Here is a 268171-nt window from a genome sequence, read left to right as displayed (position 1 = left end):
TTCTTTGCCGCATAAAGTAATTAGGTGCCTATATTTAAATGATGAGAATGTAGCAACACAACAGAATCAGACAGTGATTGAAAAAAAAACTTGACTTTTCATCTTTTAATTTTTTAACCTTGGTAAATAATAATAATAATAATAATAATAATAATAATAATAATCTTTTAAAGTCCACTTCAAATTTTATTAAGTTCAACCGAAAATGGAAATTCTTTTTGCCCAATCGATCGTGAGCCTGGCAGCCACTGAGCAGCGCCAGACCGACGTTGCTCTATCTCTATGTAAGGGTGGATACAAAATAATTAATGAACTTAATAAAAAACGTGGCAATAACTGGTATGTAGGCTTGGTATGTATTACCAAGGAATATGTGAGGCATAAACAGGTGAATTTATGTAGTAAATGTTAGTTCATTATCTGAACCTATAATCATTCAGATAAAGTATAACATGTATTCTATGTATGAGAGTTGTCATGTTTTTATTCTATTTATTTTGAAGACACCAAGTGCTGTGTATTTTTATGGACATGTATTGAGAGATTTCAGGTTGATTGAATCAGATATTTTCATATAGTTGTGCACCTGATATATCATATTCATCTATGCATGTTATTTTCCGTAATGACTATCCATGGTATACAACATACTTACATCGATTACAGTATCGATTAGTGATTAAAATGGTCTTTGAATTGACATTGAATTGAATTGACATTTATTTCCATCATCATGACAATATATACAAAGATAAAAAATTTCATAACAGGTAACAATATCAAAATTACATATAAATTAACATAACAGCATTAAAAATATGAAGAAAATATTAAGGTAAATATGTTGCAACTCTTCATAGATCATCGAAACTACCCATAATGCACTATCCATGTATACGAATGTACAAGTTGACTTGTTGTCTTGTTACACTGTTTAAGACATAATTAATTTCCATAGAAGTCCATTCATGTGTATCAAGAAGTAAAGTGGACATTCCTTTCGAAGGGAAGTGATTGAGATGAAGAGGTAAGAATAGAAAGAATGAATCGTCTGTTTGGAGCCAGAAGGGCGGTAACTCTGTTATACTATATGAGATAATGCCCTTCTGGCTAGCTCCAAACATATGTAACGTGAGAATAAGGAGAGTGAAGAAGAAAAAGACAATGAAAGAGAAACAACTTTGAAATCACCTAACTACTTTTTACATGTATGTATATCATCTGATAGAAAATGTTGGAAATGAAGGAATGACTAGATAGAAATGGTATTATTTTGTCTAAAGATATGACTTACAAAGGTACATTGAAGTTGGAGACATAAAGACCTACAGTCAAATATAGCTAAGTTGTTTGTTGAACCACCATTAAAACGTATTGTAGTGTTGTGACATTTTAACTGCAATGAAATTCTGATTATACATATTGTATATGTATGTTTTAAGTGATCTAACAACGAAAGAGTTATTTTTAAAAATCTCAATATTTTACTCATTGGTTTTATCCCCCCCAAATATGTTATTTGGATACAGTCTATTGGCCACTAGGTACTTACTGTCAAAAGAAAGAGTTTATGGTTAAGGCAGTTAATGTATTTCATTGTGTATAAATCAATTGATGCTGAGGTTTACTAAGCATGGTGTGCTGATATATATACATTTTAAACGGTAATGTAAAGTTGTCGGTATTGTAGTCAGGTTTTAACGCATTAATTACAAATTTTAAAAAATTGAGAACTTATTGGATTTTCACTTGACAATACGCCAAGAGACTATTGAACAGATTTTTGTCCAAACCAACATACTTTTAATAGAATTCCTATTGTAGTGATGTTAATACTGCAGAATTAACAAAGTTTACTATAATATATTATTGATGCAAAGTTAGAGTCTTGCAGTGGTGATAAACCACAGATTTGGAATGTTGATTGAGCCTAGACACCCATGATAAAGATATCAATGTTGTATACATGCTGAGTGAGATGCTTACCCCTTCAAATAATACAGGACTTTTTGTAAAGTCACAGATTTTGATTTACTGATGCCAGAAGCCAGGATGTATTGAAGGCAACAAAACGTTAAATATATTTCCAAAGGAAACTTCTCTCACATGAAACTAGAATTTAAAAGAATCCTTGCCAATTTATCTATCTTCAGACCAATACTGGACCTACTCTCCATGTTGTCTTGAGAGTGTGGTGGTAATATGCATGTTTCAAGGGGTGATGATTTACTTTGAGTGGTTAACATTTCTATTACAGACATTTCACCATTTTCTTTGTTTTAAAACAAAGTCTGTATCAAACTACATTTTAAGATAAAAAGATGTTATTTTTGTGCATTTGATGAACACAATAAAAAAAAATTAAACATGAATTACTTTCTGTACTCTATTTCGAGTTTCTTTCTAATATTTTGTTTTAAGTGCATTATATGGAAGTTTGACAATTGTGAAGAAGAGAATTGAGAGAAATATTAGATGTTTTTATTCATAACTGAGAATACAAGGTATTCATAATACCTCAACCTCCTACGAATCTCGGCTGTTAGGTGCTGAGAAAGGTTTAGAACAGGTTGTGTCCTCGTTTCTTGATAGATTTTTCCCAGGTATTCAATGGAGGTGTATCATAGACAACGAGATTTGTTTTAATGGTTCCGGCCAGAACAATACTTTTCTAATACTTTGAGTCACAAGAATGACTTTTAAAATGTATTGAAATTATCCATGACAATAAAAATCATTATGTAACTGTAAACACTTTCTATATTAAACTGAATAACTCTTTCTCTCTTTTTCTTTTTCTGTCGTTTCTCAATCTTCCTCATTCATTTCACCACTGTCTGTCTTTCTCTTTCGTTAATTCATTAATTTCAAAAATATAAGGAGAGTGGTAGCTTCTCAAGGTGATCTCGTGATGCTGCTAAATGATTTGTTTTTGAAAAAAACCTATAAAATGATTTATTAACGATTACTGATAAGGATTTTAACGTTCATGCAAAAGTTTTACATTGGTTTGACTGTCTAATCTCATGACTGATTAAATGTTTCTAGGATAACGGTTCTACTCACCTTGAAATTCCCGGGAGCAGAACATTTTGACATTTTCTGAGACAGTCTTGCACTATCAATAGAGAAGCATGGTCTTTGAAAATTCATCCATCTGACCAAAATTGAGAAAGAAAATATTGTAGATATATTGTTTTTTCTAGACTCCATGTTATTATATCAAACCTATTCTGAAGGGTGAATTTTTTATTTGCAACTATGATAATAATGTTTAATTTTGAATAGGTTAACTTAATATGCCATTATTAGTTTTAGGGTCAAAGAGGAATTTTTTTCACAAATCTATACGATAATGTATAAGGCTTAATTGAAGAAAGAAATATCCGCTACACGTTTGCATGTTCCTTAAAATATTTCTTGTTATGGACTAATTGAAGTAAGTAAAACAGTGAAAAGCCGGAATACATGCATTACCTAGCTTATATGGGGTTGGTGACCGTTGTTAGAGACACTAATCCTTTCTCATTACGGACAGTTTTGTTTTTGGGCATGCCTTTTGCCTTATATTTCTTGTCATCATCCTCGCTCACTTTCCTGGCCACTTCCCCGTTCATACCAATTAGCCCAATCGGAGTGAGAAGTGATGAAGTCTTTCTGCCAGCGATACTGGGCCTTCATAGGAGAAAGGCTGCGGGGTCGGGTCTAGATTTGAGTCTTCTAATTCGTCCAAAAAATCATTCTTTGGTGTGTTATTCCAGTTGACTGTAAACGAAGTCATTGTTCATACCAATGTGAATGGTCCGTTCAACAAGAATTGAACAAAATAAAATGTCTTCCCAGTGAAAAAGAATGGGGACAGATAATTCGTCAAATAGAAGATCGCCAGAAGATTACTATGAATTGAATAGAGCATCTGCTAGCAGCAAACCTTAACCAAACATTGAGAACAAGTTTGTGTTGATAATGCCTGCTGATGTTACATCGCGTTTCGGATAGTTACAAGTGTACGCGCATATGTTTACGTCATAATGCGTTTTATTTGCGCGTATGACCACGCCATAATCCCACAAACACACAAAGGCGCCAGTAGCGGGGGGGGGGGGGGGGGGGGCTGATTGATTGATTGATTGATTGATTTTTATTCGACAAGCTTCCAACATACAACAATATACAATAATAACAGATTTTAAAAAAGTCAGCTTGAACAGGATAACCCACGAAAGCTCGAGAGCTTATTTCCAGTGGGGTCCCTTACAGACATGTATAAATTAATAAGTTAAAATAGTAATATTTACAGACAGATAAGACAATTAAAAGAACTACTTCTTTGGCTAGAAGTGGAGGCCGAGGAGGACAGACATTCCATAAAAAGGGCTGGGAGTAAAGGGTCCCCTTGGAAGACATAAAACGTAGACATCATTCTACCCAGTTCAAACTACATCTTCTCAGTATTACTGCCCTATTACCCCTTATTTGAATATACAATCCACAAATTATCCTTAATATGGAGGAAAGGGTTTATCCCACTGGCTTCGGTGCAGCATTTTGGTTGGGGTAATAAACTTGCCCACTAAATTAATATGGGTGCCATCCCTACTGTTTCGAAACGCTGGCGGGCGATCGATGGCTGGATTGGCATTGAATAGGCAGGGATTCACATTATTTGAAAAATAGGATTATGAACAAAGTACATTAATTCGAAATTTGAAAAACTATGATAACAAGAATTACAGAGAAAATTGAAATTGAGAATTTAAAAAAAATCAAGGACTGTTATTAAGAACAAATATTGAAACTTCTGATAAATAATGGAAAGGGCAGTAGGATGGGGTAAATTATACCGTCTTGAAAAGGATTATTTACCGAACTCCTTGTCTGTTATGGATTGATATAGTCAATGACCTTTTGTGTTTACTCCATCTACTTATTATTGACAATATCTTGCCACAATGCGCTTTCATTCAAATAATTCGTAATCTACTTAATCTCTTGCTAAACGGTTTAATCGGTAATTATAATCCAAAATAAACTATCATCAATACCACAATATATTTTTATAGGGCTATTAGTATTGTTACTATGAAAGAGATTAGAGAATATAAACACAATCTGATTATAGGTCTGTTTTTGTATATAACTGAATAGTCATGTGATTTAACCCTTGGTACCTACGTGACTTCAACACGAGTAGGCATCTATTCTTAAACTTATTTCTGTTTGTACTTCGCATATTATTTTAAGTCACGAGTGCAATACTGTTTTGCGTCCAGTATTTCAAATATTTGCACGAGCACTGAGCGATGTTGATTTAGATTTTTCAACAAAAAAATAAGACGCCCTACGTAGCCTTGTGGGTTATGAAGTACAAACACGTTTCTCGAGATTTTCATAGCTATAGTTCTGGGTCACCATAAAGACTGGAGTAATACACACGACTTGCTCACATTTGACAGACAGCTTGTTCAGAGGAATACTCTTCGCAGTTCACTTTGTGCTATCCTACTTCGTCAGTTTCTTACACTTTCTTTCTTTTTGGGGCAGCCTTGTAAATGCAGATGAAGTCAATATGATGAAAACAGTGATTTTAATGGGGTTATTACTCACTTGCAGCTGCCTTGCACAAAACTACGAATTTGCAAGTAAGTATTAAACATGAATACTATATCTTGTTATTTGTTTTTGTTATGTTTGGCAATCTATTGATAAACCTTTGCTGGTTAGAGTAATTAAGTCCCGTTCACGTATGACGTCACTGTGCCTGATGTCTGAAAGTGTCTTAAGTCACGATTGATTGAAGGAGTTAGAGTTTATTGTATGTTTTGTTTTGTTACGAGGCCTTGTTGTACTCATTATTATTATCATTATTTGTATTATTATCATAATATTTAACGACTAGCTTATGTGCTATTATCTGGCCCCTTCTAGTTTTACCAACCAATAGTTTCTCTTCTTGTATTATGTAAACACATTGTACGAAATGTATTACTGTATTGATGTTGATAAATAAATTCAAACAATCAAATTACATTTTCTTGAAAACTGATATTACTATACATGAATTTTCATGGTATCCGATCGAAACCAGCATTAATATCAGACGGCAAAGAGGCACTTAAATGGACGGTCCAATTAAGGTGGTGTTTCGCAAAGATCCTACTTTGAACTTATCTCTATTAAAGTCGGACTTAACAATGATGGGAAACCGTTAGCATCTTTAAAAATATTTTGTAAAAGTTATTTAAAAGGCAAATTAATATTGATCCAAATTATCCATATTTTCTATTATCAACAAGATTTCATGATCTTGATGTGTAATTAATCAAAAGACTAAAGTACTTGTATTTTTTAACTTTTGAATATGTTTTATTTTAAGGCTACAAATGGCTCTCCATAATTTTGAAGTCCAACTTAGAGTTAAGTTCGACTTAGGATCTTTGTGAAACACCCCCCTGATGTTGCAAATGTAAAAGACTTCGCCTCAGATGAAGCATATTTCTATTTGATTGTTTACTCATCATGACGTATTTGATAAAATGCATTGGAATTTAAAGATTATTAATTTGCTGCTTGGACATCACAATTTCTGCGTGAGACAGATGATACAATTAACGGCAGTGGCGGATCCGGGGGGGGGGGGGCCGGCCCCCACCCCCTTGAGATAAAAAATCATGTAAAAGCACGTGATTTTTACCTGTTTGGGGGGGGTGCAAATTTTTAAATTTTCGAGGACGAAAAAAAAAATGTGCTCACTATTCCCCCCTCTCCTCCCCCCCCCCCCCCCCCCTGAGCGACTTTTCGGCCGGCGCGATTTTCAAATTTCGGAGCAAAAAAAAAAAAAAAATAGTGCTCACTACTCCCCCCCCCCCCCCCCCCCCCCCCCCCCCCCCCCCCCCCCCCCACTAAGCGACTTTTCGGCCGGCCCGATTTTTACATTTTCGGAAGCAAAAAAAAAAAAAAAAAGTTGGGCCCCCTCCCCTAAGAAATCCTGGATCCGCGCCTGATTAACGGAGTCATTCCCATTCAATATTTTACTTTTAACTTGGAAGATAAAAACGAAGACAAGCGGAAAGTCCATTTTCCTGGCATCATCTAACTTTTATTCATTCTGACTTATGATACAGCGTTCATGCATTCTTAAAGATCGAATTAACTTAATATGATATTATACTAACTTTTCGCTACATTTTTATTTAATTTACAAATTCGGAAACTCTAGTCCAGTTTGATTGAAATAAAATCATAGGAGCAACGCACTGAGCATAATTTGATTTCGTCCCCGCCCATTAAGCTGTACTATGGAGCCCCAAATTATGTAATCATATTCAGATAATAATAATACTATAGAGCATTCATAATGCACTAACTAACGTTCTCAAAGTTTAAAAGATATTTGAGAACATGGAAACAATTAGTAAAGCAAAAAAAGTAGATCTACTGGAAAGACATTTTGATATTTAATCTAATTATAAAACCAGACATTTGAAGGGAGAGTCCACCCTGAGGATGGGTTTACTCCGCCTTTACTAGGCCATACACATTCTCAGGGTGGACTTCCCCTTCATTGCAACCGGGGCTAGACTCGATAAGCTTCGCTTTTTCTAGCCCCATCTACATTACTCACCTTTTTATGTTTTAATGTTGATGTTTGTTAACTGATGTAGATTTTCATTGTTCTTTTATGCTTATGTATCTGTTTTTCATTTGCTCTATGTGTCAAATGTATAAAATGTATTTTCTTACCTTGTATATTCTTCTGGTTTTTTAATGTGGAAAATAAATGAAATGAAAAGAAGAGTTTCGATGGTATGTTTAAAGCAGTCTGCAACTGAAATATTGTTAATAGATTGTGTCAACTGATGTGCGCATAATATGACCGACCACCACCCCTCCCGTACGATTTCTTAGTATATATTAGGAACAAAAAGCAATTTTACATTGAATGATCTGGGAGGATTAAAAGGCATCAACAAATCAACATTGTACTCTGGGGCAGATCAATCCTTACAGGGAAAAAAAGCAATAATAATTCAAACACGATGCGGAATTTAACAGGTAACCAATGATAAGAGAACAAAACTGGAGTGAGCAGTACATCTGCTTAGGGTAACATAAAGGCTGCTGAGTTCTGTAATTTATTTAAGTGTGAACGTTCTGATTGTGCATAGTAGCGAAAAAGGGGCATAACCAAAGACCAGCCGAATTGGTAAAACAATTTCGGAACTTTAAACTATATTGAGTCGTCTCAAAACAAATTTACAAATAATGAGAATGGGAGATAATCATCGATGATACTTGAGTCGCCGAACTTTTTTTAGCAAGTTAATATTGACTTAATGTTAAATTTGATTTCTTCCCTTTTCCAGGTGTTTTACAAGCATTGACCGAGGCTAGCGGCTTACCTGCTATTCAATATCTGGTACAGAATCCGCCCACTGAGGTTAGTTATGTTTTTTCGAAGAGTCATAATGTTTGTTTTTTTAAATATCCGCTTACTCCCTAAGAAACAAAAATAAAATCAACGAACAAAAGCAAAACACTTACTTATATAATAGTTGTGTGGTAAATGATACGTATACATCGTATACCTCATTTGTTAAACCATGTTTTGGAGCGAATGCTGCGAACGCTTTCAATGTGATATAAATGATTGAAATCTTCTACTAGCTGATTCAAGATTCCAAGATTCATTAAACATTTATTTACTTTCTGATGGTGAAAAAGAAATTGAAATGAAATATGTATTACAAATTTAGTAAATGAGATTCGCGAAAGCATGAGTCTTGTAATGGAGTCGCCATTACGATTCAAACATACATAATTATACATATAACAATAATTCTATCTACATATACATTACATTATAAATATACTCTACGTAAGATAATATGTAATGACAGTAGCACATTTTTGCATATTCTTTTTTAAATTTCTTTTATTTTCCAGGAGTCTGGTCCTTGCTTGAATGATCTACAAACTTATTTATCGGATCTATCAGTCGGTGCAAGATATGCAAGGAAGTGTAAGCTTGAAAATGTCTCCTTCGTTTAATTTGGTATAGTTTTATGGCTGAGGAAAAAAATATACATATTATAATTGGCCTAGTGCTTTAGTTTTAAAATGAGTAGAACAAATTGTGTTATGAAAAGGAGGTCCGTTATTTGTAGTATTTTACCTTTCTATGCATAATTGGAAATGGATGGATGAAATAGATTCAATCATGATTAAACACATGGGGCCCCTATGACTACGATGAGCCCTGATAGCCTTGAATATGTTTTGACTAAACCACAGGCACGTAGCCAGAGTTTGATGTTTGGGGGGGGGGGGCCCATTGATCGACGTCCTGGGGAGGGGTCTAAAAAAGTTCAGCCGATCTTGGGTTTTTTTTTTTTTGGGGGGGGGCACGTTCTAAACCACACTCAGAAGGGCATTTACTATTATCCTGTTAATACTAGTAAGAGACATAGACCTACAATCATGTCCTTTTCTAATCCTTAAAAACCGGCACAAATATTTCTTGATATAGTATGAACAATTGAAATGTAAATATCAAATCCAGAAAATATATCAATGTAAATTTATATTTTGAAACAGTTGCAACCTCGTTCGGTGACTTTCCAGACGAGAGTGTGGAATTTACGTGGAATGCGTATGACTATGGAGTCATGGAACAATGCTTAGATGTGAACAAGGGTGATGCAGATGACTCGCCATTTAATACTCATTACTGTATGGCAATGACTATGATAGCCACGGTAAGAATGACCCGCTATAGTGCTCATTACTGTATGGCGATGACTATGATAGTCACGGTAAGAATGACTCGGTTAGTGCTCATTACTATATGGCAATGACTATGATGGTCACGGTAATGCCTAGGTCACATATAAACCGGGCCCCGTACGATTTTCCCTACCCGGCGGCTTGCCGTAGATTTAGAGACCGTACGGGAACCGTCCGATTTTCATTTCTACGGCATGTGTGGTCACATATTATGCGGCGCCCGGGAGGTGCCCGGAGAAAATTGGTCGAGTGAAATGCAAGGCGCCCGTAAGGGTGCCGGCAGGGTGCCGGCAAGGTGCCGGCAGGGTGCCGACTGGTAACCTTACGGGCTCCGTCCGATGAGCAGGTGTACCGATGGCTCCCGGAAGGTGCCCTGCCGGGGCCCGGCCGGGGTCCTCAAGGCGCCAGGCCGGGTGCCGTGCGGTGCACTGAACTACAGAGTGAGTCAGAAGAAATGTCCCACTTTTTAAAAGTTGTATTGTCTGAAGTATGAATATTTAATCATGGGTTTCATGATATATCTTGATAGAGTTATCCTCCCAGTACATTTAAGTACCATTTTCATTTGAATCCCTGCATGCATCACTGAATATCAGACACTGCCAGATCTCACTTGCGCCAAGTTACTTGGTGAGGAATAAAACAATGCATTGGACAAAGACAGTCAGACACGTGCACACACCAACACGCACACACACAACACACACACAACACACACGGTGACAATTATTTCATAATTGCCCCTTTTCTGATTGAGCATTGATTTTTATCAAGATCGCTGAATGTTTAAGTGGCATAACCCTAAAGTAAAAATCTTTCCCTTTTAAACACATTCACTACCACGATCATGTCATCATTGTCATCATCTTAATCTTCATCGTCATCATCATCATCATCATCACCATCATCATCATCTAGCACAACATCCGCCAATACGCACCAAGAGGACAGCGGCCACTCAACTTTTCGTACGATAAGAAGAATTCCCGACAAAAAGTAACAGTTTTGGTAGGCCTTGTCGGGAATGGAATGCTCATTTGTGGACGTGTGCCTGTGCATGTTCGTATATAATTATATATTATATATATATTATATATATATATATATGTGTGTGGTGGGGGGGGGGGGTGCGTGTATTTGTGTGTTTTTGTCTGTCTGGCTGATTGGATAATTGAACAAAATGGCTGTCTTTGTTCAAAACATTATTTTGTTCCTCACCTAGCAACTTGGCACAAGTGAGATCTGTCAGTCTTGTAAAGATTGTCTGATGTTCAGTCATGCATGCAGAAATTCAAATGAAAATGGTACCTAAATGTACTGGGAGGATAACTCTATCAAGACATATATCATAAAACTCATCATTAAATATTCATACTTCAAACAATACAACTTTTAAAAAGTGGGACATTTTTTCTGACTCACTCTGTATGTGTCCTCTGGTATCCGTACCTCCTGTATTTAAATCTGCGTTGTACATTTCGAGATGCCGCCGTGAGGGACCCGCACGGGCAATATTCATTTTAAATGGCCCCAGGACGGCAGACGCCTGTTGTTGTGCATATCACCCGGGGCTCTTGAGGGGCCCGTGAGGGCGCCGTAGGGTACACGTACGGAACCCTTGAGCACCGCAAGGCGCCCGTAAATATTTTTTATTAAAATTGAAGAAAAAATTCGTAAGGGGCCCGTCCGGGCACTGTCCGGAGCCCGCACGGGACCCGTAAGGTGCCTCACGGGCCCTTTACGGGTTTTCTACGGGCTAACGGTCAGTTAAAAACGCCGGGAGAATTGGGAGCAGCCAACTCAGCACCACGGGGCCCGTACGGCTTAGAAAACTGTCCCGGCGCCCGTAGGAACTTGTCGGCAGCCGGCCGGACACCGGCCGAAAATTCCCAAAATGTCTGTTTTTACTCGCCGTACGGGCCCCGGAGTGTATATGTGAAAGCCCCATAACTGTATGGTGATGACTATGCTAGTCACGGTAAGAATGACTCGCTAGTTTATCAATTACTGTATGGCTATGACTATGATATTCACAGAAGATTGAAATCGTGTATTGTGTGTGTGCATGTGCGTGTGCGGGCACGCATGGGTGTGTTCGAAATACTGTAGTCAGTGCCCCAACCACAAGTTTGTTTTCAAACTTCTTCAGGGGCTCCTAACCCCGTTTTTTTTAAATATTTTCATTAATTATTGTAAATGCATTTTTATGGTTCAATAAATTGAAATTGAATTGAAGTATCATTCATTTCAATCGATCATTTTCATTTTTGTCCATCTATTAGTTGGAGGTTCATATCGGGACATGTTGGCCTTCATCTTGTGACACGCAGGATATACAAGCCATCTCTACTCAATGTAAGTTCATTTTAGATAAATGCATTTATATTGTATTCCTCAGAGTTAACTTTGGAAGTTTCTTTGGCACATGTTCGTAAATAATGATACTTATAATGATAATAATAATGATGATAATAGTAATTAAAATAACTGTGATTTTCAAGTAAAGCCTAATCAGCGTCAATTATCTGAGGGCCCTGCAATACCAACTAACCTTTTTACACCTGGATGGAGAGTGACACATGTGGATTCGTGTCTTGCCAAAAAGACGTTAGTGCCGGCCTGGGATCCGAACCCTCAATCTTTGGATTGAGAGTGAATAAACCGTACTGTACCACGAAAACTCCACAAAACTCATTATTACTCGTTTACTATATTACTACAAAACAATAATATTGATCGTAGCATATCATGATAAGGTATTATTATCGATGGAAAATAATTAGAAACACGAAATTAAGTTAAATATAGGTATACACGTACAAAACAATAAATACCTATATTTTGAACACGTTTAGGAATATCATGATGGCTATCGCTTTTTTTTTTCCTTTTTAACACTTTATTTACATATCAATTTTTTTCTATCTATTCAAATACCTTTCTTTTCATGTGCCTCCGCTCCTTTCCCTCGGTCTCATTTCAATCCTTGCTCTTCCATTCCATTTCATTCTCTCTTTTCCACCTCCACTCTCTCTCTCTCCCTAATACATCCCCACTCTCTATTTCTCTCCTTTTTCATATACTCTCTTTTCCATTCCCTTCTCCGATCTTTAACAAGCACCAACTCTTCCTCCCTCACCTTTGTCACTGCTCCCCCTTTCCGCCGCTCTTTCTCGTTCTCTTAAAAAAAAATGCAAAACTCTCAATCTTTTTAGAATTAAGTGTAAACAATTTCTGTAAAATAAGTATAATAATCAGTATTAATAGCAAGGGCAACTTCGACACTTTTGTAGAGTAAATTTGTTACACTCTCTTCGTTTTTTTAATTTTTTTATTACTCTGATTGTACCATGCCGTCCCCCAAAAAAATATACATGGCTGCCGAATAAAAAAATATATAATTCTGGGAGAAATTTGTATATGTATGGCTCATAAACTCAACTTTCATATGACACCAAAAAGTCCGAAAATAATTCATGCTTGGGTGAGCACTGCTCACTTCTGTAAAGGGTATGAAAATTAGGTTGCGCAGAAATTAGCCTTCCAATTTGTGAGAGGTAATCCTTTGGAGCTTACATAATAGTATGATAGTATGTTTTAGTATTTTTTATTTATTTTTTATTATTTTTTTTGTTGGTTTTTTTTTTGTTGGTTTTTTTGGGTTTTTTTTTTTTTGGGGGGGGGGTTTTCTTTTGTTTGTTCTTGTTTCTTTTTCCTGTCTGTGTGTGTTTTAGTTGTAGGCTTTCATGTGAGGAATCCCTCTTTTCCGCCTATCCCAAGTGCTCTCATAAAATGCAATTGTTATTTGTTATCACTATCTTTTTTTTATCATTCCATTCTGTATTTGTTTGTGTTATATGTTTTCATGAAGAGTGTTGAATAAACTTTGAATTGATTTTGACACCCCCTCTCTACCTCCTTTCTTTGGACCCCCTCAGTGTCCTTAGTCCTTCTAAACAGCACTGATCCCGAACTAACCTTCGTTTGTCTAGCTCGGCCCCCATGGGATGCAGACGCTATCGCTGTTCTGTAAGTATGATATATTCAAACAGTTTTATATCGATTATAATTGTAATTGCAACATTAATGATTGATGTTAATATTAATTCCAAAGTTTTATGTCTGTTCACTATCTGTCTATTCATTCCTTCATCTAAAATAATGTCCTTGTTATTGTGTTATTGCAGCTGTTCAAATTATAAAGTATATAAAACTATAATTTAGAACTCATATTTTACTATTTTTTAATTACAGGACGTTCTTCTGCGTAGTTGCTGCTTTGGTGTTAGTAGCAACTATATACGATCTCTATATACGAAAACATTGCATCTCTTCAGAATCCACACGAGGTCCTCCGAAGGCAATGATCACAACGACGGAGTTAATGGTTTGGTCAATGAGAAATACATTCCTTCAGATGAAGACAACCCGTCAACGAATGATGTGAGTATGAAATATTGATGAGCAGTTGCAAACTTACCACTTTGCGACTGTTCTGTGAAGGTACTATGTCAACACTTTAGTTGACGAGGGTAATGGAGTACAGTGTACATATATTGGAGTATATTTTGTAATCAAGTTAGGATTCATGAATATCCAGTACTTTGGGATTTAATTGTAATTATGTACGTGAAAAGTTCAGTTCCAAATCGTATTCCAAATCGTATTCCAAAATGTAATAAAAATAAATTTACAGGCAGTGATAGTGCACAATCTGCAAGAAATACTTCACAGTGTGGCTGAATATATTTAATTAAAGAATATAAGCAGAGGCTCCGTGGTATAGTGGAAACGTCCTCGGACTGTGGATCACATGGTTCGAGTTCCCCTGCGGCAGTAATGTTCTTGCCACTCTCCAAGCTAGAAGTTAAGACCGGTAGGAAGGAACTCATTTAAAACACCGAAAACGGTACCACTTCGCTTGGTTGATATGTGCACTATAAAAATATCCGATATTATATTATATAACCCTATATAATGATGACCTTTTACAGGATGAGTGGAGAGGTGAGATGCCGCCCAAAGAAGCGTACCCGGGTACCATGGCAGGCAAGGCTTTCGAAAGTATGATGATGACATCAATACAACAATCGACTGAAACACAGATAGAAGAGAAGCAGACAGACAAGAAACTCGGTAAATCCTCCAGTCTTCTTGAGGTCAGATTTTTATGATTGAAAAGCAAAGTGATTTTGGTTTCTTCTTTTTATTCCCTTTCTGTAGACGGAAATGTTTACATCTGTACATCCGAATTTTTCAATATCTAGCAACTAGCATGAACGGTTGATCCAAACACTTGAGCTCTCCTCTCCTGTTACGTATATGTCGGCATTCTCAGAGCCAAGAAAGGGATTATGTTTTTCTATGATATCATTTCAAACTGAAAAAAATGGCATAAAAAGATAAAAGCTCATAATTATTTATAACTTCCTAAGGCTCAACCTTTTATTTAAAGAAAACCCAACTTGATGAAATACACTATCTGAGTCTTTCTCTCTTTCTGTGTATATATATATATATCTCCTCTCTCTCTCTCTCTCTGTAAATATTCTATACCTTCTGCTTTGATTTACTATCTTCTTTTCTTATTTTGTCTACAATTAATTCTACAGGTATATTTGACGGTGTATTGATGTCGTTCTCTGCTGCTACTAATCTTCGATTTATATTGAGTGCCAAGCCATCTCGATCTAATCTGGGTGTTCTTAATGGACTGCGTGTTATTAGTATGTTCTGGATTATCTTGTTACACTGTAATCTTTTCCTTTTTGGATCAAAGAAGTTAGGTAAGTTATATTTCTAGTTATTAATATGCCCTCAAGAAATACATTCACAAGGTCTGAACTATTATTTGAAATAAATTTTAGAACATAGACGCATGAATCTTATTTGTTAAAAGAAATATTGTTCATAATAGCTAGACTTTCTAGTAGAAGTCGTAACATCAACAAGCCCTTCACTAATCAAGCAATTACAAACTCGAGGAAAAATAACGAATAACAAAGCATCAGGAGTTTTGTTTACAGATAATTTAATTACCACTTTAGTTTCAGATCTAAAACTTATTAATCCTTTTCAAATGCTCATGTAATCAAACTGACAAACTCTAAGGTCTCTTGGAATTTCCTAGAGGGCCGGACTCCATCTTGTACGCCTAGATGATCTGCACATACCATGTCAAATTTCAATTCATAAACTAGAAAGTACTTATACTTTGACGAGACTTGTTACAATGAAGGAACAGTATTTTTAATTTCATTTTATTTATTTATGTTACATATACATTTAAAAAAAAGTACAAGTTATTTTGTGTGTGATAACATTACACATCATAAATAACATAAAGATAAGTGGTCAATATAGAGTACTGATTTAACTGAGAGAAGTATGATGGGACCTACATGAAAGCAAGCTTGTAAAGCTGTAGGACCCAGTATTGATGAATGCATCATTCGCTTGGGATTATTTTCTTTTTTCACAAAATAGCATACCCCCAGAATCAGACTCAATCAATAACCTATTTACAAAGGAGTATAGAGGAAAATTCATATGGGTTAAATATTCATTCTGTCTTGTGTCAATTTCCAATTGTCATCTCTGTCACAGAACGTCAAATCTGCTGTTAATTGCAAACGTTCATTATGCTTCACACAGTTATCTCATGATTTACATGAAATATATTTGAATTGCAGATAATTATTACACCATTCTTAACACGTCAAACAAGTTTCCTAGGATGGTCATTCATTATGCAACATTCGGAGTAGATACATTCTTCGTTATCGGGTGAGTTACTCTCTTTCAATAATCGTATATCCCTAAACAGTTGTCGTGAGATTGTACAAAATGAAGTGGTTATTTTAAAAACTTTAGGATTTCCAACAAGTTGTCAGCTTGCTTCTGCTAATTCTTTGCAATACTTTGACGAAAGACTGAAACTGTTAAACCGTTCTTTTAACTTTCTGTTTCATTGAATTTCCTTTAGGCATATCTTATTTATCTAAAATTGATTTGAATTGAATGAACCCTTTGTGTAATTTGGGTACACACACGACTACTTCCTTATCTGATCGAAAACTGACCACGTATGGCATGTGCTTTTGGTTGCTCCTGTTAACTAGTAGTTTAAGATGATGGACATGTAGTCTTTTCTTGTCCCCTCTAACACTTATGATACTTAAGTTTACGTACGGGCATGGTGGCTCAGTGGTTAGAGCGCCCGCCTCATAAACGGGAGGTCGTGGGTTCGAACCCCGGCCGAGTCATACCAAAGACTTATTATAACAATGGGACATTCTGCCTTCTAGCTAGGCGCTCAGCATATTAGATTGGAGAAGGGTAGTAATAACATATTATGTTATGCAGGGCCCGCTGGAAAAGCAGTTGCATAACTGAAATGGCTACCCTGGGTAAATAAAACGTTATTATTATTATTCTGAGCTGCCCGGGGGTTAAAATTAAACTGTATTAGAATCTTATTGTAGACCATTCTCTTGTATGGTTTTCCAGTTGTAAATGGGGTCAACAAACCGCAAAAACTAATCAAAGTTGGCCCCGTTCAAGAAATCAATCATTTAGAACAATCATTGAATCACAAAGAAGCAATTTTGGTTTTATCAAATAAATTTGTATAGGCCTACACAGAATAATTGTGTGTATACACTTTATTATGTACATATTTACATAATCTGATTAAAATATGTTTCAAAAATCGATTTATATTATACGATGTTTTACTATGAGTGCATTAATTATTATAACATGTTTTTGAAATTAATTTTTTTCGAGAAGATATCCTTTACAATTTTGTAGTCTTGTTCATTTATACAGAATAACGCTGATTTTATTGATGTTTTTTAATTTGTATAGAGGGCTGCTAGTTACATACACCACACTGATGAAGCTGGGTAAATCCAAAGGAAAGATGAATTGGCTCATGTTTTATTTTCATCGTTACTGGCGCCTTACCCCTGCACTGTTAGGAGCCATGGCACTCTGGATCTCCTTAGGAACACATCTAGCCGGGCAGGGTAGTATGATAGAGATATTCTATGGATATGTTGAACACTGGTGTAAGCAACATTGGTGGACATACCCGCTTTATATCAACAATCTCTATCCATTCCCTGGTAACAATAACGAATCGGTAAGGGAATCTTAATGGGTCAGTGGCATACGCGTGAAATTTTCAAGGGGGGGGGGGGTTAAAATTGGATTGCTTCATTAATGTGACCCCGCGAAATATTTTTTTTTTCTTGACGGGGGGGGGGGGGGGGGGGGGGGGGGGGGGGGGGGGAGGGGGTTAGTGTTTATATATCTCCGTATGTTAATCGACTGTATCTTTTACTTTCGTTGCCTGATATTATTGTATGTATTTTTTACACCTATTGAAAGAACAATTCCTTCAATTTCTATTGTTTATTACTTTTGATTTATGTAATGAAGTTGAATGTGAAATATGATATAAAACTAAACTGAAACTGACACTGAATGGTAATTATACTGGGAAAGTCACAAATGCCCTAATAAGACCAATGTTTTTTTTTTTTAAAGGAAACAGGTTAGTCGGTCCAGGCGTCATACGTCATGTCTTTATTTTATAAACATATGACAGGAAGGATATACCAAGCCCTAGTCGGGGATGATACAGCATAACATATCGTCGACTTCCTTTCAAATCTAAAAATTAGAAAAGACTTGGGATTCCCTATTTTCAAGAAATTTATTGTAGATTTCCAACATTTGATTTTTGTTTAAATTGGATCTTATTATGGTGAAGGAGTTTTATGACATTACATAATTGTGTACTTTGGATACTACATATCTATTTTGTTCTATTACAAATATGATAATAATAATAATATATTGTTTTATCAATTCAATGTTTGAAAAAATGTACATCTTTATTTAAATAATAATTATTACCATTTGCTCTTACTAATGAAAGCAATTGTTCGTAAAACAATTTGTTTGACATTTTTTGTTACTGTTTTTATTTTATAATTATTTCATAATTATTTAATATTTATTTATTATGTTATCAGATTTTATTTTATTTTTAATTATATAAGATGTTTACATTGATAACTCTATTGATTATCGATTCGGTCATCTACAAACCAAACACAATTTATACCTAGCACTCTGTTTATGAAAAATGCCTCTGAATTCAATATCAAAACGATCAAAATAATCTCTTCTACTGATCGTTTTATCTTTCTAGTGCATGGGATGGGCCTGGTATTTGGCATGTGATATGCAGTTCTACTTCATCAGTCCTATCATCATCATAATCCTTTACAGGTAAACTAGCTCTCAAGTATTTCTGCTCATTACGGAGTATTTTTCATGGCCTAATGTTTGAAAACATACCTCTAGATTATAATGGTTAGGATGTAGTCATATTGAAAACATACCTCTAGATTATAATGGTTAGGATGTAGTCATATTGAAAACATACCTCTAGATTATAATGGGTAGGATGTAGTCATATTGAAAACATACCTCTAGATTATAATGGGTAGGATGTAGTCATATTGAAAACATACCTCTAGATTATAATGGTTAGGATGTAGTCATATTGAAAACATACCTCTAAATTATAATGGTTAGGATGTAGTCATATATGAAAACATACCTAATTATAATGGTTAGGATGTAGTCATATTGAAAGCATACCTCTAGATTATAATGGGTAGGATGTAGTCATATTGAAAACATACCTCTAGATTATAATGGGTAGGATGTAGTCATATTGAAAACACCTCTAGATTATAATGGGTAGGATGTAGTCATATTGAAAACATACCTCTAGATTATAATGGTTAGGATGTAGTCATATTTAGTTCTGAAGTGTATAGTTAACCGTGCTCACAGTTATTAAATTTCACAATATTGGCAGACTGACATAGAACCCCTTCGGCGATCTCCAGAAATCTTTAATATATGCCAAAGAATATAGGCTGCATCCACTTATTCTAAAAGAGAATTCCAGGCCACTTAAAACAGTAGTAATGCATGAGCTACCTTGGAAATCCCTTGAACGTAGATGCGGTCATCCTGCGGTCAGCCAGGAGGGTCAAATCTGACTGACATGAGCGCTATACAAGAACCCACTATTATAATTTTTATTATCTTGACTTCAGTTTTACCGATCGCATTCACGTATTGTTAACGTTTATGGCGGTCTCGGTGTGTTCTCACAGCATTCTCATTTTTCGAATAATCAGCGTGTAAAAAGCTTGCAGCACGATGACTTGCAATAAACCAACTCAAAGCCACTTTCAATACCGTATGGGTGTCGATCCCGGGGGGATGGGGGGAACTGAATTCAGACAAGGATTAAGAGTCGAGAATAGTACAACGAATCGTTTTCTTTCTTTAATAATCTAATGAAACGTCAAAGCTTCCGCGCTTTGCGCGGGAGGGGGAGGGGGGGGGACTGAATTCAGACAAGGATTAAGAGTCGAGAATGGTACATCGAGTCGTCTTCTTTCTTTAATAATCTAATGAAACGTCAGAGCTTCTGCGCTACGCGCGGAGGAAGGGGAACTTGATTTTATAAACAAGGATTTAGTGTCGAGAACGGTCCAACGAATCGTCTTCTTTCTTTAATAATCTAATGAAACATCAAAGCTTCCGCGCTTTGCGTGGGGTAAAACTAAATTCAGACAAGGATTAAGAGTCGAGAATGGTATATCGAAACTTCTTCTTTCTTTAATAATCTAATGAAACGTCAGAGCTTCCGCGCTACGCGCGGAGGAAGGGGAACTGAATTCAGACAAGGATTAAGAGTCGAGAATGGAACTACGAATTGTTTTCTTTCTTTAATATTCTAATAAAACGCCAAAGCTTCCGCGCTTTGCACAGGAGCGTGGAAACTGAACTCAGACAAGGATTTAGAGTCGAGAACGGTACAACGAATCGTCTTTTTTCTTTAATAATCTAATGAAACGTCAAAGCTTCCGCGCTTCCCGGAGGGAGGGGAACTCCCCCTCCCTGCACCCAACCTCCTAGGGAGCGTGCTTCGCGTGCTCACTACCGCCCACCCACAATAAAATCCTGGCTACGCGCTTGGGAGGGGTGCAACCTGCCACACGCTTCTACCTCTTGGCTGCTTTGATGCATTGCCGAAAATATTTTGGCACCTATCATACCCCCCAACCACGGATACAAATCGACACCCTTGCGTATAGTATTTCCTCTTTAAAAGAAAATCATGTCTCCACTACGTATTATGTCAGTGTCATTTTTTTAAATATTACAATTTCAATACCAGACGTGTATGGCTACTGAAATCGCTCAGGTTTTATGCTAAAACTATTTACCGTTGTGCTTCACCGAGAGACTGTGGAGACCATATTCGTCTTTTTTGTATATTATGATTCTTCTTTGAGTTCCAATATCGATATTTTTTAATATGTTTGCATACTACACTTGTTTTGACCACCATGTAAAAAGCATTTTAAACTTCATAAGGATGAGATGCAGACGAGCGATGGTAGATTGGTGTTTTCCCCTCTAAACCTCATTAAAAGAGAAGGAAAAGGAAAGATATATTAGATGAATAAAATGTTTACCATTATGATATAAGAATAGGAAGAAGATAAAGAGAACGAATTACATCATCATTACATTGTCATATAAAGGAGATATTTTCGCAGACAGATAAATCAAGGCTCGTTTAGACGGAACTGAATATGAGAGAAGGAGAGAGAGTATGTGTACCATTAAAGCTTTATGATATTGATGTATATGAAGGATGATATAACACCATGTTTGATAAAACATAATTTCATGCGTATCAATTTCTACAAATCTTCAATCGTTTCTAGAAAGAGGAATGTCGGTATCGGTCTCATCTTGGGCTTGACAACAGCATCGATCGCCTCGGCCGTTGGAATCAGTTGGTATTACGGAATCAACCCGGTCGGACCGTAAGCATTCACATATACATTCATTTTTTTAAATAGATTTTATCATTTGATGATTATACCCCCTTATCAATATCAAGATTTATGTTAGTAATAAGTTAAACATACATGGCAGCAACTAAACACATCACCCCTTATATTTCCGATATCACCTACTTTACAATCTAATCATAATTTTTAGCAGCGATGTCTTTGTGTGAGGTTTCGTTAAAACTGATAGTCATATGTGCATGTGCCAAAATTGTTATTTCAGTAACTTTAATCATCGTCTTGGAGGAGAGAGTTTGGATGTAACCTACACCAAGCCATACACACGAATCCAATCATACCTGGTTGGTATGTTTGTAGGATATCTTCTCTACAGGACTGTAGATCGAAAGATCAAGATTCCTTTGGTAAGAACAAAACTTTATTCCAACTGTCCTCAAACCTGGCTTATTAGACCGTCTGAACTCAAGGCATCATTTCCATAGCGCAATTCAAGACAGTGACGCAAAGCCAATCCGAGGTGGGTGCGTGTGTGTGTGTGTGTGTGCGAACGTGCGCGCGCGTTTGTATGTGTGACATTGTGTGAAGGGGCGAATGCAGTCAAGCGCTGAGATTTATCGTGCGAGCACACACGGGACTCTAATGGAGATGGATGTGACACTTTAAGGATAGAATTTTAAAACATTTTGGGTCAAAACTACTTTTGGTATTTGAATAGATCTAGCATTTTAAGCAGAAACTTTTCACCATTATAAAAGTCGCCTATATTAACTTTATCAAATCTTGTACTAACTGGCTAACTTTCATTTTCACTGAAAAGTAGGGGCATTTTTAAGGCCATACCCCCTCCTTGAAATGTGTGTGTGTGTGGGGGGGGGGGTGTATACCCCCACCCCGTGATTCTATGACATTCATGCCTGCTAATGCACAGAACCGCCCCATGCAAACACAGTGTCCTGCCACTTCATTGACGCAATGGTGTCATTGCCTGGCGGAGGTTTGTAAATCGGTTGACGGTGTAGCAAATAATTTAATATACGTAAATCAATTAGTGAAATGAACTCAACTATGTTTGTTTTTTAATGTTCAGTTCCATTTTTATTTTTTATAAAGTGGAAAATAAACTTTGAATGAACTCGAAAATCATAGTTGGTCGCTTTTTTGTGTGATGAATCATTTTGAGTTGGAATTTATAAGCGCAGTGATTGGACAGCTCGTGTGTAGTCAGCCTTAGAGATGTCGGTTGGTGTAAAACTGTAAACCGATGTGGCTCTTTGACCAATGTATTTTTGTTTTAACCCAGTCTGATCCTCTTTAGTTTCTTTCAATCGCATGCTAAAGTCCTACCTAAGAAAGTGTACCCAAGAAGTTGTGAATTAAAGATTCAAACGCAAACTGACTCTTCTTCCGATCATGTTTTCGTATTCTGAACTTGCGCTCAATGTCTTAACCCTAATAAGGCCGGGGGGGGGGGGGGCATTATGGCCCCCCTCCACGATTTGTCTGATTGTTCGAGAACGCATATGGATGGCGCCCCGCTGCTCGCTGACTTTTTTCTTTAGAGTCTTGCGCATCTTTTAAAACAATTTTTTTTTTAATCGGACCTACAGTTACAAGGTCACGTGACCTTTTGTCTTTGCATGTCAGCCCGAAAATCGCTCAATTTCGTGATTTGTGTACAAAACATATGGGAAAGTCATTTTTCCTAAAAATAGATCAAACATTGGTTATTGGGTCTTGTTTGATGTTAAGGTGGTTGTTTTGCTAGTCAAAATAGTTAAATTGTAGTTAGAAATGAAATAAAACAACAAAAACAATGAAATACATAAGTTAAAAAAACAATGAAATACATAAGAAATTATCAAAACAACAGAAAACATAAGGAATAAGCTGGCTCTTCCAATTTTGTTTGACGTATAATTATTCCAAATGGTCTAATGAATATATGTAGAGAAAAAGAATGCTTAAATACGAATAATATATGATTTATGGGTAAAAATGTGATTTTTATGACCTTATTTGCATAAATTACCATAAATATGCAAATGAGTACATTTTTCAAAAAATTGAAATTATCATAGTATTCTATACACTTCACTTGACATACGTGCAAATTTTCGCGGAGATCGGCCTTTTCACGGCCGAGATCTTAAGGGGGAGGGGCCATAATGCCCCCCTCCCCCCCCCCCCGACCGTAGTAAGACCTCAAATAGCCCGGCCTTTTTAGGGTTAATGGAGTTAAATTTTGCACGCTTTCGTGTAAGTGTGATCTACATCATCATGTATCGTCTTAAAATATATATGCCGTTAATCCGGAGTTATATATTCATATATTCCTCTCAAGTACAGCCAATAAATGCTTTAATGACCCTTTTTCTGCGCTACCTTCTTAATGATGGTCTTTATTTTGTTCCAGATATTGGTGATGTTAGGCTGGTTGACTGCCTTTGTTCTCGGGATAGCGTGTGTATACTGTCTATATGGTGTACGGAAGGATCCAGCTAATGATTTAGAGCAGTACCAAGCCGTTCTCTGGGAGGGTCTCTCAAGGTTCGCTTGGGCTATCTCCATCGCATGGATATGCTTCACATGTATCAAGGGATATGGAGGTAAATAGTTTTTTTTTATGCCATGTTTTATATGTCTGCTAGATCCAAGTAAAGAATGAATCATATTGATTGTAACAGATTAAATCATGTGAAATTAGCTTCTTGGTGTAATTTGATAGAGAAGAAAGGGTAATTTATAAACATGTATGGATTTCAATGAGTAAAAAAATATGAAATTGCTACAAGGCTAGATATAGATCTAGATCCGCTTTAAACAATTGCCAATTGTACATGTTAGAACCAACTGTAAGCGTAAGCCGGAATTTTGTATATAAATGTTTACTAGCGCCCTGTGATAATAACTTCCTAATACCAAATAAAGCTGAGCTCATGTTCTTTTTCCATTGGTACATGACTGAAAATGACATAATACATTAACTAAACATGGCTATGCAATCTCATGTCTTAATACCGCGTAGAGCCCTAGAAGATAGATCGATTGTATACCAGAAAATGAAATAGAGGGCAAATTTAAAGTTAGTCAACAAGAAACAGATGTAGATAGTGTTAACGAGATGACACCCCTTTAGGGGGAAATACGACTTGATGGTGATGATTTTAATGATGCTGATGATTACGATGATGATGGTGATGATCATGATGAAAATGATGATGGTAATGATGATGATGGTAATGATGATGATGATGCTGATGATGCTGATGATCGTAATGATGATGATGGTTGTGATGATGATGGTAATGATGATGATGATGCTGATGATGCTGATGATCGTAATGATGATGATGGTTGTGATGATGACGATGATGGTGCTGAACATTGCGTAATACAAAGCTCTGTATGTTGTTTCTTTGTAGGCGTTATCAACTCATTTCTCAGCTGGAACTTCTGGATTCCAATGGGGCGTCTCACATACTGTACCTATCTCATACATCCACTGGTTATCTATAACGTACTGATGAGCGGTAAAGCTCTCTTCCATTTCGGCATTATCTCTTTCGTGAGTATTCTTGAAAGAAAGACATCGAGCGAAAGTAAGAGAGGACAGAAAGAAAGAAAGAGAGAGATCGAGAGATAGAGAGAGAAAGACAGTTGTAGAAAGGGTGAGAATTGTGTGTGTGTGGGGGGGGGGGTGGAGAGCAGAGAGTAAGAGAGAAAAGGGTGCTCATAGACAAGGAAAGAATGCGGAATAAGGCGACAGGTACAAATTTAGGATTCTTCATAATATATTATCCTTCCCTTATGATTAAACATATTATTTATATTCAAGAAATGGTGAAAAATACGCCAAATGCCGTTTAAAAAGCATTTCAATTTAATTTGACAAAATTTTGTTTAAATCATAGTTTCATTTAGCATGTGAGTCATACTAAACGTCAATGACGACGAGAATTTTCGTTAATTATTTTGACATTGATGGACATAGTTTATACATCTACGAAAGGATAGTCAAAGATCAAAAGTCAATTAATGTTTCCGAAGTATTTTACATTACATTTTGTTCTTTTTTTCAGAGCTTCTACTTTGTTGGAAGTGTGGTGTTTTGTTACCTTGCTGCACTCATACTATCTCTGTTGATGGAAGTTCCGGCTGCTGGTCTCGAGAAAGTCTTGTTTAGTCGGGCTTGATGTCAAACTCTGATATGATATACCAGTTATGGCTTCTATCTTTAATAGAACTTGAACATCAAGGCAAGCAATTGTCGATGTCATTCTTATAATAACGGATTGATCGATTGATTGGTTGATATTATTTAGTCGTGACTTGTAAAGGGCACATATGATTCGTGATATAAACATAACAAAAATAATACATTTATGAATTGACATGGATGATTTACGAATTCAAAGCTCATTTCAAATATAATCCAAAATCTTGATGTCCCAACAATCGAAATTATTTTGTTCTATTAAACAATTATGTAAAAGAAGTGAGTAAAATTTATAACACCCATCTTTAAATCTTGATGAACTGTGCACCAACATGCTAACATAAGTAAGAAAAATGATGTTCTTATGTAACATTCGCCAATCTAAAGATATTTTCTTTGATGATCATAACTTATTTCATTTGTTTATCTTTTAGGCCTATCAATATAGTCTTAAAAAACTTAAGTGTTTTTAGCTTATTTTCTATATATTGTTGTGTTATGGTTGTAAATTTGTCACTGTTATATTACTTTTGTTTATATGTCATGATTATGTTGCTTTTTATCAACGCGGCCCTGATGGAAACCAGTCTGCAAACTGTTTCGGGCTTTTACCGTGTATAACAAAAATAAACTCAACTAAACTCAACTCAACTCAACTCTCAGCAAGGTATAGTTTTCCATGAAAATAGCAATTCAGCTCGTATTGTCCTTATTACTATTCTTTAGTCTGTACCTCAGTCTCTTCTCTTTCCTTGTCATATTTAACCTGTTGTACATGTTTATTTTGTGATGTTATCTATACCCTTTTTTCTTTGATCTTTCTCCTACAGCAGTGATTAAAGAACCAATATTTCATCGTTTATGAATATTTTGTATACCGGTAGTTTACAACATGCAAACACTTCCTGTTGTGTCCCTTTATCAATGGAACGTTTTCGTTTGTATATATCTTAATACTGAAATACTGAATCAATTGTCCAATATATTTAATATAGTATGTGTACATTATGACCGATGAATGGTGTGGCAACATTATGATAATATTAGTAAATTGTTAAATTCTAATGTTTTAAATGTAAAAATAAATGATTGATGTGATAACAAATAAGTGTCAAATGGGTTGTAATTTTAAGCTCAATAAAAAGAATCCATAATTCTTTTCCCTATCCATTTTTTTAAATCCCACCTCCAAACTTGCAATAATTATTCTATCATATTTTAAACCTGTAAGTTTATTTACAAAACTTTTAGATCACTTGAAAACTTGTTTTGACTCTCTACAGTGCATGGTTAATTTCAATAAAATTTCCTTTGAAGCTCTGTAGATGAAAGTATATTCGCTTGGAATAATTTAGATAAACTAGTATGGATACCCCCCCCCCCCCCGCCCCCTGACGAAATATGCGCTCTGTATCTGATTGATGTGGAAAAGCAATAACGTAGATAACCACTGGTAAGTGAAATATACATGAGGTATTTACTGCTGCGGGGTTTACCTTACGCCGACTAACAAGAAGACCCAGTCTGATGATGGTTAATGATTTGTAGTGGTTTGTGTTTTGCGGGAAAGAGAGGTGAAAAGAAGAGGAAGAGGAAGAGGACGCACACGCTAAACAAATTAAGTATACACAGAGTTACAGAAAGAGTGTTACAGAGAATGTAGTAAAAAAACAGAAATATCAAGAAGAAAGTGTGAGAATGATTAATGATGGTGATGATGAATGAAGTCAGTGATTTTAGTGAACATTGTGAGAGACCACATTAATATAGAGCTGTGTTGTTAAGATAAGGTGACTATATGGACATAGAAGGAAGGTTTCACTAACGCTAACTAATCCACTTCATCCTGTTTTGGTAGCAGTCATAGGTGCTTGCGTGGGCACAAATTTTCCGGATATCAATTTTCATTTAAAAAAAAAATCCTTTTATTATCCCATTATTGTCATGTGCCTGCATTAAAGGCATCGTTTAACAATGTTAAATCAGTTTCTGTAATATGGTGTAATATTAAAGCCCAAAAAATTGCGCTTCAAAATAATCAAGATGTACCTCAAAAGAGTAAAAATCTTTGAGTGACCAGTTTTACAATACCCGTTTTTCCCAATAGACTGTAGTGTTATGAAAACCGTTAGGAAAACGCAAAATTTGGTTTCGATTAATCATAAATATCTTGATAATCAGAAAGGCGATCGGCTTGTAAAAGTCATGGAGTTCCTAACTGATCTAAAGGTTTATAATTACGATTGCAGCATGAGCTAAATCCAGAATTTTGTTTCAGAATCTTAGACGAAGTTACCGGATCCGTTAAAAACGAAACAGATTCATCATATGACCGGAAATTTTGGTGGTTGGGAATTTGTTGTTTTTGAGAAAAAAATGGAAAGGGAAATGAAGTAATAAATACTGATTACATTCAGAATCTAAACACAAAGGAACAACACTAATGCATCAAAGACACAGAACTGCGCATTGAGTTATGCTAATTAAGATTCTCACAGTAGATATCACGTGACGAGCTGTGGACCAATCATACATTTGTATCTGTAAAAGCTATCTCATAAATACCTATTCTAATATACATTGGCCGAAGATGTTCTATCAGATGTTTAGGTTTTCAAATCAACGTATTGATCATTGATTACGGGGCGAGTCTGCTGATAACACACGCTGATCCTTCTTTGAGGTAGGATTAACAATGGATTCAGAGTGATTCCTTGTGACTTGTTTTTAATCTTATAATTTCTGTTTTCCTCTTTTTGCTGTGCCTTCAAATACTCTCTTTATAGTTATACCACGTCTTATTCTTATTCTTTTGTCTTTTTCAATCTGTCAGAAATCTATTTTTCTCTTGTTTTTGTTCCGCCATTTCTCCTCTTTGTATTAAAAAAAAAAATACTGTATCGATCTCTCACTTTTTGTCATACTTTGTAGTGGATCATTTCTATTCTTTCTTGCTTCCCTCCCCCCTAACACATTAATTATTGCTTGATGTATATGTAAGTAAAATCATATACCCTATTCATATTCATATACGATGTAATTAACTTCTTAATCTGAACTTCTCACTTTGCATGCCGTGTCAATTCCTGTAATTTTCCAATTACTGTAATTTATTTCTGTCGTACGTCATGTCTCAAACAGTCTTTTTTATGAATGCAGTCATGATGAAGTAACCTGTAATTTATTTGTAATGATCTTCTGGCCTTGATGAATTTTATTTAGGCTCCTAATGGCTTTTCTTCTTACAGTACATCGAACTGTTATTGTTGTTTTTTTGTTTTTGTTTATTAAGAATATCCTTTTACCAAATAAATTTTGGTCTGAAGCACATGTCATGTATACAAATTATACAAAATGGTACAGCGTATTTAGAACGGATTTCATTTTCCAAACCTTGTCTGATGCATGTCTGAGCATAAAGATCAGCAAGAGAGATTGGATGAAAATCGAATGTACTAACGGGGCGGATCCAGGATTGTCAAAATAGGGCGGGGGTGGCAGGACGGATTGCTTTTCTCGGGTTCGGTTTTGGATTTCCAGAAATGTTGGGGCTCTTGTTTTATGATCACAGGGTCCCCTTGTTTTTTAAATTGAATACCCTCGAAATTTCGGATGTTATTACCCTTCTTTTTTTTAGAGGCTCGGAGGCCCAACCTCATGCTACGTGGAGTTCAGAAAAGCGTTATACGATAATGGTTGAGTCAGATGTTTAAATTAATGGTCACTGAAATATCAAGTATCATTACTGTGAATAATAAAATAGACTTAAAATATAAACATTCTGTCTTTCAATACAGGTTAACAAGGCTAAAAACCTAATTCTCGATGGCGAAAAGTAGACGGATATCCACTATAGTGATGGGTCTATTTGCAATGACGAACCTTCGTCATTGCCTTGTTTTCGTTCACATTCTGCCCCATTAATATTCTCCTCCTCCTTTTCCTTGTTTTCCTTATCGTCCGGAAATCACATTCGTTTTGCACATAGTGTTTGTTATTCCTAGTTAGGTGCCTTCATCATGTCCATTTCCTTTCAAATTCCGTAGGCATCATCTCTAGCATCTCATCCAGGTCACCTACTGTTTCGTTTTCTGGAATCACTCATGCGTAAACGTCCAGGCGCCATTTTGTCCTTTTCTGGTCCATTTTAAGGCCTTTCTATCTTCCTTCCTATCTCCACTATCCTAGATCCTACAAACTTCTAACAAATTCCTCTAGATAGTCTAAGAGATGTTCTTTCATCTGCGACGTATAACTTGCCCTTCAAAATGCCATCTTCATACTCGAAATTCAAATCTAAAACCGACTCCGTCAAAAATCTCTCAAGTTCTTGAAAAATGGACCCCTAAATAATCTAAAACTGCCATAACTTTCTCATATAAATTCCGTTTTGTATTTAAATCTCACAGTATCTTTATCTCATAATTGCACATAGCCATGCCAAATTTCACGCTCCAATGGCTTTGCACAACATAAATAGCGCCCTCTAAAGTTCTGGGAATTGGCTTTCTGTCTGTGGCCGTATCTCCATAATGGCTTGGCAAACCCGTACCCTTTTTTGGATTTAGATACTTGAAGATATGCCCTTTCCAGCCATATACAAAATTATATACCCTATCACTGACCAAATTTGCGAAAATTGCCCTCCAAATTCGCCATTTTCAAGAAAATTCCGAAATAACTTCAACTTGCTCTAAAATGGCGATCTTTATACCTACGTCGTTGAAACTTGGCAGACACATGTATCCATATACGTGACAACTGTCTGCTAAATTTGGGAAATTTTAATAACGTCGGCGCAAAGTTATCGCCAAAAATGATGAATTTGCTATGCATTACGTAATAGCGCCTTTAATGCGTGCAGTACATTGCGTGCAGATGACAATGGTGTCAAACTGACCGCAATGAAGTGCCCTTTCGAATGATACCAAGTATGGTATATGTTTACACAGAAAATTGTGAGTAAATCGCATTTGAACAAGGGTCACTATACGAATTCCGCCCGATTATAACACTGATCGGCCATGACGTCATTTTTTTCAGACTACTTTTCGCCCCCTAAACATCCTTTTTTTTCTTTGAAAATTTGCAATGACATTCCGAGATGAAATACGCAGGGCACCTCGTAGCCTGATTTTTGAAATTGGTCAAGGGGGCCATTTAAGACGCCATTTTGTCCTTTAAATCTATTTTACATCACATGTTTCGATAGGATTATCATAGAAAAAAAGAGAGTAGTTTACAATAACGACCATGAAATTCTCTTTCCAATGATACCATATACGGCCCATAAAGAGACATAAAGAGAGAGAGAAAAAACAATTTAACTCCGGTCATAATACAGATCCTCTACGTTTTCCGCCCATGCATTACACGCATTGTCTATGGGGCAAATCGGGTTCACGCTTTTGACCCCTAGAACGATCTTGATTGCAATGACGAACGTGCAACTAATCCCATTTGTTTTTGCACGCAGTGCTTGCGAGCCCTTTCTAGGTTGTTTCCCCTATCCCAATTTCTTTCAAACATCGTAGGCATAGTCACTACCATCCCATCAAGGTCACTATTGAGGCCTTTCTTTCGCCCTACCTGTCTCCAATATTACAGAAGCTAAAGACTTCGTACAAATTGCTCTGGATAGTCCGAGAGAAGCTCTTTCGTTCGACACGTAGAAACACGGCGTCATTGCACGCACATCGTTGTGACACGATTGCATTTCTAGTTCTATTTATACTTGTCACGTCGAATATTGTATGGTGTGGAACAACGCAACAACACAAAGAATCGTCAGAAGAAAAGAATCTAGTTGTAGAGAAGAGTTCACCGTGTATCCATCAACTAGCCCCTGTAGCTGGGACAGTCGACAACATAGTTAATTCAATAAAAAATAGGTCGAAGGACTATGTAAGCCTTGTCCGTTTCAACATCAGCTTCGATACGGGTGATGAAATACAACACAACCAAATTCTTTGGAATTGGGGGCTTGGCAGAAGAGGAAGATTCATACTCTCTCTCCCTTATGACTACTACCTGTTGTCATTTGCTACACTTCAGTTCGGAATCTATTCGGTCTCAATTACTCTGAACAGTAGTATTTTGGACACCGGGTCCTTCTCAGACATCTGCTTGCTAAACACTTTGTTCAATTTATCAAGACAAGTAAGATCAGAAGTAGAAACCCCTTATCTAAGTGATATCAAAGATGACGTCATATGCCGAGAAATGGAAGAATCTAACCCATTTAAAACAAAACACATCCCAGGATACGGTATATTTCAATTGCAAGCAAGCACTTACTACAAATGTTGGAATAACCGTGCCAACCCGGAGGCTGATATCCATTGTTTCACTGTAAAACTAGCATTTTGTGTCACGTTTCCATTTATTTTCTTGGCTGTTGCCTACAAACTGTGGTGTATCTATGCAGGAGCCTCTAACCACCAGAAAGGTGAAAAGGAGAGTGTAAACATCTTACAGATAAACTTGATCCCTGATTTATTTGGTCCATACTCGCTCTTTGTTTACGCGATCCTTATCTTTCTTTCATATCTTGTTATTATCCTCTGGCCGGTCTGGCATGTCATAACAAGTGACGAATTCAAGAATCGTAGCATCCAGCGTAAAGAAGACTTCTGGAGACTTATTGGTTCAGATGTTATTCTAGCAAATATCTTATACCTATTAGGGCTATTAGTTTTATATGTGTACATATCCCGGTTCGATAATGATGGCCGTGTATTTGAGAAACCATACAACTGGGCAAGTAAGAGAAGAAGGATTGTTTGTTATGCCGTGGTGTTCATCCTTTGTTTCTTGCACTTATCTGCAACGATTATCTTATTTGTGGAATTTACTTTATACACTGTGATAGGAATCATCATAAATTTTAATGACGTGAACCCTGTATGGATCAACATCATTATTGTTGTGCTTGTGATAATCGTGATCATTAGAAAATTCTTTGACAAATACCAGGCCCTCTATAACAATATTTATTCCATTGGTAGAAAAGTCGACGAAGAGAATACCTTCCCAAATAAAATATTCGAGCAACCCCAAATCTTGAAAATGGAGCTTCGCAGAGGCAGAGGCAATTCAGGATTAAGTCAAACCTACTAAAAGATATCGTAAAAAGGAGACTCCCTCTCTCTGGTCATCTTTTCAACGTAATCAAACATATCATAATCGGACTTGTGTCTATTAGTGGTGCCGCCCTGATTGCTTACACCATTGGCCAACATGTCCAGTATGTGATCACAACAGTCTCACTTTTATTTGGAGCCACAAGTTTCTTGAAGGGGAATCCCCTGGCAGCAGGTGAAAAAGCGAAAAACAGAGCTCAACATGAATTCATACAACTTAAAGCAGACCTCACACATTATGCTGAGATAGGTCAGTATCTATATTCATTGATTTTAAAAACTAACGTTATTTTCATTATTGCAAAGTTGAAACTTTGATTCGACAAGGTTATAAAAATTCAATGCTTGGAAACATTCGAAGTAATGATTATTATAAATTACAAAACGCTTAAATACAGTTCCGACATAGCACCTGAAGAGCTCTCCGAACGCTGCTGAGATGTGTGAGATCACAGTATGGACATGATTTGCACAAGCAGACGATGTCCCATGACATCTCACACATTTTCAGTGCCTTTGTTTTCATCTTCTCTTGAGTTCTTTCTCTTACTTCACTACCGTCAGGCTAAATGTATAATTTATTGCCTCACTTTAAGCCCCGCGCATGTTTTTATTTTTATGACAAATGCAGCGATACAAAAATAAAGGAATCTGTCGCTTGGAAACAAAATAAGACGCCATTGTATATTCAGTTGCACACACCGCGGTATGTTCGGCGTGTCAAGAGGGAACAAATGCCGTCCTTAATATCATTCCGGGGGTTTTTCAATGTGAAAGTCTGGTTTCTTTGATTGATAATTAATCCCTATCTTGTGTATTTACAAGCAAACAATTTTATAGTTATCAGAATCGAGTCAGATCCCCTGTTGAATGGTTGACATACCATTACATTAATATACACTAAACTCATTATAATTTGACAAATAATAGCTTTGCGATTATGTTCATTCTTTATGGGATGTCGTCTGCTTGGGCAGTATTGGTCCATACAGTGACGTCATTAAAACATCGTTATTTTTTCAGCGAATCTCTCGTATATCCCAGCTGCTATGGAGGTGGTTGTATTTGTATTTTTTAAAAATCACATGATAATGTAGTTGACCTGTGGAAATTAAATTAGGTGGTTGCGGTTTGTGCGTGCGTGTGTGTGCGTGTGCGCGCGCGCGTGTTTTTTTGTGTGTGTTTGTGTGTGTAACTTTGTGCGTTTCATTATTATTTTTATTTAGATTTAGTAATACTGCTCCTTAAATATATCTCAAATTTCATATTCACAGGTGAATTTCCTCAGCCAGAAGCTTCGTATTGGCGGTCTTCAAGCTGCTTTTCAAATGCTACGGAACGGTATCAGGATGAGGAATACGAGATACTGGAAGGATCTACTGACTCCCACTCACTGCACAGTGGCTGATACAAAGTCCCGCTACAGAAGGTGCTACATGGGTGTAATGTTTGAGTTACATATATTGCAGCACATGCGTCTGCTCAGCACTCCAGGTGGAAAAGTTGCTCCAAATTGGACTAATACATGCAAAGGTGACATCTCATCTGTAAACATTTGATACATCAACAAGATGCTCCTCACCGTAATTCATCTCTGCATCTTCGTTGAAGCACTCTAGAGGACGATGGATGACGAAACGCCATACCAGAAAAAAGAGAAATCAAATCAGTTTTTGTAATCATTCAATATTCTTCTACTCTCTTTTTTCTAGTCATTTTTTATTTGTCTTCTTCTTTTAAAGACATAGGCCCTTAATCTTAATGAACTTGGATTTTAAGGGGAACCTGTCTGCAGTCGAACAGATTACTAAGTGCCTCTAGCATACTCACTGCATAGTTCGGGCAGAGGTTAGATGCCCCTTCTATTTCAAGTTGGGGCAAAACGATGCCCTTATGGCCCTCACAAGACAAAAAAAATATGTTTACATGTGATTATAGCTTTGCTGTAAGATGATGAAATTGTGTTGCTTTCTCATGCTCTGGAATGCGCAGTTTTGAATCAAGGATTCGAATATTTCAGGGCGTCTGAAGACCTCCTTCGGTACATATCGGTACAGTTTTTGATACTTGATTTTAAGAGAGTTTGGTGCATGGGATGGCATCGTACCGACTATGGGATCTGTTTCACCGTTAAATATCCCTTAAGCAGCATTTAATGTTTTAATACACAGACCATGAATCATTTTGAAGTATAGGTCCATTTGTCTTTTTTCTTTTGTACTCAACGTACCTTTTTCGGTCATTTTCAGAATATATGAAAAGTATATCAGATCCGATACTGAAATGAGTTTATTTGCACTTTTGAAAGGTAACAAAATTACCTTTGATATTTCATACTCACGTATTTATACACGTGTCAATATAGTCCAACAGGGTTATATATTTATCCATTAAACTAGCTTTGTTTATATTTAAACAAAGATAGCGATTGCATATTTTTATTCACAATTCAAACATTCAATGTTGACTGTGGAACACGCCAATCTTTTAAATATATATTTGCATTTACCTTTGTACCTTGTCCTCGTCATTTCTCTCGTTAAACACGTTAAAACAAAAATACACGTACTAAAGTTTTAAGATGGGCTTACCATAACAAGCCACGCTTTTCGATAAGCCCCTCATTTTCTTTCATATGTCACATAGAAGAGTCTAACCTTCAAAAATATTCAAACTGTCAAATGTGTTTAGTTGTCAATAATGTATCAATACTATCGCAATATCTATAATATTGTTTCCTGATATGATATCTGCCGTGGTCTTATATGTTAATTTTCTGCAACCATTTGAGTAAGTGAAAAAATAAAATATGTTCATGTATATATTCAGTTGACATGTTAAGACATGACCTGTTCAACATTAGTTTACACATTTGTATTATGTTCATTTCTTCTATTTAAAGGTAACTAATTCAGTAATGTACAAACTACTGCAATGTTTATAATATTGTTTCCAGATATGATATATGCTCCATTTTTTCTATCTTTTCTCCTGCTTACATCCAAAGAAATATATGTATATGTTGTCATGTATATACTCAGTTGACATGTTTAGACATGACCTGTTTAACTTAAATGTACACACTTTTATTGGTTTTTTATTTTCTAAGTAAACTAACAACGCAAACGATGCTAACGTGTAAAATCGAAATATCAAGTTAGTAATTTACTGTTGTTCAAATGATGCCCAGCTCCCGTATCAGGACAATTACCCCCTGGGCAATCACCCCCCGGAAAGTTACCCCCCGGAAAACTACCCCCCAAGGACAATTACCCCCCGGAGAATTACCCCCCGGAGAATTACCCCCCGAGGACAATAACCCCCTAAGGACAATTACCCCCCGGAAAATTACCCCCCGGAGAATTACCCCCCGAGGACAATTACCCCCCCCCCCAAGGACAATTACCCCCCCGGATAATTACCCCCCGGAGAATTACCCCCCGAGGACAATTACTCCCCGAGGACAATTACCCCCCCAAGGACAATTACCCCCCCGGAAAATTACCCCCCCCCGGAGAATTACCCCCCGAGGACAACTACCCCCGATGACAACATTAAATTTAGGATGCTTCACAACATATAATCTTTCCCTTATGATTAAACATATTATTTATATTCAAGTAATGGCGAATATACGCCAAATGCCGTTTAAAAAGCACTTAAATTTAATGTGTTTAATTTGTTTAAATCAAATCATTTAGCATATCAATGACGACGAAATTTCTCTTTAATTCTTTTCATCAATGGACATAGTATACATCTACGAATGGATAGTCAAAGAGTAAAAGTCAATTAATGTAAGTTTCCGAATTATTTTACATAACATTTGTTCTTTTTTTCAGAGCTTCTACTTTGTTGGAAGTGTGGTGTTTGGTTACCTTGCTGCACTCATACTATCTCTGTTGATGGAAGTATCGGTTGCTGGTCTCGAGAAAGTCTTGTTTGGTCGGGCTTGATATCCAATTCTGATATGATATACCAGTTATGGTTTATATCTTTAATAGAACTTGAACATCAAGGCAAGCAATTGTCGATGTCAATCTTATAATAACGGATTGATCGATTGATTGGTTGATTTCATTTGATCGTGACGTGTAAAGTGTACATATTATTCGTGAAATATACCTGAGAAATAGAATACATAAATGAACTGACATGGATGACTTGTTAACATTGTTCAGATGAGAGAAAATGGTGCTAAGGTAGTGACGTTAATGCTAAATGTACAATTAAAGATCATCTGAAAGTTTGAGTAAAAACAGACCATTAATAACGCTAAAAATTGGGAAACCTGATCTGATCGATTCCAGAATTCTCCCAACTATATTATTATATTTTAATTAAATTTAAGGTGAATGAAAATCGTCACAAAGCAATGAATTGGCTCTATATACCATTCCAAACATTTAAGAATTGAAATATTTTTAAAAGCCTGCTTTATGTCTTATTTTCATGGAAAAACGGTCGGGAAAATTCAAAAAATTCAAAAAAAGAAAACCATAAATATGTGTGTGGTTTGAGAATTTTTCAGGATTTTGTGCATGTTAGAGGATTAGTACGATAGAAGAAATATAATAAGTAACATTTCATACAAAATCACGCTTTTTTTTCATCAACCTTCAACAATGTTAACGAGTCACTTTAAGAAAGCGAGTAAATAGCTTATTTCCAATAAAATCCAAAATCTTGATGTCCCTAAAATCGAAATATTTTGTTCTATTAAACAATTATGTAAAAAAGTGAGTAAAATCTTTAACAACCATCCTAAAATCTTGATGAACTTTCCACCAACATGCTAACATAGGTCCAGAAAAATGTTCTTATGTAAAATTCGCCAATCCAAAGATATTGTCTTTGATGATCATAACTTATTTCAATTGTTTATCTGTTAGGCCTATCAATATAGTCTTAATTAACTTAAGTGTTTTTAGCTTATTTTCTATATATTGTTGTGTTATGGTTGTAAATTTGTCACTGTTATATTACTTTTTTTTTTATATGTCATGATTATGTTGCTTTTTATCAACGCGGCCCTGATGGAAACCAGTCTGCAAACTGTTTCGGGCTTTTACCGTGTATAAATAAAATGAAATGAAATAAACTCAACTCAACTCAACTCTCAGCAAGGTATAGTTTCCCATGAAAATAGCAATTCAGCTCGTATTGTCCTTATTACTTTTCTTTAGACTGTACCTCAGTCTTTTCTATTTCCTTGTCATATTCAACCTGTTGTACATGCATATGTATATTTTGTGATGTTATCTATACCCTTTTTTCCTAGATCTTTCTCCTCTCTCTCTTTCTCAAAGTGCCATATCGTTTGACTTTGGCGATCATGCTGTTCCACAACCCTCGGCTCCTATCCTTCTGTATTAGTACCACTCCCAGTCCGTTCAAGTGGAAATTCAAAGAAAATCACAAACATGTCAACTAACGTATCACTAGAAACTGGTAAGCTAACAGATGGCCATCGTACAAGTTTTAGGCCAACTACATATCGGATGATTTATAAAAATACAAATACAACCACCTCCATAGCATCTGGGATATACGAGAGATTCGCCAGAAAAATAACGATGTTTAATGACGTCACTTAATGGACCAATACTGCCCAAGCAGACGACATCCCATAAAGAATGAACATAATTGCAAAGCTATTATTCATCAAATTATAATGAGTTTAGTGTCTCTCTCTCTCTCTCTAAGTGCCATATCGTTTGACTTTGGCGATCATGCTGTTCCACAACCTTCGGCTCCTAGCATTCTGTATTAGTACCACTCCCAGTTCTTTCACTCCTCTCTCTTCAAATAATTTCTGCAGACTGTCCATCCAAACATGGACCTATTACGGATGGACATTCATCGTTTTCTTAACGAATTCATTGTGATTGTCTCCGTCAATGTCGTCTCAATAACATTCCGTAAATGTTTCTTCACTTTGATCTCATCATTGTCACCGCCAAAAAGCCGGGACAGAAGCAAGATAGTGATTTTACACATGTTAATCTACATGCGCAGAAGATAATTACTTGCCTAAATCATGGAAAATAGATGTGCAGTTCTGGCTTATAATCGGAAATTGTTATTCCGTGTACTGTATTTTATTTTGAAAAACATGTTGATATGCTAGATAGAGTTTATAGTTGAATTGGTTGTGATTTAAAATCCCGTTTTCCCCTATTTCCTTATAATATTCCAGAGTAACAACGCACAGGGCTGATACAGATCATGGCCTTCTAATTGTTTTATAAGGTCATAGGTGTGTGCGAAAGTTTGCGAATCAGTAATAATACATTTCATATCACCAAAAAATCGTCTGCTTTTCAACTTTGTTGCTCCCCATTGGGATGCTTTCATTTAAGACACACTCTTACAGAGCACACCATCCAAACAAAACCCAAGAGAGGGAAACTGCTCCTTTGTCAATGACCGAAAATGCTTACGCAGTCGTTATTGTTAAAACAGCTGAATGCTCTCATTAAGATGCACATAATCAGAAGGCGGCGACTATCATTGGATCTAAGAAAGAATCACGTTGAATGTCCATCCGTAATAGGTCCATGATCCAAAGTATCCTCCTTCTTCCCCTACTCCTTCTTCCCACAATTTTCCCTGTCAAAGCAAGATTCTCTAGGCCTTCTTTACATATAATGTGACCCATGAACTTCAACTGCCTAATCAACATCTCACGTATCATTTTCCTTTGCACTCCAGCTCGTGTAAGAACTTCCTCATTACTAACTTTGTCAGTCCAGGGGATTTTCATCATTCTTCTTAAAAACACATTTCGCAACTTTCCAAACATTTTTTAGTATCAGAAGCTAAAGTCTATGTTTCATTACCATACATAAGTACTGGGTAGATGTAACAATTCAATACTCTTATTCTGGTCCTCAAACCCATTGTTCGATTTGTCAGAATTTTGCCTAACTTTGAAAATGCAGATTTAGCGAGAGCTATCCTTCTCTTGATCTGTCTCACATCTGGCATCCTCGGTAATCATGCTGCCGAGGTAGTTAAATGAGGAGACTTGTTTAATAATCTGTTCTTTCAGTTTCAAGTTACATTTTGGGCTGCTCTTCTGGGATACCACCAGGCACTTTTTCTTGGTATAGTTGATCTCTAGTCCCATTCTCTCACTTTCTTTTACAACTACATTCAGGACAGTGGCGTAATGAGCAAAAACGTTTGGGGGGGCTGACAAAAAAAAAATCCGAATCACCCCCACTCTAACATGCAGACCCCGCTGAACGTTTCTCAAAGTGGGGTCTAGGGGCGAAGCCCCTCAAGCTCAAGGGGTATGGGCATCAGTGGCGGATCCAGGAATTCCTTACCGGGGGGGGGCACAAAATGGCATGGGGTGATATCCATGTAAAACGATGAAGCGACAGAACGAGGCTTTAACAGCGAGGGAGCGGAGCGACCAAGCAGGGGGTGGGTCTGGGAGGGTTCTGGCCCCCTCCCAGAGTAAGAAGCATTTGCAATTTTAGAACCAAATTAGACGCATTTTCAGGCACTTCCTGGAGTAATATGATGTAAGATTGCTTTCTCCTACCCCTCCAAAGAGTAGGGATCTTTTGCAATTCGGAGAACCACATTTGGCGCATTAATGTCCACCGGCACTTCATGGAAAAAAGAGGCCTTCCGATTGGTAAGAAGTTAGAGAAAAGTGATCTGTCACGTCATGAGACGTTGAATAAATTATGCTTTGATGCCGCACAATGCACAAAGACGGTGGTCCGGTACTTCACCAGTAGTACTTGCAAAAATTATCTCGAGTGTATAAACTGTGTCGTTATCAGGGGCGTCGCTAGATCTTTTTCAGTGGGGGAGGGGGGGGGGGGGGTAGAGGCCGCTGATTACCGACAAAACGAGCCACCAATATTATTACCGACAAATATAAAAATGCCAATGTCCAAATGTCTACAAATTTAACCCTATAAACCCGGAGCCAGGAACTAAGTTAATTTTCAGTTTTTTCCCCTCCCGCGCGAAGCGCGGAAGCTTTGACACTTCATTAAATTATTAGAAAAAGAAGACGATCCGTTGTACTGTTCTCGACTCTTAAAGCTTGTTTCGCCCCTCCCGCGCAATACGCGGAAGCTAAGACGTTTCATTTAATTATTAGAGAAAGAAGACGATTCATTGTACCGGTCCCGACTCTTAATCCTTGTCTGAATTCAGTTCCCCCCTTCCCGCGCTATGCGCGGAAGCTTTGACGTTTCAATACATTATTACTCTTAATCCTTGTCTGAATTCATTTTTGCTCATCCCGCGTGAAGCGCTGAAGCTTTCACGTGTCATTAAATTATTAGAGAAAGAAGACGATTCGTTGTATCGTGTTCTTGTCTAAATTAAGTTTTTCCTCCGTCCCGCGCAAAGCCTGGAAGCCTTGACACTTTATTAAACTATTATAGAAAGATTACGATTCATTGTACCGGTCTCGACTCTTAATCCTTGTCTGAATTCAGTCCACCTCCCCCGCCCGCGCGAAATGTGGAAGCTTTGACGTTTCAATAAATTATTACTATTAGTCCTTGTCTGAATTCATTTTCGCCGGTCCCGCGCGTTTTATTGTGTCTTTGTCTGAATTCAGTTCCCCCCCCCCCCCCACGCGAAGCGCGGAAGCTTTTTCGTTTCATTTAATTGCAATGACGAACCTTCGTCATTGCCTTGTTTTCGTTCACATTCTGCCCCATTAATATTCTCCTCCTTAGTAGTGTTTTCCTTATCGTCCACAAATCCCATTCGTTTTGCACATAGTGTTTGTTATTCCTAGTTAGGTGCTTTCATCATGTCCTTTTCATTTCAAATTTCATAGGCATAGTCTCTAGCATCTCATCAAGGTCACCTACTTTTTCGATTTTCGAAATCACTCATGCATAACCGTCCAGGCGCCATTTTGTCCGTTTCTGGTCCATTTTAAGGCCTTTCTATCTTCCTTCCTATCTCCACTATCCTAGATCCTACACATTTCTAACAAATTCCTCTCGATAGTCTAAGAGATGTCCTTTCGTCTGCGACGTATATCTTGCCCTTCGAAACGCCATCTTCATACTCAAAATTCAAATCTGAAACCGTCTCCGTCAACAATCTCTCAAATTCTTGAAAAAATGACCCCTAAATAATCTAAAACTGCCATAACTTTCTCATATAAATTCCGTTTTGTATTTAAATCACACAGTATCTTTATCTCATAATTGCACATAGCCATGCGAAATTTCACGCTCTAACAGCTTTGCAAAACATAAATAGCGCCCTCTAAAGTTCTGGGAATTGGCTTTCTTTCTATGGCCGTATCTCCATTATGGCTCGGCAAATCCGTACCCTTTTTTGGATTTAGATACTTGAAGATATGCCCTTTCCAGCCATATACAAAATTATATAGCCTTACACTGACTGACTTTGAGAAAAATGCCCTCCAAATTCGCCATTTTCAAGAAAATTCCAAAATTACTTAAACTTGCTCTAAAATGGCGATCTTTATACCTACATCAATGAAACTTGGCACAAATATGTATCCATATACGTAACAACTGTCTGTCAAGTTTAATAAATTGTAATGCCCTCGTTGCAAAGTTATCGTCAAAAATGATGAATTTACTATGCATTACGTAATAGCGCGTTTAATGCGTGCAATACATTGCGCGGAAATAACAATGGTGTCAAACTGACCGCAATGGAGTGCCCTTTCGCATGATACCAAGTATAGTAAATGTTCACACAGAAAATTGTGAGTAAATCGCATTTGAACAAAGGTCACTATACGAATTCCGCCGAGTTTCCGCCCGAATCTAACACGTATCGACTATGACGTCATTTTTTCAGACTGCTTTTCGCCCCTCAAACGTCCCTTTTTTTCCTTAAAAATTTGCAGTGACATGCCGAGTTCCAATACGCAGGGCACCTCTTGGCCGGAGTTTTGAAATTGGTCAAGGGGCCATTTAAGACGCCATTTTGTCCTATAAATCTATTTTACATCACGTGTTTCGATAGGATTATCATAGAAAAAAAGAGAGTGGTTTACAATAACAACCATGAAATTCTCTTTCTAATGATACCAAATACGGCCCATAAAGAGACGTGAAAAGAGAGAGAAAAAAACAATCTAAATCCGGTCATAATACAGATCCTGTACGTTTTCCGCCCATGCATTACACGCATTGTCTATGGGGCATATCGGGTTCAGGCTTTTGGCCCCCAGAACGATCTTGATTGCAATGACGAACATGCACCAAATCCCGTTGGTTTTTGCACGCAGTGCTTGCGAGCCCTTTCTAGGTTCTTTCCCCTATCCCAATTTCTTTCAAACTCCGTAGGCATAGTCACTACTATCCCATCAAGGTCACTGTTGAGGCCTTTCTTTCGCCCTACCTATCTCCAATATCACAGAAGCTACAGACTTCGTACAAATTGCTCTGGATAGTCCGAGAGTAGCTCTTTCGTTTGACACGTAGAAACATGGCGTCATTGCACGCACATCGTTGTGACACGATTGCATTTCTAGTTATTACTCTTAATCCTATGTCTGAAATCATTTTCGCGTTTCATTAAATTTATAGAGAAAGAAGACGATTTATTGTAGCCTACTGTTGAACCGTTCTCGACTCTTAATCCTTGTCTGAATTCCGTCCCCCCCCCCTTTCGCGCAAAGCGCGGAAGCTTTGACGTTTCAATAAATTATTACTATTAGTCCTTATCTGAATTCATTTTCGCCGGTCCCGCGCGAAACGCGCGGAAGCTTTCAAGTTTCATTAAATTATTAGAGAAAGAAGACGAATCGTTTTATTGTGTCTTTGTCTGAATTCAGTTCCCCCCCCCCCTCCCACGCGAAGCGCGGAAGCTTTTTCGTTTCATTTTATTATTACTCTTAATCCTATGTCTGAAATCATTTCGCGTTTCATTAATTATTAGAGAAAGATTAAGACGATTCGTTGTACCGTTCTCGACTCTTAATCCTAGTCTGAAATTAGTTGCCCCTCCCGCGCGAAGCGCGGAAGCTTTGCCGTTTCATTTAATTATTAGAGAAAGAAGACGATTCGTTGTACCGTTCTCTACTCTTAATCTTGTCTGAATTCAATTTCCCCCAATGGGCCCCTTAACGGTATATGTGCAGTGTTACATGATGTAAGTATAGAACGCTCGTTCGCAAATCTGTGCATTCTCAGCCCGAGTGGTGGGTAGCATGTTATCTCCCGGCAGTGCTTTGCACAGTAGCTTCTGGAAAGGAATTAGTGTTACTGTTAGTGGCCACTATAAGGCCCTTAGTGACTATAAAAAAAACATATGCTCTTCCTGGCTATTTGGGAATAGGTCAGTTTGCAAGAAATTATGGAGAAACTAGCATTTTGTTGAAAATCATGTGATATCACGAACATTTATACATTACTTGTGAAAATAAGTCATGGTTCAATTTTAGCCCAAGCCCAAGCCAAGCCACCCCCCCCCCACCAGTACGCCAGTGATTCAGGAGTCTCTGGAGATCTTTCTCTGATTCAGAAAATAAAACAGTGTCATCAGCATATATAATATTTGTGATTGAATGGCCACCCAATTGTATCCCATTTTCATCTTCTAATTCTCTTTGAATGATTTCACTATACATATTGAACAGGTCTGGTGACATAACACAACCCTGTCTGACTCCCCGTCTGATGTTAATATATTCACTACACTCTCCTTCTACCCTGATGCATGCAAACTGATTCCAATATAGACTTTGTAGCAGTCTTAGATCTTTCCTATATATATTAAGATTTTTCAGCTCTTCAAAAAGTTCTGAATGTTTTACTTTATCAAAAGCCTTTGAATAGTCAATAAAACACATGTACACATCCTTTTGCATTTCGACAGCTCTCTCCGTTATATTTCTAACCACAAATCTTGCATTTCTTGTGCCCGCATCCTTTACAAAACCAAATTGTTCCCTTCCGACCATCTTGCTCTCAAAAACAAAATCCTCAAAATAATCTTAGTGATATGGCAAATAAGGCTGATTGTCATAGTGCTCACAATCCACGGCTCCTGGTTTCTTTGGGAGATTAATGAAAATGGATCTGCCCAATTCATCTGGAAATGTTCCGTCATCATATATTTTGTTGAGTTTGGTGTATATAAATGTAATGGTATTTCAAACCATTCAAAAGGGGATATGACCCGATTATGATAACTAAAATCTTTTGCTTGTAAATACCAGGATTAACAATCAAAGAAACCAGACTTTCAAATTGAAAACCCCCCGGAATGATATTAAGGACTGCATTTGTTCCCTTTGTCTTAACAGGAGGGGGTAAATGTCGTCCGGACGGCGTCTGTTCGCACCGTGACTTTATTTTCCAATTAAGACGGGGTTTCATTTGACAACGCCCCCTATCGTCAGAGTCCAGCAGCCTATAAACATGTTAGCCTATGGACTTTTACAACAACAAAATCGTTAAAAATTCATTTTTTTTGTTTAAACGAAAAGCACATCCACCCCGACGTACGTTATCACTAGCTCTTTCATTGGAACCCTCATGTCCCATTGACTTTTGAAAGTTTACCCACCGCAATTTGGTCAAAATAGGTCGCCAGCTCGCCATTGCCTAAACACATGTGCAACAAGTCAAACTTTGGACGCAATTTGCCACTCGATTGTAAGGTTATAAGTCAAGTACGCGAAGGATAACAAGCATGAATTATCATAGATCAGTTCTGATTTGTTCATTATGTCCATTTCAGCCAACCCCCCACCGTAATTTTTCCATTTAGTATAGGCAAGCATTTTCCCGAGGTAGGCAAAAACATGAATATTCATGAACACCATGGACTATTCGATTATTAACAAAGCGGTGCAATTGTGCACCACATCAAACTCCCCTACTTTCAGTCAAGTATTTCATTGTATTATGTAGTCTGGCAGGTTTATTTTACTAACTGTTTAATTATCAGATATCAATGATAGTTTAAAGATATGGAAGAGGTTCTTGTATTTTATATTTAGCAAAGCAATCTCACATACAAAATCACTATCAAGTGTCGTCTGATCCGCCGATTGCCGTCTGCTACGTTCAAGGCACATTTATCTGTGGACTGTGATGTACACAGTTTACTGGCCATTGTAGATTCATGATTAGCCATCTGTCATGTATTAGTCTTTAATTGTTGACACACATACAATTACCACCAGGCGCGGATCCAGGGGGGGGGGCCGAGCGGGCCTTGGCCCCCCCCCCCCCGCAAAAAAAAAAAAAAAAAGAGAGAGAAGAAAGGAAAAGAAGCGAAAGGGAAAGAGGAGAGAAAGGGAAAGAAAGAAGAGGAAGAAGAAAAGAAAAGGGGGAAGAAGGAGATCGGGGGGGGGGGCGCGAAAGGGCCTTGCCTCCCAGGCTGTTGACCCCCCCCCCCCCCCCAAATCAAAAAAATAAGAGAGAAGGAAGGAAAGGGAAAGAAAAAAAGGAAAAGAGGAGATACTGGCGTACTTATAAGGGGGGGGGGGGCTTGGGGGAAGACAAATTCAAACATGGTTTATTTCTAATTCTACAACGGTGGATTACAAATAATGCTGAAATGACATCTTTCCGAGATTTTTCCTCACTTTTTAGTAAATTATACGTTAACTTTGTATGTGTTTGTTGGAAAATGACAAATTCCAAAATTTACAGCCAGGCAAGAAATATGATTCTTGAGATTCCTACATGTCAGGGTCCGAGGTAAGGCGGGGATCGGGAGCCCCGAGCATCCCCCCCCCCCCACTTTTTTGAAAAAGTATATTAAAGAGAAATAGAATAAAATGACAGCAAGAAAGAAAGAATAGTTAACTGCTAGTGTTAAAAAATAATGAGGCATCAAAATATGCTCATCTGACCGTGATTAATGCCTAAAACCCCTAAGCTTCCGGGGGCTCTGCCCCCTGGATTCCACCTGGGGCCCTACGGCGGGCCCTTAGATGCTCATCTGACGGTAATTTAATGCCTAAAACCCCTGATTTTTGGGGGCCCCGCCCCCTGGACCCCACGCTAAATAGTGACCTGCCAGTGTCACAAAAAAATAAGGTATACAAAAAAAATGCTCATCTGACCTTAATTAAAAGCCTAAAATCCCTGAGCTTCCGGTGCCGGCTCCGCCGCCTCGACCCCACCAGGGGCCCTAAGACGGGCCCCTAAATGCTTATCTGACCGTAATTTATTGCCATAAACCCCTGAGCTTGCGGGGTTAGACAAGGTATCAAAATGTGTTTATCTGACCGCAGGCGCGTAGCCAGGGGGGGGGGGGGGTGGGCGGTCCCCCAAATCAGAAGAGGACGTAGGAAGAAAAAGGAGCAGACAAAGAACATCTTTGAAATTCAGACAAGGATTAAGAGTATAGAGAACGGTACAACGCATCGTCTTCTTTCTCTAATAATTTAATGAAACGTCAAAGCGTCGCGCAGGAGGGGAGGGGGGGGGGGGCTGAATTTAGACAAGGATTAAGAATCGAGAACGGTACAACGAATCGTCTTCTTTCTCTCATAATCTTATGAAACGCCAAAGCTTCTGCGCGGGGGAACCTTAATTCAGACGAGGATTCAGAGGCGAGAACGGTAATACGAATCTTTAATGATTTAATGAAACGTAAAAGCTTCCGCGCTTCGCGCGGGATGGAGGGGGATCGAATTCCGATGAGGATTATTTTCGAGAACGGTACAACGAATCGTCTTCTTTCTTTAATGATTTAATGAACATTTAAAGCTTCCGCGCTTCGCGCGAGAGGGGGGAACCTGAATCCAGACGAGGATTAAGAGTCGAGAACTGTAAAACGAATCGTCTTCTTTCTTTAATAGTTTAATGAAACGTCAAAGCTTCCGCGCTTCGCGCAGGAGGGGGAGGGGGGGGGGAGACTGAATTTAGACAAGGATTAAGAGTCGAGAACGGTACAACGAATCGTCTTCTTTCTCTAATGATTTAATGAATTGTGAAAGCTTCCACGCTTCGCGCGGAAGGGGGAAAACTGAATTCAGACGAGGATTAAGAGTCGAGAACTGTATAACGAATCGGCTTCTTTCTCTAATGATTTAAGGAAATTTAAAAGCTTACGCGCTTCACGCGGGAGGGGGAGGGGAACCTAAATTCAGACGAGGATTAAGAGTCGAGAACTCGACAACGAATCGTCTTCTTTCTCTAATAATTTAATAAATCGTAAAAATTTTCCGCGCTTTGCGCGGGAGGGGAAAAACTGAATTCAGACGAGAATTATTTTCGAGAATGGTACAACGAATCGTCTTCTTTCTCTAATGATTTATAAGGGAATTTAAAAGCTTATGCGCTTCGCGCGGGAGGGGGGGGGGAGAATCTAAATTCAGACGAGGATTATTTTCGAAAACGGTACAACGAATCGTCTTCTTTCTCTAATGATTTAAGGAAATTTAAAAGCTTACGCGCTTCGCGCAGGAGGGGGGGGGGGTAACCTAAATTCTGACGAGGTTTAAGAGTCGAGAACTCGACAACGAATCCTCTTCTTCCTCTAATAATTTAATGAATCGTAAAATTTTCCGCGCTTTGCGCGGGAGGGGAAAAACTAACTTCAGACGAGAATTATTTTCGAGAATGTTACAACGAATCGTCTTCTTTCTCTAATAATTTAATGAAACGTCAAAGCTTCCGCGTTTCGGGGAGGAGGGAGGGGGAAAATCGCCCCTCCCTGCACCGACCCCCCCCCCCCCCGCATTACGTCACTGTTGGTCACCATTACGTACCAATATTTGGCTCGCATAATTTCAAATTTGGGCCCCCCCCTAAGAAATCCTGGATCCGCGCCTGATTACCACTCACATGAACACTCTCACTTCCCCTCCCCAACACCATTTCCGCACATCCGGTTCACACATCATACCCAATGGCATATACACCCTGCAACATAGTGGAACATTCTAGTTTGGTAGTGACGGCGAACTAGCTACGTTTGTGCTGGCGAAAATGTGACAACCGGAGCAATATGTATGATAAGATTACTTGGGCAGCAAAAATAAAAAACAGAATATAACATTAAGTCAGGAAAACGGAGAGGAGAAACATGAAGAATAGAAGTAAAAGAGGAAATTGTAGAAAATGCATGTACATCAAAAAATATATATTGCATAACATGTATTTTTTAAAGAGCCATTAAGACAATATACGAATTTAAAAATAGAAAAGAACATATTCTTTTCATAACATTGTTGAAGTTTGATATTGCAAGTATTTGTGTTATTGCTTAGAAAAATGATATAATAAAAAAAAAAACGCTTTTTAGTATCAGATGCTAAAGTCCATGTTTCACTATCATACAACAGTGATTAAAGAACCAACATTCCACCGTGTTATGAATATTTTGTATACCGGTAGTTTACAACATGCAAACACTTCCAGTTGTGTTCCTTTATCAATGAAACGTTTTCGTTTGTATATATCTCACTACTGAAATACTGAAATAATTGTCCAATATATTAAACATATTATGTGTAAATCATAAAATGCTGAATGGTGTGGTTACATTGTGATAATATTAGTAAATTGTTAAATTGTAATGTTTTAAACGTGAAAATAAATGAGTGATATGATTAAAAAATAACTGTCAAATGGGTTTTAATTCTAAGCTAATTAAAAAGAATCCTTAATTCTTCTCCCAATCCGATTTATTCAATCCCACCTCCAAACTTGATATAATTATTCTATAATATTTTAAACCTGTAGGTTTAATTACACCTTTAAATCACCTAGTGAAATTTGAAAACCTGTTTTTACTCTCTACAGTGCATGGTCAATTTCAATAAAATGTGCTTTAATGCTCTGTAGATAAAAGCTTATTTTACTCGGAATAATTTAGATAAATTAGTATGGATAGCCCCCCCCCCCCCCGAGGAAATATGCGCTCCGTATCTGATCAATATGGCAAAGCAATAATAACTAATGGTGTAAGTAAAATATACATGAGGTATTTACTGCTGCAGGGATTAACTTACGCCGACTAGCAAAACCCTGTCTGAACATGGCTAATGATAGTGGTTTGTGTTTTGCGGGAAAGAGAGGTGAAAAAGAAGAGGAAGAGGATGCATACGCTAAACAAATTGAAGTATACACAGAGCTACAAAAAGAGTGTTACAGAGAATGTAGTAAAAAAAGAAACATCAAGAGTCAAGTGTAGGCATGATTAATGATGGTGACGATGAACGAAGTCGGTGATTTTAGTGAACAGTATGAGAGGCCACATTAAAATAGATCTGTGTTGTTAAAGATACTATGTCCCTTTTGCAGCCAACATCAAATTCTGTAGAACTTTGCAGGAATTCATGTATGTCCTATCTGTGAAATTTAAACATTAGCAGTGACCATATATTCAAATTATGCAAGGAAACCCGTTTGCTTGCTACACTTCACCGTCAGACACTATTGAGTGACTCACTGGCTTTTTTCTTCTTTGGTAATAACATACATAAAATGAGCTGCAAAGGGTACATGACAAATGTCTACATCAATAACGCACTTCTTGTAATGGCCAAAATTAACCTGATTGACTCTTTGCGCAACATAAAACGTACGATCATTCGGTACAATGGTCTGAAAATCAGACTATTACTTACTGGCTCTATAGCTCTTAAGTCGAATCGACAACTAATGGTCGTTATCTTCCCACTTAAAGACATTTTCAAGCCCCCTTTTTTAGGGAAGTTCTAAATTAGTATTATCTTTCAAATGCCGTTGGAATTTAACCTTTTTAATTTTGGGCCTGCAACATGGACATAGTACCTTTAAGATAAGGTGACTATGGACATAGAATGAAGATTTCACTAACGCTCACTAGGCCACCTTTACTCTAAAACATTATGGTAGCTATTATAGGTGCTTGCATGGGCACACATTTTTCCGGATATCAACTTTCATTTAAAAAAAAAAATCTTTAATTTTTATTTGCTTTTCAGCTGGTATTGTATATTATTTTTATTTCCATGTGCCTGCGTTAAAATGAAACAGATTCATCATATGACCGGAAATATTTGTTGGTGGAGAATTTGTTGTTTTGGATAAATATCTGCAAAGGGAAATGAAGTGAAACATAGTGATTATCTTCAGAATCTACACACAAAGGAACAACACTAAAGCATCGAAGGCACTCTAAACTACAATTCAAATTAACTGAGACCTTCGCATTGATTAATGCTAATTACAATTCTCACAGTAGATATCACGTGACGAGCTGTAGACCAATCATGCATTTGTATCTGTAAAAGCTATGTCATAAATACCTATTCTAATATACATTGGGCGTTGATGTTCTATCAGATGTTAATGTGCAGCCAACATCAAATTCTGTAGAACTTTGCAGGAATACATGTATGTCCTATCTGTGAAATTTAAACGTTAGCAGTGACCTAATATTCAAATTATGCAAGGAAACCCGTTTACTTGCTACACTTCACCGTCAGACACTATTGAGTGACTGACTGGCTTTTGTCTTCGTTGGTAATAACATACATAAAATGAGCTGTAAATGGTACATGACAAAGGTCTACATCAATAACGCACTTCTTGTAATAGCCAAAATTAAACTGATTGACTCTTCGGCGCAGCAAAAAAAAACGTACGATCATTCGGTACAATGGTCTAAAAATCAGACTATTACTTACTGGCTCTATAGCTCTTAAGTCGAATCGACAACTAATAGTCGTTATTTTCCCACTTAAAGACATTTTCAAGCCCCCCCTTTTTTTTTAGGGAAGTTCTAAATTAGTATTATCTTTCAAATGCCGTTGGAATTTAACCTTTTCATTTTTGGGCCTGCAAAATGGACATAGTACCTTTAAGATAAGGTGACTATGGACATAGAATGAAGATTTCACTAACGCTAACTAGGCCACCTTCACCCTAAAACATTATGGTAGCTATCATAGGTGCTTGCATGGGCACACATTTTTCCGGATATGAACTTTCATTTAAAAAAAAAAAATCCTTTAATTTTTATTTGCTTTTCAGCTGGTACTGTATGATTATTTTTATTTCCATGTGCCTGCGTTAAAATGAAACAGATTCATCATATGACCGGAAATATTTGTTGGTGAAGAATTTGTTGTTTTTGAGAAATATCTGAAAAGGTAAATAAAGTGAAACATGCTGATTACATTCAGAATCTACACACAAAGGAGCAACACTCATGCATCGAAGGCACTCTAAAATACAATTCAAATTAACTGAGAACTTCGCATTGATTCATGCTAATTACGATTCTCACAGTAGATATCACGTGACGAGCTGTGGACCAATCATACATTTGTATCTGTAAAAGCTATGTCATAAATACCTATTCTAATATACATCGGCCGATGATTTTCTATCAAATGTCAATGTTTTCGAATCAACATATCGATCATTGATCACGGGGCGAGTCTGCTGATAACACACGCTGATCTTCCTTCTTTGAGGTAGGATTAACAATGGATTTAGAGGGATTCGTTGTGACTTGTTTTTAATCTTATAATTCTGTTTTCCTCTATTTGCCGTGCCTTCAAATACTCTCTTCATAGTTATACAGTGTCTTATTCTTGTTTTTTTGTCTTTTTCAACCACTGTATCTGTCAGAAATCTATTTTCTCTTGTATTTGTTCCGCCATTTCTCCTCTTTGTATTAAACAAAAAGTCTGTATCTATCTCTCACTTTTTGTCATATACTTTGCAGTAGATCATTTCCTTTCTTTCTTGCTCCCCCCCCCCCATTTCACATTAATTATTGCTTGATGTATATGTATGTAAAATCATATACCCTATATTCATATACGATGTAATTAACTTCTTAATCTGAACTTCTCACATTGCATGCCGTGTCAATTCCTGTAATTTTCCAATTACTGTAATTTATTTCTGTCGTACGTCATGTCTCAAATAGTTTAAAAAACAAGTTTTATAATTTTTGGTTGACCAGTCTTTTTTATGAATACAGTCATGATGAAGTAACCTGTAATTTGTTGTAATGATCTTAAAGGGATCGTTTAACATTGTTAAATGTGAGATACACGGCCCTACGTGTTATCAGTGTCTGTGATATGGTGTAATATTGAAGCCCTAAAAAAACCGCGCTTCAAAATGATCAAAAAGTGCCTCAAAAATGTTAAAATCCTTTGAGTGACCGGTTTTACCATACTCGTTTTCCCCAATAGACTGTAGTGTTATGAAAACCGTCAGGCGAACGGTTTTCAAAATTTGTAATTCCAATCATAAATATCTTGATAATCAGACAGGCGATCGGCTGGTAAAAGTCATGGGGTTCCTGACTGACCTAAAGGTTTATAATTATCATTGCATCATGAGCTAAATCCAGGATTTTGTTTCAGAATCTGAGACAAAGTTACCGGATCCCTTTAAGGCCTTGATGAATTCTATTTAGGCTCCTAGTGGCTTTTCTTCTTACAGTACATCGAACTGTTATTGGTGTTTTTTGTTTTTGTTTATTAAGAATATCATTTTACCAAATAAAGTTTGGTCTGAAGCACATGTCATGTATATACATTATATAAAAAGGTACAGCGTATTTAGAACGGATTTCATTTTTCAAATCTGGTCTGATGCATGTCCGAGCATAAAGATCAGCAAGGGAGATTGGATTAAAATCTAATGTACTAACGGGGCGGATCCAGGATTGTCAGAAATAGGGCGGGGGTGGCAGGACGGATTGCTTTTCACGGGTTCGGTTTTGGATTTCCAGAAATGTTAGGGCTCTTGTTTTATGATCCCAGGGCCCCCTTGTTTTTTAAATTGAATACCCTCGTAATTTCGGATGGTATTACCCTTCTTTTTTTTAGAGGCTCGGAGGCCCAACCTCATGCTACGTGGAGTTCAGAAAAGCCTTATACGATAATGGTTGAATCAGATGTTTAAATTTAATTTGGTTACTGGTATATCAAGTATCGTTCATGTGAATAATAAAATGGACTTAGACTATAAACATTATGTCTTTTAATACAGGTTAACAAGGGTAGCAACCTAATTCTCGATGGCGAAAAGTAGACGGATATCCACTATAGTGATGGGTCTATTTCTATTTATTCTTGTCACCTCGAATATTGTGTGGTGTGGAACAACGCAACAACACAAAGAATCGTCAGAAGAAAAAAATCTAGTTGTAGATAAGATCGATTCACCGTGTATCCATCCACTAGCCCTTGTAGCTGGGACAGTCGACAACATAGTTAATTCAATAAAAAATAGGTCGAAGGACTTTGTAAGCCTTGTCCGTTTCATCATCAACTTCGATACGGGCGATGGAGTACAACAACAAATTCGTTGGAATTGGGGGCTTGGCAGAAGAGGAAGATTCATGCTCTCTCTTCCTTATGACTACTACCCGTTGTCATTTGCTACACTACGGTTCGGAATCTATTCAGTCTCAATTACTCTGAACAGTAGTATTTTGGACAACGGGTCCTTCTCAGACATCTGCTTGGTAAATACTTTGTTCAATTTATCAAGACAAGTAAGATCAGAAGTAGAAACTCCTTATCTAAGTGATTTCAAAGATGACGTCATATGCCGAGAAATGGAAGAATCTGACCCATTTAAAATAAAACCCATCCCAGGATACGGTATATTTCAAATGCAAGCAAGCATCTACTACAAATGTTGGAACAACCGTGCCAACCCGGAGGCTGATATCCATTGTTTCGGTGTAAAACTAGCATTTTGTGTCACGTTTACATTTATCTTCTTGGCTGTTGCCTACAAACTGTGGTGTATCTATGCAGGAGCCTCTAACCAGCAAGGTGAAGAGGAGAGTGTAAACATCTTACAGATAAACTTGATCCCTGAATTATTTGGTCCATACTCGCTCTTTGTTTATGCGATCCTTATCTTTCTTTCATATCTTGTTATTATCTTCTGGCTGGCCTTAAGAACCTGGCATGTCATAACACGTGACGAATACAAGAATCGTAGCAACCAGCGTAAAGAAGACTTCTGGAGAGTTTTTGGTTCAGATGTTATTCTAGCAAATATCTTATACCTATTAGGACTATTAGTTTTATATATTTACATATCCCGGTTCAATGGCCGTGTACTGGAGAAACCATACAACTGGGCAAGTAAGAAGAGAAGGATTGTTTGTTATGCCGTGGTGTTCATCCTTTGTTTCTTCCACTTATCTGCAACGATTATCTTGTTTGTGGAATTTATTCTATACACTGTGATAGGAATCATCATAAATTTTAATGACGTGGACCCTATATGGATCAACATCATAATTGTTGTGCTTGTGATAATCGTGATCATTAGAAAATTCTTTGACAAATACCAGGCCCTCTATAACAATATTTATTCCATTGGTAGAAAAGTCGACGAAGAGAATACCTTCCCAAATAAAATCTTTGAGCAATCCCAAAATCATGATCATGGAGCTTTGCAGAGGCAATTCAAGATTAAGTCAAGTCTTCTAAAAGATATTTTAAAAAGGAGACTCCCTCTTTCTGGTCATCTTTTCAACGCAATCAAACATATCATAATCGGACTTGTGTCTATCGGTGGGGCCGCCCTGATTGTTTACACCATTGGCCGACATGTCGAGTATGTGATCACAACAGTCTCACTTTTATTTGGAGCCGCAAGTTTATTGAAAGGGAATCACCTGGCAGCAGGTGAAAAGGAGAAGAACAGAGCTCAAGATGAATTCATACAACTGGAAGCAGACCTCATACAATATGCTAACACAGGTCAGTATCTTAAAAATATGAAGACGTATTATCCAATGCTGACGAGGCTTCATTGATACTCTATATAGAGATCTAATAGTCGATCATGTAATACCTGACCCGACAATGAAGTCCCTCAATATTAAAATCGTTAATATCATATCATATATCTTAAATTTTATTGGCTGGCCTAATTGTTCCAGATGTTATGTAGTAGTTGTGATATCAGTCAACGATTTGATTCATACGTCATCTGCATATAGTACGGCATATTATCCATAGCTGTATATGAATATATTATACGACTATATACATCTTCATATGATTTCAATATATTTATATATACACACGCACACACACACACACACACACACACCTTTTTTCCCAATATTCATTTTTGTATTGATTCCAAACAATACAAATCAATCTTACAAATAAAATACAGTTGTTTTTCCTTGACATGAATTAAAAACATTTTCATTTGAAAGATTATACGATTGATGAAAACAAAAATGAAATCAGTTGTAACATAAAACAAATAACCCCATCAAACCAAACACACTACTACCCCCCCTTCCCCACCATGCACACACACACGCACACACACACACGCACGCACGCACACACATACATGTCGTCCTTGTTTTCACGAAGTGACGGTAGCGAGGAAATCGTAATGCAAAGTGAATGCAATTTTTTTTTCACTACCGTCACTTCGTGAAAACAGCGACGATGTATGCATTATTCTTGTAAATATTCTGATCACCCACAAGCATAGTCATCCCTGAGGAAAGGGGAGACCCACGAAAATGTGGAAATAAAATTACATGGTTGCATGAAGTGTTTTTCTTCATAGCGCGCTCTCCCCCCCCCCCCCCCCTTCTCTCTCTCTCTCTCCCGCTCTCTCTTTCTCCCCCTCTCTCTCTCTCTCGTTCTCTCTATATTGATGTGGGTTATGCGCGCGCGCGTGTGTGTGTGTGTGTGTATGTGTGTGCGTTACATAATTATTTTACTTCAAATTTAGTGATACTGTTGCTGAATTATCTCAAATTTCATATTCACAGGTGAAATTCCTCCACCAGAAGCTTCGCATTGGAGGTCTTTCTTTACACGTGTATCAAGTCGCTTTTCAAATGCTCCGCAACGGTATCAGGATGATGAATACGAGATTTTGGAAGGATCTACTGACTCCCACTGACATCATAGTGTCTGATACAACGCCCTGCTGAAGAGGGTGCTGCATGGGTGTAATGTTTGAGTTACATAATATTGCAAGACAGCCGTCAACTCAGCAGCTCAGGTGAAAAAAGTCGCTCCAAAGTGGACTAATACATGCCAAGGTGACATCTAATCTGTAAACATTTGATACATCAACAAGAGGATCCTCAGCGTATCAGATCGGGATACTGAAATGACTTTATTTTCACTTTTGAAATGTAAAAAAATTACCTTTGATATTTCATACTCACGTTTTAATACACGTGTAAATATAGTTCAACAGGGTTATATATTTATCCATTAAACCAGCTTTGTTTATATTTGAACAAAGAAAGCGATTGCATATTTTTTCACAATTCAAACATTCAATGTTGACTGTGGGACACACGAATCTTTTAAATATATATTTTCATTTACCCTTGTACCTTGTCCTCGACATTTCTCTCGTAAAACATTTTAAAACAAAAACACACGTACTAAAGTTTATTAAGATGGGCTTACCATAACAAGCCACGCTTTTCGATAAGCCCCTCATTTTCACATGTCACATAGAAAAAGTCTTACCTTCAACGATATTCAAACTGTCAGAGTTGTCAATAATGTATCAATACTACAGCAATATCTATAATATTGTTTCCTGATATCATATCTGACATGGTCTTATACTGTTAGTTTTCATACATTCGAGCCCGTGAATTTTTTTGTTTACATTTATATACTCAGTTGAAATTTTCAGACATGACTTGTTCAACATTATGTTACATAATTTCTTCTAAGTAAACTAAGTCAGTAGTGTATCAAAACTTCATTGTTTATTATATTGTTTCCAGATATATACAATATCGTCCATTTTCTTCTATTGTTAGTTTTCTGCATACTTTCGAGCATGTAAAGGGAAAAAAAATTACACGTATATACTCAGTTGACATGTTCAGACGTGACCATTTCAGTTTACACACTTTTATAGGTTCATCAGTATCTTCTAAGTACTAGGTCAGTAAAATATGTATCAAATCTACTGCAATGTTTATAATACTGTTTCCAGATATAACATTTGTAACATATTGTAACAAGTTAATATTTTGTTTGTTAACATAAATATCATATAAATCAATTTACAATGCAATGTATATAGCAAAACAGAAGGAAAATTATACACAGCAGAAACACTCTGTTTTCTTCTTGTAATAACGTGACACATAATGCATATATACAGCAAATAATATAAAGTACCCCAATACATCCGAAGATTTAGATATATATAACCTAATATTGCAACTTTATGAATAAATTATAACTCATGCAATACAAAATACAAAATAAATGGCGTAGTAGTACTTGTACATATATGTATCACGTTTGCTGTTGGAATGCTTTGATGTCAACATAGGGCCAATTAAAGGAGAACGGTTGAATTTTATTTGAAAGGTAATATTTTACTTTACCCTACAAATTTACATGATTCAATTTTTGATCAAAAGACTGCATGTGGTCAACGTTCCGATTTAAGGTGAAGACGGCAAAATTTGCCATAATGGTTTCTACTTGTACGTGCTATCTCCTATTAAGTTTGTGTTATATTTCCGTCATAGATAGTCTTCACGTTTCAGACCTTCTATTGCACGTGTTATACGAATGGAGGATGGCATTTTTGTTTAAAGAGCAAGTCCACTCCAAAATAACATATTTTCAATAGAAGCAGACAAATCAGACAAACTAATCAAAAAAAAGTTTGAGCAAAATCGGATAACTATTAAGTAAGTTATGAATTTTTAATGACATGACTTTGAAAATCACAAAGACAAATTGGAAACTCACACATGAGTCTGTGACGCCATTGCCCCACTGTCCACTAATTGTTTTCTTCATATTGATAATAGAAATTTCCCACTCTCATTTCCTCACGCTAGCATCTAAGTTAATAATGATATGATTTTGTGTGGATGCAATAATATTTTTATTTCTTCAGTTCAATCATGAAAAATGTGAATTTGTATAAACTATTAATATACAATCAATGATTATAAAAAAAAAAAACAATAGGAAGAAAATTGTATAAATTCTTCAAAGTTTATACAAGATTTTGTGAAAAGTCATGCACGCAATATGATACAAATTATATAAGCTGGGCAAAAGTATGGGGAAATCAAGTTTTGCGGGATAAAAAGGGAAATTATTGGGATAGAAATATATAAAGCAATAGATAAATAGTGAGGCAATGACGTCACAAACTGATAACCAAATTCTGTAGTGAATTACATTGTGCCATAGTTTTTCATACTTCTAAAAAATGTAATAACTTCCTTATTAGTTTTCCGATTTTACTCAATATTTTTTGCCTCTGATTTTCCTGATTAAAAAAAATCTATTAAAAGCAAATTATTTTTGGAATGCACTTAGCTTTTGAGGTCTGAATTTCTCTCTGACTCTGTTTTATTACGTGATTGGCCGCGTAGTGTAGCAAATCTCATAATGAGTGTGGCCTTTCAACATTCTCTCTATTTGTCTCTCGATCTGTCGATCTCACGTCCACACAACTCTATTCCTCCTCTCTTTTTGTTTTCGCCGACATATAAACATCTGACCACAAGTCCTCTGGTTAGGATTAACTCTCCTTCTACTCGTTATCCTTTTCACCGACCCACCCAAGCCACCGTCAAAACATGATACTTGGTTGGGTCGTAAATTTAAACATCCAGTCCAGCTTTTTCGTCTCATGGTGAACAAGGTATCAAAATGCTTGGAAAAATGTGTCAAATATGATGACAGAAAAAAAATGATGATTCTATTTTGTGTAATTGTTTTACGTGCGAAAACGCGCGCGCACGCACGTGTGCGCGATTTTTTGTAAAATGCTTAAAATGGCCTTAAACGTACGCAAAATTATTTTGAGACTATTTTGAGCATTTTAAAATTTCGCACGCGCACTGACGCGCGGACATACGCGCACGCGCGCTTTTTTTGACCTGAAATTGACCGGACGGATATTGACCTTGATCATGATAAATATGAACGAGAAATACCTTTTGGTTATGAAGATATGATCATGTGTTGATTATCCGAAAATTTTACAAAATGGCGCCTAGATGACGTCATCAGTGAAGGTCAATTTTAAAAACGTTATTGTGCTTTGTACATATGCCTATACATATGTGTGCTAAATTTCAAGGCATTTGATTGAGCCATTTTCAAGTAATCGTGCTTACAAAAAAGTGGTTCGAAATAGGAAAAATAAATAAAGGCAATTCTAACGAAATTATGAGGTGGTCTGTACGTTATACAGCCCACCTGATAAAGGCAATTCTAACGAAAATATAAGGTGGTCCGTACGATATACAGCCCACCTGATAAAACTCTTGACGACATCAATAGGTGATACGTAGACTTCGTACGTATCACCTAATAAAAATGGCCAAGTCTGACTGGTAACACAGAATCATAATGACAAAGAGATATTTATCCCCAAATTCCAATTTTCATCTAGGTACTTATTACTCCAATCTATAAACTTGACTGCTAACATAACCAATGAACAATATATTGTTCACATCATATTTTTGAAATAAAAACAGTTAGTTCTGCAGTTAATTTCATAAAATCTGTTGTCAACATCTTTCCATGTATATACATGTAACTATATGTATGTATATGTATATGTTCACTAGAAGATGCCCTATTCTAATCTACATTGTACACATATACACACACACACACAACCAGACAGACACCCACAAACATGCATTCATAAAAATATACACATTCCCATAGAGAATATAAATACATATGTATTTGAGCAGAGTTGATGTGGTAGTAGTACCCGTTCCATTGCTCTACTGGCCAGTGGTCACTCTGAAGTTGATATTTTTTAACGCTTTGAACGGACAGATTCAACGTTTGTCACAGACATTTTACCTAAGGTATAGTAGCAAAAGGAAGGCTCATCTATCAAACAAAACTCTGTGGCCCGAATTCACAAAGGAGGTTTGTCGACAAACCTTGGTTTTTGTGCGTCATATGACGCGTTTCGACGCGTTTTTACAAACCAGGTTTTTTAGAAAACGCGTAAAACGCGTCATGACGTACGAAAACCAAGGTTTGTCGACAAACCTCCTTTATGAATTCGGGCCAATAAGGCTGTGGTTCACCGTTGTGACCACAAAATAATAATATTAGGGACTTTTAGATTCGCATGAAGACAATGGGGATTGCTACGGTCGACGTCCTTTTAATGCACTGCCTTGAATGGACGTCACACGTATCAGTCCACGTAAATCTAAAAGTCCCTATTATGCCGTTCTTGAACAGCGCAGATCACATTATGATATAACATCGCTTCCAAAGGACTTTGGATATTATTTCTCTGGCATTAGCTCCGGCGACCATGGCACTCAGTCCATTCAAGGAATGACTCCTATCCTGTATACTACACCTGGGTCGAGTTTAGCGAATGCAGAGTAATGCCTTGCCAAAGGACATTAGTGCCACAGCGGGATTCAAACCTAGTACCATGTGATCCACAGTCCTGTGACTTATCCGCTCGACCACAACAAAATATATGCACTAGAATAAGATCTGTACATTTAGATAGATGTACATTGTATATGTAAATTCTTACAGACTGAGGTTCTGCATGTTCATTATGAATGAATTTATGAGAATTCTAAGGGTATTTGATACTTTGAGTCGTTTGCGTTTTTTCTGACCCTGCATTCCTACAGGATGGGCATTTTTTATTTATTTATTTATTTATTTATTTAAAATGGTTTATTTCATTACAAAACATTCGCGGCCCGAGAGTCGAATTGCAGTTTCTTTTACAAAGTATACATCAGTGGCAAAGTAAAATTACACATAAAACATTATGCATGGTAACATTATGGTAGTAACATTGCAATTTTCTGTACATATAATATATAATTGTGCTTCTACGACACCTGCTCCGGCTACAATTCCTCAGCGGCAATTCAGTACATTAATCAAACTCCCAATCCCTAGCCCGGTTAAGAAACCTACACCGCACCCAACCCAACACCAAGCACAAACCCAGCTCAAAACCCATTTGAATAAAGCTTAATTTATCCACCTCTCCATGCCCAACCCCCCCCCCCCCCCCCCCCCCCAAAAAAAAGTGCATTTCCTTGGCTATGCATCATTAGAAGATATTCTAGAAAGAAAGAAAAAAAAGGTAAAATTTCTCCCTTAAAAAACAAACAAATAGATAAATTGTTTCCTGCCACTCTGCATCAAGAGAGAGAATGGGCCTCAGAAAGAAACAGATGTTGAATTTATTCCTAAATATTAACATTTTTGTTTGGTTGGTTACATTTGTGTTTCCGCAATTCTGCAGGTGAGAAAGAGGTTGATTTTATACCCTACCGGTATTCGTTTGGCCCTCTATTTGAATATATCCCTAAAAATAAAAAAAACTTAGAGGATGGACCTCTGAAAGATTAGGAGGAAGGTCATACATGTAGTTCCTTTTGCATTTCATCCATCAAGCGAGACCCATGCCCACCCCCGATCTTCATAAAGATTGGACCTATGCTATGCCTGCAACGAGTTGAATTTGTCCTACGTAGAAATGTGTTGCCATGGTTACGCATCCCTACAGGATGGGTCTCTGAAAGAATAGGAGGACGGTCATGGTTGCTGTGGTCAGTCCGCTCCGGCGAACTTCTGGTGTCTCTAGGATGCAGGTCAATTCCCATTCTCGTTGATCCATCTCCATTAGGATTGGGTCCCAGACAGTAGTCACCGACTTCAGTAAATCATTCGATTAGGTTGGTCACCAAAAGCTTCTAAAGAAGATGGAATACTATGGTGTGAGAGGCCACATATTGACTGGATATCCAGTTTTCTCTCCAACCGTAAGTAGCAAGTTGTCCTCGATTGTCATACGTCATCCACGGTAGAGGTCCAGTCAGGCATGCCTCAAGGGTGAGTATTCGGACCCTGCCTCTTCCTTTTCTACAAAAATCACTTACTAAACCAACTTTCAATGAAAGTCAGACTCTTCGCCGATGACACAAGAGGATGCAGAATTGCTACAACAGGATCTGGATCAGCTTTGTGGGTGGTCAAGCAAGTGAGTGATGGCACTAAATACAAAGAAATGCCAGGTCATAACTGTCTCGAGGAAGAAGATCAAGCATATACAGTAGGCTTGCGGGTGCACCATGTGAGAGAGAGAGGGGGATTGAGGAGTCCTGAAAAGGACTCTCGGTAATCTTTCCTGAGGGTGTGTAGTCCTGAAAAGGTCTGTTGGTGTAGTCTTGAAAAAGACTGTTGGTTATCTTTCTTAGCTTATAGTTCTTAGGAGAACTATAGCGCTTGGAAAGGATGGGTGGCGGGAGTGGCTCGACATTTCGAACAGGTTGACTATCCGTCGCCACTCCTGACTTTCACATCCACCACTACATCCAACCTCGAGATCTCGAAAAGAAAAGCATCCTTCTATGCACGTCGCATTCGCAAGCTGAAAGAGTCTGATCCCGCTAAATGGCATAGGCATATCCGAGACATGGCAGGATTCGCTAATCAACCCCTGTCCATGCCATCATCCTTTGGCCAAAATGAAATGCAGCAGGCCACGAATATCAATGAACACTTCTCAGCCATTTGCAATGAGCTCCCCTCGTTGGATACTTCTTGTCTTCCAGCCTACCTGCCAACTAGGTCACCAGTCCCAACTTTGCATCAGCAAGATGTATACAAGATCTTGAAGGGATTGAACATATCCAAATCTACACTAAAGAGTGATCTGCCAGTGAAAATCATAAAAGAGTTTGCACTGTATCTATCTGATCCTCTATCAATCGTCTTCAATGAGATCCTCCTATCTGGTAGCTATCCGCAGTCATGGAAGCGTGCAGTTGTCACACCAATCCCGAAAAAGCAACCTGTTGAAGAAATGACTGATCTGAGGCCAATTTCTATTACCGCAATTTTTTCTCGTGTAATGGAATCATTTCTCTCCAAGTGGATTTTCCGTGATCTGGTTCGCGTTATTGATGTACGACAGTTCGGCAACGTTCCTGGTAGCTCTACTACACATTACTTAGCTAGCCTTATCGACACCATCATGAAGGGCACTGATAAACAAAGGACCTGCGAAGGAATAAGTCTCAACTGAGAGTAGACGAGGACAATAATATTGGTCCAACTCATTCGCAATTTAATTTGAATTTGATTACTGAGGATTTTGTATTGAAACAGATTGATAATCTGAGTATAGATAAAGCAACTGGTGAAGATCACATCAGCTGTAAACTTTTAAAGATGACGAAGAATGTTATCGCAGAGTCTCTTTGTGATATCATTAACAAATCCCTGTCTACAGGAGTTGTTCCACGTGAATGGAAAAAGGCTCGGGTAGTACCAATATTCAAATCTGGAGATATTTCTTCTTTGAATAATTACCGCCCCATTTCAATATTACCTTTCGTGAGTAAAATTATAGAAAGGGCCGTCCACCAACAACTCAGTGAATTCTTGGATGTGAATCAATTATTACACCCTAATCAGTCTGGATTTAGACCTAAACATTCAACAGCTACTGCCCTTGCAAAACTTGTAAATCAATGGTCGTTGAATATTGATAACAAAAAAATTCTGGAGTTGCCTTCATAGATCTTCGTAAGGCTTTTGATACTGTTGACCATGAGCTACTTCTACATAAACTAGCTTGTATAGGTTGTAGTAATAGGACTATTTATTGGTTCAAATCATATTTAGGGGATCGACAACAAGTGACCCAATTCAAAGGAGCCAAGTCGCATCCATCAACCATCAAATTAGGTGTGCCACAAGGTTCAATTCTTGGTCCCCTTTTATTTTCAATATATGTTAATAGTCTACCTGAATGTACTCCTGAAGGTATCATAGATATGTATGCTGACGATACGACACTTACCGTCAGTGCAAATGATGCAACTGTTGTGGAAGAAAAATTAACTGTTGCGTTAAACAGAGTCATGGCATGGATTAAGGAAAATCGTCTTGTTCTTAACACTGAAAAAACTTGTGTCATGTTAATAGGCTCTCCTGCTAATCTCAAGAAAATTGAATCTTTAACCATTTCATTAAACGGCAATTTGATCAAAAGAGTTCAATTCACCAAATGCTTAGGACTTTTGATAGATGAAGAATTGAAATGGTCTAAACAAATCGAAAACGTAAGTAAACTTACCCAGAAAAACATTAGCATGATAAAGAGAGCAAAAAGTTTTTTGCCTCAAAAATCCTTAAAGTTACTTTATAACAGTCTAGTGTTGCCACGATTAGATTACTGCTCTGTTGTATGTTCGAACCGATTTCATTCTCATACAACTAAGCTGCAAAAAATTCAAAAGAGGGCCGCAAGAATAATATTGAACAAGACATATGACACACCGTCGGCTGATTTGTTCACAAGTCTTAAATGGATGACACTAGACAAGCGGTTTGAGTTAAGTCGCGTTATGATGATATATAAATGCGTTCATAACTTAGCACCTTCTTACCTTCAGGTAGGCTTAATCAATCCTAATGATGTACATGAGCATCATACAAGGCAAATAGACAGTGGATGTTTACGTGTGCCTAGATTTCACACTGATTGTTATAAGTGTAGCCCAATTGTTTCTTCCATATTTGAATGGAATAAGCTAGATAATTCATTGAGAATAGCTTCCTCTGTCAATTCATTTAAGAGATTGTTTAAACAAAGTTGTAATTTGTGAATGGCTCAGCCGTACATACACTACGTGCATGTTCTGTAATATTTACATGACTTATTCACATAATTGCGACTTAATTAATATTTTCCTATTGACATTACTGTTAACTAGGTTGATGATTATATTTATTTTGCAAACGAGTATTATTTTTGTAACTGTTCTGTATAAATGTTATAAACGATGTAAATATGTTCATTCAGGGCCCCATGGAAGACCACTACTTGTTGGTGAATGGGCTACCCTGTCAAAATATTAGAAATAAATAAATAAAAATAAATAAACAAGGAATGTGTGCATCTCTGTGTACGATTGATTTCGCTAAAGCATTCGACAGGGTAAATCACAATGTCGTCGTCAGGAAACTGATCGAGTACGGTGTACAGTCTTCTGTTTTACCGACAATTTGTAGCTTCCTGAGTAACCGCAAGCAAGCTGTTAAAGTTGGTGCTTCTACCTCTTGTGACCTTGAGCTCGCCAGCGGTGTCCCCCAAGGGACAAAACTTGGCCCGGTGTTGTTCCTTGCCATCGTGAATGATGCTGTCATTGACTTTGAAGCCAGATGGAAGTACGTCGATGACTTGAGCTTGGTTGAGGTGCACCCCTGTAATCAACCATCTAACCTCCAATCAGAGCTCAATCATCTTTTCCAGTGGTGTCACCAGAATGACATGAAACCTAATCCACGGAAATGCAATGTGATGAACTTCTCATTTGCTAAATGCCCACCTGTCTTTCCTGCGCTGCACATTGCTGAATCTCCCCTTCCGGAAGTTGACAGTCTTAGAATTCTGGGCATCATTCTCCAACGCGATTTGAAATGGAATTCTCATGTGTCCTCGATGGTCTCCAAAGCAAGTAGACGTCTATACATACTATGTCGCTTAAGGAAATGCAACCTCCGACAATCTGAACTCGCAAATGTTTATGTCATGTACATCAGACCAGTATTGGAATATGCTGCCCCTATCTGGTCATCAGCAATTACTACACAACAGTCTGCTGACCTAGAGCGCGTCCAAAAAAAGGGCCTGTCGTATTATCCTGAGCGGTTATACTTCCTACCATTCTGCCCTTGAAACACTAGGCATCCCATCCCTTGAAGCACGCAGACAAACTCTGCTCTCTAACTTTGGTCTTCGTCTTCTCTCCTCTCGACACCGAGATCTCCTGCCCGAGTTCCGAGGGCAGACAACGACTCGTCAGCTTCGGAATTCCAACGAACTCAATATCCCAATGTGTAGAACCACGAGATATCGCAAATCTGTGATCCCTACCATTGTACGGCTGATAAACTCAGATTTGAAATAAGCTTGAAAGAATAATAATCCATTCGTTTCGTTTGATTTTATCAATTCAAATTTCAAAATAATATATATACCTATATTTTTAAAATTTGCAATCCAACAATGCAATTCTGTTAATCACATCTAGTTTGTTGCCGAATTTTTCCTCTTTTTTAACAGCTATTTTTTTTGTTTTGTAAATTCAATTTTCAATAATAATTATATATCTTAATATGGATCTTGAAGCAAATACATGTGTATTAACCATGTTTTGCCAAATTATGTAAAGGTTTTTATATTTAAATATCTATAATGAATATATCAATGACATTGCGGTTTGTGCTTTAGGATTCATTGTTTAATTTTGTAGTCGGTTTAAGTTGGTCTCAAAAATTATGCTGCATTTACATTGTACGGTATTATATTTGTATTACAGTACAGTTTATTACACTTTATCCGATTATATATCTAGTTCTCCATTTCAGCCTATTTATCTGTCCTACTCTTTATTTGTCCCTTTTATTGTGTAGTCTCCTCGCCAGCTTCTCTTTCTCATTTCTCTATGCCCTCTCTCTCTCTCTCCCCCTCTCTGTTATTATCTTACCAGTCCTTCTAATCTTCTGTTACATTTCTCTTATTGCCTTCTGCTACGCGATCGTTCTCCTTCAATTATCCTTTAGTCATCCGTTTTAATCTCTTCTCTTGTTTCTCTTCTCTTCTTTTCTTTGATCATATCCTTGATTATTTATTGTGAATCGCCATTTATATGTATATGTTATGCTTTTGAATGTATCTTTTGTAAATTCAATTTGTTTCAGCCTCTGGCTGCTATTTGAATGTTTTTTAAATCAATAAACCATATCAAATCAAATCAAATCAAATCAACCGGCAACAGTCGTAAGAACTTCAAGATCGTCTCGTCCTTACTGTTATCATGTCATGCAGTCACGAAAAGAGCAACATATTCACTCCGTGTTTTCTCGCACTGTTCGACAGTGGAACGCCCTCCCTCTTGAGGTTGTCCTGGCTCCACCAGTGGAAGTCTTCCAGCGTCAACTAAAGACGGGAGGGAAGTAAATTCCGACAACACTTTTACTGGCACTATATACCTTTCACCTGCACACCTGGGCATCCCTATGTCGCCACACACATGCACTTATACATTTACAAGAATCTTCAGCAGTGCAGGAGGCAGATTAATTTGAAGAAGAAGTAAGTAATGAAAACTTCTGTCGAATCGACGTTGAACGTCTCCCCTACGACAAATTCATCGGAATATATCCCCACCTTACGGTTACCACTTCTTGCTGTGACATTAACTCCACTGTGGAGAGCAGGGAGACAGAGGACTAGTTACCACAGTCAATTTGACCTTTGGCAGCCAGCATCTTGAAGACGATTGTCTTTTAGTTGAGTTCAGAGAGACGAATTGTCATGAAGATTGGGGAGGAGAAAGAGTAGGAAAAAGAGGAGGAGAAGGAGGAAGAAAGGTTGAAGGAGTTTGCAGGGAGGTAAGAAGGAGACATGAACACGGTATTGTCTCCAGCTGTAATAAAGGGAGATAATGAGTGAACTTCATTAAATTATGTGTCTTGGATTGTGTTTTGCGGGAAAGAGAGATGAAAAAGAAAGGGAAGAAGAAAAGGACGAGCACGTTTAACAAGTATAAGTATACAAAGAGCGACAGAAAGAAGAAAGTGTAGGCATGATAAATCATGGTGATGATGAACGCAGTCGGTTATGTCAGTGAAAATTATAAGAGACCACATTTAAATAGATCTGTTTTGGTAATAATAATAAAAATATTTAGCTTTTATATAGCGCTTAATACAACGTCTCTAAGCGCTAAATATATACGGCCCGGTCATTGGATTTAGTACTTGCCCGCACACACTGTGTGCACAGGGTAAGATAAGGTGACTATGGACATAGAATGCAGGTTACACTTTCGCTAAAGGCCCTTTTACACTTTCACGGATCGCATCCGGATCATCCCGGATCTTAATCCGGGGTGTTCCGGCATGCGACACCACGATTTCTTCTCGATGCCGGTGTGGATACGTTCCGAACTGGGTGTATACACGGGCAAGTACGGTGTCTCCACGGACAGACAAGGTAGCAACGCGGACCACGCCGGAAACGCATACGGAGCTAACACGGATTTCAAGGAAGAGCACGGAGGCTACTGGGTTCTTTTACGGTCCTTACACGGAGGTGTACGTTGTCTATTGGGATATCTCCGGAATGTTGACGGGTGGCTTGAGCTTGTAGGCGCTCATTTGAAATACGGAATTTCAAACCCGGATGAAACCGGTGTTAATACGGACCTCCCGGTATCTACACGGACTGTCCCGGATGTATTCGGCGGCTACACGGAGGTACACGGTGCCTACAGGGAAGAGGACGGATTGTTTCATCCGTGAACTCCGGGATGAAAAATTAAGCAAGCTTAATTTTTTCCCGGATATGCCGGTACGCCAAGGATCACGCCGGATGCCTCCCCGGTGTATACACGGTAATGCCGGAGATAACACGGATGATCCCGGAGCGACGATCCGGGATGATCCGTGATGCGATCCGTGAAAGTGTAAAAGGGCCTTAAGCCACTTTCATCCTATTGTAACAACGACTTCTATTGTTCGAAAGTCCCAGAATATAGCCCCGTTATATGTTGAAGTTTAGTTGCTAGGGATGACCGAGATTCAGGGAGATAAACACTCGAGAGGCAGAAATTACATTTGTTTTGGTTTATTTTTTATTTTTTATTTATTTTCCACTCAAATATCCACAAATTAAATTACATATATAAACCATACAGTAATACAATATATAATGGAACAAATGAATTATACAAGTAACGAAATACTGACCAGTATGTTCGTAATCAAATAGGTTTACAGAGTACATTTAAGTTTGAGAATCAGACAAAATATTTTATATTGCTTGGTTTAACTGAGAGGGGAAAAAAGGGAATCTCAGAAAAGCTAGGCTTGTTGAGCGAAATTCCCAGTATAAATTAAATGATGGACCATCAACAACGTGCATCAAATTCTGCACATGTCCGCTCCCAGAGAGACCAGAGTTTATTACAGCAAACTCGAACACATTTACAAACATGGATAAAAGAGAATGTCTTGCGAATCAGAGAGGCAAAATAATAGAGCAGGCATTACAACTGGCTAAAAAGATGGACTTACATGACTGAAGACCATTTCTGAACTGGTTGGCTCTCTATCCCTTTCGTAGAGTACTCTCTCTTCAAATACTACCGGCTTGTCACAATAACTGACACCATACTAACTCTCGACAGCTCACAAGTTTCACTCTTGATTGCTAAAGCATTCACTCTTCACTTACAGATGCTTCGCTCCTAACTGCCCAAGATACGAATGAAATCTGTCTTATATTATACGACTTTCAAAACAGGCCTCCTCTGTTCGAGAGAGATGGAGAAATACCAGTCATGTAGGTCAAAAGTATCGCGCTGCGGAGTAGTTAGGGAGAAGGGTGTCATTTAGCACATAAAGAAAGTTCAAATTCATATTGAGAGAGAGGATACAAGCAGCGCCCCCCCCCCCCCACCTGGAACAAAAACGTGTAAAAACACACGAATTTTACCTTTTTTAGGAGATCCCCCCCCCCCCCCCCCCACTGAGCGAAATATTGGCCGGCACGATTTTCAGATTTCAGCAGACTGAATTTCAAATATGCCCCCCCCCCCCCCCCCCCCCCATTAGGAAATCCTGGAACCGCGCCTGGATACAAGGACAGGAGAAAGTCAAAGCAAGAAGCAAGCTGAAAGGGCTGAAGGACAGTGCATGCAGGGATATATGAGTTTGCATGGTAGCCTTTAAACAAGGCCAAATGTCTGTCATATTTAATAGACGCCGAGCGACTAAAAAGAGACTAATCGCGAAAGCCTGAGTGAACGCCAGAGGGACTTTTCGATTTGCACGTTCACTAGAAGAAATTAGATTTAAAACATCGAGGTTGTCTTTTCGGAGACATCTTTCCACCTACCTTTTATGTAAATGACGTGGGCTTCATCCCACCCCCTTCGTTTTTCCTTCTATTTTACAGCTTTTACAGGATTTGTGCAGGTACGTACGCACATCTGTATGAAAATTTGTATTAATACATCCTTTTCACTTTTATGAACACATTGATGATTTTATTTGTTCAAAAATTTGTCTTCTTTCATTATAATGCTTTAACACTTAAACTGTTCCCTTTTTAATTTTTAATTTTAGTATGTAAAAAAGTCACATGATACTGTATTATTTTGTTGTATATATGTAAAAACAAAACAAACAAGTTTTACATTCATATGTAAAAACAAATTAACAGAAAAAAAATCTTGCCAAAGAATGGAACTAGGCTCGACTAGCACTTGTGCTAACTTCTAGTTCCCATTAACAACTTCACCTAAATGTACTAGTGGACTGCGACGTATGCGGTCATCTTTAAGCAGGGTTGACGTGGCACGCTGACTGTTGTTCGTTAACTTTTCAATTTTCATGACTACGACGCTCGCTCAGTGAGTGCGAAATTCGATCGAATAGGAATAGCTAAAGATCCAACACCAAATTCGGTGCATTGAACTGTTCTCAAAAGTTATGCTGCAACAGATTAGCGATGCATAAATAAAATGTGTTCATTTTATGAATTATTCTGCAGTTCCGTCAGTGAGCGCGAAATTCGATCGAATAGCTAAAGATCCAACACACCATATTCGGTGCATGGGAAGTTCTCGAAAATTATGCTGCAACAAACGGCGATGCGCATAAATAAAATGAGTTCATTTTATGAATTATTCTGCAACAATTTTGATTTAAGGGAAATTACGGACACGAGAATGTGTTAATTTAGGAGAATTCAAACGTCCACCCCCCCCCCCCCCCCACTCCGTGAACGGAGGAATACCATGCGTGTTACCAAAATGTCCGGTAAAGGGGTACAAGTTCGGCTCGTAGTACACAAAATCCGGCCCGTAATGACTTTACCCACCGTACTTAGAGGTACCCTAAATAACACTGAGTGGGGAGGGGGTGGGCGGGCTTCCACCACTCTCCGGTTCGAGAATTAGGTCAATTGGGTCCATTTTGTGACTTCAATGTGCTGTTTCGTGCCTGCAAAAGATTGCTTACCGAGCATGTATACCGTCACAGTTTGCAAACGACAGCAAAACAAGGGCGAACGCGTTCTACGAATGATGAGCTCGTCGATGCGCATGCGCACTGCTTCAAAAGTGACCGCATACATCGCAGTCCACTAAAGTGAAAGTTCAAATCGAAAAGTTCCTATGCCACTCGATCCCATCTCAGCTGCTGATTGGGGAGGCAAATAGCCAGAGTCACGAGGCCTGGCTTGTCAAAAGGCTAAGTGCAAGGTTGAAATGAGAGTTTTGGGAAAACAAGAGCGAAGGGAAAGAACGAGAGCTCTGAAAGTGAATGCAAGGTCAAAGTGAGGAGAGAAAAGAGTGAACTCCGCTGTGAATTTGTAATTTGCAATAGCGTAATTATAGAAAGACATCCTCTACAAGTTTACATAGACTATATAGTACAATAATTATGAATTGTTGTAAAGGAAACTAAAGCGTGGAATAAAATATATATAGGCCTATATGTAAATTTACATTCAATTATGAAATACATTTTCATGAAACTCGTAATGCTGGTAATTTTCATTTTCATTAACTCCGTAGGCCTACAAAATGTTTTTAAAATGTTTTTTTTTCTTCAAAGGGCCAGTTTTATATACTATAGTATAAATCCCATCTTTTATCATTGTATTCAATCTCAAAATAAATGACGTCACGTTACAGTTAATGCACTTTGTAATGTATTCCCCCTCCCCTTCCCTTCTCCTTTCTTTTTCCCCTTTTGTATTGGTGTTTAGGTTTTCTCTGCTTTTCCTTTCTCATCAATACAGTGTATATATATAATTAAGGGGTTGACGTTGACGCTAATTGCTCTTTTTGTTAACCCCACATTCCCATAAAATTTTGTTAGCTCCTTCCCTTTGTATTTTTCTTGTTATCGATCTTTATTTGTATACCATGTTTGTATTTTTTGATGTTTTTATGGAGAATGAAAATGATGAAATACAAAAATGAAATGTACATAATAGTACATCAATTATCTTAACCAAACTGCGTGACACTATTTTGACAAGATTATGGTAGCTGTCATAGGTGCGTGGGCACAGATTTTCGGATCCGTTATTTCATGCCCGAATATCAACTTTCCTTTTATAAAAGAAAACAGTTTCTTTTATCATTTATTTGCTATTCAGCTGGTATTATAGGATTAATTTGATTTCCATGTGCCTGCGTGTGTCATGTGCCATGTTAACACTGAAAAAGATTCATCATATGACCGGAAATATTTGTCGGTGGGGAATTTTCCTGACAGTTGACACACAGATTGCACATGACATAAACGAAGTGAGTATACAACAAAAATATCGGGGCTCTACCTAAAGTAAAATCAATAAAAACCGGCATATGATCAAGCCTTAATTTTTTTTTAACCTTGGTAGTGTTTTTGAGAAATGCCATTAAAAAAAAAATGACGTGATACATACTGATGACATTTAAGAATCTTCACACAAAGGAACAACACTAAGGCCTCGAAGGCACTATATAATACAATATAATTCAAAACAACTGAGAACTATTGATCATTGATCTTGGGACGAGTCTACTGATAACACACACTGATCTTCTTTCTTTGATATCAGCCTACACGTAGTGTACAGTATAAGGTAGGATAACTCTGGATTTAGAGCGATTTTTCGTTTTTCCTCTATTTGCCGTGCCTTCAAATACTCTCTTAATACCATATCTTATTCTTGTTCCTTTGTCATTCTTTGCTCTTGTATTTGTTCCGCCAACTCTCCTCTTTGTGTTTTCTTAAAATCTTTATCGATTTCTCACTTGTTGTCATGCACTATGCAGTCGATCATTTTCATTCTTTCTCGCTTTTTCCCCCCATATCACATTAATTATTTCTTGATGTATATGTATGTAAAATCATTTACTCTATATTCATATACATGAACAATGTAACTAACCTGCATGACGTGTCAATTCCTGTAACTTTCCAATTACTGTAATTCATATCTGCCGTACGTCATGTCTCAAAAAGTTAAGTATACAATTTTTATTTATTTTAAACCTAGTTATTCATGATGAAGTAACCATGATTAAATTAAACGGGAAACATTTAAGTACAAATTACTTTTCTTTGATGGTCCTAGCAGTGGTTCCGTCGACAAAATATGAAATTCAAACTCTTCTATCACCTCCTTTAACAAAAAATAGGGAAAAACACTATAGATCCGCAACAATGACGAATGGTCACCCTCTTTTAAATAAACAAAGCTTTGGTAGAGCCTGCATGGTGTGCGTTATAAAGAAAGAATCCCAGTCTGCAGGTACAGACTCTTATTAGACACTTTACCATAATTTATAAAGCCTTGAGCAAAGCCTAGCTCTGACGGTCTCTAGTTGTGGATAAAGGAAAGTACATGAGCATCGCTGTTACTCTTCAATCTGACGTCATAATGGTAAATTGTTATGATTTTTATATGCCTGCGTGTGTCATGTCATATGTTTTAAACAAATTCGAAACGGATTCATCATATGACCGGAAATATTTGTTGTTGGAGAATTGTTGGTGCCTGGAGGGGGGGGGGGGGGTATGTTTGGGTGTAACATAATAAGAAATATATAATTCGAGATATCATTATGTTACTCTACGTAGTAAAATCAATGGATATCGGTATATAATCAAGCTTCAATCAAGATTGTTTAGCCTTGGTTCACCATGTGCCCGAAAAGATCGTAACAAAAAAAATTATTATTTGATGCAGCATCAAAGTATATCACTTATTTTTAATCTCACTCTTTCTCTCTCTCTCTCTCTCTCTGTCCCTGTCTCTCTGCATCTCCCTCCAGTCTCTCAATTTCTCTTTTTCTCTCTCTCACTCTCTCTCTTTCCCTCTCTATCTCGTACCCATTCTCCCTCCGTTCCCCCCTTCTCCATCTCCCCCTATAAGCTTCTTAAAATATCTTCTTTCACTGAACTTCAATATATCATATTTCATGATAATAATAATAATAATATTGTATTTATATAACGCATTTTCCATATAAATTTTAGAATGCGCTTTACAGTTATATTGTTAACAGGAGAGATGAGTTTTGAAATATTTTGTGATGACATTGACAGATGTTGGTTACGAAGACATATCTGTATGTTATTCCACAGTTTGGGAGCAGCAGTTGTGAAGGCTGTGTTACCAAGTAGTAGTAGAAGTATTAGTAGTAGTAGTAGTAGTAGTAGTAGTAGTAGTAGAAAGTTCTTTTTTTAAACTGCAAAAGGGTTGCCCGAGAGCTAAATTACATTGCAAGTTTTACAAGCTCAGATTTGTTTTTAAATCAACAAAACTTAGATATAGACAAGTACAAATAAGACATGATTAAATAGATTACAACTTATTACATATTCCATACTTGCAAACAAATTGAAGTTCCATCATCATCATTAACTTCAGGTGGCGCTGTAAAGCGCTGCTGTGGTCTTCACGAGAGCACGCCATGCAACTCTTTCACCGGCCATTAGTGTTGCACCTTTCATTCCTTGTCCAGACACTTTCTTGATATCATCAGTCCAAGATATTGGTGGACGGCCTCTACCCTGTTTTCCTTCGACTGCTCCTTGCAGTATTTGCTTCTCAACACCTTTAGATCTCCTAACAATGTGCCCAAAATAGTTTAGTTTTCTCTCCATGATTCCCCTTCTGATGGTCAAGTCTGTTCCAATCTTTTCCAGGACCCACACATTTGTCTTTTTATCTTTCCATGACACCTGCAACAGCCTCCTGTAGCACCACATTTCAAAGGCATCATTTGAAGTTTCAAATAGTATAAATTCCTCATTATTATTTTTAAATTATTATTAAGTAAGGAATATTCACATTTCAAATAGAAGTTGAGGCTGATTAATTTAGTTTATGACAAGTAAATACTGAAGATTCGTTTGGAAACTACAATACTACGACTTGGGGAATAACAAGAGAAGGTTGAGTTCTGGGAAGAGGTGAAAAATAATTTGTGAGCATTACTCATTCTTGTTATGCAAGTGTGGAAGAACATCGGTTAAGACATGTTCCCTGAAAAGCATGGCTCTTCAAATGCCTTCATATTCTAAATATGCATGTAACATCGTAAAAATCGGGGGCCGGCTTTTTACGCCACGTGTTTGTGTAGTCCCATATACATCTTTCTGTGCAAGTGTATGTAACTTTACCAAGACTTGGCCACATTTCTTATCATTTTGATGATTCCAGAACCTTGCAATACACACAAATTCTTATATGCTAGATGATCAACCTTTTCTGGTCGGTTCCACACCGTTTCTTTCATAATGCAATCGCATGACCAGAACTCAACTTCATCTTTAAGCTTGCATGTTTGGTTTCGAACCGTAATATATTGCAAATTATATGCATTTTCAAAATGCTACTCGATAATGTAATTCAACACAGTCACACACAATTATGAGGTTTTATTATAGAAACATAATTAAACAATACTGACAGAAAGAGAAAGTGTCAGAGAGAGAACAAAATGAAGAGAGGGTGAGAGAGAGAGAGAGAGTATAAGGGAAATATAGATATTGAGAGAGAGAGAGAGACAGAGAGAGACAGAGACAGATAGAGAGAGAGAGAGAGGGGGTGAAATCACAAACAAAGAAGAAGGAAGAAATGCAGCAGAGGAGAGAGAGAGAGAGAGAGAGAAAGAGAGAGGGTAGCATGAGAAGAATGGAACAGATGGAACTGGGAAGACATGTAGAAGAAAAACGATGATGAAATTAAGATTACGAAGGAAAAGCGATTGGATGTAGTAACAAAGGAGGTTATTTTATATATATGTATATATATTATATATATATATATATATATATATAGGAAATTTCAGAGTGAATTTCAAAGTTTCCTTTACAGAGAAAAACGTTAACATTTTCCAAATATACATGAATAAGTTAATAACAGAATAGGTGCGTGAAAACTTTAAATCTGTATCAAAGAGATAAGATATACATGGTGGTAGGAACGTGTAACAAAGAGAGAAATGCATTAGTAAGTCAATTATTCACGGCTAACAAAAATAACAAACAACCAAATTTGCGTTTATGTCGTGGCTTTATTAACATTTTGAGATGGACGCTTATTTTGCACATTTTGATTTTCTGGGTGTCATAACAAAATAACACAGATATATTGAATCATAAAAAATGCTTACAAATGCAATGCTAGGCCCCCCGCCTATGAAATCGAGTGATGCCTAGGCTAAACGTATATACATTAAGTCATTATATCAGCCCCCCGCCTATAAAATCGAGTGATGCCTAAAGTTATGCTAGGCCCCCCCGCCTATGAAATCGAGTGATGCCTAGGCTAAACTTATATACATTAAGTCATTATATCAGCCCCCCGCCTATAAAATCGAGTGATGCCTAAAGTTATAGAATATAGATGTATATATATACCAGCCTCTCCGCCTGTAAGATCGGATGATGCAAATGCGGCAGAGTATAATAACACTTCATAAGTGCTAACACAAACATGTTCCAAATCGGTCAACATTTGGTTCAAAACGGGTAATGTGATAGGATGCCTAGCGTCTCTCCTTGATGTGTAGCCTCTTGTCGATGCCCTCGCGCTGTTGGAGTCTCTAAATTCTGACGAGCGAAGCGAGTCAGAGAGACCGAGGCGCTTGCGCGGAGGGCCTCTTGACAAGTGATCTGAATTTCTTATGTTTTACTTTGTTTGGCGAATATTCCGACCCAGCAGAGTTCGGTGAAAGTCATCCAATCAGAGAGAGCTACTATGACGTAATATCTACCGCTCCGTGCGAATTCCCTCCGTGAGAGCGAGACTGGCCGCCTAGTTGTAGTCTGCAAGCACAAACCCTGGTCAGTCGTACAAGAGAGTGTGCACTATAAGACTACCATATGCCACGTACTATAGCTGCTCCTGACCTATATTGGTACAACCAGTAGGTACCAGTAGATAGCTGGGCTAGGCTTCTCTCAAGGCACAATGATTTTTTGATAAAGTGTCAAATTAGGGCCTGTGCTTGCAGACTAGCCTAGTTGGGCAATCCCGAACACACACGTACACACACACAATCGCTGCGGTCTAGACATGCATAATTCAGTAGGAAATCGGGTCTCATGAATATATAATTCAGATCACTTGTCAAGAGGCCCTCCGCGCAAGCGCCTCGGTTTCTCTGACTCGCTTCGCTCGTCAGAATTTAGAGACTCCAACAGCGCGAGGGCATCGACAAGAGGCAAGCGCCTCGGTTTCTCTGACTCGCTTCGCTCGTCAGAATTTAGAGACTCCAACAGCGCGAGGGCATCGACAAGAGGCTACTTGATGTGCGGCGCTTGCATCCCTCGACTAATCGTACTGCTGACGAAAGGCGGAGGAGCGAGGCCCATGGGACGCAACCACCATCAACCACAATTCAGCATCCACGCTTGCCCAAGATCGCCCGGGCAGTCGCGCTTGCTTTAGCCTAAACTGTATGTCATACTCTCTCCACCCAAGGCCCCCAAATGCTCTAGAAGCGTGTCTAATCAAATCCATATATTTGATGAGCTCTCTGCTTCGCTCGATGTGCTTCTCCAAATAAATAGACACAAACACCAGGAACACGGATGTCCAATGCTCCACCGAAAATATGCCTTCATTCTTTGCCCGAGGTTGGAATTGCAACCAGAGCCCAGATTCAGACTGCCGCAGACTATAAATACGGCTTCACCTAGCTCTTGGGATGCCCCACTATCACTCCGTGCATAAGCATTCTGTTTGAGAAGCAAGGCTAAATCAATAAATTCACTCCTCCAAATTCTCTCCTTGAGCGACATTGCCACTTCGGAACCCAACGGATCAGCCGCGCTCATAAACGGCACCGGTGACCCCACCACGGAAGGGGGTACTGGCGGCGCAGTCCGCTCCGCCATATTACCCTCGCATGAAGCCTGCCCAACCGATTGAGCCTGCAATGAAATCTCCGATTGCTCCCTCACAGAGGGCACCGACTCTCGTGCGATAATCTCCGGCCATAATATGGCCGCGCGCCTACCAGTACTGATATCAGGTACATCATTGCCACTAGCTCTAGATCTACAAATGATGTTAGGGTTGAACTCACCGCCCTGATCGTCGGCGCCGCTGGGGCCCACTCCGACAGGCGTTGACGTTGCCTTCGCCCTTGCCCTCGGACTTTTCCTCGCCTGACTTGGGGGTAACGCTGCATCCGCTCTCGGATTCTCCGCCTGACTTGGAGGTAACGTTGCCCTGGGCGCCGTCTCGCCACCCCTCTTCCTCCCGGCCACGGATTTCTTCTTCGCTTTTGGCATGATCGCCAACGTACTCCTGCCAGTAGAGATGCGAACAAGGCCACTAACACTAACAGTTCAAGTTGATAATGAAATGGACTCTCCTTTCTAATCGGGCCCAACGACAAAGGCCAGCCCAAAACCCGAATATAATCCCGCTGGTCGCTCACGAAAAAAATAAATAATTCAGCGTTATAGACCCTATATCCAACTAATTATTCCAGTGCAGTGCTAACGTTAGTATTAATCCAAATCCTCTAATAATGTTTTAGACTCCGTAAATTTTTCTTCTTGTCCATTCAAAATGAAAGCCATAACTAGAATGAAAGCCCCTTCGTGCTATTTTTAATTTGCTGGCGGTATTTTCCGCGCTTGCTTGATAAGCGTACATACGCTTGTACATTTCCTTCCAATGTAATACAAAGTATTACATTTCCTAGCGCGTGAATTTCCCTCAAAAATGTAAACAACCTCTTGACCTACATTTTGTCAGCCTGTCAATAAACCATTTTAAATCGTTGTCTACTCTTTAAATTTTATTAAAACACGGGTTCATCCATTGACTATTGGCACAGCGTTGGGCAAAGTGTTGGAAAATATTGCCCAACCTTTTCACAGTGTAATACGATAACGGTATGAGTCAGATGTTTTAATTTTAATTTGGTCACTGGAATATGAGGTATCATTAACGTGAAAAAATAAAAATAGACTAAAAATAGACACATTATGTCTTCCAATACAGGTTTACAAGGCTATTAACCGAATTCACGATGGCGAACAGAAGACGGATATCATTCATAGTGATGGGTCTATTAATATTCATTCTTGTCACCTCGATTTGTGTGTGGTATGGAATGGAAAAAAATGCGCCTTCACAACACAACACAACTGCTTCGCCACAAAAAAGGATCTAGGTGCAAAGAAGAGTTCACCGTGTACCCATCCACTGAACCCTGTAGCTGGGACAGTCGACAGCATAGTTGAGTCAATAGGAAATATATCGAACAACTATGTGAGTCTTGTCCATTTCATCATCACCTTCGATACGGGCGATAAAGTACAACACAACCAAACTCTTTGGCATTGGGGGCTTGGCGGAAGAGGACAATTCATGCTCTCTCTCCCCTATGACAACTACTCCTTGTCATTTACTTCATTAAATTACGGGGTCCATACGGTCTCAATTACTCTGAACAGTAGTATTTTGGACAACGGGACCTATTCAGACATCTGCTTGGTGAATATTTTATTGTATATATCAAGACAAGTGAGATCGAGAGTACAAACACCTTATCCAGATGATATTGAGTATGACGTCATATGCAAAGAACTCAATGAATCTCGCCCATTCAACACAAAACTCATTCCTGGATACAGTCTATTTCAGTTGCAAGCAAGCACCTACTACAAATGTTGGAACATATCGGAAATAAACGTACCGAAGAATGACATTCATTGTATCATTGTAATACGAGCACTTTGTGTCACGTATCCGATTATCTTCTTAGCTGTTGCCTACAAAGTGCGGTGTATCTATGCAGGAGCCTTTAACCACCAACAAGATGAAGAGGAGAGTGTAAACATCTTACAGATAAACTCGACCCCTTCGTTGTTTGGTCCATACTCGCTCTTGGTTTACGCGATCCTTTTCTTTCTTCCATATCTTGTGTTTTTCTTCTGGCACGTCTTAATAAATGACGAATACAAGAATCGTAGCAACCAGCGTGGAGAAGAATTCCAGAGGGATACTTGGGTTTTCGATTTTATTGTAGCAAATATCTTATACCTTTTTGGACTATTAGTTTTATATATGTACATATCCTGGTCTAATAATGATGGCCATGTATTGGAGAAACCATACAACTGGGCAACTAAGAAGACAAGGATCGTGTGTTATGCCGTGGTGTTCATCTTTTGTTTCATGCGGTTATCTGCAACAATTATCCTGCTTGTAGAAATTGTTTTCTTCACTGTGATTGGAATCATCATAAATGTTACTTACGTGGGCCCTATTTGGATCAACGTCATCATTGCTGTGCTTTTTTTGATCGCGATCATTACACAATTCTTTGACAAATACCAGACCCTCTATAACAATATCTATTCCATTGGTAGAAAAGCCGACGATGAGAATACCTTCCCGATCAAAATCTTAGAGCAATTCCAAAATCTTGAAAATGGAGCTTCGCAGAGGCAGAGGCAATTCAGGATTAAGTCAAGTCTTCTGAAAGATATCGTAAAAAGCAGACTCCCTCTTTCTGGTCATCTTTTCAACGCAATCAAACATATCATAATCGGACTTGTGTTTATTGGTGGTGTTGCCGTGATTGTTTGCGTCATTGACCAAAATTTCCGTCCTTCATTAATCACGGCGTATGCGATCACAATAGTCTCACTTTTATCAGGAGCAGCAGGTGTATTGGGAGGGAATCCCCTGGCAGCAGGTGAAAAAGCGAAGAACAGAGCTCAAGATGAATTCATACAACTTGAAGCAGACCTCATACAATATGCTAACACAGGTCAGTATCTTAAACATATAAAGACGTATTACCCAATGCTGACGAGGCTTTATTGATATAATATACCGTGTGAGTCAAAAAAAAAGTTTACAACTAGAAAATGGCTAATTATTTTATAAATTATTATACATCTTAAGAATGAGTGTGTTATCCCAAATCATTTGGTATCACTTTTGTGTGATATGTGTTCACGCTTGGATGAACAGGCGGCATTGTTTGCGAGAGTGCAAAAATCGACTTGCGCCAAAGTGATGCCTACAGTATGTATTATGTTCGGATTAGCGGAGTGAGAGAATGAATTGACTGTATCAAATGAAATGCATTGCATATGCTTTTTGCAGAAGCAAAGTCACAAACACACACGCACGCGCGCACAAAACGTTGGTTGATATTTGATATTCGATATTAATGGGTGGCATGATCAATTTTGTTAGGGATGTTATTTGGATCTGCAAATACCAAATTTAATTCCCAAATCCCAATTGTTTTATTCAAACAATTTTGCACTCACGCAAACACATATCCCACAAAAGTGATACCAAATGATTCGGGGTAAAACACTTTTTCATAAGATGTATAATAATTTACTGTTCATAGATGATTTTAAAAATAATTAGTAATTTTCTAGTTGTAAACTTTTTTTGGGTCTCACACTGTATAGAGATATAGGATAGTCGATGATGTAATACCCGACCCGACGATGAAGTCACTTATTATCAATATCGTTAATACCAATGGTATTATGGTAACATTAACTGTTTATTATCATTATTTTCGTAAGCATATCATGCCCGAAGGCACACGGATTGCTTCTGGGAATGATAATACAGAACAAACATGTGTGACGTCACTGACGTGCATTCATTCCACTTTTGGATTTTAAAGAACTTCATATCATATCTTCTATTTTCGGTAGGCCTAATTGTTCCGGATGTTATGGAGTACAGTGTAGTTGTGATATCAGCGATCTAATTCATGCGTCATCTACAGATACAATGACGTATTTTCTTAGCTGTGTATAAATAAATACTACTGTTTAGATCACGATATATTATTATTAATCTTGATACATATACACAAGCACACACACACACACACACACACACTTATTCTTGTTAATATTCTGATCACCAACGAGCACAGTCATCCCTGAGGAAGGGGGAAACCACCGAAAATGTGGAAAATAAATTAGGTGGTTGCAGTGTGTGTGTATGTGTGAGTGTGTGTTTGTGTTTGTGTGTGTCTCTCTCTTTGTGCGTTTCATTATTATTTTCATTTATATTTAGTAATACTGTGTCTTATCATATCGAATTTCATTTACAGGTAAATTTCCACAACCAGAAGCTTCGCGTTGGAGGTCTTTCTGTAGACGTAAGTTTTCAAATGCTCCGGAACGGAATCAGGATGAGGAATACGAGATACTGGAAGGATCAACCGACTCCCACTTACAGCATAGTGTCTGATACAACGCCCTGCTGAAGAGGGTGCTGCATGGGTATAATGTTTGAGTTACATAATATTGCAAGACAGCCGCCAACTCAGCACTCCAGGTGGAAAAGTCGCTCCAAAGTGAACTAATGACATGCAAAGGTGACTCATCTGTAAACATTTGATACATCAACAAGATGCTCCTCATCGTAATTCATCTCTTCATTTTCGTTAAAGCACTCTAGAGGACGGTGGATGATGAGAGGCAACACCAGACAAAAAAGAGAGATCAAATAGATTTTGAAATCATTCAATATTCTTCTACTCTCTTTTTTTTCTAGTCATTTTTCTTCTTCTTTTAAAGACATAGGCACTTAATCTTAATGAACTTGGATTTTAAGAGGAACGTGCATACAGTCGAACAGATTACTAGTGCCGCTAGCATACTCACTGCATAGTTCGGGCAGAGGGTAGATGCTGCTCTTATTTCAAGTAGGGCAATATGATGCCCCAATGGCCCCTCCCAACAGAAAAAATGCCTGCATGTAATTATAACTCTGCTGTAAGATGTAAAATGATGCAAACATTTTGCTATCTCGTACTCTAAAATTCGAAGTTTTGACACTAAAAGATAAAAGTTTCATCACCTTTAGCCTATGAACAAAATGCTCGCGGACGTGGGTCTATTGGCTTTTTAAACAAGGATTCGAATATTGCAGGGCGTCTGACGTCCTCCTTCGGTACAAATCTTCATCAGCCTAATTTGTCTCTCCTGTTTATAATGTACAGTCAGAGTCCCTGGTTTTGAGAAAATTTGGTGCTTGGGATGGCATCGACCTGACGATGGGATCTGTTTCCGGGGCCCTAGCTGTGCAAGCTACATTAACAATATCCTGGTCAATGACTATGATTGTTTAAATAATGTTAAGGGGTCAAATCTAATGGACTTGGTAGGCTGACCACACACACGCATATCGCACAGGCTCTCAGGCTATCACTAGCGTCTTTGACATGTCTGAAGATATGGTATATTTGTTTATATTAATGTCAGATAATAACAAGTGCGAACATAAAAAACAATATGCGCGATTGTTTTTCATCGACTTTATTTCGCCCCAATAGGAAAAGTTTTAAAAGTATGAAGAATAAATACTTCCGTTTCATACATACTGGTTTATATCATAACATCAATATTATAATGATGATAATAGTAGTAAATGTTCTAATATTTTTGTTTACCCAGGGAAGCCTGAACAGAATCAATGCTGTTCATCCTGTGGACCCTGTGATTATTATTACCCAGCTATTATCAGGTACCCATTTACACCTGGGTAGAGAGTGGCAATAGGGATTAATGCCTTGCCAAAAGATGTTAGTGCCTGACTGGGACTCGAACCATTAACTCTTGAACCAAGAGTCAAATTAATGAACCACTACACCTTGACACCTCCACCTCCATCTGGTTTCATCAGAGTACTATCGAGATATATTCGATGACGGAGATATTTACACTATCAGGCACATACACATTGTGCGAGAGAGGGTTATGAGGCAAGATATTAAAGGAAAAAAAGAGAATGCATGGATATTCAAATAAATAAACACCGTAAAATATCCCCGTAGCAGGATTTTTTGTTTTAATACACAGACCATAAATAAGTTTGTAGTAAACATTCATTTGTCTTATGTCTTTTAAACAACATGTACTTTTTTCTGTCATTTTCAGAATATATGAAACGAGTATCAGATTCGATAATGAAGAAAGTTTATATTAACTTTTGAAATGTAATAATAGTGCCTTCGATAGTTCATACACATTCATCGGTCACACGTATTTATACGCGTGTAAATATATTCCATCAGAGTTATATTGTAATCCATAAAACTAACTTTGTTTATATTTGAACAAAGTAAGCGATTGTATATTTTTTTTCTTCATAATTTCATTACGCCCAAGATGGGAATACAACTGTTTCTACCCAGGCTAAAACAGATTACCGTTTCGCTAGCACACCAATCTACCATTAATATCAAATCAGATTAAACATGTTAATCAGATCGAACTACAATTCAAACATTCAATGTTGACTCCCCTTGATGAACGTGACTCTCAAATTCTTCTTTAATTTTTTTCGAACGTACGCCTGTTTTTCTCTTTTACTGTGGGACACATCAATCTTTCAAATATATATTTTCATTTACCCTTGTACCTTGTTCTCGTCATTTCTCACGTTTAACACTTTTAACCAAAAAACACGTACTAAGTTTTAAGAGGGGCGTACCATTACGAGCAACGCTTTTCAATAAGCCCCTCATTTTCACATGTCACATAAAGTCTTACCTTCAATAATGTTCAAACAGTCAAAGTTGTTTGATTGTCAGTAATGTACACAAACTACTGAAATATCAAAAATATTGTTTCATGATATGATATCCTCCATTTTGTTATATTGTTAGTTTTCTGCTTACATTCGAGCCCGTGAAAAAATTTTTTTTTACATGTATATACTCAGTTGACATGTTCAGACATGACCTGTTCAACATAATACATACTTTTATAGGTTCATATTCGTCTAAGTAAACTAAGTCAGTAGTGTATCAAAACTAATGCATTGCTTATAACATTGTTTCCAGATATATATAATATCCTCAATGTTGTTATATTGTTAGTTTTCTGCATACTTTCGAGCATGTAAAGGATAAAAGATTATTTTTTCCACGTATATACTCAGTTGACATGTTAAGACGTGACCTTTTCTAGTTTTATGCATACATTCGAGCATGTGAAGAATAAAAGAAAAAACACATTTACATGTATATACTCAGTTGACATGTACAAACATGACCTGTTCAGTTTCACACTTTTAAACTAAGTCAGTAATGTATACAATCTACTGCAATGTTTATAATACTGTTTCCAGATATAACATTTTCCATTTTGATATATTGTTTTTTTTCTTGATACATTCGAGCATGTAAAATAAATATATACTTATATACATGTTAATATACATGTTCTCAGTAGACATGTTCAGGAATGACCTGTTCAACATTCAATGTACACACTTGTATAGGTGCATTATCTTCAAAGTAAACTAACAACCCCAAACGATTCTAACGTGTAAAATCTAAATATCAAGTTAGTAATTTACTGTTGTTCAAATGATGGCCATCTCCGCATATTTTCTATCCCCTTAGCCCTAATGAGGCAATGCCCCCCCCCCCCCCTCCGCAATTTGTCTAATTGCTGGGGAACGTATACGGATGACGCCCCGTCCCTTGCTGACCTTTTTCTTTCAAGTCTTGAGCATCTTTTAAAACAATTTTTTGAAAATCGGACGAACAGTTACAAAGTCACGTGACCTTTTGTTTTTGCATGTCAGTCCGAAAATCGCTCATTTTCGTGATTTGTGTACAAAAGATATGGAAATATCATTTTTCCTGAAAAGAGATAAAACATTAGTTATTTGGTCTTGTTTAAAGTTTAGGTGTTTGTTTTGGGGGTCATAATAGTTGAATTGTAATTAGAAATGAAACAAACAACAAGAACAATAAAATACATAAAAATGTATCAAAACAAGAGATAACATAAAGAATAACTTATTGTTATTCCAAATGGTCTAACAAATATATTAGTGAAAAAAATGCTCAAATATGAAGAATATATGATGTATGGGTAAAAATGTGAATTGTATGACCTTATTTGCAAAAATTACCATAAATATGCAAATAAGTGGATTTTTCAAAGAATTGAATTTACCATAGTAGTCTTTACACTTCACTTGTATGCAAATTTTCGCAGCGATTATGAAACAGCCGAGATCTTAGGGGGGCGTAATACTGGTGAAAGAAAATTTCAAATTGAAAAATGTCGAGAAAATTTGACTAAAATTGCTTTTCTAAATTGGCCACAAAAGTTGTTTCTTCAATATAAGATGCCAATTGTTTTTAAAGAAAATTTCGAAAACTGCTTAAATTAGTTTGACTGATATCTCACAATTAAAATGTCATAAGACATGGAAATTTAACATTCTAGAATTTCCCTGATTTAGTTTCCTAATATAGGGCGAATCTAGACTTTGTAAAAGTCGCTAATGGAAGTAGGGGCAGTATGGGGTCTCATATCTCCTGTATCCGCATATAAAACGATCATAAAGATATGATATCAAAATTGTGGGAAAGAATAGCACTTCCACAGTGTTCCAGTTGCAGATAAAGCTAAACTGAGAATATTGTCAGAACAGTCACGTAACTGTCTCAGATTTTACCGGACTTGAAGGCCAAGGCCTACTTTTTTTTATTCAAAAAGAAAAATAATGTACAGTGATGATTTAAGATTTAAGGTTTCAAGCAGGTTTTTTCATTTTACTTGTTTTCAGTTCAAGCGACATAATCGGTAATGATTAAATTGTGATATACACTTTTCTTTGCTAACTCATTAATGTTTTCTCAAACATTCTCGTCTCATTGCTATCATCACCCTCGTCGTTCTGCACATTATTTGTAATCACCTCACTTATTGAGGGAATCATCGTTCAGCTCGTGGTTGATCTGCTCCCTGCTCTCGTAAACACCCTTTGAATATTTACATCAATTGTTCCTTTAGTTAATCCTTTGTAAACCAACTCATAGTTAGTAGTCAGGTTTTCAACAAAGCTATAATTTTGTTGATCTGATGAATTCATCGTCCCCTCCTAATCCATCTCTGATGCTGCTCTCCAGTTCACAGCCTTTCAGGCATACCATTTAGATCGAACATGAAACGTATCAAGTAGATCCATCATTTTCCGATGAAGGTTTCTGTCTAAATGCAAACTTCAAAGGCTTACAATATTCCCGTTTCGATGAATCTGTAAATTCTTCTTCAATTGTACATTGTCATTCTTAATTCGACAGTACAATACCGCAAAAGCAATAGCGAGCATCACAAACACCAGTAGAAAAACAACCAGTGTTATTTTAAGAATATATTGAAGGTCCATGTCGGTAGACTGGAGATGAATAGGACTTGGTAAGAGTGTTGTCATTTTTTCGGAGAATGTTGCCAGTACTTTAGAAGAGGTTGTCATGCCTTTGGGATAGGTCGATTGAGATGTCGTTGTGAGCTTTGAAGTTTGAGACGATTCATACATAAATCCCTTTAATCTGTCAAAATCTGTGGGAAGATATAAAAACATAAAAGAGAATGTGAATAGACATGTATTCCTTAAGCAAATACTTCAGATAGAATTAATTTGTTTACGTATTAAGTGTCTCGATTTGGATAATTATGTATCATGCATTATATTGTTGTAATTTGTAGGTTAACATTACTTTGTATTTTCTTTTTTTTACGCGCTTAGAAAGTTTGTATTAAACGCTCTATAAATGTAATATATTATTATCATTATTATTAATAACAGAGATTAATGTTCACAGTCATTTGACTACAAAATACAAATGTTATCATTACACTTCTTAGTACGTAGAGAGTTTGATTTCACAAAGATTTTACAGAATTAAGGGATTTAAAAAAAAAAATCATTTCACTACATACACTTTGTCAATTTGTTGATTGTGGTTGTTATTATTTACAGTATTCATTTGCTTACAATATTACTGTTGAGCTTTATGCTTTCATTATGTTGTTCAAATACAAAGTGGGACCTCTTCATGATCTCACCCCATTTACATTTGCATTCATTTTACAATGTTATAATTTTTTCATAATTTTCTCATGTGTCCCCCCCCCCCCGAAAAAAAAAATCCAAGATCGGTTGAACTTTTTTAGACCCCTCCCCAGGACGTCGATCGATTACATGTATGTGCCCCCCCCCCCCCAACATCAAACTCTGGCTACGTGCCTGCTAATAGGGCCCTGGTATAGATATTGATCTTAATGAGAGAAAACTGGAAGGTACACTCTAAAGAAAAGATACCCAATATTGGGTAAAATGTTACACTTTACGAGGGTAAAAAGGGAACATGCATGTTTGTTGGGTAAAATTTGACACAGGGGTGGTTGGGTAAAAATTTACCCAGCAAAAGTTTAATATCTTACCCAACTGCTTGCTTACTTACGACCCATTGTAAAAGGTAAAATGTTACCCAACGACAACCATGTTCCCTTTTTGACACAACATTGGGTAATTCTTACCCAACTCATCCTGGGTACTCGTTTACCTTGTTCTTGTGTATCTTTTTACCCAAAAGTTGGGTAAAATTTTAACCCAACCTTATTGTATGATTTTTTATTTTTACACAGACTTGGGTAAAAACTAAAATTTGTCCGAGGAGTTGGCTGGAAAGGTACATGTTATATGTACATGTAGTGTAGTGTATAAGTAGCAGACCTCTCTCTCTCTCTCTCTCTTGGCTATAGACAGTCTTTCGCTTGGCGTGTTCGCAGAAGGTGACTGCATCACAAATGACATTCTCCATACGAATAATGTATTGTCCAGAATTATGAGAAATTTCATGTCCATATTGAGAAGATTTACACGCATTCATGCAAATAAATGCTGCGGAAAGACACAAGTGCATGATCGTAGTCTATTTCGAACAAATTCGTCCATCTTCTGTCGATCTTGAACACTATTAATTCGACGAACAGCTGATTCGGAACGACCGACCACGCTAGCGCTTCAATCATAGTTTTTAACATCAGTTGTGTCATAATATCAAACGTTTAGGTGTCAAAACTTGTGTTTACCCAACGCATGGTTCAAATATTAATCTGCATCTTTACTTTCTTACCCCAGAAATACGCACAGTCGAATGTTGATATGACACTATGGCAAGTGTAATGACATTTCGAAGGGACTTGGTGTTTGGCACAAGGTTGGGTAATACTTTGCCCAACTTTTTTAAACAGCGATTTTGCACAGCAAAATTTTGCACTCTATTTTTAGAGTGTACCCAAATGGAGCACCATATTTTTTAGGTGAAAACACATTCTCGCGACTGACAAATAAATCACATTCATTTCCTCTCTTAAAATGATCGAGTGTTGTGTTTGATTGTTAATTATTGTAAAAGAAAAGAATAAGGAATGCAAGGTGGTCTTATATTTATAGACAGTGTACTATGGAAACAAACGTTGAAGTTTCATGAAACCGCTCAAATTAATCTGTTTCTCACTGAAGAAATATCTCACCTGACATCTCGTCATGACTTCTCAGCTCTCCCTCTTCTTCGTCTTTTCCCTTAATCTGATCCATGAACGAGAATGAGGCTGCAAATCCTGCGTACTGCCCTGACTCATCTGTGCTGAATACCAAATAGAGCGAGCTGGAGTTTGATAGCACTGATACAGGAGCTTGACTATACCCACAGAGATACTCCAGTCTCAGTGCATCGGTGCTGTTACCATCAAAGATACTGAGACTATCAAAGTCACATGCTCCCTCTTCCATGTCTGGTTCGATTTGATAGGAGTCCATATGAAGTGCGACGACGAGGTTTGGTGGTGCCGTGATGGAGTAATGACAGCGGATATTGGGTGGATATGTCTGCCTGAGAGAGTAGAATCGTGGTGAGCTGATAGACCCAGGAGAAGCGATAAAACTCTGGTTACACAACCATCCTAGACCAAGGAGAACAATAGTTGAATATTTTAGATCAAATATATTATTATCCTGATCACATACATTTACATCTAACATATTCTTGTAACCTGCTTTAAATGTCTTCTAATATGGTCCTTCTTTAATTTAATTACTATTCTTCTTCACTTTATACTACTTATTTAGGCTACTCTTTTCTTTTTCCATTTAATTGTCCGATCTTCATCTCCATCTACTTCCGTTTTCCTATTCCTTTTCATTCTACATTTACATTTTTCTTCCCCAAATTCGAGTTGATCTAAATCAAAGCAATATAGATGATTCTATGACAAAGAATGAAAGAGCTTTAAGATGTTATCTCCATCTTAAACTTCAAAAGGCAAATCCACATAACAGTGGTAATCGTTGTTAGTACTTAAAACAATTGATTGAAGTATATTTACTTGCGTTATACTCCAACATAAATCCCGTCTCTATCAAATCCGTGGCGAAGTAAGTGATGAAAACTTCTGCCGAATCGACGTTGAACGTCTCCCCTACGACGAATTCGTTGAGACATCTAGCTGTCCCCACCTTACCACTACTTGCTGTGAAATTACCTCCACCATTGATTGAGAGCAGAGAGAAAGAGGACCAGTTACCACAATCAATTTGACCTTTGACAGCGAGCATCTTGAAGACGATGGTGTTGTAGTTGACTTCAGAGAGACGAATTGTCCAGGAGAGTGGAGAGGAGGAAGAGTTGGAGGAGGAGGAGAAGGAAGGAGAAGGGTTGAAGGAGTTTGCAGGGAGGTAAGAAGGAGACAAGATGACATCTGTACCTGATATGAACACGGCATTGTCTCCAGCTGTAGTGAAGGGAGACAATGAGTGAAATAGTCATTACATAATATGTCTTGGTTTGTGTTTTGCGGGAAAGAGAGGTGAACAAGAAAGGGAATAGGAAAAGGACGCGCATGCTAAACAAATCTAAGTATAAACAGAGCGACATAAAGAGTGTTGCAGAGAATGTAGTAAAAACAAAAACATCAAGAAGAAAGTGTAGGCATGATTAATAATGGTGACAATGAATAAAGTCGGTGTTATGTTAGTGAACATTATGAGAGACACCATTAAAATAGATCTGTATTTTTAAGATAAGGTGACTATAGACATAATATAATGTAGATTTCACTAACGGTAAAGCCACTTTCATCCTATTTTGTAATAATTATGGTAGCTATCATAGGTGCATGGGCACAGATTTTCCGGAACCTTTATTTCGACAATCGACATTACCTTAAAAGCCTGTATGAACTGAAATGCCAAGGATCTTCAAATAATAGGCCTAAAACTGCTTTAAATTTATTGAAGAAGACTATAATGACAATGGTAGAGAACATACCTGAAATATCCATCTTTCTGACAAACTGGTGAAAGTTTATTCTTTTTGACTCGGGTGTTGACAGATGAACCATCACCATGCCGGGTCCATCCATCAGACAATCATAAACGGGTTTGGTTTGATTCTTCACATCTATGATCATTCCTGCTATGTAGTATTCAAAGACACCACACGGGAAGTCCGCATCCAGGCACATTCTAGCACAGACGTGCATGTCAGGAACGTTTGTGATGATCACGGCTGATTCCCTTCTGGCCACACGGCGGTAGAAGAAGGGATCGAAAAGCTTTAAGACGCCATCTGTATCAATAAAATATGAATATGTTATTACCAGTACATCCATAATGATGAATACCATTTTAGTTTTTTGTCCTTGATTCACATTTGCATTTTGAGTACAATTAATGTAGTTTTCAAGGATTGACATAACTCTATGATAAATATTGTCTTGCTGCATCTAATTCGAATGGCAGTTGTGTAGCAACTAATGCATAGGGGCACGTGATCCCAATCGAATGGTGAAAAACTAAAACAGAGAAAGAGGCGTAAACAAAAAAAAGGATGATCGAGGCAATGTGAAAAGAAGATCATCTCTAGCATCACCCCCTCTAACATCCGCCCTTGTTCCTAGCATGTCAACCAAGCCCGATGACCCCTCCCCCCCCCCCCCCAACTCCCCCACAATGCCCACTTACGGGCTTCAAGAGCCCCTATCATCGCCTTTATACTATGGCTTTTTGGAATCTGGTATAAATAGACATTTAATTATAGTTGTCGTGTTAATAGTCGTTCCTTCGCTGAAATCTCAATCCAAGGGTTGAGGGTAGAAATCAAAGCTCGGCACTAACGTCCTTTCACAAGACACCAAGACACATGTGCCACTCTTCACCCAGGTGTAAATGAAAACATGGCTATTGCCGGGTTAATAATAATTGCAAGGTCCGCAGGAAGAGCAGTTTGGGTACTGAGGTGGCTACCCTGCGTATGTAAGACCACACTGTTTTTTATATTCATTTATTATTCTTAGTATGCCTGGTTAACAAGCGAGTGTTGTACATACCACAGAAAGTTTCGTCCGTTTCCAGTCTGCAGTCAGGAAACCCGTCACACTTGCCATAGTATGGAATACACCAACCTCCCTGGCAAGTGAAGTCATGTGACTCGCACGTCATCATCTCTTGGCGAATCAGGTGAAAAGTGAATGGAACATGTATTATAAATGTGCATACTTAATGATTTCGCAGTGGGTGCATGTTTCTGATTGCAGTTAGTAGAGCGTCTTTTACCTTAAAAATTGATATCCATTGCATGAACTTTGGAACCTGATATTTATCATAGTTTTGCTTTTTTGTTTAAAGTATGTTCCTTACAATCCTTGTTTCATATCTATTTTCGAGAGTTTTATTTGATATTGTGTTATAATTAACTATGATATTGATAGAATATCAACAACTCCATCAGGACCTAATTGAAGAAAGAGCTTTTACCAAGTGGGTTATCCCCTCGAGCTAATCACATTATTTTTACTGTAAAATATTCATGCTATTAATGTATTACATTAGGAAAATGATTTAAGAGAGAATCGAATCAAAATATAATATTTCAAAACATACATCTATAGTCTAATCGCATCTTACATGAAAATTTCATTTGTTACATAACCTTTCACTCATGAGTGAAAGTTTGAGTATTTACTACGAAACCATAATACATGGGTGACAAAAGCAGTCTTGAATTATATGTGTTCAACCCGTAATTGCCAGAGCTAGCAGATATCTCCGATACAATTCTTAAAAATAGTGTTCGGTTACTTTTGTAGAATTGTATGAATAGTGAGAAAGCGTTTTTAGTCACCATGTTAGATACTACTCTTCGTTGCCCTTAGATGCGATTCGGATTAAGACATGCTTCCTAGATATACTCTAATCTTAAGCGGATGTGATTCGTATATATTCCGTTTAAATGCGTTTTACTCTGCGTACGGGACATTAATTGCGTTACTTCCGCACTTTTACCACGAAATGAACCATCAAGAATGCACTCTTCCAATGGCATCACGGCTGACTGTATCGAATCAGCTGACGGTAAGATGATACACACTTGTCAATAAGACATAGGCAATGATGACCGTTTTATGATAATTGAACATCCAGTATCTCTTTCAATTTTAAAGTCTATAAACAAAACCAACAATATTTTAGCAAAATTTGCATCCTTGTTTTGCAAATTAACAATGACAATTCTGCTTTTCGAGTCCTTAAATTCAGGAATAGCTACTATATACGTTTCTTATTTCGAGAAGAATGGCAAGATGAAAACACGTTAGCTAAACGCGCAGATACCTATTGCAAAGGCATAATGCACTATGTTAGAAGTGTTCTATTGTTGTTGTTGTTAGTATTATTAATATCGTTATTATTACTAGTATTATTTATTATTATCATCATTATCATTATCATTGACATTAATATCATTATTATTATTAACATTGATATTATTGTTATCATCATCATCCTCATCATCATTTTTATTAATGTTATCATTACTATTATTATCATAATTATCATTCAAAACAAGCGTGCTATTCTTACTTCTCTGTGGGACCCCTCCCTCAAAGATAGGATTAATCCAGTCCTGGTAGGCGATGATTTCTGAGGACACCCCCCTGAATCCTGGTACTGCGCACCCCACACCACCGATTATTACCCCTATTAGCCACCATTGGTCACCTAGTCTGGATACAGTAGGCCCTCCGCTGTCTCCCTTGGGGTTAATGATGAAAGCAATTATACAATAATAATAATATCAATAATCAGTTTTTATATAGCGCTTATTACAATCAATAAGCGCTTTCAAACTGGGAGATTATTACCCCGGCTTTAGCTGTTGAAAATATAATGCTGTTTATCACTGTTGATTCATAGAAGCCAATATGTAAACTCCACTGTGTAAATACTTGACAAGAGTTTATTTCCGTAGATTGTGCAATATTTAAACCCGATCAACTATTTCATACGCTGTACTTTATTTTGTGGTAAGGTAGTTGTCATCTCTTTGGAACAAAAAGGGCGTTGAGCCACACCCAAGCTATAACACAAAGTTAACGTCCTTTTGACTTCCAACATACGTTGTTTGTTCTTAAAACAGAAATAGAAATGTCAAAATAATAATTCCCAGGTTCAATGAGTTAGAAATTTTTCTCCTAAAAGAATTACTTTGTCAACTGAATCGTAAAATTCTAAACCGAAATGTGACCAATAGAAAGTTTGCTCAGCTATTGTTTGATTAATTTGGAAGAGAAAGAGTAAGAGATCAAAGAGCCTAATACATGCACACATTGTACCAAAGTGGCCTGTCTGTAAACATTCAAGTTCAGCTGTCCTCTCCGTTTTATCTTCAGGGCCCCGGGAGCTTTCTTATTTTTAACTTTGGGTGCCGATGGTAGAAAGGTATGTCCCGTCAAATGTAAAAATTACCACCTCTTTTTTTAAGCAAAATTATAATATTGATAAAATTTATCACTCTTTTCATCAACTTGTGAATGAATTATATTCCCTCGCCCAATATTCTGGACATAAATGAATTTGAACACTTGAGCTTGAAGCTTGAAAGACTCTTACGTAATTCTTTAATGTACCTGACATGAATCTTTGCCACCTTCCTTAGGTCCTGTACAGATCATATTATCACTGATATTGAATGGATAGTATTCTTCTTGACATAGTGTGTGGTTTACCAGAGGTACGGTCACTTCACGTAGTAACTGAGTTTGTCGACCTGTATTAAAATCAAAGAAAAATAGGATCAAAAATCATAAAAATGTGCTTGAACTAAGCTGTTTCGTTAGCTAATCATTTTGCCATTCCAAGCAAACATAAAGTCTGTGTAAACAGGTTAAATAAATAAACATTCTTCACCGGGGGGAGGGGTCGACAAGGGGGCACAGGGGCCCTGGTGCCCCCCCCCCCCCCGAAAAAGAGGGGAAGGGGAAGAAGAAATATGAAGAAGAAGAAAGGAAAGAAATGAAAGGAGGAATACCGAAAAGAGACAGAGAAAAGATGAACAAAATGGGAAAAGATCCAAGAAAAAAAAGAAGAAGAAGCAGGGGTACGTCATAACTGTTCTCAGCTTATCACAGAAATTTCAGACTTACCCCCCCCCCCCCCCAACCGTGAGGGAATCCTGGACCCGCCATTGGTTCGCAACAATATCGGTGTTTATTATTATGCATACAGGAAAATTGGAATGTTCATTGATGGGGCAATAACTGTGAATGTTCTTTGTTAACTTGCCCATGAGCTATATTCAGATTAGAGTACTCACCTCCTTGGAAGAGAGTACCCCATCCTGACATCGTAACGGCTATCCCAGGATAGAAAGCATCTCTCATATCCCTGGTGGGCAAACACGCGGTCGTGACGTAGTTCGTAAGATTCATGGGTCTACGGAGATGAATGAGTGCGATGTCCCAATCAGTATGTTCTCGATGGTAGTTCGGATGGAGGTAGATCTCATCAGCCTCCTCGTGTTGAACAGTGTTGGGATCGACATCGATGATGTCAGCTGTGCCCATCAAGGCAGAGTATACAGATCCGTCATTCATAATCTCACTGCAGCAGAAGAAAAGAAACTAGAACCTATTAGTGCCTTTATGGGAGTACCGTTAACATTCGTGCACAACATATTTCACAATCATCGAGTGTAATGTTGCTTTGAAAACTCACACAGCCCTTCGATTACTTTTCTTTGCTAGCGCTTAGAGACTTCAGTGGTAAGCGCTTTATAAGCACCGTTTTAATTTATGAATTTACTTATTTATTTATTCTTGTATACACTACCACAACTTGTTTTAATTTATTAATTAATTTATTTATCTATTCTTATATACACTACCACAACATGTATCGACATAAACCACAAGGAGACGATTCTTATGGAACTAGGAATTGACATTTTATCATTACATTCTAATGCCTGATTGCCAACCATGATACAATATGTACTACATCTAAGGTTAAAACAATTTTGTTCATCTCTTTTGTTGACGATATGCGTAACTTGTATTTCACCAAGGGGGCTTTAATATTAATCTCATTTAATTTCTTAAATATAAAAAGATATTCATTTGGTAACCATATTGTTGATAAAAACACGGTAATATGCTTTTAACACATCAGTGGGGGAATGTCGAGTAAGCTATACAATATAGGGAAACAATTTTCGGAGCAATATTGCAAACATATTCTTCATCCTTCTTTAACATAAATATTCCTGCGGGACACCTAATGGGCAGTGAGTGTGTCTTTTTACTCACAATCACATAAAAGCTCCTTTATTTATTACAGTTGAGTAACCAGACCATGAACACCCTGTCATGCACTATCTAATGTTAATTTATTTTGTAATAACGAAGGCGGGACATTAGAGGGCATTCTAGGTTCATGTTGTAATCAGACGTTCTTCATAACATATTAAAATCATACAGGGTTGCCCAAAAATGGTGAATTAGAATGAGGTTAGGAGAGCAGAGAAAGCAGGGAAGCTAAAATGAGAGAGGGTATAGGGGCAGAGAGAGAGAGAGGGGGGGGGGGTGAGAGAAGAAAGAAGAAACAAGACAGAGAAGAGTAAAGAGAGAGGGAGGAGAGAAAACGAATGAAATGAAGAGAGTACAGAGAGAGAGAGAGAGAGAGAGAGAGAGAGAGAAAATGTGGGAGGGAGAGACACCGAAAGTGAGAGTGAGAAAAGGGGAGATAATAAGAAAAGACAAAGGAAAAGGGAAATACGAGAGGAGAGTAAGGAGAGAGAGAGTGGGAAAAGAAAAAGATTGGGAATAGCGAGGGAGAAGATAACAAAAGAAGTATTTAAAGAAAAGAAAAATAATAAGAGAGAATAATAAGAGAGAGAGAGAGAGAGAGAGAGAGAAAGAGAGAGGGAATAAAAGCAGAACACAAGAGAACGCATAAATGACTTCTACACATTGTTCTGTTGTTTTTTTAATTTTTTTTTAATGAACATCAATGCAATTGTACTGATATACACAAATTTGAATCCAATGCGCAATACATGAAGAAGTTCACATTAAAGAACATTCGTAATAATTAGCAGATTCATTGATCCGGCCCAATTGTTATTTTCAGCAAGCCCTCTTCTTGAGAAGTGTTGCTAACTGAAATCTTCTCTCCCTATACGCATACACCCTATGAGCGATTACAAAGTACGGAGTACCAGGTGGGCGTGGTATCAGCTGTCCATGCACGTCACTGATTGGTGAATTAAAGTCATCACAGTCACGCCCATTCTGTGACGTCTGGTAATCACGAGTGATTTCGGGACTAGACTCCACCAATGGTGTGCGAGGTATGCTATGGGCGTGGTCGGTAGAGAAGAGATGTTCTCCCAAACTATGAATTGGTGTGTTTCTGTTGGTCGCAATTTCTACTCGCTCCTCCATCCTCCTAGCCAACAAGTCCTTCACCCTACCGGCAAGTGACTCGTGTTTCCTCTGGCTCTTGGTCAGCTCATCATCACCCTTTTCATCAACAACTCGTCTTGAGGAGTTCGTGTCTCGTCGTGATTGGTTCGTATCTCGTCGTGATGAGTTCGAATCTCGTCGTGACACGCTCGTGTCTCTGGTGGCAGTGGTTGAGGTATAAGGGAAGCGAGCTCGTGTTTCTGCGATGAAGTTCTGATAGTCTTGCTCGATATCAGCTAATGAATTAGCCATCGATAATTCGCTATCTTCCTTGTCATCAGAAGCACTAGAAGTAAACTGATGAGAGACTGGTTTTACACGCTGCAAATGAAAAGAAAACATAACGTAATGCAGTCTGATAACTATAACGAAAAGCTAAGACAACAAGGGGGAAAGGTAATGAGCTCTTGTTTGTCCAATTTAATCATGCATACATTTCGTGCTGTCATCTTCTATTTCAAAACTGATGTTTCAACCATTTCGAATCCCAGCTCTGCGGAGCTCGTTGATCTCATGATAAGCTCGTACAAACAACATACTCCTGGGTTTTATAGCTCCAAATCGATTCCACCTTCTTCCCCTCAATTACTGCATAATAAAACATAACGATGATGTCCGGAATGACATAAATGGGGGTAAGATGACTGTGTTGCATACCTTAATGTCTCCCAGCAAAGGTTTACGGCTCATGAAGAAAGTGTTTAGCGGTGTTTCAGCGATTAATCCCTGATGTTTAGCTGTAATTCCCACTGCACATTGTGGTTGGCCTTAGGATTTCGATAGGGAAAAAAAATAGATACAATAGTTTCTTTTCATAAATATTAAGAGTCTATATAAGGCATTTGCTAAGAACCCATAGGGCGCAAATTCGTTTTTAAAGTTCAAAAGATTATTATTTATTAATCCTTGTAGTACTTCTAAGATGGAATCAATGTTTAAAGTTTGACATGCTGGGATGACTTGTGTTGGATGTTTATACACAGTACCAATCAAAAAATAGGTTATTAACTTTCTCGCTTAGAGGAGACGATCAATCTTATTTGGCAAGAGTGAATTATGTCAGTTCTTAATCAATTACATGGATGCATTTCGAGAAAAGAAACACTAAACAGTTTATTCCTTACCCATTTGTGAGCTTTTCGTTTTGGATTTCTTCTTCCTTTCCTTATTTCCTATCCTATCCCCATCTTCTCTCACTCTCTCTCCAACATTTCCTCTTCTCCCAGACTCGATTGATTTGAGCACTGACTGAGGTTTTCTGCCATTGAGGTTTGGTCGGAGGAAAGCTGATGCGAGTTTATCAGACTCCATCTTCATGTTCCTCGCCATCTCTTCCATGGCTGCGTTTTCACAATCGATTCTTAATGAAGTCATATTTCTGTTTGAACAACAAACACAGTCATTTTGCTATTTCTTCAGTTTCAGTATAACAGAGCTTATCTAAGGAAACAAAACATAAAACGAGCTTACAAAAAAACAAACAAAATAGATAAATATGATATATTGAAAATGTTAATCAATTCGGAAAAGGATTAGTTAAATATGTTACTTCAAGATTGAGCGAAATAGAATTGCATTCTTGGCAGTACCGTCCATGACGAAAAAGAAAAAAATAATACACAAGCAAAAGCAAACAATCGAAAATCAACAGAATGTAGAAATATAAAATTTACCTCCGCTTTTGAAGAATGCTGAAAGCTAAAGCAAACAGATATCTGTTCCAAGACGATGATCGCCGACAGTCAGATAGCACTAAAAGTACGTCTGACAAAATCAAACTAAGTTTGAGAATGAACAGGTTGTGTTAGTATCCTCCCACTATTTTCTGTTGCGTAGGAACGCATATACCATGCTGCGCGTGGTGTGATGACATCATAATTACATGACGCGCATACTATGATTACGTCAACGCATGAACTAGGTCGAGCTAGATGAAATCTTGGTCTACGCGCGCTACACCACTACCACCACCACCACTAGCATCATGATCATCGTCATAAACATTCTTGTAATTCCTGCTATACAGTTGCTATTATCACCATCATCATAATCACCACCATCCACCATAGTCATTATAAATATCTTCTTAGCCATCATCATTTATTCATCATCATATGAACCTCATTACCATCATTACCATCATCACTATCATCCTAATTTCCACCACCACCCACCACCGTCTGATTGACTATCTGATCTGAACACCCTATAGAGCACCCTCACCATCATCACTACCATGTTGTTATCATAATCTTCACCATCACCACTATCACTGTGCGTCGGTGTACCTGTCATGCAATTATCATTATCATTATCATCATTATGTTGATAATATTCTACCCATAACCGTTACGAATTATTACAATATTCTTCAGTCTAGCAGTAAGTACCTCTCGGATGATATCGACTTACAATATAATACAATACAATAAAGTCATTTCTATAGCGCTCTTACAAACTATAACTGTTGTTTCACAGCGCTTAACATAAACATTATCGAAGAAGTTGTTGATCATGGTCAAAGAGGAGAGGAGATCATGGTCAGAGAGGACTTACATACAATGTGCAGCGGTGATGAGCCAATCAGGTGTGATTAAAGTTGCTCCACATATAGGACTGTTATGTTCCAGTAAGGATGCTATCCATGGCCATTCACCATGTTGAGCTAGCTGTCCACCTACTATAGATGGTTCAGGTTTGAGAGGAGCTCGCTGATATCCACAATTCGTATGATCTAAAGCCAAAGAAACAGGAGTATGATTAATTGAATTTTTTTGTAATCACGGTAAATATCTCACATCAGCCTAAAATACAGCTTTTCAGCCAGTTGGATATAAAACACATAAACAAATAATTAAAAGATAATACGTAAATCAAAAAGGTTATAATATAATCATTAATATGCTTAAGAAGATAATCAGTCGTGCATCCGTTTATGCAATTCAGTATTTGAATTATAACAGGTTACACGTCAAAAGCTGCATGATATTCAAACAAAGGTGGGAAAGAGGCAAACTGATGGATTATCATCTGATTGAAAACAAGCTCCTATTATTAAATTCGATGAGGTCTGACAGGTCAAAACCTTGCATGATGAAGCATGACTTATGAATAGACGTCTATAAGGTTGTATATAAACCAGGTATAATAATTCTGCGATTGTACTTTGTATCATAATGTTAGGTGACATGTTTTCTTATATAACTTGAAGATCCCCCTCGTTGCTTACCTATAAGCAATCAATACATCATTAAAGTGTAAATTATAATTTACAGGATATTATGAAATAACAATTTGATTCGTTTTCGTTAGATTTCGTTTTTTAATTTTCGTACATAGTCTAAATATCTAATTTTTAATGATCTGGGCCCCTTTTTCATATTTATTTTAATCAAGAACAAGTGCCAAAGATCTATGAAAAAATTTGATTATACTCATAGTCGACAAAATGCAAGGATGTCAGTAGCTAATTGATAACAACAGTTTTATGATTCAGAGCCCAGGACCATTGCCCTGACTACAAGGTTTTTAAAAAGATTTTTTTTGCTCCTTTGTTCTCCCCTACCATTCAACTTCCATACCTTTGATACACATTAATATTTGGCGAGCTCAAAGAGCTGAAGATAGGGAGAAGAGAAAGGTCCGACCGTAAGATCGGCCCAGTTTTCAAAGAGGAAGGGTGTAGAGTTTTTTAATATTTTATGGACAATTGCCCTCAATCCGTTGAAGGTTGAAATACGGGAATTATCGTGATCTTGAACGACTGGTATATCTCTGTTGTACATTACTTTACAACAATAAGACGTTACAACATTAAGATGAAGCAAACTGAAAGCTTTTAAGAGAAGATGAAGGTAGGATTTTAGTTAGGGGCGGGAAGAGCGGGGTTGATAAAATAAAGTGAGAGGAAAGAGAGAAAGAGAGGGGCGCAACAACAGAAAATACAAGGGAAAAGGAGTGAAAATGAAACGTACAAAAACAAAGCAAAAGAAGTGTTGTAGAGTACATATTTTAGTTATTTGAATATAGTATTCTGTTGTAAAGGGACGATTTGTCACGAGGGATGATGGGGAAAGAAGGATAGTGCTCTCGAGAAAGATAGATTGGACAAAGATGTCGAAGGAGAGGGAGTGAACCACGTCAAAGTATCATGGTGATTAAGACATGGAGAAAGCGCAAATGGAAGGAAGGCAGAGTGTGTGTGTGTGTGTGTGTGTGAGAGAGAGAGAGAGAGAGATAAAGAGCAGGGTAGGGAGGGGAGAGGGAGTGAGGGAGAGAGCGAGGGAGGGAGGGAGGGAGGGAGGGAGAAAGGGAGAGAGAGTGAGAGAAAGACGGACAGACCAACTTTTTTATCATTTAAAAAAAAATTAAGTAATTTTGATTTATTCATCCAATTGTGTAATACACACATACAATTGAATAAAATTAAATAAATGTTTTCAATATTGATTGCTTATACATAAACATTAAACAAAAACTCATTTGCAGTGTATATAACTGAGCAAAAATTGAAATTGAACTTAGAGTACACAAACATAATTTATAAATCAATTTTACATATTAGTCACTTATATCAAAAATATTTTTAAAAATCTGGAGGTTATTTTACTGGTACTCCCAGTTTCCCCTCCCTCATACAAACAAACACACACACACACACACACACACACACACACACTACTCATTAGATGTCTGCTAACATTCTCAACTCAAGAAAAATATAATAAATAAGTAAGTTATTAACCAGGCTGCAAAATAGAGTTACACTTTAACAAGCTCACGGTGGAGAGGAAAACAAATCTTAATTAATACTAAGCTGCTCCCACTTTTAAAAATGTAATCCCAGCTTTTCTATTCTAATGGCTATTTTCTTTTCCTCATCCCTATGATTAAAAACAGTTTTCTTCCTCTTTTCTAAAGTTGATACTTGTCCCCCCCCCCCCCCCCCCCGTTCTTAACATGAATATAACATACTTCACCATGAAAATTATAGTATTTCAGATTTGTATTATATTTGAACTACCTACCAACCCAACAAATATATCTCGAATTCTAAATCTTTAATTTCATCAAACTCAAAAAGTTGTATTAAAACCTGCCATACCCTTTGAATGCTCCCGCAAGATAAAAAACAAATGTGTGTATGTTTCTATTTCCCGTTTTTAAAACGAACGTAAAATGATCACCAACAAAACCAGATCTATGAAGATGCTCATTAGTATATAATTATGGCTCCATGCAGTAATCTAAATTGAAATTCTCATTTTTTTTTTCTAATGTGTATAGTAATTCTTGGTCTAACAAAATATCTTATAATTGTTTATCTATAAAATCGTAATTATTTTGCCCATCCCTTACCTGCAAATCATACGTTTGCTGTAGCACTTTTATAAAATAAACATAAATTGTTCCTGAACCCACATCTAAAAGTTATATTTTTTTAAACCTGAAATATAAAAATAAGTATTATAGTTTATAACCTCGGAGAATCGTATTAACCCTGAATCATCTTTCCATAACCTGGGTATTGCATCATAAAAATCAATAATCATTAGCTAATTATTACCTTTCATACCGAGGTTCACAAACTATTGAACAGCGTCAACATGAGCTTTCTCAATCAAGTGATTAAATTAAACAATTCCTCTTTCAAACAAGTATCTATCAAATAAAGTCTGCCCATTTATAGATATATTCCGATTATTAAAAATACTTGGTTTCATATAACCACACGCACACATACACACACACGCACATAAGAACACATAAACACACGCAAGAGGGTTGAGAAGAAAGAGGCAGAGAGAGAGAGAGAGAGAGAGAATGAGAACTAGACATGGAAGAAAAGAAACATAGACAGATGAAGGTTAAAGAGACAGACAGACAGACACGGAGAGAGAGAGAGAGAGAGAGAGAGAGAGAGAGAGACTGGGGACCGGGGGGGGGGGTTATATCAAATTATATAGATGTGAGTTACCAGAGACACCTGAGGCTAAAATGAGAAGCTGTCTCAGTTCGTTTAAAGGACTTCTAAAGGTCAATGTCAAGAAGCCATGAACTGGTTGAACTCCTAATGGGCGGGATTAAACCAGACAACATGTCAATATCATCTGCGCCAAGCTGATGACATCTACAGCTTTTAAAGGTACTATGTCCCTTTTGCAGCCAACCTCAAATTCTGTAAAACTTTGCAGGAATTATGAATATGTCATGTATGTCCTATCTGTGAAATTTAAACGTTAGCAGTGTCCTCATATTCAAATTATGCAAGGAAACCCGTTTACTTGCTAGACTTCACTGTCAGACACTATTGAGTGACTGGCTGGTTTTTTCGTCTTTGGTAATAATATACATGAAAAGAGTTGTAAAGGGTACTTGAGCATTTGTCTACATCTATAACCCACTTCTTGTGATGGCCAAGATTAAACAGATTGAATCTTTGCGCAGCATAAAACGTATGACCATTCGGTACAATTGTCTGAAAATCAAGACTATTACTTTTGGGCTTTATAGCCCTAAAGTCGATTTGACAACTAATTTTTATTTTCCCACTTGGAAGACATTTTCCAGCCCCACCTTTTTTAGGGAAGTTCTAAATTAGTATTATCTTATAAATGCAGTTGGAATTTAACTTTTTCATTTTTTGGCCTGCAAATGGGACATAGTACCTTTAAAGGCTCAATCTCAATTCGCACGGTCTCAACTATAGCAATGAGACAACGGAGTCGAGGCAAAAGAAGTTCAGATAATACAAAAATAGATTCCATTCAGTAGAAACTAACCAATATGCAAACGTCCATTTGATATTAGACGATTATGGTGATGGCATCTACTGAATTCACTAACTTAGCTTTCCTTTTTAAAAATTAGAAACTGATACACGACATATATATATATATATATATATATATATAAAAGTGCCGAAAGCTCATAATAAACTTGTTAAGTACAGCTACGTCTCACGTTCCTAGACCATTTTCTTCACGCCTATATATATGGAAACGACATTTTCTTTTCGATATTTATTTGTTTTTGTTCTATTTTAGTCTCAAAGCCTGCGACACTTTGATATTTAAGTGCTTGATTGACTCAATCACACCCATGACATTGAATAGTATAGTACTGTTATATACATCGAGTCTCCTCTCCGGCAGCCAGATGCCCTTATCAAACTCACCTAAAAGCTGACTCGAGTTTTTATTGCAGCTATAACTTCATAAATAATTTATTTTTAATTCCCTTCGAAGTATTAAATCATCATTTCTCTACCAGTTCTGTATTATCATGTAATTATATATATAACATTTGATTGTATTTCTAGTAAACTATATTACGAATATCATGTACTATATTTTTTATCTAGCAAATCACCTACGCTATGCCTAAGAACCATTCAGAGTATTACTATTAAGATAACTTTGGCCAAACGTCACAAAGGCGCTGGAAATATTCAATTATTTCCTACTAATTTATTCATAGGAAATTAAGGGTTATTCTTGCCGCCGCTTGGATGGGAATTGGAACCATAGCTTCAATCAATCCAGCGACCTATCACTAAAACACGATGACCTGTAAATTATCTTATGGTTGGACGCTCGCTATGTCGTGAATTTTGTACGAAGTTTGCATTTTCTTTCAATCAATAATGGTTGAGAAAAAAATTGTCCGCCCAAATATTGTATAATTATCAAAATGAAGAGGAGAAAAAACCCGCCAATTTAGAAGATTGATGATGAATTAAATTTTGCATGACTTTACTGGCAAGCCAAAAATATTGAAGTCTTATAAAGCCACTCTATTAAATTGGTTTACAGTGATGCAGTTTAGATAACAACCATTGGAGATGTTATGAGAAATTGTCTACGTACTTATTTGATGTTAAACAGGACATCACAACTCTTCAATAAAGAATTTCGTTTCTTTTGATACATGTCCACCAATGTTGGTTTTAAAACATAATAGACGTGATAATGAACGCTTTGAAAAATAATTCAATAGTCTTTTGTAACAATAGATCTGCGCAGTTCGCCTTCTTTAGATGATAGTTACGTTAAATTATATCTTCACTCCTTAAATTTGAAACAGTTTTATTAGGTTATATTCAACAATTATTATAAAATTTGAGAAATGATTGTGTAGTATACGTCGCATCTTCCATTGGCTGGCTTGTCAGTAATAGTACTGCTCTTATCATTACCCACTCAATTACCAGGTACCAATTTTAAAGGGATTGTTTAACAATGTTGCGCCTGGATAAAATGTATAGGTAAAACACTTTTTCCAAGGATGCCAGGTACCAATCAAGGATGGAACCTATGACCTGTCGTATGAGAGTCAAGAACCTCTAACAATATACCAGAGTGTACCAGTAAACCTTTAATGTATAGCTTAGCTTAGGAGCTCTGCACACCCCTTAGTGACATTGGTAATGTGCTAGCTGTCAATTGTTAAAGTCTGTTTCGTAGAAATCACGCGCGATGTGTTTGAATGACGTTTCCGCCATGTGGTGATGTGTTTGGGGGCATGTGCGTATATGTGGGTGATGGGGGTGGGTGTGTAAATGCACACGTACTGTGGTTCTCTTTTCACCATGTAGTTCAGTAATTGATTATGATACCAATTAAAGCTAAAGACCAGTTATGGTCATGCAATTGCATAGTGAAAGAAACGTTGTGAAATCGATCAGAAAAGGTTGATCACCTAGCATAGATGTACTGCAAGGTCTGGAATCATCAAAATTATAAGAAATTTGGCCAAGTCTTCATAAAGTTAGAAGCACTGTACACAGAAAGATGTATATGGGACTACACACACGTGTGCGACACGTGCATTTGTATCTCTCAACAGTATATAGATATACTAATTTACCAAATATATCAATTAGTAGGCGGTTTCCTGTCAAAATTTTTATCGTCATGTAATATTCAAAACATATTCTTTCACATGATTGGTAATAAGAGCTTCCATTTCGTTTTTTCAAATTGGGGCGTTTCCAATACTGGTCTTTACCTTTAAGTGGTAAGCCGTGGGCAGTTAATTTTCCTGACATGTTTAACACGATCACAAATGCTTTCAAGAAATCAAGGCAACCCTTTTTTCATTGCACTGTTCGCATGATGGACAAGGCTAACAAAATCGCGTCAGGTTGAGTTTTCAATGTTTCTGCAATAGCTTTGTTTCAGGTCATAACAAAGTTAACACTGATGTTGACAATATATACAAATTGAAATCATTTTCCTTCGAGCCGCTATTGCTTGTCTAACGGTTTTTTTGTTCTACATTATTTTACAGGGTTTGTTTTTTTACAAAATATATGCTATACTTACTATTACCATATCATTGTCTAATTAATTTGCATATTCTTAACTGGAATGACATAAAATAGATACCTTTCTTAAAATGACATCATATAGGTATAGGTATATGGAAATCTATAGGTAAAATGAAAAGAATAATACGTGTATAAGGAAATTTCCATGCCAATGCCAATCTGCGGAGCACATTACAAAATCACCTGCACCCTAAAGAATAAAAACACATTGCACATTAGTTCCTAATTACACTCGTCATCATGGTCTTTGATAACCTCGTACTTTTCAAACTAGGTAATGTTTTTTCAAAAGACTAGTTTTGCAGGACGTCCGGTGACGATGAAAAAAGCCTTCTGACAATGTACGGAAAGTCGATTCATACGCCCCAGACAAAAATAAATATAACCGAGTCAATGAAACTGTGAATAAGTTAATTTGATTTTAACATAAAGACTTCTGTTTTTCTAGTAACGAAAGTTCGCTGTCAGGCTATTCGATTATCTTTTCAACGACCGGCTGCACATGTGTTTGTATGGCCTCCACCACAGAGCTATATTGAATTAACAATATTTTCTTCATTTAAAGGCATGTGAAATTGAATACTTGAGCAGTATAGTTCTGATATGATCCGGGTAAATTAAACCTTTTCGATAACCATGTCCACAAAAAAAAACAATTTGTTCCTTATTTTTGGATTTGGTACAAAAATTTTACTCATAAATTGAGGAAAAATTGAGGTGCAGGGATGCAGGGGGGACCAAACAAATCTCACGGATCATCCACCTTCCCCTCCCCCTCCCCCGGTATTATTTTGTCACGTGAAGGGGTCGCGGGGTTTATGTACTCCTGAATTATATTTGAAAACAAATGAAACAGCCGCCCCGATGGATATGCAAATGCCTTTCATGTCCACTTTATATTAGAAAATATTACGAAATTTTGTTGATACAAAAGTGTACTCACCTTGCCACATATCAACTGATATGATGAAGAGAATCTTTAAGATGAACAGACGTGTGACTACCCCGGTCCATGGTATGCCCTGAGGAAACAACATGTTTGTCCGACTACAACGCCAATTAATGGAACTATGAGCAGCTGTCGACTGGTGATGCTTTTATTCTGTAAAATTGCATTATAAATTTGAAAGACGACATTTAGATATTGATTACATTCATGTTTTCAATCAAAATGCAATCATCAATTAGCATTTAAACAGTGTTTTAATTAAATAGCTAAACCTTAATTGAATTTATCTCCTGAAGCCCCCCCCCCCCCTCCCCTTCCTAAAAAGGAAGAGTTAATAATAACGATAATAATAATGATGAAAATAAAAGTTAAATACAGCAAGTTTTAGCGTAAATGTAATGTTAAAGCCTCTCTAAAGTGTTGGGAGCCCAACAAATTTGATGGCAAACATTCACTGCAATTGTATAATGAAGTGAAAGAGGATGTCATTTAACACTGACTTCTGCAAGGATTCTCAGAATGGATGTGTTTGAAGACGAATATTGATGAAAGAATACGAAATTTAGGTTTCCCGCGTACAACACGAAACCCAAATTTTGTATTCTTTCATCATTATTCGTCTTCAAACACATTTGTTTTGAAAACCATTGCAGAGTTGAGTGTTGAAAGACATCCTCTTTCACATCATTGTACAATTTAAGTGAACTTTTGCCATCCATTTTTTTAAAAGCAAATTTAGGTCTCCCAACACTTTAGAGGGGCTTTAAGAATAATAAACTTACAGCATTGGATGTCCATATTACATGTATGCCTACATGCATTTTGTTTAGCTAGCAATACACACTGGACACGACAGAATACATACCCTTTCGTAACTTGACACGAAAGTTAAGATGAGTAATCAAAGATTTCCTTCTCGCTTCATCTATCATTCCAATTATCTCCTGACATTTGTACCCGGTAGAGTCATGGTAGCCGTGACTGGTTCCTACCGCATTACATCTCTTGAAAACGTGTTATGGACTGCAGCTAATGGTCACCAGGTAAGTATGATAAGTATGATAAGGACGGTGATATTAAAAGTGCCGACTGTTTCCACCTCGTACAAGTTGGATAATAGAAGGAAGGTAGAGAGGATGGCCTGTAGTCAAGCACTCGTTGAACAGAAGGGGTGGAGAGAAAGGCTACGATAGGGTCATCGCCCCTCCAATCGACCAGATTGGTGACTCCAAATAACATATGAGGATTAAATTGGCTCAGTGGTCCAGACCATCTTTGCCGATGTTTGTAACCTGTCTGTGTGCGTGTGATGGCATTAGGGAGTTGGGATAATATTATTCCCTGTGTGTAAATCATGTCCCCGGGCCATTCTAAGCCCTAGGTACGCCCCTCGCCACATGACTGCCCATTACAGTACTCAGTAGCTCATAGTCATGCATTCACTGAAAGTCTGTCTAATATTTCATTGGAGAAGGTGCAGTTTAGAATGATCGCTTCAGTGTTTTTCATGCATGCGCTGATTGCAGTCATAGTCTATGGCGAAGACACATAAAAGCTCCTTGAATAGTTGCGGGGGGGGGGGGCTGTTCTTGCTTCAAATAGAGTACATTGTATTGTTTGAGAAATGTTGTGTATATACGAATATCCGTAATATCGCTGTTTGATTATATGCCTGAAACGTTATGCTCTGAGAAGTATGATGCAGTTTAGTATTTGCGTTGAAATGTAAAAATAATTTTCCTACCTCCATGATGCTCTACGAATATAGGACGAAAAAATCAATAAGATATGATTGAAGAAAAGTATGAGAAGAAAAACTGTAAAAATGTTTTTTGTTTAACCAGGGAAGCCTCATCAGTATCAAAGATGTTCTTCCTGTAGGCTCCGTAATTATCATTACCACAGCAATAAATTTCCAGGCACCTTTTTACACCTGGGTGGAGAGTGCCAAAAGCGGATCAATGTCTTTCCAATGGACGTCATTTACGTACTGAGATTCGAACCCTCGACCTTCGGTTTAAGAGTAAAAGTGATGGAACCACTATACCACGACACCTCATAATAATCCTGACATTGTTTTTGAAATTGGGTGCATTCGTATAAAAGAATCAATGAGCTCGCTCGCCCCTACTAGACGCCCCCCCCCCCCCCGCTCGATCGCTGAGCTCTATCGCGTATTGTCCACCTGCTACAACCTATTACCAGCTGGCTTTACATGACAATTAATGTATTTTATACTTTTACATGCAAGCCTCGTAATGACAGCTCAATTGCAACAACTCGTACATGGACCAGGGTATCGTTGTTTAATTGCATCTAAAATGACTAGCAGAGAAATCTCTTTGTGAAATCTGTATGTGTTCACCGCAATAGCTTGATTGTATGACGTTTCGTAGGTACCCCTGTTTTATTTGAACCGTCTATATTGTCTTCAGGTTTGCTATATGAATTTCCCCCTCCCTGTTCGCGTTTGAGAATTACCCAAACAATTGTAATCTTTTTAATGGTAATTTCCCAAATGTCTAAGATATTTAAAAAATTGTCTGAGGGCAAAATTATTGAAATTGGTTATCACGAGTATCATTTTATAAGTACTGAGATTAGAAGTAGTTTTTATTTCTAGTAGTTGAAATATTTTGCATAGTATATACTCCCTTTTAATTTGACGAGTTCGTGGCAACATACATGTAAGAAGTGAGGGCGGTCATAGTGGCTGAAACGTGAAGACTAGTTATGTTTAAGCTGCCCTGGGTATAGATTTTGTAATGGCATCTGGCTAATTTGGTGGAGCATAACTCTGTTTATGAAATACGAGGGGCGTGCTAGAGTTTGCCGTCTATCGTTAAAGCAAGAATACATCATCATTATGTTCTTTAAAGGAGGAGATGTGATGGCTCAGTGGTAGAGCCGTGGTCACGTAACCAGGAGGTCTTGGGTTCAAATTCAAGTTGATGCGCGAAGGCCCTTTGGTCAGACATTAATCCTCATTACCAAGTGCAAGTTCCTCGGAGGCGACTAAAAGCCGTCAGATCCCTGGTTGATTACTTACAAGCATACACATGCTTTCTTAGCAGAAAGGTTTTTTTTTTAACTTCACAAAAACAGGGAAGCATAAAAGAAATAGGAATTTGGACAAAGAACATGAAAGTTTAGAACTCTTGAATGTTGAAATTACTAACACTGATTGCCCATTCAGCATTGCGGTTGCAACTTATGCTGTCATCACAGACGAAGTTTCCCCATTTGATGAGCTGAGAACAAATTATGTATACAAAATACCTTCTATGAGACTCTGCCTCCATTATGGATAATATTTGTCATGGTCTTCCAAGAAATAATGAAATTGTTTTCCACCATATCTACCTTTAATCTCGAGGAATTTTTTTTTTTTTACTACTTTTGGTACAAGACGAATCGTTGTACCGTTCTCGACTCTTAATCCTTGTCTAAATTCAGTTCCCCCTCCCACTCCTGCGCTATAAGCGCGGAAGCTTTGAAATTTCATTTAATTATTAGAGAAACAAAACGATTCGTTGTACCGTTCTCGAAAATAATCCTTGTCTAAATTCAGTTCCCCCTACCCCTGCGCGAAGCGCGGAAGCTTTTACGTTTCATTAAATCATTAGAGAAACAAGACGATTCGTTGAACCGTTCTCGACTCTTAATCCTTGTCTAAATTTAGTTCCCCCACCTCTTGCGCGAAGCGCGGAAGCTTTAAATTTCATTTAATTATTAGAAAAACAAGACGATTCGTTGTACCGTTCTCGAAAATAATCTTTGTCTAAATTCAGTTCCCCAATCTCCTGCGCGAAGCGCGGAAGCTTTGAAACTATATTTAATTATTAGAGAAACAAGACGATTCGTTGTACCGTTCTCGAAAATAATCCTCGTCTGAATTCAGTTTATCCCCACCCCCCCTCCTCCTCCTCCCGCGCGAAGAGCGGAAGCTTTTATGTTTCATTAAATCATTAAAGAAAGAAGACGATTCGTATTACCATTCTCGACTCTTAATCCTTGTCTGAAATCAATACTCCCCCCCCCCCCTCCTGCGTGAAGAGCGGAAGATTTGACGTTTCATTAAATTATTAGAGAAAGAAGACGATTCGATGTACCGTTTTCGACTCTTCCTTCGTCCTCTTCCTTTTTTTTGGGGGGGGGGGTGGGCGCCCCCACCGGGGCGTAGCGTAGCTATGGGGGCTATGGCAACGCGCCCGCGGTCAGATGAACATTTTTTTTTATACCTTGTCCACCCCCGGAAACTCAGGGGTTTAAGGCAATAAATTACCGTCAAATAAGCATTCAGGGGCCCACCTTTGGGGCGCTGGTGGGGGTCGAGGGTGCGGAAACCCCGGAATCTCAGGGGTTTTAGGCATTCATTCTGATTACGGTTAGATGAACATATTTTTATACCTTATTTGTGACACTGGCAGACACTAATTGGCGTGAGGTCCAGCGGGCGGAGCCCCCAGAAGCTCAAGGGTTTTAGGCACTAAATTACGATCAGATGTGTATCAAGGGGCCTGCCTTAGGGTCCTTGGTTGGGTCCAGAGCCCCCGGAAGCTCAGGGGTTTTAGGCGTTTAATTACGGTCAGATGAGCATTTTATGATACCTTATTTTGTTGCGACACTGGCAGTTAACTATTCTTTCTTTTTTGCTCTCTTTCTTTCTATTTCTCTTTAATATACTTTTTCGAAAAAGGTGGGGGTGGGGAACACTTCACTTCCTCTTTCCCCCCCCCTTTTTTTTTTTCCTTCTTGTTTTCCCCTTATTTTGTCCCTTAGTCTTTGTCCCTTCGGGCCCCCTCCCCTGGATCCGCCACTGATCTCATCAGCCAACAGGTCGGCGCCGACACCATCAGGCAATACTTCCACCATTCACTCTTTCTGTCTATCTCCCTCTCCCTTTCTCTCTCTCTCTCTCTCTCTCTCTTCTCTTTCTCCTTCTCTCTCTCTCTCTCTCTCTCTCTCTCTCTCTCTCTCTCTCCCCTCTCCCTCTTTATCTCCCCAATGCTCTCCCTTTTCCCCTCTCTCACTCTCATTTATATTATATCCCAATAATTATATAGCTCTCATTGTTTTCTTCTGTTATCATGAAAATAAAATGTTATCAAAAGACGCTTCTCAATAATGAAATCTTGCTCAGATAATTCTAAGGCACAATTCTTTATTCCGATGTTTATGAAGTATACAAAGATATTAAAACGTAGATGTTTATTGCACAGTTCCGGCATGCAATGTATTATTGAAGAACACTGCGTGATAGGGGGGGGGGGGGGGGAGCAAGCCTGAAAAAAGTAACAACAACAGCAACAAAAGATATACATCATGTCTTTCTAAAATCCGACAAGCATAATAATAATGATAAAAATATTAATACTAATACTAATACTAGGCCTACTAATGAAATAATGACAGGTATTGTAATGATATAATCATAATAACAATGAAAACGATAATAATAATACATGTACAATGTGCTGGGGGTTGGTGGGGGGGGGGGACAATTTTTAAGGTATGTTAGGGGTACTTTGTTTAGCGTTTACTTATAGAACACTATTTTCCCCTGTTGTTGTTGTTAATGTTTATTTTTGTTTTTTGTTTGTTTTATCTGATCTATGACTCAACAACCCCCATGAAAATAACAGCCGTGTTAAGAGGGCGCTATATAGCTATATAGCTCTGCTACCAGATATGAATGGATTGGGACACTGAAGTTATACAAAATAGAGCCATTTGAAATGTTATGATTTCTGTGAATAATAAGGAATCAAATGATAAGATAAAATTATTTTTGGACACATTGGTCATGAAACGTTTGAAGGAAGGGAATTGTAATATGATTATTATTTTATCAATCAAACGACAATCCTTTATAGTAATGGTAATAATAGTGCTCAAGTGTCAGGCTCCTTATTAGGGCATTGTAATATACTACATACGGTACAAGAAGAGAAAAAGAATAACGAAATGAGAGTACTCCTGCATTATCAAGAACATTTTTAGGCAGATAAAGATTACAATGATTTATAAATGTTAAAATATCATCAATAGTCCTTAATCTGGTATGAGCTTTTGGGTACCAAGGATTTTTTAACGAGCTTTTGGGTATCAATTAGTAAGCAATAAAGAAAATAAGAACTTGCAGTCTGGAACAACCAAACGCAAAAAACACGAAAAGAATGTGCAATGGTATCAATAGTTACAGGAATAAGGAGGAAACAAACAATATCCCCATAAGAACAGGAGATTTACCCCTGGTAATTTTTGCAAGGTGGGAACCCGAGTTTGAGAAGGATGCATGGTGAAGGTTGAAAAGATTTGTACTTTCATTTTGAAGTGGAAGAATATCGGGGCATACAAGTAGACCGACAAAATTCTCGAAACCCTAAGAAAAGTGTTCAAAAAGCCCACGAGACCAACATTTCGGTCTCATAAGGTATCGGTCGAGGGTCATCCCAATAGACCGACAGCCCACGAGACTGGCAAACCAGATAAAGAAATGCATTTTCTGATTGAATGAGGGAAGATAGAAAAATATCGGTCTCGTAGATCGTCGGTATGGTGAACCCTCAGAGGGCACGCTAGACCGGAAATGTCGGTCTCGTAGACTGTAGCCAAAACATTATGAAAGCAATGAAACAGAATTGCTCATGATACTCTCTATTAGAAGTACCGGGGTATACAAGTCATGTTTATTAAAGAGTAATTCACCCTTTGGACCTAGAAATTGCCACATTTCAATGTTGTCCTTCGGGTTCAGATTTAACTCTACAACTTGAAATAGTTTCTAGACAGCTTGTTTCTAAATACGCTTCTACCACTAATACTAAACTGAGCACTATAACTTTAACTTTCTTCATCATTATTGTCAATTAATGTTGAAATCAACTCATATCATATCGCCATCGTATGCGCTTAATTGCCTAAGTACCGTCCTCTCTTTCACGACAAAATTTCAATTTGGATGACAAGAAAAAATATGAAAACTTTGAAATTGTAGATCTAAGCCTAAAGTCCTAGAGCTCGTCGTGTTTTGGTCCTGAGAACTCTTTCCAAGTAAGGGACCCGTCCTTATCACGATCGTCTTTATCAATGACTTCTTTAGCTAGTTTACTGACGAGGGGTCCGTCTGGTCCAAAGGTACCGTCCTTAATCAGGTATTCCTTGATCTGTTAAATTAAAAAGACATATTATTATTTTTTTTTTACTGCCAGAAATACGGTATACACTGTGTCATGTGATAACGTCACATTTCATGAGCTGACATGAAATATAAGTCTACAAATTGATCGGGGGAGGGAAGGGAGTATGTTTCTGGACAGCCCTTCTTGCTGGAAGCCCATGTTTTGATATTTTACCTCGCCCTTGGGGGGGGGGGGAATTAACCATAATTATAATGGATACGTAATTGTTCTGGCCAGGTTTTAATATTAAAGCTTTCCAAATGTCATATAGCACTGAATAATGTAAAATGTGGGTTCATTTTGATTGCCCTGCCAGGGGCTGATGGACTCAAATGTAATAATAGTTCTTCCGTGTGATGGTTGCCTCTGAGTTTATCAGTCATTTCTGACATAGCATCCTACCTCGCCATGAGAGAGTAAGTTATCCTTGTCGGTATCATAAACCTTGAACATGTTTGGTAATCCCTTGATGTAGTTTGGACCCATCTGCATCAACTCGACCTCGAAGATTAATTTCTGTCCACGCGGGATCTTTCCGTCTAAACAAACAACAAAAAAACAATAAAACAGAAAATAAGAATTAGACAAACATGACTAGGTAGCATAACAAAAATTATTTAATATGGTTAAATAAGAAAAGAGGCAAGGGATAATATTTTATTTACAACTGGAGAATGTCGTGTGAGAAAATGGTAGAGAACGTTCATTTATATGTTTATTTATTTTTCTCTTTATCTATTAATTTATTCATTCATTCATTCACTCACTCATTTGTTTACTATTCATTAATTCATTTATTTAATCATACATTTAATCATTCAATCATTTATTCCTTCCTTCCTTCCTTCCTTCGTTCATTCATAAATTATGTAATAATGATCATGATCAATGTATTACCGTTGGGATCGAAAAGGTGTCGTCCGTTTTTTACCATCTCGGGTTCGACGACGACTTTCCTGATCTCATCTTTACACATTCCCAAGATCCCGAGTTCGAGACCCTTGATGCTCTCACCGACACCCATCGGGAACGATTGCCACTCATCTTTCACGTTGTCTTCACGACTGAAATAATATGGAAATCAGGAGAAAGGATATTGTCAACAATTATTTCTCATCAACTTCAGGCAGGCACTTGTCACTTAAATCTTTATGAAAGATTTTATTTAAAACTGCAATTCAAAAATTAAAAATCGTCTGTTCTAAACGTCACATTCTCTCTCTCTCTCTCTCTCTCTCTCTCTCTCTCTCTCTCTCGTGTTCGTTTGCTCTTTCTTTCTTTCTTTATCTTCTTTCTTTCTTTTTTTCTTCCTTTCTTTATTTTCGCACTCTCTCTCTCTCTCTCTCTCTCTCTCTCACTTTATTTATCTTTTCTCTTTCTCTCTTCTTTGATAATGTACATGATTATATGAGTCATTTTATTGATTTTTTCCCAGAAATTAGAAATAACTTCGAATGTTATTTAATCAAGTTCAAAGTTCTGTATGTGGAAATCCCGATGTCGCCCTCATAAAGAGTCACGTTACCCATAATTACCAGGTATATGCATATCCTTTTATTCATGGCTGTGACCCATTGCGGTATTGGTATACATAATATAAACGTCTTCCTGCAATCGATCTTTGCCCTATCAGAGAATCAACATTTGCCCTTACCTTGTGCTCAACACAGTATTATAATATATCGCATACAATAGCACAACAATCACACGTTATATGCCTATACTATACGGACTAAATGTATTCCCATGACTTTGATTCAGGAAGTGTTTAGATTTCTAGATTATAAGCTATAGATTTCAAGGCTCGCATTATACCGTACATTGTAATTTTTAGTTTCGAGTGTTGAAATATATTAGATTGTAATGTATAATTCGTTTGGTTTCTATCGAGTATTTACATAATAATAATAATAGTGTGCACTTCTGAGAGCAGTGATACAGGCTTTATTTTCAGCAATAATAATTTTGAGGTGAATGTATGAATGATGTAGATTTGAATGCCTTACCTGTCATAAAAGATGGATCCGTCAGAGGCAAGTTTTCCAACAAAGTGAATACCAGCCGTGTCATCGTCTGTCAATCTCTTCCTACACTTCGTTACAGCCTTGATATTCTCCCATTCGATCTCAGGAGGAGGCATCTGATCACGACGTCCTTCAAACTCTTCAACTTCTTCCTCATCTTCAACTTCAATCTCTACATCGTCGTCACTGAGCACGGGGATCGCCAGGCATATCAGCATGAAGCCAGCAACAAGCAGCTTTCTATACTCCATATTGCAGTATTGTGTTATTAAAATAAAATGAACAATGGTGCGCTTAGCTGCAGTATTTCAGACTTGAGTGAGAATCGAGATATTGGCGTATAATAAGCGATGTTTTGGGTAGAGGTGCTCTGGCAATCGTGACAATCTGGGTTCTTGAGCTCGTATCAAACATTCGACTCGAGAAAGACTTCTTTTTTATCGAATAAAATGCCACGTGTATTACGGATGAATCTAAGGACAAAGCGACGTGGCTTTGTACTGCTAATGATGAATATAATTCAGTTATAAAGAAGAAGATAAACACAAGATAAGAGAACAGGTCTTTGTTTATTCAACCTGCAAATATTCCCACGACAAGTATAAAGCTGTGTGCAATGTTAGACTCGCACAAAGCCATTGTCTATATCTCATGAACAATTAATATTCAACCAGACTAAAATTAGATCATATTCAATTTGCGAGACACGTTAGCGTAAGTGAGGGAAGTTGTTGTCACTAGTATACACCTTTTTATGTCATGAACATAGTTGTTGTATATAGCTTTTACACAGAGCTGTTATTTTTTACCAAGTATTTATTATTTTCTTTTACCAACAAAATAACAATACAATTCACATTTTATATAAACTTGCAAATATTTCATACATTGTCATAATACATGATTCATAATACTCTATTCGAGAAAAAGTACACGAATCAAGTCTATTATATTGGTCATATAAGTAACATATAGATCGAGCGAGAAAAATTAATAAGTTAAAGAAAAAAAAGAAGAGGAGAACTAAAGAACAGAATGAAAATAATATAAGAGAGAGGGATGCCATACTAAAGTTCGATTTAAAATATTAATTTTAGCGAATTGAAACCTTCAAATGGTATCAGCATCCATTGAAATGTTGAGTTTCGGGTTGTGGTGGAGAACACTTAGGTTCAGTTAAACTGAAATTATATTAGGAATTATTTTGGGGGCGGTAAGTGTAAATGGAATGGGCAGTGGATACCTTGTTTTTTCTAACTTGATTTTGTTTGATGGATAATCGTTAATGGCCGATCAACATGGTAACAGATATAGCTACCGAAATAGTCGTTATATACCATACTGTGAAATTTGGTAACAGTCTGTCGTAAGAAACCACTGAACGTCTATATTATGTCTAACCTCGCGAACATCCCATTATTTATTTTACACATTTCAATAGGTTGGGGTGAACGTAATATGATTTATTACGATAGTTTCGTGTAATGGCCGGTCCCATATTCCTTTTGCTTCCAACTTGTGACAGGCCCGTAGCCACGGGGGGGGGGGGGGGGGGCACTGGGGGCACGTGCCCCCAAACATTTCCAAGATCGGTTGAACTTGTTTAGACCCCTCCCCAGGACGTCGATCAATTACATGTATGCCCCCCCCCCCCCCCCCAAAAAAAAAAAAAAATAAATAAAAAAAATCAAACTCTGACTACGGCCCTGATTTGTGAAGAGTAAGTGTACGAGAGTAAAGAAACCTTATTGGGCTTTTCAGGTCTTGAGTTAAAAGGGCAAAAATTGTGCGACCGTTTGAGCCACAGCCATCTATAATATTATAGATGGTATATGTGTATAGATATCTCTGCTTTGAGCAGGTATATTATTATAGCGCCACCACGAATAATTATTATCATGATTGTGAGTCACTCGGATCTGAGTCCCATCTCCAGTTAATGCACAGTGGCCTATAGCTATCCCCGCCCCCTCCCCATCATCGAAACGGCAAAAGGGGGAAAAGAGTGATAGAAAGAAAAGAGAGAGAGAGAGAGAGAGAGAGAGAAGGAGAGAGAGAGACAAAGAGAGAGAGAGAGAGAGACAAAAAGAGTAAGAGAGAGAGAGAGAGAGGGAGAGAGAGAGAGAGAGAGAGAGAGAGACGGCCTTGTTTTTTTTATTCATATTTCTTTTGGTTATTTTGTGATCTGAAGTTGAGGAAAATTCTTCATGTTTGAATTTTAATAAATAAATTGAGATTGAATTGCATTGAGTTTGAACTCCCCCCCCCCCCCCTCCTGCTGACATTATAATAAAAGGTCAATGGTTTGACTTTGACCCACGCCACTTTGACATTGGTCATTTAAATGTTTTCTCTTGCTAAATAGTGACCCCCTCTTTTTATTTCTCTCTCTTTTTAAGCAAGTTCATCCGGCCCTCTTTTAGTATCAGTGACAGTGAAACGGAATGAAATGTGATTTTGCTTCCACTATAATATGGTAACTTTTGGTAACGTCAACATGGTTAAGTTGTAGCAAAATGTTCACTTTGGGTGCTGATGAGAGTATAAGCCTATAAAAAGGTAAGCGGGAATGATTTTAGCTCACAACGCTTGTTCTCACATCAGGTTTTCAGTTCAACATCTCGACACCCCGGTGTTATTTTGTGTATTGACCCCCCCCCCCTCCACACTCAGTGTGTTTAGTGTACGGGTATGCATGTTCCTTCTTTTTGAAACTCACCCCCCCCCCCCCACCCCCTATCTCCGGTGTGAAAGTCAATACGGGCCGGACTTTGGCGCGCGAAACGTACTACCCCTTATCTACCGGAGATTTTGGGAACACGCATGCGGTCCCTCCGACCCCAGAGTGGGGGGGGGGGGGGTAATTCACTCTAAATGTCCTTGGTTTACTCTAGGCTAATCATAAATACATAAAAAGAGACCACATCGCTGCCTGAAAATAAAGTGACGGTGGCCAAATATTGATGAATTCTCCGGGGAAGGGATCTGAGGGGGCCGAGGGGGGGGGGGGGGGGGGGGGGGGGGGGGGGTCCGGCATCGGCTAGACACCCCCTGTGCTAGGCGTTGCAATGTTAATCATGGAATCTTTTACATTTTAGGAATATAGGCCTATAATAATCATTTTTGTTGTAGATTTGGGGGGGGGGGGGGGGCGGGGGGATAGGCTTATCGATGTCCAACTTATATAAAACCGGCATTTGTCAGATTGATGAAATTATGTGCTACTATAAAATGGACATTTCCATACTGTTCAAGCGTATTTCCTCGTTCGATCGATTTGCTCCCTAGCTTGCATATAATAATAGATCAAGAGGGTGTAGGTAGAATTCATCGACTGCATAAAAAATGTAAATCTGCTTGTTCGAGTGATGCCCAGGTGGGGTTTGACCCCGGCCCCGGCACTCCGGGGTCGGAATGACCGCATGCGTGTTACCACAATGTCCGGTAAAGAGATACTTTTTTGTGCGACAAAGTCCGGCCCGAGAATTGTAAAAAAGGGGGTGTTTTTTTTCTTCTTTTCTCTCATCTCTTTGGACTCATGAGAAATTATTCTGAATTTAGGGGGGTACATTGAGCATTTTTCCGAATTTAGGGGGGTCTCCAAGGCAGGAAAAGCCCGCGAAATTAAAGCCCGCGAAAGGGAGGTTCGGAAATGTTGACAGTCCTCAGATAGGGGGTGCTTTCAAAAAGAGGGAACAAGCAGGGATATCCCTGGAACAAGCATACGCGTACCCTAAATAACACTGAGGGGGGGGGGGGGGCGGGGTATGACATGATACACCTTTCCCCGATAGGTCTCTAATTCCGTCAGTCCTTCAAATGAAACCTTCATTAATTTTCACGTTTGGCATTTTTACATGAATTTGACCATGCAAAAATATCAGTTTTTGATTTAAAAAGTAATTTATTAAGGTATCTTAGGTATAGACAGTATACAGTTTCGAACGTTACTGGCCAAAATCTACCACAGACCAAGTAAAGAAGAAATGAAAAACAACTTTATTTTAGTCTATGTAAATATAATGTAAAAAATATGCTAGCATTTCTTTTTGTTTGGGGAGGGGCATATTGGCGAAATCTTTTGGGCAATCGGTCCGTACCCATGCCCACTTCTCTAATATGTATATAACCACAGGTCCACAGTAGGTAAAAGTGCATTGTGTATGACAATTATTTTCGAAGAGATAAAAATCATCTTCTCTTCGATCATTTATAATTTTGAGAGTTCTTCCCACCATGCAACGCGTTGGATCCCGCGGCAAAGTGTGATTGTTGGCTGCTATGCTAAACGGATCTTTGCCCGGCTGGAATTCGGGTTAGAAATCTACGATTATGGCTCCCCACAAACATTCTCGGGCAAGTCCGAGGAAGCCCAAGCTGGAGCAACTAAAAGCAGATCATGAACTCTTCTTACAAGCATTTGAAAGTAAGTTTATTTCATTATTTTAGAGTAGTTTTGTGCGACCATCGCCGATGAGATTGAATGATCGCGAGCAAGTTGCACCTGCATGTGGTATGGTAGAGTCGGTGGGATGAGTTCGTGCATGTGTGTGGCTTTGTTATTGAAAATGAATGGCGGATAAAGAACACGCTTTGCTATGTGTTGGACTATCAATGGTTTAGAGCGTCACACAACCTAGTAAATCGGGTCTTGTCTTTTGGAAGATCGCCTGTTTAATGTTTTGGAAAGTCACTGTTATTTGTGAAGTTTGCATTATTGATATTTGAAAATTGTAAATGGCCAGATGTGAATAGTTCAAGACAATAAAGTGTAATTATTTAATCTTGTCTCTTGTCCTGAACTGATTAATGCCCCCCAATTGAAATTTGAAAAATAGCAACGCTTGTCTCTCATTCATGTCTATGATTGTCAATTGATCAGGAAAAAAAAAGAAGTTTTGATAGATTTATTAACAACAACAATGGCAGAAAGGTTTAGTCTTTAAGAAGAAGTCCATCCTGATTTAAGTTGGTTTTAATATGATTATGAGCAGAAAAAATATAGAAACAGTTCAGACATCAGTGACTCGGTGACTGACCAACATGACCAAGTCTAATTTTAAGCAAACTGAGTAGGCCCCTAAGATTAAAATTAAACTAAAAAAAAAAAATATGAATTTTTGAAGTTGCAATACTGCTAATAGAGCCTGGGGTTTTTACAAAATATTTTTTTGAATTACATGATGTGTATTTTGAGATCCTCTCCCAACATGCTATGATGAAGAGTTCTTAATTTTTTTCTTCAAATAATACTTTTTAATCAATAAGTTGATCTTCTCTAAATTATTGCACATAGATTCTAGAGATGTTTTCTCCGTAACCCCCACATGAACCAAATCTACATGTAGGTCTTCTCCTTATCAGTAAGTAAGAAAATAGAAATTCATGAAATATTCAGTACCAGTAAGGAGCAAATAGGAGAGGACATGTGAAGATGCCAATTTTGTTTCATGGATTAATAACAACAAAAATTCTACATGTATTTCAAATTGGATTCTGCTCTAACTCTCATTTTACTGTTCCTCTCATTCTTAAAGATCATGGTGAAGTGGTGGTCTTCCCCTGAAGATTTATTTATTAGTACTGTACATGTACAGGTGTAGTCATGTTTTTTTCCTTCAAATCTACTCTGTACAGATATGTATTCTATCTCTAGTTCTTCTACTGTTAACTTTTTGGAATCTTGTTTATTTGGAGAAAAAGGGAGATTGGAAGAGGAAATTGACCCTCATAAATATGATTATGATTTCTTTAGTTTTAATAAAATGACATACAGATCAATGACAATGACAATGAATATGAGAAAATGTGAAAATCTCATCAAAAAGAGGGGGAAAAAAGCTATGAAACTCCACTACCATGAACAGGCTCTTCCATTTGAATTGTGAGTTACCTCATTTGCCTTGTTTTGATAAAATCATAGGTTTCCACTTTCTAAAGTGTAAAGTGTATATTCTGTTTTCTCTGAAGAAGAAGAAAAAATGTTAAATTGTCCATGTGCCCTATATTATGCACATTATACAATTTTTGATGGCAGGAGCCAATTTCCATTTGGTCAATTAGAAGTTTAAAATTTAATGTTTTTTCCTTGGATTTTCCTCAAAAGAATTTCACTAATCCATTCCTCAAAGTGTTCAACTTTTGAACCAACTTTAATATCAGGGTGGACTTTTTCTAAAGTTGTGTTGTTTACAACATGTGTACCTGTAACCATTTAAAAAATTATATATATGATTTCTTTTGTGATTTCACTAAAGATTGTTTTAAATTGTAGAACCCATTTTTATGAACATGAAAGTGGAATTGAGACTTATCATGTACATGTAGGCTTATGTGCAGTGTATTTATTAATTTTGGAAAGTGAAATAGATTTTCATTCACTTTTTTTCCAACTACATTGTAGCAAAATAGTTGTGTAGAGGTTTTACACCTACAGTACATTGTACATGTAAAAATGTTTCCCAATTGTTTTAATAGCAACTTTGGTGTTCCTTTAGACGTACATGTACATTGTATGTTCATGAAGCTTATAATTTTGTTGTCCAGAACTTTGATGTATTTTTGGGGACTTGAATGAACTACCAATGGTTCAAATTTCTACAAAAAAGTTTAGTTACAAAAGCACTGACTGGATTTTCTTAATTTCTATGTCTTTTGGACTGACATGATTCAAACTTGGGACTTGGTAAATGTACTTGTGCAGTACATGAACATGGATGTATTTTCACATGTATTGACTGAAAGAAGATCATCTTTTATTTGATAAATTACACATAGTAAGAGATCATTACTTTAGTTAGATGGAGGTTACTCATTAGTTTTATTTTGTTCTTGTTGTTGTTGTAATCTGATAAATAACTTACAGAGTTAAACAGTTTCATAAATATCTGCAGTTATTAAACTGCTAAAGTAATAAACTTGTAATCCCTTTGGCAGCTTACTCAGAAAGCTATACTGGGATGGTAGGTGAAGCGAGTAACTACAAGGAGTGCAATGAGACATGGTGTGTAGACAAAGCACTTGTCTATTTACAGTAAAATATGCTATTAAATCTAGTGCAAGTAAAAACCAAAAAATATTAATGTGATAGTCAAAGGTAGGGGTAATTTTGTGACCCCCCCCCCCCCCCCATGTATATAAATTTCTATTTGGTGAAAGTATGTACATATAATAGGACTACTGCACATGTGCATTAAAAAAAAGAAAATGATTTAAGGAGTAACAAGGGATCTGGTTTCTGTGTCCTAATAAAACCATTTTCGAATGTTCAGCAGAATCAAATCATCAATAATTTTACTGTCCATGGAAATTGTACTATTGTACCTAGAGCTCACTTTTGCCATTTCCCTCTAATCCAGATGTTTTTTTAATTGTATTTTAGTAGATTTCAAGAAGACTTTCTGACAAGTTAAAGTAGGCTATGTGTACACCTGTACATGTATCCACGTTTTGTTACAGTAAATATTATCCACCGTGGAGAGATTAAAACCAAAAGTATCTACCAGTAAGCAGAAAAGGCTTTCCTCTTTGTTTGGCTCAACTTTGAGAAAAACACCTACTGTACAATACATGTACTACCTAAATTTGTGAACCAAATATACAGTGTACTGCAGGTCAAGTTGTGAAATAATGTACTTGCACAGTGTAAGCATTATAATAAATTAAGATGGAAAGTGTTTAAATTTTAGTTGAAAATGAGAAGAAGAAAAAACAAAGAAGAAAAAAAAGAAGAAAAAAAACTTGTTTGATGTCCCATCATTGGTGACTTACTCAAATATGATAATCACCAAATTACCAGAATTCCCTTTCTCCCTTATTATGCCATATATTCCTGAATCATTTCATTTATCTTTTTCTTTTATCATTTTCTCTGATCTTTCTAGTCTCTAGTCTAATTTCTGATTTCTCAGAAGGGTTCTTCTTGAATGATTAATGGCAATAAGGCAATGCAATATTAAAGATCTGGCAGTACAGTATATTTGTGGCTTTGAGTAAAAACTTATACATGTATAGTGGAGTGAGATTGTTAAGTAATTTTACTACATGTAGGTACGAGGATGCAATATTATGCTTGGAAATCACTTTACAATCTCACTCCACTATTTAAGTCTTTACTCAGAGCCACAAATACATGTGGGTTCCTTATGTAGGTGGGACCCTCAAGTGGGTCCCTAATTTATGGAATTACGGACATGTACAGTAGATGATTGAAATCAAGAATTGTTACTTAAATGTTCATGTACCGGCACAGAATTCTTTAGTCAAATATTTAAAAATCCCAATAGAAAACTAGCAGTATTAGATCTGAAGCTCTATCAATTGCATCATGCATGCCAAAAAAGTTCTCAAGATACAATAATGCTCTCATTTTACTTCTACATGTAGTAATTTATTACTTTATTGCAAGAGCTTGACAAAAAATGAATGAGAAGAATATCTGTGAAATTTCTTTTCAGAATTCAGACCTGATTTTATAAATGTCCCTAATTATCAAGAAGGAAAAAAAATCAAAAATTCCTAATCCCAAGAATTTCTCATAATTTCTGAATCATGTTACCTTTCAAGAGCTGCATTTACACTCGACTTGTTAACACTGCAAGCAAAAATCATAGATTTTTCTCACATTCCGGTGTTTCATTGGAAGTTGCCATCAACTATTGGTTAACACAACAAAAAACCAATATTGAAAAACCCATTCCGGAGTGTTTTATTTTTCGATGCTGGAATAAATTGTACAGATTTTTGCAGTTCAAATGCTTGCTCTCAAAACATTGGTGAATGAATCCTGATTTTAGTCAAGTGACTCTCCTTGTCTCCATGCGATCCCATGTATAATGTACCACTAAGTACTCACCACAATTTCAGAATGTGCAGACACCAACAACAATTTTATTATGGGTTTTCCAGTAAGTGTAAATGGCAATTCAAAAACATTTGTTTTTTTTTTTCAAAATTGTTTTTGGGGCTGGATTAATGGCCTAATCAGATCAATTCCTCATGGTTTTTTTATTCTGGTTACTTTGTCAATTATGGTACTAATTGTCATTACAGTACAGTAACTGTAAAAAAAAGAATAGACAAAATTCAGTGTTACAATTATGTCAATTTATCCACTCCCAAGCTTGCAGAGAAGGTTGAGTTCTGGGGAGACATGAACAATATTTTGTGAGCATTTTCATTGTTAATGTAAAGTGGGCAGGTCCAAGCTATTTGGATTGTGACGTACGGGACATTCAGAGACTTAAAACAAGAAATAACAATGGATGAAATTATTTATATGGCTATCTTTTGGTTTGAGTCTGTAGCTATTATGGGCTAGTTCATTTGTGGAAAGTTTTAGTTCTGACCAATTCATAAATTAATTTTTAATGCAATTAATGTGCTGCGTGACGTACGGGACCAGAGAATTTCTGACTTTTTCGAAAATACTAAACTATTACCATATTTTTCTAACCTTCCGTTGTTATGTAATATACCAAAATATAAATGTGTGTATGTGACGTACGGGACACGTGACGTACGGGACAACTTTTCCCTATATGCATTGAAATGAAGAATTTTCGTCAAAATTTGTTAAATGTGAACAATTTTAACTTTAATCAGTGACAATTAGAGTGTTTTAGAACCCAATTAGATCTTCTGACCATCACTTAATATCCTCTGTGTTAATTTATGAGGTAAATCAATACAAATATTACTTTAATAAAGAAAACAAATTGAACTACATTCATGCACACTACATGTATATTACCATTTTTATCCATCTATCATGTGCAGTCATGCTTCTTTTCTCATTTCTTTCATCCATTCCATTCAACATTGCTAAATGTTTTTAAATAATAATTAATGAAGAAGATGAACTTGAACTTGAAAACTTTTATTTAAACTTAGTTAAAACAAAGGGGCACACTCAGCACATCATATTTTGTCAAAGAACATTTCTTATGCTCTAAGTGTTTGTGAACAAAGATACATTACAAATATGAAGTCTTTTCTTCATAGTTTGTTTGAATTACTTGATAGTAATATCATGGAATTTTCAAGGAATTCAAAGATAATGCTGAACATATTGTCTTTTTTAAAATCTTTTTATCACAGATTAGAACATATACATGTACGTTGCTGTCATATATTCAAGAATTTTGATGTACATTAATGTACAGTACATGTTTGTGAAAGATGGATACAAAAATATAAATCTTGAATGTATTTCGTATTGATTAAAGAGATCTTATTAACACCACCAGATATAAGAAATTAAAACCCTTGAATGTAAAGACCATAATTGAAACGCCCCAAGTTAAAAAAATGTAATGGAAGCTCTTATTACCAATCATGTGAAAGAATATGTTTTGACTAATACATGATGATAACAATTTTGCCTGGAAACCGCCTACTAATTGATATATTTGGTAAATTAGTTTATTTATTGGTATGTGAGAGATAAACGCATGTGTAGCGCATGTGTGCGTAGTCCCATATCTTTCTGTGTACAGTTTACGAAGACTGGGCCAAATTTCTTATCATTTTGATAATTCAAGAACCTTGCAGTACACACCAATACTTATATGCTAGATGATCAACCTTTTCTGATCGATTCCACAACGTATCTTTCACAGTGCAATCGCATGACCATCACTGGTCTTTATCTTTTAGGTTTGTGTGACCTTTTCCACAATTCAAAAGATTAAAGCGTAAATCAACAAAAATGCAAGGATGCAAGTGATGAAAATCTTAAGTGGGCGAGAGAGTGAAATACTCAAAAAGGCTATCTTTCCTTAAAAGTTATGATTTAGTTTTTAGGAGATCAGAATTCCAGAGCTGGCTCCATAACATGTACATGTACAGTGTATGCTGTAATCCTTTACCATCATGACATTTAAATAGAATATAAAAAAAAACCTCACATGGAGAGCTTGATACTAGTGTATGTGCTATTCTTACCTGCAGCATCTATGATTTGTTAAAGCCAGCTTCTGGTGCATCTACTACCATATAATTTCATTAGACTCATTCCAGGAACTAGTACACTATTATGATTTACATATTTAGCATCCTGCCAATGTTGGGGACATCAACTGGCAAAATACCAAAGTTGATAATACCAGGGGTCTGGCTTGAAGACTACATGTAATTACATCAAATTCAGTACAAGAAAATTCCTAGAAGGGACCCAGTTGGAATGTTCATATATCCCTGTATACAACAACTTTCCTAACACAGTATATATTCTCATTTTGGTCATTTCCTTTTTCACAGCTTGCATTGGTTTTATATGGGGTTGTCCCGTACGTCACACACTTGTCCGGTCACATTTCTTAATTTGATTATATGTAATCAACACAGAATTTGTGTAATTTTTGTTAAACCTATTTTTTGTTAGGTATTCATCTAAATTAGAACTTCCTAGAATATCTTTAAAAAAAAAAATTATTTTCATAATTACAATTAAACAAATTATGTTCACATTGTGACGTACGGGACATCACACTTTGGAACCTACCTCATTTGCATAATTAATTTTGAAAGTTTTTATATTTTTTTCCTATTTTCTAGCATGATGGTCTGCATGTCCTGAGATATTTAATTTAAAAAAAATTCAAATGAGATACAAAAATGAAAATGTAATGTCCCGTACGTCACGCTAATTAATACAAATCAAAGTTCGTGACCTTGGCATTCTTAGTATTTTGATAGTTTTTAATTTTTTTATCAGATTCATAAAATTCATAGTTTCAGCTTTAAAATGATGTATAGTTTGTTAAATATATATAAAGATGAAATTTGACGCCCAGAGGGGACAATAGTTTGGACCTGCCCAACTTGTGTGGAAGACCATCAGAGAAAAATGTTCCCTAAAAGCATGGCTCTTCAAAGTTCAAATGCCTTCATATAGCTTAAAAATGACCTCATTTTTATGCCACATGTTTGTGTCGTCCCTCATACATGTACATCTTTTTGTGTACAGTGCTTGTTACTTTACCAAGACTGGGCCAAATTTATTATGATTTTGATGACTCCAGAACCTCGCAGTACACACCAATCTTTTACATGCTACATGATCAACTTTTTCTGATCCAATCCACACCTTTTCTTTCACAATGCAATCGGATGACTAGAACTCACCTTTATCTTTAAGTGGTAAAATCAGTAATAAATACACCACAATTACATAGATATTTTAAACATACAAAACATCTTAAAAAATTACCAATCTTCTTCTGCTCACAACAATCTTGGTTGCTCATCTTCCTTGTTAAATTGTTGAAAAAATAAAGTGGTGTGGAACCCTTATGAGTCTATCCACATGTTTTTTTTCTTGGAGACGATCTCTTGTACTTTTTTTTCCCAACATTACAGGCAGACAGTCACCACTCAGACACACCACTTTCATTTTTCTTTCATTGCTAGAATCTTATTTCGAATATGATTTCATATTCCATCTACAAGCATTTACAACATTACTTTCTTCTTCACAAGAGTAAACTAGTTGGGCCTGTAAAGTCATAGTAAATGTACATGTACATGTACCTGTATTTTGCTTTCACACAGGGGACCCTTATGAGTACCGGTACCGAAAAATTAAAGTGGTGTGTCTGAGACTATGAGTGGTGACTGTTTGCATACATTTGTAAATTATATGTTGAAGAAAAAAGTACTTGAGATTGTCTCCAAGAAAAACCACAAATGTACATAGACAATCTAAAAATGGAAAAAGATATTTTCAAACTGGACTTTATAGGACAGAGTACTTGACAAAAATAGACCATTTTTTGAAATACATGTATGAGAACTTGAGAAGTAATAAATTCAAGATACTACTGCATGAGTGTAATTGCATGTACATGAATGAATGATTAAAGGAAACCTAAACCCAAAGAATAAGTGTAGGTATTTTGAAAAATGAGATGTATTCCTGCCCTTTGATGTACAATATTCCTTACGAAAATGTACAAGATATATATAAATGAAGATATGCCTGGCATGATGTGATGCCTTTCAGCATTATGGGCGCAGCCATTTTCTTGAAAATGTGACGTACCTGTTGAAGTTGTACATGTATCATGCACCAAGTTTTAGTTGGAAAGGATTTTTAAATCAATAATGAAACCGTTACTTTTCAATCTAAAAAAATAATAACTGAGTTGGTAGAAATTATACTAGGTGAAAAATAAATAATAAGGGTACAATTGTAACAAAATTAATTCATAAATACTACACTATAGCAGTTGACAAATCTATTTCATTTATGAGAAACCTTCACCCCAGAAGAGAACTAACCTATTTATGCAATTTGCGTTCTGGCAATTATAGTACAAACGATACTAGCAGGTGAATGAAATGCTTCATCACCACACACGTCTGGGAAAGAAGCATCCATAAATTTGAATACATTACTTGATAAACGACTTCGCATAGTACGTCACATTATCAAGAAAATGGCGATGCCCATGTCGTGTTGAGAAACTGTACTTTATTTTTGCTTTATTCCTCTCTCATAAACTTTAGTGGGGAATCTTGTAGATGTATGGGCAATAATATAATAAATCTCTCTGAATAAGTGAAGTTATTACTTGGGGTTCGGTTTCCTTTAAACAACAAGTCACTGACTACATTGTAAGAAGTAAATCTCTTCATTCCAATGTATGGCATGCTCAGGACTAAGAATCTAATTTCAATCTCAAGTTCTCAACCCTGATTGTGAAGATGTGTTTGTTGCCTTACTGTCGTCTGTAGTAGCTGAGTGAGCAAGATGGAAACTTACTACATGTAGCATGACTCACACACCTACAGTACTCACACATAGTGATTCATGCTCAGTCATACCAAAGATGATTTTACTCTCACTCTCAGGAGTATGGCATGTACATGTAACAGCAACAGCAGCAACATTTTAAATTAAAAAGAAAGAAAAGGTAAAGAGAACTAAACAAATGAGGGAGGTCCTTGTGACCTGTGACTAAATGTAATAGCATCAAATGGCCTCTGGAATGCTAAGTAAGAAAAATAACAAATGAGCACATTTATATTTATGGATAAACTGCCCAGAAAGAAAACAAATCTCTCTTTTATTGACTGTATTCAACAATAGGTGAAGGGATGAGAAAAGTGAACTTAGAAAAAGGGGAATTCATGCTCTTTTTTTTGGGGGGGGGGGGGGGAGTCCTCGTAACTACATTGTATTTCAGAATGTACTTAAAATCCTTGATGTTTTTGAAAGAGAAATATTTTGTATTCAAAGTTTGAACTCAACCCATTGCCTACTGGAACCTTGTGGTCCCTGTATTAGACCTATAGGAATGAGAGAATTCAGTAGTCAAGGGATTAATTTTGATCATATATCCACAATCAATTTGAGCTATTAAACCCCTGTCCACACACAACATTTTCCGTGATTAGCTATACCGTTTCGCGATAGTGATACCGTTTCACGATAGTTTTACGATGAAATTGTGTGTGTGTACGCTCACTAACGATACGTCGTATAACGAAACTAGTCTAACGAAACGCAGGTTTGGGCATCGCTTCGAACTGAAACTCAATAAAGAATCACGCCTAATCACGAAAATGTTGTGTGAGGACAGGGGGAGTGTAACTAGTGTAACTAACTGGGCGGGGCTTAACGTGACCTCGAGCGAAAGGAGACCAGAATGTAGAGTTTCAGGATTACTTTCTTCTGTTTATGGACATCCTTGAATTTATACGATGATTATTTATATGACGTTTCTTGTGTGTGGACACTTCAAAATTTATACTATGATTCTTTATACGACGTTTCGTTATAGAGTTTTGGGATAAATTGTTTTGTGTGTGGACACGCTGAAAGACACTGACATATCGTGATATTCAGAACAGGGTAATGAATCGATCCCTCCCCCCTCAACTGGTATGGGTTAATGAGACTTGCTGGGGTATTAAAGCTTCAGCTGTACATGTACCATGCCTACAGTGGTCAAAGGGAAGATCATTTAGCCGGATGTATATTAAAATGAATGATCTAGACTAGGAAAATGATAGTTTAAAATTGTCTGCAAAGCTCATTATACTTACAGTCTGTACTTCATTATCCTTACTTCCTTGTGTTATTTGAATTGTATTTTGCATGTACGTGTACATACATGTATCTTGGTCAGTTACAGTGTACCTGTTACGATGCTTTAGAACAAAACAGAATATCTTTGATAAATTGATGGAGACACAGTGCACTCGGATGTAATTCTTAAATGGCAGACAAATTAAAGAATATGAGTTATATTACATGTATATAACTCATATACATGTATCTCTTAATTGTGAAAGTATATATGGATGAAAGGGTTGGTAATTTCCCGGGAAACATCCGGGAACTACCTTGGAAGTACCGGTACTCATCCCTGTGCCATTGAAGTTGTATAATGTGGAATGGCAATAGCAATCTGACTAAATTCCTTCAGTTACACTTAATACATGTAGATGTTCATTTTCAATGGGCCATATAATAGTAGCAATTTGTTTAAATGCATTCCGGTAATCTTTTGCTTCCCTTAATAAAGCAATTGCTAAATGGTTTCAATATCAGCGACGTCACACCCGTCCGTCTAAGGAGCAATTTCTTCTCAATTTATTGTACTCCTGTGCAACTTTGTTTTTTTCTTGTACAAGCATGAACATGATGCTAAACATGAACAACCTGATTCGGCAAGGGCTCAAGCTGGTATGATGGACCTTGAAAAAAACATTTAAATTCTTATAAGTAACGGGCAAATGGTTTGTTTTATGCATAAGTTTACAAGCAATTTCTTGATCTTGAAGCAAATACTTGCGGGCAGCAACCAATTGCTCATTTGTATGCATACGGATTCAAGCAAAAGGTTAGCTCAAGCAATTGCTACTTTTTATGCATACGGCCATTTCGAGGGTGGCATTTTTCTATAGCCTGAAAGCCATAGCATACCTACATGTATTCATCATGTCAAGCATTTCTATGGCCCCCCTACCTGGCATTAAAGGAAACCTCACCCTAAAGAATAAATGAAGGTATGCTGAAAGATAAGATGTATTCCTGCCTTTCCAATAACATTATTCCCTACGAAAGTGTACAAGAGATATTAAATGAAGATATTCTTCGCATGATGTTGGTCATGCATTTTAGCATGACATAGGCGCAGCCATTTTGTTAACCATGTGACGTACCAGGCGAGCTTGTACATGTTTCATGCATCAAGTTTTAGTTGGAAATACTTTTTAATTCACCAACGAAAACTTTACTTTTTAATGAGGAAAATCATAGCTGAGAAAGTAAAAAGTACATTTGGGTAAAATGTATTACAGGGGAACAATTGGAAAGTTCTCGTTTATTTAAAAATGCTAAAACATAGCAGTTGACAAATCTATTTCATTTATACGAAACCTTCACCCCTGAAGAGCACCAACTTATTTGTGTAGTTTGCATTCTGACAATTATAGTACAAAGGATAATAGGCGTGGGGAATAATATACTTCATCACCACACACACCTGGGAAGGAAGCATCCATAAATTTCAACACATTTACTTGATAAATGACTTTGCATCTACTTCACGTTCTCAAGAAAATGTTGATGCCCATGTCGTGCTGAGTAACTGTACATTATATGCTATATCTTGCTTAATACCTCTCTCATAAACTTTGGTATTAAAGGAATCTTGTAAATTAATGGGCAAGATTACAATAAATATCTCGGAATAAGTAAAGTTACTTTAAGTCACTTTTTTTTCATTGCCTTTTGTGTTTGATAATGATTCTTGCTCAATAATCTAAACATCATAAAGGTTTTCATTGTTTAAAATTTATTTTTTGGAGTATTTACCAGTATAAACCAGTATTTACCAACACCTGTATTTCCTGCCCCGGTATTTACCGAACAAGTCTGATGGATGTACATTATATATTTGATTTATTTATTTTCTGTTTGATTTTCTTTTTCTTTTGCATTTTTACAAATATATTTATCACAAACAAAACATTGCAAATTTTACACATTTTAAAACACTAATTGATTTCACTTTTTCTTTTGAAAGTGTTGGATTTACATAACAAGTTCTCAATTATGAATGCACTGTAAAAATTGGTCTACATTCTACAGTTTCCATTATCCTTTATACCCATTTTTTCTCTTTTCAGAACCAACTCAAATCTACCGTTTTCTAGCTGCGAGACACAAGATATCAGTAAGTTATGACTGCAAATTTAAAGGGGAAGTCTACCTATGATTTGTGAAAGTGTGAGGAAAATCTGATACATGATTAGAAAGTTATGAAGTTTTACACTTGTATAATTGATCAAATGCAAATAAGTAATACTTTGATTTACCTTTCAAGCGCTTGCCCCATTTATTTTGTTCTAAAAATTTAATAGGTTTCCATTTTCCATGTCGTGTATTAAAGAAGGAATGTATTGCATAGAGGGAGTTTTTATTAGCTAAATCTGATTGATCACAACTTCATAACTTTCTAATTTCCTTTATCAGATTTTCAACAACATTCACTTTTTAAAAATCATATTTTTCGCTTTTACTGAAACCAACTTAATTTGGCTGTGGACTTCGCTTTCAGTGTGAAATTTTAAAAGTCTCCTTAGCTTCTCTCTCAGGTCTTAGATTACAAGTTGTTTTTGAAAAAGGTGGAAACAAATCTCAGAGATTTAGCATACCGTACATTATATAGCCAGTATTGCAGCCCAGTAACCTGTTTTTAAAAAGTCTAACCAGAATAGTGTCGTATCAGTAACTGCTGGTTTCTGAAATGTTTTCCTCTACTCTTCGACATTGAGGCAAGTGTTTTCTTGCAGGTTCTTATTTAGGAAGTATTTTAGAACATTAACATGAAATATGGATATTGTTTAATAAAGTTTACCTGTCATGATATTACTGTTCTCTTGTTCTCTTGAACATTTTCTAGCAATTTTGTAAACCTGTACTTTCATTTATAAATGTCCCTTTCCAAAAGAAACCATTTTCAGGCCGAGTATTTAAAGTACTATGATCATAAAGTTGTTAAATTATTCTAGTATAATTTTGAGATGTCTGGCAGTTCTTCAGCCTTCCATAAGATGTTCATTACAACCTGATACAGAATCTTTGATAAAAGTTAACTAACTGCCTTTTTGTTTGTACTAGTTTTTATGCCTCCGTTACGAAGTAGCCGGAGGCATTATGTTTTCGGGTTGTCCGTCCGTCCGTCTGTACGTACGTACGTCTGTACGTACGTACGTACGTCCCGTTCTCGTGATCGCGTTATCTGAAGAACCGATTGATGGATTCCTGCCAAACTTTGGTCATGTATGTATCTTGCAGAGCCGATGAACTGATTAGATTTTGGGGTTACGATGTCAAAGGTCAAAGGTCACAGGGCTCATTATGTATGCAAAAACAGCTCGTGATCGCGTTATCTGAAGAACCGATTGATGGATTCCTGCCAAACTTTGGTCATGTATGTATCTTGCAGAGTCAAAGAACTGATTAGATTTTGGGGTCATGAGGTTAAAGGTCAAAGGTCACAGGGCTCATTATGTATGCAAAAACAGCTCGTGATCGCGTTATCTCAAGAACCGAGTAATGGATTGCTGCCAAACTTAGGTCATGTATGTTACTTGCAGAACCGATGAAGTGATTAGATTTTGGGGTCACGAGGTCAAAGGTCAAAGGCTACAGCGCACATTATGTATGCAAAAACAGCTCGTGATTGCGTTATCTCAAGAACCGATTGATGGATTGCTGCTAAACTTAGGTCATGTATGTTACTTGCAGAGCAGATGAACTGATTAGATTTTGGGGTCATGAGGTCAAAGGTCAAAGGCCACAACGCACATTATGTATGCAAAAACAGCTCGTGATCGCGTTCTCAAGAACCGATTGATGGATTCCTGCCAAAATTAGGTCATGTATGTTACTTGCAGAGCCAATGAACTGAGTAGATTTTTGGTTCATAAGATCAAAGGTCAAAGGTCATGGGCTCATTATGTATGCAAAAATAGCTTGTGAACACATTCTCATTAGAACTGACAGATGGATTACTATTTAACTCAGGACATCTTGCAGAGCCAATGAACTGAGTAGATTTTAGGGTCATGAGGTCAAAGATCAAAGGGTCATATATGTATATGAGAAATTGCTTGTAATCACGATATTCTGAGAACCTGTTAATGGATTACAATTGAACTTGAATTCGAAAAATGTCTTCTGTTTTGGTTTGTAAAATTGCTCTATGACGGAGGCATCATTTTCGACTGCGCGCAGTCGAATTCCATCTAGTTTTTTGTTTTTTTGTGTGGTTATCTTTCATTTTGTGTAAGATCCTCCTTCTATATAACATACTTTTTTTTCTAGTACCAAGCTCAACAAAACCCACAATTTCCTCATGGAAACATAAGTTTGTTACATGATATAATAAATAAGATTGAAATTAAATGCTAAATTTCATCAACTACTTCTTAAGTTATATAAAAAACATGTCAGGGGAAACTTGATATTTTAGTTGAGTAGATTATGTTCCCTCTACAGCCCAGAGTGTCATTACCTACATGCTAAGCTATTATCCTTCTTTGATCAATTCTGTTCATACAGCCTGTATTCCTGAGACGTTCCTTAACGTACATGCTGAAGAAGAAGCCATCAAAGAAAAGTTTTTCAGTGGATAGTCTATTAGAGATGAAGGAGAATAAGATGAAAGCAGGCAACAAACAAGTAGCAAGGTTTGTACTCATTTTGGATATGATTGCATTGGGAATCATCACAATGAGTGAAAAGTATTTTTAAAGTCATTTTCCAAAGCTTTCAGGTTTCTTTGATTCAGAAGATAGTGGGCTTTTAATAATTGTATGGTGTTGAGTATCCTTGTAGTACTTCAAATGAAGATGGAATCAATATTAACAGTTTGACATGGTTTGACTTGTGCCCGATGTTTATACATAGTACCAACACAGATAGGTTATTATCTTTCTGGCTTTGAGGAGACAATCAAACTTGTTTGATTAGAATGAATTATGTCAATTCTTAATCAATTACATGAATGCATTTTTAGATTCAGTAGTTTACCTGTTCTTGAAATTTTGGGTAATTTTAAATTTGTGTATCCTTTAAAATTTGTTGTTTGCACAGTGCTCATTTAAGAAATAACAATGACAATAAAATGTAATTTTGTGGCTTAGACTATGGTGTGTGGGAATCAAATAACTTATATTGTTCTACCCTTCCACAAAACATGTACGGTACATGTCTATGTATTACATACACGTAAGAGGCTACTTTTGGTCTGATAATTTCACATTTATAATCTATTTCTTTCTAATTCTGTACAGCCATAGCGGAAAATACCTGAAATTAACATTCAACCATTTAAGCTGGAAGGGTGAGTATTCTGTCTTCAGTGGCCAACTGTTTTTAAATATCTTTTTTAAATTCAATTTTATGAAGAGTGTATTAAACAAAATTGTAATTACCGTAAATCTCTGTGTATAAGGCGCACCCCTATTTTGGGGGCAAATTTTTTTTTTTTAAATTGTTGTTTTGTTTTGTATTGTTGTCGAAAACCTACGCGGGGAAGGACCTTTATTTAACATTGAGGTGCAGTTGAAGGCACTGATTTGTGCTTGTGAACTTGTCACAAATAATAGTAACAATGTCGTTTTTTTAGAAGAATGAGTAAGATCATTAATGTAAATTAAAAACAGTAGAGTACCTAGGATAGAACCTTGTGGTACACCATTTGTTATAGAAATTTTTTTTGAGGAATTATTATTTTAAACTACATATTGAGATCTATTAGAAAGATTACTTTCAAGACAAGATGACAGACAAATTTGAGTGTTGTTCTAGTTTCTGAAGGTGAGTCAACACACTGATTACTGAGCTGGGAGACATTGCCAGGAATAGGGCCATAAATAGAAACTATAAAAAAAATAAAAAAAATTCTGTACCTGTGTATAAGACGCACCCCCGACTTTCATTTTTTTTTGGCAGCAAAAAAGTGTGCCTTATACACGGAGATTTACAGTAAATAATCAATTTATTAAGCCTTTACTGTTTCTTAAATTTAGAATACTTATTTTGTATGGATGATCTCATTCAATTGACATCTTAGTATTATACTGTAGTTGTACACAGGCTCATCTCATGGTGAAAGATTGATTGAACTGATTTCAATGCTTCATTATACAGCCCACCTTTTCTTGCATTAGTCATGTAATGAGTCATAGAGTTTCAAGCTAATGTCATCAAAATGTAGAAAGGATCGCTGGCGCATTTATCATGTCGATGTACATTTAATTTGCATATATTGTAGAAGCAACTTGAAGAAATGGAGCTCTTATGGTATCTTCTTGTGTATCGTGTTTAGATGAATTTCTATGTAAAATCTAAACAGCGTGAATATTTCATACATGTACATGTATTTCTTTTTGGAGAGGGGAAGAAACAGCTGTAAACTTTAAAATATACACAATTTATTGTAAAGGGAAAGCATTAGTATAAACAATGATGAGTTAATTTGACATGTAATTATATCTTCATATTCACTGCTATTTGCTAAAGATTATTGAGTCCTGACTTAGTCTGGAGTGTTAATAACCCACTCTGTCCTGTCATTAGAATAACACTGCCTTTTATGGGTGCATTGTTTCCATGGTTGTGACTGTGGCATGCTTCTACATGTATCCCATGCTGTCTGATTTTAACCTGCGATCTCGTTGTAAAACATGAAACAAACGATCTGCCTTGAGAAGTACGGCTACTGTCCATATTGCGAATATATGAAAATTTACTTCCATAGCAGGTACATGTAGAGATGTTGCAACAAGTGTAGAAGGAACGGATGCTGAAACTGTTCATATTAGAATTAGGTCTGGACTAAGTCTGGACTTGAAGTTCATCTTCATGTACCCCTATAAATGTGATAGAAGTATAATGTTTTACATTGAGTATTCCATTTCGACATCTCTTTTAAGATATTAAGGCTAAACTAGATGATTTCCCAATTTTTTCCCCTTGACATACGACAGGAGAAACGTCTCATATGGAAGATAGCAAAGCCACTGTTGAACTGATTCTACTCAAAGTATGTCACAAAAGAAGAAAGGTGAGATTAGATCACTGATGTTATTATGAAGATTTGAAATCAAGCTTCATGCACATGTTATTAGAAAAAGATAATGGTGGTTATTTTACCTGACTGCTAAGAAAGCATAAAATTAGAACTAAGGTTATGTCCTATTGTATTTGTGGATACAAATAACTTAATAACATGGAAATTAAAAATGTTGAATGATTTCACTTTTCTACCATCATGCGTCATAGCATACTTTTGAAACAGTCAATGATATGTTTCCAACATAAACCTAACAAGATTGATAGGTATGTCTTTTTCCCAATCAGTGATGTAATAGTCAACCATTTGCTTTCAGTAACAGTACATGTGTATCTTGGGAGATTTTGAGATTGTGAGATAGAATGCTAATAAAGTGTTGTCTTTGAATCTCTTGCAGGACATCTGTCTGCCCATTATGAAGGTATCCCTTGGTCAATGTGAGATAGAATGCTAATAAAGTGTTGTCTTTGAATCTCTTGCAGGACATCTGTCTGCCCGTTATGAAGGTATCCCTTGGTCAATGTGAGATAGAATGCTAAGTGTTGTCTTTGAATCTCTTGCAGGACATCTGGCTGCCCATTATGAAGGTATCCCTTGGACAATGTGAGATAGAATGCTAATAAAGTGTTGTCTTTGAATCTCTTGCAGGACATCTGTCTGCCCATTATGAAGGTATCCCTTGGACAATGTGAGATAGAATGCTAAGTGTTGTCTTTGAATCTCTTGCAGGACATCTGTCTGCCCATTATGAAGGTATCCCTTGGACAATGTGAGATAGAATGCTAAGTGTTGTCTTTGAATCTCTTGCAGGACATCTGTCTGCCCATTATGAAGGTATCCCTTGGTCAATGTGAGATAGAATGCTAAGTGTTGTCTTTGAATCTCTTGCAGGATATCTGTCTGCCCATTATGAAGGTATCCCTTGGTCAATGTGAGATAGAATGCTAAGTGTGTCTTTGAATCTCTTGCAGGATATCTGTCTGCCCATTATGAAGGTATCCCTTGGTCAATGTGAGATAGAATGCTAAGTGTGTCTTTGAATATCTTGCAGGACATCTGTCTGCCCATTATGAAGGTATCCCTTGGACAATGTGAGATAGAATGCTAAGTGTTGTCTTTGAATCTCTTGCAGGACATCTGTCTGCCCATTATGAAGGTATCCCTTGGACAATGTGAGATAGAATGCTAATAAAGTGTTGTCTTTGAATCTCTTGCAGGATATCTGTCTGCCCATTATGAAGGTATCCCTTGGTCAATGTGAGATAGAATGCTAAGTGTTGTCTTTGAATCTCTTGCAGGATATCTGTCTGCCCATTATGAAGGTATCCCTTGGACAATGTGATATAGAATGCTAAGTGTTGTCTTTGAATCTCTTGCAGGATATCTGTCTGCCCATTATGAAGGTATCCCTTGGACAATGTGATATAGAATGCTAAGTGTTGTCTTTGAATCTCTTGCAGGATATCTGTCTGCCCATTATGAAGGTATCCCTTGGACAATGTGAGATAGAATGCTAAGTGTTGTCTTTGAATCTCTTGCAGGACATCTGTCTGCCCATTATGAAGGTATCCCTTGGACAATGTGAGATACCTGTCAATCCCACCGCTGCCACCATTATTTCATCTTCTTCCGAATCCCAAGAGCTGACAATACCAAGCAGTTACTTCAGTCACTCCAATGGTCACACTGTCCGCTCCTACCGACTTCTGATACAGGTCTCCTATCCGACAGTCCAAGGCTTGACCAATGGAAGCCTTTGTAATGGGGATGTAGATTCAGATTCAGGTAAGAAACCGTGATGATGTTTTGTAAGATTAAAAACAAGACTTTCATGTGCATCACAGATTTATTTGTCTGACAGAAACTCAATGATCTCTTGTAGTTCATTCATGTATTTTGCAAATTGATGAATCAAGACGCTAAATGAGAATTTAAACAATTCTTTCTCAAAATGTATTTTCTAATTAATGTAAATTTAATGTCATTGAATGCATGCTGATAAAAGCCTGTTTGAACCTGAGATTAGTAAAAATGGAAGGCCTTTAATAGGAAGAAAAAAAATTCTGAGATGAATTCATTACAGGATTTTTGCAAGTTATATACACTGTAGATAGTATTAGGGTAATAGATGGTTCTTGGGTAATATTGGTGATAAAGGAATATTTTTCTAACAAGGAAAAACATTTACATGACTGAAAATTTGTAGCTCTATATTGACTTGACTGAGTCATACATACATTGATATGTTCAATTGTTTCAATAGACATCCCATTTGTCTGAACTTGAGTCCTTAACCCTACGTTAACTGGGGGGGGGGGGGGGTCAATTTGACCCCCCCCCCTGTAGAAATTTCGCGACTACTCCGAAACCGCGGCAGATATAAAATTTTCCTTTCATGACTTTTTACTTTCGAGTCTTACGCATCTTTTAAAACAATTTTTTTGAAAATCGGACCTACGGTTACAAGGTCACGTGACCTTTTGTCTTTGCATGTCAGCCCGAAAATCGCTCATTTTCGTGATTTGTGTACAAAACATATGTAAAAGTCATTTTCCCTAAAAATAGATAAAACATTGGTTATTTAGTCTTGTTTAAAGTTTGGATGTTTGTTTTGGGGTCAAAATAGTTGAATTGTAGTTATAAATGAAATAAAACAACAAAAACAATAAAATACATAAGTTAAAAAAACAATGAAATACATAAGAAATTATAAAAACAAGAGATAACATAAGGAATAACCTGGCTCTTCCAATTTTTTGTGTTGTATTATTATTCCAAATGGTCTAATAAATATATGTGGTGAAAAAGAATACGTAAACATGAATAATCTATGATTTATGGGCAGAAATGTGAATTTGATGACCTTATTTGCATAAATTACCATAAATATGCAAATGAGTGAATTTTTCAAAAATTTGAAATTACCGTAGTATTCTATACACTTCACTTGACATGCATGCAAATTTTCGCGGCGATCGGCGGTGAAACGGCCGAGATCTTAGGGGGGGGGTCAAATTGACCCCCCCCCCCCCCAGTAAAAACCTGGTCTGAAATAGCCCAGTTAAAATAGGGTTAAATCAGTGCTTTCTTTGCGTGAAATAAAGTGAATTTTGAGGGCTAGGTGTTTCTATATCGAAACAAATGAATACTTATCTTCCTAACTGATCTCTTTCAGATGGACAGCAAGCCAAGAGGAGGAAAGTGATGACAAGATTAAAAGACAAAGACACGACGACTTCACCACCTCAAGCATCACAGCTCCATGAAGATGATTACACGGCTAGTTTTAGCTCTGAGTTGGTGGTGGTTGATAAACAGAACCGTTGTCAGCTCCTGGATGGGAGCTATGAACTCACATTACAAGAGCAAGTCCACACCAAGATCAAGTATCAAACTGCATCATGGGAAGCATTGTCAGATGGAAAGGTTAGTTCAGGCTAGGTCAAGGGTTATAGCTCCCTTATCCCTTTTGTAGGGTCAATTATTTTTTAGGGCTAAATTGATCATTATTTTGTCAAATTGGCAACAATATTTTCAAAACCAAGATCAAGTATCAAACTGCATCATGGGAAGCATTATCAGATGGAAAGGTTAGTGCAGGCTAGGTCAAGGGTCATAACTCCCTTATCCCTTTAGGAACAAGGATTTGTTAGGGCTAAATTGATTAAGTATTGTTTTTCAAATTGGCAACAATATTTTTCTTCTAATGCAATCTAGTTATAATAAAATGCAATGTCTCTGAAACCAATATACATGGGTACAAAGGTTGTTGAAAAGTGGCCAATTTAGATTGAAAAACAATGATTTTAAACTAGCCAATGTGTTGCCAATTTAAGGATTTTAATGTTTGTTTGTTTCCTTTTTGAAATTGAGGCGTCAAATGTAATGTGGTTATGCAATACAATTTGACACATTTTGTGCAGGAATTCTTTACCTTTTCTGGTGAATTTATAAGGGCCCTGACACTATGAACATGACGGACAAAGAAAGAGGACAGAATATACAGTTCCTCATTCTACCCTCATCAATTGCTGTAGTAGACAAAGGAACATCCCTTCACTGCTATTATGTAAAAATGTGTAGAACAGGTGAATATGCATGTGACACCTGTTCTACACATTTTTAGATAATAGCAGTGAAGGGATGTTCCTTTGTCTACCACAGCAATTGTTGAGGGTAGAATGAGGAACTGTATATTTTGTCCTCTTTCTTTGTCCATCATGTTCATAGTGTGAATCAAGCTACTGAGCCATATCACGAAATGTTGGAATGATTGTCCCAATAAGAGTACAAATGCTAATAGTAACTCTCATAGTTTAAGACCTAGATGTTCAGCGTGTATGAATTCATGTATATCTTTGTGCATACATTTGGATGTCTTTGTATGTTGTTGCAGCCAATAGATCCATTTGAAGTACCAGACCTGAGTCCGAGGCTGAACTTCAATCTTTCATGGAACACGACGACAGCAGAAGGGGATTCCCCGGTAGAGAACCCTAGTAGGTCACCTGAGAGGTCAACTCGATCAGCAACCAATCCTACCTCATCACCAGACCATTCCAATCGTACCACTACCACTAATGCACCGGATGCAGCAAAGCACAGTGCCTTGATCAATGGACAAGAACCAGGTCAGACTACGCCCCTTAATGCCCCACTGTCCTACTTGTAGCTACTTGCTCCCCCTATATAGAAAACTTCCCCAATCGGTGCCTGTTGGTCCCCCATGATCCTCTATTTCTTATGTTATTTGAGAGCTGAGTTGATGAGATAGCCACCTGTCAGTGACCTCGCTATGTGGTCTAATCCCTCCTAACCACACTAGTGTTGATAAGCTTTAAATACTTACAAAATACAAAGTGCAAAATCTCTGGTCTACTTGTTTGCAAATACAAACCCTAATAAACCATTTTTGTAAATGTTTGTTTGTTTGATTGATTTTATATCTGCGTTCAAAAAGATACAAATTCAAATTCAAAGTACAAACTTTTGAACAATAACAAATACAATGAATATAATGTTCACAAAAGTAATTAAATAGAAATAAAATGTAATAAAATGTAATGCATAAGTCTTTGTTAAGTGCCTCATTAGAAATTATTTAATTCACCTGTTACAAATAGTTGTATTTTAATAGCCAGAATGCGAATTGCATACGTTACATTTTATTTTATGTTTGTCTTGAAGCGGTTTTGTTTTTAAATTAATGTATTAAATATATCAAGACTTGTAGCATGAGTGATATCAAATATGATTAACTCTCTCTCAAAAGAAGCCATATTATGTGGTGTGTGCGTCATGATAGCTAAAATCAGAAAGAGACATCTGCAAAACAAAGTAATAACAAGTCTTAATTGTGGTAGAAAAGACTGATTTTGATGAATCATCTAGGTTCATCTTTTATTCTTTTGATGGATTTGAAGCATGAAGTTTTATTACTAAGCTCTCTGTCCGATGATATCTCTCATCGCTCTGATTCTGTATTGAATTTCATTATTGAACAACTTTTCCCAAGGACTGAAGAAGATCGATGATGCCCAGGTATAAACATTGAAATGTCAAATTCCTTTTCTTATTCACAGCTTTTCTCATCTCCTTTTTATAAACACTTATTGAACTGCATCTATTGCAAGAGCACCTTCAGAGTTCTATTGGAGCACATTTTGTTTATACACTGTTTTCTTAGCTTTTGAGGGTTACATATTAGTCTGTTCTCCTGTCTTTTTTTTTGGGGGGGGGGATGCATAATTTGTTCATATTTTTCTTCATTTTAGCAGAATTTGAGACTTCTAAATTATAAGTTGAACATGTTTATTTTTGTTACATTTGTGAAGGGGATGATGGAATACATTTGAACTGAACCTCAAGATTGTTTTAATTAAGATATGTGAAAATGATTTTGTTTGTCCAACTCTTATTTGTTTTAATGACAGTACTAGATAAATCTCCAGCCAGAAGAATCCACCCATCATCATCTAACACAGGCTCACCGTCTAGATCCCCTGCTTCCAAGCCCTTAGACCCAGACACTGTCGAGCATGTCTTCTATCAATTCCTCTATAACAACAATACTAGACAACAAACGGAAGCTAGGGATAACCTACGCTGCCCTTGGTGCGCTCTCAATTGTCAACGACTGTACTCGCTGCTCAAACACCTTTCCACCTGTCACAGCAGATTCAATTTCACCTATGTGGTAGGTTCACAACAACCTCAAGAGCTTCATTTCATTTTTAGTTGATTTTAATAAAACTTTATTAAAGTTATTTACACAGGTTTTAAAATTTGTTTTGAACAGGTCCATGATTGGCACACTTAACTTGAGAAACGGTCCATTTGACGTGATTGGTGCGAATAATTTGAAAGCTATTACTAACTAGGCCTGAGTCAAACCGTTTAACCGACGGTTATCCGACTGCATTCATCAAAACCGTTTAGCATTTCTCGCTCCGGTTAACCGTTATTTGCATACATTTTGGAATGTGCTGATAGCCGATGATAAAGATAATCAAAGAAACCGCAGTGTAATGTTACACCCTGGCCGCTGCGTGCTAGCTTTCTGGCAGCAGTAATCCCCATGAATGAATTTGTAAACAATAAAACAACCAGCCCCCTTCTCTCTTTTCTCACCCTCTTTATTCCCTTCTCTCTGCAATGTGTTCATCGCTCATGTACCTTTTCTTATTACTGCACTCTCAGCTCACAACTTTCTAAATGTTTACACATTCGATGGTCAGTTCCTCTCACATCCCTTCTCCCCCGAGTCTCTCTCTCTCTCTCTCTCTCTCTCTCAATATTAATATCCATCCCTTGCCGACTCGCCCCCTAAAATAATGTTCATATATAAATAAAATACAAAAATATTGATAACAATAATAATTGAAGTTATCAATCAACAAAATCTTGGATATTGTGAGTAATTTAAGTTTTTGATCATTCTTCAATTCAGCCGATTAACACAGCCACCCTTTCTATCTAGTCTCACTTCTTACTTCTTCACTCATGTCCCTGCCTCGTCCATGCAGGGACATGCAGGGACATGCAGGGACATGCTAGCCCATATGCTCTCTCAGTCACACACACATGTACACACAAACCTCCGGCGCCCAAATACACTGTACATACACACAGATGGAGAGCTCATGCTTGTCACATGCACACATGTGGGCGTGGCTTCTTGACCTCCCACTGAACTGGGTACGGTGAAAGCACGCGCGGTCACCAACCTGTAATTTATGCTGGTATCAAACTTCACCCACATACATTGTAGCTAGAGAACCTTCCTGATTGGTCACTAACTTGGATCAGCTCAAAAAATATAAGAATAAAAAAGAAGTTTTAAGGATAGTAATAAATTGGTAACAATTGGATGTTGATATTCTCTTTCCCTGGAGCAAAATTATGTCTGTGACTTCCTTGAAATCATTGGTTTAGTGTTCGGCTTTTTGTATGTAGCAGAAGACAACATGTGGATAAGTGGGCAAATATGTATCTGACATAACATTATTTATCTTTCTTAGCTTATAGTTTTAAGGAGAACTATAGCGCTTGGAGAGGATGAGTGGCTCGAAGTTTCGAACAGAAGAATAGAAACTTATAAGCTAATAAAGATAACAAACAGTCCTTTTCAGGACTACACACCCCCAAGAAAGATCACCGAGTCAGAATTCCTTTTGAGGACTCCGCAATCCTCTCTCTCTCACTCACATGGTGCACCCGCAAGCCTACTGTATAACATTATTCATCGATCATTCCTTTCTTTCTTTCACCCAGCCTCATCACAAGAATGCGAGGATAGACGTAGCAATCAATGAACACTATGATGGTTCTTACTCCGGTAATCCTCAGAATCTAATCACATCACATATGGGCTATGCCTTCCAGAGGAATGGACCTTGTAGAAGAACACCTGTCACACAGGTTATAGTCATGAAGTGAGTAGAAACAATTGTATAGGATTAACATTGCGTAATGAGATTCTGCAACTTAACTCTTTATAGAGTACCGAAGCTGTGACATCATCAAAATCTGTTTTTAGAATTTCTCAATTTGAACTTCAATTTCTATGAACCAGAGCAAAATAACACTGAGTTCCCGTAGGAAATCTATATAGTCAGATGGTCACATCTCGGCCAATACTTCACGCATTGAATTGGTTTTCAACATTTGGACAGATGCTCTTTCAGAAAATCAAATGCAAATTGAGAAATTCTGAAAATATTTGTTTGATGATGTCACACTTCACCACCCTATACCCCCACACTAATACTCTTCCTGTGCCACATTTTATTTATCATGCGATAGATATACCAGAGGCTTCAAGATTATTCAACTGTTACAGTCAAACCTGCTTTAGTGACCACCTGTCTACAAAGACCACATTTTTGTTTCCCTTGAAAATGGTTTCTCATTGAAACATGAACTAAAGGAACCTGTCTACAAAGACCACTTTTTGTGTTTCCCTTGGGTGGTCGCTATAGACAGGTTTGACTGTACCAGTTCAAGATCAATATACATCAGTAATTTTGCAAAGCCATTGTGTTACACAAATCAGTCCTTGAGTCATTTGGTGCCTATTGTTTTGTGCAAAATAATACATGTGGCAAACAAGGGGCTGTGCAGAGAGGCGCAGAAAGCAGGTAAAGTGTTAAAAGATTTCATTACCCTAGAACCGTTGTCGATTGCTCATATCAATATCATTGTTACATGTGGTGAAGTAGTACACTGCCTAGTATGCTTTTCGTACTTGTTGTTTCTACTACAGCTGGATTCAATTCAGGTTGTGGGTACAAATTGTCTCAGTACTTAGGACCAAGACCTTGGCTTGAGGCACTTTACCTAGTACATCAAGGTCTCTTTGGTCCTTGCCCCTCTTCCCCCATCCCCCTTTCTCTGTTTCTCTGTATCTCTCTCTGTATAAGACTATGGACAACATCACAAGTTGTACCCACTCCCCCTAAAGACCACTACCCCCTAGACTGATCCTCCACCCCAATTGTCTGTGGGTAAAAAAAACTAGGGGTGAGGGTAAATCTATACCCAGGTTTAGTAAAATTGTACCTGGAATTCCTAGAATGAATTTAGCTATATGTGTGGTATGGGGTAGCTAGGCTTAAGTTATATATTGCTAGGGGAATGTTTCACAGGTAGTGCCTTTTAACCATTTTTGCATTTCGGAGCTATGTTGTAAAACAATAAAGGGGCACAAGGATCATTGTTGGCATTTTGAGTTACATCCCTATGGATTTTTTTTGCCAGTGAAACAAAGTGAGGGGACGTGACATTTTCCATTCACTTAAGTACATCTTCATTCTTTCTTCGTAATACAAAAACAAACTGATGATATCTTCTTATGATGTGCTTATAAGTTACACACAATTTAACAATTATTGGCTCCAAAAATGATTGAGCTAGCTATAAAACTTTGGAAATGATGCCAATCAGAATAAGTTTTCACATTTTTCTTTTAAAAATCCAAGCATTATTCAACAAAGCCTGTATCTTTTATAGAAAATGTTGTTTCACTAAGTTATATTTCATTTTCCATGCAATCGATGAAGCTTTCTAATGATTCAATTTTTTTTGGAATATTATCTTCAAACGCATTTGTAGTGTCAGTTTTCATTTTTCTTTTCATACCTGTCATGTCCCACCAAGTCTATCACTTCCACTACAACTTTGTCTTATATCTTTAAGAATAATGAAGTTTACCTGTATATCTATTGTTATCAAATTGGTAAGGAAACTAAACTTTTGTTTATATACTTAGTAAATTAGTTTTTGTTTAATGGCAATATCACTGATATTTGTGGGGTTGGACATGACATAACCGATGTGAACAGAAATATTTACAAATTTGTGGAAACTTAACAAATTTTTCTTTTGCATTACTCATTTTTCTAAAGTTTATTACTGCCCTAAACTTTCTGATACTACAAGTATGTATTTTGAAAGGGTTCTAAAAGAAATTTTGAATTACTCATATTATATCCATGTAAGTAGTCTGCTTGTACTCCTTGATACTCCTTGGGTACTCCTTGATGAGAGTACCATTTTTTCAATAACAAATCGTATTATCAGTGTAATTTTGTATTTTTAGTATTTTTGTAGAACAAGAAAAAAAAACAGATAATTGCGTATACATAGCTTGAATGGAAATGGAAAATATGTGAGGAAGTGACAAAATAGATGTGAACAGAAATTTTGCTTTATGTCTAGTTCTTAACTAAAAAAAGGGTAACGTACAATTATAGTCTATATGCGACAAAAAACAGACATTCTCATAAGCATGTTTCATCCATTTTGCCATCAATTAAAATTTAGAGCATGAGGACCAGTCATGATGTCGAAGGAAAATTGTAGATATTGCCACTCTGACAAAAGGGACCAAAATGCATTAAAAAACAGCTCTTTAAAGACAGACTGTATATTAAATATGCTCATATGACCTAATTAACAACCATTTTAATGATTATAACGCAATTTCCTGCCCCCCACCAAAAAAAGAAAGAAAAAAAGAGAAGAATATTAACATGTACCTGTTCAATATATTTATATACATGTACGATAGCTCTCATTTCTAGCTATTGTTGTCATGTTGATGAAATGCAGTATGACTATTGTTCTTCTATCTTTGACAGAAAAATACATGAATGTCTATTTTGCATTGATTATGTATGATAATTAACCTGTGGTCCCTGGACATTGTATATACACCCTGTACCAGACAAACTTGCTGAGTATGAAATGGCTCTGATTACTTTTATCTTTATTCTATACATGAACATCTATCTGTCACTCCGAGGGTTGAGTCAGAAAAGTGGCAGAACGTAGAGCTATCATCCTGTACATCCATCAAGAAGGATGTTTGGCAGGGATTCAACCTGACACATTTGAGGATTTGTTCTTGAATAGACATTACACATCCTGTTTGGTGAGCAAGCAGTCAATTGCAGTTAATATTGACTGCAGAAGCTGTCTATTAATTGTGCTGCTGCTAATCATGCTGCAGACAGACTTACAGAGAGGGCCTACCAACAAGGAGGCGCGATAGCTCAGTCGGTAGAGCAGTGGTCTCGTAATCTGGTGATCCGGGTTCGAAACCAAGGCGATGCGCTAGTGCCCTTTGGTGAGGCATTAATCCTTATTACCAGGTCCCTCAGAAAGGACCTAAAGCCGTCGGCCGTCTGGTTGCTTACTTACAAGCATTTATGCTTTCTTAGCAGTCAGGTTAAATAACCACCACCACCATTAATTAATATTAATTGATATTATCAAAACAAGGCTCTTCAATATGTCCTCAAGACTCCTCATTGGTACCTCCTCTTGGTATAGAGAGGAAGCTAGGCTTCGTGTAAGCCATCTAAATATCCAAATTATGCCAGTCTTTCAATGTTTGCATCGATATCTTAAGGGTCATAGACATTAAGATTGAGCACCAAGTGAGCTCTTATGATGAAACGGCCTTCCACAAGGATCCGTCTTGGCCCCTGTAATGCTTTTTGTAACTTAAAGGGAGATGGTAGTCAGTTTCCATGTGTAGAATGCCATAATTCGCTAACATTAGGCTTGGTGTAAATACCATTAATGGGTGTACAAGTCTGCACACAGGAAACCTGTAGTCCTTTCAATAAATACCCCTAGTCTCTTGGATATTCTTTGGGTGAGGGAAACCTCACACATCTCAGCAGCATTCAAAGAGCTCTTCAGGTGCTATGCCGGGGCTGTATAAACGCGTTTTGTAATTGATAATAATCATTACTTTGAATGTTTCCAAGCATTGAATTTTGATAAAATATGAAAATGAAAATAAATTTAGTTTTTAAAAATCTTCGCACAGCTACTTTAAAGATGTCAAATTTAAAAGAGGATGAATGGTACATTACATGTCTTAAACACTCATTCATAGTCTAGGCTAGAACATAAAAATATGTTAATTTCATGGTAAGGTCAAAATGGCAAGAATGACTATCTCTACGATCCCTTAGAATAGTACCCAAATTCCTTTAAAAGGGTGAATTCTGTAAGAGTAAAATTGTCCACAGTCCATTCGCTTGCTGCCATTAATTAGGCTCAGCGATGGTAGACACTAGCTAGCCATGTCTCTGCTATCACACTGATCACAGTTTTCGGCATGCTATTCTAGTCTGTTCTTAATGCAAAGCACTACGCCTGCGTCTTTGTAGCCTCATGTCAATAAGTGAATCTGTACTTGCAGTTCCAATCTGACCATCTACGTGAAAAAAACATTCCCAGCTGCTTATCAAGGAAAATAAGATGGAAAGACTTTAGATGGACATATATACATTTACTTTGATGCCATGTGAATGATGTGATCATGAATGAATGAAGGACCAATTTCAAGTAGATGTTCCCCTCATCATGGTTTTTTACATTATTTGATCTTGTTAGGATTTAGGAAACCTGCCTTATCTTATAGTTCCTTGTCTAGATACTACTGAGGCCCTGGTGAGTTATTTTCAGACAAAAGTTTAGGCTCTTTTGTGTACAAAATAGCTCATTCTAGGTGATTTTCAGGCTCTCTGACCAATTCTAACTGGCATCCCGGACTACTAGGTGCCCTTTCCTATTCTTTGTTGCCATGGTAAAAACATGTGGGATAAATGTAACTTACATGTAGATCATAGACTTGGACCTTAGGTGAAGCACTGCCCCTTTATTTGCAAAAAGGCCAGTTGAGATTTGTTAACGAAATATATATTAAATTAAATAATTTACTGTACCAAATTGTACAATATAGATTAGGCCAGCCCTTTATAATCAAACTCATTCAATGAATAAAACAAGTTTTCAAACCTGTAGCTCAATTATATTTGTGTTTAAAAAATAACTCTTTGTATGCTTATACAGTACATACTGTATGCTGTACTTCTATTTGATGAATAAACATTGCTAAAATGACTAGTTAAATTAGGAATTAAATGTCATTAAATGATATCTACATTTTATACATCCAGAAGAAGACAGAATCAAAGAGAATGAGCAAACTCAATTTCAAGGATAAAGTAAAGTGGATTTTAAAAGAAAATATTGGAATTTGAATAGTCAGTAACATGTGTAAAATTTCTGTTCACATTCACGTCCTGTTAATGATAAAAGTAATTAAGCACACAAAAACTGCATGAATCTGACAAATAGAGGTTGCTAAACTCTGCATTAAGTTCAAATATATTAGGAATAATCATAGTTGAAGGCTTGTTGCGTCTTGTATGAAGTGCAACAGGGTGTTTACACCTAATACCGTAGTCATTAAACCAGCTTAATATGTAACTGCTTAAAGAAAGTGATTGACCAGTAAAAATTTCCGTTCACATCTATGTGTCACATCCACCACATACCAGTGCCCATAAGCAATTTTTTTTGTTTTCAAGTGGATGAATTCTGTGCATGTTTTGCAGAAGTAATACTAGAACAAACAGTCCAATGATGAATTATATTCTGCTCTTAAAGTTTTGTGCAGAAAACAACAGCTTTTCAATGTCAACTTCCCAAGATTTGGTTTAAAAATCTGTAAAATGGTTATAACTTGTGAAAATGTCATAGAATAGCCAATTTTGGACTGCAATTTGCAAACATTCTGTCTTCAAGACACCAAAATAGGTCCTGAACAAATCTCACTTAGCTTTTGAGTAATTGGTTTAGGAATTCATACCTTTTGACAAAAATGTTCTTAAATCTGAGAGGAATGAATTAAAATATGATATGAAGGAGAAAAAATTAAGGTCTGCAAACAACTTAAGAGAAAGATATTATTTTTAACCCTTTTTTTCCAAGGACAGACATATCACCAATTTTTTTTTTATTGGGATTGATACTTTGACCCCTAGGTTGACGAAATGTGGACACTACCTGTGAAGCATACCTACTATACTTGGATGGTCGTTATGAAATCAGCTACTAATTTCAGAAACTTTAATTTCATCTCCATTTAATAAGCAGAATTGTGTGCCCTCCAAATCACATTGAACAAATGGGGCATCATTTGAAAGGGAAATATACATGCTCACAAAGGTTTAATAACAGATAGAATAATTCAGTCGAATGAAAGATATTCATTGTCCATACTTGTGCTTGAAATTTATTTTTACCACTTTGGTATTATTTTGCTTGATTTACAGACCACTGAGACAGAAGGAATCTCTACAAGAATTTCAAGAAGGTGAAAAAGCAGACTACCTCACACAAAGACCATACATCTCAGGACATAATAGGTATGACCTTTGACCTTTTACTTTCATTTTATTCTGTCTATTTGGACTTACATGTATTAATCAGTAAGATACATGTATATACTAGGAGTAACATTTAGAGACGAGAGGAGAAACAGGAAATAAGATATGATATGACACTCACTTTAATAAGTTACCATCCATTTTTAATCCAGTATTAGTCCATACAGAGAGAAATCCCTGTTATATTACGCGAAAATGGTACAAAATGTATTGAGCTGCCACAACTTTCGAAGCGAGTTACCATACATTTGCTGTATAGTGTCAGGAATTAATTTAGTGTTCTATGTTTTTGTTTATATTCAAACTTCATTTTTGATATTTGATATGTTTCTTTTTTACAGAACGTATTTCCGCACCCACTCGCTGCAACCAATCCGACCTCAGGAGATGGATGAAGATAGCGAAGATGAGATCGATCCTGATTGGATCAAAGAAAGAACAAGAATGGTACGATGATAACATGTTATATAACACCTTAGTAGGTCCTTGTCATTTGATTGGAGGATTGTTGGTCACATGATATTCAATAAATAATCTATTGAACGACTACGTCATTGAGAGTGCATTTTTGTTTTGAATTTGTTTACTACAGGGCAAATAGGAAGAGACCTCACTCACAAGATACATCACAGAGTTGGCAATTTTGTGTTTGATTGATTTCAACTTGAAAAAAATAAGAACTCTCTTATTTGTAATCAGTTGTTGCTCAAACTTTCGCTGACCTGTTTCTCTTTAGTTTTTCTGCTTCTATTAAAACCAACTTAAAGGTAAAGACCAGTATTGGAAACGCCCCAATTTCAAAAAATGAAATGGAAGCTCTTATTACCAATCATGTGAAAGAATATGTTTTGACTAACACATGATGATAAACATTTGCCGGGAAACCGCCCACTAATTGATATATTTAGTAAATTAGTTTGTCTATCGGTATGTGAGAGATAAACGCACGTGTCGCGCACGTGTGCCTAGTCCTATATACATCTTTCTGTGTACAGCGCTTGTAACTTTACCAAGACTGGGCCAAATTTCTTATCATTTTGATGATTCCAGAACCTTGCAGTACACACCAATACTTATATATGCTAGATGAGCAACCTTTTCTGATCGATTCCACAACGTTTCTTTCACAATGCAATCGCATGACCATAACTGGTCTTTATCTTTAATATCAGGGTGGACTTCCCCTTTAAATTTGGTAAATTTATGCTGGGGTAACACTACACATATACCATATTGTTCATCTTACTTTTCTTCATGTGTTTTGGGTTGCAAGACAGATAAATGAGCAAAGAAGCATTTAAGTCTAGACATGAGCTTTTGTATTTACATTCCTTGCTTATTCACTTGTGCAGAGAAAGGGGGCATATCAGAAGGCATGAGAGCAAAGCATAGCAGAAATTGCCACCAAGTGAAAGAACGGGCCTATTGACTAACAGTAATGCCGTTGTCAAGACCAAAGAGTTAAAGAACAAATTATAATGATTCAGACTTGTTTGCTTTTTTTTTCCTTGACAGATGATTGATGAGTTCACTGATGTAAATGAAGGAGAAAAGGAACTCATGAAATTATGGAATAACCACTGCATGAAACACAAGTAAGTCATTAGTTGATACAAAATGCTTTGTGTATGGTATAAATTCTTATCTTGTAAATTTTTTGAATCGCATTTGTCTATAATCTTATTATGAATAATTCTCTATCTGTGATTTGTTTTCTGATCTGATATTCTGTGACATTTCCCACACATCATTTCCCCCTTTTTGTTCACATTCTTTTGCGTGTAGTGTGCCGTCTGTCAAATCTTTCCCTTTTCCCCCTTTTTATTTCTTAGCTCCAGTCTATAACCCTTCTGACTCAGGACCTCTCTTACTGGTATTCCTTTTGTTTGTCCCCCTCCCTAGTTTCATCGCTGACTCCCAGATCCCATGGGCATGCTCCATGTTCCTTGAGGTCCATGGTGAGGACATCCTGAGAGAGAACCTGACGAGTAACTTCCTCCTTCATCTCATCAACCTGTATGACTTCAGTCTCCTCCACCCACAGCTCATCCCTCGCTTCATGCATCAGCTCCTGAAGTCCGGCCAGCAGCGTGATGTCACAAAGGGCGATGTCAGTCAGGAGGAGGAGGAGCGGATCAGTAACCAAGGTGATGAGATGATGACGGAGGATGGAGATATAGGACCGCCCATTCTCTACCCTCAGGAGGAGCTTGCTGTACAGAGGGATGAGGTTACCATGGCGATCAATGGAGGAGGAGGAGAAGGGGAGATGAGTACAGATGGGACGATAGAAGAAAGTCCTTCATCGAACAGAAGCCTTGATGAGAAACCCGAGCTTGAAATGGCAACGGCAGAGATACCATGCGACTCAAGTCCAAAGCTTGAAAAAACGATTGATGAAGAAGACACAATGATATAAAGACATGCCTTCAGAACTGAATGTTCAGGTGTTCATGTTTTGTATTTCTGGATTCAATCAAGCACCTTGATCTTACAGGGTTGTATCAACCAGAATTATCAGTTAACACACAACATTACATGGTGCTATGTACTACACAAGTTGCATCAACCAGGCTGTTTGGATATTACACACGAGCACTGATTGTGCTTTGTACTGCATTGGATGTAATCTCTTTCAGGGGTCTATCCTAAATACATGTATAAATCTACAACATGACAATGGTGATATGTAATGAGCAAGGCAATTCACTCTCCATTTTTATCATGTCATCTTTCCACTAATTATGCAATTTTTGTAGAAGGATCATAGTTTGAAATGTGAGGTTTATACAAGCAAAGAGGCAAGTAGATTTTGTTTGTTTTTGTGTTACTTTCTGGTAGGAAATGAGTCAAATTATCTCCATGAGCAAGAAATTTCCTTAGAAATATTTTCACTTATTGTGAAAGGCAAGCGAATGTACATTGAATTTCTCTCCTAAATTGCCATGGTTGTAATGTGAATAACCAAGCACAATGTTAAATTGAATTAAAAATGTCAGTTCATTTTGAGAAGAGGATTCAGGCTGTTTTGTAATACAGGTATGATTCTCTGTCCTCTTTGACATTAAGCACTAAACATTGGGATACTTACAGCTCTTGTGGCATGAGGAGGGGATTCCCCCGAGCAAGACTTTAATTACAGCAGTTGTTAATATGCAGTGATATTGTCTATGGGCTTCACGCACAGTGCACTTAAGGTCATGAAATGGGGCCCTTTTTTCATGTGATCAATGGACAATAAGAAAATACATTGAGATGTATTAAAGCTCATCTGTACTAGTTTACAGGAGGGATTAGACCTCCCTGCAAGGTCACTGGACAGGTGGTCATCTCATCAACTCGGCTCTCAATTAACATAAGAAAAAGAGGATCATGGGGGACCAATGGTCACCAGTTAGGCATTGTTTTCTATATAGAGGGAGCAAGTAGCTACAAGTAGAACAGTGTGGATTTAACATTCTCCCATACATGTTGTCACATTTCTCCAACCAATAAGGGACAGAAAAGGACAGGTTTCTACAAGTATTGATAAAAGTCATTCAGACAAAGTTACTTGTGCATTATTCGGTCGTTCTGTCATACTTGTAAGCATGTTTTTGAAAAAATGAAAATGTACCTGGGTTACTTCACTTGATCAACAGGTGATATTCTGCTGCTGGTAGTGCAGTAAAACCCAGTCTTAGATCACATTTAACATAAGGCAAACTTAGACCTCAGACTATCTTCCTTTGTTAAATCAGATTTTGGTCAATAGCCTAAACCAGAGCTCGATACTAATAAGTGCCCGGAACACATTGGCACCTAACATCTTAGTCTGGACCCGCAAGAACTTAGTGATTAACACAGGGCCCATGCACACAGACTATGAAAAGTTCAATCTGGGCCCCGTTTCATAAAACTTGTCATCAATAACAAATGCTAAATTTCTAAGACAAATTTGCTCTCGACCAATAAAATGCCACGATTTCAGTAGTTTACAACAGATATTGCAACTTTTTATTGATAACAAGTTTTTATAAAACGGGGCCTTGGACCCCTTCCAAAAAAGTTAGTGTGGAGACCTACCTAAACCAAGGGTTGGGTTTAAATGATAGTAGCTGCAGAATATTCATTATCAGGTGCATCATTTCTGTATGCTACTCCATAATATATCACGATATACAGTCTCTCTCATGGGTCTGAGAAATCAGATTCATCCTCTCTCAATGCTGCTCTTTAAGATGACATCATTTCATCTTATTTACTATCCAGGGAGAAATCATCACATCCTCACTTTTACATGACGACCAAATCTTAGTCATCACAAAAATGCAAACGGTTTATGCTGCATTTTGAAGACTTTGTTTAAGAATTGGTCTGTGTTTTGATATCAATTAGATTACTTGAATGTCAAGCTGATCTACCTCCTTTATGTGTACTGTTATGTCATCGTCTTTTCATCATCTCAATATATTCAGTTAGTGCCGTTGTCTACACCCATTTTCTCTGTGAATATACCAATACATACAATTTGTTGATGTAACAGTAAACCTATCATTTCTGGTTGTAGCATGTGCATCATTCAACCAGAATGTGTCATTGAAAAATTCATCTGTAAAGTTATTACTCAAATTTTTGGAGTGAGTGATAAAATGCTCCTGGTAAAACATTAAAAAGGCTATATATTTTGTAATTAAAATATGAAATTTCCTGAATAAATTTGCAGAATACAAAATAAACAATAATTTTGTTGCTAGATCTACTTTGATTCAAGCATCCTGGTAAAGATAGAATGTTGTAAAATTTGTGTTTATAAGATAAAGCTGTGATGTATAACTTTAAGACTCGATCTTCTGTTGACTGTTGACCAAGTTTTTCCTGATGACATGAAAATATGAGACCTGTCAAGTAGAACATAGTCACTTTCCTCACTGAGGAGGCACGTTGGCTCAGTGTTAGAGCAGTGGTTTGGAACCAAGTCAGAGCGCTAGCGCCCTTTGGTAAGGCATTAATTCGCATTACCAAGGCCCTCGGAGAGGAGTTAAAGCTGTCTGTCCCTTGGTTGTTTACTTACATGCATACAAATGCTTCATTAGCATTGGGGTAAAAAAAAAAAAAAAATTAAAACAGATGACATCAAAACTGTGCCTATTCCTTATGTCCTAATGCATGTACCGGTATGTATTTTATACATGTATTATACCCAGTACTGAGCAATTCAATACATAGATCTTATTATCAGCCTCTCATGTTTTGCATGGTTTGCTGCAATAATGGTCATACCTCATACAAGGTCTTTGTTCAGCATGAGCAAGCTTCTGGTAAGTTGGAACATTCGTTTGTATTACATTCTAAATGAGATTCAGAGGGTCTGAATATGCAGACTATGCTGAGACTATGTGAGATATACAAGTAATAGATCTTGCAAATAAGAAAAAGTCTGGGTAATTTGGATATTCTTCCTCTAACTTTATGAAACAAAACACTCCAGAAAAAAAAAAAATCAAAGAGATGATTGTTCTCTGAACATCAAACAATCATCTTTTTGTACGAGACTTTGTGTGTCTTGAAATCTGGATACGTACACATATTTGCAATGTGTGTTGTGTTCATGTACGATGAGCCATTGATTGGACTAGTCTCATTCTTCAGACTGTGTCTATGTTAAAAGCAAGGTGTGTAAATAAAATGATGTATGTACAGTCTTATGATGGTTTGTAGTAACGATGTATGAAAAAGTTTATTGTAAACAAGATGTTTGTTCACGTGAATGATACTAAATCTGAAGGTCCGACGTTGGTATGTTGTCATACAACATTCCTTAAGTCCTGATGGTATGGCATCTAATTTGTCTTTTTCTATTGCCTTTTTCAATTCTGTAAATTTGCTGTAAATTCTGGCATTGATACTATGCACTGGATTCAGATTAAAATGTGGAAAAACTGTTTTGTCAAATAATAACTGTTTATATTAGTGAATGATTCAGAATTATACACAAGCTCCACGAGTGTGAAAAGATACATGTGCATGTCTTTGTCTAAATCAATAAAATATTTGTTAATATTATAAAATTATTCATTAATAAGCCTGTTCCATTTGTAAATCCCATGCATGCAGGGGTTATATTCTCCACCCCCCCCCCCCCCAATATCCAGCATACTTTTATCAGGGTCCAAGTGGATTGGAACTGTTACAGTATTGTACTGGAGAGGTGTATATGTACCACACATAATCTTGGGAGAGCGCCAGTATATATATCACAACACCACAATGCTCCATTATGAAATCTCATTGTGTTAAATATTTTATGTATATCTTTAAAACTCTCATGTAAAGAATGATTTTAAGAACCAGGGAACACTGGATAATAGAAGATGGCAATCAGCAACTGCAACACCCCAATATATTTCACTTTTCAATATTATTTGAAAACATCACACCTTAAAGGCAGGCTTTACTACTTCAGCTAGAAGGGATTAGACCACCCAGCGAGCCAGCAAGGTCACTGTGACAGGTGGCTATCTCATTAACTCGGCTCTCATTTAACATAAGAAAAACAGGATCATGGGGGACCAACAGGCACCGATTGGGGAAGTTTTCTATATAGAGGGAGCAAGCAGCTACAAGTAGGACAGTGTGCCTTTAACAGAAACCATTTACAAAACCACACATGCACATACCATACAAAGTTACAATCCAAATGAAACAAAGATTCTGTGTAAAATAACATTGTTTTTATTCAAATTCCAAGGTGTACAGAAGACCATTTCCAAAGAGAGAGAGAGAGAGAGGGGGAGAGGGGCCGGGAGGGGAAATAAAGGAAGTTCTTCAACGCTAGCATGAGCTTGTTCAAATAGTCAGAGGTTTCACATGGATTGCACTCCAAACACAGTCACCACCATCACAACAAAAATCTGAATTCATTCATTATTAAAAAAAGGAAGGTTGGATGCTGCTTATAAGTATCAGCTTGCATGGTGATGTAGATATACAGTAGGCTTACCGCCAGTCCTTTTCCGGACTCCTCAATCCCCCCCCCCCCCCCCCTCTCACATGGTACAACCTTAGGCCTACTGTATATAAAAGGAAGGTTGGTATTAAAACTGGATGTTTCCTGCCAAGAATTCTCATGAATCTAAAAATACACCTGTTTGCAAGATGGTGATGAGCTCGTCCAAGTTCTTGCTTTTAGACGAGTCTTCCCTGTGTATCTGTAAAGTGCTTAGAGACGTCCAAGATGTATTAAGCGCAATATAAAGCTGAATATTATTATTAGCTTTTCACCGACACTTCAAGAGCCTCAAGAGTATCACAGTCATCCATAGTGGACATAGCATGACATGTCCTGTAGTAGTATGAGGTAGATACAGGTCCATGTTTAGTGAAGTCCCTATAGTAAACATTGGTTTCCTTTGCCAGTTTGATACTATGTTCTCTTATCACCTGGCTGAGTATCAGATTGGACTGGGCTACAGAGAAATGCTTTGGATTTCCCACAGCTCCTGAGAGAGAGAGAGAGAGAGAGAGAGAGAGAGAGAGACAAAAAAGGGGGAAATAGAGAGAGCAAGGTGGAGGGAGGGGTGAAGAGAGATGAGACAGAAATCAGTCATTCATCTTTTCTTATTTCATTTACCTCAATATTATTTTATAGTAAGTATCAGAATAGAAAATAAATCATTACCAAATATTTTGTTTACCTCATGTAATTGCATCGAGTTGTAATTGGAAAGTTTAAGTATAGCAATTTTGTTTTTCTCTTTTCATATTTGTGTTTAAACTCTCATCCTTATTTTTTTTTTAAATACAGCCTGTACTCCTTCATTGGAGTAAACATGCATAGTACAATCAAACGTCTGCAAAAGCGTTAAATGAAGGAAAATTTGTCTGGATGGCAAACTGTAGGCTCTGTCACATATGTTGGCTTCTTACAATTTGATCGCTGCAATCTACTAATGATAAAACCCAAATTGAACAATTTCACAAATATGAAACATGATAATAAAACTGTTTTCGATGCGATGAAGTAAATCTTACCAAATATCTTGATTGAGGACAGTGTATGAAGTGTGGTATCTCTGAGTCTAGCTGTTTGATAAGATAGTCTGAAGTGGCTTCTAATCTCTGCAACCATTCCCTGAAGTGATCGTACTCTTTACATGTGACCTCTAGGTCAGACAAGGTGAAGTTCAACCTGTATGGTAATAGTAGAGGTAGTGGTGGTTATTTTACCTGACTGCTAAGAATTAAAGTATAAATGCTTGTTAGTAAGCAAACAGTCAGCCGACGGCTTAAGGTCCTCTCCGAGAGACCTGGTAATGAGGATTAATGCCTTTCCAAAGGGCACTAGTGCATCGCCTTGATTACGAGACAACTGCTAGACCGACTGTATTAAACACAAGCAAAGACAGCAATTCAATTAGATTTCAGGTTGCAGTCAATGACGGGAGAACATGAAAGAAAGTACATGTATTTGATACCAAATGGGTTACAGAAAGATTAATGAAAATAGTACATTTTCTTTCATTTCATTTTGTCAGATTGAAATATTCATATATTCATAAAGATCTTAAGCTTGTGAAGCCTGTTTTTCAGGGCCTGGGGTGAAATACATGTGGACACGCATTGAATTTCACATTATCATGAATGGTATGTAGTTTACTTTATGGCCAGTGCAATGTATATAATGGGAGGGGGCGGAGGGAGGACAATTTATTTAATGATTACACATAAATTATAAAAAAATCTACATGGATTCATACAAAAACAGTTGCTACAGAACTGATCTTCATAGGCCTACCTTCTCTCTGTGGCAAAGAAGCAGGTCTTCTGTTTTCCTGTTTTCATTAAATCTTGAAGTTTCATAAAAAAGGCATCCGTCAGATCATTACTGTAGATAACTGTAAACAAGAATCGGACAACAGAACAGAGGTACTTATTGAATGCTGGTTTGAGTCAAGAGGTTGATTCAATACAGATTTAGGGAATTATTAAAAAAATATCCAAGGAAAGTAAAAGAAAGAGAACAAAATAAGAAATGAATAGTATTTGTTGGTAAGGCCCCACCCAAGATTCAATTTGCACAAAATAGCTAATGACATGGTTGCAACCGTCAGGTTTCAAATCTTAAAAAGGTTGATCAACGGTTGAAAGGATTTGAACATGTTTCAGCAAGAGAGAAAGCCTAGCAAACTAAGGGTCATTTGTGACAACCTATTTTCTTTCAAAATAAAATTTGATAGAAATGAAAGGACATTATAACTAATAGTTGGTAATAAAACAATACATATTGGAAATACATGTACAACTCTTTGGTAGCAGGACACAGCTAGGTAGCAAATACTGCTATTTACAATGTAATATCAGAATAATTGTCTCACCATCTGCAGCGATAATCACGTCTACATCAGCTAAATGTTTCAAGTCATTCTGACTCCAAGAGAATGGAATAGACTCATCTGAAAGTATAGGAATATAAGATTACATGATAAATACTGTATCACATTCATCAATCAAACCTAATCCAAGTGCAAGACAATTAATGGAGTCAAATTAAACTAATCAGAAATGTGTAAAGTATGGGTACACTATATGGCGTGTCTCAAATACAATCTCACAAGAATTAAAAGACACTGCAAAAGTATTACCTTCGAAATGTCAATGAGGATTTTTAGGTGCTTTTTAAGATATTGCCAAATGCTAATTAAAATCACCGTAACATAATTCTCATTGATTGCTCTTTCGAAATTTCGTTTGGTGTACATGTATGATATGGTGCGGGCCGCGCCCAACCGTATCTAAATTGCCATAGCTACGCGTGCACGTACAAAGACATAATTCTATGCCCGGTCAATATTTTTTACTATACCGCCCAGCAGTCCATAGTGAATTTCATGCCCGCAAATTTGACCAATCAGAGGCCTAGAATCTAAACATGCGGTATATAAAACAGATTAATATAAATTATAATCAACCTACCTGTTTTAAGCACTGAATCAGTCCAATCTAATTCTCTCACTATAACATGTTTGTCTGGTTCAGCTTCATGGCATCTTCTATTGTAAATATGTGTATTGGCTTGGATGTTGCTCTGACACATTTCTAGTACATCCTTTCCAATATCTGCATGGTAAATAAAGAGGGAAATAAATAGTATTACCAGTATATACTATATAATAATGATTTTTATGTTTTCACCATCTGTCTGGTATATCTCTTGGGAAATATTTAAAATATAAAATGCTTTGTTGTACCGGTAGTTCAAATTATGGTACATGAATTACTCACCTTTTGACGATAGTACTGACATCCTGTCTTTTCTGGTAGACTATTGGGACTACTGTACCACAAGTGAAATAAGATATACTGATTCTTAGTAAGGCATAGCTAGGATCGTTGTCTTTCCTGTCTTTCCATAGACAGATTTTCATCTGAACACACACAGTGGGTTTTGAAGAAGTTTATCCCTTTATGATTTGTTTTCTAGTAGGCCTACATTAGATAAAATAATATGTGAAGATCAAATTTGACATTTGAATGCTCCTTAACACTGCCTTGAATATAATCAATGGCACTGAAACAGTCACACATTCACACAGATCTTGTATAACATCCTACAGTGTATACAGCATTTTTTCTTCTTCAAAAATAACAAGTAGGTAATAAGCTGCTCAGATGATACACACCTGTACAAATAACAAATCTTGCAGTGGTTGCCATGACAATACTTGCTAATCCTGTTCCTCCTCCCAGCTCTAAGACGGTAGAACTCTCAAATCTTTGATGATTGGACAAGATGAAATTGCAAAGTAAAAGACAACCCATCCATACCTGTGAAATAAATAAACAAATGTATTTTTGTCAAATCTCATGAGGATTGAAATGCTGGTCTTAGCTTTCATTTGTAAATTGACTTGTTTCATAAAATTATTTCAATTGAGTGATAACTTTTGCATGTTTAAATCGCTCGGATACAGCTGATAATTAAATTTTGAAACTGTCTTTTCTAAATAATGAACCATATAACCTTTTAAAGTCACCTCAAGTGCATGCAATGTACTTAAATATCGGTACTTAACATATTCTATACAGTAAAATAAAATGTTGCAATCTTGAGTAGTTAGAAGTTACCTGCATTCCTACGTCTTGTAGACTGGTCTGCATTGCATGGGCTGTTACCAGGTAATCAAGAGAAGAAAATACATTTTACTTCAGAACAATTAATTTAAATTTATAACAAAATAAAATAAAACAAGAAAAGATAATTCAAAATATATGTGTGACTCATAATACTAGGCTCTTGTTTTTCCCCCTCTTCTTTTCATGTGCATGTATGAGCTATAGCCAGTCAATTCAATGTCCTCATTTCGAAAAACAGTTTATTTAAATTATCACTCACTCATTAGATTTTTAAAGCTATTCTAACAAAGGTATATTCAGAATAATTATCATCCCTAGCTGTTGAAAACTGGCATAATAACCAATCAAGGGTGACTTTTTTTAACATTCTACAACAAACATACAAGTAATTCAACAACATTAACGACAATGTAAAAAGTGTACCTTCTAAGACACAGGAGTAGGCTTATGATTGTTTACCTATTGTAATGACATTCTTTGTTTTTTGTTTCCTGGTCAATATCAAATCTCCATCTTCATCAGTCATCACATCTGTTAGTGTTACATCAATGTCTGTCTGTCTGTCCTTCTCTCTGACCTTGTTTCCTTCTGGCCTGCTCTCATCAGCTTGGTAATTCACCACAAATCTTGTAAATGATCCTGGCATATATAATTTCAGATAATACTAAATTGTAAATCATGAGTAATTATCCAGGTTCAAATCTATAATATTTTATATAGAGAATGATTGCCCCACTAGAAACCAGCATCCAGGTAGACTGTATCATGCTACAATATGATATTATCATTGCCACAGCTATAGTCTACTGACTGCATCTATTTGATCACTTGATGAACTGATGAAAATACCCATCTCCTTTATGTAGAAACAGCTAAATTTGGCATATTTGTGCTAGATCTAAATTACCAGTAAAGTTACTAATACTATACCTAGACTACATGCATATATATATATAACTTAACGAATTTGATGAATAGACCTCTACTATATACTCTATAGACAGCATGTGGTTGTTGCCAGCTCAATTTGGAAATTCATATTAGTACTATCTACACTTTTGTACTTGAGACAAGATATAAAAATGAAATCACATGTCGAATGTGTTTAGATCTAGGCTATTACCTCTTTCCTGTCTATTCCCTTCTGTGATTCCTGTCACATGTACATCAGATAAAACTCTTCCTTTGTCCACCTCGGTTGCCATGTTAATTGTGGTGACTGGATCTGGTGTAAAAACTTCTTGATCTGGTTGGGAAATTACGCTTTCACACACAATTACAACGCAGCTAGCAACGGCGCAGGTAGTGGTACAGGGGATTTCCCCTATTTTCGGGTCAGCTTTGCGCAGTGTACACGTACACGTGCTAATCTATTTTTCTTCCGGTTCATAGGTTGTTGAAATGTTGGCCCTGCGCTGTCACAGCCACACGCCCACGGATTATATCACAAATTGGTAGTCGTCTAATTCTATATTGCAATTGATTTGATGATTCTTTTGAATGTCTCCGTCCTGAGGAACTACGAATTTGCAATCAAACTCTCTCTCATAATAATATATTGCTAGTTTGATTTGAAATACCGCTGTCGACGTGTGACTAGTGACGTGTCGGAACAGCAGGATATCGAGACGTGGACGGGCAAACAGGGGACAGTCTCCCGGCGGGTTAGGAACGGCAGGGATTGTGGGTCGTGCGCGCTGGGACCGGCCGTGCACTGCACAGATAGTAAAATTGCCGTGTTGACTGTTGTGAATGTGATCGTAGCAAAATGGATGGAGTAAAAGTAGCTGAAGAAAAACTAAGAGAATCTGCCAGTATTGGAGATCAAGATGGAATCGAGGAATCCTTGTGCCAAGGAGCAGACATTAATTCGCAAAATCATATGAATGGATGGTAAGTCGACCTACCCATGCAGCTCTATACTGTTAACTCTGCCTCTGGCTTTCTATTTCTATTTCTATTCTGCTACTTGTCAAAGCCTGTTCAGCATCTAGACAAGGGTGATCTTCTGCCTACGGTGGACGGCTTGTGTGAATTTGTGCCTAAATATGTACATGTTTATGGCGCAAGTAAACAATTGAACGCCAAGTCAGTGCACATGCAGGGAAAGTGTTTTTTCCCCTTTCAGTTTTACCATTATATTTGTAGTGTCATTTGCTTGTAATTGTATGGGGAGGTGAGAAACATTGGCAATGCCAAAGTAAAATTAAAACGAACAAATTAGATCAAAGTGAAATATATTTGTGGACCTGAAAGTTTTTAATGAAAATGTCGAGGTAGAGGAGATTGATCCTTTGTTTGTTTCTTTGTTTGTGTGCTGTTTCAATATTTCATTTTGCCATATATTTTGTGATAAAAATAAAAAATAAAAATAAAGATAGGATGATGAACAGTAGCTCAGTGAGTCGCTTTAGATCCTCTACTAACAAATTATTGTTTTGCTGTAGAAAATAACTTTTATCTCATCATAATTATATTTTCTCCTCCTTTCAACTTAAAAAGTATAACACGAAAGGAGTGTCAGGGAACATATTCCTATATAGGCCTATATGTTCCAAGAGTAGAAATTAACATAGACTGAAAGCTGGTTATATATTATATATATATATATACATGTATATAACCAGCTTATATACAGGTATCAACATTTTTTTACCGCTGAGACTACATGTATGTCTCAGTATGGGGAAGATTGACAGATCTATCTATACCAGTGCTAAATACCAAATTGTTATTTTTGTCTATAAAAAAAAACATGTCATTGATGGACTGTATTCATCTTGGCTGTATTTGTTTGGCTCTATATACTTATTTCTTTGTCTCTCATTTGACTGTCATTTGACTAACTATAAATTCTTCATGTCTGTCTCCCTATAGGACTGCTCTTCACTGGGCCACCAAGCGAGGGCATCCTACCGTCATAAAGTACCTCTTAGGGCGGGGTGCAGACCCGTCAGTAAGCAACCACAAGGGGGAACTCCCTGTTCAGATGACAGATAATGATCAGTTGAAGAAGATGATTGGAAACATAACAGGGAATGGTAAGATTGGGTAGGGCATGCATTTATAACGGGCTGATGTATTAGTGAAATGTTTTGTCTGTATGCATCCACTGCAAACCTTACTAATGACTACTGATAAGAATTTATCCAGATATGTTAACAAACAATGTATTGTTCATCATATTTTTATTTCAATAGTTCATCACAAGTGTTAGAAGTAGAAACACTAATGATGATGATGATCGATGATGAAGATTCACAGCATTTGTGTGACGTCATATATCTGTTTAAAAAAAATATTAAAAGGCGCGAGCTCCTCCAATAAAGTTAGCATTTAAATTTCTGAAGAAAGATGTGAGTTTTGAGCGAAGCTTTGAAGTCGTCCAGATTGTCAATTTCTTGAAGAAATGATGGGAGGGAGTTCCACAGGCGAGGAGCAATAGAGGAAAATGCCCGGTCTCCATATCCCTTTTAGATGAGTAATGGGTATCTGGAGAGTAAGGCTAGATGCTGAAGACCAGGGCGAAGATGACGCCGCTCACTTAAAGATGAAAGCAATTTGACAGTATTTGTAGCAGTGGGTATAGGATTCATTCACATACATTGTATACAACTATACATGTATTTATACTGCATGTAGAAGGATGTACATGAATATTTCCTTTAAATGTTTGTCTTGAACCAAATAATAAAGTAGTAATTAATCTCCCTCAAAGTTCATGATACTAAAGAGATGATGGAAAGCTGAACGTGGTAAAATTGGATGCTGGAATAATGGTAATTGTGTTTTCTTCATTGGTAGCATGCATACTTGTGCTATGATTAAAGTTTGGCCTCGATCAATTTGCTTTGAATTGGACTCTAAATTCAAAATTACCAAACTGATGTAAATTGTAATTGTGAGTTGAAGTTTTGAAAGTGATTTATGAGAAGTTAAAATATAGACTGTAGGCTCTAGGTACTGCTTCAGAGATGAAGTCATTTTAAATCTTGTAAATCTTTGCAGGAACTTCTGTTACCGTAGAGAAACAGGCCCTTCCCATCACACCTAATTACCTGAAGAACCCTCCTTTTCCACATGGAAGATCAAGAGGTCAAAGGTCAATGGGTAACCAAGGAAACAACAATGGGCACCCAGCTCTCCAGCAGGTAGCAAGCAGTGATGGTAAGTCCCCGTCTGTGGACAAAACCTCTGTGACACCCCCACCTTTTTTGTTTAAAGAGTGGTATTGTTTTGGCTTGGCAGAATCAGTACATTATGCAGAATAATTTTTTTGGAATAAAATCATGTTATGACTCTATTTATTATTGATGGTAGATGTTTGCTGCTTGAAATTTCTCCCATCTTCCTGCTCTCACAACATGCAGTATAATATACAAGAAACAAGATACAAGATATCTTATTTGGTCTTTACAAACAAGTTACATAGAAATTTGGTTTCCACTGGCGTTACAGTAATATTCAAGAAAAATACATAAATTACAAAAACTAAATACATAAAATTTATAGAAATAGATGAAATGAGGAACAAATATATGCAAAAGATAATGGAGCGACAAAAATGGTCATTGGTAACTCAAATCATGAGTTTCAAAATTAAGCCTTGGTCATTGAAGCATTTGTGTTCAGCTGTAGTGCTAAGAATGCTCTCCTAAACAATCTACCATTTACCGGTTCTCGACATAAAGTTTGGAAAGCCTAATCCCATTAACAGGTGCCTGGGATACATGGGCCAAAATAGCCCCCAAATCAAAGTCTGGACTCCCACAAATTTTGAAATGTATCCATAGGGCTCATGTTTTGAATGTAAAAAGTTTGATCCGGACCCCCTTCCAAGGTTTGTGAGGAGCCCTGCCATTAGTGTAAACAAATCGTGAATGCTCTATTTTCTATGGTGTATTGATTTTTCTATGGATTCACTGCACATGGTTGTTCATTAATATCATGATCCCTTACCCCATCAGCAGTCATGGGACAGTTTTTTTTCTCAAAAATACATGAAAGTCATAATTCTTAAAACCTGTTGGTCCAAGCAACCATTTTACCACATAATAAAACAGTTTTGAGTAATTTCACCATGTGTTTTACTACAAGTACAACTCCAGATTACTCCATTAAAATCATTGTCACGTTTAATTATTCAATTTTTAGATACACGTAGTAATTTATTTGTGTCTGTTATTATTATTTATCATTTATTACTGTTGTATCCAATACATATTTGCAGAGCTTGTACTGAAAGTCAGAGAAGCAGAATCGGCAGAGCGTGACTTCATCGAGGTAGAACTTTCAAAGAGCGCCCTCACCCTTGAGAATCTGGTTGAACTGCTCTGCGAGGAACTCCAGGTGGAGCCCTCCGATGTAGTGAAGATCAGAAAGCTACCCAACACCATCGTTCGGAAAGACAAGGATGTGCTGAGGTTACAGGAGTATCAGGAACTAGAGCTGGTCATGAAGAAGAAAGCACCCTTTGGATCTACATCATACGCAGTGCCTCTACAGAATCTACTCTATTAAAATAATTGCAGGAGGAACAGGCTAGAAGTGTCTAGTCGAGTGAATTAAGCACTTGACTTGAAATTCAAAGGTCGTGATTCGATCCCCGACATGGCACTAATGTCCTTTGGCAAGGCATTAATTTACATTTGCCACTTAATACCCAATAGAGAAATGGGGACCTGGTAGGATGACGAAAGCATGTGTGTTTAATTGCCTATGCCTTCATGGTGACCATATGGTAGGAATACTCCTCAGGGAGTGGAGATGGTGCACACTATGCATGAATGAATCCGTTTACCGGGGTAATTGTATCTGTGAAGTGCTTAGAGATGGTATTCCATATGAAGGGCTATATAAATGCAGATTATTATTCTTATTATTATTGGGCAATGGAAATCCTGTCAGTCTTTTGTATTTCATAGACTTTCAAAATGAGTGCCAAATATTCTGTTAATCACAAGGTTAATGCATAATGATTGCATTTTCAGATCAGTGACTGACTAGCAAGCATTATTCGAGAATGAAAAGGGGTCTGGTTGAATACTTTTAGATGTAAGCTTTAATATGTCACATTCTCAAGAAATATAAATTCGGGACTAATCTATTTTTCACTTACTTTCAAAACTTGGAAAGGGTATGAATAATTTGTTGTCAATTGTACATTTGATTGACTCAGTGACTCAAAGAAGTAAGAAAATGCTTGTATCAATTAAGCAAAGTGAGTTTTTTTTCATACAGATGTAAGTGTTACGATTTGTTTTCCTTTAAAGGGATCCGGTAACTTTGTCTCAGATTCTGAAACAAAATCTGGGATTTACCTCATGCTGCTATGATGATTATAAACCTTTATGTCAGTCAGGAACTCCATGACTTTTACAAGCCGATTGCCTGTCTGATTATCAAGATATTTATGATTGAAATTACAAATTTTGAAAACCGTTCGCCGGACGGTTTTCATAACACTACAGTCTATAAGGGAAAACGAGTATGGTAAAACCGGTCACTCAAAGATTCTTACTCTTTTGAGGCACTTCTTGATCATTTTGAAGCGCGATTTTTTTTTAGGGCTTCAATATTACACCATATCACAGACACTGATCACACGTAGGGCCGTGTATCTCAGACTTAACATTGTTGAACGATGCCTTTAAAGGCAATATAAAGTTTTGGTATGGGGTCATGAATTTGTTTCAAAACTTCAAATGAACATATTGGAAGCATATGCGATTGTACAATATTCAATGATCGTTGTTGCAGTTGAAATTGTAAATAATAAACTTAATGTTGTGTAGCTCCCTCTCAAGACTGATATTACTTTAGCTTTAAACCAATGTTTCTTGACTAAAATCGACCAATTTGCTATTCCCGTTTGGAAATTGTATATCAGAACTACATACGGTATACATGTACTAAGATTTTCACACCGCTACCATGGAATGGCCTTAGGCGCTATTTGAAATATTTGAAATTTAACGGTAAATTTGATTATTCAATTTCTCGAAAGCAGAAGTGTTTTAGGGGCTATTTTTTTCTAGTGCTTATAAAACATCCACAGGGGCATTCAAATATATCAAAATTTTAAAGAATTACTACAATATCCATCCAATTTTCAAAATTTCCCCCAAATTTGCATTACCTTTAATTGTTGTGTATCATTTGTGCATGTCATTATGATTGATGACATACATGTATGTAAATGTCGTGGGACTATCAGATTGCTATACCAGTAAAAATGGTGAAATGGTGTTTCATGATGGAAATAAACATTTCAAGATAAATTTTTCATTTTTAGAATCAATGATATCTTCTGAACAATCTTAGACGTTGTGATTGCACACTTTGCTTTCCAATACCTTATATTTTATCATTCACATGAACAATAGTCTGGAACTGTTGTTCTGTGGTTTAACCCTATTTTCACTGGGCTATTTCAGACCAGGTTTTTACTGGGGGGGGGGGATCAATTTGACCCCCCCCCTAAGATCTCGGCCGTTTCACCGTCGATCGCCGCGAAAATTTGCATGCATGTCAAGTGAAGTGTATAGAATACTATGGTAATTTCAAATTTTTGAAAAAATTAACTCATTTGCATATTTATGGTAATTTATGCAAATAAGGCCATCAAATTCACATTTCTGCCCATAATTCATAGATTATTCATGTTTACGTATTCTTTTTCACTACATACATTTATTAGACCATTTGGAATAATAATACAACACAAAAAATTGGAAGAGCCAGGTTATTCCTTATGTTATCTCTTGTTTTTATAATTTCTTATGTATTTCATTGTTTTTTTAACTTATGTATTATATTGTTTTTGTTGTTTTATTTCATTTATAACTACAATTCAACTATTTTGACCCCAAAACAAACATCTAAACTTTAAACAAGACTGAATAACCAATGTTTTATCTATTCTTAGGAAAAATGACTTTTACATATGTTTTGTACACAAATCACGAAAATGAGCGATTTTCGGGCTGACATGCAAAGACAAAAGGTCACGTGACCTTGTAACCGTAGGTTCGATTTTCAAAAAAAATTGTTTTAAAAGATGCGTAAGACTCAAAAGTAAAAAGTCATGAAAGGAAAATTTGATATCTGCCGCGATTTCGGAGTAGTCGCGAAATTTCTACAGGGGGGGGGGGTGTCAAATTGACCCCCCCAGTTAACATAGGGTTAATGATGTATTCAACTGTACTGAAGTGTTTTTAAACAGCATATTAGGAATTATTTTCAGGTAAAAATGATTGGATCTTGTAGTTAAAGAAGACAATTAAGCCTATAAAACTGATACATGTACTATACAGATCCATTTTTGGGGGGTGGCGTTTATTGCATTCTTTATGTACATATATTTTGATATCTTGCTGTTTTTTGTTGTTGATTTTTCACTTTAGTATGTTTAACAGTATAATTTTTATGGGTGAAAATTGAGAGCAGTTATTGAATATTGACATAGAATGGGATACATGTAACATGCAATGACCAATGTTCTCAGTCTTCCTTTCTTTCCCTTCTATCCATGTCTGATTACCAAAATGAATCATCCTTCATCAATAGTAATGCTGCTTAAACACATTCAGGTCTTTAATGAGAATGCTACATCACAGTGAGGAGACATTAGCCTGCATCTTCAGCCCATCATAGTTAAAAGCACAAGATAATCAGGTTAACCTTAAAAGTAAGGACAATTGATCTTCATTTAAAATGTCTTTTAGGTGCGTTACTTGTACATTCTGCTTGAAAACGGGAGGTGTAGGTACAGAGAACGTTGATGGCCTTTTCATAGTTTTATATCTTGATTTCATGTTGAAGATCATACTATAAGTGACCTTTCCGTCTGTAATGTACAGTAGAGCAGCCTTTTTTATGTAGATTAGTGAAATATAGTGGTCTGTAAAACCACAACATTGGACGTTGGACCACATCTGGGCAATCAGCAATCGTCTTTATATCTCTAGAATCAACATTGTAGCAAATGTTATACTTCATTTGATTGTAGATGAATGCACAATTCAACATTATATTGCTATACATAATTCCTTTTTTTTCCCTCATAAATAATCAGCATTTTGAATCGAAAAACTGGACAGGAATTTTCTCTATAATCCAGACTTGCTGTAAGTTGATGCCTATATCTATTGGAAGATGATTCTTTAATTGGCCAGATGCATTTCCATACCCTATCTGGCGTAAAACCAAAAGTTGCATTTGTTCAGGCTATATTCATGTCAACAAGCAGATGTTAAAAAGTAGAATAATCGAGTGTATATATGTAAATTTACTTTGTATGCTTTGCCTTTTATTAGGTTGATATTGATGTGGTGCCATAAATCTGTAAAGTTGTATTACATTCTTGTACTAAGTATATCTTTATATGACATCATATATATTCCTTCCTTTTTTACTTCTTCTTTTTACTTTTTACAGAGTTCATCAAACTTTTATATATTAGTGCATGTATGCAAATGGTTTTCTTCCCATCGATGTGCTAAAGAGCCTACTGATATTGGACAATTATACAGTAGAATTCTAAAGTTGCATTGGCTTTTAGATCATTTTGATGAAATAGTCATATTTTATGCAAAGTTTAATTTGAATTGTAGTGTTTGAAGAGTGAAACGATACTTTTGAAGTAAAGTTGATGGGCAGTAAGGAAGATACTCCTACCCATTACTATGCTATGAAGTGTATTAAAATCTTTCAAAGAAAAGTAATAAAACACATGTTCATGTATGTCTCCTGATTCCTTCGAGTGTGTTGATGGGTGATCATTTATAAGGTCGTTTTTTCCTTTCCTACCGTGATCCAGTCTCTTCAGTATTTTTATGATACATTGATCCATGAAATAAAAAATACATCATAACATGAACTAGAAATGTCATTCATGTACATTTTTCTCTCATATTGGCAGTATATAAGGACTTCTTCTTCTTTGGTTTTGCATGTACATTACATATTTGACAATTGGTCAGAATTGATTATTTTTGCCATAAAGTTTCCTTTTATTTACATCAAAATATAAAATAAAGGATAACTATTATTTTGTCACATTATATTTGTATTCACTATTTTTTCCTTCTTACTGCAAATACATGAATATGTGTATAGACGAGTGACAAGTATAATTTACGCACTATAGCTCCAAATATCGCCCCTATCGACACATGCTCACTGACATTTACCTCCAACCTTTTTTAAATGCGATCCTACCAGTCTATGAAGTGCATCTCAAAGACTTCTGGTTCTAAAACCTTGTACTGGGAACGTGGGCTCTAAGAAAACTTCATATTTTTTTAATGGAATGTACCGTACATGTGGGTACTACACACAAAAAGCAACGATGGATAAAGCAGCTCACTTTTTGCATTGAAAATGCCTCACTTGATCTTTATTACGTCATGTTTTGTACATTTATAAGCTGTATGTAAACAAACACGAGGCTGGTCTATCAATTGGATTGGAATTAAAATGCATTCACATGATATGTTCTATAACAAAAATGCATGATATCACATAAAGAACTATGCAATATAGAAAATCATGTCTAAAGCCTCGGTCACAAATGCCATTACGAACTGCTACGAACGCCGTACAAACGATTTTCAGACAATGGAAAACGGAGATTCGTACGAAATCATCGTTATTACGAACCTTTGTGACCGTAGCTTTAATTAACGAATGTGATCTAATCATGATTTACAGTGAAGAGTCGAATAATAGAGGTGAATTTAGTTCAATTTACAAAGCATATCGAGCTAAAAAAAATTGACAATTATGTATAGTTTATACATACATCTCTTTTGATTTTTTTGTAGAATATAAATGATTAGCCACTGTCCAAAAAGCCAAATGTGATGTTGGACAAGCGGCCATTGTGTTCTATAATACTATGTTTCTCTTGTGAAGAAGCATCCATGATGACCTGAGCAGCTTAGCAGCTTAATTATTAACATTTTTAAAACTTCTTTTAATTATTAATATTCTTTTGAACTTTATTCAAGTGAGAACGTACAATAGACCCATTTACTACTTAAACTTTGTGCATGCTTCTTAAAAGTTTTATCTTGATAACTCAACGGCTTGTCAGAGGCTTGCTAGACATAGCAACAGCCATTGTTTGCAAAGAGAGATTTCATCTACAGAGATGGCATCATGCATAGTGGGTAAAGTTGACAGTTAGAAACCAGAGGTTCTGAAGAGAAACATGTATAACTGAAATAAGTTTTATTTAGTAGACAGGTATATTGTATGTTGCATTTGTTTAAAGGTAAAGACCAGTTCTGGTCATGCCATTGCATTGTGAAAGCAACGTGGAATCGATCAGAAAAGGTTGATCATCTAGCATATAAGTATTTGTGTGTACTGCAAGGTTCTGGAATCATCAAAATAATAAGAAATTTGGCCCAGTCTTGGTAAAGTTACAAGCACTATACACATAAAGATATATATGGGACTACTTGATATCTAAATATGATAATTTACCAAATATATCAATTAGTAGGTGGTTTCCTGGCAAAATTTGTATCATCACGTATTAGTCAGAACATATTCTTTCACATGATTGGTAATAAGAGCTTCCATTTCATTTTTTGAGAGGGGGGCGTTTCCAAAACTGGTCTATACCTTTAAAACTACATCGTACAGGACCTACTTTTGCAAAACTATTCTATTATTGCATTAGACAATGAAAGAACATCCATTCTGAATGCAGTAACCTTGTTTGTGTATGAAGTGGATCCCACGGTGGGTGGTGTTAAACCTTGAGAGAAAGAGGTGAGGAGTGTTCCATCAATATTATCTCCAGTACTAATCATCTTGCATTCTGTCCTAATCAGAGTTCATTTCTTTTTCTTTCCCCCAACCTTGGGTGTTGGTTTTCTAAGACTAGCTCGTCCAATGCTTCCTTGTTTTGCTTTCTTGACTAGCTTTGCTGGAGTTACCGTCTCTTCTTTTGTTCTCTTCAGCGTCTTCTTAGGCGTCTCATCTTCATCTTCTTCATCTTGCGGATCTTTCTTGGCTGCTTCCTTCGCTTCAAACCTCATCTGTTTTTGCACTGCAACAGAACAAGAGAAGACAGACAAAATATGACAAGGTTGATCATATGACCTGAATCTATCACAAAAGTCAAGCTAGGCTGACCAACTTGTCTTGTACATCATAAAAGCCACACCGTACTACTTGTAGCTACTTGCTAACTCTATATAGAAAACTTCCCAATAGGTGCCTGTTGGTCCCCCATGATCCTCTTTTTCCTATGTTAATTGAGAGCTGAGTTGATGAGATAGCCACCTGTCACAGTGACCTCGCTGGCTAGCTGGGTGGTCTAATCCCTTCTGGCTGAACTAGTACAGCCGGCCTTTAAAACATTCAATACACAAGAGTTTGCATCTCTGAGATCTTAGAATTTGAACATTAATCTACCCTCCACATTTGCTCTAAGGGTGTATGAACTGTATAGACCACATCATCTTCTCACAATAAAAACACCTACAGTATTCATTTCAGAATTCCTTACTCTTATATTAGATTTACAGCCATCAAAGTTGCATTTCTTGTTGCTATGTTGGGTAACACCTATGGGTGGCACATATCTAGAATACCAACAGCCAAGTTTACAATACCCTAGCTCATAACAAACTTGATTCTTTTCAAAGAAACCAGAAGACAGGACTTTCACTTTTTAAATCTTAATTCTTTTTATCAATGACCAATAAAGTCTAGTAGACATAACAGAATATGAAAGGAGCTTACTTTTCTTAATGTCTGAATTATCTATCACAATCTCTGTCTCCTCACTCTGCTCCCATTCTTCATGTACTAAAGAGGTATAGATTGGTAGCGAGACAGACTTCTCTGTCCTGACGAAGATAGATTTGACATTGGACCAGCCTCCGGGGACGATCGTCTTCAGGGAGGCGATGGCAGACAGGATGTTATCAGTGATGTCTTTGGCGGACATACCGATATTAGCCACAGCAACAGTGCTGAAAACCAAGCAAATGATAACATATTAAATACATGTGCAACTTGTCTTAGGGATGTAATATATTGGAATTATGATCACTTGTTTTCAAAAACAATTAATCTACATTGTAATAATAATAATAATACATGAGATTTATATAGCGCCATTATCCATTTTAATTAAATGCTCAAGGCGCTTCAAAATATTAAGGAACACATTACATCATGACAAAGAATCGTGTACATTTACATTGTAGGAGCAAATCAAACTTTGAGTGCAGCTGCACAACAGGAAATCCATCATTTCTTTTATTTACTCAAGACGTATTAGAAATATAAGTATCTGCACATTCTAATTAATTCATTCTAATTGAGGATTTCATCTTACAAAGTTTCCCCATTAATGCATAATATTTGTACCAAAACAAATGTTTAATTTTGCTGGAAAAATGGGCATAAACTACGATCATTGTTTAGTTGGAACAGCAATTAACGTTTAAATTCATTCCCATTATGTAAAGTCAAGGGTATGTTTACAATTAGAGCCACCTATACACAGAGGTTGGCCAACTTGGTTTTCAGTTGGTCATAACATGGTATATATCGTTTTGTCATGTGCTTGCCCAACACAGCAGTATGCACCATATTGTAATCAACTAGGACTGGGTTGGCCAAACTCTCCTAATCAATGGCTCTGTACAGAACATACCTACAGCTCCCTCTGTGGGTAAGAATGAGATAGGCTGCTTCTATAGTTTCTGTAATCTCTTTCTTCAAGTCTGCCTTTTCAACATTCACTGTGACTGGATACCTGGGAACAGAACATATGTATATTGATTTCATCAATGCTGTTAAAGTGACAATATTATCCAATCATGTTGCAGGCCAATGTTACAGACTTAAAGGTAATACAAAGTTTTGGTATGGGGTCAAACAATTAAGCTATAAAACAATGTTTTTGACTAAAATCAACCCATAAGTTGTTCCCGTTTGGGAATTATATATCACAACTACATGTTCTGAGAGTTTCATGTACAGCCGTAGGCGCTATTTGAAATATATCAACATTTACCAGGAGCACCGGTAAATTATTATAATCAATTTTTCTCAAAAGCAGAAGTGTTTTAGGGGCTAAATTTTCTAGTGCTTATAATACATCCACAGGGGCATCCAAATATATCAAAATTGTAAGAATCACGATCCACTTAATTTTCAAAAGTTCCCAAAACTTTGTATTACCTTTAAAGGAAAATCTGGACAACAACTACACCCTTACTTTTGAAAAATTACTACTTTTTTATAGAAATAAACTGCAAACTAGGAACTTACATTTCTGAAGAAGCACTAAGAATTATGTGGCTAAAATCAGCCAATTTGATTTGATGATTCACAACAGTACAAATAGTTTACACAAAACATTATTTAATACTGGTTGAATTTTTAATAACAGAATAAAGAGTTTATGACAAATCATTTTCTCCTTTGATTTCTACCTACCTATTACGTTTGTAGAATTCTTTGCCGAGACTAGAGTGGAGTAACCTGAAGATTCTCTCGTCTGCTAGGAACAGATCATAGGACTTGGCCATCTTTCTGCGAGCCTCAAATGGGATGTACTCTTTCTTGAACATTTTCAGAGGAATGACCTTCATAGACAGATAAATGATTCATATATAATGACCTTCATAGACAGATAAATGATCTATAATGACCTTCATAGATAGATAAATGATTTATATATAATTGTCTCCAATTCAAATGAACATTACACATTTCAAGATTAAAAATGGTCATTTAATAATTCACATCAAATTCAAAGAAGAACATTGTGTTAAAATTGAACTAGGTATATAAGACAAAGAATGGCCAATTAATATTTTTCTTTCATGAGAAGGAAAAAGGTAGAAGATTTGACATTTAAGTGCCTAATTAAACAATGAAATATATCTCATGTTTGACTCATGATAACATATTCATGATGATCCTCCCCTAATATAGAGACAAGATGTTTTTTCTCCCATGAAGCATTACATTTATGTAAAAGATTTTTTTGAAGAGCCTATCCATGTATCCCACAATGACAATAATTTCCCAGTTTTTGTTTGTGATTATTATCTCACCTCGTTAACATTAGTGACACCCTTGCTGCTTATTTTATCTTTGTAGTGCACCTGGCATCTGTCAGAGTCCATCTTGGGTTCATCCTTGACAAACAGACACACACTAAGGCTTCCAGCATGAGGCCTGTGAGGAAGCTTCCTGTACAGATGAAATGTCCAACAAAAACATGCATTCTACATCAGTTCTACATCAGGGGCCAGTTTCACAAAGCCTTTTTTCAATGACAAAATGACAAAAATCAGAGACAAATCTGCTGATAACCAATCAGATGCAAGGATTTCAGTAGCTTATAACAAAAACTGTCATTTGTCACTGATGACAAGTTTTTTGAATCGCCCCCCAGTTCTACTGTTCTGAGAAATCATCATATGACAAATGTATGTAATAGATAGATTTGTGCATACTTTTGCAAGTACAAAACCGGTCTTTTTATAATGTATTGTGTGACGGGATGGAAATATGTTTGATGTGGAATTCTGGATACAAGACTATTTTGAGACTCAACATGGCTTCTACTAGCTAACCAAAAGTTTGTATTGTCCTCTGTTACTTGTAGGTGAACCTGGGAATATGGGCCAGGATTAGGTCTGTAAAACTTGGCAAGACACTAACAAGTATTCACTCACAAAGGACAGGCCTGAATGGTAATTTGCGCTTTCAAAATACATGTACGAGTCTGACCCTCTACTTTCTCTGATAGCCTTGAGAAGTATTGTTACCACCCGACTGATTTACTCATACTTACAGTTTATGTGTGGTACTTTTCTTAGTTGTAATCTTCCAGACTGAGATTTGTAGCTGAACCTTGAGAGGTTCTCCAAAAAGCATCTCATTAGCATCTTTCTTTGTCTTGTGATACGCGATCAGAGCAGTCGCTGCTTCTTTCACCTGAAATATAAAAATGCAAACATTTTAAGGTCAGCATTACTGAAATAATTCATGTTCAATGTCAATTTACATCAATTTAAATTCAAAAGCTCATTCAATCATTTTGGCATGTCTACTTGTTTGGCATAAATTTGAGGGGGGGGGGGGGGGAGAGGACACATCCCTCCCTCAATTTTTTTTTAGGGGGGATCGTCCCCTCTTAGTCTTAGGCTCTGGATGGCCCAAGAGTGCAGCGTTTAGACTAATAATAAATATTTGTTATTAAAATGCAAAAATCTTCTTGCTCCCTCGTGTAATAAATATTGTAGAAAATCTGTATTCCCTTTCTTAATCAGTTAATATACCATAGTTTCTCTAAGGAATGTAATTTTTTAATACAACAAAACTTAAAAATCTTGAGAGGGAGTAGTGACTTCTGTCACTTTCGCCCCTCTCGTCCTTAATATTAATAATAACCGACTAGATCTATGCTCCCCATCCCTCGCATTTCGTCCCCCCGCCCCCCGTGTCATCATGGTCATGAAAAGAAATCTCCGCCCCTGCAATTAAGGCATGGTGATATCGATTTGTGTTTCAAGAATCACCAAACCCGCAAGGCTAGCTAGGAGTCTATTTTACTTGTGTTGTTATCTAGATGTCTATGCTTTTTCGCTAGGAGAATCTACGTCTGACTTAAACCCTACATGAAAAGCATAGTATGGGACAATGCAAACTTGTTCCATATTTAATTTTAATTTAATTTTAATTTAATTCTGTGTAGATCTAGACCTAAAGGCTAAACCAAGCAAATGTTTTATAGCTGATCGAACTCACCTTTTCCCTCTTTATAGCTGCGTCAACTGCTTTATCCATGCTATCAGATAATCAAATTCAAAGTGAAAAGCTTGAGTTCACCAGCAGATTCCGTCAGTGTCACGATTCACAGCAGCCACGTGCATTATGCGCTGCATACAGTGAAGGCTTATATACCACGACAAATTACTCGGACTTACTTCAGTAGTACGTTGTTGTTTAGATGGCGCTCTTCAATCTTGTCAGATTATCTGCGCCACGCACGGCGTTCGAACTTTTGATCTTGGCTCACTTTTATGTTTTGGGGGTTCTGTCTTTACAGACCCCTGTTTTCGAGTTCACAGTTGGCTCATCTTTCTCAGTGAAGTGCTTCTGTGCATGTTTTAGTATAATTTAATTTAATTTAATTTCCCCTCACCATTAGTGCATTTTGATCATAGCCATGTCATGTAGGCCATATGTATCTCTATGATTTTAACGTTGATATTCAAACATTTAGAACCGAGTTTCGTATTATACATAGGATTCAAATCTGTTTGGTTCTAAGAGGACTCTAAAATCCGATAAATTCCGTAATAATTTTACTCAATCCAATGTATCGATCACATTTCAATCGTTTTTGTGCCCCTTCCTCTTATAACTGGAAATATTTCCAATTGGAACCAATTGGGTAACTGGAAATGAATTCTAACTGGAACCATTTGGGTAACTGGAACCAGTTGGGTAACTGGAAATTACTTCTAACTGGAAATGAATGCTAACTGGAACCAGTTGGGTAACTGGAAATTAATTCTAACTGGAACCAGTTGGGTAACTGGAAATGAATTCTAACTGGAACCAGTTGGGTAACTGGAAATAAATTCTAACTGGAACCAGTTGGGTAACTGGAAATGACTTCTAACTGGAACCAGTTGGGTAACTGGAAATAAATTCTAACTGGAACCAGTTGGGTAACTGGAAATGACTTCTAACTGGAAATTAATTCTAACTGGAACCAGTTGGGTAACTGGAAATGACTTCTAACTGGAACCAGTTGGGTAACTGGAAATAAATTCTAACTGGAATCAGTTGGGTAACTGGAAATGACTTCTAACTGGAACCAGTTGGGTAACTGGAAATAAATTCTAACTGGAACCAGTTGGGTAACTGGAAATGACTTCTAACTGGAAATGAATTCTAACTGGAACCAGTTGGGTAACTGGAAATGACTTCTAACTGGAAATGAATGCTAACTGGAACCAGTTGGGTAACTGGAAATGACTTCTAACTGCATGGAACCAATTGGGTAACTGGAAATGAATTCTAACTGGAACCAGTTATAGTTGCACTTATTATTGGTTTGAACTGGAAATGAGTACCCATAACAATATTTTCCAGTTCGGCAATTGGTTTCAACTGGAAATTTTCTATTCCAATTGAAACCCATTGAAACCAATTGAAACCAGTTGAAACCAATTGAAACCAGTTGGAGATTTCAACTGGTTTCAATTGGATTTTGGTCCTGGGTTTCAACTTCTGATAAGTGCCCCTTTTAATTTGACACTTGAACTTCTCGAGTCCTTCGACAAGTTCCTATTTTCCTTTGCAATAAGTGTCCATTTTCCATTATCATAAGTGCCCTTCTTAATCTCTATAGTTGGTGCCCTTTTTCAGGTACTTTTCATTTTTGATAAGTTCCCCCTTCACCTTTGATAATTTCCTTATTCAAATCTGAGAAGTACCCCTTTTATTTTGACAAGTGCCTCTTTTACTTTTTAGAGCTACCCCTTTTAAACTCGGATAAGCGCACCTTTTATTTAGATATGTGCCCATTTTCCTTTCTAATAAGGGTCATTTTTTCTTATGATAAATGCCATTTAAAAAAGAGCCCCTTTTCCTTCTGATAAAAAAAATGCCTCTATCAAAATCTGATCGGTGCCACTTTTCTTTCAACGAATGCTCATTTTCCTGTATTATATAAGGGCCTCTTTTGCATTCTCATAAGCTAATGCCTCTTTTAACAATGATACGTGCCCCTTTTCCTTTCTAATAAGGGACCTATCCCCTTTTCATAAATGCCCCTTTTCACCTCTGATAAATGCCTCTATCAAAATCTGATGGTTGCCCCTTTTCCGTCGACAAATTAATGCACACTTCCCATTCTCATAAGTGCCTTTTTTTAATCCCTGGTTAGTGCCTCATTTTTGTAGGCGTAAAAAGTGCCCCACTTTACCTCTACTAATGACCCTTTGTATTTTGACTCGTGCTCTTTTTATTTTCTAATAAGTGTCTCATTCTTTTCGAGAAGTGTCCCCTTTTCCTCTCATCATTTAAAACGCGCCCCTAATTTCAAGCGACTAAGAGCAATTTCCTTCAAATATTCATTTGCTGGATTCGTGCAATGTGGTTAACACTTTTAGGAACAATTTAATTGAAAGCATTTACAGTGAGCATTTTATCATAATTATGCATAACATTGGGGAAGGGGTGATTACAAAGGCCATCCCCCTTGGTCAAAGAAGGGGAACTAGGAGATATTTTCCCATATAGTTCCCCCCCCCCCGGCCCCCGGCCCCGTGACCTCCGCCTATATTATGCTCATTTGCCTCGAAATTATGCTCATTTGCCTCGATATTTCACATCTAATTATTTAATATCTTATTCCATATTCGAAAAATATTTTTGAACCTTTATTTTCAATAAATGCCACCATAAATCCCACGGACTGTGCATGTTTTTGACAGCTTCAGTAACTCCATGTTTTGACTGAGTCATCTGTCGTATAGCTGAAAACGAAGCTTCTCAATTCTCCCCTAGAATTTCCTCGGAATTTGTGAATTTTACTTAGGCCTACATGAAATTTGAGGATGTGGAAAAACATGAACTATGCCTCTTTTTTGCCTTTCAAAAATGCAAATGCCGTAGATATATTATTAACAATAATAGGGGAAACACAACAGGATTTAAAAATGTTTGAAATCATGTAGATATGCAACTTATATTAATAATAATAATAATAACAAAAAAGTTGCTTTTAAAGCGCTTACTACCGAAGTCTCTAAGCGCTAAAACAAACAAAATACAATGATAAACAATAACATATTAATTAATTTTGTTTAAACAAATATACCTACAAATTACAATACATAATGAAATATACATCAATGCGAACAGAGTAAGTTATTAATTCATCAAAAGCCAGTTTGAATTGGTCAACTGAGTTTGACAGATTTTGACATGTAAAAAGGTAATTGTTCCAAATGTTGAAAAGATCATCCATAATTCCATGGGACTATTATGCATCCTTTTGACAAAAAAGAGGCGGAAAAGGGGGCCAGATACCCGTCTGTGAGCCTGTACTATAATACCATAATATAAAGTGTACGTACGTCCGTACGTATGCGCGCTCTCTACGGGAGCCCGAGTTATGCATGCCCACATCGCCAATCTCCATACATGTAGGTTGTTTGACGACAAGGTTTCCGATCCGCACGCTAGTGCTTAAGATTTATCATGAATTTGATGGTGTTTCATTTGTTTCTGCTACTGATATTGCTACAGAATGGCTTGACATGCGGTAAAAATGTCCTTGTCCTCGTTGGTAAGTATCTGTATATCGCAATACTAGATAATAATCTAATATAAAAGAAAGACAGAACGTGTAACTGTAACAGTGAGTATGCCTCCGGTAGTGCGGTACGAATAGCCAGGGATTTCCCCGGAGCCCAGCTGGTTGAGGTTTTCATCTACTCTGACGTACCCGTACCCGCGCATCCAATTGTGTTTGCTTTTTTCAGCGCCTTTACAAAATTGCAATCAATAGCTGAGAAGTTAGAGGATTATATATATATATATATATATATATATATATATATATAGAGTCTATATATATATATATATATATATATATATAGTAGTTGAGATTTGTCTCTTATCTGTATGTGTTCCCCTCTTATTTTGTTTGTTGTTTAGATCAGTATACATGTAAATTTGTCAGTTTTTAATATATTCCCTTCTTCTTCTTCTTCTTCTTCCAGTATAGTACAGTCTTGATAACATACAACTATTGTAAATATGCTATATAGATTTCTGCTCTTGAAGTTGAAGCTGAGTCTGGAATACAGTCTGGAATGAATTGAATTGAATAGAGAGAGAGAGAGAGAGAAGAAGAGAGATGGGGGTTCTTCCAGTCACCTAGAACTGCTACAGATTAACTCCTTTTTTAGTATGAAAAAAAGTTTTAAAAAAGAAAAGAAAAAATAATTCACCTTTATCAACATTCAATAATAATTTTTACATAGAATTCTCTCTTTAGCCTTAGTCTTAGGTCGACAACCACTTTGTGAACATTGTTACCCTCTAAATAATGGATACACAGGGACACTTTGAATTCAAGACATTTTCATGTAACTCAATCATTGTTATTATCGATATAAATCAGTGAATAGATAGTTCCCAGATTAATCAATTACAGTGTTAGAGTTTTTTAAAGAGATATCCTTTAGCAAACTACTCTAGAGAAAAGCAGAAACATCAGAGAAGTAGACCGGTGAAAGTAAGAATGAAATCAGACAAAATTAAAAAGTTATGATTTGTTTAAGTTGTTATCACTATAGGTATGGCAGGGAGTTGGAATGCCAACTCGATCCTAGGGTATGGGCTCTTCATACTGGGTAAATCAGTAATGTCTCTGTGATGTACATGTAGTAGAAGACAACTTTCCCATTTGCTCCAACGCACAAAATGAATACAATTTTATTTTAAAAAGATAAATGTATGACTCGGAAGTGGCTTTTACATTTAGACTTACACTGTATAGGACACACAATAATATGCTATTTGTAATATATTTTGAGTAGTGCATGCCCCAAGGAAGAAGGGAATTGGGAGAAAAACAGAAATTTATGATATTTGTGTACATGACAAAAAGGAGAGTTATCCGCAATCATGCAGTAAACTTAAAACAGCATCACTTCTTCTATATTGCACTTCACAATCCACTGATCAAACTAACAATTTTAGATTTGCATCTAAACTTAGTTATCTCATATTTTAAACATTCATAACTTTCAATTTTTTTCAAATTTTCACCATTCAGTTTCTCTTATTTTTCTGCTTTTATTACAAGGGTTGCATTGCAATTTAAGTTTTAAGACAGTCAGCTTTTCCTCCTCACTGTGGCACCAATGATTTATGTTTTCCACACCTACATAGTTTTAAATTACAATATCAAATGAATATTCTTTGAATACCTTGCATACCAAAGCTTCTGGAAGAAAACCGTCTCCAGCTGCCAAGCTTCCAGGTCTAACTTCAAGGGGGGGGGGGGGGGTGGGGATGTCCCAGCTTCCGGGTCTTGCACCATAGTCATTTTACCTCTGTATCTTGCTTGCTGGGTCATATCAGGAATGTCATAATTGGAGTGTCTGCTGGGAGAAGGGTGAATTATATTGCTCCTTCTTACAGTGTTTGTCAAATCTGGCTTTAAAGCTGTTTACCGAGTTGCAAATACTACTAACCAATGAATGTGAATGGAAATTTATGATTTTAGCAAAACTTGCCAAATTGTACAGACTTTATTGATTACTTGTTATCAAATTGTTCTGGTTCATGAGTGGCATAATGTACTGCATCAGGGAATATTCTGTGATGGCTCTTTCTGCTCATTTAATACGTAGCATTCTAGATCAAAGGATAATCCGAAACCCTATCTAACAGGACACAATGAAGTGCCTTGGGTCAAAGGGATTGGCTATCTTTGTCTCAGATTCTGAAACAAAATCCTGGATTGAGCTAATGCTGCAATCATAATTATAAACCTTAAGGTCAGTCATCAGGAACCCCATGAATTTTACAAGCCGATCGCCTGTCTGATTATCATTTATCAAGATATTTATTATTGGAAATAGAAATTAAAAAAAATGTTTTCTTAACGGTTTTTATAACACTACAGTCTATTGAGAAAATGAGTATAGTAAAACCGGTCACTTAAAGGTTTTTTCTTTTTTGAGGCACTTCATCACCATTTTAAAGCGCAATTTTTGTTTAGGGCTTCAATATTACACCATATCGCATACACTGATAACACGTAGGGCCATGCATCTCTGATTTAACATTGTTAAACGATGCCTTTAAGGGATTCCACACCTTTCATGGGCAGAAGATTGAACATATACTCCATTTTCTGATGTGCTTTGTAACTTGTAAGCAGATTATAAGTAGGCTTTATCCTGGAGCCACTAAAAAGCCTCACTGTTAATACCCATTCTTTTCATCTTCAACAATAAGATACCTTTGTGTACCGGTAATGCTTTTCTTGAATCTAACTATACCACTCCCAGTATGGCTGAGTGCCCATGTCTGCACAAACATGTAACTGGGCAAGTCTGGTTAAAAAAAGTTGCCCCCCCCCCCCCCCCAAAAAAAAAAAGAGAGAGAAGAGAAAAAAGTAAGATGACCTAGGTAGAAAGCAGACATAGAAACATTTTTTTATATTCAGACAAGGATTTAGAGTAGAGAGCTTCCCCGCTTCGTGCAGGAGGGGGAAAACTGAATTTTAGAAATGGATTAAGAGTCAAGAACAGTACAACGAATCGTCTTCTTTCTCCGATAATTTAATGAAACGTCAAAGCTTCCATGCTTCGCGCAGGGGAGGGGCAAAACTGAATTCAGACAAGGATTAAGAGTCGAGAACGGTACAACGAATCGTCTTCTTTCTCTAATAATCTAATGAAACGGTAACGCTTCGCGCAGGAGGGGGGGAACTCTCCCCTCCCTGCACCCACCCCCCTAGGGAGCGCGCTTTGCGTGCTTACTACCACCTCCTAAAATAAAATCCTAGCTACGCACTTGCAACTTTCCCTTTTGTTCCGACACACTAACTAGCTAAAATTTTAATATCTTCAAAAATGTATGTCTCAGGAGGGTCTTTTATCTTTAGAGGACCTATAATACTACTATGCAATCCATAATATATTTTGAGTGGTGCTCCAAGAGAGAAGGCCCTTGGGAGAACAGAAAATAATAATATTTGTGTATACGACAAACGAGAGAGTTATCCGCAATTACGTCACAATCCACTGACCAGATTTCCAATCTGAGATAGAATAGTAATCTCATATTTCAAACATTCATAACTTTCCTATTATTGGTCCGATTTATCTCAAACTTTCACCATTCTGTTTCTCTAATTTTTCCGCTTTCATCCAAAACGAAATTATTACAAAAGTTGGATTGCATCTTAATATTTAAAGGTAAAGACCAGTATTGGAAACGCCCCAATTTCAAAAAATGAAATGGAAGCTCTTATTACCAATCATGTGAAAGAATATGTTTTGAATAATACAAATTTTGCCGGGAAACCGCCTACTTATTGGTGTAATTGGTAAATTAGTTTATCTATTGGTGTGTGAGAGATAAAAAGGCACGTGTTGCGCACGTGTGCGTAATCCCATGTACACCTTTCTGTGTACAGTGCTTGTAACTTTATGAAGATTGGGCCAAATTTTTTATCATTTTGATGATTCCATCTATGCTAGATGATCAACCTTTTCTGATCGATTTCACAACGTTTCTTTCACAATACAATCGCATGAACATAACTGGTCTTTATCTTTAATATGTTCTCCTTTTTAGCTGATGATGGTGGATTTGAGATGGGAGTGTACAACAATACAGTTATCAAGACTCCTCATCTGGATGCATTAGGCAAGCAAAGTCTGGTCTTCAAACATGCCTATACCTCCGTCAGCAGCTGTTCACCAAGCCGTTCGGTCATCATGACGGGACTACCTCAGCACCAGAATGGGATGTATGGACTACTCAATGGCTATCATCATTTCAACTCTTTTGATGAAGTCAGGAGCTTGCCTATGCTACTAGGTCAAGCAGGTGTGCGTACAGGTCAGTGTTTGGTGCTCCCATCATTGTAATCTAGAGGGATTTAGTACATGTGTGGAAAAATGGGCCAGACAAAATGGCTGAATAAATCATCTCTTTGAGATATACGGTCAAACCGGTCCATTGAGGCTACCTAAGAAAAATAGAGAAAGTGGCCGCTGTAGTCAGGTGGCCTGTTCTAGAAGGAGACCAATTATACATGGTTAATATAGACAGGTGGCCTGGAGGTGGAGTACTAAGGTAGGTTTGATGACATGTAGACAACACCAACAATTATCTATTTAAAAAAAAAAAATTTAATTGAATGGCAACTGCGTTGCAACAAAGGACTTTTTTTGTATTCACTTTAACTAGCACTATGTCATCAGATAGAGAAATGTGAAGTGTATCTTCACATGGTAGTGTGAGCGTGTCGTGGCCGAGTGGTTTAAGGCGCTTGACTGGAGATGCGAAGGTCGAGGGTTCGAATCCTGACACAGCACTAATATCCTTTGGCAAGATATTAACCTGCACTTGCTACTCTCCACCCAGGTGATAAATGGGGGCCCGGTAGGATGCGACCGTCATTGTTGGTCAAACAGTTTTTGAGTGTCAAGTAACGCCTGGCTGGAATGCTCCCCAGGGAGTGGAGATGGTGCACACAGTGTGTGCGGGCAAGTACTGAATCCAATGACCAGGGTTATAGTACATCTGTAAATCGCTTAGAGATATTTTAAGTACTTGTTTATGCCTATAAATGTAGAATTATACAGCATCATAGATTACAGATTATTTTAATTAGTAAAGAAATGGTTAATTCGTTATATTTTCTGAAAACTGTTTTAATTGACAGGAATCATTGGAAAGAAGCACGTTGGTCCAGAAGCTGTGTATCCGTTTGATTATTCTAAGACACCTGAAGATGGTTATCCGATCATGCAAGTTGGTCGAAACATCACATTGATCAAACAATATGCCAGAGAGTTCCTTCAGACCAATGATACCAGGTAAATGACTTACAGGATTTAAAGAGAAAGTTGAGTTCTGGGGAGAGGTGAAAAATAATTTGTGAGCATTTTCATCGTTATTATGCAAGTGTGGACGAACATCAGAGAAAAAACGTTCCCTGAAAAGCACGACTCTTCAAATGCCTTCATATTCTAAATATAACATGTAACAGCTAAAAAATGTGGGCCTCATTTTTACATGCCACATGTTTTTCTGATCGATTCCACACTGTTTCTTTCACAATGCAATTGCATGACCAGGGGGATGTTTCACAAAGATCCTAAGTTGAACTTATCTCTAAGTTGGACTTGACAATTATGGAAAGCCGTTAGCATCTTTGAAAATATTTTGTACAAGTTATTTTAAAAGGCATAAAACATTGATTCAAATGACTCACATTTTCTATTGTTATTTGTCAAGAAGATTTCTTGTTCTTGATGTGGAATTTAGTCTAATACTGGAGTTTTTGCTTTTGAATATATTTTATTCTAAGACTACGAATGGCTCTCTATAATTTTTAAGTCCAACTTAGAGTTAAGTTCGACTTAGAATCTTTGTGAAACATCCCCCAGGACTCAACTTTATCTTTAAGGTTCATTCACACATGATGCGGTAAACTGCCGCACAGAAAACAAACTATGCTGTGGTTCTTATACGTGTAAATGAATTCAATTGTGTTAAGCATCGTATACAAAAAGATAGTGGAGGAAACTATTGCATGATTACTAAATGAAAAGAAACATGGGATAGTCTCAATTAATGAATCATTTGTGACTGCATTTGACCTGTCATTTGATTAGGATTTAGGAGTGAGTTGTATAATCCAAGTTATGCAAAGTTATAGATAAGTTTATGAAGGATACAAATGACTATAGATGGTCTTAATTTAGCAATTTTACACCGTGCTAAAAAAACTGGTATATTTTCATAAATACCTGTATATCTTCTAATTTTCAGTTCTTAATATCTCTCTTCATTTATTTCAGACCTTTCTTCCTTTATATTGGCTTCCATGATGCACACCGTTGTGGCCACACCCACCCTGAATTTGGTCAGTTCTGTGAGAAGTTTGGTAACGGTCAGCCAAACATGGGTACCATAACTGACTGGACACCGGCCAAATATGATCCTAACGATGTGATAGTACCTTATCATGTTCAAGATACACCGGTAGCTAGAGACGATATATCGGCACAGTATACAACAGTTAGCAGACTTGATCAAGGTTTGTTATATTTTAGCTTTATTTCTTATAATTGCCTCTCTCTCATCTCGCATCCAAAGGCCTTGTTTTCACACATCCAAATGACATGTCATAGAAACGGCATTGATACGGCCAGTTTCCCACAGCTCTCGGGAGCAAAACTGCTGGTTTTCAATCGTAATATCCCATATAGTTTAATTTGATTATAATTCTCATTCACTCCATTTGTAGAAAGATTGTATTCCTGTGAAAATGAGGAAACAAAACCAAATCAACTGTTGCTTTTACAGTCCATGAAAATTTGACTGTGGCATATGTCAACATTCACATTAGTCCAAGTCATTTCTATGGTCTCCCAAAATTCAACTTGTGCAGAATTGACCATATTTGAAACATTTTTTGGGAGATGCTAATGTAATTAATCTTTTCTTCTTTTGACTTTCTTCTGTAGGTGTTGGTCTGATGATGAAAGAACTTGAAGCAGCAGGATACCTAAAGGATACTCTCATCATCTACACCTCAGATAATGGTATTCCATTTACCAGTGGACGTACTAACCTGTATGAATGTGGGTCTAGAGAGCCCTTCATGATCTCATCTCCATTTCATCAAGAGCGATGGGGTCAGACCAGTGATGCCTTTATCAGTCTGATGGATATCACTCCCACTGTCCTGGACTTCTTCGGCATCAAGTACCCAAAGTATAAGATCTTCAAGGGATCGGTGCAATTGACGGGGAAGTCCCTTCTGCCAGCGTTGACCTCTGAACCCTCAGGTTGGAATGTGAGTCTGTCCAGTCATGACTTGCATGAGATCACTATGTTCTACCCTCAGCGAGTCATCAGGACGCCACGTTACAGACTCATTCACAATCTTAACTTTGCTATGCCGTTTCCTATTGATCAAGACTTCTTCATCTCACACACATTCCAAGACATCTTGAACCGCACCAGGTATCACAAACCCTTGCACTGGTACAAGACACTCAAAGACTACTACTACCGACCCGAGTGGGAACTCTTTGACCTCACTGATGACCCCACAGAGGTCAATAACCTTGCCTATGTGGGCAAGTATAAAGGCCTTCTAGTCGATCTTCAGGAGCACTTGGTTGATTGGCAGAATGTCACTAATGATCCATTCCGATGTTATCCATGGGGTGTGTTGGAGGATGCAGGGGATTATAAGTACAGTCCTACATGCTTACCCCTTGATAATGGACTATGAACTTTTCATCAGTTCTAAAACTGTTTTATAACACCTAATCCGATTTTGTATGTTTATTAAGGAAATGGCTTATTAATGTTAACAATGTCATTTTGGTATAACACTTTCACTATATAAACACTTTGGTACCACATATTCCGCATACTCTAGCCAGAATTATCTTGGGCTTCATTTTCAGCTGGTTAAAACAAATATAAGGAGGGGATTTGGCCTGATGAAGCAAGTTGGTTTGAGGAGGCGAGTGTTCAGTTGGTAGTGTGCCTGCCTGTTGAACCACATATCATGAGTTTGAATCCAACTTGGGCAGAGGATTGAAGCCTGCATTTTGTGTCGTTATGCCCCTCCCTTGGTTTAAGACACACAAGCTACATGAACTGTAAGGTGGAAAACAAAGACCCCTGGATAGGATGTTAAATGGAGGCTCTGTGTGTGAGAGAGTCATGCATGTTAGAACCCACTTCAGTCATAAAAGAGTAGGAAACCCCTGTGAAGTGGTCCAATCAGTTATGCAGGTGGGGGGGGGGGGGGGGGGACCCGAAGGCTTGGTGATTTAATTCACTTTTCTCATCCTTGGCAAAGGGTGATATCAAATACATTAAACAGCAACAGTGATGTACAAGGTACATGCCTGCCACAAACAGTTGAGAATAAGGAAAAGGGTGAGCAAGGAGCCTGTACCAATAATATGATTTAATAGGCACAAAGAGATTGAGAAGTATTTTATGATAATTGTTGATTTCTGAATATTTATGATATTTTTGTGGTCAGTCGACTTTGCTTTGTCTCTTTAAATTTGAAAGACTTATATTAAATATTGTTAATTTACCTTTTATGTGACACAATTTTGTTTACTGGTTAAGTGTACCACAGTACTATTAACATATATTACACATCCAAAATGTTGTTCATGTAAGGGAAAGTCCCTTACTGCCAATTTGTAGATTTTTTAGTACATATTTATTTGAGGCCAACATAAATTTCATTAACTATTAAAAAGTACACAAATTCTTAAAATTCATGAACATTCACAAAATATTCTAACTGATTCTTTCTCTTTCTACACAAAAGACGAATGTTATTTGGTTGGCAAAGCATTTACAGGAATGTGGTGTATGTTCAATGTGGTTGAAATAAAAATGCTTATTCAGGGTTGGTATGATTCAAATTACCATGATTTAAATCATTGCCTTAGGTTGTAGAATCGTGTGTTATATAGAGAAATACTCTATTCCATTTACACTATGCAGGGATATTCATGTGCATACACTTGTTTATACCACTAACATGTTTTTTTTTTTAATGGATTTATTTTAAATGGAGGTGCACTAATGAGGGTTCAAATGCGTACTGATTTGTTTAAAAATTTGTTATAGCTGTTTTTGTCAACAGATGTTATATGTCAAACATCCATCCCTAAGGATACTAGTTAAACTAGTCATTGTTTTTATTGTTCCATTATGTACATATGTACAATGTTCATTGTTCATTAAGTGGTCCCGAATATAATGGCTTTTGCTAATTTAGTTTTATTCATTCACTTTGTTTCAAACTTTAGAGTAAGATTGAAAGTCATCATGAAATATGAATTTATTTTATATGGCTAGCTATATTTTAATGGCTTCACTTTAATGAAGCATGTATGAAAACTAAACACATTTTATTAATGAAATTACTAACATTTCAATATGTAATACTTATATCGGTAGGAACTATGAGCTCAAGATTTAAATGTTCAAAACTTTATTTTAATTGATTTTTGTTGTTGTGCACACTCTCGCTTGTTTTGGTCCCCCTTTTTCCATCATGTACTGTAATAGTTATTTAGGCTCTTTCCCTCTCTCTCCTTAACTTTGCAACAGATATTGAGATGTTCTCTCTCTCTCTCTTTCTCTCTCTTTTCCATCTATATCACTCTAAACTGAACGTTTAACTTTTGAAATATTAATTCATGTAGCTGAATGAGTAGAGTCTAGTGTCCAAAGAATGATCTAGTCTCCATTCATTTGACAATCATGTATGTTATGCCAATCCACCTTTTAAAACATTTAAAACATTTTTTATGTTACAGTAAAACCAATTCATACATGTAAACCTGCAACTATTTTTTTATATATTAACTTAAAATGAATAAACTTTGATTATTAACAAAACTGCTTATGGAGCTTTTTTGTGAAATATCTCATTTTATTGATCACAGTACAGTGACTATGGGAGTAGTAGACCAGTAAAATACATATGTACGATTGCAGATGTACACTTGTACAGTCACAAGATTATGTTTCATTCAGTTCAGACACCGTATTTGAATGGTCAAAAAGGAATTTTTATTTTCTGTGCCTGAAATGGTACACTTTTCTATCATAAACATGGTCAGGTCATATAATTGTCAAATTTCCTGAATGCACCAATACCTCGTTCATTTGAAATTCACAGTAGAACAGAAAATTATCTTCTTATGTCATTCAGTATTACAACATATAGCTATATTCAAAAGTTTTCACATGAAGATACACATATAAAAAGTGTATGGGCCCCAAAATGCACTGTAGTTTTATCATTGACAATTATATTCAAGACATCAACATGTGTAGATTTTTGAAAATTAAAGGGGAAGTCCACCCTTATATTAAGTTGGTTTAAATAAAAGCAGAAAAAATGAGAGAAACAAGTACTGTATATGAGAGTTTGAGCAATATCAGATTAAAGATAGAAAAGTTATGAATTTTGGATTGTCATTGAAACACAAATTGGTAATACTGTGACGTATCTAGCAAGCTCCTCTCCGATTTGCTCTGTACAGAAAATTTCATAAACTTTCATTTACTTAGTTATTGATGATGGAATAGATTTGTTTCATACAGGGGTTGTATAGAAACATATTTGCAACAATATATAGGGTGAATGAATTATTGAAAACATTAATTTTGAACTTTTGTTTAATAGTACAGGGCAAATGGGAGGGGAGCTTGCAAGATACGTCACAGAGATGCCAATTTGTGTTTGATGGATCGCACCTTCAAAAATTCATTACTTTCTTATTTTTTATCGCTTGATACTCAAACTTTCACTGACCTGTTTCTCTCATTTTTCTGCTTCCATTGAAACCAACTTAATATCAGGGTGGACTTGTCCATTAAAGGCATTGTTTAACCGTGTTTCCAGTTTTACAAATCTGAGATGCAGGGCCCTACGTGTTATCAATATATGGTGTAATATTGAAGCCCAAAAAAAATTGCACTTCAAAATGATCATGAAGTGCTTCAAAAAATTAAATATCTTTGAGTGACCGGTTTTACCATACTCCTTTTCCCCAATAGAATGTGTACAGTGTTATAACAGCTGTTCAAAACTGTTGGGGAAAAAGGTTTCTGAAATTTTGAATTCCAATCATAAATATCTTGATAATCAAACATGTGATTACAACATCTTAATCTGGCCGGAAAGACTGCAGTCTTGTATAACTTGAAATATTCTGCTGTCTTCTCTTTCATCCTGTCCTTGAATGCTCATGGATCTGTATTCCCAAAGACACACCTAGACTGCAGTCTCATGGAACTTGTAGTCCTCCAATGTCTTGTCCTTGGTCCTGTATTTAGCCCAAGGATGCTCTGGGACCTGGACTTTCATACGACTCAGCCACTGGTTGTAGAACCCCCTGAATAGGTTCAGCTCTTTCTTGTTGACAGGTCTACTTGATCTCATTGTCTGTCCAACCTGTGATAAAGAGCAACCAATGGAATGGTAGACTTTATTATATACCTCACTTAAGAAATCCAGCCATCTGATTGGTCGAATTGCATTCATAAACTTCAACTGTTCCTGTAAAATTCCCGGTAACCATGCATAAAACATTTCAATATTTTTAATAACCATGGTTATTAAAAAAATAGGTCAGTCTCCATGGTTACCCCATAGGTTTACATGTTAAAAAATGGTTTGAGCGATGGAGGATACCATACGTGTGCGAAAAATTGGTCGGCAATTTCAATACAATTGAATCTCGATCGATCTTACCGACAATTTTATCTTGCATTGTTGACATGAAGACGAAAATTAACTCTCAAAAACAAAAAAACAACATCTGCCGCTAGCTCTTGATCTAAGTTCGTGCCAATATGCATTGCAAAAGTAAAAGAAGGGTCCGTTTCATGGAGCTTTTGCGAAGCATCCCTCACGCGGAGCCGTTTTCAATCCATTTTAATGTATATATTGGAGAAAACTGCCAAGCATGTTAACGTCGCGCGATAGCCGAGTGGTCTAAGCGTTGGTTTTCGATACACCTCTTGTTGTACGCAAGAGTTCGAATCCCGTCTTCGACAAAAATGTAAATTATTTTTTATTTTTTATTTTTTAGTCTATTTTTTTTCGGCATATAAAAGTATTAATGACTGCTTTAATATTCGAGAAATAGTTGATTTCATACGCTCTCGGGAAGGTTACAATTGGGCTATTCCCCTCGGCAAGCCTCTGGGAATAGCACAATTCTAACCTTCCCTTGAGCGTAATAAAACAACTATTTCTCTCAAAGCAGTCATTAATACTATACTATATTCTAGGATGATCCTTAAAAGGCGTTTCCATGGTGGTGTATTTATGAACCTTTAAAATGCAAAAGACTCCTCCTTGTTTCTGACTGAGCAGTTTAAAAATGTTTCTTATGACATGTTTCTGTATGAAATTGCTTTGTTTTTAGCTGAGTTTGTTATGGTATGACTAGTCTATTCAAAGCCCTGGGGCCCGTTGCATAAAATCTACCATCGATGGTAACTTTGCCATTAATGGTAACTACCATGGCAAAATCACTCAGCAGCCAATCAAATCAAGGTTTCCATGGAAGTTACCATTGATGGCAAAGTTACCATCAATGGCAAGTTTTATGCAATGGGCCCCAAATCATTATGTAAGCTACAGCAATTAGAAGAACAAACCTTGTTTTGTCCAAAGGCGGCAATTTTCTCGAGCTGTGTGAGTACTCTCTCATTAGGAAGCACGCCTTGAGCTTCCATGTGCTTCAGAACATCAATCAGGTAGTGATAGTTCCTGTGTTTCTGAGTAGATCCAATCAGAGCCCCATAAAGATGGCATGTTGCCTCAATTCCAGCCTCCTACATGTATGTAGCAAGGGACGAAACAAGAGTGTCATAATAGGTATTCAGAGGTGTCGTGGTTGAGTGGATACGTCGCTGGACTATTGATCACAAGGTTCGAGTCCTGCCGCGGCACTAATGTCCTTTGGCAAGACATTGATCTATATTTGCCACACTCAAACCTGGTGATGTAAATGGGTACCTGGCAGGAATTAATTCCTTGAAATGTTGGAGTGCTGTAATGGCAGCTAGGCTAAAGCCAGGGTAATAATACATATGCCTCGAAATAGAATTTCTAGATAGACAGCGCTTTAGAAATGCCTATTATTATTATTATTCAATGAAACATGTACAGACATATACCTTTCATATTTCATATTAAATCTAGGTTCATGAACTAAGTTAAACTTCACAAGGATCAAAGGCTCATAGTACTTGGTTTGGGGAATTTGACACCATTTGGGTGTTTAACATGATAACAGGTATTGTCACTCACCAAGAGTAGACTTCACTTGCCCTCAACCTACTGCCTCGTAAGAAATTCTCATCAAAATAAAAATTACCCTCACCCTAATGCCTCAGTCACACCTTTGCGTATTGCTGCATATTTATGGCTAGCGGTTTTAACATTTATTCCTATTTCTTGACATCAAGAAATACTATTATTATTATTTTTAATATTATGATTATTTATTTTTGTTGATAAAAAAAAAAGAAGGAATAAATGTTATAACGGCTTGCCATAAATACGCAGCAATACGCAAGCCAAATACGCCAAGGTGTGACTGAGGCATTAAGCAATCAAGAAAAGCTGGAGTAATTTTCTGGTGGGTCAAAGAGTTTTGTTGCCTCTGAGACTTTGTGCACACATTGATTGATTATTCAGTCAAGTTTGTTGTGATTGAATTATAATGCAATTCATATCAAAACATGTGGGTTTAACAAAGTATAATTCTGTAAGACCTTCTAGATTGTCTGAAGCATGTAGGTGGATATGAACTTTTTGGTCTGCCCTTGGACCCGTTTCAAAAAGCCTTTTTTCTATGACAAATTACAAAAATCAGTGACAAATCTGCTGAGAGCCAATCAGAAGTAAGGATTTCAGTAGCTTATAACCAAAAGTGTCATTTGTCACTGATGACAAGTTTGTGAAACACCCCCTGGGGGGCATTTCACAAAGCCTTTTTTCAATGACAAATAACAAAAATCAGTGTCAAATCTGCTGATAACCAATCAGAAGCAAGGATTTCAGTAGCTTCTAACACAAATTGTCAATTGTCACTGATGACAAGTTCTGTGAAACGCCCCCCTGGTGGGACTTTCTTACCTCCATCTCTTTGAGCAGCTGAAAACCTTCTTCTGGTTGCCCACACCCTGTAGCTAGGTTGACATACGTCCGCAGGTTGGGATACACTTTATCCTCACTAATGTGCTTCAACACAGTCTGAAAGCACATAGATAACAAATACAAATATTAAATCATACAGTAGGCTTGCGGGTGCACCATGTGAGAGTCCATGTGAAAGTCATGCGTAACTTTACGAACCCCCAGGGTGGTGTTTCACAAAGACTAAGATCGACTTAAGTTGGACTTGAACTATGGCAGGTCGTTCATGCCACTAGTTCCTCTAACCATTCCTGGCATTGGTTTCTCAAGGGACGTACAAATCCTGGTCACAAATCTACAGAATTTACCTTTTTTGATAGCTCATTATTGAAGGAAAATATATTATCTAAAGATCGTTGAGAGACCAATGGTGAGAGCAAACAGTGGGACGAATGGACTGCCATAGTTCAAGTCCAACTTAAGTCGATCTTAGTCTTTGTGACACACTCCCCTGCAGAAAAAAAGTCCTTGGGCTGTCATAGGCACATGCTGAAGTAAAAAATGTAACTTTGTGTAAACTATAACATAAACATGTTTGGGTGAATATTTTGCAGCATGTAATTTTTGTGAATCTGGCAAAAGTAGCATGAACACAAAAGATTCAGATTTTAAAATACATTACACTCAGGGATTTTAAACTTGAACCATATATTCTCTGTCCTGTCAGTTATTTTAAAACTACCTGCATTGTAATTAAAATTTTCTGCATTTCTAATCTCTTGCCATTTGAGTCTGGCAAATTTGCAATGTTATCTTCCAATTGCTTTATGACCATGCTATTGATCTACATGGTGTTCCTCCTTCTTTTCCTCCTAATATATCTGTCAAGAAATACTGATATATGCTGATGTGACAAGGATAATATGCATTTCTTTCTTTGCCTAGTTCTATGACGACAGACTGTTGTTATCTTGCCATTTGCATTTACACTTCTTTCCACCATCTAGAGACTTCGGTGGTAAGCGCTTTATAAGTAACGTTTTTATTATTATTATTATTATTATCTATGATTGTGAAAATTGAATTGAAAATATAAGATTTAATTAGAAGAGTCAATCTTATCACTTTTTACATATTGTTAGACTTACCATTGCACTCTTCAGATCTCCTCTTCTTGTTCTTCGTCTTATGAAAACATTGTAGAAATCAATGTCCACCTTCAGCTTGTGTTCTTTGACATGGTCTAGAAGACGATTCTCTTCCTGCTTCTTTCCTGGAAGAATTTCTGCTAGAAGTGAAAGACTCTTAACATCAGGCTTCACATTTTTAGCTTCCATGTTCTCAAGAAATCCCTGAGCTCCTCCTAAGAGTGCAAGCCTTTGGTCAGGATAGCTGATCTTTGCAAGCGACTGGACATTGCTGAAATCGGAGGAGATATCGAGGAGATTAGGAATGTCTGCCAAAGTCAGACTTGTACTCGTCCTGTCCAAACTTGCCGACTTGGATGATGTCACTGAATGAAACCTTGTCATCAATGAGTCAGGAGTTTGTACAGACTCATCCATCACGGTAGCATCTGAGCGTTGTTCACTAGTATCCCACCAGTGTGAACTAGCACCTGCTTCAGGGGAGTGTCCAGTTCTTGATTCACCGGTTCTCTGACGACTCAAGTGACTATTCACATGATGTCTTTGATCTGGATCAACCGAGGGTTCTTTCAACACAGGTAGTTCCATCATCACGTCATCTTCTAATTCTTCCTGATATCCATCCTCAACCTGAAGTGGCTCAACTTCAATCATCTCTGCCTTCTTACCAGTCAACAGAGGTACAGCAACAGCTTTCTTCTGCTTCCTCTCCCCCTTCCTACGTCGATCCTTAGCCCTACCCTCGGTCAGCAATGCAGGAGTCTTCTGCGCTTTTGGTGTGATTGTCCGAAGTAGAACCCTGTTGGCCACCTCCATGTCTCCCAGGCTACAGTCTCTTGTGGTGCGTAGGAGCAGGTTGTAGGTGTAGATATTTGGTTGGATACCCTGAGCCGACATCTGTCTCCAAGCCTGTCAAAATGTAAATGACCACAGTCATGACATAAGAAAATATATTTTGATACATTAAGAAAGAAAGAAACACATCAAGAAATGAGAAACAGACTTCATTAATAGCGATAACAGGATTTTGCGCACACCACACTGTGGTATTTACTATAATCTTCAACCATAAAGGATCCATTCAACATGAAGAAGAAGAAGAAGTAGAAGAGGAAGGAGAGGAATACAAAAAAATATTTTCACAAACTATATGAAACAGTTATCAATTATGATTTTTGCACAAATTCAAAATGTTAGTGCAGAAAACATGGTACAAATAGACAGCTTTTTAATAGCATAATGTAGTAGGATCATCTCACCTCAATAGCATACAGAAACCCTGCTTCTTTGTCTTCAGCACAGGCAAAGAGAAGGAAAGAAAAACTCTTCGGCATCAACTGTATTCCAGACTCAACCAGGTGACGGAACAGTTTAAAGGTCATCTCAAGGTCACCACACTTTGCATAGGCTTTCATCATGGCATGGTGTGTTATCAGATTCACCTTAAAATGAGACAAAAGATACATTCCTTCCATAAAATGACTTTAAAACTGGCAAACAGTGCATAACATATACAAATTACATCTCCGTGGCTAATATGGCATTGCTAGGAAAATATGTTGAAATTCCAACAGGTAACTACACCAGGGTCACAGGTGGAAAATGGAGATTAATGTCTTGCCAAACGATTATAGCGCCATACTATGACTTGAACCTACGACCTACATCCTGTGTCTCTAGTCAAGTGTTCAAACCACTTTACAAGTCATTGCTACATGTTAACAAATTATTTCACATTTGACTAATGGTATGTTGATATGGATAACTATCAGACAGGAGTATACAACTTGTCTTCTCTTTTGATTGAACTGTAATGGAATTCCTGGGAATTTGATTGTGAAACTATGAAAATTCAATCTATGGAATTACTAGCAATCAGATGAACCTCCTCAAGGGTCTTCACTTTATGCTTAGCAAAGCAGGGATCATTACACATATTATTTCTACTGTTTTAGAAGTATAATATCTGTCATTTAGAACGGATTTCAAATCACCTTGACAGATTTTTCCAGGAGATGTTGGTGAAGTTTCTTGATTCTTGTCACACCATCCGTCTGTTTCCATGGTGATTCTGAGCAAGCATTAAAGAGTGCTGTGTATGTCACACTACTCGATTCCAAACCTCTCTCCTTCATCTGTAAAATAACAATAGATGAAAGAATAATAATCTTGTTAGAATCAGAGATATTCCATGCTCTGAGGGTTTTTTTACAAAAAATAAGCCGTTTCCAAACCTCTCTCCTTCATCTGTAAAATAACAATAGATGAAAGAATAATAATCTTGTTAGAATCAGAGATATTCCATGCTCTGAGGGTTTTTTTACAAAAAATAAGCCGTTCTCGTTTTGCAATATTTTGAACTACATAGAATTTGCCTTCAGAGGTACATCTTTTGATTAATTTAGAACTGATTAAAATATACAATAATTAATATACATATGACCAATGTAAATATACGGTCGATAGATCAGCAAGCAGTACAGCTAAAGGAACACATAGGCCTATTTATATCATCCATTTGCACTACATAGAACCCATTGGCCCATATTCTTCTACTCCCTTACACTTTTATTCAAAATCTGGTTTAACACAAGAGTCAGTTCTGAGGTCTGTCCAAGTTTTCCTTTGTTACACATGATCTCAGTCCCAGGGTTGGGTTTCATTGAATTAGTAGAATACAGACGATAGAATATGAGGCAGATACTGCATGAATGACTTCAAGATTCTGCAGGAATGACTATAAGCAACAGAGCAGTGTTTCCCAAATGATCAAGGATTTGGAGTGGACACACTGGAGAATAGAAGGAGGGTTGCTAGACTTCAACTCTTGTACAAGATCATGAATGGAGAAGTGGGAATCAAGGCTGACACATACATTCAAATCAACAACAGAGGGGAGAAGAACGACTAGAGGTAACAGCAAAAGAATCCAGAGGGTACTGATTAAGAAGGACGTGCACAAGTACTCATTCTTCCACAGGACAGCAGCAGAATGGAAACAGTTATGTCTACCTCCAGTGCAGTCTTCAAGCAGAAGCTTCAAATGTGAAACACCTCTCCTTCCATAGCACTTACACGACCATACTAATCAAAACGTTGGTGAAGTACATTTAACCCTAAGTATACCGACGCAACCGAAACAGAAATAGTATAAGTTTGATCCTACCTTGTTGTAGAGTTTGAAAGCCTTGTCAGTGTAGCCTGCCCTTCCACAAGCACCTATCAGGATATTAAAGTTGTACTCCGTAGGAAACACCTTGGCTTCCTTTAACATCGTCACCTCAAGCATCTCAATGGCTTCAGATAACTAAAATAAAGAAATAATGGATCTATTAAAATCATACTTTATGGAAAACATACATTCATCTGTTCAGAGCTACATGTAAAAGGGCATTTATTATGTATCACTTAATGTCCATCAGGCTCCACACTGATGATATATTGACAGATGAACGAATCAATCAAATGAGGGCTAGATAGATAAACAGATGAGTTGTTAATGACTGTATAGAAATGTAGAGACAGTAAGGAAGACAGACATCCATATAGATAGATAGATAGATAGATAGATAGATGGATTAATAAATAGACAGATAGACCATATGAAGAAGAACAAATATGTTGTTTCAGATTCAGAGGTTGATAGATGAAGACAGAAAGAAATGCAAATAGAAAGAAAGATATTTTTTTTTGTAAAAAACATGCTTCCAGCACCACCTTCAGTGGAGGAGGCATAAATATAGACGAATCGGAATACACTATCTAATGTGTTAGGATGATAGAACATACCTTATCTTGCTTGATAAGTTTTTTCATCTGATTGCCGTACCAGATGGGTGTATTCCTCTTAACACGAGGTTTGACCCATTCACTTCCTAGCTCAGCTTCTTCAATTTCATCTATTAGATCTGTTCCAAGCGGCTGATACTGAAAAGAAAGAAAGATTTCAGGATTGGCCAAATTATGTTTTTTTTTTTTATAGAACAGCATTCTGAAGAGTTCTGTTTGAAAGATAAGATGATGGATGATAGAAATACTATTGTAGTGTCTACAGTATCATTGAAGATATTACCTTTTTACCAAATCAATTCAGCATGTATCAAAGTGAAGTAGCCTCTTGTTTTTTAAGTATGTGTACTCTATCTTTATGACAGGTGAAAGCAAAACCTAAGAAGGCTATTAAACACATTTCTTCACCCTCCCTCAATAGGTCTGTATAAAATTCTTAAAAATGAGGCATCAGCCACATATTTTTCTTGCATTTCAAAAGACATGACTTCTGATACATCCGCCTTGAAGATTAATTCTCATTGACTGGTGTATTATTATTGAATGTTTGCAACAACAAAAAACTTCTTTACTGTATGCTTGAACTTGTCAGAGAGCCTTCCAAATGTTTGTTCTTCTTTCTCTCCAGTATCCGCTCCTTCTCTTTCTCCTTCATCTGCAGCTGACATTGGAGTAGAGGTGTATCTTTTGGTTGGAGAGTACTCATGTTTGGTTTGCTCCTCTTGAGATCTAGAGCTTCTCAAGGGATGGTGTGATGAAAGTGATCTAGCAGACGATTGGTAGAAGATTGTTGACCTCCGACACAGGGATTCCTGACAAAATCTTGGTATCAACCATAGATGTTGAGAGGTCTGCTTCAAAGCATGAGCCATACTGCTCCTCTTGATCCCGTTTGTATTCTAATCTTTAGCTGCAAATGTCATGTGACGCCTACATTGTTAGAAAATGAGGAAAATGAAGGAGGGAATATTATATGAAAAAAGAACAAGAAAAAGAATAAAACCTTGCCTTTTTTTTGGCAGTATGCAGTAGAGGTGCACACAACAAGAGGAGGGGGAAGTTATCCGGGCTTGGAAGGGGAGGGGTCACTTTTCAACAATTTGGCAGTGCCAGTGTCAAATTTCAGAAATGCCTTAAAACTAAATTAAATAATTTACAAATCATATTAATAATCAGTAGGAGCGATGGTTAAGAGAATAAGGATCGTCCGCACAGACGAGGATCGTCTTCGTTAACGTGGACAGATGCGTCTGAAAAAACAAGGATCGTCCGCATTTTCGCTGACGATTCTTAGACTCTATTTCTGATCTGCGCATTGGCGAAGCGAAAAAACAGATTCGACCCGCAACAATTTTCTTGATTGAGTTGATTCATTTTAGTTTTTTACATTGACTTTGTACAGAGACTTTCAGGGAACTGGGGGTATTTTATTACCCAGAATCCATTTTTTGCACTGTCGATCTGTGCGTGGATCAGATCAGGAACCCGAAACCAGAGTGAGAGCGCCATAGAAAAACAAATTCCTATTTTTTAGGACACATTTTGTCCGCGTAAACAAGGATATTCTAGTTTATGCGGACGATCCTCATATACCTCAATCTCGGATCAGCGCCCCTACGTTAAACAGTCAAGAATGACATTTTCACTTTTTCACTTCAGACTTCATCATCATGCCATTCACGTGCATGCGCGCATGGCCATGGCATGTGTCTCACATCACAAGTTTGTCCAACACAAAAGTAAGCGTTAGGGACTGTATTAATCAAATTACCCCAAAATGTGTAATATTTGCGGGTTTAAAATGGACATTATATTCAATAAAAATGAGCAATTATTGTGAAAATAATGAAAATATTATTATAAACTACAAAATATTCATTACATATCATCATAAAACGTTTACAGACTAGATTTATCGGTCAAAACAAGCTCATGCTCACCGTTTTGTTGGAAAAGGAACGATTGCACTGAATACGAACTAAATACAAACTTTTGTAAAAATGTCATCAAAGGTTACTCCTTTAAGCATAATATTGGTATCATCCGGTTCAAAGGGATACCGCTTGCTGTTTAGATATCCATTTCAGGCCGAGGAACAGCAGAAATTGGTTAAACGAGGTAAATGAAAAATACCCGTATCTTACATTTCAGTCCCATACGTTCATTTCGAAGTTTGTTCTAAAAAATGTGTGGAGCGTGTCTTAATTACACCAGCAAGCATGGCAAGGCCATTCAATGGGGGTAACACGATGAGTTCAAACTTAATGCACTTTGTGGTCTAGCCAGTCTACATGGTTTAGAACAATTTCTTTTGTTTATTTTGGTTGTACCATACCGCACTTTGTAGTTAACTTATTACAGTCTACACTACACCTACAGTACGTTTTCTGAAGTTGATTTGTGGAAAAATTAATAAATTATGGCAGAAAATAGACAAAAAAATATGTCAATAATTAAAACCCGGTGGGGTCACTCCCCTGCAAAGAGTGACACGTATGACCGTTACCACCAATGCATATAACCCCCTTTAACCCCCTTTTGCGGTCAATTTCAAGGACATTTTGTGAAATTTAACTAGGGTGTCTGATCGCGCACCCAATGTTGTGTCCTAAAACCCTTCCCATAGAGATTGTACGCTTCCCTATGTGGTCTACGTGCATTGCGCGACCATCCAAAATTGGTCAATGATTTTATGAAAAAATTTGAAATTCAAACCTTTATAACAAATGATCCTGAAGGTGAAACTCAATAAATGAGGTGTCATATGAAAGAGCAGGTTTTTCTCCATATTCCCCATCGGGGGCCACCCCCAGAATTCTAAAAATATCTTGGTCAAAATAGCGATTGAAATGTTGTTTGCATCCTAGCTCCAAAATTTGCCACTTTCCTGAGCTGCCGCCCCGGCCCCGCGGCTTAAGCAGGGCTAGACGTAAGGATAATATCCAGATGCTTTTTTTTTTGCTAGCCCCAAGGGATCATTTGTTATAACAGTTTGAAAATACCCTCCCACATTTTTGGAATCAGCTAATTAGGGAGGCGTGAGCTCCGCTCAGTCCAAACCATGGTTACATCGCGTAACATGTGCGCTTATAGTGAATGAAAGTATGGATGGCCGTTCCCACTATAAACCCCGGAAGTGAATACACGTTGTAGTCAATGGCAATATCGCGGAGACATCTCCGCGATATTGCCATTGACTATAACGTGCATTCACTTCCGGGTTTTTTGTGCGACGAACGCTAACCATACTAGTCAATGGCACGTGTCGCGGAGACAGCGTAGCTCAAGCTTGCAAGTCGCGCATTGGCTGAGCAACTTGCGTACGATATGCATACGCTTGCATATCGCGCGATACAGCTGTTTGGCTAAATTTAGCAAAACAACATAACTCTGCATGTACGTCTTTTTCGTCGATTCTGAGCAAAATGCTATGAATATTTCAGCGTTTTGAAGGGGCTGTATCTTTTGATAGAAACATCGGCGAGACTTGAAATTTGAAATGTATTATTCTGATTACATTTTTAATTCAAATATCAAACAAAAATGGTGAAAAACGATCCCAAATTGAAAATTGAAAAATCGTTCAGACACCCTAATTTAACCCCCTTTTTTACGTCAAAACAAGGACAAAATCCTACTTTGGAATAGGTCTTCTTCTTCTTCAAGATAATCTGCCTCCTTCAATACTGAAGATTCTTGCAGATGCCGTATACTCGGCCTGATTGGGGTGTGCAGGTGGACCATTACACCAAGGTTTCCCCCTACTCTTATACGAAAAGTGCAATGGGTTCTTAACGTGCAAGGGTGGTGACTCTCCTGTACACGGGGCCCCCATTTAACGTCCTATCCGAGGGACGGAGTGTTTTCCACTTGACATAACCTGCGTCTTTGAACAAGGGAAGGGGCACGTTAGCACACAACGCAGACTTCAGTCATCCGCCTCGGTGGGAGTCGAACCCGGGATCTTTGGTTCGACAGGCAGACGCTTTACCGACTGAGCCAACTCGTCTACCCCTATTTATAAGATTGTAAGGACACTTTCGCAAATTTACCCCTATTTTACCATATTTAAAGGACAAGACTCGGCTCTGAGAATTTTTCTTCCCGGTTTTCTCTTTTCCCTTCCCGGTTTTCTCTTTTCCCTTTTCCTGACCCCTATTTATCAATTTCGGGTACACCTGTGCACCCCTATTTTCTTTATTTCGAGGAATATTTTGTCCGCGGACATTGCTTGAAATTGACCCCTTTTTCCGCGATTTTGGTAATGGTCATGCGGTCCGGAAGTCACATTGAGTGACCCCACCAGGAATTTAAAAGGCTCAATTTATGAATAATCATGTATTGCATCATTTCTTTTGAGATTTGTTGTTGCCTGTGGCCGTGTTGTGTTGAGTAAAAGTATAATTTGTTCAAGTCAAGCATGAGCTACGCAGTACGCACATCATGTAATAAATGAATACAAATCTTAATTTTGCTGTTGACCAATGCACCCAAACCTTGTTTGATGTCCATGCACAGGTTATGTAGGTGCATGGAAAGTTGATTTAAAACAGCAATTTAAGCCCCACTGCACTACTTGTAGCTACTTGCTCCCTCTATATATAAGCCGTGCCCGTTGGTCCCCCCTATGATCCTCTCTTTCTTATGTTAATTGAGAGCTGAGTTGATGAGATAGCCACTTGTCAGTGACCAGCAGGGTGGTCTAATCTCTCCTGGCCTAACTAGTGCAGACGGGCTTTAAACAAGTTTACAAGCAATATTTCATAAATCTTGCAAGATTTATGTTCATGATGTATAGCTATTTGATGAATATTTTCTGTTAAATCCAAAAGGCAACAAAAGAGAAGTAATATGTATGTCAAGTGTCCAGACACACCCCCCCCCCCCCTTACAGTGTAGCTAGGTTCCAAAAAAGTATGGATTTAGAGTTTACTGACATTTGTCTGGAAATATTCATGTGAAGAGATTCATCAACATTTTCTAGACCCTTGTCAGGTTCTGGTTCAACTGAATTGGATGGACCATTATGTTCAAGACCCGGCTAAGGTCAGTATACTGTTGATATCTTCTGAAAATACCAGAGATGTCTTTTTCTTCCTTACACCAACAGATCAGTCAGATAATCCATTTGCACTTCAGACTCCTGAGGATGATGCTTATACCAGCTCAACTAGTCAGTCATCTACAAGGCAGTCTTGTATCATATCTGGGTAGGTCTCTTTGACACACTCAATTTTAGTCATCTACATGCAGTAGACAAGATTTAGACATTTATTGTCCATGTATCTCCATTGCCCACAGACTAGAGGTCTGATCCAAGTTTACTACCGATAACTTCCTTGAAAAGAAATTCATAGCCTTTTATATCTTTTTGGAAAAGGCATTCCCACATTATAGTTGCTGGTTCTGTTCAATAATCTTTAGCAAATTTCAGATAAAATGCCAAATTGCATACAAACATATTAGTGTTAGGGGACAAATAGTGCTCATTCTTGATTTTCACCCAAAGTTTGCCAAAAAGTTTGGAAGGTATATTGTAGTCCCTAAAAATGTGATAAAATAAAATAAAAACATACCAGTACTTACAGTTATAATAACCCTAACTGTTTAGAAATTATGAGGAATTCAATTACACTGAAACTGTTTTTTTTTCTTCCTTGTTTTTCCCAACATTCAGTGAGCTTGACAATGTACTAGCAAACATCTTAACACCCAGTAACACAGACCTGTGTGATCAGAGGTTTGAAGTCACTGTGGATGATGTAAAGTTTGTTGGTCATCCACTACTTGTACAGGATGTCAATGCAAAATGGGTAAGTGGGTATTGTGTGTTACTTTGTTTGTTAAAGGGATTGTGTAACTTTGTCTCAGATTCTGAAACAAAATCCTGGATTTAGCTCATGCTGCAATGATAATTATAAACCTTTAGGTCAGTCAGGGACCCCATGACTTTTACAAGCTAATCGCCTGTCTGATTACCAAGATATTTATGATTGGAAATCAAATTTTAAAATGTGTTTTACTAATGTTTTTCATAACTCTACAGTCTATTGGGGGAAATGAGTATGGTAAAACCAGTCACTCAAAGATTTTTACTTTTTTAAGGCACTTCATGATAATTTTGAAGCGAATTTTTTCAGGGCTTGAATATTACACTATATCACAGACACTGATAACACGTTGGGCCATGCATCTCAGATTTAACATCGTTAAACGATGCCTTTATGGCGGAAACAAAAATTTGGACGAATCAAGGATTGTTTCTTACTAATGACTTCAGTTATTAAATTCTGTCTGAGAAATGGTTTAAAGGCACACTGTCCTACTTGTAGCTACTTGCTCCCTCTATATAGAAAACTTCCCAAATTGGTGCCTGTTGGTCCCCCATGATCCTCTTTTTCTTATGTTAAAAATGAGAGCTGAGTTAATGAGATAGCCACCTGTCACAGTGACCTTGTTGGCTCGCTGTGTGGTCTAATCCCTTCTAGCTGCAGTAGTAACGCCTACCTTTAAGAAGATCAATTTCCTGAAGAGGCAAATGAAATGTTATTAAATTTCGTTATAAATATCACTATACAATAGAATTCAGATTAAAGATGAGTTTCATGGTTTCATCTATAGGTTTATCGCAGTGCAAAAATGACGCAGGAATGATGCAGACTATCTAGCTTAAAATGATTCATATTCATTCATATGTAAGCTGAAATAACACCTACTTTTTGTAGAAGTAATGTACCATTTCTCATCTATAAGTTTAATACTTATGTATGGCAATGTTGTTTCTTACAGAGAGCAAATTCATCTACAAGGGAAGGATCAACAATCAACATGTTCAATGTGGTCTTTGTCTTACAAGTAAGTAAAAAACTCCTCAAAAGTAAGCACAAACACTCTAGTGAAAACAGCCCTCTTCTGCCTTTCAATCCCTTTTCTCCTTCCCACACTTTTCATACATCAATCTTCAATTAGTCTGACAGACAGAACTGAAAGCTCCACTGGTTGCTCTTTGCTCTCTAAATTATCTTTATAATCCTTCTCTGTTATTATGCTGATGTTTTTCATTGTTAGGTAAAATCAGATTACTGATAAAGAGCGATATCCTAGAGGAAATTTGGATGACAGATTTTTTTCAAGTGTGGTTTTGAATATCACTTAACATTCATTTTGCATAGCTTATGGTCATATTGCTTATGGTACCTCATAGACCTTTGGCCTTTAATCTCTTTCACTCATTGGTTGAAGGCAAGTGCAGACTGGTCTCTGGTCCATTGTTATCAGGATCTCAGTAAGCGGTTAGCATTAGCATTGAAGCATGAAGAGAAGAGATGTGGTTACCTGTCTCATCAAGCGGTCATTATGGTGAGAGCGGAAGATGAGGTAGCTGGTCAACCTGAAGGTATATTATCTCCTACAGTTATTTACACCAATCTTTAGCATATCTTTCATAGGGCTCTAGAAAGAGACTGTAAATTAACATTGAAATAAGATCATATAATTTATGATAAATGCCTTAAGTCAGCCTTTCATGCATATCCCTTCCTCTGCATATCGTTCAGCTTTTATTCATTTATTTTTCTTTCTATGTTGTTGTTGTTGTTCAGATATGTTTTCAGTTTTTTTTACACTCTAAAGGTCAATGAACAAAGAAGTCAGAAATTCTTCACGTGATCTCTTTTTTGGGGGAGGGGGGACAGGCTCTCCTGACAAACGGTAAAAGCTTTGTTTTTATCTTTCACCACACCATCCTACATAATGCAGCCTTTTGTATTGTTATTTTTGTTTCAATCTTTCTTTTCACATATTTCTATCTTTGTAGGACTAGAAGTCTTTTAGAAGGTTTCTCATCTTTTAATCCAATCATTATTTTACTTCCTTTCAAACAGACTGCAAGGAATCGCCATTTCATCTGATGTTACATAGGAGCAAACTCACACAAGATCTCAGAGATGTATATGAAGGGTAAGAATACATTTAGCCAGCCTGGTCAGATCAGCCCGACCCCTAACATAAAAAAATCTTCTACGTGGGCATGCCTAGCATGGCCCTACAGAGGAATTTTTCCTTTTTGGGACTGGGGGAAAATGCAATGAATTATTGAAAATTTATTGCATTTCCTTTGTTTTTTTGTTTTTGTGGGGGCGTCGACGTACCCTAGCGCCCGCTGCATATAGTCATGATTTATTGGCTAAGCAATGGCCTCGTTACTGTGAGCCCCCAGGATCAAAACCGTGTTGATTAGCATAGTAGTACACACATGCTTTAGCAGTCACACAAAACATATACTCCCCAATTGTCATTCAATAAAATCTGAGAATGTATACTATTATCTAGATCTATTAGGAATAAATCTTGGGGTAAAAATAATTATTCCACCATTATGACCAACAGTGTAGATTGTATGCTCATTAATGAAATACCATGAGTGTTTGGAATGAGATATAAGGCACATGACTGATAACTGATACTTTCACATGATGGACATAACTTAATCTCCTGATAATTCATATATTTCCATTTCTTTCTCCTTCAGTTTGCATACAAATGGAATAGCCAGAGTGTACATCAATAACTGGATTGAAGTGAGCTTCTGTCTGCCACACAAAGTACACAATGTATCAGAGGTTATTACTATCAAGGTGAGTAAGATTCTGTCTGTGATAAAAATAACATTCTACAAGGTATATGTGTGCTGTGTTCAAATCCGAACATTTATAATATGTTTAAGGTATTTTAATAGTTAATGGATATGAAGTAGAATGAGTAACAATATATTCTATGAAGGTTGAAGACCAGGATACTCTCTACATTCATTTTGTATCTAAAGTCATTCCTTTCATTAGTAAATGTATGTATGTATGTATGAATATACAGACCCTCATTTTACTGTATTTTGTTGTTTACTTTTAGCAGTATTTCTCTTTGAACCCATTATTATCAGGCTATAAATACCAAGTGAATGCTGACAAGTAGCATGAAAATGCGACTAGATGACTGCAACACAAGACTCTTGAGAGTCATCCGTCTATAAACAAATTGTAAATATACAACTTTTCTTGCCTTCCTTGAGAGGTAGTGATGTATAGGTTTGACTGTACCAGGGGGTCGTTTCACAAAGATCCCAAGTCGAACTTAACTCTAAGTTGGACTTATTTATGGAGAGCCGTTTGTAGCCTTAAAAAAAGATATATTCAAAAGCAAAAAATCAAGTATTGTAGACTTTTTATAAATTCCACATCAAGAACTTACAATCTCCTTGATAATAGAAAATATGAATGATTTGAATGAACATTTTATGCCTTTTAAAATAACTTTTGAAAATATTTTTATAGATGCTACTGGCTTTCCATAATTGTTAAGTCCAACGTAGAGATAAGTTCAACTTAAGATCTTTGTGAAACACCCCCCTGGTATTTTATTTATTGATTTTGTATACATAGCACAATGGGATTGAGAAGAGTCTTGGAGCCATCAGACCGTACCATGCCATGCTCTTACTGGAGGATCCAAACACATTGAGGGCATCCTTGCCGAGGGATTGTTCTCCAGCTCTTCATAGAATCATTCATATAGCCACGCCCCTGAAGCGACTTCAACAGCTCTCACAGGACGCTGATCTAGCACTCTCACAGGTGAGCATTAAAGACCATCTGTACTACTTGTCAGCTACTTGTGCCCTCTATATAGCAAAAAATGCATAATTGGTGACCATTGGTCCCCCATGATCCTCTTTTTCTGATGTTAATTGAGAGCTGAGTTGATGAGAAAGCCACCTGTCAGTGACCCTCCTGGGTGGTCTAATCCCTCCTAGCCAAACTAGTACAGATGGCCGTTAAGGTCATGGAGAATAGGAAATAAGATGGATCTGAAGGAGGACTGCAGGGTGAGAAGATAGAAGAGGAAGTGATAAGGAGATGAGAAGGTAAAGGATGGGAGAGGAGTGAGGGGGAAGGGGGAATGCAGTGGGAGAAGTGAGGAGGAAGCAAGAGAAGGTAAAGAGAAGGTTTAGTAGCCAGCATAATTAAATAGAGAGGAGCAGATGGGTGAAGAAGAGACAAGATCAAAGAGGGGAATGAAGTGAGAGAAGGAGTATATGTCAGAGACGAGGAGGTGGATAAAGCAGAGAAGAAGAAAGGAAGAATAAGAGGTAGAAGGAGGGGAGAGAGAGGGGGAGGGGGATACATGAATTGAGGGGAAAAGATTACATGAACAGAGGAGAGGAGAGGTGAGTACAGTTGGATAAAAGTGAGAAGAGATAGCAGAGAAACTAGAATCAGGAGGAGAGGAGGAAGAAGAGGAAGAGCTACTGACTGAAAGGAAGAAAGGAAAAGGGAAGAATAAAAAAGAAGGAGAATTGGAAGAAAATCTTATAAATTATGATACGACTATAAACCAAAATGATTAAAGTAGTCTAAACCTTGTTCTTCCTTTTCTAGGTGTTCCAGCTTGTTGGTCATCTAGTATACTGGGGTAAAGCTACTGTTATCTATCCTATTTGTGGAAGTAATGTCTACATCTTATCCCCAAATGCACCGACATCTCCGTAAGTTACAATCGATCATTCTCTGAATCGCGGTATCATTTCTGTTTAACAGGTGCAACATAGCCCTTCATGATTTTTGTCAACAACAATGGCAGTGAATTACAATTGTACTATGTAACAAATCATAACTGACATAATTTCTTTGGAACATATCATCCCCAAGGTAACTCTATCCTCATCTAAACCTCACCCTAACCCTGACTCATCCCTCGACCCTAAACTCTGATCCTAAACCCATCCTACACTTAACCATATTCCTATCCTTTCCATAATACAGATGTATTGTACTCTGCGTGATTGGGTATTTTACAGTTAAGCCATTTCTTTTGTATTTTCCATGGGTTCTTCAATTATTTTGTTAATATAGTTAGCTAACTGGTTCAAGTTCCTGTAATAATGCATATGAATTACTATTCTCCACTTTCAAGTTAAGATATTCAATTCAAAAGAGATAGCAACTCATAAGACTTAATTCCTCAGAGCCCTGTTGACATTTCACTTTCAGACATGTTTATATTGATTGTATTGTTTTGATCCTTATTTTATAGTGGAACACCTCTAGATTTTGAGTTCCGAATGAAGTTTGGTGAATCCCTGATCAAGGTCCTTTCAGATTTCTCTCTTCCGTTACCGCTCAGCGATCACAGGAACAGATTAGCAGAGAGAGAGGTATCAAGTACATGAATTATGTCTCAATTGTAATTATGAAATTACATTATTATTTTCAATTTTCAATGATCAAATCATTTAGTTTTGCTTTGTTTGTTTATAATTTTTATTTATTCTTCTACTACATACCTAACAAGTTTGTATTTTTTATATTATGAAACAAAATAAAGTAAAATAGTCAGTACGTGTCAGGACCCCAAACTTGCATGTGTTTTTATTAAACGTACTACAGGTATGCATGTAGAACTTATATCATATGAATTTGTATAATTACACGGTTACATTGGCTGATAAGTATTCATGTTCATGTCGGGAGGGGGGGGGGGGGCATATGCTAACGGCGTACCTGTATTTATCTTGGATTGACTTTTGATTCATAACCTATAGAGACCTGAAGGGGAGCTAATAAGAATCGTCATGTGGCTGCTCCAGAAGAGGTTATTGATTCAGGTAAATTAGTCTTTAAATATCAATGTTTTAGAACTCATGTTGAAATCCTAGGTGCTATTATCTGTTAATGTTGCTACTTGTATATTACCCTTTGGCTGTGAAGATGTCAAAGTCAATGAATGGTTCAATACATTAGATGTCATGTATTGTTACAGCTACTATAAGTGCTTCAAGTCTAACAAATCTTGTATCTATAACGATGTAATGTCAAAGTCAGATAAACAAACTCCGCTTACAAATTATAAAAAAAATCTAAACTCAATGTCAGAAAATATACGAGCTTCTGTTTTGTGTCCAAGTCAGATTCTTTTTGAAATTTACACTACACAGTAATGCCTTCTTTACACAAATGCTTTTAAAAAAAAACTTCTTTGGCAATATAAGAATCATTTTATGTGTAATGGAAATTAATTGCTTTGTAAAACCAAGGTCTCTATTAACCCATTACCGGTACCTACTGAGTTCCCTCACTGCCATAGGCTTAATACATGTACAATGGTTCCAGTAGGCAATGGGTTAAGTATACTAAATAAAATTTGTTTGTTATGAGATACAGGAATGTGAAACACACTTCATTAATGTTATTTTACTTTGTAATGGTGGTCTTTTTGAGTCCGTTTTCTATGTCACTTGTGGTATGAATAAGGATTGAGAAATGGTACTCATCCATGTTTTCTCTATGATTGAATGATTTTCAGCTTCACACGTATGTATTCATCATAACCAATCCAACCTTAGCCAAGAAGTCTTCAAGCGATGATCTAGAGAGGGAGGTGTCTACTCCACCGTCGGAATCTTCACCGGTCACTAGAGGGCGTGCCACACCTCAAGGGTCAGGCAGTGGTCAGGGTAGCGGACTCGGGGAAAACCTCTCATGTATGTATTCATGTCGGCGATCTATCTAACTGATTCATTGTGAATTAATTGTACTCTAAGAATGATAGCAGTTCGAAGCATTCTAGTTCTCTTTTGCATCATTTTATATTTCTCACATGGGCAGAATAATTTTGTAGACTTTTTAAGTATAAGTCAGTTTCATGTATGTATTAACAATTAGCTTACCAGTATTTCAAAGGAGAGTGGATTTAAGAAAATGAACCTTACTAGGTGCAAGGTAAAATGACTAGATCAGTGTAGAGGTGTTGTGGTCAAGTGGATACGTCACCGGACTGTCAATCACAAGGTCTGCAGCACTGATGTCCTTTGGCAAGACATTGATCTACATTTGCCACACTCAACCCAGGTGAGGTAAATGGGTACCTGGTAGGATTATTCCTTGAAATGCACTGTGTGCTGATAACGGCTGCCGGAGCTAAAGTTAGGTTAATAATTTCCAAAGCTCTTTGGAAGCGCATAGAGATTTTCATAACGTACAGTACATGTATTATGCGCTATACAAGAACAGAATATTATCACTATCATTATTATTCCTTTTATCACACTAACCAACGCAGTTGACTCTGATGAATACAGCGTGAGTACAGGGTTTACTAGCTTTGATTCCTACTCCATGGAGGAAGGGCGTGGCCATCCTAGACGTAAGGTACTAGACATGTTGACTGAGCATCTAACCAAGGAAGAGAAGTCCAGTGTGCTGGCCATACCTCATGCAAACAACCCAGAAGATATCAAGCTATTTGCGAGGTAATCTGACACTCAGAATATACAGTTCTTAAAGTGTGCCAATAACCAAAACATGCTGCTTGTAAGTATCCGCTTTCATGGTGATGTAGATATACAGTAGGCTTGCGGATGCACCATGTGAGAGAGAGGGAGGCGCTATAGTTCTCCTTAGAACTATAAACTAAGAAACATAACCAACAGTCTTTTTCAAGACTACACCAACAGTCCCTTTTAGGACTACACACCCTCAAGAAAGATTACCGAGAGTCCTTTTCAGGACTCCTCAATCCTCCCTCTCTCTCACATGGTGCATCCGCAAGCCTACTGTATAACCAAAACATGTTGTCCTATGACTGAAAGGGGTTTCATGTTGCTACACTATACTATACTATGTTGCTAAAGTTTTCTACATAGAGACATTACGAATCAAAGGCCCACTGCACTACTTATAGCTACTTGCGCCCTCTATATAAAAAGCAAAGCCTAATGAGATAACCACCTGTCTAGTGGCCTTGCAGAGTGGTCTAATCCCCCTGTACACTAGTAAAGATGGGCTTAAATACATTCTCAATTAACAGAAGAATAAGATGAACAGAATAGGAAAAGATTGAAATAAATTGGACAAATAAGAAGAAAGTTATGAATTTTTGGAATATGAGATCACAAAGTCTATACGAATCTCAAATTGGCAATATGGTCAGTGGATTCTCCCTCAAATTCTTACTCTAAGCATATTACAGATACAATATTATCACAGTTCCTCTAAAGAGAAAATACCCTCCTGAGTCATACATGGGTGAGAATGTATTCATTTTGTTTGCTGGAACAAATGAAAAGTTGTCCGCCACTACATCACAGAGACATTACCGATTCAGCCAATTTGAAGAGCCCATACCTTAAGTAATTGCAACTGCTCTAACTTTTATGCTTCCCTTTAGAGTAGTTGGCTATCAAGGTTTGATTTCCCTTTAATACATTTGATCCATCCAAAGTAAATCTTTAAATCTTTTGATTGGTCAATTTCCTGCAGGATCTGTCCATACTTGAGAGGGATGCACCACCTTGAGGAGATCATGTACTACGAGAACGTCAACCGCTCCCAGCTCTATGCTTTACTGGAGAAGTTTAGAGATGTCCTGGTAACGTGTTCACACCAAGACGCAGCCAGCGTCCAGTACAAGGAATTCTTATGATCAGAACAGCTCTATGCCTTACTGGAGAAGTTTAGAGATGTCCTGGTAACGTGTTCACATCAAGACGCAGCCAGCGTTCAGTACAAGGAATTCTTATGATCAGAACAGCTCTTTGCCTTACTGGAGAAGTTTAGAGATGTCCTGGTAACTTGTTCACACCAAGACGCAGCCAGCGTTCGGTACAAGGAATTCTTATGATCAGAACAGCTCTATGCCTTACTAGAGAAGTTAAGAGATGTCTTGGTAATGTGTTCACACCAAGATGCAGCCAGTGTCTAGTACAAGGAATTCTTATGATCAGAACAGCTCTATGCCTTACTGGAGAAGTTTAGAGATATCTTGGTAACGTGTTTTCACCAAGACGCAGCCAGCATAAAGTACAAATAATTCCTTGCTGTCTTTTGCCCGATAGTGAAGGGTGACGTACAGTGCATACCAATAATCTCTCTTTGAAGATTGATCTGAAGGCAGCAGAAAGTGAGGAACTTTATGAAGAAAAAATGGGCTTGAGAAAGTCCACAGTAGTGGGTGAAAGCTTGCCTGGTAAATTTAAGGTTGGTAGAAACCAAACACGTTATGATTACCTAACCACTCAAAGTTCTCTGCAACTTGAAAATGAATTTAATGTTCATTTTAATGTGTAATACTACATGTTTGTACATTTATACATCTACAAATTTAAGTAATTATGACCTTTACAAAAGATTCTTCCAAAGATTATTTTGAAATTACTATACACCTGTATCTCTTGTAAACAAGGAATAAATAATCCTCAATTTTCAGAATTATGTTTGAAGATTTGTAATATCTACATATTTAAAATATGACACAGGTTGCACTTTTTGTATATATTGTATATAAAATTGTATTGATTTATTGTATATATCACATTAAAGAGGCTTTACAAATGAGTTGATACAAGTACTGTGTTCATTCTATTTGATAGCTATACTCATGAGCAAGTCCAAGATATTTTATCCATATATTAACTATATCATAAACATATTAAAGGTAAAGATCAGTTCTGGTCGTGTGATTGCATCATTGCACTGTGAAAGAAACGTTGTGGAATCGAGCAGAAAAGGTTGATCATCTAGCATATAAGTATTGGTGGGTACTGCAAGGTTCTGGAATCATCAAAAATTAAAAATGATAAGACATTTGGACTACGCGACACGTGCGCGATATCTATCAGGTCCAAATATTTCAATTAGTAGGCGGTTTCTGGGCAAAATTTGTATCATCACGTATTAGTAAAAACATATTCTTTCACATGATTAGTAATAAGAGCTTCTATTTCATTTTTTGAGAGGAGGGCGTTTCCAAAACTGGTCTTTACCTTTAAAGAACCTGATTATTATATCAAGATTACATCCCTACTTCTTAGATCAGACTAATAGCAAGCAAAATAAATGTACATTGTTTTCTTTAATCTTTTGAATATATGGGTTATTCAGTATTAACTAAATAACTTGGCCTTGCTCTGATACAAGTAACTAATAAACATAGACTAGTCTGTTGGATAAAGCCTTCACTTCATAGTGAATGCAATAATGTAGACAATTTGCATGATTGAAAGACAAGAACAGATTGTAAGACATGCACAGAAGAGATTGATTGAAGAGATATGAGAGGAAGAAAAAATTGATTGAAAAGGGGAAATACAAGCGAGGTTAAAATGTCTGAGTGAATTTTTTTTTGAGGAAAAAAAGATGAAGGTAGACAATTACAATGAACAAAGAGAGGGAGAGAGACAGAAAGAAAAGGCTGGAGAGAAGAGGAGTGGATGAAATGGATGAAAGACATGGTCCAGTCTTGGTAAGGAGAACATTTGGTAAATGAACAGGATGAACATCATTCACAATTTTTTTCATTTCATGAAAGGAGTTCTCATTCGACAAGTGCAGTATGTTATGTTTGCCTATATTTGAGTTACGAAAAATGTGGTCCAAATCAATCCGATAAAAAAACAAGTGTTTTCTTAAATAGTATCCCACTCGTGCGTATACAGCTTTATGCTGGGGTGTGTGTATCCTAATACATAGTGATGGCCATTCAATAATGCAATGGGCTCAGCTAGGCAGACGTTACAAATGAAGTTTTTTGCCCTTGCACGATTCAAACTAGCACTTGTATTCTAAATGTAGAAGCAATTCTGGTTCCAATGATAATTTATCTGCAGTATAAATGCCTTCATCTCTAAGATGAGATGAGAGAGAGAGAGAGAGAGAGAGAGAGAGAGAGAGAGAGAGAGGGGGGAGAGAGAGAGAGAGAGAATACAATAACTGGAAAGGAGGTAGATGATGTGGAAAAGATTCAAAGCACGAACAAATGTGACAGAATTTTTTTTGGAAGATTAAAGAGTACATGCAACAAACCTGAGGAAATACAAAGCTCAGGTAAAGTTTTCATCCATTCCACTTGAAATTACCAACTTTACAAAAAAATGAGGCAGTCTGTGACCTATATACATCTGAAGATAATGGCAGTGTCAATGTCAGTAAGAATTAAAATGACCATACAAATTTAACCATACATTTGTAACTTGATCTCAACTGAACCACATTACATCACAACAAAAACACATCACACAATACCAATTTTACAACACAAAAGTCATTTCAACAAAGTTATTTTGCTCATCCCACTTCTTTTGATTTTTAAACCCTTATATTACAAATATTCAATACAAGGTCCCACAGTCCTGTAATGAGGCTCCACCTGACTATATTGTCCCTGAAATAGAATTATATATATATATATATATATATCTTTATTCTTTCTTTTTACTTGCAAAACTACCATTGTTATTTTGATTGTCTTCCTGAAGGTGTTGCATCTCTGCAATATAACTGAACTCTTTGTATTTTTTTTTATATACATGCATCATGTTAAATTCAATTTTGTAACCTTTATTGTCTTATATGTCATTTTGATTTTTAAGCAAAGTAAACATTGTCAGAGTGGAGGGAACATGACCCTATAAAATTCACAATACCGGTACCCCTCAAATTTGAGCAAGTTTTCCAGAGATAGATATATACAATTGTAGCTGTAGTAGCATCGCATGTTCATTCCATGTTATTTGGTACTGGGTCTGTATTTTAAATCAAAATTTGGATTTTACTTACTATTTAGTGAGTATTTACTATTTAGTCTAGCTGAGTAAAATGGATTATTCATTTTCAGAAACAACTATTTACAAAAGTATGAACTTGAACTACATGTACAATACAAATAATCATGTGTTACATCCTGTTGCCAAGCCAAATTAACCAGTCCTATAAACCATCAACAAATTATGTACATGCATGTCTGTTATAACATTGATTTGTTTCCACAATTGTCTTTCTTTAATGGGTTGCCTGAATCTTTTGCTGCTATTGATAGAAAGTTATTCTTAGCCTTTATTTAACTGAATACCGGTCAAAATATCTTATGTATATAAAAATAGTACATTATTTACAATCATACCAAGTGAGGATTGATATGACAGAATATGCAGTATATCACTCACATCTTTGTTATTCTTAATTTTTTTTAAATGAAAGCACTACAAGATTATTTCAGTATAATGTATAATGTGGGTGATCTATTTCAATGATTATGTAGAGTAGTTCATCTCTGCTTCTCTCGCTTTATTCCTCTTACTAACACAAGAATTACCCTTCACATAAAACCTGAGTGGTTTCTGAACCCATTCCTTTGTAGCTGAGTCTATACCTATCCTTGGACAGCTTACAATATCACCATCAGAGATATGGTCACCACTCTCTACCCACATGCTAGAATCACTCTGTGTGAGATCAATACCATCCAGCTGTCTGTCAATGTCCAATGAGAGACAGAGCTTGCCAGGACCGTTACAAAGATCCTTTGTCTTGAATGTTCGGTTGGATTTTTTACTTGCTTTCTGTCTCAGGGTTGCCATAGTATACTTGCCTTCCAGAGGGAACAAACCTCGTATGAGCACCGCCTGACCTTCTCCTTTAAACAGACAAAGAAAAATGTTTAGAGTTCAGTTCTCTAGCATTTGTTCCATATCTGCTGTGCATAACAGTAATACAGAAAAATAATAAAGAGCACATTTAATATCCAACATCAATCAGAATTCAATATTTAAAAATTTAAATCAACATGGTATCAAGAAAATTAAAGCTGTACTTTCTCTTTAAATACCTTTTGAAGGTGTGTTTGCCACTTACTAATTCTCAAGAGCTAGAAAAGGAAATCCAGTAATGAATATAAAATATAGTACATTATTACCCGTATCAGACATCTGAGCTGGTCATTTACAAAACCGTATTGCCCTAGTTTTCACTAGCAGTGGGAACGGAGGGGTATATTCTTTGTATTTTCCTTGGTCTCCCTGCGCGTATTGACTTTGCGTGTAGAGACGAGTGAAAATATACCTTGGTATTTTCCACGGTCTCGCATTTTCATTGCGCATCTATTAATATTATGCGTACGAGAACCTGCGCACTTTGCGCGCACTCTATTGTGACGTAATAATCACACCAAATACACACTGTTTGTAGTGTATTGAAAATTTTGTCAAGCACTGGATGCACAGTGTTGGTTTGACAAAGTTTGTTCAGTTCTTGAGATTGTCATGGTGGATGTCTGTATTTGCTCTAGATGTCTGATTTGGATAACAATAAAAATATTGACTGGCTTTACTTTTGGGGGATATCAGAAATATTGACCGCGCTAAGACCATATTGCCCTCGTCTTTCGACTCGGGGCAATATGATCTGAGCTTGGTCAATATTTCTGATATACCCCTCAAGGCCAGTCAATATTATATAAAGAATCAACCCACACTGAAATACTCCAATTAAGGGTTTTTTTTAATCCATTTTCGAAATGTTACAGATAAAGACCAATTATGGTCATGCCACTGCATTGTGAAAGAAACGTGAAATCGATCAGAAAAGGTTGATCATCTAGCAGAGATGTACTGCAAGGTTCTGGAATCATCAAAATGATAAGAAATTTGTCCCATCAAGATACAAGCACTGTACACAGAAAGATGTACACAGAAAGATGTATACGGGACTACGCACACATGCGCGACACGTGCGTTTTTATCTCTCACACACCAATAGATAAACTAATTTACCAAATATATCAATTAGTAGGCGGTTTCCCAGCAAAATTTGTATCATGTATTATTCAAAACACATTCTTTCAAATGATTGGTAATAAGAGCTTCAATTTCATTTTTTGAAATTGGGGCGTTTCCAATACTGGTCTTTACCTTTAATATGAACCAATCAACAACAATGGTCATCACCTTGACTTTAGAATAACAATTTAAAGGCTGATGTTTAAGATGTTCCAGCTACATACAGCCCTACAATTCAAAAGATTCTTAAATAGCCGATAGTTACCTTGACTGGTGATGTTGATACAATGATACATGCCATAAGTCATGTAGACATAGGCATGGCCTGGACTAAGGAACATGCTCTTATTAGCCACTGACTTCCTTCCCATGTAAGTATGACATGCTGAATCCTCGACTCCTAGATAAGCTTCCGTCTCCACGATCCTGCCAATCAACCTCTGGTCCCCAATCACCCTCACTAGGACCTGGCCTAAGAGCTGCCTGGCTAGCTGGGTGCAGGGCTGCTGGAAGAAACTAGGACCTAGTCTAGGACCAGCTGATGGCATCTTGTCAGCTAGCTGGCTTTGAGCTGCTGGGATCTGTACTGCATCAGGCACATCAGTTTCACTCGGTTCTGATTGCGACAAGTCTTTGAAATATGGGCTCTTCACTGGTATGTCATCCCCATCCCCTGAGGCATTCCTTTTCAACGCTGCTCTTTTCGTTCTAGATATCAAAACAAAAGAATCAAAGGGTTTAATGATGAAACCATACATCACATATAAACTCTAAATTAATACCTATCTTTTAAAGAAGGTTTTTTTTTTGTAAGGATTTCTACATAAGCTTGCCTGACTTGATTTTGTAGCTATACTCAAATAGATATTAAGCATGTTAACAAATATCTGTATAGTCACCGAATATTGTATATAATTACTACCGAGTTAATTTTGTATCTATGTATGGCAGTAGCTATATAGCCCTATTCAAATTATCAGACTAAATTAGGGTGAATTTTGTACCTGTTGGCCACATTTTTTTGCTGTGTTGAAGTCTCCATACCAAACAAAATGGAGCTTTATTAGTCCTTGAGTCACTGTGATGCCAAATGCCAATGTTGGTCAATATTATCTGAAAACAAAATATATAAAAATATATAATCATTTCATTAACAATGGGGTGAAGAACAGTTTTCAATACATTATTTTGTCAGTTGTCACCATTTGACATTTTGTTAATGTCACTGCTTGAGAAACAATAAGACTATTAGAGACTTATGCTTCAACTATTCTACTAGTCTCTATTTAGTCAGATCACCATTGATAATTAATGAATTATGCTCATTGAAGTAAAAAAAAAATAATATATATATAGACCTCTATATATATATATATATATATATAGATCTATAGACTAGGGTCTAGAGCCATAGAGGTCTAGATCTAGATCACACAAAATCTTATTTTAAAGTTTAAACCTGAAAGAAATTCACATTAGCTATAGCTATCGCCAGTTAGCTGTCAAAAGCTGTAATTAAGCTATTCATGTCAAATCTGTTCTTCTCTATTAAATAAAATCATATTTTATAATCTATGTTATCGAATATAGACTTCTAAAGTTCTAGAATTAGAATAAGAAACAATTCAATAATGTCGTTCTGAACTTCTGCCCGCCAAGTTCTGGCAGTTCTGCATGCAAACTCAAGTCAAGCATTTCAATTTATAGGCATAAATAGAGTCTATAGCTACCTAAAATAAAATTACATTTGATGCACCACTGTACGTGCATGACCAGGGTCTAAATCAATATTTCAGTCATCGACGATCATTCTACATAAAAATCGTAAATATGAATTCCCAACAATACACAATTTTTAACATATGGGACCTACATTTGACATTCGTGCACAAAAATAACCTCCACATCAATTAAAATATCTGACATTTTAATACCTACTGCATGGAACTTAGTGATCACTTGTGAACATCCCATTGCTATAACTGGTACTTTTAAAAACGTTAAAAATCTGAACTCACCAGCTAAAAGAACAGGCGCCGCGGTGCTGTGCAGTGGTTTGTTTTTACATCGACACATTAAGTGGGCGTGGTCAAGTCATACGTGGGCGCGGTATTTACGGATCGGAGTCCTCGATGCATCCTCCGGCTTCCATTCAATTTTCCACAGCCATCAAGTTTATTTCAGGTCGTCAAATAATGTGGGGGTGTGGGGAAGGAGTATTTAGGAGGAAAAGAATCCAAGATCCAAGGTCCAAGATGAGGACCGGGATGAGAGCGGGGATGAGGGACTAGGGGATACATCCTCCTGGAATAAACAGGGGATCATCTCCATGCAGGATAAAAAAATAAAAAAAATTCTCTCTCTCTCTCTCTCTCTTTTTTTTTTGGGGGGGGGGCACAATTTTATGACATGACAATTACAATCTGGTCATATAAGAAATGATTATGTAGTTTATAATTTCAGAGGAATATATATATAGGCCTATGGGATGATTTTCATCTTCATCGCGATCATCAACGATAAGCAGCAGCATCATTACATCCTCGACCACCTTCCTTGTTATAATCTTTCTCATCAGAAGTCACTCTTAACCCTCACACTCTTCATCACAATCATATATTACTGCTAATAATCAGAAGCATTTCTAGAGAGGGATGGGGGGGGGGGCTGGGTTATAAATCCCCCACATCCAAAAAAATGTGGGGCACATGTGAACAATTTAATTCCCCCAAGTTTCCCCATCCTCATACCCGCTCCAGCCTTTTATCAATAACACCACAATCATCACTATATCATCGCATCATCACCATTAAAATACATGTGTCACAAAGTATCATCATAAGTATTATAATCGTCATCACACCACCGTCATAATCATCATCGCCACTACTGTCATCATCACATCACAACCAATGCTTCTCCATAATATCAAGATATTCATTTCCATCATACTATCATATCCAATATAACACATCTTATTCCTATGAATACAATGAAGACAATCATTCAAATAGACATCTTTGTTTGTTTTGCATGTTAGATTAAGTTACATCATAATATTCATATGGTTGTTACACACTCACAACTTTTCTAGCACAAGAGTATTATGAGGTTACAATACTCAATATAATTTCACACATGATACATGTAGCATTTTATAAACTGGACACTTATTTACAAATTCTTGTAATGTACAATAACTTCTGAAGATATTGTTAAAAACATATGGTACTTGAAAATGAAATAAACATATGTAACTCCATACAAAACTGAACATTTCACGGGTACATTTACCATAATAAAAAATATATACCACACTAGTATATAGAAAAAAAAGAGTTAATTTCATATTGTCCTATATAATTTAGAATGATGTATCAAATGCAAATGCCTAATCTATCAGAGATATTGAGAATAGACAACCGTCTTTAGTACCATCTGCAAGCTTTCAAAACAAAGCACAGTCAATGGTATGTGGTATATACTAAGGGAATTGATAGATAAATCAAACATCTTAAAGGTGTTTCATCAGATAACAGTTCCAGGATTACATTTCTGTATAAAATAAAATATAAACCAAAAGAAAAATCACATAATAGATCATAGCAGATAATGCAGAGTTTTTTTTTACTGGGACAGTGATGTGCGTATTCATTTATCATTACAACTAATAAGATTTGATATTACTTAAAGCATTCAATGAATTTCTTCCTATCCCGTTACCCATTTTCTTCACCTGGGTGGAGAGTGGCAAATGTAGATTCTTGTCTTGCCAAAGGACATAAATGCCGCGGCGGTACTTGAACCGCGAACCATGTGAACCACAGTCTGGTGACATATCCACTAGACCACGACACCTCTACATCTTGTTATTATTATCAAATACCTGATTTCATGTTTTATAAACTCAAGCATGTAAGACCTTCTTTTATAATTCTAATCTGAACATTCTTGAATCATTATTTAAGTCAAGTGACATTCTTACATTCAAATCTTAGCAGTAACTTAATCATAATCATTTCCACCAAAGTGATTCATCTGTGTTTCATGATTTCTTTCTTACAAAAAGAGCAAGTCAATTTTAAATCCTCGGTCATAGATACTAAAGTACTGGTATATACTTAGTATTTGCAAGTGATGCTTCCTTAAGTAGTATTGTCACTTTTTCTTAAACAATAATTAAACAATTCATTCATCATCTTTAAAGATAAAGTTGAGTTCTGGTCATGTGATTGCATTGTGAAATAAAAGGTGTGGAATGGATCAGAAAAGGTTGATCATGTAGCATGTAAGTATTGGTGTGTACTGCAGGGTTCTGGAGTCATCAAAATGATAAGAAAATTGGCCCAATCTTGGTAAAGTAACAAGCACTGTACACCAAAATGTTTACTCTGATGTTCTTCCACACTTGCATAATAACAAAGATAACACTCACAAATTATTGTTCCCCTCTCCCCAGAACTCAACCTTCTCTTTAAATCCCTAAACATATAACTGACCATCGAGAAGGGATTTTTTTTATTTTTTATTTATTTATGCACTACACACTGGCATTGCACTGCACCCAAGCTAAGTTAACATATTGTCCATGGTTGCTATCATTATTCAATACTGCCATTATAATTGATTCCATTAATGCACCGTTTATCAAAATCAACCAAATATAAAAGATATCTCATATTTTGTTGTGCATGTAAGTATACTGGTGCCTGTGAAACATTATCATCACTACAAGCCCTTTTCTCTTTTAATAAATTATTTTTTAAAACCAAATAATTGATAATCATGTATGTGATAAATACCACATAAAATGTATGGACTGCATTTGTCTATCCAACTGGATAAGAAATCTCGTACAGAAATCTTTTAGCAATTACACATGGTTAAGAAAAAAATAAACCCTGATCTAACAGTTGTTTTTAAATTTATTAAAATTACTTCTTAATAATAAATAGCCATATCTATTGTATACACACTCTAAATCTGTATGTCTAATGCATCAATAACCACTTTGAGGCGGTTCTGTGTACTATTTCCAAGATGATCTATAGCTGGATAATTTCTTTTGAAATAAGTTATGTAGGCAAGGCAACTGCAGCATTTTCGGGGTGCCAAAAGCTTGTATATCGCTTCTTGCATAGAAAGCAAATAAAATATTCCCTATTTGCAACATATACAAACAGATAAATCAATGTGATATATCATTATACATTTACTGGTAGATAGAAACATTTTATCATCTTCCCAATTTTGGAAGTAAAATTGATGTTGGAAAAATACATAATATGCTGACAAGTTCAAGTTTTTCAGAATAGAAGCTGTGTGTGTTATAATTTGGTTTACTGATTAAGCTAACAAACATAATGGTTACTCCACGAAGCAAAAGACTGATACAAAATCAGTCACAGTATGAATTCATCAAAGCATGTCATGATTTACATCACCCCTCCTAAACCCTACACATCCAGTGAATCAAACTTGGGCAAGCACTGCATGTCCATCGTGCATGATGAAAGGTAATAAAGCACCTATCAAATAGCTTTGCAAAAATAAGGGAACAATGACCAAAGAATCAAGTAAATGAATTGGAAACAAAAAAATCTTAATAAATTGAAATCTGTAGCAAATATATATGCATTTTTCTTTAAAATCAAATAGCTATGAAGAACAAAGCGACTACCTACATGCACTAAACAGAAATGTAAAATGATTGATAAAACTCAATCTTACATCACAGAGTTTAGTTCTAGAAGATTCACAAGAAAGTTTAGTTAAAAGAATCATGAATTATAGATACATGTACCACTTGATGCATAATTAACATTACAAGATTGCTAAGTTATCTAACTTGGTCACATGATTTTGAATACTGCATGGATCTTGTTATCTTTCAAAGTCACATTGAAGACCAACACACATGATTTCTTACATCTTTTGTCCTCTTCTCCTTGTTTTACATGGAAGCAAAATAAGAGTTTACAATGTTTCATCACAATTGCTTCTTATATCGGACAGCAATGAAATCATTCCAGCTCAGTACTTTAAATAAAAATCAACACATCATAATTAAAACCTGTAAATTTCAGCCCTACAAGTGTTAATTATAAAAATTGTCCTTTCGCCTGATAGAGCTTCATGAATTATCTCTAAGTAAAGGTTTAGCTGAAGATTAGTAACCCAATATAACCTTCCTTCATTCCTTTCATATTTCCCCTTTATTTAATTTAATCTCGTCCTTGCCCCACTCTCCATCAAAATCCAAACCCCCTCTCCACCGGTATATTGTAACATCCAAATCTCTCACCCTCTGTTCCATTTTGAAATGGTCTTCTTCAGCAGAAATTACATCATGCCCGGTATAAAATTAATACCTGAATTTGTTTTTCTCCTTGTTTGATCCATCCTTTCAGCTACCATCAACGAATACATGTCTGATCATTCTTTGGCTACATCATCTTGTATCTACCACCACCCTTGACTACCAACATCCTTGACTGTAACTTCCTACCAACCATTAGTCTTGGTTTGTTACCCCCACTGCCTTTACTCCGCACCCTAGAGTCCCTCATATCTGGGTGTCTCATTACCCCTCCTACCGGCCATCAGTCTTGGTTTGTTACCCCCACTGTCTTTACTCTGCACCCTAGAGTCCTTCATAGCTGGGTGTATCATTACCCCTCCTACCAGCCATCAGTCTTGGTTTGTTACCCCAACTGCCTTAGCTCAGCTCCCTAGAGTCCCTCATAGCTGGGTGTCTCATTACCCCTCCTACCAGCTATCAGTCTTGGTTTGTTACCCCCACTGCCTTAGCTCGGCTACCTAGTGTCCCTCATAGCTGGGTGTCTCATTACCCCTCCTACCAGCCATCAGTCTTGGTTTGTTACCCCCTCTGCCTTTACTCTGCACCCTAGAGTCCCTCATAGCTGGGTGTCTCATTACCCCTCCTACCAGCCATCAGTCTTGGTTTGTTACCCCCACTGCCTTTACTCTGTTTCCTCACCATAGTATCCCTGCAATGCAACAAGAGAATGCATGAATAGTAACAAGGACCCTACTCATCAAAATCATTCAATAATTTTCTTCCTACAAGTTTAGAAAAAAACAGCACATTCAGATCCTTCTACACTGAAGAAATCACTGATGTGTGTTGACACTCATCTAAAAAGCAATTCAAAGGAAAGACTAATCACTAAAGCCCTGACATATGTTGAGTTGCCAAATTGCGCTCAAAGCTTACAAGGACTTTCTTAATAACTGGTGTCCCATTTTCTGCACCTGAGTCAAGAGTTTATTGACTCAAAGCTAATAAGCAAAGGGCAAGGATGTAACCTCGCCATGTCAAGACTGAAAGTCAGGGGATAGAGTCATTCTTTACAATAACCATATTTTCATACGGAAAAGCTACTATAAAGTAGAATAAGATGATGGAGAGTTGCAAAAGTGTGTAAAGAATCTTTCTGTTGGATTTCCTTATCAATTCATATCATAGAGACTGGTATTGTATTGCTCTGTACATCTGTTGACTACTGACAATTCTGAACACAAGTCTATACTCACCCAAAGAATGGTATCAATGATATGAGGGTTTCTTTGCTAGGTGTCTCTGTAAGCTCAAGGGAGTTCTGAACGCAGAAATTGATAACCAGTCTCAGATAGTGCTGTAACCTTTTCCGCCTTTCTTCAACAAACTTTGTATCCTATTGAATCAAACAACAAAAACTTGACTAAAGCTCACGACATGAACAATTGGTGATCCTTTTCTTGATATTTACTCAGGCAACATTACCTCTGAGCTATGTTTTGTTATAGAAATAGAATTGGGCCTTGCAAATGGGGTTTGGGTAAGGGTTAACTTAAGGGGTTGGGGTAGGAATAGTTTGGGTTCGGGAGTTATTGACTGCAACGTAGTTGCCACAAGCCACCAAAGCATATTTCATACAATCTCATCATGTTGGTTAAAATAGAACATTTAGACGAACCCTGAAACAGTGGTGTACCAGATTAATGTTTAAAGATAAAGTTGAGTTCTGGTCATGTGATTGCATTGTGAAAGAAACGGTGTGGAATCTATCAGAAAAGGTTGATCATCTAGTATATAAGTATTCGTGTGTATTGCAAGGTTCTGGAATCATCAAAATGATCAGAAATTTGGCCAAATCTTGGCAAAGTTGCAAGCACTGTACACAGAATGCTGTATATGGGACCACACAAACACATGGCAAAAAAATCCTATCCAGATTTTTACGATGTTTCATGTCATATTTAGAATATGAAGGCATTTGAAGAGCCATGCTTTTCAGGGAACATGTTTAATCTGATGTTCTTCCACCCTTGCGTAATAACAGTGATAACTCTCACAAATTATTTTTTACCTCTTTCCAGAACTCAACCTTCTCTTTAAATGAGCCACATTTGTAATATTAGTTCCTTTAAGAGTACAGACCAACAAAATATAAATCCTCAATTCTCTCATTAATCACAAATGATAGAAAACGAGCATCATGGAAAGGTTCTACAACCACATGGAGAGCCCATTACTAGTTTTCTATTTCTTGTAATTAAAGCTTTGGTGTTTATGACAAATTGAGGAGGATGACATTTATGTTGCTTCTATCTTTTTATGGTGATGATGATGATGGCTTCTTGTATGTTATTCATATAACTCTATAAATGCCTAGATTAACCCTTACCCTTTGACATGGTATATGGCAGCAAACATAATGGGTATTGAGCCAAGGCCTATCTCGCACTATTTCTACAATCAAATCTATAGTGAAAATAGTGCTTTATTGTGGAATCAGTTAATATGGTTTCAGTCTATACGAAACCATCCTACAAGTATGAATGACCTGTTTCTTCAAGTTACTTTTAAAATAGCTTCAATGTGAGATTTATACTTGCACTATTCATTTGGGCACTCGACAAGCACAAGTACAATAATAAGCCAACGGCGGTCTGTACTTAACTGGAAGAAGAAGAGGAAATGGAAGATGAGCCTACCTTGTTACCGACGGCCTTCTTTGGAGGGAATTCAAACGTGTTGATGACAGCATTAGATTTCTTCATCTTGATATGGAGCTCTCTGAACTGAGAGTACCGACGATAAACATTCCATTCATCATCTCGGATACGTATGTAGATCTGTCAAGGAGAAGAGTTAAACGGTAATGGAAGTAAAAAGACAACTGAAATAAAATTTTCTATTTGTATCAAGATATTTTGCTGTGCTATCCAGCATTTTTTCATAAATTTAAGAGTAGATAACTGAAAGGAACACAGATCAAGAAAAATTTAAGGTCTTAGGTATGAATTCTTCTTACTCCAACAGCTCCCCTTACAACCACCTCAGAGGTTCACATAGAAATCACAGACCCACAAAATAGAGCTAAGCTAACAAGGCTTTACAGAGGGAGGGGTGTGCTTGAGGGGTGAAGAAAGAGGGATGAGAGGTGAGCAGGAAGGAGGGAGGAGGGAGGAGGGAGGAGGGATAGATGGAGACCTACCTGGTATACGTGGAACGCATCTTTACCCTTCCCTCTCAAGAAAGCTGATGGTATCCATAGATTGATAAGAGCTCTGGTTGCTGGAGCTAACGACGCTCTACAGAATGAGAGGGAGAGCACAATAAGGGGCTAATCAATGAAGTTCAACATTTATATACACCACAGTCCATTACACATGTTTGATGGAAATATATTTAGGGATTCAATGATAATGAAAACATCAGCTAAGTAACACATGCGGGTAAAATGAAAATAACTCTTGTACTTTAAATAATACTGACAAATGCATTATTCACAGCACAACCCGCATGCCATTTATTATTTTTGTCATCACAATTATTATCAAAAATGATATCGCTTGTGACATTCCTTTGACTCGCAATGTATGGTCAACAAGGGATAAAAGATCACAACGTTTCGTGTGCCACTGCAACACTTTGTCAGGTGATAAAATTTTTTGTAAGCAAGCGTTTTTTGACACAATTTTTGATAGAAGAGATAAGACTTACGTTTCTGAATCTGGCGAGTTAAGCTCGGAGTCTGATCTATCTTCTGGTAGAGGTCCTCTAAGGTCAACCAATTCATCTCTTAACGTCTTGATAAGATAATCTTTAGCCTTGAGCTGTCTGGTTAGATAGTCATTGAATTCCATCAGCTCACCGTGCATCTCAGCAACCTGTATTAACTTGTGTTCATACTGCTGTGCTTGCTCGCTAGATGGATGGAATACAGAAAACAGGGGAATGTAAACATATTAATAATAATAATAATAGGCATTTGTATAGCGCCATCTATCTAGTTAATTCTATTCCGAGGCACGCTATTTGATTATTACCCTGGCTTTAGCTTAGCTACCATTACAGTGCTCTAGCATTTCAAGGAATCAATTCCTGCCAGTTACTCATTTACCTCACCTGGATTGAGTGTGGCAAATGTAGATTAATGCCTTGCCAAAGGACATTAGTGCCATGCCAGGGATCGAACCATGACCTTTGTATTTCAAGTCAAGTGCTTAAACCACTAGACTACGACACTTCTACAAATAATGACGTAATAATGACCAGGGCTGATAATGACCGATTCAAATATCTAAATATTAAGTACAATAGCTAGCTCAACAATAGATGACTTGGAACCACACGGTCACGTAGTTGAGACTGATTCAAGGGACGGTACAAAGGAACAGGACATCAATCCTCATTTACCAAGTCCTATATTTCTTCAGAATTTGCATTTGAGTTGATATAATTTCACATGTTTATGTACATATTTAGATCTGTGTAGTCGTGTTGGCAGATTGAGCATGGACTCTTAAAATTTACTATCAAATGTAATGTCTTATCATGCATAACGTCATAACTTTTCCAAGACGCAGCTTCCAACTTCTGTCACTTTACTCTCAACATTGACTTAAATCAGCGCATAACCTGCTCAACTTAATCATATTGACAGGAAGAAAATGAATCATATGCTGTGGTTCACAACAGTATGTTGTTATCACTCAAGACATGCTTCATACACAGTACTTTGTTGTTATAATAATTCACAAATAGCAGCGTTTAAAATCATTTATCTTTTGATGAGATAATAAGTTACCACTTTAATAGCCTCTATTACAAAAGTAAGTGTCATACCTGTAATCTATAAGACCTTCCTTAGGTTCCGGTATCGCTGGTTGAATATCTTCCGGTCTGATGCCAGGTAAACCTGAAAGGAATCAAGATGAGGTAAACAGGAAATAGTTCTCAATCCTATTCAAGGTTACATCAAACAAACTCACACACTGGCTGTAGCAGGACGAAGCAAGCATCAACATGTATGACAAATATGGTCTTTGGAATGCATGCAAACAGCTGTTGTTCCCTCATACTTGAAGAAATTCTACTTAAAGCAATAGAAGCTTGGAGTGAAACTGAGATATAAAGCCAAATTAAAGTACCGTACATACAGCCCTATTTTTGCTCAATTCATATCTTCAATCCTGCAAATGAGAATGGAATTATTCACTCGGGATTTATACATGTAGCATAGAAGTCTTTGCAGGCACTGAAAACATATCCATAATACTCAAATATTTTATTTCAAATTTTCAGTTTTACAAACCCTCTATTTGACTTGCAAGCATTTTTACATGAACCAGTACCGGATCATACATGCTCTGTGTGTGTGTGTACAAAAGTCACGGAGGGGTTAAGCGTACTATCACAGGGTTTTGGCATTCTCTCATTTGACCCTCAGACGCAATGATAGATCGAGATGCTCCTTGTCATGTGATATAGTTTTGACCAATCAGTGAATAAAAATCTACCTTCTATAGCTCCCATAGATCCTTCTCTTCTCAGCATCTGAACTGCAGCTACATACTTCTTCAATTGATTCTTCAGTAATTCATTTTCCCTGTTAGATCAAATCATCAAAAGAATCGGATTAAAAATTGCCATCATCATTTTGCTAACAGATTATCATGCAGTAGCATTAAGGCATTTCCACTTAGGCATTACAGAATTATATAGATTATTCACAATACATTATCAAGGCATGGATTGACAAGATATTACATTCCACAGTATACCATAGAACCGGCAATCAATGTCAACATGGAAAAACAAGCCTTAGGATTAAATCATTTCTCTAAAATCTAACTTACCATACTGTTAATTAACATAAAAAAATATCAACCTTTTTAAAAGACAAGTTCTTTCATTATAATTAACTGTACTTGATCTTAAAGATTACAAAGCTTACATTCATCTTTCATACTTCCTTATGTAAAGATATAATGTGTTGTATCTGAAATACCTTGTAAGAGCCTGTACTTGTGAGTCTAACTTATCCTGCGAGTCATGACTTTTGACCCTTAGTTCCTCTAGTTGACCTCTAAGAGATGCTGAGTGTTCCATCTCACTGTCTAACAGAGCACGCAGTGATCTGTAACATGACCATAAGTTTATTTTATACATGAATTCTTTCTACAAGATTTAACAGATGCAAGTAATTTGAGGTATCAGCAACCTGTAAATAGGGTTTCACATTATACACAGAATATGTCCTACAAATAAATACATATATATAATATTATATGTAAAGAACAATTTCATATTTCTGCATGTGTTTGTGATGCAGATTATCAAGTAAATAAATGTACATACATGTACGATTATGAATTGAACAACTAATTACCTTTCAAAACTATATTACAGAGCAGACTATATATGCAGCTCCCTTTTACAGAGACTTTAAGTCTTTGAAGCTTTAAAGCCCCACTGCACTACTTATAGTTACTTGCGCTCTCTATATAGCAAACAATGCCTAATCGGTGCCTGTTAGTCCCCTATGACCCTCTTTTTATTATGCTGATTGAGAGCTGATTTGATGAGATAACCATCTGTCAGTGAACTTGCAGGGTGGTCTAATCCCCCCTGGCAAAACTACTACAGATGGCCTTTAAATAACAGTCAACTTACCTGTTTTTCTCTTGTAGATCATCATTACGATTCATAGTAGCAAGAAGTGCTTGCCTCAGGTCATCTGTTTGGAAGCAAGCAATCATATCAATACATCTGTTGATGTTTTTATTTTACTGATGTTTTAAAAAAGAAAATGTACAAGATCATCAATACACTTGTCTTTCCCTTTATGAGCATGCTACATAGATTATTTGTATAGCGATATATATCAATAATGTAAGTCAGTCATTCGTGCAAGATTTTGATCTTTACAGAACAAAATAAACGACCTGTCATATATTAGATGTACATTGTACAAGGCTTTGTTCATTTCAAATGTTTTAATTGCGCCAAAAAAGAAAAAGCCTACGTATAACTTGTGATGAATACCATATGTAAGAACAGCAAATTAACATTGATTGAGGCAGACAGACATACAGACAGACAGAGAAAGAGAGAGAGGGAAAGAGGGGGGGGGGGGGGGGGGAGAGATATAGAAAGAAGGGGGAGAAGGATTCAATTACCTGTAGACATGTCAGATGCAAGTCTCTCTGTCTCTTCTGTTCTACCAAGTTCTCCCAAAGAGCTTCAATATAAAAAAAAAATTAACATTGTAAATAACAAAAATAATCAGTGCCGCTCTGAAAAAGTAAAACAGAAATAAATCTTGAATGTAATATATTTAAGCAACAAAACAATACATATAACTACATTTAACGCTCCAAAACATTCATGTTTGTAGCTGAATATCTACTATTGATATAGCAAGTGTTGAATATACATATACATGTACACATACAGGTGTAGGTGCAGATGAACATATATAAATCTGATTATATTGTCTGCTTTATTAAAGCAAGAAAGGTATTAATTCTGCAGACAATATTCACAATTGTGTTTTAAAATTTAAAGGTTTTATACATGACATGTTAGAAGATTGTCTAGCTTGCTATTCAATGGTCACAGGATATATACAATTCCTACCTGTCTGTGAGACCTTTCTGTGCCATAGCTAGACCCAACGCAGCATTCTCTGTCTCAGCACCGAACGTTAACACACTGGAATCATTAGACTGCATCTCATCTAGACAACGATAATAACAACAAATAAAATACTTGTTCTTTACCTTGATATACAGTAAACCAAAATAACCTAAACTAAGCCACTCACCCCTCTCAGCTAAATAGCAATAAAAACAAATAGATGGATCTCTTATCACAAAATTTCATTAAAGCCCTACTGTACTACTTGTAGCTACTTGCGCCCTCTATACAGAAAACAATGCCAAATCGGTGCCTGTTGGTCCCACATGATCCCCTTTTTCTTATGTTAATTGAGAGCTGATTTGATGAGATAACCACCTGTCAGTGACCTTGCAGGGAGGTCTAATCCCCCTGGACAAACTAGTGCAGACGGGCTTTAATACATGGTAATGCATGGGACAGTGTACCTTTCCCTTGCCATATGATAACCTAAACTTAACATTGAAGAACCAATCAATCAACCTGCAGGAGAACATACCTTGTGCGACAGGAAACATGGCCTCATCAGACTCCTCACCAAGTAGATGGAAGCTTCCTTTACTCAACGCAGGACTCATCCTATCCATTGATTCTACACTAGCTCTCTTGGTAGATGTTGAAGACTCCTCATCAGCATTCGCATGATCAACATCACCATCTCCGTTTGACAGTCTCTCTCCAGCTCCAAATGTATCATATATACTCCTGGTTGTTGTACCTTCCGGAGTGGAGATGGTGATATCCTGACGCAACTGATCGCTGACTTCCGTCGCATCAACAGAGTTCCGTAACTTCTCGTACTGTGCTAGCGTGGATGTTTCTAGTGGGGTCGAGGGTGGGGTTTTGGCCGGGAATGAGGAGTAGAGCTCCCGTGAATGGAGTGCTGGATCCCCGCCCCCTCCATTGGATGTGACGCTACCATTGACAAGCGCCCTCTGTTGACGAGTGATCTCCATCTCATGATTCTTCATTGAGTTGCGTATTCTCTGGTATTGATCAAGATGAGACACATCTTGAGGAGTGGAAGGGGGCGTGGTCGCAGGAAAGGACACCGGGAAGTCTTCAGATGTTGACGAATGGTCCCTGGATATATCTACTTCATTATCATTAACATCACTCCTAACTACCGGTGTCTGCCCTCCAGCGGGTTGTACGGCTAACGAGTCAGTTAATCTTCCACCACTACTACGAGCAGATTCTGTCTCTTTATCAGATCTCAGTGAAGATGAACTACTTTCAATAGCACCGGACATAGATGAGCTTCCACTACTGAGACTAGAGCTTCCTACTCCTAGCGCTGAGAACCGTCCTAGATCACTACTTGGGGCAAAATCTTGTGAACTATCGTGTGATTCTACTGAATCATTGCGTCCTGTATCAACCAGGTTGACTTTAAATGATGGAGATCCTACTAGTACTGATGATGATGATGATGATGATGTTCCTTGATTGTCATTGAATGATACGATAGAGACGGAGCCTTTCTTCTTGCCTTTCTTCTTCTTCTTCTCCTTATGACCTGAAAACAACAGAGAGAAAACAATCACTTCTAATATCAGGCATGTATCTTAAAACAATGACTGAGAACTTATGTGAAAGTAGATACAAGTAGGAGAAGAAGGAAATACATGATCATGTATCAGCGCTTATTCAAATGACTAACTATTATATTTTTGTTCAATCATATGTTATTCCCAATTCCTTTACATTCGTTTTCAGATTCAGATTCAGAAAAAAAGTCCCTTGAGATGAATTCACAATAATAGCCATTGTATGCATGACATAAGACAAAATGGCGGTCAAAAGTCATACTTTAGTGTTCAGTCACACGCAAATGATAATAATAATAGTAATACAAAACCTATCTCTTCAAATCACAATCTCCATGTACATTACAGGAACAACAGTTATATCAGCTACCTTCTGCTGTTTTGTTGTCTCACAATCACTTTACATGTTTATCTTATGGTAACATATTCAATTATTTATATATATTCGCTCCATGTCTTCTAAGAGTGATTGCTTAGTCTAGTCCTACAGACCTTGTGTTGCAGCACTTGCTACTATGACAGGTTCTGGATCCTGGTCCCGTATGTTCTGGGCCTGGACCGTCTCAGGAGCTTGGATGAACGATGAGAGAGACTCAAACGCTGAAGGCTAATAAACCACAGATAGGAGAATCAAGTATTAAAGAATAGGATGACTTGCAAATTAAGAAATGCTGCTTTGATATGCCTTATGACAATTTCATTATATCAATTGATTTCTATTCTAATTTTACAAGATAATAATGGCTTAATCAAATAACAAGATAACAATATTAAGAACTATATTATCTGCTAAGAGCTAGCAGGGCATTACATGTAACTCCTATTTTATCTGAGTTAACGATCCTCTTGCTCTCAGCAGACGATATATAATTACTGGATAATTAGTCACACAAATAGTTAAATAACCCCCACCCAACCCCCCCCCAAAAAAAAAAATTTAAAAAAATAAAATAAAAAAATAAAAAAATTCTTCATTGACCCTTAAGTGTCTTTTTATTCTTCTCCTCTCTCTATTTCTCTCTTTCATCTCTTTCAATTACGATGCCCCAACCTTATGAATTCCCAAATAATTCATGGGTGAATTTGATTTCAATATGTCATACGATGTATCTTGACCTCTACACTATTGTGGGCAATTATGTACAAAGTGTCTATTCCTACCACACACATCCTTTTTCTCACTTGTACATGTATATTTCCTCTATAAGCGAAGAATCTCTTGATATGACTATTGACTAATGGAGATTCATATATCGAGAGATTTCTCATGCAAGCATGAGATAAATTGATTTCATGTCCTATACGATAAATTAAATCGCCCTATGTAATATTTACATGAATGGCTTGCAAACCATTCACAGACAGGAACAGATAATTTGCAATGTAACTGTAATATCATTAGGGGGTGTGTATATATACACTGTTTACTCTACAATTCACAATATTTGCTTTAAAACTGTGCCAAAGGTTATAAAGAGGTTCAAACTGCACAGTGTATTGTATGTGTTTCATACATGTATACAAACAATAGTATAATCTGTGGACAGGCATAAACTATATGAAGCTTGGACTCGGAGTGAGGAGGAAAGAGGGGTCTCAGAGATGAAGATATGGGACATGCACAAAACAACTATCATATTAGAGAGGGAGGAGTTACTGGGACAGCATGGGTGATACAAAAGAAAGAAAACATAAGATGTTGGAGAAAGAGTGACAGAAAGAAAACACAAAAGAGATTTGTTTAAGTCAGAGTAACTGATAGATGAAGTTCATGTACATGTGTACAGTAATGTTTCTAGATGTATGTAGGTACGAGAGAGAAAGAAAGGGAGAGAGAAAGAAATAGAGAGAGATAGAAAGGGAGAGAAAGAAACAAACTGGATTTAAAAAAAAAACAATATATATGTACATTGAACTGAGTGAGAAAAGAGAGATCAGTTGGGAGAAAGAAAAACAGACAGAGACAGATGAACCATCAGACAGAGACAGATGAACCATCAGACACAGAAAGAGAAAGAGAAAGAGAAAGAGAAAGAGAGAGGGAGAGAGAGAGGGGGAGAGAGAGAGAGAGAGAGATAGAGAGAGAGAGAGAGAGAGAGAGAGAGAGAGTGAGAGAGAGAGAGAAAGGGGGAGGGGTAGTAAGATGATGTCTGAATGGGAAATAACACAGTATGGATGGGAAGGAAGCCAAATGTCTAGAGGTCATGCCAAAACACAAGGACATACATAACTTGGCAAACATTACAGAGAAAGAAATCATAACAAACCAAAGTTCCTTTCATTCTATATAGTCAAGTCAGTCATTGTGTCAACACATGTACCGGTACTCAATTTCGTTCCCAGAATCAGAGGGGAGTAAAACTTCATAAAAAATTGAGATACTTCAGCCTAAGCATAAGAAAGTTATGTCATTTTGAAAGTTGAGATCAAAAATAATATGGAGATCCTCCCACAAGAATAGCAATTAGGTCACTCTGCCACATTAATACAAACAATGACTGTTCTTGTCTCCTACAACTAGTAGACAAAGTTTTACATGTCTTTTGATAAATTTTCACAAAATATACATATTGCATTGGCATCACGCATTTTGTTTTTTACTTTTCAATAGATCTGTTATTAAATTTGTTAATGAAATTACATTGCATGACAGCATCGAAGCCAAGTTTCTGATTATTATTTGGCAGGAGATAGATGCACTTGTAAGGGGATACTTCCAAATTGCCTAATGTACATGATTAAAGGTACAATGTACATGCACATGTTTTTCATGAAGTATTCTACAACCTACACTTAAAATCAAAGCGGTATCTGGATGTACCTACATGTAGATGAGAGAGAGAGAGAGAGAGAGATAGAGAGAGAGAGAGCTAAGGGAAGGGTAGAGGGCTCCACGCTGTGAATACAAAATTAAATTAAACTCCTAAGAGTACTTTTTTACAGACACACAACCCATAACTATTAAAAAGCTCCTGAAAACAAGCGCGTCTTCAACAATATATTGAAGACAGGGGTATTTGATGTCGAGGGGATGAGTTATTCCAAAGCTTTGGAGAGGCACAACTGAAAGCAAATCTCCAAAAATTACTTTTTTTTGTGTGTGAGGTAGCTTTAGAAGTAGCTAGTCCTGTGTACTTTGTAAAGTAAAGTGTTCATGTGATGGGCAATCAATTGACACTTGGCAAATATCATTAAGAATGAAGAGACAGCTTTCAGTATGGCTTGAAGAGGTTGAAGTCTAATCTAACCACCACTTACTGTAGCTGTGATATTGATCCTAATACCCTGTCTTTCTAGTAATACGTGTGAGCAAGGTTCATTACATGACAAGAGATACAGACAGTTCTACCAGGGTTACCTAAGCATCCTTCTTTAATTCTCAATATTTCCTTTTTACCACTTTTCGTATCCTCCTTTTGTGGTATTTTTTTCTAATGAATAAAACAACAGTTTCTACACAAGAATTGTAAGCATGAGATAGGCATGATTACACAAATTTGGTTAAACTTGAAAAACTAACTGAGTTGCTTTTCAAAAATGACTTATATATACATTCTTGTATGTAGATACATGTATCCAAATACAAGCATGAACTTGTCCTACATGTATCTTAATAATAATAATAATAAACCATTCTTATATAGCGCATATCACAAAAATAATTTTAAGTCCCTATGCGCTCAGAAAAAAGAAAAGAAGGGATAATAGCAGACATGAGGGAAGAGAAGAGAAAGAATAACTGCTTTGCCATAACATTGTACTAATTTAACAAATGAACAAACGTGTCTTTAAGAGCCTCTTGAAATTTTCTACTGTATCAACCTGCTGTAAGATGACTAGGTAATGTATTCCATAACTCTGCAGCTGCCAGTTGAAAGGATCTTGCACCATAGTAATTTGCTGATATTAAGGGAGGAACTAACAAGGATTTTGACTGAGAGCGAACTTGCCGGGAGATATTTTGTTATCAATCTTAAAGGTATTACTAATGAGACCTCTATGGACAATGAGGTATACTTTAGATCTGAGTCAGCTAAAAAAAGACTGCTGCAATCATCTCAGATGCTCCTGAAACTAAATCTCTACTGAGTCAATTAAAATGTAGTCTTCATTAAACTACATAAACATCTACAGTACATGCTGCAGGTTTCAACAGACTCTTGAGACAATACTAGCATCAATCATTGGTTGTCTATGATAAACAAAGCTAAGTTGCTATCAAATTAAAATATGATTGCTGAACACTGTATGAAAACAAACAGGGAATGTACTTGTATAAATGTAACGAATGGCTAAGGAATAGGACAGCCTTTTAAAAATTTCAATTAATGGCTTGGTAAGGTCAAGATTGTTCAAAATGTTACTTTGCTTCACACTTTGCAATGTGAACTCCTACTATGCTAAACTTAGAGAGCGTTGTATTTAAAACCAAACTTGAGGTATCAAACATTTTGGGGATAAGAAGATCAGTGTTAAAGGAGTTGAGAATGTAATTATTTTTAGTGTACATATTCCCCCAAATAGTAATAATAATGATAATAAAAAATATATGACGACGGATAGTCAACCTGTTTGAAACGTCGAGCCACTCATCCTCTCCAAGCGCTATAATTCTCCTGAGAACTATATGCTAAGAAAGATAACAAACAGTCCTTTTCAGGACTACACTCCTCCATGAAAGATTACAGAGTCAGAGTCCTTTTCAGGACTCCTCAAACCTCTCTCTCTCTCTCTCACACATGGTGCAACCGCAAACCTACTGTATAATAATATTACATTTATTAAGCGCCTTTTCGTTAGATACAAATCACATCAACAAGAAATACATGTACTTACAAACAAAGAAAGAGAACATTATCATACAAAGCTTACATTAATTACAAACAGAGAGGAATATTACAACAAATTAGAAAATATGTGTTTTCATACACCTCTTGAAAACTGTGAGAGTATGGCAATTCTTCAGTACAGGGTGTAAGTACATGCTAATGTTTGTCTGGGCTGATAATACAAAGTGTATACCAGTAACGCAAGTATCTTGTGGCATGTATACAGAGATACTCATCTAGCTAGAAGAAACCTGAGGGTGTTTCACAAAGATCCTAAGTCAAAATTAACTCTGGACTTAAACACTATGGAGAGCCATTTGTAGCCTTAAAATAAAATATATTCAAAGGTGAAAAGTATTTTAGGCTTTTTTTTATAAATTCCACATCAAGAACATGAAACCTCTTTAATAATAGAAAATATGAATGATTCAAATCAACATTCTATGCCTTTTAAAATAACTTTTACAAAATATTTTCCTAGATGCTAACGGCTTTCCATAATCAAGTCCAACATTAATAGAGATAAGTTCAACTTAGCATCTTTGTGAAACACCCCCCTGATGAAGTTAAAAAGTTAATCTCTCTTACCTGCTTAGTACCGTTTAGCTCTGGATTGTCAATGTTAATAGCAAAGAGAATAGATCCTAGACCTCTAGCCATGGTAGGCAGCATTGTAGATCTCTCCTCATCTAGTAAGAAAGCCCACGGCTCATAGTACTGTCTGGATAATCAAAGATAGAGATAAAGTTATGAATGATACTTATCAAGGAAGAGAGAATATTTCCAGACCTATGGTTGGTGCATGTAACATTACAAATGTTGATCTCTTTTAATTTTAAGGCTCTTGAAGGAAATAATGAAGTACTGTCTAGATGGTATTGTAATCAGAGATAGAGATGAAGTTTACACCAAGGTTCATAGTACTGTCTGAATAATTAGAGAATGAGATAAAGTTATGAATGATACTTAGCAAAGAAGAGAGAATAGTTCCAGACCTATGGTTGGTGCATGTAACATTACACATGTTGATCTCTCTAACTTTAAGGCTATGTAAAGCAAACAATGAAGGACTGTCTAGATGATAATCAGAGATAGAGATGAAGTTCACACCAAGGTTCATAGTACTGTCTGAATAATTAGAGACTGAGATAAAGTTATGAATGATACTTAGCAAAGAAGAGAGAATAGTTCCAGACCTATGGTTGGTACAATGTACATGTAACATTACAAATGTAGATCTCTCCTCATTTTTGAAAGCTCTGTATGGATAATACATGCAGAACTGCCTAGATGACATTTTAATCAGGGACAGAAATAAAGTTAAAAAAAGGTTGATCCCACATCAATTAGTGATTCTGCATACACAATGTCACCTTTCCTCATTTTACCTATTCACAAGTCAAGCAGACAGAAAGAAACTGTTTGATTTATAATTTATTAGTACATTTTTGCATTGATTAGCGCTAGTCTGGTTTGAAATTACATTTTGAACCCTGCTAGCTGACAATAATACAGCAGTGGAAAGTAAGCTCTACTTTAAAACAAAACATAATTTGAAGAAAAAAAAATCTTTTTGGCATATGGTTCAAGAATTACTGGATGACATTTAAACTCTGTCAGATTCATCCCCAAGATTTGAGTTCACTAACGTGCATTTTCTTTTTCTTTTTTAAAATTTATCTTGATAAGTTTTATTCGTCAGAAAACACAATGATTTACAAAATATGCGTTTCATCGTTTTGCAGAAAAATAATGAATAATCATATTGTTTCACACTTACAATCTTGTGGTTTTACATTTTAGTGTAACATTAAAAAACATAGCTTGATACTTCTGTATACCGGCCCAGCCGCACACACGATACGACCATCAGACCGACACTAAATGGAAAGAGAGAGGCCAAGAAGTACATTCTCTTAGCAGATGATATGCTTTTATCATCTCAAAGAAAAATACTTACTTGATGATAGCTGTAGCACTGAGTATCATATGCATGTATCTCTCCAGAGAGTGTTCATTGAGAGTGCTTCGGAGCCATGCACGACCACGCCCTGCATCGGTGGTTATATGCTTGAGGGCACTATACCGCTGGATCTCATGGGGCGTCAGCTGATCTCTTACTATGGGCCAGTAAACTGAATTATAGTGAATTGAAATAGAAGAGTTATTTGCTGGAACAATTTTCAGGGCACCTGTTTAAATGACATGGAGTGGTTAAATTTGCAAATAAAACAAACAACAAGGAAATATGTATTTACATATCAGTTTCAAGTGTTTAGGCTACACATATAATATACACTGTAGGCGCCTTTCATAAGATTTGTATCAGACCAGATTCAGACTTGAAATATATTTAGTTTATAACATGAATCTAGCATTCATGACATATATGTACTTACCTTATCGTAAATTCAAATATGTGAACTCACAAAAGGGTGCATTTTGAAACATGGTTTAACCAAAATCAGCCTTTCTAAAATTCATAAATTCAACCCACTTCCAAGGGTGTTTTGTTTCACATTTAAAGTGTGTGGATGCAAGGTGTATGGATAGTCTCCTGCGCCATGACACAAAGGTTCACAATTCGCAGATACATGCCCTATATCTAATTTACATGTGTAGTGTGTAGGGTCTGAAGTTATTTTCCCTGTAGACCACCATCTAGAACTGCTTGATGCTTACATGTATTTGCACACAAGCATTATATTATGTAACTTATTAAACTAATTTAACCAAAGCTGAAGTCAAAATGTTCCATTTACATACATGTATAACCATGTAACAGTACATTTGTATTTATTCAGGTCTGTGCCACACATTATCACAGAGAGCAATTTAAAAGAAAAGATGATGAAAATGTTTGTACATTATGTATCTACACATGTATCTAATGATACTCCCTTTAATTCATGCACAAAGCTCGGAAATGGTATTGTGGAATTGATACCATAAGCACAAGAATAGTGAAATAGAGAATACCTATTGAAGATTTACAATAGGCTATACAGTAATTACATTATTACAGTTAAAGCAATAATAAAACAAAGTAAAAATTAATTTGATACTCATTACGCCTACATGTACGTGAAAACACTCAACTGGGATTTAATTCCCACCATTTACTTTCTCTTTCTCTCTCTCTCTCCCTCTCTTTCTCTTTCTCTCTCTCTCCCTCCCCCTCTCTCTCTCTCTCTCTCTCTCTCTCTCTCTCCTTCCCTCTTTAAAGCATCCAATCTTCAATAGCTCATCAAAACCACTTCATGCCAATGAAACATGCCTTTAAGCACATACACTGTGCATGTACGGTATGACATAAGAGTAAATGTACAGAAACTGAAAGTCTTTATTAAAAAACAATTTTAAATAATTACCTGAAGAATTACTTGTACTCCTCAAGTTACATTGTCTTTCTAAACAAGGAAATGGACATAATTGTCTACATGTGTACAATTCATGCATTTTAAATTGTACATTGCACTAGTAGAATTTACAAGTAGTATGATGTATCCAAAAGAAAACGGTGCATTGATAGTTTTTCTTTGTTCTTATTATTTAACATGTACATTCTACACTTCTATCTTATCATTTTCATCATCATCATTTATTTAAGTCAGCATTTTTGCTCTTACGAGGGATTACCAGGTAATGACTTTCGCATCATGATGACACTCCCTCCCACGTACACTTCTTCTTATCTCTTTCTTCATCATATCTTTTCATGAAATCTTCAGTCTTCCTTTCCCTCTTATACCATCCACTACCAGATCCCACACTCTTTTCACTGGTCCATCATCATCTTCCCCTCTCAACACACAACCCATCCATCTCAATCCACTTCTCTTTACCACTTCCACCACAGTATCTTCCAGATCAAACCAAAGCTCACTTGTGTTCTTTCTATCGGACAGTTTGACACCACACATCTCCTAGCTGTACCGTGGCTCTTTACATGTAATTAGGGACTTTTAGATTTACACGACGAGAACGTGGACCGCCATGTGTGACACTCTTTTAAGGTAATGTGATATCCTTTTAAGGCACTGCCGGGCACGGCCCAGTGCCTTAACACAATGTCACACGTGGCAGTCCACGCTCTCGTTGTGTAAATCTAAAAGTCCCTATTATTAACCAGTAGACTACTGAATTATGTAGTTCCCATAGGCTTAATACAGGGACCACTCGGTTCCAGTAGGCAATGGATTAAGAATGAAGATGATGGTATCTAGCTCTTACCAGGTTCTGCATCTGTTTTGATGAGAGGTAGATTGGGCATAGTCAATCCAGTCATCTGCCTGTATGTAGTCAAAGATAAATAGTGGTAATAAGTAACAGCATTAATCATAAAGTAAAAAATAAATTGCCCATAGCCTTATATGTACATGCTGACATAAGATTTCTGTTGCATGCACATATTCACACAAAATTAGATATCACTGGACAGAATGTTGAAAAAAAATTGGCATTAACATACTGTAGATCTATTGAAAGAGTACAACATAATTCATGTTGTATGAGATCATAGTTTAACTCAACAACAAAAATGTAATTTCAAAAAAAAATTGGCTAGATCTTATATTATCCTAGGTTAGATTAATCTATTATATGTCTGTGATGGAAGAAAATAAATGCATATTGAAGTGGTATTATTAATTATTTTCATCTTTAGCTCAAACTATGTCACAACTGAAACAATTGTTGAAATATATCTATTTCTAATATACAGCTGCCTGACCTGTGTGCTCTGTACATTCAAATCATAACTGAATGGTGGAACTATGTTGATAACATGAAATAGTGATGATTAATCTTAACTGCCAAACGACAAGCATTAACCATGGCCTGGTGTCAAAATAGACTTCATGGAGTCTGAAGTAAATAGACTAACAATTAGATTGTCTGTGAATCACGCTAGATGGTTCTCAGAATTCAGGGTTTGTTCCAATTAAATCTATGCAACTCAACAGTAAATGCTTAATACACACAGCTCCCTTTACAGAAGCAATAAACAGTGGCAGCTCCAAACCTTGAGCCAACTTTTTATCTCTGTAACAGTTGTTTGTTTGAATACTCCCACAAATATCTAGCATTGTGTAAGTAGGCAAACATAAAAATGAAAAAAAAATAATGCTAATGATTGTACTATCTGCCATGTAAACATGTACCAGTAGGTTCTTCCGAACAAACAAAAAATTACTTGAGGAAAAAGTCACAAAATAGTATACATGTACATGCGTACGGCTGGAGTGTTTTAGCACTTACGGTATTTGCCGGCGTATAGGCCGCAGTATTTTTGGAAGAGAAAATATCAAAAAGTCGGGGTGCGGCCTATTTTTTTTTTTTTTTTTTTTTTTTTTTTTTTTTTTTTTTTTTAGTTTCGATTTATGGCGCTATGCCTGGCAATGTCTCCCAGCTCAGTAATCAGTGTGTTGACTCACCACTCAGAAACTTAAACAACACTATAATTTGACTGTCATCTTGGTTTGAAAGTAATCATTCTAATAGATCTCAATATGTAGTTTATAATAATAGTTCCTCAAATTTTTTTCTATAACAAATGGTGTACCACAAGGTACACCACTGGTACCATAGGTACTTTATTGTTTTTAATTCACATTAATGATCTTACACATTCTTCTAAAAACAACATTGTTACTATTATTTGTGACAAGTTTACAAGCACAAATCAGCGCCTTTAACTGCACCTCGATGTTAAATGAAGGTCCTTCCACGCGTGGGTTTTTGGCAGCAAAACAACAACAAAACCGGGGGTGCGGCCTATGCGGGGGTGCGGCCTTTACGCCGGCAAATACGGTATATAATATCCAAATAGGCGTTTTACCGGGTAGGTGAAAATATTTCCTATTAGTATTTAACTAATGAATTCATCGGCCTGCTGGCAGAAGGGCGTTAGCAACTCCAAAACTACTTTTCAAATTATTCGCATTTAAAAACTTGTTTTATATTTAAACTGCTTTCTGTCCGGAAAATTGGTTTAAAACTTAAAAGACTAATATAAATGTTATAGTAGAACACGGCCACAATTTTTTTCTTCAGAAATAAGTCAGTTTTATAAAAGTTTGTGGTAATTTTGTGCTAACGCCCTTTTGCTAAATGTTTCATTTTTGACCTGAAATTCGAGCTAACGCCCTTCTGCCACCCAGGCGACGAATTGTCTTTATTGAAAATTTCTCTTTAGTTGATTTTGATGAAGAATGCTGTCACAAGGAAATAGAAGTTGCATGATTTGCATCGTTATTAATTACCTCGCATAGTATAGAGATCATACAGTACATGTAGAGTATGGGAACATGATTTTCATGTCTTTCTCTCAGTTTACAGAAGTATGGATTACGTTATATACAAGGAACTAAGTGTTTATTCATGATCTGTTAATGTCATACTGATTAAAAGAAATGTAAGCAATGAAATGCTGTATAAACAATGATAAAAGTATGGAATTTAAAAAAAATTGTAGTTCAACTGCAGAGAAATATTATATGTTTTGGTAAAGCCAAACAATTATGAATTTAAAAAGTTCTCAGTATAAAGGTTGGAGTACCTACCAAAAATGGGAGTTAAACCTGCTTAACTCAATTGTCTTAATAATGTGACAGAATAGATTTATATTAATTTATTCATTCCTTTTGTGAACTAGTTATACAAAAAAAAACAAATCTTTAAACACATAAATCTTTAAATAGATAAATCTTGTGGTCACATTAAATAAATTGATTCTACTTTCCTTTGTGATTTGCTTATAAAAAGTTATGGCCTCAAGAGTATACTGTATTCAACTTTTTACATGATTTTTAGCTAATTCTGTAATGACATCGTTCACTGATGGGTGATGATCTCTCCTATCTCTTCAAATTTTGGAATATACATGTACCTGTAAGAGCCTTGTCTACATTGTTAACACTCATCTGAAACCAAACATGAAGATCACATACATCTTCAATTGGCAAACCTTTTACTAGTAGAAATTTATGTACACAGATTCTTCTTCTTCTTCTTTACGTGCCATATCCTGAGACTTTGGTGACAATGGAATGCAACAACTCTCTGTCCCATATTCTATGAAGTAATTCATTCTCCCTAAGATCAATTCCACTTTCAGAAATCCCACTCCTTAAGCTACTCATCCACAGAATCCTCCTTCTACCCCTACCCCTCCTCCCCTTGACTCTTCCAGTCAGTGCAAGATTTTCCAAACCATTCTTTTGAATAACATGATTAGCAGTCACTAACAAAGACCAGGTACTTACTGGAGAGCACTGAGCGGGTTGATAGAAGGCTTCTTGAGTCCATGGTGTAGCACCGCCTCATACTGAGCACAAAGACAAGAAACCCGACTGTCTGCATCCGTGGCAAGCTCTGAACGTCCACCAAACCTCACCTGACATTGCTTGACCGCATCAAGAAGACGATCTAGGAGGTGCTGTCTATCAGTAGAGGCTGGCTGAGCCATGGTCAAACTAAAATACATGTAGACAGAGTGCAAATACAGAAAGAAAGTTCATGTACATGTTCTAGATATAGACCCTCTAGGGTGACTGAAATTCATATTAGTATACATGCCGAATGGCACATAGCCTTGGTACCAATTAACAACAATAGGAATATAGGATTGACTGAGTAGATTCAAGAAGGAAACCTCTTAAGGTATATTTAACATGTATTCTTTTTTAGAGCCTAAACTTTTGTTAGATCACTTTCATTGCCCACGAAATTAAAAAAAAACAATTGAAATTTCTTTTTCGAACAGTTCTTTCAAAAAGATGTAGTATCAAATAAAAAGTTAAGGACCCTGTCATTCTATCGCACAAATACATGGTCATCAAAAATGTTTTTAAATTCTGCTTTCTTAACATAGAACTAATGAAAGATCAACAAAAGAAGAAACTTTCCTAGATTTCCTCAGATCTAGTACAGGACTTTTACTAGCCTTTGACGAGTTTAAAAAAAAAATTTTGTGTACCTGGTAGCTTAATTACTAAGGTCCCCATCCAACCCCCCCCCCCCCCCCCCCCATGGCCATGCCCTAACCTCATTTCATACACCTAGCTACCATGCCTACCACGCCTACTGACCAAGTTAAATCACTGAAAGTGAAATTTGCTTAGTAGTTCAATCAGCTACATTGTATATCATGGTTTTGGTGAACAATAGTTTGTTTGCATGCATGCAAGGAGGCCAATCGGCAATGGCGTGTGACGCTATGAAGCGCTACTGTGTGAAGTAAATGGTGGTTTCCTATGGCTATGTCATGATAATGGCATAAGTCTATAATCAATAGTACTCATACTAATAATAATAATAATACATAACATACTAGTCATACAACATGTCAGAAAGCATTGAAGTTCAATTTCATTTTCAAAAATTCTAATTTATATATCCTAGAATAGTCTAAATCTAAAAAAATTGACTAGACTCTAGATCTAGATTTAGATCTAGACCTCGGCTCTAACTGTTAGACTCTGGGCATTGCTATTCATCACTTTCAATTGACTTTCTAAATTCTCAATCTCATGTTCTTCTTCTTCCTTATTTGAGTACAGACCTCTTTACAGAGTATTATCAGAAGAAGACACAGACACATCAAATGGGTACAAGTCACATTAAACAAGCAAATAGAGTCTAGAATATACATATAACTGTGAGTGTGAGTTACATCAAAAACAAGTCTGTGTGTGCAAGACACACCGTCCCGCACAATTGCACAACATGTAAACAAAAGAAAAGACCAGTCACAGGCAATAAGGTGCAGCCACAGCCCAGGCACCGGCACAACATAGCGCACGACATGACACACTCCGACTCGCACAGTGCACAGTCACTCATCACCATCATGTTTGTTGCTTTATTCAAAGGTATTTCTCTCAAAAGAATGTTCACATATCCATTTTCTCGTAGATTAAGAATGTTTGAACCATACTTACGAATCTGTATATTACAAATGTTCCTCAAAACCCGATATTTATTCAGCAGAATTCCATCAAATGATGATCAACCAACACCTTCACTGAACACAGAACGGCCCCTTTTTGTATGGTATCTTCTAAGCGTCCAAATTTCGCACAGTATTACAAATCTATTTATTATATTCGGGGGCATGCATGCCAGGGGGAGGGGGTGGGTCGCCGCTATACTCCAAAGTACTATGACACTAGGATGATACATTGTTGTGTCGTTTCCTCCTCTATCTTTGCAGTTAATGAATTATTAAATCGATATTCATGCTGGAAATGTGAGGGAAAATAAATGCAGATATCCTAATGGATAATTAAAGACGTTTTTAGGTGATCAGGATTTAGGAAAACGAAGAGGATTATTAATCCTCAGAAAGGTACTATATAACTTGAGCTTTGAAAATGAAATACAATTTGATGGTTATAACTAATAATTAATGGTCAGGTTGAAACTTATTTTACCCCAGACAGTTAAAATACAGATTAATCGAATTTGGTATGATACAAATCGAATTTCCATAAATATTAGGTAGAAACACGGATAGCATGAATTCATTATCAAAGTCTATTTTAGCATAAAGCACTATGAATAAAATTACTACGAACACGTCAAACCCGTCACAAATCTGAGAATTCAAATATTAGCTACATTAATCGCCCAAATAGGGCCCAAATAGGCCTACCGATGTCACAGTGCAGCCAATTTGTGGAACAGTTTATTTGAATGAAGATTTGATTTGAAATAATTTAGGAAACAAAAATATAATGGAACTTTCAATAGACTTTATTTTCCTGCTCTAATTTTATTAAGTCTTACAATCGTTATACCATATTCATTGCTATACTTTGTTTTCACTCAGGAGCATCGGGTACATTAAATTAACTCCAAAAACTCTCGGTCAAAAAACAAAAACATATCACAAACAAAAAAACAACCCGCATACAACAAGGAAAGATAACGAAAATGGGTTTATACTAGGTAAAACTATATATCTGCTGCCAAATTTATCCTTGAAATGTGATGATAAAAGGAACGAGAGAAACCAGACAAATTTCGAGAAACCCGATGCAGTAATGAATATATACAAAACAAACCAAAAAACAAAACATTAAATTATCATATTTTTTTTCTTCCGTGAGGGTTACCCACCATTTCTGTTTTCTGCACTATTTGTCTTGAACACTGGCTTGAACGTAGCACATAATGAATACGAGAGCTCTCTCACGAAGAAATATCTACATCTGCAAACTCCCTCTTTAGTTTCCTTCATTGGATGTTTTTTTGGCGGGTAGAATGATTAGGCTCTTGTTTTCAATATGATGTCACTTTGGGAATAACCTAAATTCCGAACAGATATCTACCTCTCCCTGCGGGTAAGATTTAGTTCACAGTATATGAGCCTATTACCCCGTCATTGAATAATCCCGATCGTGGTATATAACATCACGCAAGTACCATATTCAGTGGGGTATCCAGCATATGGCGTAGCCAACAGACGCCCTTCCCCAGTTTACCGTTCAAATGCCGTAAAAATAAATAAATTAATAAAACTTTGTAAATTGTTACTGATTGTAAGAAAATTCATCAACCATACAAAAGGATGGAAGAAAACTTTTTTTTAAATCTCATGTTATCTAGGAAGCAGACTAACTGATTAAAATATTTAAGCCCGAATGTTTGACATAATACTGTACCTTTCTTTTTAATCGTCGATATGAAATCGGACTGAACTTCATTCAACTCGGTAAGCTTTCAGACTCTGATGTATCATAAAGCTCTAGGCATTTACAATTTCTCGCGTTCCTTTCGAGTCTATGATGAGATACAGTGAGAATGTCTTGTTAAAGAAATATATATATATATATTTTTTTTTAAATATAGGATTTCCCGGCCAAATTCGCGTGTTTGTCATTCGAATTCATTTACTTTGCATTTAAGTTAGCGCAGATCGGCTTTGCCATGCCAATTATCGTTCAATTTTTCAGTTTTTGCATTTAATTTAGGATTTTAGTCGAAGGGTTTCATAGATCTGTCATTCAATTTAGAAACTGCTCAACTAGCATTCAAATTAATATTCAATTGTCGAAGCGTAATTTTTATCATTCAAATTAACACCTGTCATTCGTATTCGTAATATTTTTTTCAAGTTAGGAATGTATAGGGGGAAGAAGTGCAACAAACGTGTACAGTTTTTAAATAATGCAGTTAAAATGCATGATTTGCCATTGGGGTCTAAGGTGTTATTCCATTTATTTATTTTCAGGACAATGTAGATGGGTGTAGTCAGACATAAAGTAAAGAAGGGGCGAAATCAAGAGATATGGCATTTCAGCACGGACATGTTCATATACCTGGGAAAGGTGGGGGTACCCTCAATCGCCCATTTTTACTACAGATTCGGAATTTTACAAAAGTAATTCACATCGTCTCTTATACCCAGCACACCCCTCTGTTCATAGTTTACTTGCCCGCCAGCAGATCGATGGCTAAAGACATGGCTAAATAATGAATCATGTTCAAATTGTTGACTCTAGTCCCTACCCCAGTCACAATATTGTACCCTTCTTCCATAATGAAATTATGATGAAATTATGATAAATTTATGATGAAACATAAGACAAACAACTTCCTTACATGAACAATTACAAATAGGTCCGTAGATGCAAGTCGTTTTTTTTCTTCTTAACAATCAAACTTAAATGCTGATGAATATCAGATAAGCGTATAAGTGCAAGAAAATGAAATATGATGAAATACACATGAAAAAACAATCTTGAAAGAAAAAGAATGAGCTATAAAAAGTGTGTAATAAACGAGAAATGTATTTTGACCATCAATTTAAGTGCACACAGTGCTAATTTTGAATGCTACAAATTAATTAAAATGCTAGAAGTACACCGTCGCGTTGTCAGAAATACGTGTTGCGCCAAATCGAATGACCAAATAGCGAAAGAAGCACATTGTTCATTAATTTGAATGAAACATACGTGGATTCTAACGAAAATTCCATAGATTTGAAAACTAGAAAAGGGAATATAAACCCGAGATATACCTCACTGCACTAAAACCGTCGAATTTGAACGCAAGACAAATAATTTGAATGACAAACTCGCGAATTTGGCCGGGAAATCCTATAATAACAATAATATTAAAAATTGCTATAGCGTTCATATCCACCACGCGAGGTGTTCAAAGAATTCTAATTCTAATAATTCATTACCCCGAATCTTTGAAGGGTAAACCTTCTGCTCACTATAATGGTAGACATTGAACACCTGGATGGAGAGTGGCAGGTAGATTAATGTCGTCTTGCCAAAGGACGCTCGGGCCCTGCCGGGGCTCGAACCCGTACATGTATAATCAATTCAAAAAAGAATCATACTGCTTTAGGGGGCAAAGGAAGGTTTTGAGACATAATGTTGTAAAAGGTCGTTGCATGGTCACATAACTTTCAGTAGAACATTCGTGTTTGAAGACTCTTATTCATTACGATCACGTCTCGATAGAAGGTCCTTAATAATGCAGAGTAATCCCATTCTATTCAACTTGAGAACTTGAGTGAACTTGAGCCTAGACAGTATCTGTGTGGCATATTGATCATTAGTCAATCACGCACTGAGTTCAGTCTACCTCAAACAAAAAATTTTTCTCATTGCGGGGGGGGGGGGGGGGGGCAGACCCGGGGATCATCAAACCAAAGTTAACATGTTGAGTATCGATTGTTCCTATTCTCATTAACTTAATACAGGAACTACCCGGTTGGGGTAGGCGATAGGTTAATGCTCAAGTTTGAAAGTCTATCCACTTTATAATGTGCAAAGTAACATACAAATCTACTATGGTGGAAGTATTCCGTTGGGAGGGAAGATAGTGCACAATTCGTGGACTTTAATATCAAAATGTATTTAAAAGGTTTCGTGTATAGAATATCTGATTTGATGGGAACACGTGCCCCTGTACCACACCCTCCCGATCTGTCACTGGTATAAGAAAAGCAATCCTGAGTTTCATTGTTCGATGTTTGCAATTCTACAATTCATCGGTCATATTGGTCACAAATAACGGATGAGGCATTTTTGTTATAAATGGTACAAATAACTTTTTATTGGTATTAGTTTTATAAATAAATCTACTCTAAAACATTGACGCAGACGAATGGTTTGCAATCAATGCTGGTATCAAATTTAATTCAGTATTCCGCCTCAAAGACGTATCACCCGGTCCGAATAGCAATATTCTTTTGACAAGCAATATTGAAGCAATTGTTAATACCCTAACCCAAATCTAAATGAAACAAAATCCATGCCGCAGTCCTGGTTGTTAATAAAACTCCTCTCCCCTGCCCTCCGGGAGTTCCCTTCCAGGGGTCGGGCAGCAAATGCTGACCATGTATGCCGGTCACATTCTTTGAGGTACTGTTTTATAACTCACCCCAGGACCAATCGCCATCGCAGTGAACGTTTATTAGACAAATAAATATTTTGATGAATTAACTTGCCACGTGAGATGGACATTCGTATAGCACCTGACGTGCTCATCATGATTTACCAATTTGAAGATTCTGGCAGGGTCCGGTCCCCAATGCCGATATGATCCACGTTACTGATCGAGGTTCAGGCTGCAACATATCAGATTCATCGGGATTATCATGAAGAGGAGCTACTCTTATGTCTTTATTTCAAATTATTAGAGAATTTTGTATCTCTTTCTTCGATGTGGTAAAATATATATTTCATCTCTTTTCGTTTTGTTGTTGTTGGACAAGATGACCTGTGGCCAAGCGCGTAGCCAGGATTTCATTTTAGGGGGGGGGCGGTAGTGAGCACGCAAAGCGTGCGAATCACTTAAAGAGCGCGCGAAGCGCGCTCCCTAGGGGGTGGGTGCAGGGAGGGGGAGTTTCCCCCCCCCCCCCCTCCCGCGCGAAGCGCGGAAGCTTTGAAAGAAGACGATTCGTTGTACCTTTCTCGACTCATAATCCTTGTCTGAATTCATTCCGCCCCTCCTGCGCATAGCGCGGAAGCTTTGACGTATTATTAAACAAAGAAGACGATTCGTTGTATCTTTCTCGACCCTTAATCCTTATCTGTATTCAGTCCCCCTCTTTCGAAGCGCGAAAGCTGTCGTTTCATTAAATTATTAGAGAAAGAAGACGATTCGTTGTTCCGTTTTCGACTCTTTATCCTTAATTTGAACTCAATTTCCTCCTTTTCCCCCTCCCGCGCGAAGCGCAGAAGTTTTGACGTGTCATTAATTTATTAGAGAAAGAAGACGATTCGATGTACCGTTCTCGACTCTTAATCCTTATCTGAATTCAGTTTCATCCCCTCCTGCGCAAAGCGCGGAAACTTTGAAGTTTTATTAAATTATTAGAGAAAGAAGTCGACTCGAAGTTCCGTTCTCGACTCTTAATCCTTGTCTGAATTCAGTCCCCCCCCCCCCTCCTCCTGCGCGAAGCGCGGAAGCTTTTACGTATTATTAGACAAAGAAGACGATTCGTTGTACCTTTCCCGACCCTTAATCCTTATCTGTATTCAGTCCCCCTCTTTCGAAGCGCGGAAGCTGTGCGTTTCATTAAATTATTAGAGAAAGAAGACGATTCGTTGTTCCGTTTTCGACTCTTTATCCTTAATTTGAACTCAATTTCCCCCTTTTCGCGCGAAGCGCGGAAGCTTTGAAGTTTCATTAAATTATTAGAGAAAGAAGACGATTCGTTGTACCGTTCTCGACTCCTTTTCCCTTTTTCTTCCTACGTCCTCTTACTTTTTTTCTTTTCTTTCTCCCTCTTTTTTTGGGGGGGGCCGGCGTTTTTTTTTTTTTTTGGGGGGGGGGGGGGGGCGACCACCCCCACCGCCCCCCCCCCCCCCCCCTGGCTACGCGCCTGCCTGTGGCAGAGATAAACACAATGGCCCGAATTCACAAAGCAAGGTTTGAGCTCAAACCTCCTTTTGTTTCGCCAAACCTCCTTTTGTTCTTTACAAACCAGGTTTGTAAAAAACGCGTAAAACCCGTCATTATGACGTACGAAAACCAAGGTTTGTCGACAAACCTCCTTTGTGAATTCGGGCCAATTTGTTTGTCCAATTTTCCATATGTTGCCGTCACTAGGTGAAAACCTTTAAAGGTACTATGTCCCTATTGCAGCCAACCTCAAATTCTGTAGAACTTTGCAGGAATTATGAAAATGTCATGTATGTCCTAGCTATCTCTGACCCCCCCCCCCCCCTATTGGAAAATCCTGGATCCGCGCCTGTTGATGTAGACAAATGCTCATGTACATTTACAGCTCATTTTATGTATGTTATTACCAAAGAAGAAAAAAAGCCAGTCAGGCACTCAGTAGTGTCTGACAGTGAAGTCTAGCAAGTAAACGGGTTTCCTTGCATAATTTGAATATAAGGACACTGCTAACGTTCAAATTTCACAGGAATCCGGGGGGGGGGGGGGCCGGAAATTTGAAAATTGCGCAGACAGTTTTTCAACTCAACATACCAATACTGACAAGGTCATATTAGAAGCACCATACCGGTAATTTTTTTTGACATTTTCATCGGGGGGGGGGGGGGCTATAGCCTCTTGCCCGAAAAAAGTGATTTTCTGGTTTCACAATTCGTCTAGTGAGCGAAGCGAGCGAGCAAAAATTTGAGGATAATATGTATTTTGTGAAAGTGTTATTTATCACCAAAATATACGAGAAAAGATATAACAAATTCATATTCGGGCAGCTCGCTGTCCCCTCACCCCCTCCCCCCCCCCCCCCCCATTACGCGCAAAGCGCAGAAGTTTTAATGTTTATGAAATTATTAGAGAAAGAAGAGGATTCGTTGTACCGTTCTCGGTTGTTAATCATTGTCTGAATTTAGTTTCCATACCCCCTCCCGCGCGAAGCGCGGAAGCTTTGACGTTTCATTAAATTATTAGAGAACGAAGACGATTCGTTGTACCGTTTTCGATTCTTAATCATTGTCTGAATTCAGTTTCCATACCCCCTCCCGCGCAAAGCGCGGAAGCTTTGACGTTTCATTAAATTATTAGAGAACGAAGACGATTCGTTTTAACCGTTTTCGATTCTTAATCATTGTCTGAATTCAGTTTCCATACCCCCTCCCGCGCGAAGCGCGGAAGCTTTGACGTTTCATTAAATCATTAGAGAAAGAGTACCGTTCTCGACTCTTAATCCTTGTCTGAATTGAGTTCCCCCCTCTCTCTCGCGCGAAGCGCAGAAGCTTTGACGTTTCATTAAATTATTAGAGAAAGAAGACGATTCGTTGTTCCGTTCTCGGTTCTTAATCATTTTCTGAATTCAGTTTCACCCCTCCGCGCATAGCGCGGAAGCTTTGACGTTTAATTGAATTATTAGAGAAAGAAGATGATTTGTTGTACCTTTCTCGACTCTTATTCCTTGTCTGAATTCAGTTTCACCCCTCCGCGCATAGCGCGGAAGCTTTGACGTTTAATTAAATTATTAGAGAAAGAAGATGATTTGTTGTACCATTCTCGACTCTTATTCCTTGTCTGAATTCAGTTTTCCCCCTCCCGCGCGAAGCGCGGAAGCTTTGACCTTTCATAGTTTAATGAAATTATTAGAGAAAGAAGATAATTCGTTGTTCCATTCTCGACCCTCAATCCTTCTCTGAATTCAGATTACCCCCTCCAGCGCAAAGCGCAGAAGCTTAACGTTTCATTAAATTATTAGAGAAAGAAGACGATTCGTTGTACCGTTCTCGATTCTAAATCATTATCTGAATTTAGTTTCCATACCCCCTCCCGCGCGAAGCGCGGAAGCTTTGACGTTTCATTAAATCATTAGAGAAAGAGTACTGTAACAAATCAGGGTTTTAGTATTGGACGAAGGTTAAGCATTTTTTGTTGTACGCGCATGCGCTATAGCAAAATGGCGCATCGTTGATTTAGCAATTACCAAACTGAAGGAAAATGAGCATAAATTACATATAACAATCATGTTGGTGCAATTATCATGTTTCTTTGGGGGATATTATTTGTATAGTAGTTATCTAATCAGGAATAAGGGGTTATACTGAAGATTATATGTGAAGATTTTATGGGATTAGCAGAAATGTTGTGTTGAAGTGTTGTTTTACTAACGAGGACATATTTGCCCTTTTTATACGTTCATGTATAGCGAAATGGATAACACGGTTAGGATTGTGTAATTAAAACTTTCCACTGCGCTGTATCCGATACAGGCCAGCCTCACCGAGGCTGGCCTTATAGTTGGCGCTGGCCCAACCTTTAGTTGAGTTTTACATCTAGTCTACACTTTTACTTGTGTTGATCGAGTTAACCCTGAATGTTTGTTGGTTCGCATTAAAGGAATTCGACATGCCACTCATGATTGGTCTGATTTCTTAGAACAGTGAAACCGTAGTTAGACAATGAGATCGAGAATCAGTGACATGAGTTGACAAAGCATGGTGACTGATTGGTGGTTGATTGATTGATTTCTCGAAGGATGTTCAATTGACTGTTGCTGTGCACAACGATTGGGGTGACCGATTGCAGTCGAAGGATGCATGATTGTTAATACGCCATGTGACGTGAGCAGTGAAAGAACTCCAGCCATCAAGCTACGGGCATATATTTTGTCCAAACGAACGACGGGGAGCGCCAGGCCAGACACGGGCATCCTGACAAATACTCCGTGTCAAGCCAAGGTGGCGAACCGTGTCCGTCACAGTACCGTTCTCGACTCTTAATCCTTGTCTGAATTCAGTTCCCCCCCCCCCCCCTCTCTTGCGCGAAGCGCAGAAGCTTTGACGTTTCATTAAATTATTAGAGAAAGAAGACGATTCGTTGTACCGTTCTCGGTTGTTAATCATTGTCTGAAATCAGTTTCTCCCCCTCCGCGCAAAGCGCGGAAGCTTTGACGTTTCATTGAATTATTAGAGAAAGAAGATGATTCGTTGTTTCATTCTCGACTCTAAATCCTTGTCTGAATTCAGTTTTACTCCTCCCGCGCGTAGCGCGTAAGCTTCTGACGCTTCATTAAATTATGAGAGAAAGAAGATGATTCGTTGTCTCATTCTCGATTCTTAATCCTTGTTTGAATTCATTTTCCACCTTCCGCGCGAGGCGCGGAAGCTCTGACCTTTTATAGTTTAATGAAATTATTAGAGAAAGAAGATTATTCGTTGTTCCATTCCCGACTCTTAATCCTTCTCTGAATTCAGTTTTCCCCTCCAGCGCAAAGCGCAGAAGCTTAACGTTTCATTAAATTATTAGAGAAAGAAGATGATTTGTTTTCCCGTTTTAGCCTTGTCAAAAATGTTTCTTTGTCTGCTCCTTTTTCCGTCCTATGTCCTCTTACTGCCCCTACCGCCCCTAGCTACGCATGCTTTAAAGGGAAAATGAAACAATCATGATTGTGATAGCATACAATTAGGTCAGTGGAAATGAAAGGGGAAAAAAGATCTATGTATACACCAACCATGAAATAATCGCGACCGGGAGCGTCATATCTTAGTTTTGTGTTTATCGGGCGAGGGCCGGAGCGGAGCGACCAAGCGAGATTTTGCAATGTAAAATGCTGAAATTATGCATTCTAGAAAATCCTTTAGTCCAATATGTACGTTCTTTCCGCTACATGTATATTTCTTTCTAGCTATCTATCTACATTTCCGGGGGACGTGTCTCTCTATCGGGCCCAGGATCGCCGCCGCTGTCCATTATCACTACCTACATGAGTTCAAATATAAGCACAAGCGAGTTGGTATGAGCTGAATCCAAATGAAGGGCAAAATAAGAGTTGTTAAGCGGCCCTACCGTTAATTTAAAATTTGACTGTTTAGTATATAGCTTCTATTTGAAAGACATCCATAACATTGTGCCCTTTTCAATTTTTTTCAAAAAGCAGGGGCTGTTTGTAACGTTTAACTTTGAATCCGTGGCTCGAGATTTTATGCGGCCGGCCCGTCCCCCTCTATTCAATAACGTTTCCCAAGCCTTCTGGAATGACCCCAAATCTCCCGATTACAGTTTTTTCCTTATTCGTCGTTACTGTCACTTAGCGCCATTTCCTTGTCTTTCCCCCTTTCTCACCCGACTTTTTTCTTCCCCTTCCCACCCCCCCCCCCCCCCCACCCACTCAGTGTTATCTAGGGTATGCGCATGTATGTTCCCTCTCTTAGTTTGAAAGCACCCATTTATCTTCGGTGTGTAGAGTCAGTGCGGGCCGGATTTGTGTGTATTACGGGCCGGACTTTGTTGCGTGAAAAGTTACCCCTTTATCGGAAATTTTGGGAACACAAAATCGGTCCCTCCGACCCGGAGTGGGAGTGAGGTGGGGGGGGGGGATCTTCTTCTTTTTTTCTTTCTCTCTTTCTCTCTCTTCTTTCTTTTCTCTTCTCTTTTCTTTTCTCTTCTCCTTTCTTTTCTCTTCTCCTTTTTTTCTTCTCTTCTCCTTTTTTTTTTCTCTTTTTTTTTGCGCCGCCAATAGGGGGGGGGGGGGGCCGCGGCCGTTTCGGCCCCCCCCCCCTGGATCCGCCACTGCATCAATAACCCACTTCTTGTGATGGCCAAAATTAAACTGATTGAATCTTTGCGCAGCATAAAACGTATGACCATTCGGTACAATAGTTTGAAAATCAAGACTATTACTTATTGGCTCTATAGCTCCTAAGTCGATTTAACAACTAATAGTCGTTATTTTTCCACTTGAAGACATTTTCAAGCCCCACCTTTCTTAGGGAAGTTCTAAATTAGTATAATCTTTCAAATGCCGTTGGAATTTAACCTTTTCATATTTCGGCCTGCAAATGGGACCAGGCGCGTACGCAGGGGGGGGGGGGGGGTTGTTTTTTTTGGGGGGTTAAACCCCCCCCCCTTTGGTATTTTTATGTGTATAAACCCCCCTAAATTTTTTTTAAAAAAACCCTTTTTTTTTTTTTTTTTTTTTAATAATAAAAAATATTTAAAAAAAAAAAAAATCCCATGGCTGACTTAAAAAAGATGACCTTACCCCCCCCCCCCAAACGGAGCAAAATGTCAAATTTTCAAATTTCGAGACTAAAAAAAAAAAAAAAAGTGTCCTCTTACCCTTGCAACTGTTACAGAAATAATTTGCCACCAACCAATGTATTACCCTAGGTAGGCTACCGATTTAGGAGCTCACAGCATTCAAGGAATTCCTTCCATTCGATACCCAATGAACAGCTGGGTGGAGAGTGGCAAATGTAGTGTAATGTATTGCCAAAGGATATAAATGCCGCAGCGAGACTCTTATTCACTAGACCACGATACCTCTATTTGTTTATATATTTTATAACTTCTTTCATTGTAGTAGATTATCTGGCATGGGATTGAGCTGACACTCCGGTCTAAAGCCCCCACCCCCCCCCATAAATCGATAAGACCCCTTGATCCAGATATTTGGAATGCTTTACCTAAAACTCTACATCTCTTTATTCATTCAAAGCCTCGATGAAAAAATATCGAATATTCATAAACATTATGGGTCCTTATAATTCCATTCAATTGTTTGTTTTTATGAATTAATAAAAGATGACAAGTTCATGAAAAACAAATAGAAAACTTACTTCACCTGCACACACCCACATGCACACTCTTGCAATTTCTTTTTCTTTTCTTTTCTTCCTTTCAACTTTTAAGCTTTTTTTACTTTCTGAAAAAAAATATTTACACGTGACACTCCATTCTCCTACCTGCTCTTTTAACAGCGTCATGTACCCCTCCCTTCCCAGCTACTAGCGACTCAAGCATTCATGCTTATGATACTTGGCATCTGCATTTATCTTGATTCTTTGATCTACCTCCATACTTTCTTTTTTTCGATTTTATCTATGTATTTGTTTGTATATCAGTTGTCACATTTGATGTTGATCAATTATATTCTTTTATTGTTGTGTGAATATTTGGTATTTGATTTTTTCAATAAATGCAGAAACATCTGCTCAAAAAAGGTATCTTTTCTGTCACAAATATGATTGAATATAATTATACTCTACACTTGTACGTTCTTATTTGAATTGTTGAGATTCTAGTTTGGGGCTACTTTTCATGCTCGTAATTGGATAGAATCTTACTTTTTTTTAGAAAAAAAATCCTGGCGCATTAGAAGTAATTCAGGCCTTTCGAGCACATACAGACACATTCTTTTACTCAAACAAATTTTTAAAGATACGTGTTTTTTTTTTTCTTCATTATTTGGGGATTTTTATGTATTCGCTCAGTAAGAATTAATAACCGGGAGCTCGTTTAACAATGTTTAGGAAAAAACACCAATTTACAAAGCTACCCTGAAGATGAAATCAATGAAACTTTATAAAAAGATATTGATTGTAAGAAAATTCTTCAAATATTCAACAGGATGGAGGAAAGCTTCCAAGAATGAGAACCAACCCTACTTGCTAGTAAAATATCAACTTTTACAGGACCCAAATTTTGGAATTCCCTATGATTTGAAAGAGTGACCCACTTCATTTGGTTTCAGAAATGCACTCAAAATTAATGTTATTTTCTCCATCGGTATGACCAATGACCCATAAACAGCTCTTTGTAATGATTATTTCTGTCAATTCATTGCTGTTCGCTTTTTCATCTTCACCCATGCCTAGCATGTCTACAGAATTTACCATACCCATCTTACTCTATACGCTATACTTTCTCTCTCCTTCGCTTTGCTTCTCGCTTCATCTCTTTGCTCCCCCTCCTCCTTCTCCTCCTTCTCTCTCTCACTCTCTCTATTCTCTTTCTCTCTCTCTCTCTCTCTCTCTCTCTCCTTCTCTCTCTTTCTCTCTCTCTCTCTCTCTCTCTCTATCTATCTAACTATCTATCTATCAATCTATCTATAAATTTCCATCTCTCGTTCTCCTCTATTTCTCTCTCTAACGCTTTTAGCCGCAACAAGTTGTATTTCGTTGCATTGCTCTTTTTGTCTCGGTCCAGTGTATGCGTACTCTTTTCTTTTCCCCCCTCTTCTTCTGTAACTGTGATTCAGGATTGATTATTTCTATATAACTTAGAGGAATGTTAATGTTTTGTAAAATAGATTATTAAAAGGGATTATCATTTTCAAGCTTCAATTAATCGATACCTGTTTTTCTGCAGTCCTCTATTAAACTTTTAACTGTGTAAATATATACTGTATAATTATGTTTATTCAAACATGAACAAAGTAAAAGCAATAGAATTATCATTCATCGTGGAAAATAATCTTATAATGTGCTCGATAAAAGAAAAGAAGACAATCATGGAAGAAAGCAGGAAGCGCTATTTTTACTTCCCCAAGACAAAGTAGAAAATAAAATTCAATATGATTGTGTCTGAAGTGAATGTCTGTCTAGGAATCTGATATGTGTTGATTTAAGTCACGAGGATTGATTCCTTCTTTATTGCGAATTAAACGCAATCACAAGGGCCAATAATACTGTATTTAGGGATAAAGTTTCCAAACGCATTCCTTTACTTTTTTCTTTTTCATGTTTCCTTCCTATAATCGATTTTCATTAATATTTCTCCCGATATCCCTCTCGTTACCATCCATGTTAACGACTTTGTTCAGGTGGGACATTGAATCAATGCCAACATCTGCCGTTATCGAAATGATGAGGGAAAAATGATGGTTCGAGTCCCGCCGCGGCACTAATGTCCTTTGGCAAGACATTGAGTGATTTCAAGTTCGGTGTGTTGAAAGCTGGTGTTGGTGTTGTGAGAACACCAACACCAGCCACAACACCGAACTTGAAATCAGGCTGGTGTTGGGATTGACCTCGGGAAATTATTTCCGGTAGTGTTGAGGGCTGGTGTGGAATGTCGTCTGCTGAACCGAGTATCGCGGTTGGTGTTGACGATTTACGTGTTATTTTCCCATTTTTCACCAGCCCCTAGGGATTGGGAAATTCATGATTTCAAGTTCGGTGTTGGTGTTGGTGTTGCAGTATACCGCAGGTAACTATGCGGACATCTGGCTCGAATCTCACGATCATGCCAAGGTAAAAGTTCATTGTAAAGTCAAAACAGGAGTAAATCATGGGAGCTATATATGTTTTTCAACAGAATATATTTGATCTACTGACTTTTTGATATGACTTTACATTTGATATTCGATATGATGTAATTTATTTGATTTTCTGAATGGATTTTGCTTTTATCGCAAGGCTTTTCGTGTGTAGAGTAGGACGT

The 268171-nt window shown here is 37.0% G+C and overlaps 14 protein-coding genes, 1 long non-coding RNA gene and 1 other non-coding gene across 17 annotated transcripts; 8 read left to right on the top strand and 8 right to left on the bottom strand.

Annotated features, from left to right (window-relative positions):
* Positions 1-5201: 5201 nt before the first annotated feature.
* LOC115923873 lies at positions 5202-9857 on the top strand. Its single transcript, XM_030985271.1, has 4 exons — positions 5202-5642; positions 8367-8440; positions 8947-9022; positions 9598-9857. The coding sequence occupies exons 1-4, from the start codon at positions 5570-5572 to the stop codon at positions 9855-9857; spliced, it is 483 nt and encodes a 160-aa protein (XP_030841131.1). The 5' UTR covers positions 5202-5569.
* Positions 9858-12011: 2154 nt separating this feature from the next.
* Positions 12012-27263, top strand: LOC100888821 (nose resistant to fluoxetine protein 6). The gene is made up of 13 exons (XM_030984889.1): positions 12012-12141; positions 13725-13815; positions 14041-14229; positions 14781-14922; positions 15399-15572; positions 16479-16572; positions 17656-17932; positions 19010-19089; positions 21621-21722; positions 21973-22114; positions 24124-24316; positions 25133-25275; positions 25790-27263. Exons 2-13 carry the CDS (start codon positions 13789-13791, stop codon positions 25901-25903), a joined length of 1677 nt encoding a protein of 558 aa, XP_030840749.1. The 5' UTR covers positions 12012-12141; positions 13725-13788; the 3' UTR covers positions 25904-27263.
* On the top strand, positions 16979-17051 carry TRNAM-CAU. Its single transcript has one exon. It is a non-coding gene; the product is annotated as a tRNA-Met (tRNA).
* Positions 27264-77899: 50636 nt separating the features above from the next.
* On the bottom strand, positions 77900-92954 carry LOC105445114. The gene is made up of 8 exons (XM_030985270.1): positions 92933-92954; positions 92238-92537; positions 91297-91701; positions 90445-90873; positions 88361-88464; positions 87826-87884; positions 79176-79399; positions 77900-77925 (listed from the first exon to the last, which is right to left on the bottom strand). Exons 1-8 carry the CDS (start codon positions 92952-92954, stop codon positions 77900-77902), a joined length of 1569 nt encoding a protein of 522 aa, XP_030841130.1.
* A 2911-nt stretch (positions 92955-95865) lies between these two features.
* Positions 95866-96841, bottom strand: LOC115923872 (coagulation factor IX-like). The gene is made up of 2 exons (XM_030985269.1): positions 96561-96841; positions 95866-96014 (listed from the first exon to the last, which is right to left on the bottom strand). The coding sequence occupies exons 1-2, from the start codon at positions 96838-96840 to the stop codon at positions 95866-95868; spliced, it is 429 nt and encodes a 142-aa protein (XP_030841129.1). The 5' UTR covers position 96841.
* Positions 96842-114591: 17750 nt separating this feature from the next.
* Positions 114592-118776, bottom strand: LOC577318 (peptidyl-prolyl cis-trans isomerase FKBP14). The gene is made up of 4 exons (XM_777553.5): positions 118180-118776; positions 117071-117237; positions 116576-116712; positions 114592-116158 (listed from the first exon to the last, which is right to left on the bottom strand). Exons 1-4 carry the CDS (start codon positions 118446-118448, stop codon positions 116006-116008), a joined length of 726 nt encoding a protein of 241 aa, XP_782646.1. The 5' UTR covers positions 118449-118776; the 3' UTR covers positions 114592-116005.
* A 3668-nt stretch (positions 118777-122444) lies between these two features.
* Positions 122445-160486, top strand: LOC583056 (polycomb protein suz12-A). Its single transcript, XM_030984888.1, has 14 exons — positions 122445-122623; positions 135340-135386; positions 137780-137907; positions 138514-138563; positions 140212-140288; positions 141839-142082; positions 143473-143723; positions 144694-144928; positions 146231-146493; positions 148071-148231; positions 154436-154528; positions 154891-154996; positions 156065-156144; positions 156452-160486. Exons 1-14 carry the CDS (start codon positions 122530-122532, stop codon positions 156966-156968), a joined length of 2346 nt encoding a protein of 781 aa, XP_030840748.1. The 5' UTR covers positions 122445-122529; the 3' UTR covers positions 156969-160486.
* A 765-nt stretch (positions 160487-161251) lies between these two features.
* LOC100894107 (methyltransferase-like protein 22) lies at positions 161252-167014 on the bottom strand. The gene is made up of 9 exons (XM_003726940.3): positions 166788-167014; positions 166124-166303; positions 165656-165696; positions 165211-165355; positions 164504-164647; positions 163906-163983; positions 163326-163425; positions 162563-162719; positions 161252-162030 (listed from the first exon to the last, which is right to left on the bottom strand). Exons 1-9 carry the CDS (start codon positions 166867-166869, stop codon positions 161998-162000), a joined length of 960 nt encoding a protein of 319 aa, XP_003726988.2. The 5' UTR covers positions 166870-167014; the 3' UTR covers positions 161252-161997.
* A 64-nt stretch (positions 167015-167078) lies between these two features.
* Positions 167079-172051, top strand: LOC591104 (ankyrin repeat domain-containing protein 40). Its single transcript, XM_790685.4, has 4 exons — positions 167079-167557; positions 168542-168705; positions 169673-169831; positions 170895-172051. The coding sequence occupies exons 1-4, from the start codon at positions 167433-167435 to the stop codon at positions 171182-171184; spliced, it is 738 nt and encodes a 245-aa protein (XP_795778.2). The 5' UTR covers positions 167079-167432; the 3' UTR covers positions 171185-172051.
* A 675-nt stretch (positions 172052-172726) lies between these two features.
* On the top strand, positions 172727-174990 carry LOC115923685. The gene is made up of 2 exons (XR_004064056.1): positions 172727-173069; positions 173847-174990. It is a non-coding gene; the product is annotated as an uncharacterized LOC115923685 (long non-coding RNA).
* Positions 174991-177266: 2276 nt separating this feature from the next.
* LOC592202 (ribosomal L1 domain-containing protein 1) lies at positions 177267-182586 on the bottom strand. Its single transcript, XM_791739.5, has 7 exons — positions 182462-182586; positions 181506-181648; positions 180760-180898; positions 180137-180285; positions 179349-179450; positions 178427-178659; positions 177267-177728 (listed from the first exon to the last, which is right to left on the bottom strand). The coding sequence occupies exons 1-7, from the start codon at positions 182498-182500 to the stop codon at positions 177514-177516; spliced, it is 1020 nt and encodes a 339-aa protein (XP_796832.2). The 5' UTR covers positions 182501-182586; the 3' UTR covers positions 177267-177513.
* Positions 182587-185883: 3297 nt separating this feature from the next.
* On the top strand, positions 185884-195889 carry LOC592189 (N-sulphoglucosamine sulphohydrolase). Its single transcript, XM_791726.5, has 5 exons — positions 185884-186020; positions 190055-190321; positions 191151-191304; positions 192292-192530; positions 192961-195889. The coding sequence occupies exons 1-5, from the start codon at positions 185933-185935 to the stop codon at positions 193734-193736; spliced, it is 1524 nt and encodes a 507-aa protein (XP_796819.3). The 5' UTR covers positions 185884-185932; the 3' UTR covers positions 193737-195889.
* Positions 195890-197132: 1243 nt separating this feature from the next.
* LOC590051 (pentatricopeptide repeat-containing protein 1, mitochondrial) lies at positions 197133-206012 on the bottom strand. Its single transcript, XM_030984887.1, has 9 exons — positions 205660-206012; positions 205088-205225; positions 204465-204605; positions 203293-203433; positions 202558-202740; positions 201299-202207; positions 200151-200267; positions 198665-198841; positions 197133-197450 (listed from the first exon to the last, which is right to left on the bottom strand). The coding sequence occupies exons 1-9, from the start codon at positions 205957-205959 to the stop codon at positions 197271-197273; spliced, it is 2286 nt and encodes a 761-aa protein (XP_030840747.1). The 5' UTR covers positions 205960-206012; the 3' UTR covers positions 197133-197270.
* Positions 206013-207048: 1036 nt separating this feature from the next.
* Positions 207049-220473, top strand: LOC587424 (GATOR complex protein NPRL3). The gene is made up of 14 exons (XM_030984886.1): positions 207049-207205; positions 210198-210297; positions 210765-210900; positions 211877-211942; positions 212330-212483; positions 212971-213046; positions 213618-213723; positions 214525-214716; positions 215521-215627; positions 216176-216296; positions 216684-216746; positions 217445-217622; positions 218201-218390; positions 219400-220473. Exons 1-14 carry the CDS (start codon positions 207088-207090, stop codon positions 219560-219562), a joined length of 1770 nt encoding a protein of 589 aa, XP_030840746.1. The 5' UTR covers positions 207049-207087; the 3' UTR covers positions 219563-220473.
* A 1899-nt stretch (positions 220474-222372) lies between these two features.
* LOC581391 (putative 3-methyladenine DNA glycosylase) lies at positions 222373-226831 on the bottom strand. Its single transcript, XM_781395.4, has 4 exons — positions 226709-226831; positions 225695-225803; positions 224956-225398; positions 222373-223549 (listed from the first exon to the last, which is right to left on the bottom strand). Exons 2-4 carry the CDS (start codon positions 225730-225732, stop codon positions 223167-223169), a joined length of 864 nt encoding a protein of 287 aa, XP_786488.3. The 5' UTR covers positions 225733-225803; positions 226709-226831; the 3' UTR covers positions 222373-223166.
* Positions 226832-229217: 2386 nt separating this feature from the next.
* LOC581449 (sorting nexin-29) lies at positions 229218-254108 on the bottom strand. 2 transcript variants are annotated; one of them, XM_030984885.1, is made up of 19 exons: positions 253984-254108; positions 252307-252516; positions 249275-249333; positions 247002-247176; positions 245630-245762; positions 240705-240819; positions 239162-240181; positions 238624-238723; positions 238164-238225; positions 237658-237721; positions 236993-237121; positions 236502-236590; positions 235828-235900; positions 234703-234906; positions 234194-234290; positions 233691-233831; positions 232248-232387; positions 231584-231700; positions 229218-231231 (listed from the first exon to the last, which is right to left on the bottom strand). In XM_030984885.1, exons 2-18 carry the CDS (start codon positions 252507-252509, stop codon positions 231598-231600), a joined length of 2907 nt encoding a protein of 968 aa, XP_030840745.1. In that variant the 5' UTR covers positions 252510-252516; positions 253984-254108; the 3' UTR covers positions 229218-231231; positions 231584-231597. The 2 variants fall into 2 exon arrangements, 1 of the variants encoding a protein (XP_030840745.1); XR_004064055.1 differs by lacking the exon at positions 229218-231231 and adding an exon at positions 231316-231333 and having other exon boundaries at positions 231510-231700.
* Between the last annotated feature and the right edge of the window lie 14063 nt (positions 254109-268171).

Source organism: Strongylocentrotus purpuratus, unplaced genomic scaffold (genome assembly GCF_000002235.5).
Source record: "Strongylocentrotus purpuratus isolate Spur 01 unplaced genomic scaffold, Spur_5.0 spur5_scaffold_14, whole genome shotgun sequence".
Lineage (NCBI taxonomy): Eukaryota > Metazoa > Echinodermata > Echinoidea > Camarodonta > Strongylocentrotidae > Strongylocentrotus > Strongylocentrotus purpuratus.
The sequence above is the reverse complement of the archived record's forward strand: the minus strand, read 5'-3'. Positions and strand labels throughout refer to the sequence as shown.

Coding starts and splice junctions, on each gene's coding strand:
- LOC115923873 (XM_030985271.1), top strand. CDS start 5,570: ATGATGAAAACAGTGATTTTAATGGGGTTATTACTCACTTGCAGCTGC. Junction 5,643..8,366: donor ACAAAACTACGAATTTGCAA/GTAAGTATTAAA, acceptor TCCCTTTTCCAG/GTGTTTTACAAGCATTGACC. Junction 8,441..8,946: donor TACAGAATCCGCCCACTGAG/GTTAGTTATGTT, acceptor TTTATTTTCCAG/GAGTCTGGTCCTTGCTTGAA.
- LOC100888821 (XM_030984889.1), top strand. CDS start 13,789: ATGGGATGCAGACGCTATCGCTGTTCT. Junction 14,923..15,398: donor GCAGACAGACAAGAAACTCG/GTAAATCCTCCA, acceptor TTAATTCTACAG/GTATATTTGACGGTGTATTG. Junction 15,573..16,478: donor TTTTGGATCAAAGAAGTTAG/GTAAGTTATATT, acceptor TTTGAATTGCAG/ATAATTATTACACCATTCTT.
- LOC105445114 (XM_030985270.1), bottom strand. CDS start 92,954: ATGATAGGGGCTCTTGAAGCCC. Junction 92,538..92,932: donor GATAGGGGCTCTTGAAGCCC/GTAAGTGGGCAT, acceptor TTATTGATACAG/ATGGCGTCTTAAAGCTTTTC. Junction 77,926..79,175: donor CGGCGCCGACGATCAGGGCG/GTGAGTTCAACC, acceptor ACGACTGACCAG/GGTTTGTGCTTGCAGACTAC.
- LOC115923872 (XM_030985269.1), bottom strand. CDS start 96,840: ATGAATGACGGATCTGTATACTCTGCCTTGATGGGCACAGCTGACATC. Junction 96,015..96,560: donor GGGTACTCTCTTCCAAGGAG/GTGAGTACTCTA, acceptor ATTTTAATACAG/GTCGACAAACTCAGTTACTA.
- LOC577318 (XM_777553.5), bottom strand. CDS start 118,448: ATGGAGTATAGAAAGCTGCTTGTTGCTGGCTTCATGCTGATATGCCTG. Junction 117,238..118,179: donor GGATCCATCTTTTATGACAG/GTAAGGCATTCA, acceptor ATATTATTTCAG/TCGTGAAGACAACGTGAAAG. Junction 116,159..116,575: donor ACTTACTCTCTCATGGCGAG/GTAGGATGCTAT, acceptor TTAATTTAACAG/ATCAAGGAATACCTGATTAA.
- LOC583056 (XM_030984888.1), top strand. CDS start 122,530: ATGGCTCCCCACAAACATTCTCGGGCAAGTCCGAGGAAGCCCAAGCTG. Junction 138,564..140,211: donor CAACCATTTAAGCTGGAAGG/GTGAGTATTCTG, acceptor GACATACGACAG/GAGAAACGTCTCATATGGAA. Junction 140,289..141,838: donor TATGTCACAAAAGAAGAAAG/GTGAGATTAGAT, acceptor AATCTCTTGCAG/GACATCTGTCTGCCCATTAT.
- LOC100894107 (XM_003726940.3), bottom strand. CDS start 166,869: ATGGCAACCGAGGTGGACAAAGGAAGAGTTTTATCTGATGTACATGTG. Junction 164,648..165,210: donor AAGATTTGTTATTTGTACAG/GTGTGTATCATC, acceptor TTTACCATGCAG/ATATTGGAAAGGATGTACTA. Junction 162,031..162,562: donor GTCCTCAATCAAGATATTTG/GTAAGATTTACT, acceptor TCTCTCTCTCAG/GAGCTGTGGGAAATCCAAAG.
- LOC591104 (XM_790685.4), top strand. CDS start 167,433: ATGGATGGAGTAAAAGTAGCTGAAGAAAAACTAAGAGAATCTGCCAGT. Junction 167,558..168,541: donor CAAAATCATATGAATGGATG/GTAAGTCGACCT, acceptor GTCTCCCTATAG/GACTGCTCTTCACTGGGCCA. Junction 168,706..169,672: donor TGGAAACATAACAGGGAATG/GTAAGATTGGGT, acceptor AAATCTTTGCAG/GAACTTCTGTTACCGTAGAG.
- LOC592202 (XM_791739.5), bottom strand. CDS start 182,500: ATGGATAAAGCAGTTGACGCAGCTATAAAGAGGGAAAAG. Junction 180,899..181,505: donor AAAAGTACCACACATAAACT/GTAAGTATGAGT, acceptor TCATCTGTACAG/GAAGCTTCCTCACAGGCCTC. Junction 179,451..180,136: donor GAATTCTACAAACGTAATAG/GTAGGTAGAAAT, acceptor TTCTGTTCCCAG/GTATCCAGTCACAGTGAATG.
- LOC592189 (XM_791726.5), top strand. CDS start 185,933: ATGAATTTGATGGTGTTTCATTTGTTTCTGCTACTGATATTGCTACAG. Junction 186,021..190,054: donor AAATGTCCTTGTCCTCGTTG/GTAAGTATCTGT, acceptor TCTCCTTTTTAG/CTGATGATGGTGGATTTGAG. Junction 191,305..192,291: donor CTTCAGACCAATGATACCAG/GTAAATGACTTA, acceptor CATTTATTTCAG/ACCTTTCTTCCTTTATATTG.
- LOC590051 (XM_030984887.1), bottom strand. CDS start 205,959: ATGGCTCATGCTTTGAAGCAGACCTCTCAACATCTATGGTTGATACCA. Junction 205,226..205,659: donor CTGACAAGTTCAAGCATACA/GTAAAGAAGTTT, acceptor CTTTCTTTTCAG/TATCAGCCGCTTGGAACAGA. Junction 204,606..205,087: donor AACTTATCAAGCAAGATAAG/GTATGTTCTATC, acceptor TCTTTATTTTAG/TTATCTGAAGCCATTGAGAT.
- LOC587424 (XM_030984886.1), top strand. CDS start 207,088: ATGTCATCAAAGGTTACTCCTTTAAGCATAATATTGGTATCATCCGGT. Junction 210,298..210,764: donor CAGTCTTGTATCATATCTGG/GTAGGTCTCTTT, acceptor CCCAACATTCAG/TGAGCTTGACAATGTACTAG. Junction 214,717..215,520: donor CTGATCTAGCACTCTCACAG/GTGAGCATTAAA, acceptor TTCCTTTTCTAG/GTGTTCCAGCTTGTTGGTCA.
- LOC581391 (XM_781395.4), bottom strand. CDS start 225,732: ATGGAGACTTCAACACAGCAAAAAAATGTGGCCAACAG. Junction 225,399..225,694: donor CAAAAAAATGTGGCCAACAG/GTACAAAATTCA, acceptor TTTGATATCTAG/AACGAAAAGAGCAGCGTTGA. Junction 223,550..224,955: donor TATCAACATCACCAGTCAAG/GTAACTATCGGC, acceptor GTCTGTTTAAAG/GAGAAGGTCAGGCGGTGCTC.
- LOC581449 (XM_030984885.1), bottom strand. CDS start 252,509: ATGGCTCAGCCAGCCTCTACTGATAGACAGCACCTCCTAGATCGTCTT. Junction 240,820..245,629: donor AGCTAAACGGTACTAAGCAG/GTAAGAGAGATT, acceptor GTGGTTTATTAG/CCTTCAGCGTTTGAGTCTCT. Junction 236,591..236,992: donor CAAGTACAGGCTCTTACAAG/GTATTTCAGATA, acceptor TTGATCTAACAG/GGAAAATGAATTACTGAAGA.